General features: G+C 35.2%; 1 long non-coding RNA gene across 1 annotated transcript; it reads left to right on the forward strand.

The window, feature by feature from the left end:
• Positions 1–116765: 116765 nt before the first annotated feature.
• LOC141504368 (uncharacterized) lies at positions 116766–241448 on the forward strand. Its single transcript, XR_012473326.1, has 4 exons — positions 116766–116898; positions 201721–201841; positions 236562–236694; positions 238307–241448. It is a non-coding gene; the product is annotated as an uncharacterized LOC141504368 (long non-coding RNA).
• Positions 241449–243793: the final 2345 nt, after the last annotated feature.

The following is a 243793-nucleotide window of genomic DNA, read 5'->3' on the forward strand; positions in this document are numbered from 1 at the left end:
AAAAAATGATTAGAAACAATCATTGTATGTAATTGGAAAGCAAATAAAATATTTATATAAAAAAACTACTAGTGTCCCTCTCTGATAGATACCTCATCATTATTTTGAGTTCTCCAAGTCTATACCAATGGGGCAAAAATTCTGGCAAATTCTCCCATGCTACAAAAACTTGAAATATTGAGAATCTTCTGTTTTTCATCTAGAGACTAGTTTGGCTAAATTTAGAAGACTGTCAACTGGGTAATGAATTTTTTTAGCCATTATAACCTATTAAGACTAAGGTTTCACAATATCACAAAATTTTAGAGCTCAAAGAGACCTCACTGCATGTATAATTTATTGCTAACTAATTGTGTGGAATCCATCTGTGCCAGAAGAGGAAATTGTCACACTGATAAAATTGTGGATCTTGTACAGTATTGAAATAATTATTGATTCAAAGAATGTCTGCAGATTGAATAATCTGCGATCCATGTTCCTGGAGTTCAAATGATTGGTGCTACATAAATTCAAGAGATTTCTATTATTTACAAGTTGCCTGCTACATTGTATACTGTGGTAGATTCATGGTGCCTTGAAAAATTTAGTCTCTTCTTTGAAAGGAAAAATGAATCCGGTTCTTTTGTCACTGAAAAACTTGTTATGGGGAAGAGCTAGACAGGCATTCTCTCTCAATTACAACAAATGAATATGGCAATCAAGGGAGAGAGACTGGTACTGGAAGAAATTTAAATTTTGTTCAGGTGTCTCTTTGGGAGAACTACAATTTCTTATGTAGCTATTTTAATCAAAAATGAAAAAATATATAAAGGAATAGAGCTTTTAACCTTGATGTTCTGGCCAGATTCTAAGTTGGATGACTCTTAAGCCATCCCTACCATACCCAATGATTTATGAATTTTTTTTGATTTCCTGTCCTAGGATGAGAATCCTCCTCTAATAATAGCAGGATTTTATCTTTTATGAATTTATAAGTCTTCTGACCTTCAATTTTTTTTTGCTTTTTTTTTTGCTTTGTCCTTCCTTTTTTTTTTGGCAATTTCTCAATGGTCAGGAACTTGACTGATAATATTAACTTTGATAGGCATGAAAACAGTGCAGTGTGGTAGAGAGTGTGATGAACTGGGAAACAAAAGTTAGTTTAGAATTCCTTCTCTATTATTTACCTGCTATATGTCCATGGGCAAATCACTTAACCTTTTTGAGCTTCAGTTTCATCACATAAAATGTTGATAATAATGCTTGTACCTCAGGATTACTTTGAGGGAGCAAGTATGAGTTGGCTTTACAACTTTTTTTTTTTTTGTTGTTTTTGGTTTAGGCCTGGGATTTCTTTGTTGTATGAAACTTGTGGAAATTATTTTCATTGATAGAGACTGGCAATGTGTCTGGGGTCAGTGTTGGATTAAGCATATCCTATAAGAATTAGAAATAGGAATTGGACTCAAGACTTCCTGACTGTGAAACTAACACTCTATTAAGAATTACATACTATTTTTTTCCATAATGTAAATTCTAGACTAAATAAATAAAGCACTCTGAATACCTAAATGCTCTCTTTAAATGTCACCTATTGTCATTATTATTATTGTTGTTATATCTCCCCATCTTTTCCAATGAAGGTAATAAATAAATAGTGCTATTATTATTAAGTTTAATATTTATTAATACTGTTGCAGAGGGGGAAAATAACTGCCTTTTTTGTAATTGATTAAGAGTAATAGAATATATATCATCTTTTGTAAGCTCTCTTAGAGCATGTTCAGAATAACTTCAGTAGTGGACAAAATGATAGGAATTGATATGTATTTGCAATATTCATCTATCTATCTATATATTTGAATGCAGTCTAATAGTATCAGATGATAATTATCATCTGAGATATGATCTACCTACTTTAAAAAGCTAGGAGGAAGGAGAGCTATATGGGCACCACCGGCAATCTAGGTTGGGGTAGGGGATGGGAGGGAATTTTATAGAATTTAGGACTAAATCTGGGTGATCTCTTTTATCTTTAAGAGGGCTATGAAGCTAGAATTATATCTTTTACTTTCCCTCATATATCTTTTTATATTTTTTTAGGCATTTAGCAGTAAAGCTGCTTCCCTGATCACCCTTAAGTGGGAGGGTCGTCCTTAGTATACTTTTGCCAGTTAAGCCCCTTTTCCACCAAATGTTGGTTATACATAAAACCCTCATGAATAACGAATCTACAGCAAACAGAAATTGGAAAAGTTCTATAGATTAGAATGTGAAAGAATATGTAGGAGTAAATGACTAGCTGGAAACAACATCTCAGTTTACACCAAGAAAGAATGGTCTTAAACAGAGTTTACTCCCAGAGATATCTAGAATTCTAATTTTTAGAGGTCAAGGTATAAAATAGGGTTGGCTTCCAAATTTGTTCATGGCTTTGAGGGCTTCAGTCTTCCATTCATTCATCTGCTCTGGATCACATCTATGGAGATTCTCTCCCTGTGTATTTTTATTAAAAAAACATTTCTATAAAATTGATCAGATTAATCTGATTTATTTTTCAGATGTTCTGAGAATACCTATCTGGACTTTTTCCCTCTTTTTTGGCATAGGAATATTAATATTTCTGTATTTGCATTAGTTTATGCATCCTTTACTTTGATAATATTTTATGAGTTAGGATACTTTCAAAATATATTATGATATATTTTATAACTCTTAAGATATGTGTTAAAACTAGTATTGCATAGGTGTTAATTGTTTTAAATGTATTCTTTCCATTCAGGTTTGATTTTATGATACTAGTAATTCTCTAAATGTATTCAACTCTAGTCTTCTTGATATCTTTATGCTTATTATATCTCTCCTGGATGATACCAAAATATTTGTAGATATCACCTTCATTCTTTGTGATCTTTGGATTCAAGTTAATTGTTTTTTAGTCTCTACCTTTCATTAGTAAGAAATTCCTCTGTCTTTTGAATTTTATGCTTATTGAATCCAAATGGGATTTGAAGTCATTGAATAGATATTTCACAAGATGATGGAGATGTTTAATTTTGTTTTTGCATATGGCCCCCTGACTTGCTATCCATATATGTGAAGTGATTTAAAAGATGCTTTGACTTATCTCCTTCTTCAGTTTGTAAGACCAACTGTTCTATTTAGAAGAGATGACAATGGACTTAAGGCTAGGCAGAACTATAATAGACTTCAATTGTTATTCTTAAGAATGACTCATTTTATATGAATTTTCTTGAATTATTATGTTATATTTTAGAGAATAGTTTCCAGATACTCTAGTGTTCTCATTACACTTTCATCTATTTTGTATATTTATAGGATAGGAAAATACCATGAGTGCAAAAAAAAGATTTAAAGTCTTTGTGATAATTCTTCTCTTCCTCCTCTTCCTTTTGCTCCTCATTAATAATATATATATATATATATATATATATATATATATAATATACATATATATGTATTTGTTGCTCTACTTTGGTTCATCTTGTTCAGTAACTCCCTCCAAATTAACAATAATCAATATATTGTTTTTTAAACATCTGATATTTTGGCACTCTGCTCTTTAGCTAATATATCATTTTCTTGTGTTTTTAGATTTTAAAAATATAGCTTATGAATGCTTTTAATTAAGTATGTAATAAAGTAGTTCACCTATATCAGGCAAAATTCTGAGAAGAAACTGGCAAATGTATTATTACTATTCATTAATATAGAATTCTTTCATAATGTTAGTGTTTAGGGAAAGAACATATACTCATTATAGGCTGCTGCTGTATTCTCCATATTGTAAAATTAAATATGAGCCAGAGTGATTTCAGAGACTTAAGAAGTGATTGATGTAAAATACAAAGATTCTTGAAAGAGGCAACAAGGTAGAGAGAAATTCATAATAAAGTACAAATGACTAATATAAGATTATTTATTAAAACCCAAAATTTAGGTAGAAGAATATATGAGAACACCAGGTACTTTCTGGGGTGATTATTTAGAGACAAGGTCTATCACAAACAAAGTAAAGAGATGCACAATCAATCAATATTTATTAAACATTATATATATATATATATATATATATGCTAGCACTACTGTATATGCTGAATGTAGGACACATAAGGACTGGTACACATAAGTGTACTTTACTAACCTCATAATTTTGCTTAGGACTATTTTTTTAAACAAAGAGTAATCTTTCTTATGATAAAATTCACACTCTCACTAATAGTATTATATCACAAACCACAGTTCTAGAGTTTGAATTATGAGTGTGCTCTCATAACATGAAAGATATTGCATTGGATAAGTTGAGAAGTTCTGAAGCTGCTCTTTTAGAGACAGTCATGTGTGGAGAAATAAATATGCAGGGAGAGAGATAAATTCTCTCTCTCATTTTTTCTATTTTAATTCTATTAGGGGAAAGAAAATGATATCTTATGCTAAGTTCTACTCTTTTAGTGCCAACAGTACCAACAAAGCTGACAAGCTCATGACTAGAGTACAGTTCTTGATAGGTCACAGTTAGCTTTAACAGAGTTTCACTGTAAAAACCCCTTTTTTAGGTAGAGTTCATCAAATCCTGGCTTTCATTTGTATTAATCTTAAATCAAAAATTATCTTCCTTTATATATTCCTAGTGACTTTAATGTTCTGGAGTGAATTCAAACTATTCTGGAATTTTAGTACTAAAGAGGATTTTGAGAGGTCACCCAGGTCCATCCTGCAGGCAGGCCTATACTGGGCCAACCCAGAAAGACTTCTATGTCAGTCTTTAAAGTATTCATGGGAGACCTTGTAGTTGCCCTGGGAAGGGCAGGAAGGGTGGGAGTGAGAACTGCCAATTCAATTTCATTCAATTCCATTCAACTTAACAAGCATTTGATAAGCAGTGCAAGGTACTATCCTAGGAATTTGCTGATACAGAGGTGAAAATAGCCAATAAGGGCTTTATAGAGAATGAAAGTAGGTTCTCTCAGTGCACTGTATCTAAGAAACTATTCATAGGTTTGGTCTGAAGTTTGGTTACTGAATTAAATTCACTTTTTATTGATTCCATGCCTTACTCTTCTTACTTAACTTGCACTACTGCTTTATCTGTCAGTGTGCTGACCATAGATTCTGTCTTATATTCTAGGGTATTCCTAGAATAGATTTGCAGGTTTTCAATTTTTTTTTATCCAGGTTATTCTGTGGCATTACAGAAGTGTCTGTAACATGTGTACATACAAACTCATATGTACATGTATGTATATACATATATAAAATTTATGGAATAAAACAAATATTTCTATAACAGTGTACATTTTAAAAAATGATTACATTTTAATGGAGTTAGCACAGAATAGCTTCTGAAGCAACAGACTATGATCAAATTAATAGCTTACTTTTTCATATATATATGAAAAATAAAAACAAACAAGGTCACCTGATCCAACTTCTCTTCTGCCCTGCTCCCCACTACTAATCTCTTCATTTTACAATTATGGCAACTGAATCAACACAAATCATTAAGATGTTGCCCAAGGTTACAAAAGTGGTGGCAAAGCTTAGATTTGAACCAAGTTCTCTGATTTAAAAATCCAGCAGACTGACTGCAAAACCATGATGCCCTATGTATATGCTTTGATTGCTTTTACCAATAGCAGCACAACTCCCTTATAGTGATTTAAAAATGTATTTGTTGTTGAGAAGATACAAAAAGTAGAGTTGTGAAAGATTCTTAAGCTCAGTAACTTCTTTTTGGAAAAACATTATGTATAAATCAAGGGATCACTATGGTGCAATATAGTATTTTTGTTATTTCTTAGTTGCTAAATGTTTTGGATCCTTTACTCCATTGTTTCTAAATTAATTTCAATTAAACTCAGGCATATCAAGAAGAATGTTAGCAGAAGTAGATAGAACAATGGGTTTGGAGTCAGAAAGCTGAGAATTTGAATTCTACCTCAAACAATAACTAGGTATATAAGATATTTCATGTGCCTGTCTCAGTTTCTCATTTGTAAAATGGGGATAATTATGCCTCATAGAGCTGAGTGAAGATCAAGTAATATATTTAAAGCATTTTGCAAACTTTCTCATTTGTAATATAAGGGAGTTAGTCTTATGAACTGTACAGACCTTTCTTGCTTTAAAACTATGATCCTATGACTTAAAACACTAAATAAGCACTAGTTGCTGCAGCAGCAGCTGCTGCTGCTACTACTACTACTACTACTACTATTAAAACAACAGCAATAGCAATAACAATTACTATTACTTAGATAGCTACTACTGCTGCTATTACTACTACAACTGTTGCTGCTCTTGCTGCCGCCGCCATTACTATTATTATAGGTTTCCTTTCTCCTTACACAATGCCATATTTCCAGATTACTCAGTAAGCACACTGAGACTTTCAAAGTTAGCAGAATCAAGGCTGTTGATAAATAGGAATCAAAATGACGTCCATTTTTGAAACTCTGCTGCATATAGTGTAGGTTTTGAATCCCTTTAAATGCGGGCCATGCACCTATTCTCTTGTATATGTATTGATATTCAAACCAATTTAACCTTCTGTAACATTTTAATATTTGAGAAATTAATATCAAAAAGTAAAAGTGAGCAAAAAATCCACATTACAAATAAATATATATATATATATATACATGTGAAAATAACACATCATATACGTATTTGTGTATTTATATAATATCTAGTCATTTTGAAATGATTATAACTAATAACTATATTTTTAAAATACTGTTGGAACATCTTGGAGATGAAGTCTACCTAGACACACTTGATGAATGAATGACTACATGAAAAATCAGTTTAATCAACTAACCAACAACTATTCAGATTTAATTTAAGCTCAAAAGATAGCATTCATTAATCAATTTCTAATATTTCAGGGACTATTTATTCCATCATCCATGCTCTTTGCTTTTTCTGTTGCCCATATTTTCACTCATTAACATCTCCACCAGAGGGTGTAAAAAGGCAAAAACCTGGGCAAGTCCCAAAACTGTCAGAGGCAATCCTAATCAACAGAATATGTGAGCATTCAGATGTTTTGTCTACTCAGCACAAAACATCTGGAGGGTTGCTTAAATTTTTCTGCTTCCATCAGCATGTTTTGGCATCACAAAAATCCCACCAGTACTGCCACCCATCAAGTTTAGAGAAATAAAGTAAAGCAAAATCCTTTAAGAGTGTTGCAAACAACAATTATTTAATATATATTATATATATATATATATATATATAATATACACTATAAGAAAGAGTGTTGAAATTATTGGATATAATATGATTTGAGAATTATTAATAGTTATCAATTACTATTGACTTTTCTCTAATTTATTTGCTAATCATTGAGTGATAATCATAACTTTAAAATGTGAGAATGAAAATTAGAAAAGCCAAGAAATGAGGTTCACATTGGAAGAAAAAATAGTGGTTCATTTTCTTAAATGAAAGAGAAACTTCTTTGGCATAATTTCTTTGTCCTTAGACCATCTGTAAACATAAAACTTTGGCAAGAGGATAAGGATAAGATTTTTCACCAGGAGAGAGAATACACAAAACCAATGAAATCATGGATCCACCAAAGAATAGAGTTTCAAAGCAGAAAATGAAACAGTGAACATTGAGATTCATTCCACATCAAGGAGGTAGCTGTGCAACCAGATACAGTATACTCCTCTTCTGGGAATAGCAAAGAATCACTTGAGCAACAGCAGTGGCTTCTACTTGTCAGTCCAAATATTCATGCCTCTGTTTCATTTCAGCATTAGTTAAATCAATGGCATAGATTCCTGTATTTCCAAATCTGAGGTTTGGAATTCTTCTCTCCCCTTACTTCCTAGCAGAAAGACTTCGAAGTTATGGCTAGAATTAAGGATGGGAACTTCGTGAAGAATCACATGCAACACTAAACACTGATATGTCCTGTTTTAAGTAAATACTGCATTTAAAACAGAAAGGATCCGAGAGAGCATGGGAACATAGGTTTGGGGTTGAAAAGGACCTAAGAGGTCATCCAGTTTTAACAATCTAGTTTTATAAATGAAGAAACTGTCATCCAAAATAGTTACTAAGGAACATATTAAATAGTAAGTAGCAGAACTGGGGCACAGGTCTCCTGACTCCCAACTAAATCCTTATCTCCCTAAACTAGCAGTTCTTAAACTTTTTTTTGCATGTGTCATAGAAACCTTAGACAGTCTGGTGATGCCAGCTACTATGGAGTTTGTAGACTGAGTCATAGTTAAAAGACACACTAAATTTCAATAAGAACTTAGTGAAAATAAAGATAAACTTTTCCCCTCCAAATTCAGACATTATTAGTGACTATCAATTATTGTTGACTTTCTCCCACTTTATTTTCTAATCACTGAGTGATTATCTACCCTTACAAAAGGTCACTAGACCTTAGATTGAGGGACCCTGCCCTAGCCAGCTCTATTTACAAGGTTTAAACTCATTGTTTTGAATCTTGCTATTTTGAATATTGCTATTGAAAGTGAAGGATATGGGACTGAATGTAAATTGAGATGGAAAAGGAGGAAGTGCTTTTCAGATGATCTCCACGGCCATTTATAGCTCTAAATTCTGTGATCCTGAGACATATTATGGAGTTGCTTTTACAAATACCAATTCTATAAATCAGCTATACTCTTGTTGATTGTTTCTTATAAAAATCGAGTCTTAACATAAATAAAATCAGACACTTTGTTGCATTTAATCCAGATTTATAAGCTAGATAAACTAGAAGATGGTTCCTTACTTAAAAAAAATCAAAGTAAGATTTTTTTTAAAGTATGGCTCATTACAAAAAGTTTTTCATTTGCACCTAACTTTTTGATATCACATATAATAAATAATTTTGTTATTGATCAGTCATGTCAAACTCTTTGTGATACCATTTTAAGATTTTCTTGGCAAAGACAGTAGAGTAGTTTACCATTCCCTTCTCTAGTTGAAGAAGAACTAAAGTAAACAAGGTTGAATGACTTGCCCAGGGTCACATAATTAGCAAGAGTTTGTGGCTAGTTCTGAAGCCAGAAAGAAGAGTCTTCCTGATTCTAAGGCCAGTGATCTATCCACTATTCCACCTAGCTGCCTTATAATAAATAATGTTACTCTTACTAAGAGCTAATAAACTAGTCAACAATGTTTTTTCTTTTTTCTTTTTTGCATATGGGTGTTGAATGTACCATATGCCATTGTTAAAATGGAATTTCTGAGTGGATATCTAAAACGAAAAAAAAAGAAAAAGAAAATCCCCGAGCCCTACTTACATAAGTATAGCAAAAGCCAATTTCTCCTAGTGGTATACAGAGCTTCTTTATCAATTAATCTATCCACCTATACATATTTATTAAATTTATACCATTCACTGGGCACAGAAATAGGTGCTGGGGATACAAAGTCAAAAATTAAATAATCCATCTTCTTGAGGAATGTATAATCTAGTTGGATAACATAAGATGTTCATATATATATATATATATATATATATATAGGCATATACAAAATAATTGCAAGGACATTTTTTTGGGGGAAAGGCATTTTGATGGTGGCATTTGAGCTGAGGCGGGAAGAAGAATAAGAGTTCTAGGCAGTAGAGGTGAGAAGGGTTTGAATTGCAACCCTAATTCCAGATTGGAGGATGGGAGTTAAACTGTCTGTCATGCATGAAGAACAATAGGATCAGTTTGGTTGGACCTTGATATATTCTATATAATTCAAAATAATGTTTAATGAACCTTGAAAAAGAAGTTGTTATGAGGGGTTTAAAATGAACAGTAAAGTTTATTTTATTTATCTAAAGTAGTATTGGAGTTATTTGACTATGATGTTGACACCATAAAAACTTTAGAAAATCATTCTGGTGACTGTGTAGATGGATGGAAGGGAGGAGAGAGGCAGGAAGAGGCAAGAAGAACCTGTTAGGAGCCTATTGCAATAGTCTAGGTGAAAGATGATGAGAAAATAAACTAAGGTAGATGCCATGTGAATGTAAAGAAGGGAACAGATGTGGTTGAGGCAGAAACAAGAAGTATCAACTGATTGATTTAGTAGAGTGAGGACACAAAAATTATAAACCTGGATGAAAAGATGACAGTGCATTCAGCTAAAATAGGGAAACCTAGAAAATTGTTGAATTTGGTGAAAATGAATTCTATTTTGAACATACTGAGTTTGAAAGACCTATAGGGTCTTCAGTTTGCAGTGTCCAATAGAAGAGAAATTATATGGCTATATAGATTGGAGAACCATTAACATTGAAATGATAATTAAACATATATGAGCTGGCAATGATGATTGTGATGATGATGATGATGATTATGATGATGGTGAGAGAGAAGAAGAAGAAGAAGAAGAAGAAGAAGAAGAAGAAGAAGAAGAAGAAGAAGAAGAAGAAGAAGAAGAAGGAGAAGGAGATAGAAGCAGGAAAGAGAGAATATTAAATTTTAAACCCTGGGGAACATCATAATTTGTGGATAGAAATGGATGATGATTAAGAAAGGAAAGTGAAAGGTAAGGAGGTATAATTCTACCTCTATCTCTGGACCTGGTATCAGGAGAGAACTGGGTTTAAATCTTGCCTCTGACACTTATTAGCTGTGTGATCCTAAGCAAATCATTTAAACATTCCGGGTTTCAGTTTCTCCACCTAATACCTGTAGTAACTACCTCATAGGGTTTTTGTAAGAATCAAATGATTCAATGTATGTGAAGAATTATAGAAATGAAAGCCATTACAATACTTTATATTCATTAGTATGCTCCTGCAAGATTTAACTTGAGAAGTTGAATAGGCAGGGGTAGAAAGGGAACAAAGCAAAATGAATAAACACAGCTGTACATTCAAGAGAAATGCTAAGTGAGTGATAAATGATGTGAATCCAACAAGAAAACACAGAAAAGATTATTTTGGTTTTGCCCTCTTGCTATTATTAGCTTGTTGAATTGTGGGTTTTTGTGGAAGCAGGATGCTGACTGAATATAAAGAAGAACGCCTGCTATTCAAAGAGTTTGCAAAGTAAGCTCATGACATTTAAGGAGGCAATGGAGTTCCAGCAGTAAAGAACTAGTTTGGACTGGCCTGTGTATTTCATTCTTAAAACACACTTAAAACAAAATTTCAGGGCAATGTGGATGTGAATATCATGGAAGAAGTAAGTAGTTTTCAGAACTCTTTAGTAATTTGTAAAATGTGATGGGGACCCTGGACCAGCTGAGCTTTTCATTTCCTCCATCATTAATGCAAGTCAGACCTGAAAGTTTATAGGATAGAGTGACCCTTTAATTTTCCTACTGCCATGAGATCTTGGCTAGGAGGAGCCAAGAGTGGCTATAGGTAGAGATTGGACTATGACTGATGAATTCTAGACCTTGGGGGTTCTCATCCTATGAGATCTCAAACTAGCCAAATATGACTTAACATGGTTAACTACCTATTCTCATTCTTATCTAGCTAGAATCTCTGTGGACCTTGAAACATTTCCAGGTTGCCATACTGTCCCAGAAAGATCTTGTGTATAATGCTTTCTGAACTTACTAATAATATTCCTTACCCCTCCTTCTCCCTTCCATTGATTTCTAGATTCATGTGGAAACATTAGTTACCCACATTTGAAAGACTGGATTATACTGGATAACAGTTATTCTGGATTACATTCAGTTGGAGACATTTAAAAATATCTCATTTATTGCTGCCACTCTGCTTTCTCTATCTCCTTCCTTATTCACAACTATCTGATAATTTTCAGGTTTTTTTCCCCTTCCCAATGAAAAATGACCCATTTCTAAGAGTCTACTTGCATTTATTCAATATCAGAATTTCTTTACCATACTACTTTCTATCTACTATGTGATAATAAACAAGTTACAGAGAACTTCTTGGATCTCAGTTTCATCAGCTATAAAATGAGGGTGTTGGACTGAATCACTCAATAAGTACTGTCTAAAAGCCTGTTGTGTGAGAGAGACACTATGGTAGATGTTGGAAATACAAAGACAAAAAGGAAGAGTTTTTGGCTCTAAAGGAGTTTATATTCTTTTTGAGAAAATACAACCTACCCTCCTTCATATGTACATACACATACATATACACATGTATCTATGTATATTACAAAAATATACAAATTAAAATTGGAGATGGGGGAGGGGTTATTAGGACAGGCCTGATGGTGATGCTTAAACTGAACTCTGAAGCTCAGGTAGTGATTCTAAGAGGTGGCAGTGAGGAAAAAGGACATTTGAGGCTTGGGAATTAGCCTAATCAAAGGATTGGAAATAGGAGGTGGAATGTTGTTTATGAGGAACAGGAAGGCCAGTTTGACTGGACTAGAGAGTATGTGAAGGGGAATAAGGTATGAGAAAGATGTCAAATTCTGAAAGGTCAGGTTCTGAAGGCATTGAATTACCAAACAAAAGACTTTGTGTTTTACCCCAGAGGAAATAAGGAACTGCTGGAATTTATTTTGTTGCAGTGGCATGGTTAGAATTGTGCATTAGGAAAATCAATTTGGTAGCAGTGTGAGGGATGAGTTGGGAAAAATAGTCAGGGAAACTAATTAGTACATTATTACAAATGGGTTCAAGTGAGAGGTGATAAAGTCCAAGTGAGAGGGGCTGAACTAGGATGGTGACTATGAGTAGAGAGAAGAGGACTGGTGTGAGAGATGTGGAGGTGAAAATAAAACATGCCAAATAATTAAATATGAGGAATTAAGCAGGACTTGAAGAGGACACCAAGGTTCCAAATTTGGGTAATTGGACTGTTGTTGATATCCTTATTAGAAATAAGGAAGTTCAGAAGAGAAATGAGACAGAGCCTCACATCTTGGACTACTATCTCCACTCATCCTGACTCATATCTGGTCAATGGATCCAGATAACCCTGGAGAAAAAAGTAAGGTTGGTAACTTAGCATCCAAATTCAATTCAGATGCAAGCCATGGCATCACTTCCCTGATATCATGGTCTTCTTCAAGGACAAAGGACAAACATCATCATTGTGATGTTGGATTTGATATACCTATAGAACATCGAGTTTAAATGACATTTGATATGGGCTTTAGAGCTGGTTCTACAGTTTTGGAAAACACATTCATAGGGGTGATATTTAAACCCGTGAGTTGATGAGATCAGTGATAAGGCAAGAAGAGAAGTGAACCCAGAACAGTTCCTTGGAGTACACCTGTATTTAGGAACTGTAACTTGACTGATCCAACAAAAAGAAAAAATGGAGAAGTCATGATGAAGGTTCCTTTCTAGCTTTAAAACTATGGTCATATGATTTCACAAATGTAGTAATGACACAGATACTTTCACCCAACACTAAGGGAAAATTCATCTTATTGGAAAGGTTTATTTCAGAAGGCAGAGTTAAGGGTCATTTTGTGGTTCTAGAATCATCCTTCTAAAAGAAAGCTAGGGTTAGATTTGGTGGTAGATTAGGGAATTCAGAATTGGAAACAAATTTAATTTCTGCACTTACATATATTGCTCAAAGCATTTCATCCAAGAAGATATATCTCCAAGAAAGGTTCAGGGAAATGGGAAAAATTCACATTATACAAAACGATTTGAAAAGCTGATGCAAGTGTTTGATATAAATTCATCAACATCTTCCTGAAATCTAGGTTAGCAACATAGTACACTAAAAAGAGCACTGGACTCAGCATTAGGAGACCTATGTTCTAATCCTTACTCATACATCAAGTAGTTTTGTAATTCTTGACAAATGACATAAGATTCTTAATCTGCAAACTGGAAATAATAATACTTTCCCTACCTACCATATAGCATTGATGTGGGCCTCTAAGGAGAAAATGTAAATGAAAACCATTTAGGAGCATAGTACAAGAAAAGAGTGTCAGAATTTAAGGAAATGTTGAGTGGTGGTGAAAAATGCCTTGGGCTGGGTGATGATTGATTTGGATTCTAGTGCCCTAGCTATGAACACTCAGCCCTAAATATTAAGAAATAGTATCTTTATCCCATAATATTCACATTAAATGATGGCATCTTCCCATTAGTATATCAGCAATGCATGATTCCATAGTACTCCAGGGAATCTGTGATTTTGTCAGTGTGCTTTTTTACTCCATCAGTACTGATCATAGTCCTTTGTGCTTGCCCATTTTGTATAATTCTTGTCTGTAACTTCCCACAAAATATGCCAAGGGTCTTTCTCTGCTTCTCTTTCTATTCTTTAGTTCTTGCTTTGTAAACAGTACATTGTCCTTTTTATGAGATCATAGATTTAAAACTGGAACAAATCAGAATCTAGAACAAACCATCAACCAATCAATCATTCAACAAGCTTTTATTTGGTGCTTTCTCTGGCCAGGCACTATGCCAAGTGTTGAAGAACCAAAAAAGAAACAACAGGTCTTCTCAAGCAGTTTGCATTCTCCTGGGGAGACAATATGTGCATAAACAGATAGATAAAAGATCTATGCATAAAGGATGGAACCAAGGACTAAAGAGGTTAAAGTAAGGTTAAAGTAGGTGCTCAGTGTCACACAGTCAGTTTCTGAGGCATAATTTAATCTCATCTTCCTGACTCCAGGTCAAATATTTCTAATTTTCTATATTAGAAGTTCTCAAATTTTTGGTCTCAGAACTCTTTTACACTCTTAAAAAACGAAGACTCCTCAAAGAACTTTTTTTTTGTTCTAAGTTTTATATCTGTTGATATTTTAGGAATTTAAAATCCTAATATTGTTGTGAAAATAATTTTGACCTTGTGGAGTCCCTGAACTTGTCTTGGAATGCCTAAGAATTCCCGGATCACTCTCTGAGAACATCTTCTCTATTGTCATGCTTCTCTTATTGATATTTTGAATTGCTGCTTCCCAGTTGTTTGAAGCATGTTGGAGCCTGTGATTACAATGCACTTCTCTGTTACTTTTGGGGTAGTTATGTACTTCAGTCAATAGGTGAAACATTCCATAACTTAGAGCCATACAATGTTAAAGGAAGAATATTGTAATTTAGAAAGATGGACTTTTGTTTCAGGGAAAAGTTTGGGGCCAGATGGTGGTCTGCACATACACAAACACTGCTAGGAAACATGTGGCAATCATATGTAGAGCCTTCCTGTTCTATAGCTATCTATTCTAGACCCTGAGAGGCAAAGCTGCATACGTTAGAGTTCTAGGAAAACCAATCCCAGATCTAATTATATGTTAAGTTGGAATGGCTAATACAATTAGAATTTTATTATTCAGAAGGGATAAAATGAATACATTTCTCCAGAATAAAGTACTAGCCATCTGTAGAATTCATTAAATACTATAAACAACAGCAGCAGCAGCAGCTAATATTTATCTAGCACTCTAAGATTTGTAAAGTCCTTTTTCTTTTTTTTTAGGTTTTTTGCAAAACAATGGGATTAAGTAGCTTGCCCAAGGTCACACAGCTAGGAAATTATTAAGTGTCTGAGGTCGGATTTGAACCCAGGTACTCCTGACTCCAGGCCCGGTGCTCTATCCACTATCCACCTAGCCACTCCTGCAAAGTACTTTTTACATATTATTTCATTTGTTCCTCAGAACAACTCTGTGATGTAAAGACTTTTTATCCCCAATTCGAGGATAAAGAAACTAAGGCTTGTTGAGAGTAAATGACTTGACCAGTCACATAGCTGGTAAATGTTCAAGTTAGAATTTGAACCTAGATCTTCCTGATTCCAAATCCAGTACTCTATCTCTCCCATCATGCCAACTGTAATGGAGAAAGTTTAAGTCTAGGTATCCAAAGATCTGGACAGTAGATCCTGCTTGGTTACTAACTAACTACATGACTTTGGGAAGTTCATTACCCTGCTTTATCCTTATAATAACCTTATAATCTAATAAATGTGATCATTATTTCAACTTTACAGATCAAGAAACAGAGGTTAAAAGGTTAGGATTGAAATCAGAAGGCCTGGATTCAAATTCTGCTTCACCTACTTCTCTGGGAAAGTCACCCTTAACTACTCCATGCCTCAGTTTCCTTATAGACAAGATAGGAAGGGGTATTGGAATTAATAGCCTCAAAGGTCCCTTGCAATTTTAAATTTGTGATTCTATCATTCTGTCACACAAATAGTAGGCACCTGAGGCAGAATTTGAAAGGAGGCCTACCCTGACTACTAAAGCTGATACTCTTTCCACTATGCTATCCAATTGAAGAATGTGAAATATTTCAAAGAACTTTGTTAAAGGGAATGGGGTGGAATTTTGAAGAATGCCCATAGTTGGCAGGTAGGTAGAAGAAGAAGAAAGAAGAGGAAGAGGAAGAAGAAGAAGAAAAAGAAGAGGAAGAAGAAGAAGAAGAAGAAGAAAGAAAGAAAGAAAGAAAGAATGAAAGAAAGAAAGAAAGTGAGTTTAAGAAAGATAGAAAAAAGAGGAATCTGAGAAATAAGAGCAACATTAAGGTGCTACCATAAACCAAGGGGATGACTAGGTATTGAGGAGGAGAATGTGGTTAATAGCAAATACAAGTCAAAGAGGAGTCTGAGAAAAAGAAAGCCATTTGATCTGATGCTTATGAGTTCAAATTTAAAGTATTCTTTATGAGCTATGGAAAGAGTCATTCTGAATTTCAAACAATTGACTCAAAATTAACTTTTGAAACATGCTTCTCCACTGGACTGGTTGATAGATTAAATAATAATTAATGTTTACATAAAACTTTAAGGTTTGTAAAGCATCATTACAAAAATTATATGACTGAAACTTACAACAACCCTATGAAAGTATTACAGACATTTTTAATCTTAATTTAACCATTGAAACAATCAAACTCAGAAAGTCAAATGACATGCTCATGGTCACACAGATAATAAATACCAGAAACATAATTCAAATCCTGGGTTTCCTGATTCAAATCTAGCACTTTAGAATGATAAGAACTAATATTTATAAAGCATATTAAGGTTTGCAAAACATTTAAAAATACTATCTCATTTCATCCTCACAGAAAGCCCTGATAGATAAGTTTTATCATTCTTATTATTCCCCCTATTTATAGATAAGGATATCAAGGCAGGTAGTGTTGAGTGATTTGTCCAGGGACACACTGCTAGTAAATATTTTAGTCTAGATTTGAACTCAGATCTTTCTGACTCCAAATCCAGTACTAACCCTTTTGAAGTCTCTATAAAATACTACTTCAGGCTAAGTATTTGAAGCCTGCAAATTTTCTCTTTGGGAGAAAAAACCTTAAAAATGCATGGAAGTACTTGACTCCTAGAAACAGCTTTACAAACAGCTTTTTTTTTTTTTGCCTCTAACAAGGCAAAGTTTTAGGTCTACAAAAAACACAGTGTTTGTGTCACCCATAGTCCAGGACAGCAGTTTGGTGTCTTACCTTTCTATTTGAATTGGCATCATAATCTGAACCTTAACCCAAAATAAAGTCAATAAATATGTGTTTTAGCAGAATTGTTCTTTGATATATTAGATATATTCTTTGTTCTTTGATATATTAGAATTTGGAGTTGATCTTTCTGAACACTAGCTCCCTGGAAATTGAGCTTCAGAAGGAAAAGCTAGGCCAATTCAGGTCAGAGCAGGATGCTATTTACTAGAGGAATTTTTTTTAACCAAAATCATTTAAAGGAAAAAATCTAGCAGCTGGAGTCTACCTTGGGGTCATGTTCTTTATCCAGGTATCAGAATTACACTGAGCCCTCTGGAGAAGACTATTCTCCACCCCCCCCCCACAGTTTTGGGTAAAATTGAATTTATTCTATCCTTTCAGGCATGTTTGTGCTTTGCTCATTGCATTTGCTACTTCAAATACTTGGTGCTCTTCACATAAAAAGTTCTATATCATTATACCTGAATCCACAAAATTCATGTTATACTGTTTGTATAGTTATTGGATCTTAAAATGAATTTTTAACATTTTTCTACTTTTTGGACTAAAAAAGACTACCTTTAATTGTGAGATCCTTTGGAAGACACAATGAAATAAATTTTCTATCAGCTTGGATTTTAAAAATGGCAGAACTCAATCCTAAAGGCAATCGTAACTTTACTAAGCATTTTAAAAAAAAAAACCTGTTCATCTTCTAAAGGACGAGCCCTTTTTATTCTTGTGGATTTTCTTCCTCTTGTTCCTTGTTTGTTGAAATAGCCAGTAGGATTAATTTCTGATGTTTCTGTTCTCTCAGGGTTCTGTAAACTGATCTAATAAAGAGAAGGGAAAAAAAAATCTGACTGCTCATAACTAAAGAATGAAATAATGCACACTATCAGCAAATGTGGTTTGAACACTTTTTTTTGGTTTGTTTTTGCAAAGCAATGGGGATAAATGATTTGCCCAAAGTCATACACTTAGATAATTATTAAGTGTCGGAGGTCAAATTTGAACTCAGGTCCTCATTACTCCAGGGCTGGTGCTCTATCCACTGTGCTATCTAGCTGTCCTCAAAACACATATTTTGTGAAAGAGACTGATTGAGGTGCCATGGGGCTTATAAAATAGTATAAGATATGTTGCAATTCAGTTCTATCTTCTAAGTAGTAATTAAATACCTATTATGTGCAACTTTGGGATATAAAAACAATTAAAAATAGTTCTTCCCTTAAGGAGCTTATATTCTACTTGGAGTTCCTGAGGCCAGTCTATTTATTTAAAAAAAATATATATATATCTAATGATACAAGTTAGCAACTAAAGTGACAAAGACTCTATGAGAGTTCAGCTGAAAGAATCACCCTGCACTAGAGAGGTCAAGAAAACTTTGTCCAGTAAATAGATAACTGACCTTTGAAGCATGGAAAAGTTCTAAATGATATAATGAATAGAGTGTCAGACATGGAGTTAGGAAAACTCATTTTCTTAAGTTCAAAGTCAGCCTCAGATATTAGTAGCTGTGTGACCTTGGGCAAGTCATTTAACCCTATTTACTTTAGTTTCTGCCTATGTAAAATGATCTGTTGAAGCAAATGGCAAACCACTGCAGTATCTCTGCCAAGAAAACCAAAAGAAGTGACAAAGAGTTAGACCTGACCTAAATGACTGAACAACAACAAAGACTCTAGCGAGTCAGGGAGGAAGGATGGAGGAGGTTTGGGAGGTAGCCAAAGAGGCAATGCAACTTGGTCAGATTAATTGGAACAGATGGTTAGTGATAGTGGAACTGAAAGTCCTGGAACCTCTTAACTCTGAGGAAAAGGCAAAAAATATGGACTTAGGAAGAAGGTACAGGTGAGGCCTCAGGCCTCAATTAATTTCAAGCTTAGGATAAGGACTATGATGAGTCAATATAGTTTCATGAGAAGAGAAGTTTAAATTGCAAAAGAGAATGAATCATTGTCCAGCCAGTTCTCTGAGGTTAATCTCCTAGTCCTCAAATAATTAAAGTATGTGTGTATACATGTGTGTGTGTGTTGGGGGCTGGTAAGTGGACAGGCAACAAAATGGAATTATTACTATAATGCTTCAACTAGATTGACAAATGGCAAATTGCATTTTTTAAATAAAAAAATAGCATTGGCTAACCGAAAATAGTCAATTAACTAACCAAAAGTGAGGGCATTATGTGCATCTAATATAGGACTTCCCATTTTTTTTTGTTTTGTCACAGACCCCCCCCATGGAAATTTTTTGTAGAAAAATGTTTTTGAAATAACTGAGGAAAATGTCAAGGTTCAGTTGGTGACTAGTAAGCATCTAGATATATTTTTCCCCATCTAATTTCATGGACCCTCTAAAATGTATCCCTGAATACATTGGGTATTATGTTAATCCCAGATTAAGAGACCCTAATTTAAGAAATGTAAAACTAATGAAAGGATTGTGGAGGTACTACAAAAATCTAAAATCAATGATATTGTGAAACAGAACATTGGAAAGAGAGTAGCTTTTTGTGTTGGTGACAAGAATCTTGAGAGCCATTGAGTGAATTTGTGTTTTTTCCTAGTTTCTTGATTGTCAGCACTTATAAACTACTTAGTATCATCAAGAGCCCCCATGGGGATGTGAAAGCATTGATAGTGTAACAAGAGCCATTTATTTATGTCAGGAAAATATCACTCTCCTTATTCAAATCATTTTTTTTTTTGGCCCAAGGAGAGATGGCTCTCCAAATGTATTGCTTGGTGAAATTTTGATCCTATACTTAAGTATGTGAGAGTTAGTAACATCCTGGTTAAGTTCTGGCTTCTCTCCTAATGCTATGGATATACAGTAGAGGTTTTAGAAATGGAGAGTTTTGCTGAGAACTGTCAGTTGTTCAGAAGACCACACAGCCCTTCAAAAGGCATGTGATCTTAAGACTGACTAGATATTCTCTTGCTTTGTTTTGATGTTTGCCATCATACAGTTTAATGTGGATAATGGATCCTGTGAATATAAAAGCATTAAAAAAAACCCTTTCTCCCAAGGATCCTAACACATAGAGTATTTCTTAGGCAACTCAATGGGTTGTCTATTTCCTTTATTATCTCATAGGGAGAAGTTGCTGGTTTGTTATTTGAAGATTGAGACCCTGTAATTTCATACTATTTCTGAATATTCCCAAGTAGTAAAACATATTGAAAAATATTATCTTTTGAATGTGGAAAGCATTATTTTCCTATTTGGCAGAGACTTTTAAGACAAAGGATTAAAATGAAAATCTTACAGTGTGCTTAGGAGTTAGTTTCTCCTTCATTAAAGCCACATAAATATGTATTTCTTCAGGGAAGATTATCCCAATTAGTGATTTGTTACATAGAGAGCTACTTCATTATCCTCTTAATCATCCATATGACTGCTTTTTGGGAAAGCAGGAGATCTTTGAGCATTTTATTTCAAATGTCATTTCTAATTAGGAAGCTGTACCTTTCAGATATTGCTGAGTACCACTTGCTGGGTGAATAATGGAACTGAGGTGAAGTGGACCAGCATGTTAAAGGCAGGGTTGAATAAATAAGAGGGGATAGAGTGAACAAAACTCAAGATAGAACTCAAGAGAAAGAGGCTAATTGAAAATGAGGAAAATGACTGATGAAAAAAGAAAGGCAAGTTTGGAATAGAGCTATTGAGACTTGCCTGGGGGGGGGGGGTGTCTGTCAACCTTGAAGGGAGAGGTTAAAAATGAGAAAGGATAAAGCAAATTAGAAATGAAATGTGAGTACAAGAAAGGCAAAGGCTATAGTCTGCATATTTGAAAAGGTTGGAGGCAGTAGGAAGGGAAAAAATAGGATTTTAGGTGAAGTTGTTTATTAATACTTGCTTACAATTTCCACTATTCCCCAAATCCTTGGAACTTGTTTTTTCTTGATTTTACTGCTTCATTACTATTCTAAAATTTTGTGAGACAGCTTGGAGAGTGATCAATGGAAAAAAATAATAAGTAGAGTTCAGATTTGCTGGAGAAGAAGCAGGAATTCAATGTCTAGAGATCCTTGAGGGGAAAAGGACAGTTTAAGTTAAAAAAAACCAGGTTATTGACTTTGTGGACTCCTACAAGCTTAAAATCCCAGGGATTTTATGTCAAAATCTGGATGCAACTGTTTTACATGGCCCCATAGTTCAGAACTAAAATAAATGAATAGAAGGTACAAGGAGGAAAATATTGACTCTATTTAAAAAGTATTTTTTTCCCAATTAGAGCTATCCAACAATGGAGCAGACCACCTTATGAAGTAGAGTACTCCCTGTCAAAAACGGCATTTAAGCATTCATTGTGCTAGATCCTATGTCAAGTACCAGAAATAGCCCAGAAACACCATCCTTACTCTCCAGGAATTCATTCTAATGGTAAAGACTTTGTATATATGATAAATACTGAGTGTAAATGGAAGACAAAATATTCATTTATTCATTTAACAAATACTTAAAAAGTGCTTACTTTGTACAAAGCACTTTTTAGGTGCTGGTGGAAGCAAAACAGAATCTAGATAAGATATAATTCTTTTTTTTTTTTGCTTTGTTTTTTAGGTTTTTTGCAAGGCAAATGGGGTTAAGTGGCTTGCCCAAGGCCACACAGCTAGGTAATTATTAAGTGTCTGAGACCAGATTTGAACCCAGGTCATCCTGACTCCAGGGCCGGTGCCTAGCCGCCCCTTAGATAAGGTATTATTCTTGACCTCATATGGCTTGAGTTATAATATACAATATTATTGTATAGTAGGATAATGTAGGTTAAACATAGGTTGGATAGCCAGCTGTGTCAGGTACTGTAGCTGGGATCCTTTCAAAGAATTGGTGAATGGACTAAATGATTTCTAAAGTCCCTTGTAATTCTTAAGATTCTATAATTCCATCATATATTTTTGGAAGATGGAAAGAATAAAGGGTTGCTACATAAATTCTCAAGGGGTGTAGGGAAAGACTTGTCATTTCCTTTAATTCCTTTTGGGCAGTAACTCTTGGCAAATGTTTACATTAACTGAGTACTTTGGATTAGATCATTGACTTTGGCTATATTTTTCTTCTTGCAGTATGTGTACCTACAGTAGGAAAAAACTAAGTAAATACAACATTAAAGTATCAAGTCATACACAAAATGGACCAGGAGAGCTTGCTAATGAAAAGAACCCTAGGGTGAATCCTTCAGTAAAGTGAGGCAAATCTTTTGTAGCGAGACCCTTACTACTGCCCATTGCTATCTTTCCCCCACTTCCAGATTTATCAGTTGTGTAAATATGGATTTTTATAAATGAAGCTTATCTTAAATAGAGTTCTCACTTTTCCTTTTACAAAAGACTTTGTTCAGTGATCCTGGGTTCTTGCCAAATATGTATCTTCCCTATTCTGATTAATGCTACAAAGAGTCATGGGGAAAGGGTAGATTGAACAACTATTTCTCTAAAGTGTATTTTAATAAGAAAAAGTATATCATCACATAGATTGAAGGGAAGATGAAGAGTCTAGAGAAAAAACTCATTTTGTCCAGAAAGGACAAAGAGAGAATGTTGACAGCTCTTGATCACTAGGATCATTGACAGAAAACAAAAGTTTGATTCCACCAAGGATATTAAAAAGAAAATAGTTCCATCCCAAGACCTGGATAATGTAGAAGAGCAATAACTTAGAGTTTCTTTCCTGTGAAAACTCCTTATTTTAAATAAATCTCTCTGGAATGAGAGCATTATGGTTACCTAGGGCTATTGGTGCTTAAGAAAGTCATTCTCCAATTCATTCACAGCCTGATCCAACCATGGTCCAATACTACTGATGATCAGCAAGTAAGATTTAATACAGGTCACTTCTAATGTAGGTCAGTTTGCCCTTCTTAGGTAGCCTGTTGGTCCCTAGACTCACAACATTGGTATTGGATTTAGCATTGATATCCAGTTGGTTTCAGGCCTACTGCAGCTCAGAATTTCCAAGCTCATGCAATTTACTAGCTTCAGCCTCCCTGGTAGCAAATATTAAAAGTTTGTGTCACCATGTCTGACTTCTCAGGAAACTTTCTAAGACTGTATACAAAAGGATTATCAATCTGCTTTGGTGAGAAGAAAGAATTCCCCACAATGATAAAATCATAGGTCAGTATGATACCTCCTTCCCCTAGCTAAAAGGAAAAAAAAATATAAAGGAATAGAATTTCTATCTACTCTGCAAACTGGTCCACATGTGTAGTCAGCTGAGTATTTGTAATATATAAATAAAAGAACACAACAATGTTCACAAATAAGCACCTGTCAAAATATTTGGAAATGTAGTCACTCAAGTCTCTGGTGCTTATGTCTCAGAAAGGTCAGATCCCAGCTGCTTCTTGGTGAGAGGTTAAGCATAAAATGCTTCTGGAGCAAAGCCTTGATACTTTCATTTTTATGCGCTAAAGTGCCCATATTTTGTGGATAGATGTTGATTTATGCAAGTCTTTTATTTCTGTGTTCTTCCTATAATTTACTTAAACTCGGATTGTAGATAGTACCACTAGTAAATTTATGAGCAGAGAAAAGACAAGAGATTAGACAAATTCTGTAGATTTCTCCTATATTTGATATATCAAAAGTGTGAGTAGAAAAAAAGAAAACATAGACATAGAACATAAATTTGTTTATGCATTTGTATCATTTTGGGCCTATTCATAATATAGCTAGAAATTGTGTAGCATGTTGGAAAGAGCACTAGATTATACCAGATTGGGTTTGACTTTGAGCAGATCAATTTATTCTTCTCTATGTTTCAGTTTCCCCATCCTAGAAAATAAGACTGATTTTTATACTATCCAGTTGTCTGATGGATTAAAATACCCTGTAAACTGTTAGAGAACTATTTTAATGACTATGAATTCTATCCACAAATGCAAAATAATAAATGTTGTTCCATTTGTATTCTCAATATAGTTCTGGGTACAGTTTAGAATATAAGCAAAGAATAGAGAAATCTTTGCCAACCAGGGCTATTATACAATCAAGACCTATGAAAACATCTGGACTATTAATTTTTTAAAAAAATTTTGCGATGAAAAATATGATCAAAACAACATAAAAGGCTCTCAAACAATCATATCACTATAACTTTTCCCTTGTGCTTGATGAAACTCACTTTCCCATGGAATCCTTCCATCCTCTTGATTCAAGTCGACAAGTCAAGGCAGTAAGCATTTACTGTATGTTTATACTGTGCTAGAACCATCCTATAATTTCTACTTCCCTTAGTAGGGAAGTAAACTTGTGGTTACTAGTGAGACAACAACCCCTTCCCATCTGCCACTCATACACACATCTGAGGAGTCCCATTTTTTACCCCATGGAAACTCATAGGCATACAAATTTATGGTACTTCTCTGAGGAAACTTTACCTTTCCTCAAAGCCTAAACAACAGACTCAGGGAGTGTGATCCTTATCTCTCTCTCTCTCTCTCTCTCTCTCTCTCTCTCTCTCTCTCTCTCTGTCTCTGTCTGTCTCTCTGTCTGTCTGTCTGTCTCTCTCTCTCTCTGTCTCTGTCTCTGTTTCTATTTCCATCTATTTGTCTGTCTCTAGCTCTTATCTGGTCTGCATGTCAGTGTTTCTATCTCTCTCTTTGTCTCTGTCTACATCATTCTCTGACTCTTAAATCTCTGTTTCTGTCTATCTCTCTGGTTTATCTGTCTGTCAGTCTCTCATCCCCCTCCTCCACTCCCACCCCCTCACAGGTTGATGTTACTAAAAAATTTCCCTTTCTCACATTAGACAGCTGACTTCTAGAATTGTCCTGTCCAGAAAATCCCCTCCTCCTCTAGGGCAGGAATCAAGAAATCTTACCCCTTATGCCACAAGATTAAGAACATTGGTACCTTTGCTATTATTGTTCTGGCCCTGACCCAAGGGTTTAGAGCCTTTTCTTGGGAATTATTGGTGCTGCCAAATTTGAGGATGAGAATGAAATCATCCTATAAGGGGCTAATTCACAAATGCTCCCTTTCAGTTATTTTTTGAGCTCAGCAAAAGAAAACAAGGGGGCAGGAAGAAAGTAGCAGAAAAAGTAGCCAAGATACTTCCTTTTGGTACTCTAGGTGAGCACAAAATCCTGTGTTCAATAAACATACTGATCAAATCACCCCTGAGGCCCTAGAGGTGTCCTTCATATTCTCCATAGATTGTCAATAGATTTACATACTATGGAAACACTAAATTAGGTACTGTGTAAGTGGAGTGTCTCCTCCAGCTAATTGCACAACTAGACAGAAGCCTTAGCTGACTAAGCAGAGAGGCTATTTCTATGCTTGATATTTATCTGAAGGGAAAGTTACTATGTGTGGTTATTTAAGAAGGCTTCTCACACCTGTTGTGAATTAATTTCCCCATCCCAAATCAAGAGCATCAGGATGTATAAGCTTAAAAATATGGAGAAGGCAATGATGCTTCAGGGAAAAGGAGGTGAATGGAATAGACATACTGGGAAAAGAGTGAATGGGAATGGGGGAGGGGGAGAGAGAGAGAGAGAGAGAGAGAGAGAGAGAGAGAGAGAGAGAGAGAGAGAGAGAGAGAGAGAGAGAAGAGGAAGAGAGAGAGAGAGAACCAAATACAGAAAGTAATCCTTCAGAATTTGGACTAGCCCATGTATAAATTAGGGCAGCTAGGTGTCATGTAGGATAGAGTACCGGTCAGGGAGTCAGGAAGGCCTGAGTTCAAATTTGACCTCAGACATGGTCTAGATGTGTGACCCTGGGTGAGTCATTTAACCCTTCTTGCCTCAATTTACTCATCTATCAAATGAGCTGGAGAAGAAAATGGCAAGATAGTTCAATATCTTTGACAAGAAAACTCCAAAACTCAGAAAGAATCAGACATGGAAGAATAGCATATATAAGTTAATAAGTGAGACTTGTCTGAATACAGAGACCAATTTATTTTCTCTTAGTTGATAGCTAATTCATTTAGTTGACAGCTAATCATTTTTGGTTTTGGATTTTTCATGCCTATAAGCACTTAAAAATATTGAATTGAATTACTTTAGTTGGTAATTTCAATGCACACTAGGTCCTGGTACTAAATTTCAAGGGGCCAACTCTAGCATCTAAGACAAGCTGACAAATCCTTACCTTGCCCCAATCCCACCTTAAGATGGAGGCAGATGGTAGACACAGAGCTATAGAATCATAATATGAGGACAAATTTGTATATGTTTAGGATAATAGAATCATAGAATGTTAGGGTTGGCAGGTATTTAGCAGCCACTCTAATCCAATCCCTTCATTTTGCAAATGAGAAAACTAAGGCCCTGAGAAGTTAAGAATGTAAGCTCCTTGAGAGCAGGGCTATTTATTTTATTTCTTTCTTTTCCTTTTTTGTCTTTGTATACTTAGAAACTATTTGGCAGATGAGAAATAATAAATTCTTTTTGATATCCTTAATTGAATTTCCCAAGATATTAAATAGTGGAGTCTTAATCTGAATACAGATCCTGTTACTCTAAGTCTAATAGTCTTTCAGATGCAAATGGAAAATTTTACCCAAATAGCTAGATGTTTGGCATCATGTAAGCAAGAGAGTTGTCTTGATTTTTTCTAAATTTGCATAATTTTCCTTTTATTCTATGCATTTTTGGCGTTGGTTGCACATAGTCAAAGCTCTAACTCTTCTTATCTCTGCTATCAATATATGATTGCATGTCATAATAAGGGCAATAAAAACATCTAGGAAAAGTTATGTTACTGAAATATTTTTTCCATAAAGATAGTTTTGGTGGAAAAGGAGGTGAAACGTGCTATTTATAACTAGTTTTCCACTAATGAAGCTGATTTTGAATAAAGATATCTTTTTGACACAATCCTCTAGCAAGGAGAAAATAGAAATAAAACTAAATTCCTTCCCTTATCTTGTTCTGGAATTTAAGAGGTTTGGAAGTCAGATTTTCTCAGCAAAGTTAAAAATATGTTGTTGGGTCCCTAAGACTGTGAGCCTGAAGCATTGTGCTCAAAGGGAGACAATAGTCCTTTGGGAGTTCAGGAGCCTCAGGATTATTTTTGCCTTTAACTTATCACATGATCTTAGACAAGTCATTCTTAATCACTCTACCATTCATTTCCGTCATCTGGAGAGTTCTCCAGGATGTTGACACAATATCGATATTTTATCATACTCAAAAATTATATTAATCACAGAAAAAAGTACTTTCCATTTAATAAGTTTTCAGGTGAATTACTTGGTTCTAAAGGAAAAACCATTATTGTTAATTCTTTCTAGTGTGTTCATCCACTTTCCAGTAGCTAATAGCTGACCTATGCCTGTTATTTATATGTTCCAGCTGAGCTGCATTATTAGTCATTTCCTGATCTGGTGTTAGCCTCTCTCTTTCCATGTTTTTTTCATGTTTGAATCAGAATCCTGCCACATTTCTGCCTGATGTAATCTTTCCTTCAAAGCCTAATTCAGTTCTATCTCCTCCATGAAGTCTTCCTTGACTGTCTCTTTCCACTCTGCTCTTTACTACATTCCAACTTGTTTTGTACAAATTTGTGTACATGACTCATTTCCCTTTGAGACTGTAAACTTCCTAAAGGCTTTCTTAAAGTCCTTTGACTATGCCATTTTTCATCTTTATACCTCTCAAACCAAGCATAGTATTTATACATTTTGTTGTTACTGGTCAGTCATTTCAGTTGGATCTGACTGTGACCTCATTTGGATTTTTTTTGGGGGGGCAAATATACTGGAGTGTTTTGCCATTTCCTTCTCCAGCTCATTTTACAGATGAGGAAACTGAGGTAAAATGGGTTAAGTGACATGGCCAGGTCACACAGCTAGTGAGTTGTCTGAGGCCAGATTTAGAATCAGGAAGATGACACTTTACCTAGCTGCCATCTAAAATAATAAATAAATAAAGCCTAGAAATGGAGGAGAGGAATAAGGCAAGGAGAAAGAGATGTGGAGAGGATGATATGAGTCAAATAATTCATCTTATATATACACATTCCTTTTTCTTTTCTGATCAATTCCATGACTTTCCTTCTGGTCTAGTCTTAAGTCTTTAAAAATCAGCCATAGGTCTATGCAGTGGAATCTAATCTAGGCTGTACTTAGGGTGTCACCAGATGTTGAAATTATATGGTAGCAAAGTAGTTATTCAGCAATTTTTTTAACTCCCTGAAACCTCCTTGAGGTTACATTCCTCTCCCTCTTTCCCTTCTTCCTCTCTTCTGGTCCTCAGTATTTCCAGTTCTTCTATTAGAACACAGTCTCAAGAAAAAAAAAAAACTAAAGAATAAAGTGTTACTTCTTCCAGGGGGATTTTTTTTATTTTTTGCAAGGCAATGGGGTTAAGTGGCTTGCCCATGGCCACATAGCTAGGTAATTATTAAGTGTCTGAGGTCAGATTTGAACTCAGGTACTCCTGACTCCAAGGCCAGTGCTCTATTCACTGCACCACCTAGCCACCCATCCCAGGGGGATTTTAATACTCCATGGAAACCTATTCTGAATTCTATTTCTAAAGCTTATAGATCTCATCTAACTGAAAAATGTCTTTTCTAAACTTTTTAAGATCTCCAAATGAATCTCTAATAGTAGAATTTCCAGTAGCTATTATTGGTCAGTGGCAAAGATATTTTTGGGGAATAGAATGTTTTTCCATTTTTCCTTAAATATCAATATCAATATCAATATCAATATCAATATATATATATATATATATATATATATATAAACAACTATATTATTTGCCCTTTCATGGCTGGCTTTTAAGATGAAGGGCGTTTCAATGCAACTTCAGTAGATGAGTTTAAATGACAGGTAGTAACATCCTATTCTTTCCTCAACCCCTAGCCATCATTCTCAAAGCTTTTTGATGTAGGCAAGTATCTATAGTAATACAAGATGCTATTTGGAGTACTTATCATTCACAGTCATTTTCAATTTGTTGAAAAGTGAATTTCTACATTTCTCTAAAGAGACAGAGATAGAAAGACAGACAGAGATCCAGAGCTGGAGAGCCAGAGAGAGAGAGAGAGAGAGAGAGAGAGAGAGAGAGAGAGAGAGAGAGAGAGAGAAGAGGAAGAAGAAGAAGAAGAAGAAGAAGAAGAAGAAGAAGAAGAAGAAGGAGGAGGAGGAGGAGGAGGAGGAGGAGGAGGAGGAGGAGGAAGAGGAGGAGGAGAAGACAAAGGTTAGTTATTTTTTTCTCACTCTTCTATTTATTTGATCCCAGCATCTGATTGCTACTTCAGAGACAAGTATAGTTTGACAGCGAATTATAGTCATGTCACATAAAAGAGAGGAATGAATCATTCTAGAAAATTACTATTTAGAATGGTACCTGCTCATGAAACATCTAATTTCCAGCACTCTGTAATTTCCAGGGTAACATGGCACCTGGGCTCACATGATTCACATGGAGTTTTGAAGTTAAGCTATTCTTCAGAAATGTTTTAATGAAGCTGTCCACCCATCCTGATCTAAGACAACTTGAACATTTCTCACTTGAATAGACTTATTTGTGGTATTTGAAGACATGTTTCACCTCCTCTAAATTCTAAACTGAGCTAGAAGTAGTATGGTATAGTGGATGTAGCAATGACCTTGGAGTCAGGAAGACCTGGTTCAAATCTTACATGATACTTACTAGTTGCATCACCTTGGGCAAGCCAGTTAACCTCTGTGTACTCTTGTTTCCTTATTTTAAAATGAGAAGATTGGATTTGATGGACTCTAAGTATCCTTCTAACTTTGATCTATGAGAGAGTAGCAAGATGACAGTGGATAGTGTACCAGGACTGACGTCAGGAAGACTCATTTTCCTGAGTTCAAATCCAGCCTCAGATTTTTACTAGCTAAGTGACTCTGAGTAAGTCACTTAATTATGTTTGCTTTAGTTTCCTTATCTCTAAAATGAACTGGAGAAGAAATGGCAAACCACTCTAGTATCTTTGCTAAGAAAACCTCAAATAGGTTCACAAAAGTCAGAAACGACTCAACAACAACATTCCATTGCAGAGGAGGAGATTTTATTTCAGGATGTATGTACAAAGGCACTTGGGCTTGGAGACAGTTGTATTGCTGAAATCCAACACTGCTTGTCACCACAGTTTCATCCCGGCGCCAACAGGATTCGCCTCTGCACATCCTCCCTCCACCCCTTGGTCACATTCCCCTCCTCAACATCTGGATCCTCTCTGCAAGGTTCAAGTGTCCACCCTTTCCTTAGCCCTGCAGCCAGAAATGCTCTCAGCCAACAACCTGCCTAACCAGGACTGCATGGAAATCTTTTCACAAGCTGGAAATAGCCTGGCTAGGGTGGCTGAGTTTAGCCAGGGAATCCAGACCTGCCCTTGGGATATTGTTTCCTTAGAGCTTTCCCTGGGCTTTGTAGATCCCTATACTGAACTAAGAGCCTTTCTGCAGTGGTTACTTCCCTCCTTTGTTGTGGGCACACCCTCTTACTATCAATTTAGTCTTAAAATTTTGCAGGCTGGAATTAGTCCCTATAATTGAGACTATTCTCACAAATTAATGTGATTACTCTAATGATGCTGTGTAAAGGCAAATAGTGAGTCCTTAATCATTATTTAGGGGCAGTTCTTTGGCAGTGATAGAGTGGAGTCAGGAAAATTTATCTTCCTGAGTTCATGTCTGATCTCTGACACTCAGTAGCTTAATGTTGTTTACCTCAGTTTCCTCATCTGCAAAATAAGCTGGAGAAGGAAATGGCAAACCACTGCAGTATCTTTGCCAAGAAAATGCCAAATGTTGTTTTGAAGAGCTGGGCAAGACTGGAAAAAACAACTGAACAACAAAAATAAATGATTATTGACTATTAATATAGTATTTTGGAGTTTGCTAAGCCATTCAGATACGTATCTTCTTTGAATCTTGCAGCTACCCTTGTTATTATTCCTATTCATTCATTAATAAATTGAGGCTTAGCACAGTGATTGAATTGCCAGTGGTCACACAGGTAGAATAATGGGTGAAATAGGTAAGAATAAAGAATTGAATTCAGTTGTCCCTGACTCTAAACTCAAAACTCCAATCAACATATATTGATAGACAGAAAACCTGACAGAACTAAAAATGAATAATTAAGCCATCTCAAAGGAGAGGTGTTTTGTTTAATTTTGTTTTTGAGAAACAAATAGTACATAATAGTATTTATATAGCACTTTAAGTTTTGCAAAATACTTTACAAATATTTCATTTTATGTTTGTAACTACAGGTACAGATGCTATTATTGTCTTCATTTTACAGCTGAGGAAAATGAGGTGAAAAGAAGTTTAAAAACTGGCTGGATTTGAACTGAGGTCTTCCTGACTCGAGGTCTAGCTCCTCTATATCACAGTACCATCTAATTGGCAATAAAACTACTATGTTCCCCCAAGTTCAAAATGAGAGATTTAGTTTTGCCTTGGGTTATTGAAGATGGCAATCGACACATATAGGTAAAATATCAATGGAAAGGATACATCAGGCATCCATGTTAATATAGTCATATAAGAAAAAAACCCTAAATTATCAAAGGCCTTGACTTAATATGTTGGGACAAGGTAATAAGATGGTTTATTGTATAGGGTGATTCATAAAACTCAGGTTCATTAGCTTAGGGTCATATCATATTTCACAAATTATAATGAATGTTAAGAAAATGTTAAGAAAAACTGTTAAAAAATGTTAAGAAAACTAAAAATGAAAAAACTAACATATTCAAAGACAAGAAATACAAACAAGTGGAACTAAACAGGAATATGACAGGGGCAAATGAGGACTATAGGGACAAATTAAACATACTCTTCATCCAGTTACTGCACTCTGAGCAGCACCTTGTGCTCATGGCCATTCATTCAAGAAGCACTTTTAAGAGCTACTTACACACAAGGTACTCACTACATGCTGGACTCATTAGATACATCATAAGAAATAGGAGAGTAGGTAGAGACATTTGGGAGATTGGTTTTAAAAAAAAAAGGCTGTTGTCCAAAAGGGACATGTGATCTTGCTGCCCAGCATTCTTTTGCAAACTGAATCAAAGCTCTCTGGTTTTTGTTCTGTCCCTTTGACAATCATATCACCCCTGGCACTAATAAAAGTTGATGTTGATCCAATAACCTCCACTCAAGACTTAATCTGGGGAATGTGGAAAGACTTCAGGGGGGCCTATAAAACTAAAAGGAGAAAAATATATTTATTTAATAAAAATAATAAAAGTGATAGTTAACATTTACTGCTGGCCTCTTACAATATTATCTCATTTGATTCTTATAACAATTCTGGGAAGTAGGGGCTATCCCCATTATTCATATGGAAGAGATAACTAAGGTGAAGTGACTTGCCCATACTCACACAGCTAGCAAGTATCTGAAGACATAAGAACTTCCCAAATAGTTCACTGACCTTGGAACCAGGAAACACAAGGGCAGCTCTTGGCTCTGACAATTGTATGACCAAGAGCAAGTCACTTACCTTTTCTGAGGTTGCTTTAAGACTCCATCCAAAACATCTTTGACCTCTCTTTCAGTGACCCTGAAACCAATGAGTATTTGGAATTAATAGCTTGGTTCTTTGTCCAACACAAGCATTTAACAATTATTTATTTTATGAGTGAGATGAATTTCTAATAGCAGAATCTCTGATATCAGTGACAGTCCCTCAAGAAACCCTTATTATTGGGTTGTTTTATCTTTAAATATTTCATGTCTTTGTGAACTGTTGCAAGCTCAAAAAGACTCAAGAAAATGATGTGTTACTCAAAAAATTTAATATGGCCACAGTCCTTAGAAAGATTTTCCATGATCAGGAAGGTGACAGTAATACTATAATAGATCAGACTCATGCCTGGTTTATTATTTCAGTTTTAAGAGCCATGTTTTAGGAAAGAAAAACTTTGGAAACATCTTGAGGAAGCTAAAGTATGATGAAGGGCATCAATCAATGAGCAGAGTCATTAGTCATTATTACAATGAGAACTGGTTGGAAGAACAGGGAGAGGGGATGTTGAGCCTAGAGAAGAGAAGATTCTGTGTGTGTGTGTGTGTGTGTGTGTGTGTGTGTGTGTGTGTGTGTGTGTCTGTTTCTGTGTGTGTGTGTGTGTGTGTGTGTGTGCCTGTGTCTGTGTTTGTGTGTCTGTGTGTGCTGGAGGTTTAAGTATCTAGAAGACTGGTGTGTGGAAGACAGATTAGACTTCTGACACCAGATGGTGGATTATGGTTATAAAGAGGTGAATTTATGCCTGATGGAAAGGAAAAACAAAACAATTTACTAACAGTTTTGTTATTGTTGAATTGTTTCAGTCATGTCTGATTCTCTGTGACCCATTTAGGTTTTTCTTGGCAAAGATACTGGAGTAGTTTACCATTTTCTTTTGCAACTCACTTGACAAATGAGTAAATTGAGGCAAACAAGGTTTGCCCAGGGTCACATAGCTGGTGTCTGAGACTGGATTTGAATTCAGGTCTTCCCAACTCCAAGGATGACATTCTTTACAATGCCCCTTATTAAGAATAAGAGCTTTCAGAAAGTGGAATAGTCTCTCTCCAGTGGTACTTCCTCATGACAGGTCTAAAGAAGAGGTTAAATGATCATTTGCTAGGTATGTTATAGAATCGTGTTTAGTTAGACACAGTTTGGGATAAATGGCCTCAGATGTCCATTCATTGATAATATTCTATAATTCTACTCTCTTTACATCTTTCATATTGGAAAAATGTCCTCCCATAGGATCTGCCCTGCCAACAAGTTCCAGCTTGTGTTGGCCATTAGTAAAAAAGCAAGGAACTATCTGACCTTTGTTTAACAAAGATACAATATTGCTGCCAAAGTAGTCCCTGTTCTATGTAACTGCCCCTGGTTGGATGCTTGCTAAGGTATGGCTTTGTTCCCCTTGGAAGTCCTCAGACTGGCCTTCAATGTTTTCTTTCCCTCCTGTGTCTATCATACCATTTCAGTGCATGGACTCTTCTGCTTCCATTCGCTCTGAGTTTCCATGACCTTTCCCAGGTTCTCTCAGGGGTGATTTTAAATTCATGTGCATTTGGCATTCATGTCAATCCAGCTGTGCTGCCCAGCTCTCAGGAACCATTAGAGTACAAAGTATATTTGTAACCGTTAATGGGAAATGTGCAAGATCAACTTAATCCCTGCTTAGCCCAAAGTATGCATGACATCCTACACAGTCATATATGCCAGCCAATTAGCTACCAAATTAAATTTTGCTAAACCATCAATATTTGCTTGAGGGGTGAGAGAAGTGGGAATGGCATTGATTTAATACCAAAAACAAGGATTTGAGCTACATGTTTTAGTTGCACATGTCCATTTCTGCTAGAATCCTCTCACCGGGTGGGTTTTTAATTCTCTTAAAAATATTTTTTTCCTCCAGGGTCTCTCTAGCTGGATTAGTGAAGGGGATAATATAAACAATTCATTAGCTCTCAGCCAAAGTCAAACAGAAGTTAAAAAATAAATTGATGACATCCCATGACTCTGAGGCAATGGGAGGCCAGCGGACATAGCCAGCTCTATAGAGATTCCTAACTAAAAACAGATTTCTCAGTTTCGACCTGATCATTTCATTTTTTTTTTTGAGGAGGGTGTTGTTTTTTCCCTTTGACTAAAGTTTGACTCCTCTTAAGAACCTTTCCTACCCAAGTCTTCTGTGCTTCAAAGAATGGAAGGCAGAAGGAATTAAAGTTTACTTCCCTTGGAGACCAGAATTTACACTCCAAGGCAGGAAAATGGTAAAGGATAAAAACATAAGGTAAAAGCTTAAGGCTTTTCTTAGGGAGTTTGCAACCTTTCTTTTCATGTTCTTCACCAAAAACTCAAGTAATAATTATCCCTTGAACAATCTTTCAGGTAGCATAGCATAGTGAATGGGGGCTTCAGAATCAGGAAGACCTGGGTTCAAGTCCTATGCTAACCAGATCTGGACAAATCCTTCTGGAGCTGGCAGTCAATTCTCTAAGACTAAGTTGCAGAGTGGATGCCAATTTATACTTCATTGGTATAGTATTATCATTGTGGGCTTTCTAAACAAATGAAATTGCAGGTCTACTTTCCTCTTACCCCCTAAACAACAACAATAGCAGCAAAATGAAGCTTCACATATGAGGAACTTGAAACCCAGAGGAGTTCAGTGACTTTCTAGAAATCAAAGGCTAGTTGATTCAGAAGATAGTAGCTTATCAATGGTTATTTACCTAGTATACTCTCCATTGCAAAGTACTTCTGGATGCTGGGGACAAAAATGAACCAGTTACTGGACTCAAAGTGCTTGCATCTGCAATATGTACAGCTAGGTGGCACAGTGGATAGAGCATCATGCCTGGAGTTCAAATTCAGTTTTAGTTCCTGTTGGCCTCACTTTCCTCATCTGTAAAATGAGCTGCAGAAGAAAATGGGAAACCATTCCAGTGTCTTTGTCATGAAAATCCCAAATGGGGTCATCAAGAATCAGATCTGACTGAAATGGCACAACAAAAGCAGCAAAACAATGTGTACACAAATAAATAAGCACAAACTAATTTTTATAGTAGGCCTGATCAATCACAGCTGCTTCCTTTATGATCTATGCTCAAAAGAAGGGACCTAAAAATCCAGTCCTCTAATTTTACATATGAGGAAATTGAGGCTCTGAACTTTTATATAATCTTTTCAAGACCACAAAACTAGTAAGTGACAGTCAAGATAAACCAATCACATTATACAATAGCAGCAATTTAAAAAAAGATTTCAGTTGAATCTAGCCATCATGTATAATAGTGCATGAAAAAATGGAATTCAAAAAAAATTACAATTGAGAATTTGTCAATTACTACTGATTTACACATGTTCATCAAGGGCATCCTTGATGAAAGTATGAGAAAAGAATAGGGATACTTTTGTTAACATTATTCCACAATACATCATATCTTTCCAGTTGCACTAAAAGGTTTGGAGAATAAAAGATCCCACTGTACTTACAATTCATTAAAAATAAAGGCCATTTGAAGGGTGGCTAGGTGGCACAGTGGATAAAGCACCAGCCCTGGAGTCAGGAGTACCTGGGTTCAAATCTGGTCTCAGACACTTAATAATTACCTAGCTGTGTGGCCTTGGGCAAGCCACTTAACCCCATTTGCCTTGCAAAAACCTAAAAAAATAAAATAAAGGCCATTTTATTGAGCAGAGCAAAAATTGTTTTAATCAATTGATAAACATTAAGTACCTATTAAAGATTCCAAAAAAAGCAAAAGACATTCCCTGCCTTCAAGAAGCTTACAGTCTAATGGGGGAAATAACAACAAACAAATAAATATAAAACATGGTAACTACAGGATAGATAGGAAATGGAAGGAAGTGAAATTAAAAAGGTTTGAGGAAGGTTTCCTTTAGAAGGTAGGGATTTAATTAGAATTTCAAGGAAACCAGGGAAGTAGAGGGGAGGAGAAAGAGTGTTCCAATCATGAGGGACAGTCAGAGAAGTTGCCCAGAGATGATAAAGTGTTTTATTCATGAAACCACCAGTATGCCAGTATTGCTAGATCAAAGAATCGATTTTCTTTCATGAAGTGACAAAAATTATAAAAACTAAATCAAGAATCTTTCTTGGCTATGGCTAAGGGAAGAGTTCTTAACCAAACAAAAGTTAGATATGATCACAAAATATAAAAATATTTAACTCCAATTACAAGAAATTTAAAAATTTTTGTACTTACAAAATCAATACAACTAGGATTAAAAGGTAAACTATAAACTGGGAAAACACTTCACTAAATATCTCTAATAAGGATCTAATATCCAAGACAAAAGAAAACTTGTGTGTGTGTGTGTGTGTGTGTGTGTGTGTGTGTGTGTGTGTGTGTGAGAGAGAGAGAGCAGGAGTCAAATTATTTCCCAGTGGATAAAAGTGGTCAAAGGATATGAACATTTCTCTAGAGAAGACTTGAAAATGGTTAATACCCATATGAAATTCTGTTTCATATCACTAACCAGAGAAATGCAAAAAAAAAACCGATTGTAGGATTTTACCTCACATCTAAAAAACTGACAAAGATACCCATAGAATGTCACACTATGAAAGAATTGGCACACTACTAATACATTGTTGAGTTAACTGGTCCATCCATTAAGGGAGACAATTTGGGATTAAGCTATGAGAGTATCTAAAACATTCATACTTTATGACACTGAGATCCTACCCTAAGGATATGAATGATAGCAAGGTCCAATATACACCCAAATATTCATAACAGCACTTTAATGAGATGTCTGTCCTTTATGGAGTGAGTAGACAAATTGTGGTACCTGAATGTGATGGAAAATTAGTGAACTTTAAGAAATAATGAATATGAATGAGATATATAGAAACTTACAGTACTAAGTAAGCACTATGTAAGTTAGCTTGACCCTGAAGAAGATGTGAGCAGATGTACCTCAATTTCTTTGAAGAGGTAGAGACTGTGAGTTTCAAACATTACACATAATATAAGATTTAGTGGAAACAGTTTTTGCTGGACAGATCTACTTTCCCTTTTTTAATCTTTGTTACTAGAAATGACTTTCAGGTTAAATAAAATATAAGTATATATTCAGAAATGAAAGTGAAACAAAAACCAATCAAAAAATTATCAGGATTTTTTTTTCAAATATAAAAAATTTACCTTTCAAAAAGGTATCTTTCATGCATATTTCAATATTCCATTCTTTAAGAGATGGAATAACAAAGATTCTTTGATGATGATGATGATGATGATGATGATTAAAAATCAAAGTGAGAAAGGGAGAATGTCCATCAAAGATGTCTGTTGCTGTCATTAAAAGGTTCAAGATAGAGTCCAAGTGGAAGAGGAATCTCTATAGATGACTTCATCCTCTAGACACTCTTCTTTGTGGATGATATTGCATTGATTATATCACATATAGCATGTTGCAGAACTTTCTAAATAAGATCCAAAATCATTCTGAAGAGTTTGACCTAACTATTCTCCATAGAAAAAGCTATGTGGATAAAGGCTTTCTATTGTCCAATCTGAAGTGAATTTGGGGGAATAATTTATGATGCTCCATTCATATATCTTTGTCAGACTCTGCAGATAAATAATGGATATGGTCCATAATTGAATAGGAGAGGAAAGGAGAGTTGGGTTTCTTTGAGAAATTGTTCAGAAATTTTAAATATTTTTAGCTTTTTCTCAAAATATAGGTCCATTATTTTAATATCAATATTCTTCCATTTGTTTATTAGTTATGTAATACTGTACAAATTAAAGTTGTGAAAATGACAATGGAGACATACCTGTATTTTCCATTACTATCTACAAAATGCTAGGAAATTTAGTAGAAGGTTATAAGCATATTGGATGTACCCACTGTGTGAGAATTGAAGGATGACAACCACAAAAGTCACATAGAGTAAGAAAGAATGAAAGTCATAAGATCCGCACTACTGTAGAGCATTCTCATATTGACGAAACCACAAATCCAACTAAGGATATGGAAAAAATGCTTTTCTTTCCTTTCTTTCTTTCTTTCTTTCTTTCTTTCTTTCTTTCTTTCTTTCTTTCTTTCTTTCTTTCTTTCTTTCTTTCTTTCTTTCTCTTTCCTTGCAATTCTATCATATTTCACAGATGTCTAGGTAAGTTGATACAGATAATAATACTTAAAAAATTGAAAGTTTTAGGAAATTTTTCTTTAAAATTGAATTTTATAATACTTGTTAATTAATAAGGACTTACTGCACATAATTCACCTTTTTGTATTTTATGTGTATTTTGTTGGTTTTTATTGTTCAACTTTTTGGCCCAAATATTCAATAAATCAAAAAATGTGTAAGAAGCACCTATTACTATATAGTGCTACAGAGTAGGAATACCGAGATTTAGAAAGTGAAACAGTAATGAATTCAAAGAGTTCTATTCTACCAGGGGAAGCAAAATGTATATCTTATTTCCCCTATATGAAGTAGTACTGTAATGACAAGATGGTTAAATATAAGAAAGTTAAGGAGGGAGTTGATTAGCAGTTGAGGGGAATCTAGAAAAGTTTTTAGCTTATAATGTTTGTCCTTCATTTTTGAAAAACATCAGGGAGGTGATGTCATGACAAATACATGAATTGGATTTGAGTGAGGAGGGGCTATGCTAATCATCAGCCTCACTTTCTCCTCCAGAGCCATCTGGGTCCAGTGGCCAGATATGAATCAGGATGACTGGAGATGATCCTGGACATGGGTCAATCAGGGCTAAGTGACTTTCCCAAGGTCACACAGCTAGTAAGTGGCATGTGTCTAAAGTAGGATTCAAACTCCCATCCTCCCGAATCCAAGACCAGTGCTCTATCCACTGTGCCACCTAGCTGTCCAAGTTTTGAAGGAAAGGAAAAATTTTGCGAGGAAAGGGTGAGAAAGAAGTATATTTTGTATTTTGGGCATTGGGGCTGTCATTGCAAATAAACAGAAATGGGAGATGAAGTACTACGCTTGAGAAAGATAGAAGGCCAGTTTGTCTCTATGATAAATTTTGGAAAGGGAAGAAATGTATAAAGAATCTGGAAAGATTGTTTGGAGCCTGTCTGGATTTGAGGGCTTCAAACAACAAAGAGGAGTTTGTAATTTCTTTTAGAGGCAGCAAAGAGATCCTAGAGTTTATTAAAAAATAATATGTCAAGTATGTACTCAAGAAAAATCACTTTGGCAGCTATGTGAAGTTTGGATTGAAGTGGAGAGAGACTTGAGGCAAGGAACATCTTAAAAAAACCATTGCAATAGTCCCAAGTGAGAGATGAAAAGGATTCTATTTAAGGTGGTGGTTCTATAAATAGAAAAAAGATAGATACAAGAGTTGTTGTGGAGATTGAAATGGAAATATTTAGCCACTCTTTTGCATAAGACTGAGGGAGAGGAGTGCAGGATAATAGAGAAATTCAAGATTCCAGACTTGGGAGACTGTGACTTCAATAGAACTGGATAAATTTTATAGAGGAATGAGTTTGAAATGAGGGAGACAATTCTGTTTTGTTCATGTTGAATATGAGATCTATAGGAAATCCAATTTGAAATGTTCAATAGGAGTTTACTGTTTCTGTATAGAGATCAGGAGTCTAAAGCTGGATGTATAAATCTGAGAATCAGTTGAATAGAAATAATCAAACTCAAGGGAGCAGATTAGTTCACCAAGTGAAAGAATGTATATTGAGAAGAGAAGACCTAGGACAGTCTTGATGGATACCTACAATATTTTTTTAGTTCAAGGAAAAGAAGTATTTTTATTTCTTGTTACCAAACATAAGTGAATTGTAGTTGATTTAAAACGAAGGGACATAGAGATGTATTTGACAATTATGTTATACTTTCTCAATAATAAGAAAAACTAACCTTTATTTTTTTTTTATTAGATGTTGAATCATTATGGCAAAAACACACAAATCCTTTAAGTAAGTACAAATCTTAAGTGGAAAGATATTCCCCCAAATAGATTTTGAAGTTTCTCCAAGATCTTTAAGTGAATCTTATTGTGAAGAAAATTCTTTTGTTTTATTTCATGAATCAGTATAAATGTGAAAGTTTTTTTCAATTATTTGTAAAAGAATTTAAAAAATTGTACTATCTCAAGTGAATGTCCTTCAATTGGGGAATGGCTTAACAAACTGTGGTATATGTATGTCATGGAACATTATTGTTCCATTAGAAACCAGGAAGGATGGGAATTCAGGGAAGCCTGGAAGGATTTGCATGCACTGATGCTGAGAGAGATGAGCAGAACCAGAAAAACATTGTACACCCTAACAGCAACATGAGAGTGATGATCAACCTTGATGGACTTGTTCATCCCTTCAGTGCAACAACCAGGGACAATTTTGGGCTATCTGCAATGGAGAATACCATCTGTATCCAGAGAAAGAATTATGGACTTTGAACAAAGACCAAAGACTATTACCATCAAATTAGGAAAAAAAAGTTATATTATTATGTAATTTTACTATCTCATACTTTATTTTTCTTCCTTAAGGATATGATTTCTCTGTCATCACATTTGGCTGAGATCAATGTGTAGCATGGAACCAATGTAAAGACTAACAGAATGCTTTCTGTGGTGGGGGGAGGGAAGCAAGAATGGGGAAAAATTTGTAAAACTCAAAATAAATAAAATCTTTCTTAAAAAATTTATACTATCACAAGTAGATCAAATTGATAAAATTAAATAGTTTTCCCCCAAGGCAATAGGGTTAAGTGGCTAGTTTAAGGTCACACAACTAGGTAATTATTATTTTTTTAGGTTTTGCAAGGCAAATGGGGTTAAGTGACCTGCCCAAGACCACACAGCTGGGTAATTATTTGTCTGAGGCCGGATCTGAACTCAGGTACTCCTGACTCCAGGGTCGGTGCTCTATCCACTATGCCACCTAGCTGCCCTGCAGCTAGGTGATTATTAAGTGTCCCCAGGCTGAATTTGAACTTAGGTCCTCCTGACTCCAAGACCAGTGCTCTAGCCAATATGCCACGCAGTTGCCCCAATAAAATTAAATCTTACTTTATTACTTACTTTATTTTCAATATCAACTTGAAGTATAAAACTGTAGCTAAAAGATCTAGATAATCAAGTATACAAACAACTTGAAATCTGTATAGTAAGGACATAGATGCCACAGGGAGAAAACAAGACCAGGGTCTATCTGTGAATGTTGCATCAATCATTCAGTGACAAGCAACAGAAGTTAATTTTCCAAACTGTGGAGACCTAGTGCCAAAGAGCAGAAGCACAGCACACTAGTTAGTTATATCAAAGCTGAGGCAACCAACCATTTTCCCCACTGGAACCAATTAAGCTTAACTTTAAAAAGCTCTCATCAGAGATTCTTCTGAAGATCAGTTTGGGGTCACTAGTTTCAGGCCACAAAAGAGTTTGGCTTTGACTTTATGGATAGAATTTGTGTGCAGGACTAGATGAAGTAAAAAAAAAATCCCCTTAATTCAATGTTGGGATTTTAAAACTTCATACTGATCTGTTATATGTGAATGTTTGAATCTTTTTGGGAATATTGTGACTCTGCTCTCCCAGGAGACTCAATGGCCTTCAACTTTTTGACCATAGACCCTTTATATGTTTATTAACTTTTATAGGTTTATTAATATTAGTATTATATTAACTTCATAAAATTATATTATATGGAACAACCATGTAACATAGAACTGATAATATCAATATTATAGAAATACATATTTATTTAGAAATTATGTATGCATACTTCTATACTAATATGTAATGTTATATAACATACAAAAATAGAAATTAAAAGGGTGAGAGAGAAAAGTAATATTCTAAAATAATGGTTTAAAAATTTTATATTATAAGACTGTTGAAAGTCATTATATTGTTTTACTTTACATCAGATCACAATCTTTTTCATGCTCGTCTATATGTATGTTTATTATTTCTTAAAGCAGAATAATATTTCATTGAATCCCTGCTGTTTAGTCATTCCCCAATTTATAGATTTATGTTTTGTTTCTAGTTCTTTGATATCTCAAAAGTGCTGCTAGAATCTGGTTATTAAAGACCTCCTAGGAATATCTACTTAGGAGCTGAATCTCTGGGTCAAAGAATATGAGTATTTATATCAAAACTGAGGCAACAAATCACTTTCTCCACTGGAACCAATTAATCAAGCTTTAAAACCCTCATCAGATATTCCTCTGAAGACCAGTTTCTGGTCACTAGTTTCAGGCTGTAAAAGACAAATGATTAGAGTATGATTTTGATTCCATGGATAGGATTTGTGTGCAGTAAAATGTGAGTAAAATATAATGAAAGGGGAGAGAGAAGAGATTATAGGTTAATTATTTGCACATACAAAAGCCTTAGGGATACTTTTACCACCAGATGATGGACCCATCTCCTCTTTTGTTTTTCTCTAGTTATGTTACTGAATCACAAGCTGTCATCAGTTCCCCTCAAAATGTGAGCTATTGGCACAATTATTGCAATTATCCATATCCTAGAGATAATTCTAGACAGCAGAAAATGACCTGGCAGATAAGATAGGATTTGCCTGAGTGGCTAATTAGGGGGAAGAGTTCACTACCTAGCCATTTTATTGGATAATTTCATACAGAAGGGGTTAGATAACTATATTGACTTTATGTGAATAATGATTTAATTTAAAGAAAAAGGACTAATAAAACAGATTAAATGTAAAGAGTTGCCAGTTTTAAATCTAAACTAATTTATTGCTTGACCTTAAAGCATTTTATATTTGTCTCAGCCTATTCTAGCTGCTTTGGAGGGGCTTAGGGTTTCTATAGAAGAGACAAAGTGACCAAAGATATGATAAGGAGAGGTTCATTTTTACTACTACAAGGAAAGATTTTGTAGCTTAACTTGAGACATTATACATGGCCAGGTGACATAGTAGAGAGCTGAACCTGGTGTCAGGAAGTCCTGAGTTCAAACCCTACCTTAGACCCTTACTAGTTGTATAACCATGAATGAATCATTTCTCTCAACCTTACTTCCTTCATTTGTAAAATTGAAATAATAAGAACACCTATTTCCCAGGACTGTTGTGAGGAGCAAATGAATTAACATTCATATACAAAGCCTTAGAGTCCTATTTAATTGCTAGCAATGATGAAAATAATTGATCACTATCACTACTGAAGCAATGGAAGGGAAGGGGAAGAAAGGATAAAAGAATCACCACATTCAAATCACTGGAGAAACAAGAATAGTTGACTCTGTAGACAAGTTTAGTCCTTGGGTGAAGCAATCTACTGAATAATTTGAGAAAGACCCTTCTCAGCAAATCCATAAGCTATACCAGGCTCCTGTCACTACTACTTTGATGCAGGAATAGCTGGGGCATTCCATTCCACAGGGCTATTTGGGAATGTAGAAAAGAACTAGGGTTTTACAGTGTCTCTGGAAGGTACCATTTAATATTGAGGCTGATGTGGCAGGCAGGCAGGTGCGATTTAATATTGGAGCTGCTTCAAATTAGAGGGATAGGGACAAAATATTGGAAGAAGAAGGTGCAAAGAGAACCTGTCATGGATAAGGCTAGGCATTTTTAAACTAATAAAGAATAATATGGCCCTTTGTCTTTTTTTTTTTTAGTTTTTTTGCAAGGCAATGGGGTTAAGTGGCTTGCCCAAGGCCACACAGCTCGGTAATTATTAAGTGTCTGAGGTCAGATTTGAACTCAGGTACTCCTGACTCCAGGGCCTGTACTCTATCCACTAGCCACCCAGCTGCCCCTGGCCCTTTGTCTTTTGCAGGGATAGAAATGCAATTCAGTTGTGCCAGATAGTTTTTTTTCTGTAAACAAATCAATATTGACTAAAAAAATGTTGCTATTTCTAGGAAGGGTTTGTAGGCATGGAAAATAAACACATTTCAAAGTGTTTATAAAAATGTCTATCTTGAATGTTTCCATTATTATCTGCTAAGTACTGTAGCAACCAAGGAAACTTTTCACTGAAAGTTCTATCTCTCTTTATGTCATTTAACTGCCCTTCCCTTCATTGAAAGCTTTTATTTATTTGTAAATGCAGAAATTCTCTACAAAGAAATCATTTGTATTTTAACTAGGTAGTAAAGGCTATAAGGAGAACCACATCCCCTAGTCCCTAATACAAACAGATAACTGTGATAACATATGATGGAGAGGGAAAAAGTGAAGATCTATTTCAGAAATAAATTGCCTTGCAAAGAGATTTGGCCTTAGGTAAGTCATTTAAGCCACTTCATTCTCAAAGAAGATCATGCCATCAGGGAGGTTGATGCCATGACAAGCACATGAATTGGATTTGAATGAGGAGGGGTTATGTTAAGTCACCAGACTCACTGGGTTTAACTATTCCTAGTTTCTTTATCTATAAAATAGGGAAGTTGCATGAGGTGACCTCAAAAGAATCTTCAATTCCAGCTTTCTAAAACTCTATCTTATGTATATAGAATGAAGTCAGTGGCCTGAAGTAGAAGCTAAGGAGTAGCTGGGCAGATAAATTGACCTTGGAGTAACCTAGAGGTAAGTAGGAAAATGAAATTGTCAGTGTGAGTAGAACTCTTATAGCTGCTTTATTAATTAGCAAAGAGTGAGTCTAGCATCTGGCTCCTGAAACTCAGCAAGCCAGTTACTTTAAGGAGCAAAAAACAAATGTGAAAAGCATGCCTCAATTTAGCATTTAAAGTATGAGCTTGTATTCGTTTTTGTATCATAAATCCCTTTGGCAGACTTGTAATTCCTGTGAACCCTATTCAGAAAAAATGTTTTTAAGTCAATAAAGCAAAATACACAGGATCACCAAGGAAATCAATTATGTTGAAACTGAATTGATTGAATTGTGTGAATTTTTTATTTCCTTTTATTTCTCCTGCATCTTTTGGTTAATAGTTACCTCACTTAACCAAAACTTATCCAATGAGATGTAAAAATTATTTAAGTATTCCTTCATGTAGAAGCCAGTGGAAGAACTGGCAACTATCCCTGGCTCCTTTGTAGAACATGAAAATCCTCCTCCTTGATCAACTAATTGTGAATTCTCTAAATGTAGTTTAATCTGTAACATGATTTGGTTTATTGGGGTTTATTGGTTGTTGAATAAACTTCTCCATTTCCTTAAGAATCTATGTGAATATAATTGTTTAAATAAATCTAATTTTTATGATATTGCAACCATTTACTTTTATGACCTAAGAAAAATGTACAGGGTTGCAACATGAAAATGAATTCTTTCTCTGTCACTGTGACATAAAAAGTTTTGTCAGAATCCTCATAGTTGGTCAGGTTTTACTGGCACACCAACAGAGCAAACTGTTGAATATGACTGTAGAGATTTAAAACAGCTTCCATGTAAAAACAAACATATGTGACTGGTACATATCTCATGAAGGGAGGGATTTTGTGCCATTTCAGCTTCTTTCCCCTATATTTAAGAATGCATGTGCAAGGCTATTTCTGAACCTTCATCTCCTGCAGACTAGCTTTGCTAACCAAAGTTTAAGCAAGATTTTTAAATATGAGGTTCACTCAGACTGACTGTACAAGTGACTGACTTTGCACAGTAGATTATAAAACCAAAGTCCAGAAAGCAAAAATTACTTGTTCAAAATCACACTTGAAAGTTAATAGCTTCATGTTGCATTTGCAAAATATGTTGGTATCTGATCTACGTTGTTATACATTTTTATTACATCAACATTTCTGGAGTCTCACTAAATCTTCAGCACAGTTTTGAAAAATTAAATAACCATTCCAAGTTACACATTATTTAGGCATCCTTAATATCTGTTCCTCATACACAACACACACACACACACACACACAGATACACAAACACTCACATACACATATAAATGCATATGTGTATTGGTATTCTTTGTTTGGACCTGTGACTGTGCTTGGAGTTTGGAGCCCCATCTTCTTCCCTCACTCCTGCTTTAACTGGAATAATAACCAAAGAATTCAGGTGGAATTTACTGTGCATCTTTAACTTTGACTGTTGTGACAAGTGGCCATTTGTCTTTAATTCCCAAAATTACAGGAGTTTTTGTAACTAGAATTTAGTAAGAGACATATAGCTGAAGAGCCTAAACTATCTTGTTGGTCCTCTCACATTGTCAGACATGCACATGCATGGCTAACATAGGAGTAGCCAGCAGTAGGCAAGAGAATAGGTGGCCTGACCATCTGTGGCACTGACCTGTTTTACCAAATGGTATCTGGTTCCTAAAAAGATTGTTTCTAAATAAGGCAACAAGGAATATCAAAGGCATGGCTAAGCTGGATTGATTAAATTTTTTTTAAGGTTTTTAGATCCACATTTCCAATTTTATAATCTTCCTTCTTGTACTCTGAATGTCCATGGCAGGGATTGAACGATGGGTAGATATATTGACATTTGTGTTGACTCAGCGACTTCATTGTTCCCAATCCTACTTTGTTAATCAGTGTTGAGGAAATTTCTTTTGGGGGAATCATCATCCAATCAGCAATGTCTATATTATTTTCTATTCTGCAAATAGTGGGCCCTCTCCTATCTGTTAGCCAATACTTGCTATGAGTTGGGGAGGAACTGAGATGCCATAACCCATCTCATCTGTTTTTGCTGATGTGAACCTATCCAAACTGTCTTTATTTCATTGCAAAAGTTATCAATAAAGGCTGACTCTATATTGAAACCCCTACTGATAAGCCAGTTAGCATGTTGCTAACTTGATACATTTCTAATAAAATCCTTTTAATTCTTTCTCCCCCCACCCCGAGTTTTGTTTCCTTATTCAGTGTAGAAGCTTGAATAAATACTTTTTCTTTAAACAAATGGTGAGCCAATCAGGAGTTTTTGAGGGCTTTTACCCTTGGCTATCACTGTAGATGGGCCTGATAGTCTACTGGAATGCCCCCCCCCCAACCTCCAGAGGTTGCTTAAACCATAAAGTGGCAGAAAATTTAGATCCCCAAATCACAGAACAGATAAAGGAGAAATAGGTCCCAAAATCTAAATTTGATTTTTTTTTTCATTTGTGCAAGAAGAAGGAAAGACGAAAACCAGAAGAAGCCTTGCATATTCATGAAGTGAGTAGGAGTGTAGACAAACTACAATTCCTTGGGAAAATCCTGCCAGTTATGTCTACAAAACAGCTGTGAGGCCTGGTTGTGTCTGGGTCTACACCTGAGTGATAAGGCTCTGTAGAGATTGGGAAAATTATGAGAGGAAAAAATCAAAAACATTCCAACTAGATAAAGGATGGAATTTTAGTTATTATACTCAGTCAGATATGTTTTGAAGATCTATAGCTTAGGTAAACATGGGATTATCAGTGCTGTTGAGAGAGGCTTTAAAAAGAGCAATTTTATTTATTATCATATGACAAAGATCAGAATATCCTTGAAGGTAAAAGACAGAGGGGAGGGGATTAAGGAATAGAAAGGGAGCTTTGGAAAAACTGAATTTCAGTTCTGTACCACAGAGGTTATGTTTGCAGTTTCTATGTTTCAGCAAAGTTTCATGAATCCTAAAAGAGAGGCAAAAATACAATATTTTTCACTTAAAATATTTGGCAGGAGACTAACTGAAAATATTTGGCCCTATAATTTTAAGTGTTAGCAATAAATGGCCTTTGGATAAATTAAGACTTAAATATTACCAATTATAAGATTTAAATGTTATCAATGTTACCAGATGTTATTTGGTCCTGAAACTAAATTATAATGTAGTCTGATCACAATGAAATTCAGTCTTCTATTAGAATAACTGTAATAAATCAGAACTTAACGCAAAAATACTTTTGCTATTTGACAGTAAAACAAAAAAGAATACTTGAAAATATTCGACTCAGGAAAACCTGAATCAAAAACTACAGGCTCAAAAATTTATTAGCTGTGGGACTTCACCTTTTTTTAATCTTTGTTTCCACATCCAGGAAGAAGAAAATAATAATAGGGTTTCCTAGGCTGTTGTGAGAGTTACATAATTGTAAAGTGTTTACCATAGTGCTTAGTTATACTTATTTATGTAAACTTTTTTATTTTTATTCATTTAATTAGATGAAATTACTCCTTAATCAATAACTAAGTATATACTGGGTTTTATATGTGATCTGTATGAAATGCTAAAAACAAAAAAAATGAAGTGATTTTTATGTAAAAAGATTCAGATACTTTTAAATTAATTTGTCAATCAATTAAATGTATCTCCAAATTCCATTACCTTTTTAAAATCCACAATATGTTTATGTTGTTATTGTGTTTCTAAAGTTCCTCATATTGTTGAAAAATGGGGGAAATGCTGAAAAGTTTAACTCTTTTAGTTACTGTGAAATTCTTAAGTTACTAGAGGGTATTATCAGGTATTTAATTGGGCATATTTTAGAAAGGAAAATTGATAATTGTTTACTGTGTGGGGAAATAGTATAAAGAAAAGACCTTATAAAATTGCCTTATTTGTAAACTTGTAAGGTTTCTTGAGACCATTTGCTTGGACATGATTATAAAATTTTATCAACCTGATGAAAGAACTTACTCATGTTGTAAAATTCCTAAACAATGAATTGATTCACTGGAAAATAATGAAGATTTCCTCTTTCACTCCTTGCAAATTAGGAGTAAAATTTTCAAGCTTACTTATAATAATGAATGATTTTCATTTCAGATTATTTGCCCATTACTTGTGAAGATTTTGAAATTATTCTGGTAGTAGTATATAATGAATTGTTTCTTGAGTCAACTTCATGTCATCAAACTTAAAGACCCATTTTTACCTTAAGGGATGCATATATAATACCTTAAAGAGATGGATATCTATTACCCTGGTGATTATAGCAATTGTTCAGTGTTTTTTCAGGGGTTTTGAGAACATAATATATTCACTATCTATGTGGAAATCCAGAATGTATTATTTTCTTGTTGTCTAATAATTGATTTCACATCAGGTTAGTTTAAACTCAAGAATAAGAAGAAAAAGAAAAAGAAGGAAAGGATGTTTGAGTGAATATTTAAAGACCTGGTAAATTTTTTATTATTGTAACACCTCTAGAGAAATAATAACTATAGCTAATTCTAAAAATGTGATAAGTGAAACTTGCTTTTTGAGGTAAAATCTTATGGGATTACAATTTGATATTATTTGAAGTTTTGAGATTGCTAGTCTACCATTCAAGGGGGATACCAGCTGAGTTGCTCAAAGAGAGTACAGTCTGGGAACTCCTACAGGTGAACTCTTCCCTATGAAGAGTTGGGGGAGATGACCTTGGCATGAAGTGAAGTAGGATCCTCTTGACTCAGTTTTTCCATGGTGCTATTTCATTTCTGAACAGGAAAATTTTCCATCTGGTTAATCCTGAGCCTGGCCTTTGATCCTCTGTAAATAATGTGGTACTTTTCTGTGAATTGCTATTAACTAAGACTCTTTCCTGAAAAGCAGAGCTAAACGAATTCCCCTTCCCATTATAGCTTGTTTCAGATCAAGCTACATCCTTGAAGAAATAGTCTCATAACCATAATCATCCTTCCTCTTATGGTCAATTTATATTATATAGCATGAGAAAACAGTAGACATATATTCATGTATAAGATTAAGTTACTGATTAAGTTCATTCTTATAATGATATGGGAATAATTAGAGAAAGATAAAAAATTTGTGAAAGATATAAATAAAATCTATTAATTTATAATTTAAATTTAGTAATTTATGACACAAATCTATTAATTTATGTAGTTAAAGTCAGAGAAACCTCTTCTATTTTGTTTTAAGGACAGAATATCTATACAATCAATTAACTTTGTGGGGTAATAATGAATTATTTTGTGTCAACTCAGCTGGAAATCTGATTTTACTTAGGTTTGTTATTTAATCTAGATCTAAAGAATATATATTGAGCATATCCTGAAATTCATGTAAACTACTGAAGAGTTACCATAAAGATGTCCATCTTGCTTAATGGAATTCTAGGAGCAGTAGTCTATATCCATGTAATATCTATTTCATTTAAACATGGTTGGCAATAGACATATTTTACTATGATGACTTGTTTCATATAACTGTTCTTTGTATATATAATTTGAGATTAATTATTTAGCATATTTACTTATACCATCCCAAGTCTGTTGTTATTTGTCACATTTGGAATCGAATAAACATCTTTTAAGCAAATTCATTTGTGCAGCCATTGAATCTAGGGATAAAAAGCATCTACTTACAGTAATTGCCGGTAGCTATGTATTCATGTAAAGATTCTATCCTTGAAGTATCTTTTCCTCCTAAAGGGGAAATTAGCAGGAATGGGAAAATTTGAGCATATAACAAGAAAAAACAAAGTCTTCTTCGAAATGAACCACACCTGTCCCTCTCTAGAAACAAAATCATGAGACTTGAGCAGGTTTTCATCATATGAACTAGTTCCTGGAAAACTAGTTAAGAGGTTATATCAAATTATATTGAATCTTGTTATTAACAGATGTTAGGAGAATTACTTATGAATCCAGGAACCACACAACTACATGAGACATCTGACATCTGAGACTCACAATGGAATGTGTTGATTATGTGAACATTATGAGTGTATTGACAAGTTTTAAGGGTAATTGATGTTATTTAAAATAGACAATCATCATTGTATTCTTTTGCATTTATTTCATGATATTTAGGTTTCCTGAACTTTCCTTTTTTTTTTTTAGGTTTTTTTTTTGCAAGGCAAATGAGGTTAAGTGGCTTGCCCAAGGCCACACAGCTAGGTAATTATTAAGTGTCTGAGACCGGATTTGAACCCAGGTACTCCTGACTCCAGGGCCGGTGCTTTATCCACTACGCCACCTAGCTGCCCCTTCCTGAACTTTCCTTGGTGATTTTCATGGTTTATAAATCTCCCCTCTAAAATTAATACATGGTGAACCCTCTAAATAGCTTCATCTGTAGCATGCCTTAATTTATACAGAGAATATTTACCAAGATTTGTCTTCTTAGAGGATACATGAGATTATGACTCTTTGTATCTCTTTATCAAATTGATGGAAACATAGGCTTGTAGTTTTTAATCCTCCTGGCGTTATTACACTTGTTTTTGAAAGTGTAAGTCCTTTAGTTTATGGTCACTAATGTTTGCTCAAATTGATTTGACCTGAGCAACAGAGGTTAGGATAGTGCACTTGAGGATAAAGCACCAAATGGGGCAATTATTGAAAGTTTTACTTAATCAATGACCCTATTATTCCCAGTCCTGCTTGTTAATCAGTGTTGAGGGAGATTATTGGCAAGCATCACCCAGTCTGAAGTTTTTGTAAATTATCTGCTATTCAGTATGTAGCAGGTCATCCCCTATCTATTATTCAGAAAAGTAGGTGAGGTACAATTTGATCACATGGATCTTTCCAAATTGTGTTTATCACATTATAAGTTATCAATAAAATTTGGATCCATCTTGAATTTCTCATGATCTTTGGTTATCAGCCTATAAATGATGCTATCTTGACATATTTTTTAAAATAAATTCCTTTTAATTCTCCCCCCCACCCCGAGTTTTGCCTTATTAATTAGGGCTAAAATCAAAACAAAGAATTTTCCTTTTAGCAAATAACCACTGGCAATTTTATGATATGTAATTAACACAATTTTTTTAAAGAATAAAGCCATAAATAGTAGAAGTTGCCCCTAAAGTACAATTTGTATAGCAAAAGTACAGCAAGAAGTACAGCAAAACATTAATTTACTATTTATTGGTCTGAAGTAAAGCAAGATCCCCCACCCCCATTTTTTTTTTTAGGTTTTTGCAAGGCAAATGGGGTTAAGTGGCTTGCCCAAGGCCACACAACTAGGTAATTATTAAGTGTCTGAGACCGGATTTGAACCCATTTACTCCTGACTCCAAGGCCGGTGCTTTATCCACTCCGCCACCTAGCCGCCCCCTCCCCCCTTTTTAAGGTGCAATTTAGACAACTATAACTTGGCTTCTATTCCTGGACAAGGAGTCAAGTAACTTAGTGTTCTCCCAGCTCATGAAGAGGCAGTGAACATAGAGACTTTGCTTTTAAAAGAAGTTTCACCTATGTTTAATCTTTCCTTAGAAGCCTTGTAAACTGCTCAATGTTAAATTACTTTATTCTTTTGCCCATTAGTGAGTAAATTCAGAGGAGCTTCATAACTGAAGGTAAATTATAGAGACAGTCTAAGAAGAAGTTGCTAAGGAATATTTATATTTAAACTACAGCCCCAGCTAAAGGAAAACAATGTAAGGATAGATGGTTTCACTGACTTATCAGGAGCAACAGTGGAAAATTTATCAGAACAGATTTCAAACAAAACTTTGAAATTTTCTTTGAAAAGGAAGAACATTTTGCTCCTAAGGCAAGGGTGTGCTGAAGAACCTGCTCACTGTATATTGATAAATTTTCAGCAAAAGTATTTTCATATTGGAAATCAGCATGACTACAATCAGGGCTCATTTAATTGCTTTGCTAATTGTCTAGACTTTGGAAAGTGATGGAGATGTTAATAATGCAGATCAGAGTTACAGGAATGTCCCGCCTACATCTTTTTTGAAGGGTGGTGGTGGTGGTGGGGAGTTGTTTGTTAACCATTTGCCAGCACAACACTGACTTTATATTCAGATTCATATAGTAAATAAATCAATCAAGAAGCGTTTATTAAGTACCTACTGTGTGCCAAACATTATTCTAAACATTAGACATGTAAAGATAAAAATTACATGGTTCCTACCTTCAAGGAGTTTTTATTCCAAATTTATACCCAAATACACAGTAGTTGCATAACAGGTGCCTAATAAAAGCTTAATGATTAATATAAATTAACTATTAAAAATAAAAATAATTAATAAAATATATAAATTCAGTAAAAAGCAACTTGAGTTCAAGATGCTCTCTAATTAGCACCTTACCTTTTTTAAAACAAAATATTAATTTTTAGGCATCCTTTGCTTTTGAAATTTAGAATTTTAAATTCTTTCCCTTCTTTCCCATCCACTGGGAAAGCAAGCAATATCATATCAATAATATATGTGAAATTAAATAAAATATTTCCATATTAGCTATATTTTTAAAAAAGCAAGAAAAATATAGAAAGTGAGTAAATTATATATAAATTCAATTCACACTCAATTCATTACTCCTTTCTTTTTAGAGTGGGATAGCATTTTTTTCTTATTATAAATCCTTTGGAATTATCTCAGATCATTGTATCAATCAGAGTAGGCAAATATATAGCTGAACATCATCACCATATTGATATTGTGCACAATGTTCTTTTGGTTGTTCTCACTTCATTTTGCATCAGTTCATGCAGATCTTGCCAAGTTTATTTTTTTCCTGAAACCACCTTCTTGTCATTTCTTTTTAAAATTTTTTTAAAATTTAAGGCAATGGGGTTAAGTGACTTGCCCAAGGTCACACAACCAGGCAATTATTAAGTGCCTGCATCTACATTTGAACCCAGGTCCTCCTGATTCTAGGGCCAGTGATCTATCCATTCTGCCACCTAGCTGACCCCTTGTTTTTTCTTATAGCAAAATCATATGTCATTATTTGTTTAGTTGTTCCCCAGTTGATGAGCATCCCCTCAATTCTAATTCTTAGCCACTACAAATACAGTTGCTATAAATATTTTTTTTGTACATATAGGCTCTTTTCCATTTTCTTTGATCTGTTTAGACAATAGATCTAGTTAAGGATCAAAGGATATGGCCACCTATACAACACTTTGTATATTAGGCCCTTTAGGCCTAATACCACATTTTTCTCTACAATGATTGGATCAGTTCACTATTCTGCTAACAATTCTTTAGTGTACCTATTTTTACCTCATCCTCTCCAGCAATTTTATTTCTAATAGATATGAAGTGATACCTCAAAGTTGTTCTAATTTGTCTTTCTCTAATTGACAGTGATTTGGAACATTTTTCTATGACTACGGATCACTTTGATTTCTTCTCCTGAAAAGTACCTGTTTATATTTTTTGATAATTTATCAATTGGGCAGTGTCTTTCATTTTTATAAATTTAACATAGTTTTATATTCAGTATATATGTGAGAAATAAAGCCTTTATCAAAGAAAATTATAAAATATTTTTGATATTACTTCATTACCTATGATATCTTTTAGCAAAATTTAATTTCTGTGATAAATGAAAATTTCCTAACTTTTTAATTAGGTTTATTTTTACTTTTGTTTTGTGTAATATTATACCCCTGCCCCTTTAAGTTCAGCAAAAGCATATTAGATTTTAATATTAATTGTGTTTCTGTTTCAAGTGTATCATTTGTAAACAACATACTGTTGGAATTTGATTTCTAACGATTTTAATTATATGGGTGAACTCATCCCATTCATATTCAAAGTTATGTTTACTTGTATTTCCTTCTATCACATTTTTTCTATTTCTTCTCTCTCTTTTTATTCTTTCCATCCTCAAAAGTCTTATTTTGCTTCTAACCACTGTCTCCATCATATTTTTGTTTCTTCTTTTTTTCTTCTTTCTTCTTCTTCTTCTTCTTCTTCTTCTTCTCTCTCTCTATTCTTTCTCCTCCTCAAATTTTGCTTCAAACCATTGCCTTCCTTAATTTACTCTACTTTTTAGAATTCCTCCCTTTTACTTATCTTCTTTCTCTCCTTTTTCTTTATTGGGTAAATTATATTTCTAAACATAATTAAGTATATATATATGTACATATTTATATTCTTTATTTGTTATATTCATTATTTATATTCTTTATAGTCTTCCCCTCTTTTAACCAACATTGATTAGAATGAGATTCAATCATTGCCTACCACACTATAATTTTCTCCTCCAATATAAAAGCTTGTGACTACCTCTTTTATATGAGAATTTTTCCCCCATTCTACCTCTCCCTTTACTTTTTTCCCAGTAAATCATCTTTACTCACATCTTCACTTTTTTTAAATCATTGTAATATAATCGATCTTTGCTGGTTATGCTGACTTGAGGTATTAAGTTGTTTGGAGAGGAATTTTGAAAGAATTCAACTGGGTTGGCCTCAAAACTAACATCTTGACTCCACTCTACCTCTGGCAGCTCATCTTCAAAACCTAATTACTATGATTTCTCCCATCCCTAACCCTACTACCATTTACAATATACTCCAATTAAACTCAATATACTAATATACTTAATGCTTTCATGCCTCAGGCCAGTGCTCAGTCCTTTCCCTATGAATAGAATGTCTTTCCATTTGTGGATTTCCTATTTATTTTTTAATTTAATTATTCTTTGCTGAAATACAGAATGACAAAATTTGAGAATTCAGAGAATTCAGTGGCCACCTAATCCAACCTATTCACAAAAGAAAATGTCTCTATAACATAATGATCAAAATTTAGCTCTTTCGTGAAACTATCCAAGATATCATTTGAATGACCTATAGTACATTGGTTTTGTTATGCGAATTTTTTACTATTTACATTCCTCCTACAATTTTTGGTTTAATTTTAACCTCACCTGACCAAAGACTGACCCAAAGAATATAAAGATTTACTTAAGAGTTCTATGCATTCCTGAGATAAAAAGCCAGAGGAAGAATTCCAATTGTCCTTAGCTTCTTGGTGTCTTGTAAATCCTCCTCTTCACCTATTTGTGAATCCTCTAAATCTCTAACTTGACTTAAGTTTATCTAGAGTTTGTTTCCTTAAGGAATATATGAGATTATAACTCTATGTAACTGTTTGTTTAACTCTTATTACATTGAAGGAAGGATGGGATTATGGATCTATCTTCCCTTTAATTTTATGACCAAAGAGGAATGTGCAAGATTGCAATATGTAAGTGAATTATTTCTGTCACTCTGATGTAATTTTTACTATAGGAAGCATTGTCAGAATCCTCAGAATTTTTCATGTTTTCTCTCAGTCCTGAATCTATACTTAAGCATAATAATAAAAGCTAGGTTTTTACCTCCATAATTTCTGCATTGTAATAAATATATATTTGGAAATAGTTGCTCACCATATGAATTCAGGAAGGAGTTTATTTTTCCCAAAGCAGTTTGTAGCTACCTATATAACTATAATATACAATATTACTTGATATTTTGTAGCCATTTGTAACTACCTGTATAACTATAATATACAATATTACTTGATATTTGGTAGCTAAGTGGCATAGTGGATAAGACTGTGCTCTTGGGAGTCAGAAAGGATTGAGCTAAAATACTGACCTAGTAACTTAGTAGCTAGATGACCCTGGACAATCATTGAGTCTTTCTAAGCCTCATTTTCTTCATCTAAAAAATGAAGATTAGAATAGCACTTATCTCAGAAGTTTATTCGTGAGAAAAAAATGAGATAACATACATAAAGAACTTTGTAAATCTCTAAGATCTATATAAATACTATTTTCTGCCTTAGTATCTTATTCTATCCACTTCCTACCTTCAGAACTATAAACTTCATGGAGGCAGACTATGTCTTATCTAAAATTTGTTTCCTTCCTAGCACCATAGTAAATGTTTAATAAATAATTATTATATGAATTTCACTGATTATATATTTACTTATTTGTTTGTTTATTTATCAATGAATGAAGGTTTTGATACATATTTGCAGACAACCAGAGAAGGCTCTGCCTGCCAAAGTGATTCAGAATTGGAAGGGACCTTTAGAACTCATCTGGCCCTAAACATTTCACAATTGAGGAAACTGTGGTCAAGACAGTTTAAACAATTTGGTCACTATCTTATAAGCAGTGAGGTATACAGCTAGGATTCACACACCTAAGCACTCTGACACCATATCCAGCAGTTTCCATTGGACCATTTTTGAGATGAAAAATCTGGCAGACTTTCAATGGAAGGTGAAACTTTTCTATTCATTCCTCTACCTCAAATTTAGAATATATTGTTGATATGTGCCCAAGTACTTCATCTTGGCCTATTTTCTTTGAAGCAGATAATTTCATTAGGGACTTGAGACAAAAGTTGGGTGGAAGGAAGTAGGCTAGTGATACAAAAGAGTAATTTTGACAAACATTTTTCTTCCATAATTCTGAAGACAGGAGGTCAAGTTTCTGGGCCGAGACTAGTAGTGTGCTTCTAGAGAAACTCAGATTATTTGGATGTGCTGCTGTTTCCTACTTCCATTTTAGCACTCCCAGCTCATGGTGGTTACAGATTGTTTCCGTAGCCAAACAATAGTTTGCTTTAGAAGACAGTAAACTGAACTATTTTTGCCAAGGACTTTCTGGAAGTGAGTGACCTTCTGCTTGCCTAAGGCCATTTCTGCTATTACATTACCTTTTTTTAAACTGATTTTTATTTCTATTTTTTTTTCCATCCTGAGGGAGGGAAACAAAAGCAGTAGTCTCTTTCTCTCCTCATTTTTTTCTTCTTCAAGTTGTTATGAAACTAAATCCTATCCTTGATTTGTTACAAAATCTATAACTTCTATATAAAACTATCTTATATTTAAAGTTCTTTGGATACTCAAAATATTGCTGTAATCTTTTGGATGGGACATACTTTAAAATGCCACAAAACAGTAGCACAGTAACTTCAAAACACTAATTGTGTTCTTGTCACATATCTCTCATCTTCATTGCCAAACTCCAGAAAGAGTCTATACATTGATCTTTCTCTCTACCCACTCACTACTTTGGAGAAGATAATTTTATCTTTCAGAAGAAAGATATTAGGGGTGGCTAGGTGGCACAGTGGATAAAGCACCGGCCCTGGAGTCAGGAGTACCTGGGTTCAAATCCAGTGTCAGACACTTAATAATTACCTAGCTGTGTGGCCTTGGCAAGCCACTTAATCCCATTGCCTTGCAAAAACCTTAAAAAAAAGAGAAAAAAAAAGAAAGATATAAAGAAAGATATTGCAATTCTGAAATGGATTATAACTAGTAAGGAAGAACTAATTATCAAAGCAAAAACTGATTGTGACCTTGGGAGTCAGAGACCATTTCATTTTAAAATTTGCAGTAAAAAAAGAAGGGAGATACTAGTCATAATTGAACTTGATCCTTAGTCTTTATGAAAGTGGATTTTAGGATTTTGATGTAGTTACAGAAAAGTTATAGAATGATTCAAGACTCTAAAAAGAATAATTGAATTAAGGAGGACAGAAGATTTTCCCTTCCATTCAAAAATGAAATTTTGATGACAAAAATTGATTCTGATAAAGAAAAAGTAGAAATATTTTGGAAAAGCAGATGTTTGGAGGTTTAGAAAAAATGGGCATGGATTTAAATTCTACAAGAGAGATTACACAAAACTGAAAATTTTCTGCATAGACAAAATTAATGTACCTACATGAGAAGGAAATCAATTATATGGAGAAAAAACTTTGTATCTTATTTCTGTGATAAAAGTTTGCTATCCAAGATTTTGTATGTGTGTATTTTATATTTCATATATATATACATATATGTATGCATTAATACATATTATTAGTATATAGTTTACTATATCATTTCAATATATTAAAATATATGTATATGTATGTATGTGTGAATATAGATAATATATATACACTAATTAAGCATTAATATAAGGCCAAAAGCCTTTCCCTAATAGATAAGTGATCAAAAGATATGAATAAATAATTTATGAAGAATAACAAATCACTAATCATAGGAAAGATTACTCCAAATTACTAAAACAAAAGTGATAAAAACCCAAAAGAACTATGGAGTTTTAACCCATACTCTGAAAATTGACAAAGATAAAAGAACTGTGGGAAGATAGACACACTGGAATATTATTGGTGGAGCTGTGAACAAGCTGTGAATAATTTCGGAAAGCAGTTTGGAATTATGCAAATATTGTCACTAAAATGTCTATATCCTTTGATCCAAAAATTCCACTATTAGATGTATACTTCAAGGGGACCATTGATAAACCCCAAATATACTAAAATATTTTAGTAGATTTTTTTGTGATAGCAAAAAAAAATTGGAGACAAAGTAGATGTCTATCAATTGGAAATGGTTAAATTATGATACATGAATGTACTGGAAAATTACTGTGCTGTAAGAAGTGATGTATGTAATGAATATAAAAAAGAATGGGAAGATCTATGGGAATTGATAGCGTAAAGTAAGCAGAACCAAGAAAACAATATACACAGTGACTACAACAATGTAAATGAAAAGAACAAACACACACACACACACACACACACACACACAAAATCAAGTTCATGTTGTGAAATTATAAAGGACAAACATGATTCAAAAGAAGAGGTTTAAAAGGATGTTTCCAATCTACTTTTACTCAGAGTTGAGAATTTTTTTTGCCATACATGCCTCTGACTCTAACTTTAACCCTAACACAACACAATCCTGATCCATCCTCCATCTCCAACCCAGACCCTATTCCAACCCTAAACGTCTGACCCTAATTCTAATACTAAATGCATCTGATTCTCCCTCTGATTCAGACTGCATAGAAGAATATCCTGAGAGTTCAGGGCAGGCAGGTAGTATGTGAAAAAGAGTCTTCCTTTCCAAAGCAGGGAGAATGGAACAGCAAGGAAGGAAGACAACAGGGAAGGAAGTAACCTCTACCTGCCTTTTTTCCTAGGCTGTTTCTCATGTATGGAATGCTTCTTTCCTCCTTTCTTACCTTTTGGAACCCCTACTTCTCAAAACTCACATTGTTAATTTTATAATAAAACCTATTTTTTTCTCCTGATTTCACTCTACTATCACTTAAATGCACGAAATGTTCTTTTTGACTTTCTGTAAAATGGAAATAATAATAGCACCTGTCTCCCAGGGTTATTGTTTGGATCAAATGAGATAATAATTATAACACAGTAGGCACCATGTAAATATTAGTTATTGCTATTTGTTGTTTCTTTACCCCCATTTCTCATAGACATTCAATTACTAAATAATGCCAATTCCAACAGACCTTATATAAGTTCCCACTTTTATATTTTCTCTGTCACTAATGTGCCAAAGGCTCTCTGCTTGCCTGTAATATTTCAGCAGTTTCCTAACAGGTCTTTTTTCTACTCTTTCCCCCTATCAATCCAACCCTCATACCAATGCCAGAGGTGATCATGCATAGAGGTAATCAAAGGCCCTCTTTGTTTCCTTATTTTCTACCATAGAAAACTTCAAACTCCTTAACCTGGAATAACCTGCCTTATTTTAGTTTTATCTCCTATTCTCCAGTGTCTTCTCTGTCTAAACTGGACCATTTACTATTTTCTATTCACCTTTACATCTTTACTTTTGCTTATGATTTTTCCCTAAGCCTAGGATGCTCAACCTTTCTTCATTCCTTCCTAATTTAAAGTCTAATTTAAATACCACCTTCTCCCTGATCCTTTAAGTCTGCACTGATGTTTTTCACTACAGATCTCATGTAAGGCATTAGGCCTGAGTTCAAATCTAACGTCAGATACTTACTAGCTATGTGACTCTGGACAAGTCATTTTAACTTCTGTCTACCTCACTTTCTTCAACTGTAAAAATGGAGAAAAATACATCAAGGGGGTCATTGTAAGCATAAAATGAGATGTTTACAAAGTGCTTAGCACTATGTGTGATCCAGTAGGCTTTAATTTTTTTTTTAACAATTATATGTAAAGATAATTTTACACATTCATTTTTGGTAAGATTTTGAATTCCACATTTTTCTCATTCCCTTCCCCCTCCATTTGACAGTGAGTAATTCGATATAGGTTATACATGTACAAGTATGTGAAAAGTATTTCCATATTAGTCATGTGAAAGAAGAATCAGAACAGAAGGGGAAAAACTATGAGAAAGAAAAAAAATAAAACCAATTTTAAAAAGTGAAAATGCTAAGTTTTGGTCTGCATTCAGACTCTATAGTTTGTCCTCTGGATGTGGATGGCGTTTTCCATCTCAAGTCTTTTGGAATTGTCTTTGTTCACTTAGCTGAGCCGGGCTAAGTCTTTCAAAGTTGAATATCACATAATGGTGCTGTTCCTGGGTACAATGTCCACCTGGTTCTGCTTACTTCACTCAGGCAGAGTAAACTTTTAATAAATACTTGTTCCTTTCTCCCCTCCCCCCATGCACTTATATACTACTTTATAGAGTAGGTTTTAATACCTTTGTCATGGATTATGGTAATCAAAGAATTCATCACCTAGTAGTCACCTGTGGGTGATAAGCCTTTCCATACTTAAGGTGTTGTTATTGTTGTTCAGTCATTTCAGCTTCACTTCCGTGGATGATGAGTGACCTCATTTGGGATTTCCTTGGCACATAGTTGGCACTATAGTTTATGTTCTTTCCAGTTCAGTCATTTTTCAGTTGTATCCAACTCTTCTTGACACCATTTGGGGTTTTCTTGGCAAAGATACTGAAACAATTCACCATTTCCTTCTCTAACTCATTTTACAGATTAAGAAACTGAGGCAAAGAGGGTTAAGTGACTTGCAGAAGGTCACACATCATGTAAGTGCCTGAAGCCAGATTTGAATTCAGGAAAAATGAATCTTCCTGACTTCAAGTCTGGCAACACTCTCACTATGGCGCCACTAACAAGCTCCCAATCTTAAATAAGATGGTCTTTTCAATAGCTGCCACATCATTCACAGAATCTGCCAGAGACTATAATGTATGGAAACAGTCTTTGAGAAACTGGTGTCACCTTGATCCTATGATGTCAGTGGATAGGTAGATAGGAAATAAAAAGTAACAAGCCAGGAAGATACCTCCTTTCCTTGTGGGGCTTTCATTTTAAATAAAAGGATAATAAATAATTAAATACATGATTTAAATAAAGGGAAAAAAATTTGGGAGAAGGGAAGTTGGGTAGGTATCAGGGAAGTCATAGTTTGGAAATAGCCAAGAAGTGAAGTGGAGGTGTGAATCTGGCCAAGATAAGATGAAACTCACCTAGCTGAGCCCAGGAAAGTTCCAGAAGTGAAAGAGATAATGATGGTTGGATTAGAAGTACCATGATCTGGATATATTTAGAAAAAAATTGAGACATTGATGAAATCATAGAAACACTGGAGTATTTCATTTCATTTAACATATTCTACATGAGCCTATAAGTTCCATGAGGGTAGAGACCATATAATTGTTAGCATTTATATAGCATCTTTTTTTTAGGTTTTTTCAAGGCAAATGGGGTTAAGAGGCTTGTCCAAGGCCACACAACTAGGTAATTATTAAGTGTCTGAGACTGGATTTGAACCCAGGTACTCCTGACTCCAGGGCTGGTGCTTTTATCCATTGAGCCACCTAGCAGCCCATTTATATAGCATGTTGAGGTTTACAAAATTTTATTTTATTTTAACCATAGGAGTTAGGTGTTATTAATCCCTCTTAAAGAAACTGAGACAGAGGTTAAATGACTTATCCAAGGTCACAAAGTAGGAAAGTGTTTGAGACTGAATTTGAATGCAAATTTCCTTCCAGTCAGGCCCAAAACTCTAGCCCCTGCATCACCTAGCAACCATATCTTAGTGTGTGTCCTCTCTGCAAAGAGTAAGCTTTAAATACATTCTTGATGATTTTTTTTTTTTTGCTGATTTTTGTCCCAAGTCTCTGAGGAGGACTGCACCTTTAAGAAATGAAGACCTTCTGAATTGTTGACAGTAGTGGGTTCCATAGTAGATGCCATAAAGTCTGAGTACTAGACCTAAACTCTAGGTGAGGTTCAGGTGGAGTGAAAATAAAGAAAGAAAAGAAGATCAGTTTAGAATTAAGATGTTTACAGTCTTATTTTTGTTTTTTTTCCCCCCAAGGCAATGGGGTTAAATGACTTGCCCAAGGTCACACAGCTAGGCAATTACTAAGTGTCTGAGATTGGCTTTGAACTCAGGTCCTTCTGACTCCAGGGCCGGTGCTCTATCTACTGCACCATCTAGTTGCCCCTACAGTCTTATTGTTTAAAGATGTTTTTACTCCTAAAAAGTCTGACTTTTAAAAAACAATACCATGAAATTTATGTTTCCCTTGCAAATAAACTCTAAATTCATTGAGGAGGGTAAGGCTGGGAAGAAAGGAAGATGTGGAACCTGGATGCATCCAAGGGTAACAGCCCATGTAAGGATACAGAATAACCCATAGTTGTTGTATAGGGGTTGATGAATAGGACTGAGAAGGCTTCTTACAGAAAATTCATTTCCAGGAAATATTAAAATCTTATCTCCAGGTTCAAAACTAGAGAGCTTGGACCCAGAAATATTACAACTAAATCCTACAATATTGATAAGAAAAACTAATAAATAGTAATAACAATCGAGAATTAGTGTATTACAGTGAGTAGATAGCATAGGAGTCAGGAAAACCTAGCTTCAAATCTGGTCTGCCTCTGACATCTTCTAGTTGTGTAAATCAAATATTCATAGAAATTCTCTAAATCTACAAATTAAGATGAAATAAGCCTACACTGAAAGAGGGGGTTGATTTATTTTTCTTTTTGTTATGAATGTATACATCATCCAACATAATTCAATATACAATGAAATAAAAGAAGACTGTATATAAAACTGTGAACATTTTTGGATGGTTGTTGCTCAGTCCTTCTTTAGTGATGTCTGACCTTCAAAATCCATTTTGTGTTTTCTTGGCAAAGACACTGGTATGTTTTTTGCCATTTCCTTCTCTAGTTCTTTTACAGTTGAAGAAACTGAGGCAAGCAGAGTTAAGCTACTTGCCCAAAGTCACACAGCACATGTCTAAGGTTGAATTTTAAACTCAAGTCTTTCTGACTCCAGGCTCAACATTCTATGATCCACTGTGTCACCTAGCTGCCCCGTTTGTTTTTTCAGGAGTCATAATTATCAGCATTGATAGCATGAAAACAAGAAATTTTGATTGTATGTTTCCTAATGTGTTCATTCTTATGTAAATGGATGGTTTAAAAATTATGTATGTGTGTTGAACAAAGGAATATAAGTGAACTAGCTATATAATGAAGGTACATACATTTGGTTGTATTCAGAGTATGTACAAGTCATTTGTATCTGTTTGCTAATCTTTATGGTTGCATTGTAAAGAAAAATTCAGATTATTTTTTCTTCCAAAATGAATTCTTACTTCATGAAACACAACTCATTGTTACTTTTGTTCACGACAAGAATTGTTCATGTGAGAAAAGTATATCTTTTAATGCAAACGATAATAATGGAAAGAAAAATTAACATAGTCATCAAATCACTGTTTTCTTTCATATTTTCCCTATTTCTTTTTTGCATAATATCATTCCTTATTAATTTCTTCCCCCTTTCCTACAAATAACAACTTTCTCTTGAAATGAATAAACTTGCCAAACAAATGAATATAGTGGCCGTGTCTGAAAGTATATGTCTCATTCCACACATCACACCTCTAGTTCATCACATCTCTGATATCACATCATATCATATCACATATCATCACATAAGATGAGAACTATTTATATTTATTATTTGAAAGATGTTTCCATCCCAACTAAACCACAAGATTGTGGAATAACAGTACAGTGGAATAACTTCCTCAACCCCCAGAAAAAAACTAAACTCACATTAATGTAGCATTGTAATATTTACAAAGAGTTAACAAGTATAAAAGATGTGATAGTGTTTTTATTGTTCATTATTCATTTTCGAAGTGGACCAATGACATCATGAAAGATGTGACATCATCAGGTCAGAAAAAGAGAAAAATGTCAGATAAGCTCACCTTTGTTAAATGGTGGCCCAATTAAAATTGGAAACCTTCAAGTGTTTACTATGAAGTAGGGGATCACAAACTAACAAAACAGTCTGATATTGATCCAGTCAAAACTGAACATTGGTCCAATAAGACATAAAAAAGGGAATTTTCTCATGGAAACTGGAAAGAGAATAAGGAGATATGGGAGATTAAGTAAAGGAAAAGTTTTATAAATTCATTCAAAAGCACACAAACATATCTCAGATGAGAAGTCTAATAGGGTAAAAAAGGTGACATCCCCTAGCTTTCTATAGGGTTAGATTTGAAGAAAAGTAAGAGCTACTGATGCCAAATAATAAAAAAGTATTGTTTTATGAATAGATTGTGAAATGAGTTTCTTAGCTTCTGGTGTAGCCGCTGATTTGTTTCTTGGGTTCAGTTCTGCCCCAGGAGGAATCGCGACTCAGACTCAGGAATGCAGGTTTTGGAAAGAAAATAGAAATTTATTAAAGGAAGTTACAGCATATTAAGAAAGAGATAGAAAAGTTAGAAAGCGTTTTAAGAGAAGACCATGTGGATTGTGGATTAAATTTTGGCCAGGCCATCTGGCCAAGGTTCCACAGGAGACCGCAAGGTCAAAAAAGAGTGAGCTCCTTTCCTCCTTCCCTTTAAGTTCTTTCCTGTGGGAGGGGGTGGTGACCTTGGAGTGACCCAAGTCCCTCATTGGAGATTTTGCCTTTTGGGGGGGGGGCTCCCTTTTGGGTGGTCTTCCAGGACCTGTGTGCTTTCTGGCTGCCCAAGAAAAGCAATGCAATCCAAGTTGAAGGTCAGACCTTCAGGTATGGCCTAAATTAGATGATAAGGGAAGATTTCCTTTATAAGATTTACAACAGTCTCCAACTGATTTTATCACCCCCTATGCCCGTGTTTCTCTACATCACTGGAACTTCTGCTGACTTCGTATCAGAGTTGATATCCAGATGACAGTGACCCAAATAATACTCTGAACATAATGAATGTTTGTTTTTTGTTATTTTAAAACCTTCACTATCTTTAGAACATTCATACTGAAGTTAAACAAAATCAAGAATCTGGACAAATTTCCTGATACAAAGAAAATGTGCTTACTCATTTATAGGTTCAACTCTGAATAGACTAATCCTCTTAAGGAAAGATAATAATAATAATGATTCCTGACTTTGATATCTTGTTTTAAGGTCAGCAAAACACTCCATATATGAATGGAGCATGGCACTTGGAGTCAGGAAGATCTAAGTTTGAATTCCGTCTCAGAAACTTTTTAGCTGTGTGACCTTGGGCAAGTCCCTTAACTTCAGTTTCCTCATTTATAAAATGATAATAACAGCTACTACCTTACAGAGTTGTTGAGAGAATCAAATGAGATCACTTTGCAAAGCTTATAGCAGTATATAAATACTATCATTATGTCATGGGGCAGATGGGTGGCTTAGTGAAGTGTAAGATCACTTAAGATCAAGTCAGGAAGACATCATCTGGAGTTCAAATCTGGCTTTAGATACTTACTAGTTGTGTGATTCTGGCATGTTGCTTTAATCCTGTTTACCTCAGTTTCCTTATCCGTAAAATGATTTGGAGAAGGAAATGGCAAACCACTCTGGCACCTTTGCCAGGAAAATCCCAAATGGTGTTACAAAGAGTCAAATAGGACTGAAAAACTAAATTATGATGACGTCTCTTTGAATCTCCACAATAGTCCAGAGAAGTTAGAGTTATTATTATCCTCATTTTACAGATGAGAAAATTGAAGTCAGGGAAGTGAAATGATTTGTCAATGATCTGAACCCATGCTTTCCTAACTCTTGAATCTAGCACTCATTACACTGTAGCATTACTTCAAAGAAGGAATCTAACTGACTCTATAAAATGAATAAATGAAAACCCAGAAGGAGCATGCATGGTGGCTATCAAATTTTTTTTATCAGATTGTCATGGGTTCTTGGACTTCAAGCAGTCTGGCATTTTGATTTGTTTTGCTCCTGGCTTACAGTCTTAGGTTCGATATTTTATGGTAGGGGTTATGAATTAATAAATAAAACATCAATTAAGGACATAATATGTTCCAAGTGCTGGGTGTTTAGATATATATATATATATATATATATATATATATGTGTGTATATATGGTTCTTGTCCTTCTTTATTGAAGACCAAAATGACATCACTATGTTTGAGACAAATTACAGTGTGTCCTATTGTGACTGATCAGACCAATATGAGCTTGGAATGCTTTACCACAGGTTGGGCACAAATAATCCATGTGAACACCTGGGTGGGTATTCTAAACTTACAGATGTCAAATTTCCTTTGAGCCACTTCAATTCTGCCTTCCTCATACAATGCAGCACTCCTCAGTGATGAGGCCTGCTCATGCTGGGAGGTCCTATGCTGGTTTCTCCTATGCTATACAATCAATTCTAAAGTTCTTCAGAGACCTTCAGGATGTCCCAGTATTGCTTCTACTGACCCCCCTTGGGAGTACTTGCCCTGTGTGAGTTCTCCATGAAATAATTTTTTTGACAAGTCTACATCTGGCATTCTAACAACATGTCCAGTTCATTGTAGTCACACTCTCTATAGTCATGTTGGAATGCTGGACATTTCAGCTCAAGAAAGTGTCTAGTATCTTCTCCTGCCAGGTGATCTTCAGAATATTTCTAAGATAATTTAAATGGAAGCAATTCAGTTTCCTGACATGGCACTAGTAGACTGTCCAGGTTTCACTGGCATATAGCAATGAGATCAGCCCAACAACTCTGTAGACTTTCAGTTTAGTAGTCAGTCTAATACCATTCCTCTCCCATATTTTCTTTTAGAGCTTCCCAAATTCTGAGCTAGCTCTGTCAATGTGAGTGGCAACCTTATAGTCAATGTGTACCTCTCTGGAAAGGACACTGCCCAGGTAAGTGAACTTGTCCGCAGTACTCAAAATTTCTCCATTTGCTGTAATCGATGGTTCCACATATGGATGGTGTGGTGCTGGCTGATGTTTTCTTGGTGTTAATTGTTAGACCAAAATTAGCACAAGCAGCAAAGAATTGATCCATACTTTGTTGCATTTCAGCTTCAGAGACTGCATTGAGTGCACAGTCATCTACATACAGAAGATCATGCACCAACACTTCCTCCACTTTGGTCTTGGCTTGTAGCATTTTCAAGTTGAAGCATTTGCCATCAGTATGATAGCTGACCTTGAGGTCATGTTCATCCTCACTGAAGGTATTTGATGACATGGCTGAAAACATCCTGCTAAAAAATATGGGCACAAGGACAGATCTTTGTTTTATTCCATTGATGACTGGGAAATCACTAGAGCATCATCCACTCTCCAGAACCTGGCTTTGCATACCATCATGGAATTGATGTACAATACTGATGAGCTTCTCTGGGCAACCAAATTTTGACATAATTTTCCATAAACCTTTGTGACTGATGGTATCAAAAGCCTTGATCAGATCTACAGATGTATACATTTGTTCTGTTCTGTTTTGTTCTTGCTATTTTTCCCTGCAGTTGTCAGGCAGCAAACACCATATCTATCGACTGTTCCTCTACCCTTTCTGAAGGCACACTGGGTAAAGGATAAACCTATTGAGGACTCTGGCAAGAATGTAACCAGCAATGACTAAAAGAGAAATACCTCTGTGATTGTAATAGGATAATCTATTCCCTTCACTTTTGTAGAGATGGACAATGGAGGCATCCTTGAATTCTTGGGGGATAACCACTTCATGCCATATAATCTAGAAAATTTCAGTTAGTTTTTGGGTGAGCAATTGACCTTCCACCTTGTAGATCCTATTTGGAATAAAATCAGCACCAGGTGCTTTTACATTTGAAAGGAACCTAATGGAATTCAAAACCTCTTCTTCACTTGGAACTGCAGCTGGGGACTGATTGACTTCAACTTGAGGTAAATGATCAATGACTTCTGCATTGATTGATGATGGTCTGTTAAGGACACTATGAAAGTGTTCTTTCTAGGATCATGTCCCTATTGTTAATCAATGTGGATCCATCAGCACTCAACATATTTTATATATATATATATATATATACACCTAAAAAGACAGTTCCTGCCCTCAAGGAATTTATAATCTAATGGGGAAAAAACCCCCAAAAAGAACAAACAGTCACTTTGATCCAGAAAATGATAGGGATGGTAAGTAGAGGCATTGGGGAAGAAGCTTCTGAACAGTGGCACAATTGATCTAATTATGTATCATTATATATTCCAGATCTGTGGTGATGGTGAACAAAGGGTACCTGAGAAGTAAAAAAGCAACTAGCTGAGGCAAATAGTAGTTTCTCAAGGAGGAAGAGAAGGTCATAGAATTGGAAATGTAGTGAGGTTTTGTTTTTTTTTTGGTTGGGTGGGGGGAACACTGGGGACAATTATTATGGAAGAACAACCAGAGAGCTCTGTCTGCCCTTTCTCTGCTTGGAATGGAAGTCCTTCCATACTCAGACTGTAACTCCTCTTGGTAAAGTGTCTGTTTCTCCATCTTTTTTCCTCCATCCCTATATTTGAACATTCCTTTCTTCTCTTATAGCACACTCAAACTACCTATTGCATCCTGGGTGGTATCTCTAGTTTCTAGTCTTAAAACTGATCCTTTGAGCAGAAGGAGAGACCTTTTTTAAATTTGCTTGCCCCCTAAGGTATAAGACCTAGCTCAGGGGGAAATTGCTAACTGAATTTTTTTCACTGCTCCTACTAACTATGGAAATTCATCCTGACCTAGTATAGCTAGTTGCTATGGTGATTGTGAAGTGTTTTATATATTTTTTTAACTTTAGAAGTTGTATTCTTTTAATTTCTTATTAAGTTTTTTAAAATTATATTTTATGTTTTATGAATGTATCATTGCATTTTAACTTCTAAAAGTGAATCACTGGAATACACTGCTTCAAAAAGAGGTTTGAGGATTTTAAGTCAGAAGCCCTAAGTTCCAACCCTTACTCTACCATTTATTACCTGGATGACCTTGGGCAAATTACTTGTGCTCGTTGGAATTCAGTTACTTCATCAGAAAAATTTGGGATATTGGACTAAATTGACCACTAAGACCTCATCTAACTCCAAATTCTATGAGATTGTGGGTTCTCTTTTGATACATTCCTCACTCACTTGATTGGAGTAGTTTGCTATTTCCATCTGTCTCAGAGATTAATTGTAAGGAACAAGTCAAGAATATATACAAAACACCTGGCAATTTTAAAGTGTTACATAAATGTCCTTGTTATATTATTGCCCCAATAGAATATAAACTTGGGAGCAAGGATAGTCTTACTTTTGTATTTGAATTGAACAATATCTGGTACATAACAAAGGATTTAATGCTTTTCATTCATTCATTGATTCCTTGATTCCTTTATGCATCATCTTTGCACCTTATGCACAGTAGATGCTTAATAAACGTTTGTTGGGTTGGATTGGATTATTAATTTGGGGTCAGAGGGAATGATTCCTCCTTCAGGATGAAGAAGTGAAGAGCATTATGGATATATATATATATATATATATATATATATATATATATATAATTTATAGGTGATCGGGTTCTACAGTTTCAAAAATTAAAAGATCAGTAAAGACAAGATTAAGAATTTAGAAATATTAAAATGAGATACTTTCTGGAGAGTCTAAAATTAAACATATACATAATATGAATGAAGGAAATTCTTATGTGATGTTAGTCAAAGACCAATATCCAGTATGGACAAAGTCAAATGTGGTGATTCATGCCTATAATCCCTATAATCTGGGAAGGTTGGAACTGGTGGATCTTTTGAGGTGGTAAATTTTAAGATGCAATGGGTCAAGTTGGTCTAGTACCTACACTAAGTCTGCTATCAACATGATGAACTTTGGAAATGAGGTGGTGTGATATGGTGGTTAGAGGGGTAGGGCTGATGGTTTGTTTAAGGAGAGGTGAACAAACTTAGGTTGGAAATTGAACAGATCCAAAGCTCCCTCTAGGCAAAAGACCAACCAGGTCACGAAGTGGGAGAATCATTTTAGAAAGGAAAGGAGAGGAGAGGGAGAGGAGAGGGAGAGGAGAGGGAGAGGAGAGGAGTAGTATGTATGGATCTTGAAATGCTGAACTTTGCCCCTAGTCCAATGGAACAATAAAACTGGCTTATACAAAATTGCAGCAAGGTTGTTTTCCTTTCAGTATTTATTATAGCGATCATCAGATAAATTATGGTTCTTGTCACTGTCTGAAGGTATAACAGAACAGGCTTTCCTCAGATGCAGATAACACAGATCAGATTTAGGAAGAGAAAGGAAATAAGCATGTAAAAGTACATGTTTTTATGAATATTTTCTCATTTGATTCTCATAACAAACCTTTCAGGTTGGTACTATGATTATCTCCATGTTATTGTTGAAGAAACTGAGGTAAAAAGAGGTTAAGTGACTTGTCTTAAGTCATATAGCTAGTTTATGTCTGACATTGAATTTGAACTCAGGTCTTTATCACTCTAGTATCAGTTCTCTATCTGCTCCACTAACAGCTTGCACTGATAGTATAGTATTTAATTCACTTTATCATGTTTCCTAATACTATTTTTCCAGTTGTACTAACATTGATATTACAATAAATAAAAAAAATTTACTTAATAACATTTCTGCATATATTGAAGCAATTTATCAAATCAGCATTTATTAAATGCTTCAAATACACCAAGCCCCTTGCTATAATTTAGGGGTGCAAAGCAAGACAAACGACTATCCCTACCCTGGAGGAGCTTACTGTTTAGATGGGGAAGACAATATGCATACAGTTACGTACCAACAAGTCGTGTATTTTAGAAAAGATATAATTTGCAACAATGTTTAAAGAAATAAAAAAAATCCAACACAACATATTTGGTGCCTTCTTCATTAAATTTTAGTTCAATTTAGGAACCTGGGATTTTGTTGATGGGGTATTCCTCAACCAATGCAGATGAAGATAATGGGACTCTTTTACCCTAGGCTGGTCATCAAATGACAGATATACAATCTGTCACTGGCACCACACCTAAAGCCTTTTTTACTTGGTTAATCTCCTGGCATTTGCTCCCTGCTGGTGTAGCTTTAATGAGCCCAGGATTGCCTGCATACCACAGTGAGGTATCAGATTTTTGCCATACTTTTAAGCAATAAATTCTTACTTAAGTTATAAAAGCTCCTGTATTAGAAACTGGGGTATGCAAACATAAATGACCCTGTACTTTTCCTTAAGATTTTTATAATCTATTTGACTAGAAAAAGTGTGTACACAAATAATTACAATATTTAAAAAGTTGTGAAACCAAAATTGCTAGAAGAATTCAGAGGAAGGAGAGATCACTTACAGATGGGGGCAATCAGAGTAGGTTTCTTGGAAAAGGTGGGAGAAGAAAAAATAAGGAAGTAAAACAACACATTAGGATTAAGTTTTCTAACTCTGTCTCTCTGGTCTCTATCTCTATTTCTATCTCTATGTCCTTCTGTCTCTCTGTTTCTGTATCTTTCTATCTTTCACCTTTTCTCTCTCTGTGTCTGTGTTTGTGTTTTTGTGTGTCTCTCTCCTCCCTCCTTCCCTCTGCCTCTCTCTCTCTCTCTCTCTCTCTCTCTCTCTCTCTCTCTCTCTCTCTCTCTCTCTCTCTGTTAGAAGTTTTGATCATTGGAAAGTCCAGGTACTGATGCTGGAACTGGCTCTTGCTAACTACAAGAATTATTTTCAGTGGGAACATTTACAATTCAATAATCAACAAATGCTATGAATAAGGATTTGATTTGTTATTTTTTGCTTGTCTAGGTTGGGGGAAGAGGGGAGGAAATAAGCTTTGACCTGGTGGCCACTTTGTGTGCCACTTGAGCTAAGCATTTTTTACAAATATTGTAAATGATCCTTATAATAACCCTGAGAGGTAGGTGCTTTTATTATCTCCATTTTTATAGTCGAAGGAACTAAGACAAACAGAGATTTAAATGACCTGCCCAGGTCACTCTGCTAGTGTCTGAGGCCAGACATCAACTCAGGTCTTCCTAACTTGAGTCTCTGTTTTCTAACTGCTGCCCCACTAGCTTCCTCATCAGGCCTAAATTTAAGAAAATGATGGAGATAATCTAAAGAATGCAGTTGAAATTAAAATTGTGTCAAGCACATATTTGTGAGAGCTGGTTGTTAAACATTTACTATCACACCTCTGCATATAGCACCATTAACTTTAGAATATTTTCAACAACTTTTCTAATGCCTAGCATTGCTTTTGTTTTGTTGCTTCTTTTATTTGATCTAATTAGGCAATTGCATTTTTTTCTCATCCTGTTATTCTCAAGAACGTTTTCCAAATCTAATAATGCTACCTCTGTTCCCTCCTCAATCATGAGCAGGATAGCTCTACAGATCTTTGATCTCCTTCAGACCCTGATCAAAAATGATTGTGGATCCATGGTTACTCACTCCTAGCAAATAGCTCTCATAAACTATACACAAAAGAGAGTTGTTCTAAAATAATAAATCCCAAATTCTAAAATAAGAATTCATGAACTATATTTAATTATACCTCTCTTTCTGGTTTTCTGATCTATTGGACCTGATCTAACTCTATCCTTTCAGCATCTGACCTTTTTTTAATTTACAAGACTTTATTTTTCAAAAATAATTATTTATTTTAAACATTAAATTTTTTTGAGTTCTAAATTATTTCCCTCCCTCCTGTACCTCCCCTACCCACAGAGAAAGCAAGCAATTTGATATCAATTATACATATGAAATCATGCAAAACATATTTACATATTACATACTTCAACAACCATCTTGAATTGATTGACTCCCTTGGCCTTGATGATTACCTTGCTTGAACCTATAGTATTTGCCACACCACGTGGGATTAACTGGGATCTTCTTGTCTATTCTCTTGTTGACCACATATCAGGGTGGCAATAATTTAGTATTAAATTAGGTTGATAGATTTAGAGTAAAAGGGACCTCAGAGACTACTCAGACCTCATTTTACAGATGAGGAAATGGAGGGGCTGCAAGGTGGCATAGTGGATAAAGCACCAGCTTTGGAGTCAGGAGTACCTGGGTTCAAATCTGGTCTCAGACACTTAATAATTACCTAGCTGTGTGGCCTTGGGCAAGCCACTTAACCCTATTTGCCTTGCAAAAACCTAAAAAAAAAACAGATGAGGAAATGGACCTAGAGAAGTAAAATGATTTTTCCAAGGTCACATTGATCATAGAGAAGTACTGTTAGGATTTCAACCCAGATCTTTTGACTCCAAAGCCAGGAGGCTCTCTCCATATGTTGTCTAGACCCTAGACAGAAAAATCATCAGATCACTCAACCAGAGTGTCTATTGACATTAATGCATTACCCTTCTGGGCAAGATAGATGTTGCAATGGTATCTTTCTACCTAATATCTTTGACTATAAGTCTCAGACTTTGCCAGCTGAGCTATATCATTGCCCAGGTCCCTTGGTGGAAACCTGAAAACATTGCATAGGTTTATTTATCAGTGAATGCCAGCAGCTATTTCCTAGTTGCCCACACCAAGCAAAGTTGGCGGTAGTGGTTTGTATCTGGGGAACTCTTGCATGGATACTCTTAGTTTGCCATCCTAGTGATTGATATCAAGTTGCTTTAGACCAATTGTTAGTGCATAGTCAATTCAGTTCTGGATTAGGAAGACACATTAGATGATCTTGAAAAGCCCTTTTCAAATATATAACTCTGACATGAATAGAAAAATCTGAGTCATATATGGATTTAGCAAGCAGAGCTATTTCAGACTTGATTTGTTTAATAAGAACAATTACTATTGACCTTCCAAATGGCCCTATCAGACAAAGAAGTCAAGTAACCAAGGACTGACCCTAATCTCTGATGGCTTTTTAAAAGGGCAAAGGATGAGTAACAAATATTTCTGTCTGTTTCTGGCATAGTATTGACTTTGACAATGGAACAAATAGCAGAGCCCTTATTACTAATTGCAACCCTGTTTCCTGCCTCAACCAGCACCCTGTGACATATGGAGAAAGATGGGGGTTTTCTTCATTTAAGAAATAAAAACAAGAAAAAACTGCAATTTCTTTCCATTCTAAAATGAAAATAAAAGGTTGCATTTGTTCACATTAACTTAGCCACAAAAAATAAAATCATCATTTCTCTTATTTAGCATATAGGAGTACTAGTTTTTAGTTACAATTTGGGCTATTAGAATTGCGATCTAGTTTTAAAATGATTGATTTTTAGATTGAATGACTGTTAGTTAATGCAGATTAATATAGTTGGCAAAAGAATCCCTGGCAAAATATTTTTAAATTTTCAATATTTAGATATTGTTTGGGGAAACTAGGGGGTTCAATAGATAGAGTACTAAACTTGGACTCAGGAAGACTCATCTTTCAGGAGTTCAGATCCAGTCTCATTACTCACTAGCTGGGCAAATCACTTGATTCTGTTTGCCTCAGTTTCCTCATCTGTCAAATGAGTTGTGGGAGGAACCAGCAAAATGTTTTAGTGTCTTTGCCAAGAAAACCCCAAATGGGGTCATGAAGAATCAGACACAATTGAACAACAATAATATGGATTTATTTGCTGTTTGTTTATGAGATTTGTTTAAACTTCAGTTAGTGAGATCTTACTTAAAGGGAAATTGAAAATTAAGAAAAAGAATGATTTCGAATCACAAATCCCTGCAGGTAGGAAAATAAAATACTAGCTTTTTAAAAGTTCAGCACAAATGAATAAAATTTCAGAAAGATAAGGCATTTTTAATGTATTTTTGTGTCTGTGTTATAATGTCATTTTTGGATCAGTGTCTTCACTCGAGTTCCACAATTAGAAACTGGTTTTGTAATGGAAATTCTTTGATTCTAAGATTTATAAAAAAAATGTTTCTGTCAGAACTAGATTGTCTTTCTGCTGCTACATGTCTTTGTCATACTTTAACCAAGAGTTTTAGGATTTCAGTATCTCAAAAGATCCTAAAGAAGATCTTTAATCTTTTAGCTGCTTTGTCCCAGGGAATGGTGTGGTGATGGTGGTAAAGAATGACAGCACAGTGGAAAAGAAAGAGTTTTGGGTATAGAGTTCATAATCTCATTTAGATAAGAAATGACTGTTAAAGGTCATTGAGTGTAATCTTCAAAATTTACAGATAAGAAAATTAAGACCTTCATGACTTTATGGTTATCTATATACCACTCAAGTGGATGAAACAATTAGAGAATTAAAGAAATTTTTCTTAAGATTTTTTTGAGATAGTGGATTCACAATGTAGGATTAAGTGTGAACAAAACAGATAGAAAAACAAAGAAATTTGACCTTTCTTGGTCAATTTCCCAGGTTCAAATAGTGGTTGTATTGCTAGTTTTTGTCTTTTTGATCTCAAAGAAGTCCATGACAGCAGGAACGTGATTAAAGTGGAAAGGCCTTTTACAAAGACACTATTGTCACTATCCCATATGAACCCAGTAGTCTGACATAGCTAGATCAGGATGGTTGATGATCAATGAGAGACCTTGACCTTTTAGAGTTAGGTCTTTCCCTTATCCCCAAGTCTCTTCAAAGGTCATCAGAAGACAAATTATTTACCCTTGGACAGGTCATATTCCTCTGTGAGCTTTAGTTACTTCAACTATAAAACACAGAGATTGGATTAGATGATCTCTAAGATCCCTTTTTTAGTCTAATTATCAAAGATAAGATATATTTCTCTAGGCTGGGATAGAAGACATTAGTATGGTTAATGCTCCCTTGGTGCAGACTGAGGATGAATTGAGGGCATTTGGATTGAGTTTCACCCACAGTTTGTGCTTTTTTTTCTTATTCTATTAATTTAAAATTTTAATAACAGTTATGATAATAGCAAATATTCATATTAAACCTTAAGATTTACAAAGTGCTAATGTATATATGATTTTATTTTTTTCTCCACAGTGATCCTGTGAGGTAGACATTGAGGATCCTGTTTTCATCTCTCTCCATTTTTACAGATGAGGAAACAAGTTGAAAGTTGAAAGGACAACCATGTTTATGTAACAAGTAAATTACCAGAGATGAGATTCAAATCTTGTTACATAAACATGGTTGTCCTTTCAACTTTCAACTTGTTTCCTCATCTGTAAAAATGGAGAGAGATGATAACAGGATCCTCAATGTCTACCTCACAGGATCACTGTGGAGAAAAAAATAAAATCATATATACATTAGCACTTTGTAAATCTTAAGGTTTAATATGAATATTTGCTATTATCAGGATCACTGTGGAGAAAAGAATAAAATCATATTATATATAATGTTCTCTATCACTTCTTTCATAAATTGTTCCCCTTTCCATAGATCTGGCATATGTTAGCTTTTGTGTCTAAGTCCTGTACCCATTTTGACCTTATCTTTGTATGGGGTGTGAAATATTGATCTTTGCCTAGTTTCTGCCATAAAATTTTTCAGTTTTCCCAGAAATTTTTATTGAAAAATGATTTTTATGCCAGAAACTGTAATCTTTGGGATTATCAAATAGTAGATTACTTTAGTCATTTACTGCTGTTTCTTTTGCACTTAAACTATTCCACTCTATTTCTTAGCCAGTTTTTGTGGGTTTTTTTTGGCAAGGCAATGAATGGGGTTGTGACTTGTCCAAGATCACACAGCTAGGAAATTATTAAATTGTCTGAGGCCAAATTTGAACTCAAGTCCTCCCAACATGAGGACCAGAGCCTTATACACTGCGCCATCTAACTGCCCTTACCAAAGAGTTTTGATGACTGATACTTTATAAAATAATTTTAGATCTTTACTAAATCTTATTCATTTATTTATTTATTCATTTCTAATTTATTTATTTATTCATTCATTCATTCATTTATTTATTTATTTAGTTATTTTATTTGATTTATTTAAGGCAATGGGGTTAAAGTGACTTGCCCAAAGTCACAAAGCTAGGCAATTATTAAGTATTTGAGGTTGGATTTGAACCCAGGTCCTCCTGACTCCAGGGTTGTTGCGCTTACCACTGTTCCACCTAGCTGGCCCTAGGCTATCTTCCTTTGCATTTTTTCATTAATTCCCTTGATCTTTTTTATTCTATGGTCAGGACAGCTATAATTGTTAAGAAATTCTTCCTGATATTAACCTTCAGTTTATGACTTTGCACATTTTATTCATGGTTCTCAGTTCTGACTTCTGTAACCAAGTGGAATAAATTATTGACTATTTCATATGGTAACCTTATAAATCATTGAACAAAGCTATAATATTTTCCCAGAGTATTTTCTCCTCTAACCTAAACAGGTCTAATTCCTTCAACTTATCCTTACAGACATGGACTGAAGGCCCTTTATTATCCTGGTTGCTATAGCCTAGACATTCTCCAGCTTATAAATTTCCTTTTTAAACTGTGGTGCCAAGAACTAGATATGAAATATCAAAAGAACATAGTGGGACTATTCTTTCCCTATTTCTGGAAGCTATAGCCTTCTTACTGTACTAAGAGTACTGTAGCAAGATCACCTTTTTAATTGTTCTATCACATTGTTGACTCATATAAAGATTTTGATACAATAAAACTCAGATTTTTTCAGAACAACAATGCCTCTCATTTTATACTTGTGAAGTTAATGTTTTGAGTCCTCATGTAAAACTTTATGTCTGTGACTATTAAATTTCATCTTACTCAATTCAAGATTATACTCTTCCCTGTCAAAAAATTTTTGGATCATTATCCTATTGTCCAGTATGTTAATTATCCTCTCAACTTTGGAAGTTTTGATGAGAATGTCTTCTACCTTTATCGAAGTCATTGATAACAGTGTTAAAATTGTACAGGACCAAAGAGTTTTAAACAAGGTCCCTTTTTTTTTAATTCTGAAAACTAGAAAAAACAAAATAAATGTATGCACTAAGTAGGGTATCATTTCTTAGATGGACTTTATTTCAGGACTTATTAATCAGTAAAAATGGGAGGCATCTAGACAAAGTATAAATTGTACTAGATTGCAAATAAAAGGAGATCTGGGGTCTTTTCTCCACAATTTCCACTAACTAATTGATGTCAGACCTCAGGTAAATAATTTAACTTCCCATGCTTTAGTTTCTTTATCTGTAAAATAGAAAGCTAAATTAAACACTCCATAAAAAAATCTCTCCAGCTCTAAAATGCTAGGAATTTGCCATCCAAAAATGTTTCCTTTGTACCAAAAATGAATAAAAACTTGTGGAGAATTAGTACATATATACAAAAAGTATTATTAAATTTTAGGAACTACATTCATATTTTAAGGATAACAAGATACATAAGAAAACATAACAAAAATGCAAAATACCAAAAAAAAAAAACCACCTCCTTGCTAATCAGAGCAGTTTGCTCATATTTGATCTCATCAAATGGAGTTCCTTGGCTTTGAGGGCTGGGTCTCTCTTGTTTTTACATCAGGGATGTAAATGAAGTGCTTCACTAAACATCCAGCTGTTCTAGTCAAAATGTATTTTATGTCAGTCTGACCCTTGCTGCACTCCATGGAGAGGTGTTTCATAAACATTTCATCTCTCCCATTTATTATTACTGTTATTTTAGATATGCCAATTGCCATTTTTCAAAGGTCTTCCTTAGGAGGAATTAGCAACTACTTCCATTTTGGGATGGTGCCACTTGAAGAAGTTTCTTAAATTTACTTACTATTAGACTTGGAAGTGATGTTAAAAGCCATGCAATATAAACAACACTGAACTGAAGTCCTCTTTATGATATCCTAGAAAATAATCATTGTCTTCCCTTGAAAGCTTAATGAAAGGTAACTCACTCTTCCCATGCAGTAAAATCCATTTTTGAATATTTCCATTTGCTAAAAAGTTTTCCTTCTATCACAACAGAATTTGCCTTTCTGCAATTCATAGTTCTTTCCTCTTAGTCCCAGATTATGGAAAATAAGATACATTCCATTTGGAGACAGATCTATTATCTCTTTCCCTTTAAATCTTAACTTCAGGCTAAGTGTCCTCAAATCTTCAATTATTCCTCATAGACTTGGTTCCTAGACCTCTCATTATCCTGATCACTATCATGGAGACAAGCTCTAGCTTATCAAGCTCTTCACTAAAATGCAGAGGAGTTCAGAACTGAATATGGTGCTCCAATATGGTCTGACAAACACAGGCTATGCTTCCTTAGTTCTCAACCCAATGTTTCTTTTAATGTTGCATTCACTTTTCTGACCCTGCAGTGTCACTATTGACTTATATTGAACTTTCAGTTCACTAAAATTTCCAAGACTTTTCACAGAAATGACTGTCTTATTTTTATATCTAGTAAAACTTCCAGGATCTCTTCAGAAAAGCTGCTATCGATCTTTATCCTTTTGATGTATAACCAAATTTTTTTTTTAAAAAGCAAGTGTTTGCTTTAATACTTCAATAAATCTGTGATCTCTCACTGATGTGGACATTTTACTCCTTTGTACAGAGAGCAATGCATCTGTGTCTAAACATTTTATGTGACTCTTGTGTATGGTGCTGGAGGCCTTCATCGAGATCTGGGGTCCTTTACCTGGTATTTTTTATCTTATTTTAAAATATTTTGATACTTGTGTTTTAATATAACTGGTTTCATTTGTAATCTTATGCTTCATGTATTTAGGGAGTTTATGTATTTATTCATTTTTATTTTTGACTTAACATAATAGTATTTTATTTTTCTAATTATTTGTAAAGATAGCTTTCTACATTCATTTTATAACATTTTGAGTTCCAAATTTTTCTCCAGCCCTTCTTTCCTCTCCCATTCCCAATTATTTGTTTAATCATGTTAAACATATTTCTACATTAGTCATGTTGCGAAAGAATCAGAACAAAAGGGGAAAACCATGAGAAGGAAAAAAAAAATAAAACGAAACCCAAAAAGTGAAAATAGAATGCTTTGATCTACATTTAGACTCCATAATTCTTTCTCTGGTTGTGGATAGTATTTTCCATCATGAGTCTTTTGGAATTGTCTTGTATCATTTTATTGCTGAGAAGCATTAAATCAATCATAGTTTATCATCACGTAATATTGCTGTTCCTGTGTACATGTTCTTCTGGGTCAGCTCATTTTACTCAGCAACAGTTCATGTAAGTTTTTCTAGGTTTTTCTGAAATCTGCCTGCTCATAATTCCTTTAGCAAAATAGTATTCCAGATCATTGTTCTGAGAAGAGTCCACAGACTTCACCAGATCATCAAAGGAATCCATGACACATTCTATTCTAGGTTTTTTAAAGACATGTTTAGAGTACCAAAAGAGCACTTGAACTGTTCAAATGTTATTTCTCATTCCCTACATGACCTACCTATTTCTTACATGCACATATTTCCTTAATAATATCTCTTTCGTGATTTCTTGAGCATGGGTTATTAGTGGAAATATATCACAACTTACTTGCATTTATCATTCATATATCCATTGTCCCTTGGGTCACCTACAATTTTCATTCCTCAGTAAAAATGTCTTCATATGATGCAAAAGTACCATAATGGAATAATAATTTATTTGTGTCACTAATTTTGTCATGCTATTTAATTAATGTCTCCTGCTTTGATTAATATATCTGCAAAAGAAAAATATCAGTGAGGATTTGTGAATGTGGTTTTAGGTAGATTCTGATCTCAGAGGGGTTCCCATATAGATTCAAGTGGGAGGAGGGATTGGGAAAACCTAGAAACTATAGCATTTATCATGAGAAAATATTGCCATAATAGAAGCTTTGGTGACTGATAAAGAATATCAGAAAATATTAATAAAGGAGAGTTAGAGAAGAAAAATTTATCCATATTTATCCAGCATAGCCCAGGAGAGAAGCTGCTTTCACTTTAATGACTCATATTATTCACTAATTAGAAAAAGCCTTTGAATGGAGAATGGTAATACATCAGATTATAAAGCCTGATGGAAATATTCACTAAGAGGTTCATACTTCCTTTGCTTTAAATAAAAGTCCACCTGACAAACTTTTGATTTGAAATCTGGGTTCCTGACTAAAAGAAATACCCCCGTATTGTCACAGGACAATCTATTTCCTTGAACTTTATAGAGATGGACAATGGAGGCATCCTTGAATTCGTGGGGATAACTTCTTCATGCCACATAACTTGGAAAATTTCAGTCAGTTTTTGAATGAGCAATGGACCCTCCACCTTGTAGATCTCAGCTGGAATAGAAACAGCTCCTGGTGCTTTGCCGCTTGAAAGGAGCCTAAATGGCTCAGTTGGAATTTCAGCTGGGACTGATGGACTTCAACTTGAGATAAATGGTCAATAACTTCTGCATTGATTAATGATGGTCTTTTAAGAACACTATGAAAGTGTTCAGCCCAATCTCTCTAGGATCATGTTCCTATTGTTAATCAATGTGAATCCAACAGCACTAACTAGTTGAGATGCAACAGCTCTAATTACAGTAACCTGGCCTTCTTTTGCCTGCTTTGTTTCACTCAGGACTGCTATTTGGATATGATATTGAATTTGTATATAATACGCTGAGTTCTCCTGAAACAAGAGCTGGTTGTCTATCAGGTCTATTGGATCTTGTGTTGTCTATAAGGGTGCTCACATTCTATCCACCAATGCTGAGTGAAATCTTTGAAGAAGTTTTTGTAGATTTTTCTTTTTGTGTGTCTTGTCCCCACTGTGGGATCCCTGTCTACCACGGTAATCAGGCTAGGGTTGGGTACTTTTTAGAGTACATTTTCTAGCCCCTTCCTTGCAACAGGAGGTGAGAAGTGAGATCCTTAAAAGGGCTGCTCACTCACCCAGGGGGCGGTGGAATCCCACTGCTACTTTCAATGGGGAAATGATCCTATGACCTGGATTGCTTGTATTGTGACTACAGTTCCCAGTGTATCTGCACCTGCTACTTTATCACTCTCCTGTCACCCCAGAAGTTTGAGGAATGGTTATGAGTGATGTCTTTTGTTGTGTGTAAATTGGATTTAAGTGAGGAGGAGCTGCATGAAGTCAACCACCTCACTCTCTCTTCCAAAGTCATTATGATCCAGCATAGCAAGACAGAATCGACAACTGCTGATGTCTCTAGATGCAGTGAATGACCTTTGTGTCTTTGATGTCCTACCAAGCTCTAATTGCTCCACAGTATTTGCTCCAGCTGGCTTCACGGTGGTTGGAATGAATTGTTCTCCTCTGCCCCATTCCACTTCACATGCTGGGGGTAGATACCAAGGGGTGTAGGGAATATTCAAAGAAGAATAGTAACCTTGGTGTGGGGGCTGCTTTCCACCTTTGATGTCCACCTGAGCCACCTAACTCTCACCTGTGCCTCCAAGAAGCTGTGGCATGCATAGTGGCTACACCTTTTGTCAGGCGGGCTATACCAGATTGAGGGTAACCAAGGGAGTCTCAAGCTCATATTTATGTACATATGTACATGTGTATATATGTTTTTATTGAGTAACAATAACAATATTGTTTTGAATGTAATATAAACATATGTAAGTTGTTATTGTTTTGAAATCTACCAGTGGCATTTAATATTTGGATACTATAATTGTTGTAAAGGTATTTGGGAACCTAGAATTATTCCCTACATCAGATTATGGAACATTTGGAGGTCATTTGAATAACAGCATGATAACATTTAATGTTATCATATCATGATTTTTATAATTTTTGTTAATACTACTGAGTCTTAGAAATTGGAAAAATATAGTAGCATTTGAAAGGAAAAAATGTAAGAGACATTCTGGATGTGTTTACAGTCACAACAGCCTGTCTTTCTTCGATTGATAAGAGGTATGGATCATAGAAATCAAGGATGATCTCTGCTGGGAAAAAGTTCCCAAAGTCAAGGGCTACTTTTTCTTTGAACCTGTAGGATCCTGGTATGGGAGCTTATTTTCATCTATTTTATTTTTTTTTCTAAATCCTTTGAATTTGTTGAACCAAGATTTCTAGATCATAAATTCAAGAAAAAAGTTATAGGGAAAAAACTTTCTGGTTCTTTCTTGCCCATCCTTGCTCCTGCCCCAAACCCTTTTCCCAGACCACATCTTGAACCAGCTTAATGTTTTCTCAATGCTACCTTCAAATTACATTTATTTACCAAGACAGAAAAAGGAGCTGGAATGGAGAAGGCCATAGATATCTCATGTTTTCCCCAATAGCAAAGTATATCAGCTGAAAGGCCTCATCATTTTCTCTTTGCCCCATCACTGGTTTATTTATTGCTAGAGAATCACTGACTTTACAATAACAAAGTTAGTCATTCTGTCTTGCCTTTCAAATTTTACTCATTTTCTTAAATGCATGAATTTCCTTCCCTCTCCACAGATTCAGAATGCAAGATGCCTGGGAATCAAATTTACAGAATCATAGAATTGCCTAATGTTGGAATGGACTATAATTCAAACATTTTATTTTCTGAGGCTCAGAGAAGTGTTTTACCTTTACATCATGTAGATAGCAAGTGGCAGCACCAGAGATCAGTCTCAGGTCTTCTGAGTCCAAGTCCGGAGCTCCTCCCAGAATCCTTACCATGCACCATCCCCTGCATAGAAGACATCTGCATTAGAAACTTTTCTTTCCTAAATCAGACCTCTATAAAGTTTCTTGTTTGTGCCTAAGCCTTTGTTTTTTTGATAGAAATTTGGTCCTTTCTCCTCTAAGTCTTTAAAGTCTACAATTAAAAAATGTTTTAGTTTTAATTAATAAGCATTTATTTTTTTCTCTTTCACTCTCTCCTTCATTAAAAAAATAAAGAAAAACAAAACCTTTTTTTTAAAACAATTATGCATAGTCAAACAAAGCTAATTCTGACATTGACCACGTCCATGATGTATCTCCTTCATCTTAGGTCCATCCCCTTTCTGTTCAGAGGTGGGTAGGTAGCATGCTTCGTAAACATTTACCCAGTGGTTCCCTCACATTTTGTCCATCATATTTTAGAGTAGTGGAACCAAATGAGAAGAGAGGATAAAAGGCCATACCTTGTCTGTAATAACCAATTGTTAAGGCAACACAATTGTCAACACAGCCACACCTAGGATCTTTGTTGAATGCTTCTCACTTTGAACCCTCCTTCCCACTCTTCTGGATCACCACTTTTTTCCTTTTCTTACACAGGAGCTAGACTCTCAAGGCAGTTTTATCTAATCACAGAAATCCAGAGTAACAGTTGCACAGGATGGCAGCCAAGTTCCTCTGAATTCAAATCTGGTTCTCTTTGGTATGGTAACTACCTCCCTTTGCATCCTATCTTCTGGGCAATCTACTTCTAGTCAGGGTCCTCATGTGCTTCCCATGTCAGATTTATTCACTATGCTGAACTTTCTCTAGACCATAACTCTCTGACAAACATTAGCTTTTGAAAAAGCCCTTGAGCTATTGGAGTAAGGCCTCACCAATACAAACAGATGGGGAAAATTAGAAAGCAGACTGAAAGAAATCAGGTTTCTACTAAAATCTTACAGCATATACCAATATAAATTCCAAATAGATACATGCCTGCATATATAACAGCATATCATAAACTTTACTTGACCTGGGTCTTGATCCCTGGGACATAGCCAGAGCACAAGTAGTTAATCTGATCAATGAATTCCTGTGTTCCCAGGTAATAGTCTGTACTTTAAACTTTTTAGATATATGCTTTCCCTGAATAGAATAAGAGTAATGATGAAAATTTCAGGCATTTTGCCAAAAAAGGCGATAGAGAATTTTGGAAAAAGATTTTTTTCAAGATTCTTCTGTTCTCATCATATAGCTGATTACCTACGCATATCTAGTAATGTGTAATGCAAATACATGAAATTACTTTTAAAAAGTATTCATGATCATCAAAACTTGGGACATTCCAGTATGACATTTAATTTTTGTTGTTCAATCATTTCCATTTCCTCATAACCTCATTTGTTTATTTCATAAAGATATTAATTACATTGGTTAACCATTTCCTTCACCAGCTCATTTTACAGATGAGGAAACTGAGGTAAAGAGGGTTAAGTGACTTACCTAGGTCATGCACTTAGTAAGGGTCTGAAGTCAGATCTGAACTCAGGAACAAGAGTCTTCCTGATTTCCAAGCCAGTGTTTCATCCACTGCTTCACTTAGTTGTTTATGGAACTTAGTAGCAACCCCAATATGTGCATACTTAACTAGCACTGATTACAAAATACACATTTTTTCTATGTAATAAAGAAAGTTTAATATTATTATGGGATGTGGAATTAGAAGAGACCTAGGAGTTCATTTAGTCCATCCTGATCAAATAACCATAGAAGTTAAATGATTTTCTCAAGATCACATAGCTAGTGTGTGTTGAAACAAGATTTTTAGATCAGAAATGCAAGCAAAAGTAAGAGAATAAGCATTCTGGTTCTTTCTTGCCCATTCTTGCTCTTACCTCAAACCCTGCACCAAAACTTCATCCTGAACCACCTTAATATTTAAGGAAACATCACTATTTTTTAAGTAGCAGAAGATTCAAACCCAGGTCTGACTTTAAATACAGCACCTATCCTTTTATATCATACTGACTCTCAAGTATTTAATCTAGTAGAATACATATGAGAGATGTGAAATTATAGTTTGTCATTTCCCTAAATCCTTAGGGAAAACAAAGTTGAGATCATCATTCTTGTAGTTAATAAACTTAACTATAAGCACTATAGTGGGCATCTTATATCCTCTGCAAAACATCCATTACTTTAGCTGAAAAGGGGTCCCATGAAATCCTTACCATCTGTAACAAAGGAAAATACTCACTGGAATGTACAGAGTGCGGACATGATACTTTTCAATTAGAAGGAAGCAATTTACACTGGATCACTGATCACCAGTGACATCACTTGCTGTTTTATGTTGAACATATACGAAAAGAAACAGATGTGCCTTCATACACGATTGCAATGAGCTTACTGCTGTGAGTTCTTCTAGCCAAAAAATAGTACAGATGAATCCGATTAGGTCCTTTTTTTCTGAAAAGGAAAAAAATCCTGCTTTAACATTAATAGGACTATTAAACATCCTGACAGGGGTGCTTGGCTTTGAAAATAAGCATATCATTTTAAAGCATCTCTAATTATCAGTCATGGTTTTGGTTATCATTTCTATAGCTAACAGCAGTGGAAATAGTTTCCAGGATAGATGTCTCCCATCAGCTAGATTTGCTGCTTTGCTAGGAGATTGAGAATGAGAGTGAAATGGAGGATGGAGAAGACACTACCTTTATCTCCATGCTGGTTGATGGTATGATGACTGAAGGCCAGACCCAATTCAGACATCTTTGCTGTCAATCTGCAGTTTTTTGTTTGGGTAGGCCAAACAGATTATGCTGGATTTGGGATCATCTCAAACTCTCTAAAAGTGGTTGGTTAGAGGTTAGTTGGAGTTCCTGGGTAGAAATGATGTCCTACTCAGATCTAGAAGCTTTGACTCATCTAAGAAAGGAGAAAATGATGAATTAGTTTTTTGTTATAAATCTGTCACTAACTCTGAGCCTGTGCAAATCATCATTGGAGTATGCTGTTCACTTAAACTTTTGTGTACCTTAATGTTATCTATTTCCTTTTAGCCACAAATCTCTGAGGTTGATACCACAGATGTCATTACCAATATTTAAAATATACAGAAAATAAGGATCACTGAAATAAAGTAACCTGCTCATGGTCCCACAGTTAAGTTAAGTGTGTAAGAGTCAGGATTTGAACCCAAGTCTTGTCCAGCTCAGAGTCTAGTACTCTTTCCACTACACCAGGGCAGATGAATCAATAGACTCAAAAAAAAAAATGAAATTACTTGCTGAGGATCATATCCTGGTAAGTTGTGAGATCTTGACTTAAAATCATCTTAACTTTCAGTTTGATATTCTTTCTCTTATTTCAGAAGCCCTTCTTTAACCCCTCAGGGTTTCTAAGAAATAATGAGGATGGACTAGATAATACTTAACATTTTATGATTCTGTGAAAAAAAAACAACTCAGGTAATATCTAAGGCCCCATCTGAATCAGGAAATCTTTGCTTCTTTTCTGTCAGTGTTTATTTTAATCATCTTCATTACAGACTAATTTTTGGCAGGAATGTCTGTCTCAAGTATAGCTTACCAAAATAGAAACCGTGTCAACAAGCCCAGGTGTTTGTGACAGCAATTAACCTGAATCTCATACTAGTTTATTTTTTGCTAAGATGGAAGCTCCCTAATTGCAACAGAATTTTTTTTTTCAAAACAGAAAGTCCATGCTCAATATAAGGTAATATTTCCCTAACACAGATACTATTCAAAGGAACATGTTGACTTGCAGTAGGTAGGAAATATATCATTTCAGGGTTTCCCCAACTTGTTTTGAACCTATATAGGTAATTCTCACTTATTTGTACTGATCAACAAATCTCTTTTTCTGCAGATCTATACTCCACAGTTCCAAGAGGCAAGTAGCTTCAGTGTCTGGGGTCTTCACAGTTGGAGTTTCAGTGCTATTGTACTATCCCTGTTTCAGCCTTGGGCAGGGGGAGAGGGAAAAGAGAAAGAGGAGGGAAGAAGGATGGGAAAGCCCTGCAGCTCTTTATAAGGAGTCAAATTTATGTCAGGCAGACCTACCGAAAGTGACAATTGCCTAAAAGCCTGAATTATAAAACATCTTCAGAGAAATTCAAATTAATTAGTTTGAATGAATGAATAATAAAAAAGATACCTGCTTTAATAAATATGTCAACTACTTGTAATTTATTGGGAAACAAAATTTTTTAAGTAACTCCAAATTCCTTGCACCCTTGCTTTTTATAGTTGAAAGTTAACCTTTATCAGTGATGGAAGAAAGATAAATTTTACTCCAACGCCTGACATAATTGGGATATTTTGACTTTGTGTTATGATTTTATTATAATTAGGTCTTGGAAAAACAGTAAAAATCATAGAATCTCAGAAGGTATGTGAGAAGACATTTAATTCAACTTTTATCTTAAGGGTGAATTCTATTTATAAATAACCTTTAAGAAGATGTTATCAAATAATAGTTGTCCTTTGATTTCAAAAAAAGACCTCGTCAACCAGGTTAATAGTGTCATGACTTGCGCATTATGTTTATTATTGTAAAGGGCATGTTGTGCAAAGACATCTCTCTCACTTGCCTTTTCCAGAAATATTTTACCCCATGGCATGATCTAATAGGAAACAGGACTTCTGGTGTTAGTATGAATGATGTAGGAGTATTTTGGTCTTTGGTTTCCTCTATTGTATCAGTAAGGCAATACAATATCTTAGAGCTTGTACAGTCCTAGGCAATGTGCCAATGTATAGTTTCTGGTGATGGATTGGTGATAACAAGGTAGATTCATGCCTGTCTTTTTAATATGTCATTGTTGGAGAATTCACTTTCTCTTAAATCAGCTCACTTTTTTTAGTGAAGTCCTAATTCAATGTCAAAAATGTCAATAAATATTTATTAAATGAATTCTTGGGGATAACTAAGGGAGGCATTGAGAACAATGAAGTCTTTTTTCTCAAGAAGTCTAGCTGTTGGAAGATTATTTTTCATATAGTAGGTGCTTAATAAATGCTGGTTGATTGAGCTTGAAATGTACCTTTTATCAATATGTACTTTGTCATGCCCTTGGAAGCTAATCAGAATATCATATGACAGCCCTTTCATGTGTTTGAAGAAAGTGATAAAATTCTTCCTAAAACTTCTCTTTTCCAGACTAAATAGCACACTTTTCAATTGATCTTGGTCAGATATTTCTGTTGATTAGTTAATATTTGGTATACCCTGAGCAGGTTCTTTAGAAGGAAACCCTTTCTCAGCCCCTTTGAACACCTTTGACATTATTGGCCATAGCATCCTCTCCTCCTTGATACTTTCTCTTCCACTCTGACTTTTATGATACTGTTCACTTCAGGCTATCCTCCCACATGACTGACCACCTCTCTTTCACAATATTTTGCTATTCATTATTCATGCCTGGTAAATTTGGGTATAATCCAAAGTTCTGTCCTGGGTTATATAAAAAAATTATTTTTTCTCTATATACTCTCTCTTTATAATCTAATCAACTTTCATGCTTTCAAATACTATTTCTACACAAATGACCTCCAGATCTCTTTCATTTCCTATTTCTCATTCCTCTCTCTCTCTGTATATCTACATTTATATACATCAAATATATATGTATATATACTTATATATATATACACACACTTATGTGTAAATATAAATGTTGACTATACACAAACACACACAAATAGTTCTAGCCTTTCTCTGAGTTCTAGTCCTAACTGATGAATGAATTGTCTATTGCACATATCCAACTGAATATCCCTGAAGGCACTTGAATCTCAATATGTCCAAAACAGAACTTCTCTTTTTTTCCCAAACCCTCCCCTCTTCCAAATTCCCAATTCCTATTCAGAGCATCACTAATCTTGTAGACCCTCAGTTTCACAACATTGGTGTTATCCTTGACCCTGCATTCTCACTAACTTTACATATTCAATTGTATGCCTAATATTGTCATCTCCATCTAGGTACCATCTTTACATGTGTTCCTTCCTTTCCACTTATATGACGTGGCCATCATCACACTTCAAATTTTCATGCTTTTTCTCTTAGCAATAGATTACCTCCATCCTTCATCCACACACCCCACCAAAGTGATCTTCCTAAAGATCAGGTCTTGTCATATCATGTACACCACATGTTACCTCAATAAACTCCAGGACCTTTCTATCATCTCTAAGACCAGATATAAAATCTATTTGACATTTCAATTTCTTGACAATCGGGTCTCTTCTTACCTTTCCAGTTTTCTTATATACTTCATCTCTCTCTACCATACTGGCTTACTTACAGCTCTGCACTCATGATACTCTATATCCCATCTCTAGACCATTAGACTAGCTGAACATGCCTGGAATGCATTCAATTCTCACCTCTACCTTGAAATACCTGGTTTCATTTGCCTCTTTAAAGTGCCTCTTTCTTTATAGAATTTTCACCCAACTGCTGGTATCTTTCCTTCCAAACTACCTCCATTTTATATGTATTGAGAAGCAGTATAGCATAGTGGATAAAGGATTATCTGCAGATCCAAGAAGACTTTAGCTAAATTCCTTTCTTTAAAAACTATTGACTGTGTGACCCAGGTTTGTCTTTAATGTTTTAGTTCTCTAGACAATTCTCTAAGATTATAATTTGAATAGGAGGTATTGATAGAAGAAGGTTCCTCATTGAGGGGCAAGAATGAGACTTCTAAGTGAATTAAATCAAAGGTCTAATCCTTGTCCACATCTCCATCCTTATGGATGTTGTTTCTCTCATTAGAATATAAGATCCTTGAAATCAGGCAATGTTTCACTTTTGCCTCTGTATCTAGCACTTAGCACAGTTCTGACATATGTGCTTAATTAATCATTGTTATTGATTGATAGAATCACTGATCATAAAATTATTCAGGTGGAGGAACCACAAAGGCAATTTAGTCCAACTCTCCTTTTACAGGTGAGGAAATGAGACTCAGAGAAATTAAGTGACTTTGCAAATTTCACAGAAAATGTTAGAATAAAAAATAGGGATTTGAAGTTAGGTCTTTTGACATTAAAGCCAAGGCTATTTCTATGGGACTATGATGCTTCAATAATAATTATATTGGCTTATATGACTTATATGACATTGATTCTTAGGATCATAGATTTAGTGACTGAAGGTCACTAAATTTAGTGATTTAGATGGCATCTAGTCCAACCCCTGCATTTTATAGATGAAGAAACTGAGGTAACTTTAAAATTCTAAAATATTTATCAAGTGTTGACCATGAGTAAGACCCAATATCACCCCACATTTCCTTATATGTTGAATTTCTCATAAAACTTCTATAATCAAGAATACTCATTAATTAAGAAACCTTCAAGTGATTTTCTGCTTTTTTTGAGGAATTTTTATTAGTTCAACCCTTGTCTTAAGCTTTTCTAAAATGCACTTTTTTTTGATCTTGTAAAAAAGAGTATGGTGAACATGCTAAATCTTTTTTTGATGTCTGAAGATGTTCAAGTTCACCATTTTCACTGTATAGACTGAAGATAAAAAGTATTATCTTTTAGAGATAGGATTGAAGTCTTTTTTGGACACACATATCCCTTGGAAGTGTCTTTTCAGAAGCTTCAGAAATGAACTTGTTTTCTTATTTATTTGTTCATTTTTTATTTTTGCTCATTCATTTATTCATTCATTCAGATATCCACTTAGTTTTCTGCTATGTGCAGTGTGTTCCACTAGCACTAGGAAAGCTAAATTTGATTAAAACTTACTTGCCCTCATGGAGTTTATAGTCCAGTTGACACAGAGAAAAGGACAATAACAAGTATGATCAATTCAATATTAAGCAAGTGCTTAGATACCAAAATGTTTGTGATTTCCAAAGGGGCAGATCTTAATAAAAATAAATGTGTCTAATAATGTCTTCATAGGAAGAAAGGATAGAAGCAAGAAGTGCTTCACAGAGACTTCTGAGGTGGATTTTTAAAGTATTGAAGGTATTATTGAAGAAGGAAAGGATGGATTGCTAGGCACCTGTAACATTATAAACAAAGACACAGAAGCAGAAAAACCCAGGCCTAATTAGATAGGGAGAGATAAGGAGAAGTATGTGGGAAAAGACTAGTTCAATTTACCTGGAACAACTGAAAAGGTAGTTAACAATAGTGGGAGGTCTTGAATGTCAAATAAAATAATTTTCTAATAAATTGTACATTTATCATAAAAATGGAGTGCTATAGGAGGAAAAGTATCTCATAAATCGACAATTCTAATCAACTAGGTTCTGGTTAAATGAAGTTTTCTGAAATAATTAATGCCTGAAGGGATCATAATTCAAGTTTAAGAATACCTATTGGAGATCCTTAAGGTTTCAGATATATGTTTTCTTTTGGGGGGTTTTCTTTCTTGGAGACATAATTCAACCTTTGCTTTAGTTTTCTTATCTGTAAAATGGGAATAACAAGACCACTTAATCCTCTCCCTTTCCCCAAGATAGTTGTTAGAATAAAGGGAGATGTCTGAAGAATATTTGTAAAGCATTTTCAAACCTTAAAAGCACTTTATAAATGTTAGCTATTTTTTACTGGTAATAATAGGGGAAAAAAACACAGGGCTCAGAATCAGAAGACATTGGTTCAAGTCCCAGCTAAATTGTTTATTAGCTATGTGACTTTTTTTCATTTAGCCTTCATGGGGTATAACTTTAGTATAAAAATAGAGAATTTGCATAATTGTTGTTTTTCAGTCCTATCTGACTTTTTTTTGTACCTTACAAGGGTTTTCACATCAGAGATACTGGAGTGGTTTGCATTTCCTTCTTCAATTCATCTTACAGATGAGGAAAAGGGGTAATGACTTGCCTAGGATCACAGAGATAGTAAACCAGATTTGAAATCAGGTTTTCCAGACTTCAGGCTTTCATTCCATTCATTGCATGACCTAGGAATTTGGATCAGATGATCTCTAATGTCCATATCTAGTTCTAACCTTCTATAATATTAAGATTCTTTGTTCAAATGTCTTTTTTTCTAGAAAGAATGTTAGGCAAACCTATCTTACCAGAGGAGCAAATTGAACATTGCTCTTTTCCTTCAGAAATTCAGTTCCTTGGAAAGCAATCACAATCTTCTTCCTTCCTAATTCTGCATATGACAGGATATGAGGGGAGGATTGGTGATAATATTCACTTTACAGATCATCAAACTTCAGTCACAAAGAGCTCATGACCCCAAGGACTAATGAGGATATCAGCATTACTCATGTCACCCCATGAGTCAGTCAATGCGTTTCAAGAATCAAGAACTAAAAATAAATCCTCTTCATGTCAAGTTAGGAGACTTTCAATTATATCTCAAATGATCCCTGGGGTGAGAGCCAAGTGCGTAAGTGGTAGCAGATGGTGGGAGCTATCTCAAAAGGACAAGAAACATTCACCACAATTTTCCTAAGAAAGCCTCACCATCAACTTGACAGGATGGAAAAGAGCTCAACTAATTCCAGGCAACAATATTAAAGCTGCCATTTTAAGAGGATGTGATCAGAATGCAAACTCAGTCTTGCAGAGAGCTAAGATTTTTATTGGGCTTCTTCTACCTTTTATAAACAAATGGTATGTCATGAAATCCAAAGTATACTGGATTTAGAATCAGTATACCTGGATTCAGATGGCAACTAGGTAGATAGAATGTTGAGCTTGGAGTCAGGAAGGCTCATCTTTCTGAGGTCAAATAGCTGGTCTCCTTCCTAGGTATGTGGCCCTGGGTAAGTCACTTAACTCTGTTTTTCTCAGTTTCCTTAGCTGTAAAAGGAGCTGGAGATGGAAATGGCAAAGCACTCTAGTATTCTTGCCAAGAAAACACCTAATGGGGTCATGAAGAGCCAGACATGACTGAAAAATAATAGTATTTGGATTCAAATTCTAGCTTTGTTGGTTATAATATGCATATGTTGTCTGGGGGAAATCACTTAACGTTTTGGGATGCCAGCTTCTCAAAGATTAAAAAAAGATAGTTGGACTTGATGTCTTCTTAGGTCTTTTCTAGTTTAAATCTATGATTCTCCTGCTCTCAGGAATTTATGCTCTTTCATAATGATGGAAGAAGGAAGTAAAAAAAAAGAATCTTCAAGGTAATTCCTTCATTTCTGTTTGGGTTAACTAACTTAGGTCCTTATTACTTTCAAGATAGAAATAGCCTCTAGTTTTTCACTAGCTAGTTATATCATTGCTCTACTTAAAAACTTCAGTGGTTGCTTATTCCCTGACAAATAAAGTTTAAGTTACTGAGTCTAGAATCCAAGGTCCTCTACAACATTTCAGCTTACATTTCCAATATCACATCATAAAATTTCATTTCAGATACTTAATTCTACAACCAAAGTAAAGTAATATTTTCTGAAGACAAGGCATTCACTCTGACCTCCATTCTTTGGCTTCTTTCTGGAATGTTTCCCTTTCCTCCTATACATCATTTTCTCCTATTGAAATCCTGCAAGTTTTTCAAGGCTTATATCAAGTATCACCTCATATTTATACGTTTTTCAAAACTTGTCTGTCACCCCTCTCAGTTGGAGATAAATTTTCTTATCTCTTCAGAATTCATAGCATTACAAACACACATGTACACACATATACATATATAGATATAAATATAGCCATATCTATACATTTGTACAGACACAGACACACACACATATACCCCTTTACATTGTTGTTGTTTATCCTTTGAATTCAAAGAGCACCAAAATTACATAACAGTGTTGGAATCACTATGCAGTATGATCATACTAGTGCAAGCTTGGAAAATTCTGCAGTAGATTGGGCACAAATAATTTGTATCACCATTTGGGAGGAGATGTTGCTAAATTTACATATCTCATATTTTTCTATACATAGTACACACACACACACACATATACACCCAATACATGTATGCATTTATTTTCACATGTAACAAAAAGAGAAACATTTTCTAAGTAATTAATCATTGCTAATGGATAATTAATCAAATGGGTTAATGGCACTCTTGATTGACAAAAACCCCTCATGGAACCCATTCAATACTTATATAACCTTTGAAGAATGTTTCTGAGAGTGGCCTTCAGCTCTGATTGGTTAACTCTTGATGAGAAGAATGATTATTATAATGTGAGGTGGGCTTATTCTATTGAGAGGCTGGGAGACATGATTTTTATTTATTCACTCTTGGACAAAGAGATTTAATCCTCATCCAGACTACTCCCACAGAGGCCAGTCTAGACAAAAGAAGGTCCACCTCTGCTCAGACCTGCCAGAGTGGAACACAATGGGATAGAATTCACCTGAGATTAAATTATTTGTAAAGTTTTCTAGTTGGGTAGGGTCTCAGAGCCAGGATTGAAAAGCTTGTACCCTGGGGATTTGAGCTGTCTCATCCATCAACAATGTCCTTTAGAGACTGAGCAATCTATGAATTTCTGAAAAAATTCTGGTCTAAATTTAAGAATTGATTTTTTTATTTTATTTTTAATTTATGGACTAAAACAAGCATTTCCATAACATAATAAAATAAAAAAAATTACTACACATGAAACTACAAATCTACTATGCACAACTTGTTATTCCTTTCAAATATACAACAAAATTGCCATGTAAATGTTTTAAAAAATCTTAATGTTTTCCAATTATATCTAAATACAGTTTTAAAAATACTTAAAAAATTTTGACTACCAAATTATCTTCTTCCTTTCCTTCTCTCCCATCATCATTGAGAAAATAAGAAATTTGGCATAGGTTAAACACAGACAAAAAAAAAATCTCAAGAAAAGTAAAGCAAAGAAAAAAGTATCTTTTTATTAAAGATTTTATTTTGAGTTTTACAATTTCCCCCCTAATCTTACTTCCCTCCCCCACCCCCACAGAAAGCAATTTGTTGGTCTTTACTTTGTTTCCATGTTGTACATTGATCCAAATTGAGTGTGATGAGAGAGAAATCATATCCTTAAGGAAGAAACATAAAGTATAAAAGATAACAAGATCAGACAATAAGATATCAGTTTTTTTCCCCTAAATTAAAGGAAATAATCCTTGGACTTTGTTCAAACTCCACAGTTCTTTATCTGGGTACAGATGGTATTCTCTTTTGCAGACAGCTCAAAATTGTCCCTGATTGTTGCACTGCTAGAATAAGCAAGTCCATTAAGGTTGATCATCACCCCCATGTTGCTGTTAGGGTGTACAGTATTTTTCTGGTTCTGCTCATCTCGCTCAGCATCAGTTCATGTAAATCCCTCCAGGCTTCGCTGAATTCCCATCCCTTCCGGTTACTAATAGAACAATAGTGTTCCATGACATACATATACCAAAGTTTGCTAAGCCATTCCCCAATTGAAGGATATTTATTTGATTTCCAATACTTTGCCAAAACAACAGGGCTGCTATGAATATTTTTGTACAAGTGATGGCAAAAAGTTATCTTTTATGCCCATTCAAGTTCTATTAGTTCTCTCTGTGAAGATGGACAGCACCTTTCATCATAGTCCTACAGAACTGCCTTGGATCAATTTATTGCTGAGAATAGTTTGATTATTCATAATTGAATTCATCTTATACTGCTTTTACTGTGTATGTTGTTCTCCTAACTCTGCTCATTTCATTTTGCATCAGTTCATGTAAGTCTTTCCATGTTTTTCTGGGAACATCCTACTCATCATTTCATTTTAATAATATTTTATTTTTTCCCATTTACTTGCCAAGACAATTTTTAACGTTTATTTTTTCAAGTTTTGAGTTCCAAAATTTTCTTTCTTATTCCTCTTCCTTTTTCTGAAAATGGTAGGCAATTTGATATAGGTTATACATGTGTTATCATGTATTTCCCTATAAGTCACTGTTGTGAAAGAAGAAACAGATCAAAAGAAAAAAAATGAAAAAAGTATAAAAATAAAGTAAGTGAAAAAAAGCTTTGAGTCCATTAATTCTTTACCTGATTGAGGATTTTTCATCATTCTTCCTCTGTTCTTGTCTCATATCATTGCTTTGATGAGTAAAATTGATTCATTCATAGTGCATCACACAATGTTGCAGATACTGTGTAAAATGTTTTCTTGGTTTTGCTCATTTGATTTTGCATCAGTTTTTACAAGTCTGTTTATTATATCTTGTACCATAGTATTGCATTACATTCATATACCTTAGCTTGTTCAGTCATTTCCCAATTGATGATCATCTCCTCAATTTTTAATATTTTGCTACCATAAAAATGGCTATATAAATATTATTGCAAACATAGATCATGTGCTTTTATGACCTCTACTAGTACAATTGCTAGATTAAAGGGAGGGTATAGTTTCAAAATGCTCTTTGGGCATAGTTTCAAATTGCTCTCCAGAATAATTGTATCAGTTCACAACTCCACCACTACTGTAATAGTGTCCCAATTTCCCCACATCCTCTTCAACATTTATCATTTTACTTTTTCGTCATAGTAACCAATCTGATGGACGTGAGTAGGTACCTCAGAGTTGTTTTAATTTGCAATTATCTAATCAAAAATAATTTAAAAGGGCCCCATTGCCTTGTAAACACAAAGCAAAGCAAAAAGCAACTTAGAACATTTTTCATATGCCTATAGTCAGCTTTGATTTCTTCATCTGACAATAACCTGTTCATAACCTTTATCCATTTATCAATTCGGGGATGATTTATATTCTTATAAATTTGAATCAATTCTCTATATTTTTGAGAAATTCTATCACATGTTATGAGGATTTTTTTTCCAGCTTTCTGCTTTTTTTTTTAGATTTTTCAAGGCAATAGGGTTAAGTGGCTTGCCCAAAGACACACAGGTAGGTAATTATTAAGTGTCTGAGGTCGGATTTGAACTCAGTTATTCCTGACTCCAAGGCCAGTGCTCTATCCACTGCACCACCTAGCTGCCCCATTTCTGCTTTTTTTCCTAATCCTTGTTTGTACAAAATATTTTTTATTTTGATATAATCAAAATTATCTATTTTACATTTCATAATACCTGTAACTTAACATCTTTAAGAATTTGGATGCATACCACTTAATGCATATATGTTTAATAAGTGTCAAGGCAGGCTTTGAATACAGATTCTTCTGACTCCAGGACAGTGCTCTAGTGGACAAATAGATGGTGTAGTGGGTAGTGTACCAGTCCTGAAGTCAGAAGAACCTGATTCAAATCCAACCTCAAGCACCTACTGGCTGTGAGACCTTGAGCAAGTCACTTAACCCTGATTGCCTTTGATCCAGGGTGATCTTAAGTCATGCAGATTTCTATCTGGTCACTGAACTCAGATGACTCCAGAGGAGAAAGTGAGGCTGGTGACTTAGCACAGTACCCCACCCCCCAATCCAGTTCACTTGAATGTCATGGCATCATCTCCCTGATGTCTTGGTGGTCTTCAAAACAAAGGACAAACAATGATATGCTTAATATTGCTATTACTTTAATGTTTATGGCAAGTAAGAAGTTTCCTTCCTTATCTCTTTTAATTAGGTCTATTCTTGTAGAGGCTGCTCAAGGCCAGTTATGGCCAAAAAACCTAGACTCTGGTGACCCTTGAGTTGAAAGCTTCCATGGAACTCTGATTTGATAACACAACCTTGTCATTTCTGGCCTCACTACTCGATAAATCCTGTTTCCAAACTTCTTGACCTGGGTCACATCCTGCTGGGTTAATTCCTGCCCATTACAAAGTTACATCATTGTTTTTATCCTGTATGCTAATTTTGTGGTTTTCTTCTATAAGAACTGTTTGATGTTTTCAATAAACTGACTTTGCCAGTTATGCTACTGGTATTCCCCACCCAGGTGTATGCGTGTTTCTCTTTCTCTCCTGAGCTGAATGGATCCCCTGCTGGTCAGGGGATCACTACACTTGGCTCCCTTAACATGGGGCAGGCATGGGACTTGAAGCCATCTGGAGGCTGAGATAATCCTTCAGGAGATGAAAACCCCCTGACAAAGCTGTGAGGGATCCTAGGATCAGGTAGAGGGGAAGGCTTTGGGTAGAGCCATTCTGCAGTGGCAGCTTTTTCTCTCTTTTCCAAGTGGGCATAGGGGGTGTAATGGGGAAAGACATCTCCAAGGAACAAAAAAAGCCAGGACAAGATATAAATATCTTAAAGAAATTGGCTAAAGAGAAGAGATTAGAAATTATTTTTAAAAATGAAGATAAGTTTTTATAGACTATTTATGATGTTCTCCATGCTTCTCAATGAAAGGGGAAATTGAACTTAGAAGGTACTTTGAATTGAAAAGATAACTAAATATTAATGTGATAAAATGCTGTTGAATTTTTCTCTTCCCTGCTTCTTCACTGTAATTCTGTCAGAATGTTTTCCTCCCTCCTTCTCCCTCTCTGCGGCTTCTCCATTTTTGCAATCTGGCACTTATCTTTTGACCTTGGAGTTACTAGCAAGAGAGACAGAGAGAGAAAATTACTTCACGAAGATTTGGATAAACAAGTGTTAAAAAAGAAAATTTATTTGGAGTTAAAAGGATCAGGAAAGACAGTGTCTATTACCAAATATGTTATATAAAGAAATCATAAAAAGAAATGCTATTTTTAAAAGTTTTGGGGAAGTATATTCCAAAAAGACAAGAGAGGTTAATTCTAAAGTATATAATTTGGGTACTAGTAATGCCAAAGATAAATAAATAAAAGAAATAAGGGGAAACTAAATAGTTAATCTTTTACCAAGATGATATTGTCATATTATAGCTTCAGGACTTTATCAAGATGGATTCTGATAATGTTAGTTATTATAGAAAATTATGGGTCAAGTGAGGATTTAAGAACAGAAGATTCCCTGCCCCAGAAAAGACTTAAGACTTGTCCCCTTAGAAAGAAGTTATTTGGTTTACTCTGAAATAAGAAGGGGGACAGGGGATATTCCAATTAGGCTGAGAAATTTTTAAATGACTGCTTGCTTAAAAGTTATTCTCATTAAAATCCAGAAGTGTTAAATATTAGTACCATTTTATGGAAAAATGCATTGTGATCTATTGAATGTTCTATGTATTTTCTCTACTGTGAAAACTAGATGGGGTTTCTTCCAGAGATAGGAGGCCTCTCTGGTTCAATGTGCTCTGATTCTGTGTTTGTGTTTTCTATGTGTTTGTTTTAAAAATCCAGATAGAGGAAAGCTCTTAGCTCTCTTTGCATGATCAGACTTGTTGTCAAATCTTTGTGTTCTTATTGACCAATTCTTTTTCCTTTCTCTCTTTTCAAAATTGGATCTTTTTCTTTTCCCAAAAACCCATGATTCAGGCTCACAGGAAATTTTCCTGGAAATCATGTTGTTTTTTGGGGAAAGAAGGAGTTCTATTAATTTGTCTTATTTTTATTGTTTGTTTTCTGATCTGATTGTCTAACAGAGTTTTACTTACTGATTTGGCAAATTATACTTATAAGGTATCTATTAGAAATTGAAATTGTCCTTAAAATTATTTTTCTTGACTGGTCTTGATAAAAGAATTTATGGTAAAGAATAATAGAACAGTATATTAAGGGAATATGTAAGTAGCTCAATTTGAGTAATGGATTCTGAAAAGATCTGGATAGAGAAAATAGGGTTGCAAGAAAATATGAAAAGACATATAGAGACTGCTGGTATTTTTTAACCTTTTGTGAAGTATGAAAGGTGGTTCAAACTTGTAGAAAGAAGGTCTGAGCAGGTTTGATGTTGTATAAAGAGATGGATTTTGGGAACTTTGAAAAGTAATCTACAAATCAATGTCATAAGAGAAGAAAGTATAGAGAGAGATATGTGTTTAAATTGAGGTTGTGATAATCTGAAAATTGCATTAAACCACCACTTTTATAATATCTGGCAGTGAATTGATTGGAAAAGTAATAATCCCCATAAAGTGAAAAGTTATGATATGAAAGTAATTGCTAAGTAAATGTTAACTGTTTCTTCAAATTGGTTAAATCTATAATGTGTAATCCAGTGAATAAAGTTATCTGAAAATACATGTAACTAAATTAAGGGGTTTGTAACAAATGATTTTTTTGGTTATAATTTTTTTTTGGCTCCTCCAGGGTCATAGGAGGAAAAAAAAACCTAATGGGAATACTAAAATAGATAATGTCAGAATGGCCTTGATAGAGTCTGGGAGTCTGCCAAAACCTTTAACACAGACTCCTGAGTTATGTGTTTTAAATCAGGCTTTATAATTGATAAAAGAATTTGCAAACTTTTATATTTTGAAAAACAATGATTTAAGCTAATTTTGAATATGAATTTAAGAAAATCTTGTAGTCAAAATTTTTTTTGAAACGTCTGGTCTTAAGAATTTTTTGTTGCAAAGTTTTAGGGAGTAAAGTGAATATACTTTAAATTTAAAATGTGATTATGTATAATTAGTAAAAGTATAAGAACAACTTTTTATTTGAAAATTTAATTGTGTCACAATAACAAAATATGAATGAATTATAGTGTAATCCATCACATTTGTTAAGATTTGTTATAAGAAAATTAGAGAGATCCTTGCCAACTGATTATATCTCTCAAGGTCTTTTTGGCCCAGAGAGTTTGTGAAAAGTTTTTCCATCTTATGTTGATGAAATTATATCTATTAAAAATTACATATGTATCTGGTAACACTGGCTTTGGCAAAAAATTTTACATTGGGTTTTTTGAAATTTATATATATATATATATATATATATATATATATATATATATATATAACTAAATTCATAGAGAATCTTATTTTCTTTTTGAAAATAATAGTATATTTGGAATAAAAGGAAAATAAGCATATAATACAGAGATGTGTAAGAAATTAGCATGTAAAAGATATTTAGACCCAAGGTTAACTTTAAGAGAATTTGTGTTGTTTTTGCTTTAAGAGAATGAAATGTCAGCCTGGGAATTTTATGTTTCACATGGGTTAAGAATGAATAATATCTAAGCCTAGAATTAATAATTAATTACTTTGTAGAGATAATGAGGGTCAATATCAGAAGTTATGACCCTCTGGGTTCCCTGAAATGGACCTTATTCTAAACCTAGAGGTCCAAACATATTGCAATAATAGAAAAGAAATTATATACTCCTTTTACATCTATACAAAAGAAATTATATGCTATATTATTGGTCTAAAGAGAATGCCACAACTCCTTAATATTTTTACAGATAGTAAGTATGATTATCATGTCATTAGATGCATAGTAACAGCCTTTATTAATCATAGCATTGATGTAATATTATATCAACTCTTTAAAGAATTACTGGAAGTTATTAGAAATAGATACAATTTCTTTTTTATTGAACATATAAAATCCCATCCTGTATTACCTGTATATATATATATAAGGTAATCATAGGACCAATCAATTAACCCTTCCATTCCTTATAAACTAATAAAAATTTCATCAGAATGCCTCTTCACTAAGGAAAGAATTTAAAATCACCAGAGAGCAAGCTAGGAATATAGTAGTATCCTGTCCACAAAGGGGTATTTACCTACCCCTCCAAATTATTTTAAGAATCTTAGAGGCCAGACTCCTTATGAGTTATGGCAGATGGATGTGACTCATTATGCACAATTTGGAAAAATGAAATCTATTCATGTTATTGTAGATACATTTAGTTCATATACAATGACAACAGCACAAAGTTCAGAGGCTACTCTAGATGTGATTGATCATTTATTCTATTGTTTTGTAGGGATATCAAATTTTATAAAACAGAAAATGGCCCAAGATATACTTCTATGGCATTTAAACAATTTTGTCTATATTACAATATAAAGCATATTACAGGCATTCATTATAATCCATTGGATCAAGCCTATAGTTCATTAAAAATGCTCCCACATAAACAGAAAAGAAGGAATGTGGAAAAACAGATATCAGACTACACCTAAATAAAGCATTGTATTTATTAATTATTTGACTTTGGATGATAAGAATAAAACTTTGGCTGAAAAACACTTTGGTTACAAAATTACTGTAGATAACATAATAAACATCCCTATGAATACTCATAGAGTAATGTGGAAGGATACCAAAAATGGACTTTGGAAAAGACTTGATCAATTACTAACCTGGGGTCGAGGGTCTGCTTTTTTTTTTGTCCACAGATGGAGAAACTGTCTGGATGTCAGGAGGAAATATCAAGCCATGCAGATAAGATGATCAAGTAATACAGGAAATGAACAACTTACATTTAAGAAATCGAAAAAGAAAGCATAAGAATAGAAGGAAGGATAGACTACGTGAAAGGAAAGCACAACAGATACAACTCATGATGTCTATATTAATCACGAACAATTTGAAGACTGTAAAAGAAACTGAATATTGGATTTATGTGCAAAACCCTCCATGGGTAACAACTATACCATGGAGATAAAAGTATGGCTGAAGTTATTTTGGTAGGGGAAGTTGAAAATTTATTTGGGATATAACAAAGTTACTATTGGAAATATCAAAGAAGAGATGATGAAAAGTTAGGTATAATTTTTCTGAAATAGATGAATTTATATAAATATAGATGAATTTATAATTATTACTGAGAAAAAGAGGGAAATAACTTTAATTGTTACAATTGCATTATTTGAGCATGTGTAAGGAAAAGATAAAAGCAAAATATACTGAAGAATTGTCAGAAAATGTTAATAGAACATTTAAGGCTCAGAAAAAAGACTTTCTGAAAATCTAATTTGATTAATGCATTACAAACTTCTGTAATAAACAATTTGTGTTAGGGAAAAATATACAGATTTGAGCAAGAAATTGTATGATTGGTTATATTCTCCACCTGTAATTGGTACATGGTTCATGGCATTATAGAAATAGAAATAATAATTTCAGCTTTGTTATAATTATGATATTGATCATCTGTTTGTCTCTCATTTTAAAAAACTATCTTTTGGTATTGATGATTTGTAGAAGTTGGCTAAAGACATACGAGAAACCTTCCAGTTCGACTTGATTCCTGAAAAGACAGCCAATAAGATAATTGAGTGGTTTCATCATCCCACCCCCTTTGGGCTTTGGGCCCAGGGTATTACACAATTATGTCTTATAAGGGGCAGCTAGGTGTCACAGTGGATAGAGCACCAGCCCTGGAGTCAGGTGTGTACCTGAGTTCAAATCCAGCCTAAAACACTTAATTATTACCTAGCTATATGGCCTTAGGCATGCCACTTAACTTCATTGCCTTGCAAAAATAACTAACTAACTAACTAACTAACTAACTAACTAACTAACTAAATGATGAAGTCTTCTAATTGATTCTCTTTTGTTATCAAGGTTTTTCAAAGTAGTTTTTTCTGAAGCCAAAACCACTTTACATGGTATCAACAGAGGTCTGGATAGTGTTATCCAGGTTGAGCATCAGGTTGGGCAATTGTGAGCTTGTTGTGTAAACAGAAAAGAGGGAAATGTAGAAGCTGCTCAAGCAAGTTTGGGGGTCAAGAGGCCAGTTACGACCAAAAAAACCTAAGCTATGGTGACCCTTGAGTTGAAAGCTTCCACGGAACTCTGATTTGATGACACAAGTGCATCATTTGTGGCCTCACTATTCGATAAGCCCTATTTCCGAACTGGGTTAATTCTGCTGGGTTAATTCCTGCCCATTACAAAGTTACATTATTGTTTTTATCCTGTATGCTAATTTTGTGGTTTTCTTCTATAAGAACTATTTGATGTTTTCAGTAAACTGACTCTGCCCCACCTGGGTGTATGGGTACTTCTCTTTCTCTCCTGAGTTGAATGGATCCCCTGCTGGACAGGGGATTGCAACATATTTTTACTTTTACTTAGTTTCAAATCAGGAGTGTTCTCCCTGCTGGTTTTTTTTTTTTTTTTTTTGGCTTTAGCTCTAGCTCCTTATCTTTACAGTGTGTCTTTCTTCAAGTATGCTTCTTGCAAATGACACATTATAACATTCTAGTTTTTGATTTACTATGCAATTCAATTTCATTTTTATGGGAGAGTTCATTCCATTCACATTCATAGTTATGATTATTAAATTTGTATTTTCCTCCATTCTAATTTTCTTCTCTCTCCTTTTTACATTTTTCCTCCATGACATAGTTTTGTTTCTGTCTCCAACTTCTCTTAATCTGCCCTCCCTTCTTCAGTCCCTCCTCCTCATTACTTAATCTCCCTCCCTCTTACTTCCATATCAGATAAGATAGATTTTTATATTCAATTGATTCTATATATTATTTCCTCTTTGAACCAATATTGATGACAGTAAAATTCAAGTAATGCCCATCCCCAGCTCTACCATCTTTCCCTCCATTATGAAAGGTCTTTTAAACCTCTTCATGTGAAATAATTTACTCTATTCTACCTTTCCCTTCCTCTGTACTCCTCTTTCTCATCCTTTATTTATTTTTCATGTTATTCCCTCAATTTCACCCTATATCCATACCTTCAGGCTATGCATATTCCTTCTAATTCTACTATTAGTAATACAATTCTTAAGAATTACAAGTATCATCTTCCCAAGTAGGGATGTAAAAAGCCAAACTTTATTGAATTCCTTTTCCCTCATTTATTATTCTCTTGCAACTTAATATTGGGGATCAAATTTTTTTCTCTTGATGCATTATATTTCGTTTCATTGGATAAGTAATTCTTAATTATAGTCTTAGCTACTTTGTCTTTTGGAATAACATGTTTCATGATCTCTGATCCCTTAATATTGTAACTGCTAAATCCTATGTAACTAGAATTGTGATGCCCTGACATTTGAATTGTTTCTTTCTGGCCACTTGCAATATTTTTACTTTGGTATGACAGCTCTGAAATTTGACTATAATGTTCCTTGGAGGTTTTATTTTGGGATCTCTTTCTTGAGGCATTTTTTCAATGTCTAATCTGCCTTTTGGTTCCAGGATATAAGGCAGCTTTCCTTGATTCTGATATTGTCTCTCCTGGATCTATTTTCCAGGTCAGTTGTTTTTTCCTCCTACATAATTTTTCTTCTAATTTTTCATTCTTTTGAATTTATTCTTGATGTCTCAAGAGGCATTAGCTTCCACTTGCCTAATTCTAACTTAAAGGTTAGAATTTGAGTTCTTGTCCTCAGCTTTTGTACTTCCTTTTCCATTTGTGCAATTGTATTTTTAAGGAGATGTTTTTTCTTTTGTTTTGCAAGTGAACTTTAATTTATTATTACTATTATTACAATAATTTTGTTATAAGAGTAAACCCTCCTCCCCATCACAAGAAGATGAGAAACCTCAAGAATAATGAGAGGAGAGAGAGAGAGAGAGAGAGAGAGAGAGAGAGAGAGAGAGAGAAAGAGAGAGAGAGAGAGAGAGATACTTCAGTCTGTGTTCAGATTCCAATAGCTTTGTCTCTGGGGTTAGTTGCTTTCTTTATCATAAGTCCACCAGAGAATTTGCTTCAGTATTTTCCCCACAGTTGCTATTACTAGATGTATTTCCCTCCACTCGATTCCTCCCCACTCTCATTTATTCTATTCTCTTGCTTCTTTTATCCTGGCCCTGTCCAAAAGTGTGTTTTATCTGAGTACTCTCTCCCTCAACCTTCCTTCTCTTCTATCACCTTTTCCCCCCTTCCCTCCCCCACCCCCCTTTTCTTCTAATTTTCTCTGGGGTAAGATAGAGTTCTACACCCTATTACGTGTGTATGTTATTTTCTCTCCAAGCCATTTCTAATGAGAATGAAGGCTCAGTTATTCCCCCTTGCCTTCCCCCCTTTCCACTCCATTGAAAGAGCTTTTTATTGACTCTTATGTGAAATTTCTTAGCTTCTTCTTCATCTCCTTTCCCTTCCTCCCCATTGACTACATTTTTTACTATATTATACCATTATATTCTGCTCCTTCTTGTTCCCTGTCTATATATGCTACTTCTAATAGTTCTTATAAATGAGAAAGTTCATATGAGTTATCAATATCTCCTTCCCATGAAAGAATACAAACAGTTCAATATCATTAAGTTCCTCATAATTATTCCTTCTCATCCACCCCCTCTATGGTTCACCAGAGTCCTATACTTGGAGATCAAACTTTCTGTTCAGCTCTGGTTGTTTCAATAGGAAAGTTTGAAAGTCCCCTGTTTCATTGAAAGTCCATCTTTTCCCCTGAAAAAGTATGTTCAGTTTTGCTGGGAAGTTGATTCTCGGTTGTAAACCAAGATCTTTTGCCTTCCAGAATATCATATTCCAATCCCTACGAGCCCTTAATGTAGATGCTGCCAGATTCTGTGTAATCCTGATTGTGGAGCCTCAGTAGTTGAATTGTTTGTTTCTGGCAGCTTTTAGAATTTTCTCTTTGATCTGGGAGTTTTGGAATTTGGCTATATTATTCTTGGAAGTTTTTCTTTTGGTATCTCTTTCAGGAGGCGATCAGTGATTACCCTCTGCTTCTAGGATCTCAGGGCAATTTTGTTGTATTATTTCTTGAAAAATGAAGTCTAGGCTCTTTTCCTGGTTGTGGCTTTCAGGTAGCCCAATAATTTTTAAATTATTTCTTCTGGATCTGTTTTCAAGGTCAGTTGTTTTTCCAATGAGATATTTCACATTTTCTTCTAATTTTTGGCTTTTTGGGAAGAGTTTTATTTCTTCCTGATTTCTTGCAAAGTCATCAGCTTCCTTTAGTTCCATTCTGCATTAGAAGGAGTTATTTTCTTCAGAGAGCTTTATTATCTCCTTTTTCAGCTGGCCAATTGTTTTTAAGGCATTGTCCTCATTTGCCTTTTGGTTTGCCTTTTCCATTAGGCCTAAACTGATTTTTAACATTATTTTCTTCAGTTTTTTTGGTATTCCTTTCACCAATCTGTTGATTTGGTTTTCATGATTTTTCTGCATCTCTCTCATTTCTCCTCCCAATTTTTCCTTTGCCTCCCTTAAGTGCTTTTCAAAGTCTTTTTTTTGAACTCATCCATAGTCTGAGCCCATTTTCTATTTCTTGTGGAGGTTTTGGCTATGGAAACTTTGATTTTGTCATCATCTGAGTATGTATTTTAATCTTCCATGGGATTAAAATAATCCTCTATGGTCAAATTATTCTTTTTTCTGTTGTTTACTCATTTTCTCAGCCCAAGACTAATTTACAGCACTTCCAAGGCTTTGGGTTTTTTTTTTGGGGGGGGGATACCCTACTGGGACCTTTATTCCTCCAAGATCTTCTGCTCTCTTGTCTGTGCTTTGATGTGGATTTGACCACACAGCACTTCCCTCTGCTCTGGAGCTGTAAGGAGAAGTCCTGCTCAGCTATCTTAGCATGGAAGCCCAAACTGCAACCTGGATCTGAGTGTGGGCAAACAGCAGAATCTTACCATGATGGAGAGCAGAGAAATTTCTGCAGTCTCCCCTGACCCCCTTACCATCTGTGGGCTGTGATATGGAGGTGCAGGCTGATTTCTCCAGATTCTTGTTGTAGGTTCTGTGGCCTGTGCTTCCTCACTCCACACTCATTCTGGTATAGCAGTATTCTCTCCCTGCCCCTTAAAGCTGCTCTGGTACTGTGTGGTGATCAGGGATTTTTCCAACTCCAATTCCTGGTGAAACACACTTTTCCTGCGGAACTTCTAAGTTATCTTGCACTGGGAAAATATATCACTCAGTCTTTTTGTGGGTTCTGCCACTCTAAATTTTGGCTAGAATCATAATTTGATGACTTTTGGAGTTTTGGTGGGGTGGGGAAGGAATTTCTGGGAAATGCTGCTTTCATGCTGCCATCTTATCTCTGACCCCAGGAGATGTTTTCTTTGGTGGATTTTTGTACCTACTTTTCCATTTGACCAATTTTATTTTTAAAGCAGTAGTTTCATTTTTTTTTACAATTCCCTTGTACCACTCTCATAACTTTCACCAATTTTTCTTCTATCTCTCATTATTTTTAAACTCTTTTTTGAGCTCATCTATAAGTTCATTTTGGACTTGAGAACACTTTCCATTTTTGTTTGGGGTTTTGCCCATAAACGTTTTGATATTGTTGTTCTCTTCTGAGTTTGTGTCTTAAGCTTCCCTGTCATTATAATAACTTTCTATGGTCAGACTCCTTTTGTTATTTTTACTCATCTGTTTTGATCTTTTCCCTTTCTTTTAATTTTGACTTTGTTCCTGAGGTAGAAGGGGAATTGTCTCAGGCTTCTTGTGCATGGGACTTCAGAACCTGACTGTTTCCTGGGTGCTGCACTGATATTACTCTGAGGTTTATGGGGGGGGAACCCCCACATCTGGTGCTTCACCGAAGGGTTGGTGTGGAGGGTGGTTGCTGCTGCTTAATGATGATGTTTGCTCTTCCTTCTCAAAGACCATTTCATCAGGGAGGTGATGCCATGACAAGCACATGGATTGGATTTGAGTGAGGGGATGCTGTGCTAAGACACCAGCCTCACTTTCTCCTCCAGAACCATCTGGGTCCAGTGGTCAGATATCAATCAGGAGATGGCCTTGGATTCGAGGCAATCAGGGTTTAGTGACTTGCCCCATGTCACATAGCTAATGAGTATCAAGAGTCTGAGATTGGATTTGAGCTCCTGTTCTCCTGATTCCAAGACCAATGCTCTATCTACTGCACCATATAACTGCCCTACTGAAGGCTAGAGGAGTAAGGCAGTTTACCTGGCATTAAACTGGGATCCCAGTGCTGGTGTCTGAGGTGTGCTGAGGGTGGTGGAATGGTCTACCTTTCCTTTAAGCTACTGAAGCACTTGTTGGTTTGATTTCTGGGGACTGCCTATTTTCCCAGGCATCCCTAAAAGCAATAGCTACCTGTTATTGTTGTCTGCACTCAAGTAAGAGGAGGTCTGGTCTTTGGAGGTTGTCTATTTTCCCCTGGGGCTATGTTTAAGCACAGAGATTTTCAGAGTTGGAGTCTTCCCACTCCCCTGGCTATGCTGAGGCATATGGGGCTAAGGATCTATCATTTTGTTTTCCTTAGATGAAAATTGATGCCAACATGGTTGGTAAACTTCCTGTTTTGGACTACACTCCCTTTTTACCCGAATGAAACATTCCTTGATCCCAAAGAGTGTTTCACCCTATCTTTTTGCTTGTTCTTCTGTTCCAGTATTTTGGAGTGCTATTTGGAATTGTTTGGAGGTGAATATAGTTTTTTACTGCTTAGTCTGCCATCTTGGCTCTTGGAAGGTCAATTCCTCAATACTAATTATTTTTATAAGAGATAAATAATCATTTCTCTCACACATAAAATAGACCTCATATCTCACTGTATTTTATTATTGTAGTCATTTTTATACTTGCAAATAACTTTTATATTATTTTCCTCATAGGCTTTTGTCTTAACAAAAGTTTTTGTCACTATTACATTAAGTATATGAGTACTATCATTCCCTACAAATGAAGTACAAATGAAGAAACTGAACTTCCAAGAACTTGTTAGCTGCCTAGGCTTGTATAGATAATAAATATTCAAAAAATGATTCAACTCTAAAGTCTTATGACTTCAAATAAAGTCATACCAACCTTACAAACCTCCCCATTAGACTAGATTATAAACTCCTTGAACAAAGGAATCTGTGTCTCATTTCTCTTTGACTTTTCTCCAGAATTTAAGCACAATACTTCACAGTAGCAAACACTCAATAAATACTTTTTGACTTACATGAAGTCAAGAAAGGACAAAAATGAATATTTTAGGATCCAAGTTCACTAAAGGCATTTTTTTAAAAGAAGACTTCCTTTCACAAAAATACTCCTTTCCTCTTAGAAAAAGCTTTTATTTTAAACTCTTATTCTAGACTAAGCTATAGTTGCTGAAATTTGCACGTAAACTCTAAGAAAATGAGGGAGGATCCCATAGTAAATAAATTTTTTTTAATCAAACAAAAAGTTAGCCACAATATAACATATCTTCATTTCAAATGTCTATTATAATGATGATATGAAAATCCTTAACTCTTGTTAGTAAAACACATTATTTGCTTCTATCAAGGAATGTAGTCCAGTTACTTTTCTGGATTCAGTCATGAAATTGCAAAGCTGCTGCACTGTATCAAATGGTCTTTCTCTCTACTTAAAGTGGTTTATGTGTCAGGCAGGTTAAAATAACTGGTAAATTTTGTTGGGACTTCGATGTAGGATTCAGGTGTACTGTCAGTTTCTGGAAAAACTAAGGAGCTATTTAGAATTTCTACTATAGTTCTACTATGGCTCTACTAGGATGGATCTGCCTACTATGGATCAAGTTCCTTTTGCTTAGTCAACTAGGGTAAGAAGTGGGGATTGGAAAGTTGATATTTGTGCAGAATGTATTTAGTTTTATGAGTTATGTTGCCATTAAATGTGCTTTCCCATGATGAAGACACAAGGTTTAAAGCTCATGTCCACTCTCTATTTGATTGATGATGTTATTTTCTTCCTTAGGTTAAATCTTAATTAACACTTTGTTTTCTGAATTTGATCAATCTTAGGATGATTTGTAAACATACATAGAGAAGCAAAGTGTCTAAGTGGATAGATATCACATGTAGAATCAGGAAGTCCTATGTTCAAATCCCATATTTTGTGATTATTCTTTATGTAATTATTGATAAATGATTTAACCCCCCTAAATATCAGTCTATTCATCAATAAATTTTATATAATACTGTCTGTGGTAGTTGCCTTATAGAGTGAGTGATGATGTACAGAAAGAGTGATTTAAATGTCAATTCTTATACTGAAAATGAAACACGCACATGTGAAATTGGTTATCTTAATAGAATGTTAGAATCAGATCCATAAGCCATAGAAACTATGTTTGTGGCATCACAGTATCTTCACAATCCTAAAACAACCAGGTGAGATATTGCTTCTAAATTGAAAAATATGTGGATATTTCCAAATATCATTTTGCCTGGCATCATGGAGATACAAAATTAATATCTAGATATGTGCTCAAAGACTTTAATTTAAGGTTGATAGCTAGATTCCTTCTCCTTTAGTATATTTTTATGGGTTTCATTTGAATTAGAAAAAATATTAAAAGTGACCAGAATTCTTAATGTACTAGGCAAAAATTAGAGATAATGAATAGTTATTGCAAGAAAAACATGGATTGAGATGATACTCACTTATTCTGGGTGATAATATCAATTGGTTTCATCTTCCTCAAATACTAGGGTTAAGTATAGCAGTAACATTTATCTGGTGAGTGGCTATAGAACATGAATCTCTCCCAGTTGGATATTGGCAGTCATTTTTCCCTCAGGATAATCAGATTTGTAGCAGAGAGAGGTACCTTTTCTTACAGAATGCAAAATAGGAATGGGAACAGTGGAAATGGTTCTTACTATCTTACAGGTATAAGACAAATGGAATATATTTGAAAGGAAATGGTTCTGCTGTCATATCAATCTAATTTTGAATATTTTTCTCATTTTCCTTGTAATATTGTTATCTATTTCTATATCCAAAAAACTTGATCTTTTACAGGATTTTCTTATCAGTGGGTAAAAGAAAGGTTTACATGTAGAAGGTAGATATACATTGGAAATTACAATGGAGGCAGATGAAAGAGTCTGAAAACTAGTTTGATGACTAAATTATAGACCATTAGAGTTGGAAGGGTCTTGAGTTTGAACTAATCTAAAGCATTCATTTTTAGGTAGAGAAACTAAAGCTTAGGATCACAAACTTAAGTTAGCATGAGAGCTAGGATAAGAGTGAGTTTCAGTCCCCTTTCTATGTTTCATGTGTCATCTTCATATATTTAAATGTATCATTCCTGTTAATAATTTAAATTCCAGGTGCAGCTAGGTGGCATAATGACTAGAACACTGGCCCTGGAGTCAGGAGTACCTGAGTTCAAATCTGGCCTCAGACACTTAGTAATTACTTAGTTGTGTGTCCTTAGGCAAGCCACTTAGCCCCATTGCCTTGCAAAAAAAAAACATAAAAAAAATAACTTAAATTCCAAACCATTTCACATATTTCACAATTCAAAGAAAGTACATTTTCACAAGCCATTCCCCAAGACTTTTGTGAAAATGGATGAACTCAGGAGATGGAATTTATTCTATGGAATTTTATGGAATATTTTAAGTTTCATTTGAATTAGAAAGTTGAGGGACCAGCTAGAAATCTAGTTTGTCATAGACATACAGGGAAGGGGAGTAGGATGAAGTTAGTGTCTATGACTACAACATAGTGACTAAAAAAGGTCTCTTTGACTGCTCTGTCACACACACACACACACACACACACACACACACACACACACACAAACGGTTGCTACACTCTAAGTTGAAGATTCCATACAAGTCATTTAGGAATTCTTAATCTTAATAATTAAAAGCCCTTTATTGACAGGATTGGCCAATGGCATTTTCATAGCAAATTACAATAAAAACTTCAATTAGTTTCAGTCACCAGGATGAAGTGAGACAAAATCTGGGAGGTTCTGTCATAAGGGAAAGGGGGGTGGTTAGAATAATTAGAAGTATGGTTACAAGGATATCTAAAATACATTTCCACAAACGTTGAAGGATTGAAATCTTACTGTGTTGCCCAATTTCAAAATATTGGAGTATCTATTGGTCAGTCACAGCTGTGTATCTACCCCTTTAATATAATAAAGGTACAATGAAGTGATCAATATGAAATTTATATTTGTGAAATAAATTTATATATGTGAAATAAATAGTATATATTTAATATATAAATATTATATATGTGAAATAAATATTTTTCAAGAATTATTCTAGTTAGATATTAGACATTCAAAAATGAAAAAAATGACACAAATCTTGATGTAAAAGAACTTACTTTCAACTAGGAGAACAACTAATTGGAGATAGGTATGGAGGAAAAGAAAGTCAAAATTAAAAATGAGGTTTTGAGCCTTGATATATGGCTGAATAGGAGGAAGGAAAGGAAGTGACTAGGGGGTGTCGTAAGTATGAAGATAACTTTGCGATCAATGAGGCAGTAGAAGAGGTTGGGGGTAATTCCTGGGCTCACAGTGGTGCCATTGCTAGAAATGGGCAAGTTTGTTCAAAAGATGATGAGCTTAGATAGGACCACATTGAATTTGAAGCCATTAATGCAGAGAGTCAATCAAGCAGGATTAGAAGTCATTGGGAAGTCATCAGGTCTAGATTATAGATTTTGTACTTCGTATAGAAATGATGTCAACTCATGGGAGCAGATTAAGTGAGAGGGAAAAAAGATAGAGACAGAAACAGATAGAGACAAAGGCAGAAAGAGAAAGAAGAGAAAAAAGACTTTTAGAGAACACACACATTTTGGCACATGGGAAAAGAGGGTACTATTAAAGATGAAAAAGGATCAGTCAGACAAGTAGCAAGAAAACCAGAAGAGAGAAACATCATGGAAGCCAAAGAAAGAGAGTATCCAGGATGAGGGGTGGGTACCAACCTCAACCACTGTAGAAAGGTCAAGAAGGAGGAAGAGGACCAAAAACAAAAAATAAAGAGGGTCTAACAAATTTAACAATTAAGAACTCACTGGTAATTTGAGAAAGTGCTAGTTTCAATAGAATGACTGAGCCACATGTTATTTTTGTGAAGGGGTTGTGGTATAAATATGTGGTAAGAAAGTGAAGATTTTTTAGAATTTAGGAGAGAGAGAGAGAGAGAGAGAGAGAGAATCATATCATAATTCATGGTTTTAGGGGATGGCAAGGTTGAAAAGAGTATTTTTCTTTTATTTTTAGGATGATGATGATGGTGATGAGGTTTGTTTTTTCATTCTCAAAGAAGACCATGATGTCAGGGATGTGATGTCATAACATGCAATTGAGTTGGATTTGAGTTAGAGGGTACTGTGAAAATCATTAACCTCACTTTCTCCTTTGGAGCCATCTGAGTTCGGTGGTCAAATATCTATCAGAATAATTTGAGATGGCTTTGAATGCAGTGGGGAATGTTGGTTCTTTAAAAGCTAGGTCTTTCCCAGGTAAGTTTGACTGAGGCAATGCCTTTTCAGTCATTAATATTAGAAAAGAGAGAAATGAGAAGTCAAGAATAACCATTTCTAAAGAAATTTTACTGGGAGGGTAAGACCCTCAGGGTTTTTCAGTGATCACAAGGATCCTCTTTTCCATTATCCCAAAATTCAAACTAGGAGGGGAAGACCATCAGGGCTTCTGGTCAAAATAGTTTGTGGGAGAGAGACAGAGACAGAGAGACACAGTGAGAAAGATAGAGAGATACAGAGAGATTGATAGATTGATAGATAGCTCCATAGATAGAGAGAGAGAGAGAAACAGACTGACACAGCGAGAGGAAACAGACAGAGAGAGAGAGAGAAAGAGAGAGAGAGAGAGAGAGAGAGAGAGAGACAGGCAGACAGACAGAAAGAGACAGAATTATAAATCATAGTTTTGGGGGATGACAAGGTTGAGGAAAGAAAGTGTTTTTATTTTTTTAATTTAGAATAGGTGGCATTTGAGCATGTTTGTGAACATCAGAGAAGGAGCTTTCAGAGGAGAGATTGAAGATGAAAGAGATAATGAGCAATGAGCAAGATCCTGGAGGGATGATAGCAATAACACAAGTAGAGGGGTTTAGCTTGGAAAGGAAAATAAACAAACGACTTCATCTTCTGAGACTGGAAAAAAAAGAGGAATGATACAGGGGGAGGAGGAGGCATATATTTAGGATTGTGGGACATCACATGAGGCAGCTTATGAAGAATGGTTTTAATCTCAGTGAAACAGGAAACAAAATCCTCTGATGAGATAGAAGTAAAAGGACATAAAAGTTAAGGAGAGAGGGAAGAAAATTTAAAACAGTCCTTGTAGTCTGATAGGCTATCATTTAAAAGAACAAAAAGTATCGTCATCAGTGGTGATGGCTTCATAGTCAGATAATATGAATTTGTATTGGATTCAGTCCAGAGTCTTGTGATTTCCTCCTACAGTGTCCAGTAACTTAATAATAATGTCATAGAAGATGGAGAGGTGGTGATAACCAAAGGCTGAAAACTAACAGCACAGAAACAGTGGGAATGGAAATCAGGCTACGAAACTCAAAAGTAGGTAACAATACCTTAATGCATTTCTTATTAGAGGATTAAGTCTGTGAAGGAAGGAAAGCTAGTTCAGAATAGAAATGAATTTGAGAACAGAGAGGAGCCAGGAGGCATAGTGAAGATGACGAGCAGACTCAGAAGGAATGAAGCAGTGAGAGAGGTAGAAAAAAAGGAAATTGTGGTTAGGATTCAGCTGTTCAGATTTGGTGGGCAGAACTGTATTTTCTTTTTTTCCTCTCTCTAATCATAAGATAATACTTCTGATCCTGGATGACTAACTTATTCAACCCTGACACTAGCCTCAGAACTGTCCACTAACTGAGTAGCTTGCCATTAGAAAAGTTGGGAGGAAGGAGAAATGCAATGGGTACAGGACAGCATGCCAACACAGTCAACTGACTTGAATAATGAATCTCCCTTTGGTCTTTAGCTAAAGGTATTTTTTTGGTATATGTATTTTCTGTAAGTTGATGTTAGGTATATGAAGAATAAATTAGTATCTGCACTAAATACGGGGGGGGGGACCACCTCACAGTTCATCCTTTCATTAAGTTAACTTTAAAAGCCATCACATACCAACTTATTTCAAACCAAATAATACTCACTCATCCAAGTTATGAGCACCTACTGTATACAAGACTCTGTGTTAGTCATTGGAAGAAGATTTAATAAAAACAGAGTACCTATTATGGAATTTATAGTCAGTATTAGGAAATTGAAATACAATTCATTTGAACTGTACCATCTAGTTTTGTTTTAACTTGGTACTTTGAAGTTTCTTCAAAGAAAATCTCAGCTGCCATCTCTGCTGCCAAAATCTTTCTTGATTCCGTTGATTTAATAATTAATAGATTTAATTTATTGATTTAATAATCAATGGAATCAAGAAAGATTCTGGCAGCAGATATGCACTATTGTATACTCTTCCTCTTTAATCATTACAGGCATTACCCATGGAAGTCATTCCTGGATAGAAGAAGCTAGCCATCCCTAACAACTTCCACTTAATTGCCATATCCAGGGCAGGCAAGTCAGCCTACCTAAGGTGTTTTGAGGGAAAGACATGGTAGCATGTACCAGTAAAGTCAAATTACTATCACCACCATGGTCATCATCTCCCCTAACTTTCTGATGGAGAACCCTGAGGCTAAGAACCTTGGAAATAATGATACCCCAACCTAGTGTCCTCAGTCATTATCCTGGGAAAGATGTAGCCTGGCGCCTACAGCAACAGCTACTGAAAATTCAGTAAAGAAAGTTCTTGTCACCAAAGTCCTTGACCCTGTTTACTGTCACAATCAGAAACATCATTTGATTTTATTAATGGAAATGACATTAAAGATAAGGCATCACTATCTGCTTTGCTGGTCTACCCTAAGAACCATGAATAAGTTTTTCCATCTGACTTTTAATTGAAATCATTCATATAGATTGTGTCCTCCATCAGATGTGAGTTCCTTGAGAGTAGAAACTACTTTACTTCTCAGTAAGACTAGAGTTCAAATCTTGCCTCAGACATTTACTAGATTGTTTGATACTGGGTAAGTCACACAACCTTGCACAGTCTCAATTTTCTCACTCTATAAAATGTGGATAATAATAACACCTACTTCCAAAGGTCATTGTGAGGATCAAATTAACAAGCACAAAGTGTTTTTCAAAGTATTTATAAATGGTGCTATATAAATGACATTAATTATTATTAGCATTAATATTATTTTTTGCTCTTATTTTACTTTTAGATTAAATTAATTTTATTGAAACTATTTCCTTGGAAGCAAGTTTGAAGACAGGTTTTACTTGCTAAGTGTATCACAAAAAAAGTGTGGGGAAGCCACTACATTTCTCAATTAGAAACTGCGCAAATATCTTTTAAAATGTTGAGGGAGTGAGGAGATCAGAACCTGAATGAAAATCCCAGGCAATAATAGATTGCAAAGTGCTAAAGTGGGAGATCCGAGTAAAAAATTCTAATCAAGGGTGATAAAAGCTATTCTTGGCTCAATAGTGAGGATGCTAATTGATCACCAACCAACTAGTTCTTTAGCATATATTTTGTTTGAGGTTCTCTGTTAGATGCTGCTAATACAAAGAACAAAATGGAACAGTCTGTAATGTCAAGGAACTCATATTTCAAAATGTAAGACACTATGCACACATATATGCAAAGAAAATAGAACATAAATGTGAAATAAGTACAAATAATTTTGTAAGCAAAGACAATGCCAGAGATCAGGAAGGACTAAAGTAGAAGATAGAATCTGAGCTGAGGTTTGAAGGAAATTATTGATTCAAAGTGGAACAAAAGAAGATGGAATGTATTCCTCTATAAAGAAGCAAAGAGATAGGAAATGGAATACATATGAGCAACCACAGAGAATTTAGATGGACCATAATGAAGGGGCATAGGAATGGAAAGGTAAACTGAGGTTAGTGAAGAGGTTTTTTAAATTTGATTTTATTATTTGAAATACATACATGTTATGAAAGTTTTTCAACATTCATCTACTAATATATTGATGTTACAAATTTTTCCACCATCCTCCCTAGTAAAAGTTATACATACACATTTGTGTTCAATGTATTTACATATTAGTCATTCTGTGTATGAGGAATTAGGACTAAGGGAAAAGAAAGAAAATCATAAGAGAAGTTTTTATAAAAGTGAACACAGTATTCATTCAGATTTTATGGTATTTCTTCTTTTGTTTGGTTGGTTGTTTTCATTTGGATGAGGATGACATTATCCATCACAGGTCTCCCAGGTTTGTTCTAGATAATTGAACAGCTGAGATGAGTTACATCCATCATGGTTGTTAATGTGTGCAATGTTCTCTTGGTTCTGCTCCCTTAACTCAACATCAGTTCATTTGATCCTTTCCATGATTCTCTAAAGTTGCACCATTCATGGTTTCTTATAAAGCAATAATATTCCATAACATTAATATACCACAATTTTTTTCAGTCATTCCAAAAATGATGGGCATTCCCTTAATTTCCAGTCCTTTGTTATGACAAATGAAGACAGACATCTGGGAAGAAGACCTTCAAGATTTCTAATCAAAACAGGGGCCAGACATCTTTTTGGGCAGAGAACCTAAAACTAAGAGGATGATAACCTATGGATTAGAATTGGGAACTACATGCTACATATATTCCATAGAGATAGTAGAGTGTAAGGGGTAGGGAAGGAACTGGAGGTTTCATTTTTCTTCTCTTTCTTTCTTTCTTTCTTTCTTTCTTTCTTTCTTTCTTTCTTTCTTTCTTTCTTTCTTCCTTCCTTCCTTCCTTCCTTTCTTTCATTCTTTCTTTCTTTCTTTCTTTCTTTCTTTCTTTCTTTCTTTCTTTCTTTCTTTCACAAGGGAATGGGGTTAAGTGACTCACAGAACTAGGTAATTATTAAGTGTCTGAGACTAGATTTGAATTCAGGTCCTCCTGACTCCAGGGTCAGTGCTCTATCCATTGGACCATTTAACTGCCCCTGAAGTTTTCATTATTTTTTTTATATTTCATTTTTCATTTTCACTTTCATTTGTTTGGAAGGAAAAAAGAGGAATTCTTATCTATGCCTCCTTGGGATTATCTCATTAATGTATCCAAATCATTTCAAAGTTATAAGTTAAAACTTTAAAGTTAATATTTCCACATCATCTCAAAATTATCAGCATTACTTGATGATCTAATGGTCTGTAACATGGAAGTCTGTAATTTGTCTGGGATTGACATATCATAGGACTAAAAGGCTCTTATAACAAAGTCTAAATTGCTTTCCCTCATTAAGTACCTATTATAATGATGTGAGTTTTAGTTAATATAGAATATAATTGGCAAATTATGCTCCTTTGATCTTTGGTACAATTTGTATAAGATTTCAAGGGATCTATTTCCAATCTTATTTCTGCTAGTGCCCTTTTTAGTGGCCAGTTATAAATTTATTATACTGATTAGAAATATGATGGCAATTGGGGGAACAAGAAAATGATACAAGTTTAACAGTTCCCCTTCCACTTCATCTCCATGCCTCTAGTATGTTTTTACATGGAGGTTTTGAGCACCGTGTGTCTCTCCCCATCTCTACTATTCCTGCTTTTGCAAATACCCTTACTTAAGGAAAAGAAACATTTTGTATAAGCAGACATAATCCTATTTGTCATTTGTAACCTGGTATCAGTACCTGGAGATAAGGTGGTAGGGATATTGCGGTAAGTGGGGTTACAGAAGTTTTCTCATGGTCAGCTTTGTACATTGTAAACCTCATTTTTAAATACTTGGAAATATCCCACCAGATCACCTGGAGTCTAGGACTTCACTAAGGTCTTCCTGACTCCAGACCCAGTGCTCTATCCACTGAGCCACATAGTTTAGGAGGACTTGCAGTTCTGGTGTGAGGGCTGATAAGGCCCTTTCAGGGCTATTCATCCACTTTGACTGTCTACCTACCACCCAACTATCACCTGTGATACCAAGAAACTGTAGCATATGAAATGACCACACCCCAGTAAAATCATCTGGGCAGATGGGCTAAATCAAGTTGAGGGTAACAGATGGCCCTCTAACCTATAAGTGAGTTAGGAGAATGTCTTCCCCAAGCATGTGAAGACTTCTGGGCTACCAAGAACAATTTGTTCAAATTGTTGAACATGAAGCAGGCACTGAGGAGCTCTTAGAGCTTAGTCTGACATTGAAGATGCCATGGTCATCTACTACATCCTGGGCTATTGCTAATCATCTTGACTTTTGTCTTGCTACTGGACTTGGATGACTCTGGAAGAGAGAGTGAAGTTGATAGCTTTGTGAAACTCTATCTCACTTAAATCTATTCACAAGCAAATCAAGACATCACCCCATGATGCCATTGGTTCTCTTCTAAAATGAAGAATGAACAATAACAGCTAAGTGTTAAAATTTAACACCACCAGACCTTCAATACATTCTCCTTTTCCCAAAGATGAAGTGATGCATGTCAAATAAGAAATTCTTTTTAATGTCTGATTTATTTGATCTTGTATCATGTATTTTTTTTCTTTGAGTTTATACCACAAACTTTTTTGTTTTTTTTACCTTTTAATTCCTTTCTCTGATTGGTGGCTTCCTCCCCAGAATCTCCATTTGAAAAAAAGTGCCCAAGCCAGTCATGATCATTCCTATCTTGACTCCATTCCTGACTCTCCAGACGTCTTCACTAGTCTCCTCAAATCCCTCACTCCCACATTTTAGTTCCCTTTTCTACATGGTCTTCCCTCCTCTCTCTTAGAAAATAAACTCTTGAATGCCAGACTGTTTTTCACCTTCTATTTGTAATTCTAGAACTTAGCAAAGTGTCTCACACATAGAAATTCTTTTTATTCCTTTTAAAGATTTTATTTTTTGAGTTTTGCAATTTTCCCCCTAATCTTGCTTCCCTCCCCCCCCACCCCCCACAGAAGACGATTTGACAGTCTTTACATTGGTTCCATGGTATACATTGATCCAAATCGAATGTAATGAAAGAGAAATCATATCCTTAAGGAAGAAAAATAAAGTATAAGAGATAGCAAGATCAGACAATAATTAATCAGTTTTTTCCCTAAATTAAAGCTAATAGTCCTTGGTCTTTGTTCAAAATCTACAATTCTTTCTCTGAATACAGATGATATTCTCCATCACAGATAGCCCCAAATTGTCCCTGGCTGTTGCGCTGGTGGAATGAGTAAGTCCATCAAGTTTGATCATTACCCCCATGTTGCTGTTAGGGTATACAATGTTATTCTGGTTCTGCTCATCTCGCTCAGCATCAGTTCATGCAAATCCCTCTAGGCTTCCCTGAATTCCCACCCCTCCTGGTTTCTAATTCCATGACATACATATACCACAGTTTGTTAAACCATTCCCCAGTTGAAGGACATTCACTTGATTTCCAATTCTTTGCCACCACAAACAGGGCTGCTATGAATATTTTTGTACAAGTGATATTTTTACCCTTTTCCATCATCTCTTTAGGGTATAGACCCAGTAGTGATATTGCTGGATCAAAGGGTATGCACATTTTTGTTGCCCTTTGGGCATAATTCCAAATTGCTTTCTGGAAAGGTTGGATGAGTTCACAGCTCCACCAACAATATATTAGTGTCCCAAATTTCTCACATCCCTTCCAACATTGATCATTTTCCTCTATGGCCATATTGGTCAGTCTTTTTTTTTTAGGTTTTTTTTTTTTGTAAGGCAAACGGGGTTAAGTGCCTTGCCCAAGGCCACATAGCTAGGTAATTATGAAATGTCTGAGACCGGATTTGAACCCAGGTACTCCTGACTCCAGGGCCGGTGCTTTATCACTACACCACCTAGCCCCGCCCCCATGTTGGTCACTCTGAGAGGTGTGAGGTGGTACCTCAGAGATACTTTAATTTGCATCACATAGCAATTTTTAATATCTATTATCCTCTCTCTCTCTCTCTGTCCCTCTGTGTCTCTGCTTTTTTGTCTCTGTCTCTCTATCTCTGTTTCTCTCTCTCTCTCTCTCTCTCTCTCTCTCTCTCTCTCTCTCTCTCTCTCTCTCTCTCTCTCTCTCTCCCTCCCTGTCTCTCAAGTCTCATATCTATCGGTTTCTCTGTCTCTATTTCTCTCTGCCTCTCTCTGTCTCTCTGTCTCTCTCTGTTTCTGACTCTTTCTCTACCTCTCTCTTATCTCTCTCTCTCTGTCTGTTTCTTTCTCTCTGTTTCTCTCTATCTCTCTGTCTCTCTGTCTCTCTGTCTCTCTGTCTCTGTCTCTGTCTCTCTCTCTCTCTCTCTCTCTCTCTCTCTCTCTCTCTCTCTCTCTCTCTCTCTCTGTTTCTGTCTGTCTCTCCCTTTCTATCCATCCATTCAAGCATATTACATGGCTGAAATCTGAATTTAGTGTTGTCAATATTTGGGCTCAAATGGCAGAGTGAAAAGAGAATTGGCTCAGGATTCAGAGGATTTGTGTCCAAATCCTCCCTCTTGCCTTTTTCAACTCAGACAGGTCCTTTAACTTTCCTTGGTCTTGATTTCCTCATCTGTCAAACATGGGCTTGAAGAAATAATTCTAAATCTTTGATCCCATGTCTTGCACTCCTTGAAACATGGTCTTGCTAACAACAATATAACCATGGAAAAATTATTTAACTTATCCAAGACTTAGTTTACGTATCTTTAAAATGGAAATAATAGCATTCTCTGTTCACTGTGGCAAATTTGACAGTAATTGGCAGAGTAGATAGAGAGGAGATAAATGCACAGTATGATGATGGGAAAATTATTTAACCTCCCAGTGCCCTGGACTACAGTTTAAGAAAGATTCAGATGAAATAATTTATACTGTGTTATAGAGCTTAAGAGCACTATTAAAAAAATGTTATCTTTTATTCTTAGGTAATAACGCTAGGTAATAACACCAAAATATAAGGAATATATAAAATTATTTGCTTACATATGAAGTCAAAAAAGTAAAATATTTGGAACCATTGTCTCTGATTTATCTTGCTTTCAGGTATTTTACTTATTGAGAAGTAGAAGGTAGCATCTATAGAAGCTTTTCTTTTGAACTAATTTCATGTCAGGCCAGAATTGCCTAATTTTGCTTGAGCATAAGTTACATTTTATATGAAGCCTCTAGAATACCAAATGGCCAATAGCAATTTCTTGAAGATGATTTTATGTGGTTAAAGTTTGTTGTATCAATTATAATTCTTGAAGCAAGAATTCAGTGTTTATCTTCTTTTATCCTTGTGTTTAAAAATTCCTTCAAGTTAGGGAGTAGAAATGTCAGGGACTACAGACAAACCTCATCCATAAGCATTGCTTCCTTTTTCTCTAAGAACTGGCAGTGAGCTCACTTATAGATCTCCAAAAGTCAGCCACAAGGTCTTTTACATGATCTACATGGAAGAATGTGGAACACCATTTTTCACCATCAGTAGTCATGTAATATTTAAAACGATATTACTATTTAAAACTCCATTTTATCTCAACAAATAATGAACTTATAAAGTGGGACAGCCTGGTTTTAAAAAAAGCATTAGATTAGAAATCAGAAAACCTGGAATTGAGCTTCCTTGTCTTTGGTTATTAATGGGTTAAGCTTGAGAAAATCATCTCTCCTCAGTTACCTCATCTCTATGATGGGGATGATTGGGTATGATAGTTCAAGCCTATATTCCCCATTATTAGAGAGGCTGAGACTGGTGGATTTCTTCAACTTGGGAGTTCTGAACTGTTCAAAGCTATTCTTAGCTAGGCAGATAAGATGACTGAGAGTCTGAATTGTTTGGCATCAATATGGCAAGCCTTTGGGTATGGAGGGGCTACCAGCTGATCTAAGGAGGTACAAATTGACTCAGGTTGGACACAGAACAGGTCAAAGCTCCTGTGCCATTCATGGGGGACCACATCTGTTAGTAGCACCTACCCTTCCAACCTGGGTGAGATAGGAATCTTTAAAAAAGTGAGGTTAATAGTATGTTCTCTGAGAGTCATCTTGGCATAGTAGGCAGAGACCCAATCTTTGAATCAGGAAGAACTGGATTTAAAACTTATTAGTTGCATGACCATAGGTAAGGCACTTAATCTCGGTTCTTTAAGCTGCAATTTATAGACAGTCATCAGTCTCAATATTCAGATAGAATTTCTACACTGGCTCTCTCTACACATAAATTCAAAGGTCCAAGTCATGAAAGCAAAACCAAACTCTTCCCTCAATTCCTGGTTTTATAGGATTTAAATTTGAAATCCCTTAAAGATTTGAAATGTACCTTGGTACCATTTAGCACTTTAGTTTTATCTAGGCTATCTTATATGAGGCCTAGGAAGGAGAAGTGATTTTTGTCCAGTCATATAGGTAAATAAGATAGACATTATATATCCTCTAGCTACAAATCATGTGTATTTTCCACACTACCATACTGTTGCTGTCATAGTGTTGTTTTGAAAATTGAATCAGAATGTTTATAAAGCATTAAATAAAGATGACCTTATTATTTGTGTGTGTGTGTGTGTGTGTGTGTGTGTGTGTGTGTGTGAGAGAGAGAGAGAGAGAGAGAGAGAGAGAGATAGAGAGAGAGAGAGAGAGAGAGAGAGAGAGAGAGAGAGAGAGAGAGAGAGAGAGAGAGAGAGAGAGAAAAGTAAAGACATCATCATTTTGTGTTCCTTTTTAGGATGGAGTTGAATATTTTCCTTGGCGCACAAAACTTAAAGTATTTGGGAGATACCACAAACTAAGGCTCCAGAACTGAATCCTTCCAATGAATGCATCAAGAAAGAAAATTCTATTAAATATAATATTTCAAACAAAGGGATGTTAGTTTCTTACTAAACTATTCTTATTGACCATAAACATAATGCCAGAATTTAGATCATATTTCTCTCTCTCATTTTTTATTTTCTTCAAATGAAGTCATTGATTTTAAGACTTGGAAGGGACCTTAGTGACTATCTATTTCAAGCCTATTCAGTTAATGTTCCCTTAGCCTTTATCTAAGGTCTTAAGATTTATATTAGAAAAAATAAGTTGACTGGTTCTTAGGCAAAGTATGAATTCTTTTCATAACAAATTTTGAACAACCCACAATGTTATCTAGAGAAGACAGATCACAAATTTGGGTTTTTTTTCCCCCAGCTTGAAAAATTCATATTGCATGAATTAATCTGATGAGATTTTATCTCTTGATGGCTCTCCAGTTAATCACTGCATACAGAAGTCAAACTGATCACTTTTAGACTTTGCTGTTGTTAGAAATCCATTTTCAATAGTAATGAAAGAATGATTATGTTGTTGTTTATCTTTTGTACTCAAAAAAAGTATATTATGATTTGGGGGTCAAGGTACAATGTGATTGGACCAAAGCAGGTAACACACTCACTCTTTCTTTGATAGTTTTAAAGCAACTTTGGTCACAAGTAGGATCAGAAAGAAGTTGGGTTCAGTAGCTAGAGTGCACAGTTTCTCCATCTATAAAATGAGCTGTAGGAGTAAATAGCCATCTCCTCCAGTATCTTTGCAAAGAAAAACCAAAATGAGATCACAAAGAGTTGGTCATGACTGACACAATTAACAACAACCAACTTAATTCCCAATAACAAGTTATATGCTTTCTGCACATTTCATTGGTAAATCTGGAAGTTTGGAATTTTTTCAACTCTCCATTTCACTTCCAAAGTTCACTCACATCCAAATAAAGAAAGCTAGTACTGCCCAATAATGTAGGTCTCCTGTTTATTTTCCTTTTACTTTACTACTAATAATGGCTGTTCAGGTAATCATTTCTCCAGGTTTATTTCTGTTGCTCCCCAAATACCTGAGGGTTGTATCCACAAAATATCAAAATATTTAAATGAAAAATCAAAAGCTCATCCCACTCATCACAAGATATTTTACCTCTATTACATCAAACATCCAGATGTTCAATATCATGAATGGTTTATTTTTCAGAGGGAACTCTGAGAAGAAGTTTAAAAGAGTATGAATCTTCAAATTGATCTACACATGCCAATTTTCCATATAGACCAGTGATTTTTGATTAAAACCACAGGATTATTATTTTCTAGATGAGACAATGGAAAAATAGGTTAGAAATATCTTTGAGAATGAGGACAGTTGGTGTGGGATTAGACTGTGGGATACCAACCCTTTAGTCAGAAAGCTTTAAACTAGGGATAAAGAGTGGTTTGGAGCCAATCATTAAAATTTTTTATTTGAATTTTCAACATACACTGTAATGTTATCCCATTAAAACTGGTTCATCCACTTTCTCTTCTCAAAAGCACTTCAAGCCTTACAGCTGCTGTCACAATCTAATCTGCTTGAATTCAATGTGAATATTTATTAAATGATTACTATGCTTAAGAGGAGAAATGAGGTGGCTACATGCTTTTCCCTATTCATTATCTCATTTTGCCCTTTATAAAATCATGATTAGATACCTTTTTCCTACATCTTTGCCAGGTATTATGGACTCATATACTTGGAGAAAGTTTGCATGTAGAACACATGGTAAACAACTTTACTCTTGTCTTGAAAAGTATTCCCCACCCCCCCAATAGGCAAATGCATTGCCTGGATTCCCCAGAATGTGTCTCATTCTCCTGTGCTTTTCCAGCATGCAAAAAAAAGTCTATTTAATTACTGTCAGTATATGACACATCTCAGTTTAAACTTTTGCACAGATGCCATCAGATTCTAAAAGTCATTCATCAAGAAATAGAATATATTATAGGCCTTGGCTATAAATGCCAAGAAGAAATGCTTTCTACTCCCAAAATGTCAGAAGGTCATCTTCTAGAAGGGTCATAGGCATTATTACTGACGTTACAACCCAGACTTTTGTCTCTATAGTGAATGGTTAAGAAACTGATGAAAAACCAGACATCATCTCATAACTCTCTCATCAGCCTTTCAGGTCCTCCTGTTGATTGCATTATAGATGCATTATTCTGTTTTCATACTGCTTATTGTCTTTAATGAAAAACACAAGAGTAGAGTGGGAGAAAGAATTTGAAATGAGAACCATAGTGATAAGACTTTTCAGGTAACAGCATCATTGCAACAAGATCCTTTCCTTTTCTTTCCTCTCTTGAAAAGACTGTTTTTAATTACTTAGACAATTCAAGACACATGGTAGGTGCTTGATTAATATTTGTTGATTGATTGGTTTCATAAGAATCTGGACATATCAACAATTCAAACATTAGAAATGTGGGTCCCTTTCACACTTTTAGTGACTGTAAGTGAACTTAGATGGTTGATAACTTAGACATCTTTCTTTTATACTCTTATCATGCTCTTGAGAAAGTGCCTTGGAAACAGAAGGTCTTGTAGTTTATCAATGAAGCCCCTTGGATATACTAAAGCAACACCTTAGCATTCTCTCTAGTGATGTAGAATGTAACCCACAGCTTGCATCCTACATGACTATGGCCCATATTCTCTTGGAACTTTGTCACAGGGAGTTGGTTGGTTCACTCAACATGCTAGGAACCTTCTCTGAAAATTCTTGACATTATGAGAATACCACAGAAGTATTCAGGCTAGCAGTTTCTTTATGTTTTGCTTTCTACATATAACCAGTTGATTTTCTTTTTCAATCATACTTCAAAAAAATCTTTACACAACTTTTCCCTGTGCATTACTTATTTATATTATGTTGAGAAGTTGGTGTATAATTTCTTGAAGACAATTTTCCTGATGCTCAATAATTTTTCAGTCATGTCTAACTCTTTGTGACCCTATTTGAAGTTCTCTTGGCAAGGATACTGGAGTAATTTGCTCTTTGTTTTCTTCTCCAATGTAGCTCACAATATTTTCCTGTAGCTCTTGTTTCAATTTGTTTTCCATGCCAAATATATAGATTTAAAAGAGACAAGGGGAGCACAGTCCTTAAGAGAGTGTGTAGGGTATGGCTGATGCATGATGGATATTTTATGAGCTTGCTTCTTACTTCTAGGCTTTCAAAGGTCAGCCCTTCACTTCATAGACTGATGGAGCCACTCTATGGTTTTTCCACAACTACATCCAATGACCCGAATAAGTATTTTTCATTCAACTAGATTGTTAATGATAAACTCTTGATCATATATCTGGAATTGCAAAGTATTCAGGAAGTCATCAAATGCAATATTTTGATTTTATAGGTAATGAAATTGAGATCAAGGGCTTTGACCAAGGTTACACAATTAAAACCATCAGACGAGGAATTTGAACCCAGGTGCTTTAACTCCATAACCAGTGCTCTTTCCATGGTATCATGTTTTGTATCTCATTTAGCATTTTCTGCAATGTCAAGATGCTTTACAATGTGTAACCTAAGTGACCCAACAATTGTGAATGACTAATAATGTGTATTCCAGTTGCATGCTGGAGCCAGTTTGTATTTGCTTTTAAAATTTTTTTTATTTATTTAAGGCAATGGAGTAAGTGACTTTTCCAAGGTCATAGAACCAGGCAATTATTAAGTGTCTGAGTCCAGATTTGAGCCTAGGCTCTATCCACTGCATCACCTAGCTGCTCCCTTGTATTGGTTTTTGAAAAAGAGACTTTTGAATTTCATTGTGAATATTTATTCCTTGAAAATCAGCAAATGCTACACATCAGGACATGATTTGTTAATTGTTTAGACTTAAAAGTGATTGAATAAATTCATTAATCCAGATTAATTTAAAAGTATGGTGACTGTACCTTTTTTAAAGACCTGGTTGTTAAACATTTACCAGCCCACCCTGGTTCTGGGTCTTCATTAGACTCTGAAGGGCTCTCTGAAGAACTTTGCAATTGATTGTGCAGTGTGGGAGACACTGGCACAGGACTGCCCAGCATGATGTGCCTTTATCAGTGAGGGTGCTGCACTCTATAAGGAAGGTAGAATGGAAGCAGCCCAAAGGAAACATGAGATGCATAAGTTTAGAGAGCCCACCCCAGGTGTTCATATGGACCATTTGTGCCTGACCTGTGGTAGAACAGTCTAGACTCATATTGGTCTGATCAGCCACAGTTGGACACATGGTAACTTGTCTCTAACATAGTGATGTTGTTTCAGTCTTCTTCACTAACAAAGGACAAGAGCCAATCATTCTCCTATATAAAATTTTGGTCAGCAGCAAAAATATCTTTTCTAACTTCAGCCTACAGTAATAGTGTTAAACATGTCCTATATAAGAACTGAGAATAAATCAAATGGCTAGAATTCTCTAAGATATCAGGTACTTGGAGAGTAGGTCCCTGCTACCCTAAGACTCTCTGATTCAGAGTTGATCTCATTTTTATTTGGGATGATCTTTAACTGGAAAATCACCATAAAATCAGTTTGATTTTATAGATCAGCTAAAAAAAACCCTAGATGACCATGTAGTTCCACAAAGGGGGTCTTCTCAACATAGGAGAAAGTTCAAGTAAATAAAAACTTTATTGTTGATGTTGTTCTGGTTGGTCATTGAGGTGTGCCAAAACTGACTGAGAATGCTTTTACTGTAGGTTGGACTGATTTTATCCAGTCATTCCAAGCAATCTGTGGTCTAAAACTCTTCCTTCCCCAAGCAATAAACAATTACATGTTACCTAAATTATTCTTTCCCAACTCACCCAAATATTATCCTTTTCTGTTTCTTAATGTAGTCACCAGGACCAAAGTATAAACTTCTAAATTATTATATATCCACAAATAAAGTTCCCTGTGGTTTCTATCATTGTAATCCTATTTTGTGACAGGAAGACCACCAGGGCTTGGATTTCTTTCCATTGTAGTTTATAGGTCATATAAGGCCATGTATGTACTTTAAATAAAGATGCCTTAGTAATACACACTTGCTACATGATGTGGTTGCTGGTTTTTAAAAAAAATTCATTTGTATAGGGTGACCTCTGACCTAATTGCAGAAAACTGAGGCCTGGTAACTCCTAGGGATGGAGGGTTGATTGCTAAAGAAGACTATAGAAAACCAAGCTTAGATAGCTAGTATACATATATTAGCATGGAAAAGAAGTAGGATTGAAGGCAATCTGTTACTTTCCCAGGAGAGACTAGACACTAGTGTTCTCAGTGAGTCTCTATTAGGAAAGATAATTAGAAGAATCAATCAATCAAACAGGCATTTATTAAATGCCCACTATTTGCCAGACACTATGATAAGCATGAGGCAAAAAAAAAAGCAGAAATAGTCAATACTCTCAGGAATCTTACATTCTAATGGGAAGACAATGTCATAAATTCAAATGCACAAGATACAAAGAGAGCAGATGGAAGCTATTTTTCAGAGGGGAAGTTGGCTGGGTAGGGAGATGCCTCCTGCTGGAAGTGGTATTTGACCTGGGGCTTGAAGGAAGCTAGGAATTCTAAGAGGTAACACATAGTAGAAAGGCATTACCAGAATGGGTGACAAGTAGTGAGAAGGCATAGACATTGGGAATGGAATATGATGACAGAGAAGAGAAAAGTAAGCCAATATGTATAGATTGCATAGTACAAAGAGGGAAATGAAAGAAGGGAATGAATATTTAAATACTAAGCACTTTGAAGATATAATTTCATTCCATCCTCACCACAATTCTGGGAGGGGTACTATTATCATCCCCATTCGAAAATTGAGGAAACTGAGGCAAACAGCAGGTAAATGATTTGTCCAGATTTGCACAGCTTCTAAATGTCAGAAACTGGATTTGATTCAGGTCTACCTGACTCCAGGATCATTGCTGTATCCACCTGGATTCCTAGGTGAGGATAATCATGTATAGAAAGACTGGAAGGGGGCAGCTAGGTGGCGCAGTGGATAGAGTACTGGCCTTGGAGTCAGGAGTACCTGAGTTCAAATCTGGCCTCAGACACTTAATAATTACCTTGCTGTGTGGCCTTGGGCAAGCCACTTTAACCCCATTGCCTTAGAAAATCTAAAAAAAAAAAAGAAAGAAAGACTGAAAGAACCAAAGGAGCCATGTTACTAGAGAATTTTATATTTGAGCCTACAGATAATAGGGAACAATTAAAGTTTATCAAAGAGGTGGTTTGTGAGATGGTTAAATTTTGGGAAGATTACCTTCTAATCTCTATAGAAGATGGATTGGAGTAAAAAGAGGCTAGAGAACCTCTTACAATAGTTCAGATGGAATGGGATGAGGTCCTAAAGTACCAGGATGACTCTGCCCTTAGCCAGCATTGCTTGGGCATAAGCCTCTGGCATGCATTCAGATGCTGCCATCCCCCTCAGGGGTATCTGTGCTCCTGTTCTTGGGCAACTTGCTTTAGTCTTTCAGAAACAGCAGACCCAGGCTTTTTTTTTAAGGGAGGGAGTATTTGAGTTGTAGAGTGAACAGAGGTTGCTACCTCCCAGAAAGGCTCTTTCTCTGGTGCCACTGAATCCAGTAGATTCTCTAAAAATAAGAACTTCTCTACAGCATACCCAGAACATGATCAGCCAGCCTCTGCTTGAAGACTTTGCCTGAAAGTAGCCCCTGTGCCCATTCTCACTATGGAAGACCTCTCATTGTTAGGTTGGTTCCCTTATAGCAAGCCCAAAGCTCAGCTCTAGGCTGGTCCATGTGATGCTCTAAAATCTTAAGTGGGGTTCATCTGTTACTACAGAATAAGGTGTGAGTAGGGGAAGTACAAATGAGCTTCTTCACTGACTTCTGCTCCTTCTGCTCTGACTCCTTCCATACCCTCACTGGGACCATGACCCTGACCCTTCTCTGGCCAGGGCCCCAGGATCTCACCTCTGGAGGGTACATGAGAAGGTTCTGAGTGTTAGAGATGACTAGCTTCCTTCTGGCATCCCAAGCTCTTTGATGAAATGAATATTAACTTAGATTTTCTAGACTAGTTAACTCATTTTATTGATGGGAGTGGTTGTGGGAAATCCCCAAATGGTGAATTGATTGGATCCTGGTCACACAGGATTGTAAAGAGATTAGGGTAGGTAAAACCACTGGATTAACCTGTAAGAAAGAAAGAACTTCAAGTATCTTCCAGATGCATACTAACAGAATCCAGCAGCTTGGGCAAGTCCCTTAAATGCTAATATTCTCAGTACTAAATTAATGATCTTAAACAACAGAAATGCACTTGTGACTTTCCTATGCTGATTCTCTCCAATTTAACCTGTAGAGAGCTTGTTCATACTCAGATGTTTGCAAGTTCTCTCCTCATTTGATTGTGATCTTGAGAACATTCACTGTCTTCCACATTTCTTTGTATCCCCCCAACTTTTAGAACACTTGCTGGCACATAGTAGACACTTCATAAATATTTATTGACTATTAATCATTTCTTCTCATCCTCTTATACTTCCTGTCTCTTAAATTTTCACTGAATTGAGAACAATGTCTCAACAGGCACTGATCATCAGCCCTCAAGCTCCAAACGCACTTACCTGAAGGACCTACATCAACTCCCCAATGGTTACAGTGGATCCCATTCACCCAGGCTTATTCTAGTCTGAAGCACAAGGAGGGACTTTTACTTTATCAAAGGATGATGCTCAACCTAGCCCAGAGGGCTGCTACTGGTGTACATCACAGTACCGGTGTCCATCTTAGTGTTTGACTGCTTCCCAACCTAGCCTCTTTAATGTACCCTGCCTTCATCCTGTACTGCTTTAGTCATAGATCTTTGAATTGAACTGGACACCCCTAACAATACCCTTCAAGGACCCCTGTGCTGTTATCCTGAATAGCCAGCTTCAGTCTTACAGAATTCAGAGACCCACATTTGTTTCCAAGGCAGATAATTATTGAGTGGCAGGGGAGTATACAGGAACTGTGCCCTCCTAAAAAGGACTTCTGGGTTATTTAGTCCAAACTATGCTATTAAAAGAAATCTCTCCACATAAGACCTAATAAATGATCAACTACCTTCTGCTGGAAGATCTCTGCTGAAAGTTACCCATATCCATGTTTCACTTTTCCAGAACTCTAAGGAGTTGTTTTTTCCCCTTAAGCCAAGCCCAAACCCTCCTCTTTGGCTCTACCTCTTGTTTCTAGATCAACTTTTGAAGGCTAACAGAACAAATGAAAATCCTATTTCTCAGGATTTTCCAATGTCTTTCCAGTGTTCTAACACAGTTCCCAAGTACAAAGTAAACTCTTATGTATAGCAATTCCTAGAGCCAGTGCTAGCACCAGTGCTGGTGTTGGTACTCGTGTTTCTCTTCTCCTTCCAAACACATCTATAGTAGCCTCACATAAGTTCACACATGGTCCAGTACTAAAAGTGGATGTAAATGGAAGTCTTAGAATGATGGGATTATAAGGGTATGAGGAAAGGAACCCTATCTTCCTAAGTGAGGATTTAAGGATGGTAGGGGTGGTGGGGGGTGGGGTGGATCTTGCCATTACCTTGTGAGACCATTATCTCAACTTCCTAAGTACAGACACCTACCTGTAATAGTTCTTGGATCACTCCCCCTTTGAACAGCTTTGGACATTTCCCTCATATGGTGGATTACTTACTTAATGATTATCTAGACATTTAGGTTCAAAACTCAGAACTATATCAAATTACAGTCTCATGAGATATTTACCTCAATTAACAAGTTTCACTAATTACAGTTTAGGACTAGGTATTTTTCTCAAATTATTTTTGAAACAGTTAACAATAAATGTTTATCAGGTCTTTTGAAAAAGGAATCACCAACATGTTTTTCTTTTTTTCCCCCCTTTCTTTTAGTTTAAACTCATCCTGGTATAGAAATTCATCATTGTAAACTAAGAAAATCATCACTTTTTAGAATTCCTGAGATAAGGAACATATGATAGCTCACTTGAAACCTAGAATACTTATTTTAAGTCTACAGATGAACAGATATTTATCTGAAGCAAGATATAAATTTTTAAGCCTGAAGTCTGTAAAGACTAAATTGGTTTAAGATGTAGTTTCTATATTTACTATATTAGGTATGATTTAATAATTTTCAGAATCACAAATTGATAACTGAATCACCCTATCCTATAAGCAATCTTGTAAGTTCCCCTTTCCCATTTTGGAAATAAGTATGATGGAAGTTGGATTCCCAATTCCTTAATAAACTAATTTATTATTTTAGAATTTCACAACTTTTAGAAACTTCTTCCACAGAGCTAATTAAATTTTATGAACTTGTCCAAGTAGAAAGTCCCAAGGAAATTGACAAGTTTATATATATATATATATAAATATATAATCTATATAATAATATAATATATCTAACATAGATAAATAATAATAAATATATAATATATATTTATACACACACGTGCCTATACATACACATACACAATCTCTCTCTATATGCATTCATGAATACATATTTGTGTTTATATCTGTATATGTTTATGTACATATCTATATAGATGTATTCATGTGTTTATATATTACAGTTTTATCTTTTGTGGCAAGTAAATGCAATGTAAGAAAGGTAAACTGAGTTACATTCTCCAAGCTCAATCGGTTTATTAATAGTACTGTATAGAAATTTTAACAAAGTTATTCACACTGACAACCTCAGTAAATCCAGTGACCTTGATGAGATTATTGACATTCAGGAAAGGAGAGAGTTTGGGTCATTGAGAAACATTACAATTGACTGTACTAGGGAAAGTGAGTTAGCATATAGCTGTGGCTAATCACACCTCTCTCTCTCTCTCTCTCTGATAATTAAGGTATGCTAATTGTTTTGTGGGATTCATTTGCCTTCTAGAATCTTGATGGGGGGCTGGTAAATGGTGTAGTAGATGGAGCACCAGCCCTGGAGTCAGGAGGACTTGAGTTCAAATACAGCTTCAGACATCTAATAATTATTTAACTGTGTGACCTTGGGTGAATCACTTAACCCCATTACCTTGCAAAAAACAACAAAAGAATATTAGGAGAACAAAACTACCTAGTTTGATCCTTTGGGGAAAAAAATCAAACCTCCCCGATTGCTCAAGGACAGACATTTGTTTTTGTGGGGATGACATCAGGTTAAGTTGGTCGGTGCTTATAGATAACAAGCAGATGTTCTAATGGATAACCACATAAGTGAAAACAGCATTTCCTTTCAACCACACCTTTAACTCAGCTAAATAGGACAACCAAATTGTTGAACTTAATTCTGAGAATGTGGCTTGACAAAATGAAGACAAGTCAATTATCAAGCTGAATAAATACAATATGAATTAGAGGTAATATCAATTTTTATCTATTCACATTTCCATCTCTGATTCAGTAATGAAATACTGTTTTCTCAACAAATCACTATCTGATAGTCCAATTTATCAAATGCCATTTAATCTGCCTTTTTCAGGAGTGACTCATCACTATACAAAAAACTCTGAAGTCTCTAAACATTTCATTAAAGATTGTTAATTATGAGACCTAGATATTATACCATGATAGGAATAGCATGAAAAGGGAGAAAGATCAACTGGTGCATTCACAGGCCAGTAGGGGAAGTCCCCTTTGAAAATTAAAGCTTCAGAGACAGCAACTCATGGGGAAGAAATGAGAAGAAAGAGTGAACTTTCAGTCTCTTTCTTAGTAAAACTTTCCCATTTTGCATTTCATAACCATATCAAATATTGGTTTCTGAAAACATCTTTCAATGTAGTTAACTGGTTTCTGAAAATCTCTCCTCTTGGAATGGACTTGTTCAATGAAGGGAACAACTTTTCCTAGCAGATCTGCTTCTCTGGTTCAGGTGACTTGTAGAGATTCTTAGATGTTTCTGCTAAAATATGATAGTGATAAAACTCAATGCAAATTCTTAAATTTTGATTTTACAACAACTTGGTCATATGGTGAAAACAAGCTTAAGTCATTTGGTTCTAATCTTTTTAAGATATATAGGAACATCAAATTAGTATTTCCTAGCTCACATGAAATTTTAGTGAATTTAAGTTTTTCATAACCCCTTGCTATTTCCATTTTTTTTTATCTAAACCTATTTCTGATATAGACACTGTCAACAGCAGGGCTAAGATAGAATCTCAAAAGAAACAAACAAATTAAAAAAAACTATGGAGATCTGACTTCTATAGTGAATCCTTCTGGTTAAAAGTTTAATATTTACCAAAGATGACATGTTAGCTAAGATGAGTGCTTTTCTGAATAGATATTGATTCTACTACTATTTAACTTCTTGAGACTGGTGTACATTTGCATTTATTTCTGTATGTGTGTGTGTGTGTGTGTGTGTGTGTGTGTGTGTGTGTGTGTGTGTGTTTGTTGGTATATTTGACATATAATATTATCTGATCTTGCTGCCTTTTCAAAAATTTCCACTCCAATTAAAGAGGATATGCACTGGGATAATTCAAATTATCCCAACTACAAAAAAAAAGAGAGATTGAGGCAGAACTCTGAGTCAATGGCACGTTATTAAAGGGGCCATGGTCCTCTCTAATGAAGTGAAAGGGAATGTCAGATCTTTGTCTTATTTGAGATGGTCCCTCTTTCTATGGTCTTACTTTTATAGGGATTGGTTTCTGGACAGTTAAGAATACCTATCTCAGATAAAATATAATTTCTTTGGTTGATATATGATGCATCGGCTAAAATAGGCAAAAATAAATATCAGCAGGGTTATTAGTTGGGTGAAGTAGGAAGGGTCTTTGCAAATTAGCAAAGTCATAAAATGGATGGACTCCTGCTTAGGTTAGGCAGGAGGAGATGGTACAGGCTATGCATAAGATGACTGGGATGCTTCTTAGGTTACATAAGAGGAGATGATCCAGGGGTACAAAAATAAGTTGGGTCTTTCCATGTATTTGAGTTATCTCCACCATACTAGTTTTGGTCTTTAAGACAAGGAAGAACAAGGGTGGAGGGCCTCTAGTTAGCTTGCTATGATTGCACAAATGATCTTACAATCTGTAATACATGGTTCTGGGACTTTATATACAGAATTTATGATCACTATCCCTATGGAATCATATCAGATTGATTGATGCTGACTGGAATAGAGTTGTTATCTAAGTAAATTATCTCTCTTACGCGTAGATAACAACACTCTCTGTAAGTATAGGACCTCTATGCTTAGGTTCAATGGTTACTCAAATGAATTTACCTAAGAGATGCTCATTTTACTCCATTTGCAACAAAAGACCTGGGATGGGACTTGTGAATATGCTAAGTAATTAATTCCAAACTGTATACTGACAATTGTGTACATCAAGCGAATTGTCTATAGTAAAACATGTTCAATTATTTATCACGTTCAAATGGAATAAATAGATCATTGCTCTTCTAAAGAATGGGGGTATATTTAAGAAAACTCTTGTGAAAATTGCTTGCATTTCAGAGCATGCTTTATTTCAATGACCTAACCTTCCACAGGAATAAGTGTAAGCAGGTAGATGACAAGATCAATTGTTCCTTAACCTAGTTGTTTAGGACATGGAAATGATTATAATTTCAGGTTGAAAATAGTATGTTATTATATACTTTCATCCTATTATAGTAACTTGGATGTGTTCCACTATTAATCTATTAGATAATGGAGTAATTCTTGAGTTCATACCTTTTACTAACTGCCTACCATGATTATAGAAATTTTTTGTAAGAGGGGGGGAATAAAGGGATATAGATAAAGCAAGGAAAATATGCTATCCTAGCTCTGTGTTAATTCCAGGGAGTTAATTGTATTGGTAGAATATCACAACCAGACTCAGAATTAACCAGGTGAGAAAATTACTATTTATATGGGAAACTGAGTCAAGAAAATTTTATCTTAGTCTTCTTAAGGTCTCCCCATCTGTTTCTCAGGGATAGATTTATCCCCAGTAGCAGTTCACAGATGCCACTCCCATTGGACTGCTAGCACTATATATCATTGGCTCAATTCTATCATACCTGAAATCAAACTCAGAATGTCAATTACAATCCCCCAAATTTCAATTTTACATAATAAATTTTCATTAATTATAGTTTAGGGCTGGATATAATTATTAATATTCTCATGTTGTATTCATAGAATATTTAGCAATAAGAGTCTACCAGACTTAAAATAATTACATTCTGGAAAACTTTGGGCAGAGTAGTCAGTCATGGGTCAAAACTCCTGAAGGCATACTTTCCTTTCATTTTTATTATAGTCAAGAAATACAAAGGTTGGTGCCACAAGGCTCCTTTGACTTCATGTGATAGTTGACTCCAAACTTCCAGAAAGTTGAAGGTACTGTTAAATTTCCTAGTCTAGCTGGATGTGAAGCTAGTTCTTCAAACTGAAAATTGATAAAAATTCAAGTCCCATTACTGTTTCCCAGCCTTAAGCAATGTAAAATCTTGACCCCATATCACCAGTGGAGAAGATAAAAATCAACTATCTTAGATAAAAACAACTGAGATTTTTGCAACAATTATTATAACTAATGAAATAGACTATACCTAATGAAATATTTAGTGACTTTTAAACAACTCTTCAAAAACTGAATTTATAGCCTAATTATCTGCAATACAAGAGAAGCATTTCCTTACCTCTTTGATGTTACCAAATTTAAAACACGAAACAACTTTATGACCAGTCATGTGAAATCAATTTAGATGAAAGAATTACCAAATTATCTTGATAGAAAATCATTCATTCTATCACAAATAACCTTTAAACTTGGTAATATGGAGAGGCACTAGTGCAAAATAAATTTCATTAGGTGACAGGGAGAGGTAAAGTTCTGACTTAGTATCCTAATAGAAAGGTATATCTCACTGTACAGGAAATCACATAAGACAAATGAATCTCATTAATATGAATTGGGCTTTATTGGTTTAAATTCTCAAATGTCATTGTTAGGTCAACTCAAAGTATGCTGGATTAAGCATTATAAGCCATTGTTGTTAAAATTTCTTGCTATAAAATTCTAGGCAGAGGGCTGGTAGGGTATTAGGATTTTTTGACCCAGGCAAAAGACTTTAAAAAGTCTTATATCATGTTGACAGGGTATAACTCCACTTTCTCAAAAGGAAGTCCTTGAAAATTTTAACAGGGATAGGTAGCACAGTAGATAGAAGACTGGCTTGGAGTAAAAAATTCTTGAGTTAAAAGCTTTCCTCAGACACTTATTGTGTGACCCTGGATAAGTCATTTATTCCTGTTTGCTTCAGTTTCCTCATCTGTAAAATGAGCTGGAAAAGGAAATGACAAATCAGCCCAGTATCTTTCCAAAAATGCCAAATGGAATCACAAAGAGTCAGACATAACTAAAACAAAGAAAAGCAGTTATGAGTCTACAAAAGATAGAGCCTAGGGAAGGTGAAAAGATCTAATACAATGATTCCCAATTTGTACAACAAAAGGTAACACTTAAGGCATTTTATACCTTTAATATTAATTATCTAGAATGGAGCACTGAAGATGAAGTATAGTTATTCCTGTTACATTGAGGGACTGTGGTAACCCTGCAATCTGGAAAATCCATGCAAAATTTTTGACCCCCCCGTTCTACCAGGGAAGAAATATGAATTATTATGATATTAAAAGATAAAATATATTGATATTGTTTAACAAGATACATTTATTTTCAAATTTTTTCTGTATCATCTACTTGTCCTTGTGTGTCATCTATGGCTTCCACAAAACTCCCCCAAAATTCCCATTTAATTTCTTATGCCAACCCATGAGATATAAAAACCATGATGGGGACAGTTGTCAAGTGAAAGGGATAACTAATTGATAGATAAATATAAATATAGATAACTATGTTCTATGTATCTATTTTTCTGTCTTTCTGCTGTCTATCTGCTGTCTGTCTATATAAAGTGAGAGGTGGGTGGACTCTATTATTTGACACTTATCTAACTTCATTTGTATGAGCAGCTAGGTGGCACAGTGGTCTTAGAGTCAGGAGGACAGGAGTTTGAACCCCACTTCAGACACTTGACACTTACTAGCTCTGTGGCCAAGTCACTTAACCTTGCCTGACTTGCATCCAGGATCACCTCCAATCTTCCTGATTCATATCTAGCCACTGGACTCAGATGTCTTTGGAGGAGAAAGTGAGGATGTTGACCTAGCACATTCCCACCCCCCCCCACTCAAATCCAATTCACATGCTTGTCATGGTATCACCTCCCTGATATCATGATCTTCTTCGAAAATGAAGGACAAACATTAATTCCATTTGTAATATCTAAGAAGTTAAGGTTTTATGACTCTTAGAGCAGTGTTGTATAATGGGTAGAAATATGAATTTAATCACTCTCCTTAGTTACCTCTAAATCTCAACTAAAATTAAATGATCACAGTCTAGCCTAGATCATGAAATCTTAAGGTATCAAAGTTTTGACCAGTTACCAATATGTTGCACAATTCCAACAATAGTTCTAAAATTCAATCACTTCAGACTGTAAGCAGGGCTGGTAAGACCTCAGTACTCTACTTTTTTAAGATGAAGACATCTTAAGGGATTTTTTTGATTTCCCCCTTCACAGAAAATTATTACCATTATCTACTGTACTTCCAAATAACTAGTTTTTAGATATATTTACAACATTTTTGTCTATGTACACTACTAACAAGAAATTTGCTAGCTTGAATTTGATTTGATCTACCCAATCAAGGCATGAAAATAAGCAGTAAATGAGACAAAGATAAACTACAAGGTAGGTGAGACTCTAAAGCATCCTAATTAGGTAGTTAATACATGGATAATCAAGAGTCAGTTACCATATAAACCTTTGTAAAACATTAAATTATTAAAAGCAAGAATGGGTTTTGTAATAATAAGACACAGGAAAGCATGAAACAGAGCATTATATTACTAAATGTTTCTTAAAAGAGTACATGGTCAATATTTAAGAAATATTCCAGTCAGTTCCAATTCATTTTACATCTTGCTTTTGTGACTGAAAATTCTAATGATTCTAAAACATAACTAAAGATATATGAAATGGTTTACTTCAATAAGAAGCTTATAGAAATACTAGATTTTGTTTTTGTTAATTGTTTTATTCAATTGTTTTATTCACAAACAAAACTTAATTTGAATTACTAGGTGCAATAAGGGTGCAATAAATCTGTATTCTTTAAGAATTTGAATTGCAGGGGTGGCTAGGTGGCGCAGTGGATAGAGCACCAGTCCTGGAGTCAGGAGTACCTAGGTTCAAATGTGGCCTCAGACACTTAATAATTACCTAGCTGTGTGGCCTTGGGCAAGGCACTTAACCCCATTTGCCTTGCAAAAAAAAAAAAACCCTAAAAAAAAGAATTTGAATTGCAGAATTTAGAAATATTCTGCTTTATAGGGAATGTGCAAAGACATTGAAGCTAATAACATGCCATAGGTAGTTGATACTGAGACCCTACTTTAATAACAGGATTTATCACTATCTCAGTTCTTTTTTTTATAAAAAAGTGGATAGAGCACCTAGCTGCCCCCAGCTAAAGGTACTCTTTAAATAGAACTATGTATATGTCGTATACAATATTTTTTTATTCTAATATTAAATTTGACTCTACATTTTTTTACAAATAAAAACTGAATTTTAGCTTTTTTTTCTATAATTTTAAACATTGATTACATGTATTTCCATTTATTTACATTTTATCTATGTTTCTTTTTATTTTATTTATTTTATATAGATTTTCCAGGAAACTATTTTTTAAAAAAGGTCAGTGAAATATACAATGCCCAATTTTGTTTTAGTCATTAATTTCTATTTTTTACATTATTCTTTTTCTAATTGAATCTATAAAAAAGTTAAAAGAGAGTTTACTGTTCTAACAATATCTCTAATATAATGAATTACTAGAGTTATTAGGCACTATCTTTATCATAGATAAGGAAACTGAGATATTATCATATTTTCCCTATCATAAAGAACAAACACATTAAATTTCTCTTGTGAAAACCTCCCTCTAGCCTTTCTTTTATTTTTTTGTGAGGCAGTAGGGTTAAGTGACTTGTCCAAGGTCACACAACTAGGTAATTATTAAGCGTCTTCAGTTCATATTTGAACTCAGATTCCCCTGACTTCAGGGCTTTTGCTCTTTTCACTGTGCCACCTAGCTGACCCTAGCCTTTCTTTCTAACATACTTCCTTTAAAAAAAAAAAACACCTCTTCAATAACTCTCATTTTTTAAAAATTCCCAGCTGCTATTCTGTAATTTCCAAATCAAGACAGTTGCACTTTTCAATCTTTGAAATCATTTCTTATAAAATGGTTTTCCAATAGTGACACGCATGTTGAAAGTAATAGCATATTAAATTGGTTGATTTCAAGAGAAATTTTGATGAAATTATACTTTAAAGGACAAAAAACTCATTTTTGCAGTTTTTAAACATATTGCTCTCATAACACAATATTGGGTGCTAACAAACTTCCCAGAGTTAAGTTTTATTTTAAGGACTATATCCAATTTTCCTTTTACAGTTCTTACCAACATAACCTTCTTTCAGAAAATAGAAACATCTGACCTGGACTCTAGGCTTAGATTTATCTATCTTCTGGTCTTTTCCCCCCATAGACTTAGATTGTATCTTTTAGTTGGCCATACGAACAAGGTTATAACACATACAAATACCATTTGATCTTTGGAAGGAATTGATTGACAAAAGTAAAGCAGCAAATGGTCACATATTGCCTAGAATTTTTTTTGTACTTAATTAGCATTTGCTTGGATGGCTAGATAGCACAGTGGATAAAGTACTGGGCCTAAAGTTAGAAAGACTCTTCTTCCTGAGTTCAAATCTGGCCTAAGATACTTACTAATTATAAGATTCTGGTCAAGTCACTTAATTCTGTGTGCCTCAATTTCCTTATTTATATTATGAGGTGAAGAAGAAAATGATGTCAGTAATTTTTCCAGAAAGCCCCAATGGGATCATGAAGAGTTGGATATGATAGGACAAAGTCATAGGAGTTTTCTTTGTGTCTTTTTAAATCCCTGAGGGGAAGGGAAACACACCTATAGATAAGTATCTAACTCTTTTTCTCAAAAGGAATTGTCTACTTTTTTAACTTGTTCTTAAAAACAAATTTCTACAGAATGTTACTTCAAAACTCAATTTAGATTGTCTAGCATTTATCTTTACCAAATTGGTCAATATTAAAAGACAGAGGGAGATTACCTTGAAACAGATCGAGATTTTAGGCTGGCAGGGGGGCTGCTATTTAGTGGGGGAATGAAAAAACGTAAGCATGAAAAAATACAGATACAAAGACATGGAGCTCCACTTCCCCCAAAAAAGTCCTTTCCAGTACAATAACAAAATAAAAATTAATTTGCTTTATAATTTAGTCATCCCTTCATCTGACTAGGAGACCAAAGGGTGGGATTTCCCTATATCCTCTCAGTTCTCTGAGCTTTGAAGAACATCAGTGGTGGACTGCTTTGTCCACTTCTTTGACAGGAAATAAAGGACTTTTTCAGTTCTTCAAACTGAAGCATGACCAGTGCTTTTGATTATTGTTCCTTCAACATTTGGAGGTCTTCCTTGAGGAGGAGAAAAAAAAAATTCCAGGTATTGTCCTCAGGGAATTTAGTGCAGTGATGTATTGTCAATTATTTCCAAATATTACACTGAACACAAAACAATACCCCAAAGTAAATATAGACAAAATTGCAACTTTTCTTCAATTGGGTGTCTGCCTCTTAACTTGAAGAATATTATTAATTTTTTTCATTTGAGGGAAGGTTTGGGTTTCAATATGATTCTCTAGAAGAAACACTCCCTATAGGAGGAAAATTCTACCAGGTGTACCCAGAAGAAAAGAGAAGGGGTCCACCAAGAGATTTAGGAATCTAACTTTCTTCCCTGATCTTAATGGGATCTCCAAAATTGTGCTGAGTAAGATTGGCATTCGGGTAACTGACCTCTTAGATCAGAGAGGTAATCACATCTCTCTGACAATTAAACAATGTTGTTTTTTTGGAATTTGTCTTCCCCTCCTCATCTTGGTTATAGAACCAGACCCACCTAATTGGACAAGGACAAGCAAGGACAGATGTCTTTTCTTTTGGGAGGATAGCACAAAGTTAAGGTGATTAGGGCTTAGATGACTATATAAGAGATAACAGCATTCCCTTTTAACCACTCCCATGAGAAATGTGACTGGACAAGCTGGGGAACAGGTCTATTATCAATACAGTAGAAATTAGAGGTAATATTAATTTTATGGTTAGAGAAATTTTCTATGAAAGAAAGAAGGTGGGATGTGGCTGTAACAACTAGATAATTTCTCCAAATCTAACATAAGTAAAGCTTTATTTCCTTTGAGCAACTTGTATCATTTCCCTCAAATTTTGATTTACTAACAATGAAAATTCAATTATATCTGAATTATCTTGTTGTACAAGATCTCTTTTTTTGATACTTTTCCCACATAGTAATTATTATTTCTTTTTAAAGTAAAATGCCCAGTTGAATATTTGATAGGTTTCTACATTATGACAAGTTTCTAATAACTTAATTAATAATCTCGTGACTTCCATTTCAGATGAGGAATTAATTTTCTAAAGATACAATTACAACATTTCTTAACAGTATTTCTTAAACAATGGCTTCCCAAAATTCACAAGATAATCTAGAAACATGGTGATAATATATACAATATTTTGGATTTAAAACATGAAACAAAACATTGCCAATTTAATGACATCAATATCTTATGTAGGAAATCACTTCAATTCACCTTTTTAGATTTGAAATTCTATACTTATTATATCCATGGCCAGGAGAGAGTAATTTTGATCCAATTATACTTTTAATACAACTTATTTTTGCAATTTCTTTGCAATAATTGCCAGATATTAAGTATATTTTCCCTCTAAGGTCTGATTTATACATAAATGGTCCAAGATTGCAATTATCCTAATTGAAATACAAATTTCACTTAAAATGTGACTAGAATAAACTCAGTCACATCTGGATCTATATTTGCTGTGTTATAGGAAAAATCATTTTTCCCATGGGTTATTTACTGTCAATCTTTCAAATTATAAGGGCTGTTACTTCCAGTCAGTCTACTGCCAAAAATTTAATGTGGGAGTCTTCTATTCTCAGTTCTCTCTTTCAGGCTTCATGAGGGTCATCTGAAACATGAAAATTGCAAACATAACCTCTGTCATAGAAATGAAATTATGAATATATAGTCCTCACATCAATATTAAAATAAACCCTTCAAGGCTAGGATCTTGGTTTGCTATCCTCAAATAATTTTAAGTTGCAAATTTATTTTTATGTTTTCATTTTGATAAATGTTGCACTTGGATGGAATAGCATCAATTTTTAAATTGACCCCCATGATTTCAGCTATTTTTCCAATCAATGAAATTAAGGTTCAGAGAGCATGAAAAATCTCAGAACTGATTCTAATAGGTACTTCTCTAAATAGTGTTCAAAATGTTTACAAATATATAAGCCCAGAAAGTTTCACATTTCTTTTCTCTAAATTCAAACTATTATTTTATTTTTATAAAGTAACATGTTGCTAATTGAGTTTCATATTCACACTTGTCAAAGCAAATGGATTCCAACTTTCTTTAACTTTCCACCCATTCTCCTTATCTCATTTGCTTATACTTTCTCCCATTTCCTTTTACTGCCTTCAAATTTCCCCTCTCTCTTTTTGTTTCCAGTTTTTGATCCTACACTTTGCTTTCTTAGTTATTATAGGCTTTATTTCCTAACCACATTGCAGACAATCTATAGAACTGATCTTCATTCCCCTGAATTTCTCCTTTCCAAATCAACACAAGTTGATTATACAATACTACTTAATTGCAGTATTTTTACTTTTTGTGTTCTAAAGAGCTTACAGATCCATAATCTATTTCAATTTATTTTTGGTAACCTTGCTTCTAGTTTATCTAAACAATTAAGTTCTATTATAGATAGAAGAAAATGATAATAAAATGATATAAAAAATTCTCCCAAGTTAAATTTTTATTAATTTTCAAGTTGCTTTCTGATTTTGAACAAGTCTGTCTCTTTTCATGGTCAAGAGTTAATAATAGGAGATTCTTAAGCACCAGATAAATTTAAACTGCAGACTATCACCCCGTGTCCCCCCTCCTTTTTTTAACTTTTGAACTTCAATGATAATACTTTCAAATTAGCTTCAGTTCCTTTTTCTTTCATTCTTTTCACATTAAATCACCTTCCTCTATTACACTAAAATAATAAATCTGTCATTCTCCAGAGAAAGAGTGATAAAACGATCTAAGAGTGTGCTTTCATGTAACTTTCACAACATTTTGTTCTTATTTTTCCTTTAAAAATTCTACTGTAATATCCCCAAAACTCACTAAAATTTATAAAGGCATTCAAAATACACTTTGGAATTTACAGGAGAGAAATTACATTTCAGCAACAAATTTAGGTTTTAGTTAATTTGTTTAGTTGTTTGAGTCATGTCCAACTTTTTGTGATACCATTCGAGGGTTTTAATTTTTTTGGCAAAGAGGCTTAGAGTTTGCTGTTTTCTTCTCCAACTCATTTTACAAGTGAGCGAATTCAGGTAAGCAGGGTCAAGTGACTTGTCACACAGCTAGCAAGTGTCTGAGGGCAGACTGGAATTCAGGTCTTCCGGATTCTAGGTCCTAGTGCTTTCTCTGCTGTATCATCTAGCTGCCCCCAATTAGTTTTCAAAGATATGAACTACTGAATGGGAAGGGGGGAGGGAGAAAAGAGAGAGAGAGAGAGAGAGACAGAGAACCAGAGAGAGAGACAGATACAGAGACAGAGAAACAGAGACAGGGACCTCCCTGATGTTGTGCTCTTCTTCAGGAACAAAGGTCCAACAATAACAATAGCAACAACATTTTGTTAACCATCTTCTCTAGAGGAGTCCCTAAAGCTTCCTTTGACTGTCCATTTCGCGTGCCTCCAACTGAGGAAAACAATCTGAGACTGGCTAAGGAAAGAAAAAACCCTACTGAAAACACTCCTGCAGAAGACCATGAGAGGCAAGTCAGCCAAACGGCCTGAGTTAGACAGTGAGTTGGAGAGATGGATTGAAGAGCAAAGGTCCAGTGGAATTCCTGTGTCCACAAAGATGGTTCAGCAGGAGACCAGAAGAATTGCTGATGAACAAGTGACTGATTTCAAAGGAGGACCCCATTGGTGCTTCAGGTTCATGAAACAGAATAGACTAAGCCTTTGTCCATGTACCAGACTTGCCCAAAAGATGCCTGAAAGTTCTGAGCAGAATTGAATTTCATGATGAATAAAACTTGAATTCAATAACTTCATGTAATACATTTTTTTCAAATTTTGCACTCCAAAATGAAAGTGCATCTTATACAGGGTAATGCCTTAAATATGGGGAAATACGGTTTCTCAAGCTAATGAGATGGTCACATACAGTAGTAGTCTGAATATATGCATATAAGTACCTGCATAAGACTATAGTTCCCTTGATTTTTATACTTTTGAACAAACAGTTCTGATTTTTCTCTTTATCAAACATCCCCCCCCACCATTGGCATGATAATCAGTGTAAATCTTTTCCCTTATCCTGAAGACATTTGGTTTTAAGAATATCCAGATGTCTCCTGTCATGTAATCTTGTAATATATCACTGACTCAAGAACCAATTCTGTTCTGTAACTTTGTAGGTCCACACAAATTATTTTCTCTTATTTTAACATTCTATTATTTTTGCCATATGCAAAAATTTAATTTGAATACTAACAGAATGTATGACTCTGGGAAAGTTCCTCAATCTGTAAGTGTCTCAGTTCTAAAGCAAAACAGAATTGTATTAGTACTTTCCCTATATTATCTCTAGTTTATTCTGTAGAAAACTTTTTTTGTATTTAAATGTTTGTATGTTTTCTCCCCATTAGATTGCGATCTTCTTGAGAGGAGGATGTCTTTTGCCTTTCTTTGTATCCCCTCTTAGCTTAATACTTGACTAATCAAGTAGGCACTTGATTAATGTTTATTGATTGATAAGCTTTTCTCCCCTTCCTTCTTTACTTTCTCTTCTCTTTGTTTCTCATTTAATTGAGAAAAGAGAGTCAACAAAATTTCACTCATATCCTTCTTGGTCCTAGGGACACCTGTCCTAAGGATCTAGTCATTAGACCCTGCATTTTCACATGGGCTGTAAAGCCCTCTAGTTCTGCCACCTCCCTATTCCCTTTGCCCTAGGCTCATTCTAGTCTGATCCACCAAGAGAACTCTTTATTATTGTTCACTTGTTTCAGTCATGTCTGACTTTTTGTGATCAACCTCATTTGGGATTTTCTTGAAAAAGGTACTGGAGTAGTTTCCCATTTCTTTCTCCAGCTCATTTGATAGCTGAAGAACTAAGGCAAACAGGGTTGAGTGCCTTGTCCAGAGGCACATAACTAGTAAGTGTCTGAGGTCAGAGTTGAATTTAGGAAAAGTTTTCCTTACTTCAGGTCCAGGACTCCATCCACAGGGGAACCTAGCTGCCCAAACAATTCTTTAAGATCAGCCAATATGATGGACTCAGTCCCAAGCAGAAGGTGACTGCTGGCATTCCCAGTGTCCATCTTAGTGCTTAACTATAACCAACTCCTGAAAGGGGCCTCTCCTTTCTTGAGCCTCAATTTACCCCAACATACCCTGACATCTACCCATGAAGCCTTGGGTATCATTTTCCAAATGATTCCCCCTGCCCTATCTCAGTCCCTACCCAGACACTGTCTAGCTTCAAGTCCTTCCTCTAACATGTATTGGTTGTATCAAGTCATTTAACATCTCAGTGTCCCAAATAACTCTCTGAGAAGGAAATTATAGAGCTGGTCTTCATTGGTGGACTTTCTTCACCAGGATTTCTCTATCCTAATGAAAGCACAGATCTTAGTCTATCTATTATGCATGAATGCATAAATATTATGTATAATAGAATATAAAATATACATAATTGAAATAAAATTCATTTCAAAAAAGGTATATATTTATATTTAGTTTGCAAAGCATTTTATTTTTATTATCTCTTTTGTTCACCACAGCAGCTCTTTGAGTTAGGTTCAGTTATAACTCCAACACTCTATCCTCTGTGTTACCTATCTAGATTTAGAGAGGATGAGTGATGGATCTAATTTTAGACTTTTTTTGAGTTGAATGTGTTAGTGACATTCAGATCAAGAAATTGAGTAGGTTGTTGAAAATCTCTTGATAGCCAGCTCTAATGACCTTTTTTCAACTTTCATCATTCTTTGCCTCTGAAAACTTTGACACTATTGATAACCTTCTTGACAACCTGTGCTCTCCTGGTTCTCCTCTTATTACTTTATTCCTTATCATTCTTCTTTGTTAGAATATTTTCCAGATCATGCCCATTAATTATGGCTGTTCTGTCTTGGCTTTCTTTTTGTTCTCTCTCTATATATTATTTTAATGGTGATTGCCTTAGCTCCTATGGATTCAACTATTATTTCTATTGGGATGTTTCTTCTATGTTTTATTCAGCACTAATCTCTCTCTTGTTCTTTACTGTTCTTTTTAACTTTCTAATGGGTATTTCAAACTCAATGTTCTGTAGCTATATCTATACTTAGCATGTCCAAATAATCTCCTAACTATTCAGAATATCACCAGTCCTCCCATTAACTCAACTCATAACCTAGATGCTCTCTTTACACCTCTCTCTCAATATTCACATTCAACCTGTTTCAAGTTATAGTCTCCATCTTCATAGCATCTCTCCAATATGGTCCTTTTTCTTCTCTGACATGGGCACCAGTCTGGTAGTGGCCTGATCTCCTTACTCTTAGACTATTGCAGCATCCTGCAGATTGGTCTCCCTATTTCAAAAATCTCTCCACTCCAACTATCCTTAACTCAACTATTAAAATGATTTTCCTAAAGTTCAAGTCTGAACATCATGGCAGCTTCTTATTCAGTCAACTCCAGGGACTTCCCTCTTAGATCAAATATAAAATTGAAATATAAAATGACTTTTAAGACCCTTCATAGGGACAGCTAGTTGTTAGAATGGATAGAGCATCAGCCCGGGAATCAGGAGGACCTGAGTTCAAATCCAGTCTTAGACTGTTGATACTTACTAGTTGAGTGACCTTGGGCAAGTCACTTAACCCATTGCCTCACAAAGACAAACAACAAAAAAAGACCCTTCATAACTTGAGCCCTTCCTATATTTCCAGTCTTCTTATACCTTATTCTTCCTCCTTACTCTCCCAGCCCCAAGCATATTCCATGACCCTCTGAAACTGGGTTCCTTGTTATCCCCCTTGCTCCATCTCATAACTTGGCTGATTTTCACTGGATGTCTTCCATGCCTGGGATTCTTTCCTCTATTTCTAACTCTTGACTTCCTTTAATTCCTTCAAACCTTCTACAAGAAGCCATAATAGGTCTTTGATAAACTGATAGTCTTCCCTATGATATTATCTTCAGTTTGCACTATTTTTATCTTATTGTACATGTTGAAGTTTGGTTGTTTCAGTCATATACAACTCTTTGTGACCTTATTTGAGGATTTCATGGCAAAGACTCTGGAATGGTTTGCCCTTTCCTTCTCCAGTTCATTTCATAGTTAAGGAAAATATGGCAGACAGGGTTAGGTGACTTGTCCAGGGTTACACAGTTAGTAAGTAACTGAGACCAGATTTGACTCAGGAGGATGAGTTCTCCTGACTCTAGACCTGGTGCTCTGTGCACTCTGGTGCCACCCAGCGGTGCAAGAGTTATTTGCAAATTGTCTCCTCAGTCTGAGTTCTTTGACAAGGTCTTAATTTTTGCCTTTCTTTGTTTCTTCAGTGTTAAGCAAGCAAGGTGTCTGGAAAATCAGCAAGTATTTAATAAAAGCTTGTCAATGCACTAGTATTGACACAGTGGGTGAGCAATAAGTTATTTTTAAAATTTTATTAGAAATTCACCAGTATTTTCTTCTGATGGAATTCAAGCATTAGAGAAGCAAAGACTTCAGACAATTGGAGTGGAATATAAGAATGAAGGAAGCTATAAATTGAGAGATGGGTTGAAGAAGATAGAAGGATAATGTGTTGAGAAATTAGAATAAGAAGCAAAAATGGAGCAAGAAAGGTAGAATTCCATACCTGTTTAGTCAGAGGAAGAAGAAGATTCATTCATCAGAATGAAATATGGGATTGGGAAATGAAGGATGAGACTGGGGAATGAGAGATAGAAATGAAGGTAGAGCTTAGAAAGCATGAAAGACTAGATAGAGGGAAAAGAACCAGAGATTTTGTAGAATCATGTAGAGATTCATGAACACAATAATTGATGAGGCATCAATATTCCAAATTTTCTACTTGTATTCTTGGGGAAATCATATCCTCTGTCTGCCTCAGTTTCTTTATCTGTAAAATGGGGATAATGATAACTACCTATCTCCCAGGATTGTTGAAAGGATAAAATAATATTTGTAAATTGTTTTGCAAATCTTTAACTTCTATGTAAATTCTATTGTTATTGTTGTTGTTATTGTTTTAGAATGTCAGTGCCACTTGTACCTACTTGCACTTAAAAGAGGTACAATGAGAATATTAATAAGCACTTTTGGTTAATCATCGTGCGTGGGCACAAAATTCAAGGAAAAATTTTGTTTTTCCTTCCTAATCTGGCAACTCTGATTTCATGCTACTATTATAATAGTTGACATTTATGCAGAACTCTGAGTCCAATGTATTTAAATCCATCCTCAAGTCCTTACTAGTTGAATAACTTTGAACTTAACTTCTTTTTGACTCAGTTTCCTCATTTGTAAAACCTCTTTTGTTGGGTGGTTATGAGGATCAAATGAGGTAATATTTGTAAATAACACAGTTGGTATTACATAAATGTTTATATTCTTCCCAGTTCAGTCATTTTTTTTCAATTGGGTCTCACTCTTCTTATACCATCTGGGTTTTTTTTTGGCAAATATATTGGAGTGGTTTGGCCATTTTCTTCTCTGAAGCAAACAGGGTGAAGTAACTTGCCAGGGTCCCACAGCTGGTAAGTATCTGAGGCCAGATTTGAACTTGGGAAGATAAGTCTTCTTGACTCCAGACCCACTGTGTCCCTATATCAGGAGGTCAATATGCTCAAACATTATGATGCAAATTTTGAGAGATCAATATCTTCCCTAAAATCTGAAATTCACATGGCATGCCTTTTTTTCCTCATAGCTTGGGTACCACTTTGAACCTTAGGTTTTTTTTTTTGTAAGAATTTTATCTTCCCCTCAGGTTTGCAAAACTCTTGAGGGCAGAACTGTTAGCTGTTCAGACAGCTTTTCATATTTTGTATATCTTTGCATATTTCTTATCTTCTAGCACAAAGTAAGCACTTAATGACTGTCAAATTTGAGGATTTTTTTTATTAAACCCCATTATGCAGTCAAGTATTATATATAGTTACATATATTAGTTTGCTCAACTTTTTTCCTCAAATGTGTTCTTTGACTTTTTTTTCTATCTCAGTAGAAGAGAAGATCCTTTTTTAATAAGTCAAATGAACCATTCTTAAATGCAAAACTGTGACTTTGATTCCACTCCACATCCTTCCTGGGTTTTGCTGTATTGTTTTCTATTCTCTTCTCTGCCCTCCACCCCGAATCCATCCTGTATCTCTGGCATCTTCAACTTTCATCTTACTTTCATTCTTGCTACAAAACAAGGCTGGGACTTCCCAGTTTCAAAAATTCCTTCCTTCTCTGGAATAAGTTAGCATTTCAAGCTAGTGCCTCAACTCTGTCCTCTGCTTTATGGTTGGACATCTTGAAAATGTCCTCTCTCCATGTGATCCTGCTTCCTCATCTTCAATTTTCTTGGTCTTTCTTCCAATTCCAGAATTTACTCATTGAATATACCTTTTCCAAGGCCACTGATGAGTAGTCCATTAATTGTCAAACTGGGAATTTTATAAGCTTTCATGTTTTTGACCATCCTACATCTCACATTAACTATACCTTCTCTTCCCTTAGTTTCAGTGACATTATTCTATACTGGTTCACCTCTTCCTTTAAATGTTCCTTCTTGTCCTCCTTTGCTTATTAATCTTTTTCTTACTTGCTCCTTAACATTTAAAGCTCTCTATGATAAGGGGGAAAAATGACCTTCTAGAAAATTTCTCATTATTTTCCTTCACACACTCCATGAGACTCTGCCACACTGGACTTTACTTACTAATATTGAAATAATTTCTTTATTTTCTTACCTCTATTGCTTTGCTGACACCTTTGATTGATGTGTATGTTCCTCTATCTCTGTCTATAGAAATCCCACTTGTCCTTAATAATAGTTAATTTAAGTTTATAGTTTTATCTTCACAGACACCGTGCAAGATTGTACAAATATATGAGGTCAGAGATATGAAATGACTTGACCATATCCATGCAACTAGTAAGTATAAGAAGAAGACCTTGAACCACGTTTTTTGACCCAAGCCTAGTGTGTTTTCCAATATGCCACAAAATCTCTCAAGGTTCTCTTTAAGGTACTTCAAGATCCAGCTTAATGCCAACCATTTTTATCTTTTACTAGAAAGTAAAAGTGATCTCTGCTTCATTGAACTATCATTTCTTTTTATTAGTAATTATCACATCTACCTATGGTCTACTTTGTATTGTTTATTTTTGTAGTGCCTTTCTTTTGTTCATTATATCCAGTTTATTCTGAATTTATCTTAATTGTACAACAATACTAGTATGCTGTCTCCCCCATTAGACTCTGAATTCCTGGAAAGCAGAAGCTCTATTTCACAAAAATAATGTAAGATATGTCTAACTAACTGGCAAATACACTGATTAGAAGAAGAGATTTTCCCACAATGACTTTTCCTACCCCATCCCCCAACATTTTAAGTGTTTTTGATTTTCAGCTTTAATGAAGCATGTTGGCAGCTACAGCGATGTTGGAGGTTTTCAGGAGAGTTAGAACTGGGAGGGTAGTAATGTGGTCAAGGTCTAAGGTATAAATAAGAAAAATTAAGAGCTGGTATGTTTAGACAATTACTCCTGTTTTTACCCACATGGCTCCTTTCCACGAAATAAACATCCTTTGATTTTGGTGATTAAAAACTTTCTGTTGTTAGAAGAGAATTAATTGAAATGGAACCTTGGCTTTATCCCAAATCAACTTTAAAAAAGGCTCTGGCACACACTTTGTGTTGGGTTAAAATCTACTAAGCCCAGGAAGTATCAGTAAAAGCAGGAACTTTTATTAGAACAATGCCAGGCCTTAGATTATTGTCATTTTGACCACCACATCATAACAGACTCCAGTGTTTATTTCATATGAAGATGTTTATTCAGAATTAGTGGGTGGTGCTTGCTCATTTTGGCCAAAAATCTCCAGAAGTCTTTTAAGGAGAAGCTATTCTTCTCCCCTCCCTCTTATTTTTTTTAAATTGTGGGGACAAAAACTAAAAATACAAACTTACATTCTTGTTTCTCTTTATCATTAGCTATCCTTCATGCCAGCAATTCTCTCCTTCTCATCAACATTTTCTGGTTTCCCTGGCTTCTTTCAAGTCCCAAATAAAACCCCACTCTCTGAAAGGTCTTTCTTCAATCCCCTTAATGATAGTGCCTTCTTTCTGTTGATTTTCTTCAATCTATCCTGTATTTATTTTATTCATACGTAGTGTGCTTGCCATCTTTCCCATTAGATTGTGAGCTCCTCGAGATCAGAAACTGTTTTTTACCTTTCTTTGTACCCCCAATACTTAGCAGGATATTTATTGACTGACTTTAAGAAATAATGTTGTGGGGTAACTAGGTGGTGAAGTGGATAGAGCCCCAGCCCTGGAGTCAGGAGGACTTGAGTTCAAATCCGGTCTCAGACATTTAATAATTATCTAGTTATGTGACCTTGGGCAAGTTACTTAACCCCATTGGCTAAAGAGAGAAAGCAACAATGTATTTAAATGTTGCTTTCAGATTCAAGTGAATTCAACAAAGTTTCAAACATACTTAGGCAAAGGCCGAATTGTAATCTTCCAGAAGGGAATACAAAGCACAAAATAAAACCACCCCAGTCTTCAAAGTGCTTAGTTTCTATTGGAGTGATATAATATGTGAACACATAGGTAAATACAAACTGGTTTCAAGAGAGAGAGTGTGAAAACAATTCAGAGAATCTGCAAAGGTGTCATGAAGGTGATGGCCCTTGAATTTAGCCTTGAAGGGAGCTCCGGGTTCAAAGAGATGGAATGGAGATGGCAGATGGGACAGCCGGTGGAAAGACCTGGAAGTGAGTGACTTGGTCAAGAATTGAAACCCAGGTCTACCTGAGTTCAATACAAAGTCTTGAAGCAAAATCTCCTTTGTCAGACTCCTGGATATCCCAGCTCTGTCTCTGGGAGCTTCTCATAAAGTGGCGACTTTAATTAGGATGCCTCGGCAAGAAGGAAGACATAAATAAGACATTGTCTTGAGCAAACATCTAATCCCTTGTGCTTTCCTCCTGAGCTTGTGTACTTTCTAATCAGTGTCATCTTTATTCATGACTCTTGATGGAAGAATCTTGTACATGGATTTTCTTTCTATCACTGATGGAATGTCACAGGGTCTTATATAACTTGGTATCAGCTCTATTACTGGACAAATGTACCCCTCCTGTTCATCCCATTCTTGTTCTTTGAACAATGACTTCATATTTGTAAGGCAAATAAATATCATTTGCTGTACACAGCAAATTTAGAAAAAAACATGTTGTTTCCTGGATAAAGTGAGTAACACTGTACCACCCCTGTGCTGGCCTGGAAACATAACCCAGACACTTCCTCTAGCCCAAATCTGTTGGCTTTCTTCCGACAACAGCAGACAATTGTTGAAACTTATTTTTACATGAAAGAAAACATTAGTCACAAAAAGTGAGAGTGGCACTCTCTATGAAGTTTAACCCCCATCATCCCTGAATAGAGCTCTGGAGGCTCTATGAATACCCATCATTCCCCTGGATAAATTCCAGATACTCAAGAGATAATGATCTCCCTCATAGAGAGAACTGCCCCACTCATAAAATTGAATATGGGCTCTGCAGCATATGGACTTATGGATCCCCAGTCTTCTGATTCTTTAATAGTAGACCAAGGCCATATTGATGCACACAGATTGTCTGGTCATCCCAATAAAAACTGATCAGTCAAATAACAAGTGAAGAGATATATGCTTTCTTGTTGAAATTGATTAAATTAAATATATATCTTGATTTTATGAGATGCCAGAATGTGTTAGAGATAACTCTAATCCAAGTTGTTTGAGCATTTATACCTTAGATAGCAGCAATTACTAAATTGATGGTCAAATAGTGGATTGATTTATTGTTTTATTGATTGTTTGAATTGAAAGTGTTGGTAATGCAGATTAAATTTAAGTGTGTTTATATATTTGCATTCAAGTGTATATGTATTTATGTGTAAAATCCAAATATATGTGTGATATGTATAAAACATTTATATTTTCCTTATGAATTCATTAAATATTTACTAATGCTACCACCTCCACCCCCCACTGTTCTTTAAATTTTCTTTAGTCAATCAGGAGTACATTGCAAGGCTCCTGGAACAAAATTATTACCAGATTGGAGAACTGGGCTAATAACAATAAGATTAATAAGAATAACTGATGTTTATATCTCCAGTCAACCTGACCTATATCTTGCCACTGAACTCCAATGTTTCTGGAGGAGAGAGCAACTTTGCACAATTTTGCTTCACTTAAATCTAATTCACTTTCAAGTCAAGATAACACCCTCCTGATGTCATTGGTCCTCTTCTAGAAATGAAGAATGGGCAACAACAATGGCAACAATATTTATACAGTGCTTTTAAGGTTTGCAAAATCCTTTAATGAAGATAGTATAGTGAACACCATTATCATTCAACTTTGTCGAGGATAGTATAGCAAGTAGCCACTTAAGAAATGATTGTACAATGAATGAATGAGTGATAGAGAACATAAATACAGAACAGGAAAGAGTCTCAGTGACCACTGTGTCTTTCCCTTCCTTCTACAAGAGGTTAAATGATTTATGCATTGTTGCATAAATTGAGTGATATCATGGATAGACTAGTAATTTTTTTTTCTTTTTTTGCAAGGCAATGGGGTTAAGTAACTTGCCCAAGGCCACTCAGCTAGGTAATTTGAATTCAGGTCTTCCTGATTCCAGGGTAAGTGCTCTATCCATTGTGCCACCTAGCCGCCCCTGATAGACTAATAAATTTGTATTCATGAAGACCTGGATTCAGAAGTATGACCTAGGACAGGTTACTGAACACTCACTGATAGAACTGAGAATACTGGGAAAACTGACAAGGCCTATGAAAGGTTTTAGTGGTTCCAATACCAGACAAGGAAATGACTTTGAATAAGTGATCTGTTGATTCTTAGAAATTATTTTTATTCTTTATTTCTCCCTCCCTCCCAAAACACACACACACACACACACACACACACACACACACACACACACACAGGACTTCAGACTTGGTAGGAAAACCTGTAACACCATGAATTTATTTAGGGTGGAGGGAGATTACTGAAAGTTCTTGACTGAAAGCAGATTAGCACTGGCAGTCAGCTACATGCACTTGTCTTGGGACCAACATTTTCTGAGTTCAAGATACACACCTAGAGCTTATCCATCAGCTAGAGCTTAGTGGGCTGGGCAGAGTTGCTAGGAAGTTTTATCTCTTAGATAAGAGAAGAACATTTCCTTTCTGAAACTAAACAAATACTTCCACTCCTCATGAGTGTATTCTAGGGGCAGTTGGCTAGGAAACAGTTTGCACAGGTGGATGTGAATTCCGTTGGGCTCCTTGCCTTCTGGCTCAAAGGAATCATTGCATCTGTAACTTTGGCTTGTCTTCTTCTGAAAAATGTGGTCTAAATGACCCTGGGATAAAATGTAGCTTATTCTTTGATATGAGGGAGAGTAAGAAAGATGAGCCAGACCACCAGATAGCATATCATAGACTGCTATTTGCTTTCTGTCTTTGTACCAGCCTACATGGAAAGGAATAAAAGCAGTTTTCTCTTATTCATCCCTAGTCTTAAAACAGTCACAAAGGGACCAGGATTTTGATTCTTGTAATTATGAAATTTTGTACAGGATTTCTGTGCATCTGAAAGTTTACCCAGGGGATACACAATCTTTCCCTCAAAGTAGTTCTAACAGTGCCAACAGAATTATTTCTGCTTTGGGTAGAATTCAAACATCTTCTGTGAACTCCTCCACCACCTTCTCTTTTACTCACCATTTAACAGTGTGTTATCTCCTCACTAGGTTGTAAACTCCTCAAGGACAGATGATGTATCTTTAAATTCTTTTGGATATTCCTCACTCCAATATAATCATCAAAACAACATTGCCCACACCACATATATTAAAAAAAAAAGTCTGTGAGTAAATGAAAAAAGAGAAACAAAAACATTCAAGTGCCTAGTATGAACCAGATGCTTTGCCAACTTCTAGGGATACAAAAATAAAGTTTTTGCCCTCAAGGAGTTTATATTTTAATGAAGGAGAAACATTTGTAGAGGATTCATGCTGAGGGAAGGGAGTTTTTGTTTGGACATTGCAGGAATATGTAGAAACATTAAGAAGATTGTTGTTATATGCTTTCCAAAAACAATGATAGTATTGATTTGCATACTATTTCTGTAGCAAAAGTTGGAAAGCTGAGACATGGAAGGTGGGGAGGGGTACTAGAAATAGAATAACAAGATGCCCCAAGAAGGTGAATATCTGGGGTGGGTGAATGTAAAGCCTGGTTTAGAGCCAGAGATATGTACACTTTCAGGCAAGTTTGTGCCTATTCAATGAATTAACTAATTATTTTTTTTTTAATTTCTTGAGTTTATCATTAAAACAGAAAGTCAGATCTGTTTTCTCTTATTTTCAAAGAAAATAATAATTGGTACCTTTTACCTAAGTGACATTGAGTAAATCTCAACTCCTGTGGCCATCAGCCTTCTCATCTTTTAACATGAGAGGGTAAGATTCAAATACCTTTAAATAAATTCAATCCATTTAATATTTATAAATATCTAGCATGTGCAAGATACTGTGAAAGATTCTGGTTAAAAAAGACAAAAAAGAAAGAAAACAGGTTTTGTTCTGGAGTTTCCATATATTACCTTTATATTTACATATGCAATTTTTATATTTAATAAAATTTTATGCTCATAATATATATATATATATACATATATATACATACATATACAGAGTTCTAAAGTTTTCAAAGACCTGTGTACACATTATCTTATTTGATTTCATTCTACATGGTCCCAGAAAGTAGAGTTGGGTTAGAAGATGCAAATAAAGATTTGACAAAAAAGATAAACTGATATTGGATGTCAGGAAAAATGCCTAGCAATGCTAGAGTTATTTAAAACTATGATGGACTGCCTTGGGACATAGTGGATTCTCCCTTCATTGGGAATCTTTCCTTTGGGAAAGGAAAGGAGTTGCAGGATTCCTTTTTTGTTCTGCATAACCTATCTGGTAAGGATTCCTTTTTTATATATGTTGATCTAAGCAGCAACTGAGATGTCTCCTGACTTTAGAATATGTGAGCTCATGTACTTCCTACAACAAGCCCAGGAGGTAGGTATCATATTTATTATTATTATTATCCCCATTTTATACATAACAAGATTGAGAGAGCTAAAGGGATATATAAATATAGAAAATCCCTTGATTCCACATCCATCTCTGTTTCAATCAACATCAATCAATAGACATTTATTAAAGTACTTACCATGTGTTAGCATTGTATAAGATACCATAGATTTGAAGGGAAGAAAATAAAATGATTCCTGATCTTAAAGAACTTAATATTTTAGCAAGTGAAACAACATTTACATGAATAAGAATATATAAAATTCAGTGTCCCAAAAGTTTTAGTGCAGTCTTAAATTATTAAAGCACTAAGACTTTTGGCATTCTCCATGTATAGATTGGAGAGGGACAGGGCTAGTGTAGTTGGGGGAATCAGGGAAGATATATAGATAGATATAGATAATATTTTATATATATATATATTCAGAATTTTAAAGGAAATGTGAGATTCTAGAGGTGGAGGTGAGGGAGATGAGGCAGACAGTATAAGTATGTGAAGCTATGGCATTGGAAGATATAGTGTTATGTGTGTGAAAAACAGCAAGAAGGCTGGTTTGTCTACACCATTAGAAGGCCCCTTGAAATTGTGTAGTTCTGATATGGCCTGAGAGGTGAATGCAAGAAGAGACTTAGAAGGCTAATGAGAAAGCAGTGTGGCAGGAAGGAGGAAACCTCCTCTGGCAGATGTACACTCCACTGATGTTTCTACATTTGATCATGGGAATTCCCTTTTCCTAACCATTCATCGTATCCTGGTCTGTTTGCTTTGGCAGATTTGTGTAGCTCTGGATTTGGGTGGGGTTTCCACGAATGCACTTCTGTCCAAATATGCCTTCTATTTCATTCTTCCCAACATCTTAGGGCAGGACAGGGCACAGCAGGGCAGGGCTGGGCAGAGACAAACTACATTATGACAAAGGTGAAAGCCAGGGGAGAAAGAGAGTATTGATGGTAACAGTAGTATCTCCATTACTCAACTGGGACATGACCAGCTTAAGAACCCAATTCCTACAGTTGGTTTTTATGTCCAGTAATCTGACAAAGATTATCTTTCATCATAGTCACCATCTTTACTGTAGTTGTGGAGAGACTTCACTAAATCCTTTTAGGTATTTGTCTGAATCCTTATTTCTGTTATCTCTTGACCCAGGGACCCAATAAATGGAGTCGTTGAAACTTGGAGCTGGGAGGGACCTCAGCAATATAATAGCTAATATCTAACATTTTATGTTTCCAAACAATTTTATCTGTATATCTCACTTGATCCTCACAACAATGTTGGAGATAGATGTTATTTCCTTTTTACAGACAAGAAAAACAAAGAGACATTTCTTTTAAAATTTTTGCTTTTCCAAGATTTGTCATTATAGTATCTTTGAAGTTTTCCTTTCTTCTCTCTCTCTCTCTCTCTCTCCTCTCCCAGTCTCTTTCCTCTCTCCCTCCCCCCACCCCTTAACCTCTCTCTTGTTTCCTTCCTCTCCTCTTCTCCTTTCTCTGACTCCTCTTCTTCTATCATTCCCTCTGTCTTTGTCTGGTTGTCTGTCTCTCTCTTTATCTCCTCCCTCTCTTTTCTCTCAGCCTTTCCCCTCTCTGAGTCTCTCCCTCTCCCTTCACCCCCATTCCCAAGAGGAATGTCAGTTATTCTTAGAATACCGACACTTACTCTATCCTTTGGTGTAATGACAGTATACGTTATGTGGCATTTATTTTCATGTGTGTCACATTATTCCTATTAAGTTCCAAGTTCCTTGGGGGTAAAGAACTTGCTATTTTTTCAATAGCTGTATCCCAAGAGATTACTGTCACAGGGACTTTCACCTTAGTATATAATCAAGAAATCTTTTTTGAACTGAATTGTTGAACTCTAAATAACTGAAAAAAAGCAAGTTTTGATTTTTCTATCTCAATATTTAGTGGTCAGTTTAAATAGATTTTTCCCTTATCACTAGTGTTCATAGGGTCTCTCATTGTGAGAATTACATTTTTAAAATTCTGCCTTCTATAAGAATTTCTTTTTGCCTCTGTCCTGCCCCCTAGTGGTCATAGATTCAGAGACTGCAAGAACTAAATCCAATTTTCTCATATGAGAAAATTGAGATTAGAGAAGTTAAGTGATTTGTCCAGATTCACAGAGTTATTTCATGATGGAACTAGGGTTAATTCATATTTAGTGATTCCCAGACATATGCACTTTGCTTTTTTTTTAAATGAATTTACTGGCCTGATTTCTAAGTCTCCTTTAGATACTTAATAACTATATGACTTTGGGAAAGTTGTTCAATCTGTTTCCTTGATTCTAAAAAAATATTTGCTTGCTACGAAAATCAAGTGAAATAATTATACGTAAAGACTTTTACAGCTTTATAAATAATTAAATGTAAAATGCCATAGAAACAACATTTAGAATTATTAACTTACTCTCCTTGTAATAGAAACTGTCCCTTGTAACATCTCTCATGCATTTTCTTTTTAAAAAGATATTTTTATTTTTTAATTTTTCAACTACACATAATGGCAGTTTTCATCAATTATTTTTTGCAAAGTTTTGAGTTTTATTTTTTCCCTTCCTCTTGTCCCTCTGCCTTTTCCCTATCAGAAAGCAATCTAATATAGGCTCTACATATATAACCATGCTAAACATAGAGTCATATTAATCATGTTGTGAAAGAAGAATCAAACCTAAACAGAAGGAAAAAAACATTAGAGAGAAAAAAAATGACATAATACATGACAACTTTTAAAAAGTGAAGATAGTAAAGCTTTGGTCTGTATTTAAACTCCACAGTTTCTTCTCTGGATATGGATGATATTCTCCATTACAAGTCTTTTAGAATTATCTTTAATTATTGTACTGCTGAAATGAAAAAGTATATCATGGTTGATCATCACCCCATGTTGTTGGTGGTGTGTATATTGTTTTTCTGGTTCTGCTCACTTCACTCAGCATTAATTCATGTAAGCCTTTCCAGGGTTTTTGTGAAGTCCTATCCTTCATGATTTCTTACAAAACTAGTTTTCCATCACATTCATATACCATGATTTGTTCAACCATTCCCCACTTGATGGGCTTCTCCTCAGTTTCCAAATGAAAAAAAATTGCTATGAATATTTTTGTACATGTGGGTTTTTTACTCTTTTCCATGATCTCTTTGGAATACAGACCAAATGGTGATATTTCTGGATCAAAGGGTATGCTTAGTTTTATTGCTCTTTAGGCATGATTTCAAATGGTTCTTCAGAAAGGTTGGATCAGTTCACAGCTCCACCAGCAAAGCATTTGTATCCAAGTTTTCCCACATCCTCTCCAACATTTATCCTTTTTCTTTTAGTCATATTGGCCAATATGTTAGGTGTGAGGTGGTGCCTCAGAGATTTTTAAATTTGCATTTCCCTAACAATAATGATTTAGAGCAATTTTTCATATGACTCTATATAGTTTTAATTTTTTCATCTTAGAATTGCCTTTCCATATCCTTTGACCATTTATCAATTGGAGAATTTCATGCACTTTCATGTAGATAATTTCTTCTATACCATATGGTAAAGAGAAAATAGCTTTGGAAAGGTACAAGTTGAGAGAAACAGCTAAATAGCCTGATGAATCCATGAATGTAACTCTTGAAACTAAAGGAATTCTACTAACTCTTAAATGTGCATCATTATATCACTTCTTCATGCTTAGAATATTGAAAAGGTGCCTGGTTCTCATATTACAATACATTTGGAGAATGGTTATCCAGTCTTTGTTTGAAAACTCCTAATGAGGGGAAACCTATTAATTTGTTGAGGATTGCATTGAGCTTTTGGACAGCTCTGCGGGGGGACCTTTTCCTTCACCAAGTCTAAACATATTTCTTTGAAACTTAGACTATTATAGGATCATACATAGAAAGAAACTTAAAGGATATCTCAACCCCTTATTTTATAGATGAGGAAACTGAAGCCAAGAGAATCAAACACATTGCCTAAGATCACAGAAGCAGTAAAGAACTGAGAAAGGATTTGTAATCTAGGTCTTTTGAATATAAAGAAAATGCTTGATCCTTTAACCATGGTGGCTAGAAGTCTCCCCTCATTGGTCCTTATTCTGCCCACTGTGACTAAACTGCTTAAATATAGCTCCCTTTCCAATAACTGCCAATTAAATACACACAGAAGCATCTCTTTTCCTCCTCTACTTCCCCATGGAAGATAGTATACCTCCCCCATGGCTGAGACTTAAACTACTGTATCTCTTATCATTGCCTTACATTAGATGGACATCCTAATGACTGCTGATTCATCTCCTTGGTTTCAAACAAATTCAGATGATTTATTTTCCTCATCTAGGCAGTATTGAGCAAATGATATATTTCACAACTCCCAAGATTACTTAAGTTCTGTAGTCAAACAGCTGCCAAATAATCATCATTCACCATTCACAATTTGTTTCACCTCCACCTTTTGCTGATCAATGGATCAATAGTTTTAGAAAACAGTTCCAATTTGAGCTATCTCATTACTATATTGATTAAATATTAAATTAATATATATTTATATATACATTTATATATGTAACATTACACTTGTTTTTAAAAAGCTAATAACTGGGTTCAATTTAGCATTTGCTGGTTGGTTTGGTGTTTACAATTTGGTTTAAGTTTTAAGTCCAGATCCCTGTTTTCTGTAACCAACTTGGTTTAAATTCAGAGTCCTATTTCCCTCAACCCATTTAGTTTAAATCCAGATCCTTTTCACCTGATGGGTAAAACTTCCCATTGGAAAGTTTTGAGCAGGACTCAATCTGATTTTCTGAGGAAGGATTACAGAACCTAGGCAAAACTTCAGAATGATCCTGGGAAAGCATTTCAAAATAATCCATCAAGGCAACTTTTAAAGACAATTGATTATAGGGCAGGAGAACATAGGGCACTACCCTTATGAGGTGGAAATGGCAAGCTTTGGATTCTGGCTTCCATGGACAAAGGACTAGGGACACTGTGAGGCTTTTGTTAGGTGGCTACCATGCATGAATGTGTAAGATCAAAGGAGGATGGTAAGTAGAAGAGAACTACTTGGTTGCTTCATATTTTTGTTAATTATATCAGCTAATAAGATAACTTTATAATGGATTCAAGCTTTGGTTCAAGTTCTTTCTTTGACATATGGTGACTTTTAAGGTCTTGAATTTAAATCACTTAGCTTCTGGATGTCCCAGATAGATCTTTAAGATTAGAGGTGTAGAGCAGTTGACTGTTCACAGAAAATGATGGTATTTCTCACTTTAATGATAAGAAAGAGTGGGTGGGTGAAATCTGCCCCCCCCAAAAAAAATCACTAGGGACTATGGTTAGTTGTTTCTTCTTCCTAAGAGTGGAGTGGGAGGGTCTGAAATCAATACCTTCCAAATTTCACAGCCGTGATGCATAAATAGGTTTGCACCACTCCAATATTATCTTACTTCTAAGAATGATCCATTACCCAGTTCTGAATCCTTTATATATATCCCGCTTCCAAGGACAAAGTGAAGTGCTTCTAGAGTGTTCCTGCAAGTAAACCATGACCCACATGCCCAGACCCAATAAGAGGTTAGGAGGGCTTATGGCAAGTAATCACAGGTCTCAAGCAGGGATTTAGAATACTCTCTTCTGTTTTCCATTTGTTTGGTTGCCATAGAAACCCGAGATGGTGATGAAATTCTGAATGCATTTTCAAGTAACCAGTTTGTCTAGTGAGATACAGACAGCTAAAGAAGGAGTTCAGGATGATATTGGAAAATGTAGATGTGTGTGTAGCGGGGTCAGTGCAAATGGTGTTGTGGGCTGACTTTGAGAATCTGCTTTTTTGGTAAGGGTTTTGTAGCAACATTAAAATAATTCTCAATTGATATTTTTGGTTTTTACCTCAAATTCATTTCTATAGTCCCTTCCCTTTCTTCCCAAGACCATTCTCTCATAGTAATGAATAAAAATCAAAGGAGAAAGAGGAAATCTAACCAAAGCATCAACTACTTCTCTGATAGAATATACAATGATCTATACTCACAAATTAGGGCAAACAGGTGGTGTAGTGGATAGAGTGCTCAGCATGGAGTTAGGCAGACATTGCCCTGAATTCAACTTTGACATCAGACATTAGCTGTGTGACCCTAGATAAGTCACTTAACTCTGCCTCAGTTTCCTGGAAAATCTACTGGAGAAGGAACTATGGAAACCACTCCAGGATCTTTACTAAGAAAACCTTAAATGGAATTACAAAGAGTCAGACACCACTGAAATGACTGAATAACATACCCACAATTTCCTACCTCTGCAAAGAGGGTAGGGAGGCATTATTTTCTCATATTTTCTGATTGACTGAACTTTGTCATTGCATAGCACTCAGATTTCCAATCCCCCTTCCCCACCTTTTTAATGTCATCAGTATTGCTGTACATTATTTTTCTGGTTTTGCTTACCTTACTTTGTATCATTTATATGCATTTTATTCTTCATATTCATCATTTCTAACAGTATTGTAATAATAATATTTGATTCTATTCATGTCATCTACTGAGTCACCAAACTTTTACTAAGCTCTAATTTCATTTCAAGTGCTGTACTAAGATCCCAGGCAAAGGCAGTCCCTCACCTCAGTAAGCTTACGTTATATTGGGGGAGACAATACTTAAATAGGTAATCACTTCAAAGACATAAAAAATAAGATGAAAGGTGATTTCAGAAGAGAGGGCATTAATAGCTAGCAGGATCAGGAAAGAACTCTTAATAGAAGATGGAATTTGAACTGTCTTGAGGGAAGTCAGGGAATCTAAGAGATATAGTTGAGGATAAAGAACACTGCTAGTGTAAAGTCAGAGGAATGGAAGATGGAGTGGAGAGAGGAAAAGAGGAAAAGAAAGAGAGACAGACAGAGAGGCAGAAAGATAGAGAAAGACAGACAGGAACAAGGGAGGGAGGGAGAGAGGGAGAGAGGGAGAGAGGGAGAGAGGGAGAGAGGGAGAGAGGGAGAGAGAGAGAGAGAGAGAGAGAGAGAGAGAGAGAGAGAGAGAGAGAGAGAGAGATTTAAAAAAACTAACTTTTTTTTGCACCTAAATAAAGGAGGGGTTGTAATACTATCTGTCAAAATCAGGCCATGGAGTGAAGTGGTTCTGGTAGAGATAATAAATGAGAAGAATCTTTATTCAACATTCCCCTCACTATAATAAGCATAATAGTGCAAGTTACTTCAACATACATATGATAACATTGTCCTCTTCAATCACGAAGGATGAACAACATCATCATCATCATCATCATCATCATCATCATCATCACTATCTGCCAAGCATTGTGCAAAGTAATATTTTTGCGAAGATTATCTCATATCATCCACAAACCAAATATGTGTGGTAGATATTATAATTCTTTTTCTTTTTTCTTTCTTTTTTTCTCTATCTTTCTGTCTCTGCCTCTCTTTCACTCTCCATATATTTATATAAATTATATAATTATAATTTGACAGATGAGAAAGCTAAGGCAGGTAAGTGATTTGTCCAGCATCACACAGATAGTATCAGAGTCCAGATTTAAACTTGTCTTCCTAAAACCAGACCCAGTGCAAGACTTCATGCAGAAAGGGTAAGCAAGGTTTCATGCACAATGCCTGGCAGACAGTGATGATAGTGATGATGCTGATGCTGTCCATCCTTTGTTATTAAAGAGGATGATGTAGTCATATGTATGTTGACATGACTTGCACAATAATACTTATTATAGTGAGGGGACTGTTTTACAAAGACATTCTCCTACTTTTCCTTATAAGAACCATATCATCCCATGAACTGATTTTGGGAGATAGTAAGCAGAAAATCTCCAGTTCTCCTCTTTTGACCTCTTTGAGATCCTAAGTTCAAGGTCTCTCTGAACATGTGGGGAGTCAATCCTTCACATCTGGGATCAGCCAGTGTCTCCAAGCAACTCAGCCTCATCTCGTACAATTTATTCCCCAGGCTTTCCTATTATAGATTCAAGCCTTTGAAAAAACTGACTTTAGAATTTTTGTAGTTTATATTTTGTCTGCACAGGATTGCATATCTTATATAGAACTAAGTGTATTGGATATGTTCTTCCACCTAAAGTAGTATTTTTATGAATCCTATTAGTGATAATAGTAGCTAGCATTTTACCTAGTGTTTTAAAGTTCAAAAAGAGTTTCATATGCATATCATTTGAACCTGAAATAGATGATCTAATCATTATTATCATTTGAAGGAGGAATTGGATATTTAAAGAAGTTAATGTCACACAGTTAGTAAGAACAAGCATTAGGATTTGAACCTAAGTCTTCTGAAGAACAAATCATTATACATATGGGTTTAACAGATTCTTTAATGATCAGTTTCATTCTGGGCTGGACTTTGCTCCTTTTGCCAAAGAAAACTCCTATTTTGGTGATTCAGTCAATGTCCTAGGCTTCTAAGGTTGTTTGAGTATCTATAATCATTATAGTTATTAATAAACTTAGAGATAATTTTTCCACCATAGATTTATGTCATGGCCTCACTGATGTATTTCCTGAGAAACAAGAGCTCCTAAAAGAACTAGCATTTGTTGCTGCTTTTATAAAAAGAAAGGCATCCTCTTGCAGTTGTTCTTTCCATGCAATGACACAATTTGCTTCTTATGACTTCTTGCCTGAGTAGGTCTCTGGTCTGTGGTCTACAAGAAGAGGCCACACAGCACATTGACGTTATAGATCTTGGCAAAGCAGTCATAGTTGGAAATGAGCTATCTTTCTCTGACTGTTTCCTTTTACATAAGCTAGTTACAAATTTAAATAACTCAAGATGAGCTAAGGCTCCTGTTGCAAAAGCGATGGTCTAAAGCAATAGTAGATTAGGGTAAGGACTCTGGGGTAGTTATGGATGATTGAATATACCATTGAGTGCTTACAGCTATTTTTAAAGCTTCTTGGCATTAAGAAATAGGATCTTTTAAAATAAGGATTCTTAAAGGTGACAGGAAATTATGAATAATAATTTCTTATGAATTCCCCATGAATAATGATAACAGTAATATTACTGTCAATACCCAAGGGGGAAGAATGGGTGAGGGGTCTCCTCAGAGGTTATTGCTGTGTCTGGGTTCTTAATGTTTATGTAGTAATACAGAAGAGATTTATAACTAACACTGTAGTAGAAAAGCAGTAGGGCTCTCCTCTTTCAGTGGCTTTATCATTGAAGAATTCTCCTAGAAAACTACCCAAATTTTTTTTAGATTTTTTCCAAGGCAATGGGGTTAAGTGGCTTGCCCAAGGCCACACAGCTAGGTAATTATTAAGTATCTGAGGTCAGATTTGAACTCAGGTACTCCTGACTCCAGGCACAGTGCTCTATCTACTGCACCACCTAGCTGCCCCCAAACTACCCAATTTTCAACAGGGAAGGATCAAAAATAACCATAGTACCTATGAGATATTTAAGGGAAGGAATGAAACTGAAATGTGTCATCTTCTCCAGGCTATTTTTTTTAATTGAATCAGCAAAAGAAGGGAGAGATGCACAGGTAGTTCATGTGACAGAAATTTCTCAGGAAGCACCTTTTTAAGGAGGCTTGCTTGAGTGTGATACTCATTGTTGCAAACAAGCAAATCTGATTAAGACCAACTAGGATTGACCAGTCTAATTTACCTCTGGTTGTAGTCACTACTCAAATGTTTACTTAAATCCCAAATTACACACTACCCCTACCTGGTCATGTCAGTGCACATGTAGACCTACCTCTTTCTCTTAGTCATGGTGCCAGTAGGTATAGCTTAAACTGATAAAAAAAAAAACAGTGGATATCATCCAGTGGTCTGAGTTCTTCTTTTCAAAGTCTAGCAGAATAGGCAAGAGTCCTTCTTATTCTAAATCAGAGAATGACTTCATTAAATCTTTAGACTATTGGAGGCTCAAGGACCATCATTCTCTCTTCTTGCCTCAGTACTAAAGATTCACAGAGCTACAGAATCTGGGAGTCAGAGGGGATCTCAAGGTAAATCTAGGATCATTCACACAACTCACCAAAAAAAAGTCTTTCAACTCCCAAAATGGTCATCTAAGTTTTTGCTTTGAGGAACTGCAGTTACTGGCAACTGAGAAATCCTCAGAGTAGTTCATTCATTTTGAGGTTTATTTAATGGTAAGAAAGGTTTTCTTTATATAAAGTCCACATTTACTTCTTCTTTCCACTTTTTTTCTCCTAGTTCTTCTCTCCAGGGTCAAGTAGAAAAAAGTCTACTTATTCTGTTCCACTTGTTAGCCCTTCAGTTTGATGAAGATAGCTATCATCTACCTCCACTACCAAGTCTTCTCCAGGCCAAGCATGACAGTTCTTTCAGCCAATCTTCATAAAGCATGAATACAAAGTCTTTCACCATGAAGTTGTCCTTCTGGGGACATGATTGGTAACATACTTCCTAAAGTATGGCGTCTGGAACTGAGCTAAGACCTCTAGATGTGGTCTGATAAGTAAAAGATGGAGCAGAACTACCAAGACCTTATTTCTCTATGTTCTTTTGATGCTTCTAAAGATATATTTGCTTCTTTTTCCCACATTGTCTTATTTTATTTTAAATTTATGGAATAAAACATCATTTCTATAACTCAGCATAATAAAAAAGATGATTGCGCATGAAACTGCAAATTTATTATGTACAACTTGCTATTCCTTTTAAATACATAATAAAATCACATGAAAATTTTTTTTTCTTTTTTTTTCTCCTTCTCCTACCCTACCATGGCTGCCATTGGACCCAGATATATGCATATAATATATATAATACATAATTCACACATATAAATACATACATACCTTGATATTATATATATATATATATATATATATATATATATATACATTATTCTATACATGCTTCTATTATTTGTTTCCTTCCCTAGATTCAGGTAGCATCTTTCTTCATACATCCTTTATAGTTAATTTGGATATTTATAATAGTGAAAATGATTTATTCAAAGTCTATATTTGTTTCTTTGATTACTATATCACATTACTGAATGATACTAAGCATACAGTACATTGAATCTAGTTTTTTTCTTCTTCTGGAGAACTGTAGTCATTATACCTCTTTTATTTTGCATTTATGAATTTGATTTCTTAACCCAGGCATAAGACTTTACATTTATCTATATTAAACGTCATCTCATTCAATCTTACCTAATATTCTGTCTTATAAACATTTACTTGAATCCCAACTATCATTCTGTGGTTTAGTTCTTCCTCCCAATTTTACATCATTTGAAATTTAGAGAAGCATAACAATTATACCTTTATCTAAGTAATTTATAAAAATGTTAACCAGTACAGGTACAAGCACAGATTTTTAGTACACTCTATTGGAGACTTTCTTCCAAAATAGTACACAACTGCTAAAGGTTATACTTTAGGTTGAATCTTTTGACTGTCTCCTAATCCAATTATCATCTAATCCAGTAGTGATGTAGAACTCAAATAGAGACAGGGGTCATTTATCCATACATATGGACCCTTGGGACTGCATATTGATGGTTAAAAATATTAAATTATCAGGGTGGCTAGGTGGCGTAGTCCAGCCTTAGACACTTAATAATTACCTAGCTGTGTGGCCTTCGGTGAGCCACTTAACCCCGTTGCCTTGCCAAAAAAACAAAAAAACTAAAAAACTAAAAACTAAAAAAAAAATTAAATTATCTACATTTTATTGTATTTTGATTTATTTTGTTAAATTTTCTCAGTTACATTTTAATCTGGTTTGGGCCTGTTCAAGGTTATTGTAGGTTCTAAGCAAGTGTCTTTGACACACATTCAGAATCCTCCTGATATACCAGTTTAATAATACTGGCCTCTTCAAAAAATTAAATAAAGTAAGTTTGCATGACCTGTTCTTGATGGGACTGTTTCTTTATGAATTGTTGAATTTTTTTGAATGTTCAATAACCATCCCTTTAATAATAGGTTCTAAAATTTTGGCAGAAATTAAAATCAGTGATTTGTTGGTATATAAGGTAAATTAATGCAAATCACATTGTTTTTTTCACTAGGTCTTTTAAAAATTTCTACAGAAATTTTTAGCGCATATATATATATATATATATTTTTTTTTTCTTTGCATTTTTTTCTATGTGATTGAGAATACTATAAAGCCTTTATACCAGCTGAGGGCATGGCAGCCTGTTTTCAGATTATACATTAGTAGTTTTAAAATTTTAGTTTCTGAAATCCTGTTAGAAGTTTCAATGAGCATGAAACTGTCTGTTAAGTTTCTTCTGAAAATTAACATGTGCTTTGGATGTAACATTCTATCCAAAATATTTTTCAAATGATTTCACTTGTATTTTGGGGAATGCCTGGAATTTCCCATTGCAAAATAATGTTATAATCCCTGTATTTTTAGTGTTTTTGCTTTCACACTGACTGGAGTGGGGAAGGACTGGGAATGGGGATGGATGTCATTGTGGGTTAACATGTAAACTGGGCCTTCAAATGGCTGGTAACATTCTTAAAATGAGAGTGCCATAATATCCTGCAGGCCTTCAGGGTCACAAATTTAGGCAATTCACTCCCTTTGCTTCCTAACTCATAAAAGCTTACAATTAGAAGGGATCTTAGAGGTTTATCTAACAAGTATTTGTTTGTTTGAATAACAAGTTTGTTTGAATAAGTTTTGTAAATAAGTAATTCTTTGATGGGGAAGCTGATCTGATTTTTGGGCCAGCTCTAATTCCTGAGGAGTTCTTTATATTGAATTGAAATCTAATTTTCAACATTTCCCAGTATCATCTAATCTCAGAGTTGGAAAGGACCTTCAAGCCATGTAATCCAAATCATGTCATTTGAAAACAATTGTGTCTATGACATTCCTTGTAAGTGGTCATCCAGTCTGTTCTTTAAACTTCCTAACGGGTGACTCAAACCTCCCAAAGATCCCCATACCAGTTTAGGTTAACTCTCATTGTGAGGATGTAGCTCCTGATATAAAAACTAATTATAACTTTCACTTGGTTTTACTCTTTGGAACCAAAAGGGATTGGGGTGGCTAGGTGGTGCAGCAGATAAAGCACCAGCCCTGTAGTCAGGAGTACCTGGGTTCAAATCCGGTCTCAGACACTTAATAATTACCTAGCTGTGACACTTAATAATTACCCAGCTGTGTGGCCTTGGGCAAGCCACTTAACCCCATTTGCCTTGCAAAAAACCTAAAAAAAAAATAAATGGGACAAGTTTAACACTTCTTATAGGACTATCAGATGATTGAAGAAAATAATTAAAGCCTTTTTGTTAGGCTAAACATTCCCAGTTGCTGATATAAGTGTTGTTGAGGCCCTTCCTTATCTTCATCATCTTCCTTTGGATGTTAGCCAACTTATAAAATGTGGTTTTGGGGATTTATCACAGGAGTACAGCTATGTTCTACAACTCTCATTCCACCAAGTCATGCACACTTGACCTTTCTTAATGTAGCTTTTTTCTGGACCCTTCTGTTTGAAGGTTCCTAAAACTCTGACCTTAACTTCTTTTTCATGTTATTTACCTTCTTCCTTAACAATATCACTTTTAGGGATTTGACTATTATCTCCCTATACATAATACATATATATGGTTGTATTATGTTATTATATGAAGTTGTATAATATATATAAAACATATAAACACAATATAAAATACAGTGTTATATGTATAGAATATTATATGTATTAATATATGATTATTATATATATCATATCAATTCATATTATGATATATAATGCTTTTGTGTATTATATATATATGTATAATAAATGTGTGCATAATATCAAATTATGCTATCTTTATGTAATACATATACCATAAAATAACTCAAATCTATGAATCCATCCTAGGTTTCTTTTAAGCTAAAAACCTTCATGTGCAACTATTTATGAGATGGTTTTAACCATTATTAAAAACTAAAGCTATTGTCCTATCTATTATTCCCAAGCACGATTATCTTAGCATCTTGCTAAACTGCTCCTCTTTTTACCAGACCCTTACCTAGGATAGCTCACTTCTCCCCAACTAGAAAATACTTCAAAAGCTTCCTAACAGTCTTCCTGCTTCTATTCCTTCACCCTTCCAGTATCATCTTCATTCCACTGTAAAACTAATTTTCCTTATGTGTGGATTTATTTGGTTATGCCACTGCTTTGCTTAAAATCCTTCAGCAGCTCCCTATTGTCCATAGTGTAAAGGGTCAGTTCCTTATCTTAGTATCAATATCCTCTCCAATCTGGGACCATTTTAGATTTCAAACTTCATTTCATATTACTCTATTTCAGATCTTTTCTATTCTAGCATTATTGGTTTTCTTTCTCTTCCTACATGCATCCTTTAATTTTCTGCCTCTGTACCTTTGCTATTGTTGTTACCTATGCTTGTAATATTTTCTTTCTCCTAGCCCTTGTTTGTACTACTTTTATACACAATGATCTTGCATTATGGTTATTTGTATACATGACATCTCCCTACCAGACTTCTTTCTGATAGGAAAGGGACTATGGCTTATTTAAAGCTTGTATTTCCCCTTGCAGCATGCACATCTATCCAATAGATGCTGAATTGAATCATGAATCTTTATAGTATCAACATACATCAATAAATTCAAGACCAACCTCTGACATCCTCTGAGTAAAATTCACCTTTGCCTTCATTTGAGCTGTTGAATAATTCTTCTTTCTCTTTGTCCAGATCTGAAAGATATCTGGAATATTTCTCTTCATTTGGATGCCTTGTCTCTTTTGATTACTCTTACTAGTTGGTTTTTACTTGGGGCTTGAGCACTCATTCCAAGCATGGCCTCACCAATGACTAGTCAGAAATGCCAGCACATTTAATTAATTAGTGGAGTCTGTACAATATCTCAGCTGAGCCTTCAACATGAGCCTTTCTTGTCCTCTAGGAAGCAACTGGCCCTGCAGAGCCAAAACTAGATTGCCTCGTGGCCAAACCAGCAAGATGTGAATTAAATTTATTTCACTTGGAAACCATTCTTGGCATATATTAAACGCAAGAGTCTACAAAGGCCAGCATCATAAAGGCAGTAGCCCCCTGAGTAAGAGGATACATGGTTTCTATTAAGCAAACCAAAGTTTGAGGATTGGCAGGGCTGAGTTGCTCCCAAAGGCAGATGGGGACCATAAATGCCTCATTGGGGAAGTCCAATGGCTTCTGCACATTTCCCAGAGAATTCTTACTCATGGCTTTCACAGTTAAAAGGGGGAATGGATTTCATGTGAAATTCTTATTCCCTACCACCCATGTCTCTATGCCAACTAAAAGATTTTTCCCATGATATGGCAGAAATGCCCATAGGGAAACCCAGGATTTTTGAGTCCTATTGTTCTTGGCCTTCTCCTTGGTTCAAATGAAGAGCATCACTCTCATTATTGCCCTCATTCAGGATGTAATTATATGGCAACAGCTCTAAGTAATTCAAGGGAAGAAAGACTCTCAGGCTAGATTTTTTTTATTGTTTCAACTCTGTGTCCATTTCTCTCTTGTCCCTAGGTATATTCTGGGGACCCATTTATCTGGCTTCCACAAGGAAATGTTACCAATCTTTGATGCACTTGAATCTTCCTCTTGGCTTCCTCACATTGCCAACCCTTCCTGGTTCTTCTCCTACCTCTGTCTTCTCTTTCTCAGACTTCTCCATTAGTTCCTCTTCCTCTGTCTTTAACCTAAATGTTAGAGATGATTTATGCCTTTGAGATCATTTGAGTTGGTCCATTTATTTTATAGAAGTTCATATTGAGGGCTTTAGTGACTGACTCTGCAGTGTTACACAAGTAGTCATAGAACTAGACCAAGAACCCAAGTTGTCTTGCCAATATTTTCTCTAGTGTACCAAAGTAACCTTTTTAAAAAGAGCAGATTTTTTTTATCAGCAGATAACTAGAGAGGAGATCTAGAATAGCAGATTAGAAGTCTACTCTTGAACCACTATCTTTGCTCAGTACTGGCAATCAGGGCTACCACTCTTTATGCAGTTGTTCCCTTCATTTAGGAAAGTTGAAGAGATAGACACATTTAAAATCCAGAAAATAAAAATTCAGTTCTATAGTTATGACCATCAATATTACACATATTTGGAATATAAGAGAAGAACCTTAATCCAGAAAAAATTCAGTTATTTAGTTGTATCACACAGCAGGCAGTAACAAAAAAATTCCAAAGGAAAAGAAAAGTAAGAAAACAAAATGACTGGCTCATGAAGTCTTATGAATAACTGAGGAAAGAAGGAAAGTGAAAATTAAAAGACAGCAGGAAAGACATATTCAACTCAATGCAGAATTTCAGAGAATACCAAGGAGAGATAAAGTTTTCTTAAATGAACAATGCAGGAAAGAAATAGAAGAAAAACATAGAATGGAAAAGACAAAAGATCTCTTGAAGAAAATTAAAGGTATTAAAGGAAAATTTCATGCAAAAAAATGGCCATGATAAAAGACAAAAATACCAAAGATGTAACCGAAACAGATGAGATTAAGAAGGGGTGGCAAGGATACTGAAAAGAATTAAATAAGAAGGAACTTAACTTCAATAATAACCACAATGGTGTAGTTACTGATTTAGAACCATACATCCTAAATAATGAAATCAAATGGGCCTTAGGAAGCATTGCTAATAATACATCTAACCAAAGTGAGCTAGAGGTGAAGGAATTCTAGCTGAGCTTTTAAAAAAAACCTATAAGATAATGCTGTTAAAATATTATACTCAATATACTCACAAATTTGGAAATCCAATAATGACCATCAGATGGGAAAAAATCAATTTATGTTCCAATCCTAAAGAAGAGTGATGCCAAAGAATGTTCAAATTACTGAATAATTGTGCTCATTGTGTTCAGAAAGGTTATGCTTAAGATTCTGCAAGCTAGGCTTCACCTATGTAAAACAAGAGTTACCAGAAATACAGGGTGGTTTTTTTAAGGGGCAGAGGAATTAGCAAACAAATTGCCAAATTCTGGATTATGGAGAATTAAAGGAGTTCCAGAAAAAAAAAAAACATCTACTTGTATTTGATTGACTAAAACCTTTGACTATGTGACTCACTATAAAATGTGGCAAGTCCTCAAAGAGACAGGAATACCAGATCATCTTACTGGTCTTCTGAAGAACACTGAACAATTGATCAGTTTAAGACTGGAAAGGGAGTGTGAGAAGACTGCCTATTGTCATCTTATTTATTTAATTTACAGGCAGATCATATCATGCTAAATGATAAGTTTGTTGACTCAAAAGCCAGAAGAAATATCAACAATATCAGATTATTGGCACTCTGATGGCAGAAAATGAAGAATTAAGAAGTCTTTTGATGAGGGTGAAAGACGAGCTGATTTAAAGTTTACTTAACATAAGAAACAAAAAACAACTATGATCTTGGCAATTGGTCCTAAAACTTCCTGGCAAATGAAGGAAGCAGAAATGAAAATGGAGTCAGATTTTATATTCTTAGGCTCACCATAGATGATAAGTACAGTCATGACATTAAAAGACTCTTACTCCTTGGAAGGAATGCTAGGGCAAATATCGACAACATAATAAAAAGCTGAGACAGCACATTACTGACAAAGGATAATATAGTCAAAGCTTTGTTTTTTCCTCAATAGTAATGTTTGACTGTGAGAGTAAGTCCACAAGGAAAACTGAGTACTACAGAATCAACACTTACAAATTGTGGTGCTTGAGAAGACTTTGGACGAGAAAGAGAACAAATAGGTCAATACTTAAAGAAATTAATTTAGACTACTCATTCTAAGGACAAATACTGAAGCTGAAACTTAAGTACTTTAGTCACACTATGAGAAGGCTGAACTCATTGGAAAAGATCCCAATGCTGGAAAGACTGAAGGCAAAAACAGAACAGTACTGAAAAGAATGAAAAGGATAGAAAATGCCATGGAAGCAATGAACATGAGCTATGTGGATGATCTTAAACCCATCCTATTACTCCTAATATTTAGCCTCAGTTCTATACTCTCTCTCTCTCTCTCTCTCTCTCTCTCTCTCTCTCTCTCTCTCTCTCTCTCTCTCTCTCTCTCTCTCTGTCTCCCCCCTCCTCAAATGTAATACACACATGTTTGATACACAAATACGTGTATGTATATATTTATGTATTGAATATACCATTTTGGCTTTTATATTACTATCTCTAGTGCATAGGGCATTGCTTGGCAATACGAAGAGCTCAATAATTGTTTTTTTTCCCCATTCATTCACTCATGTTTCACAGCAACTGGTTGACAGTAATCAGTAACAAAAGTGCCATCCGTTGCCCAGCTTGAGTAGCCTGGGCCTCAATTTTGAAGCTGAATTCTGTAATTTATGAAAGAAACCAGAAAACTAACTTCTTTCAATCCAGCCACTTTAATTATCAAGCAAAGTAGGTAATTAAAATACAGGTCAAGGACTGGTCAAATGCTAAAGCTTCTTGGAATAGATCTGAGCATAGCATTCTAACAACTTCATAACATTCAAGGGTCATCCACTTTTAGCATTACTTAAAGGCCTTGTGAAAATCTTAAAGTGAAAGATAATCAGAAAGAGAGTGTTCATGAAAGCATAATGAAACTTGGACACTGGGAAATTCTGTCAAATCACAATAGTAACGAACATTTTTTTCTTTTTTCTTTAGTATTTTTTTCATTTGCATGTAAAAACAATTTTGAACATTACTTTTTCTAAGCTTTGAATTTAAAATTTTCTCCTTCCTCCCCAAATAAGAATGTAAACAATTTGATATAAGTTATAAATGTATAGTCATGTAAAACATTTCAATAATAACTCCCCTTCCCCCAAAAAACCCTAAGAAAAATGAAGTTTAAAGAAGTATGCTTCAAATTGTATTCAGAAACCATCAGCTCTTTCTCTGAGAACAGATAGTATTCTTTATCATAAGTCCTTCAGAGTTGTCTTGGGTCACGGTATTGCTGAGAAAAGATGTCATTCATTGCTGATCATTCTATAATATTGCAGTTACTCTGTACATAGCACATTTCACCTTCATTCAGCTCTTGTAAATCTTTCCAAGTTTTTCTGAGAGCATCCTGCTCATCATTCTTAATAGCAAAATAGCATTCAATTGTAATCACATATCTCAATTTGTTCAGCCATTCCCTAACTGAAGGGCATCTCTTTAATTTCCAGTTCCTCAAAAGAGTTGCTATAAATATCCTTTTTTCAATATAAGTTCTTTTCCTTTTGGTAACAGACATCTTAAACTCAAAGTGTAGATATTGAATAATATTCTATTTCATTTTTCTTGGTCTGAGATTCTTTCTTTTTCTTTTTAATTTTTTATATAAATATTTTGTTTATATTCTAATTATATACACTAATAGTTTCTTACCTATCTTTTTTAAGGTTTTTACTACTTCCCCCACCCTCCCTTCCCTCTCCCCACCCCCTACAGAGGCAGTCTAAATAATCTATATTTTTTTCCATGCTATACAATGATCAGAATTGAATGTGTTGAGAGAAAAACCATACCCTTCAAGAAAAAATAAAATATTAGAGACGGCAAAATTCTGTAGTACATAAGATAATTTTAAAAAAATTGAAGGCAATAGTCTTTGGTCTTCGTTTACACTCCACAGTTCTTTCTTTGGATACAGATGGTATTCTCTGTCTCAGATACCCTAAAATTGTCTCTGAGTATTGCACCGATGGAGTGAGCAAGTCTATTAAGGTTGATCATCACCCCTATGTTGCTATTAGGGTGCATAATGTACTTCTTGTTCTGCTCATCTTACTCAACATCAGTTCATGCAACTTTTTCCAGGCTTCTCTGAAACCCCATCCCTCTTGTTTTCTAATAGAACAATAGTGTTCCATAGCATACATATACCACAATTTGTTCAGCCATTCCCCAACTGAAGGGCATCTCTTCAATTTCCAATTCCAGAAAAGAGTTGCTATAAACATCCTTTCTCATATTGGTTCTTTTCCTTTTGGTAACAAATATATTAAACTAAAAGTATAGCTATAGAATAATCTATTTCATTTCTTTCTCAATCTGAGATTGCAAGGTTGGGTAATGCAGTTTTTCATTCAGATACTCTGAACAATTTTCATGAATTTTACTTAAGAATAAATTTTACTTTTTACTTGATGATTTTTTGTTAAATTTGCGAAGTATCATCAGCAAATGCTTTAGAATTTTTCCAAAGTCATAGGATGATCAATTCAAATTTGGTCACTTACCTCCAAAATTTATATCAAACACATTATAATCCAACTCAGATTGGAGAAGACTATTGCCATATTTGTGTTTCTTCTTCATTTGGGATTCATATTGAAATTAGATTTGTGGTTGTTTGTTTTATTATCAGCCTCCATTATTATCAGTTTTATTTTATTGTTCCTTCAAACTTAACATTTTGCCTAATTATTTATAATGAGCTTTAGTGGAAAAATTTATAAAGAAAAAAACACACCCCCAAACTAAAAATATGAATGAACAGTGATTATTCAATATGCACTGCTCTGAGACTGACTGAATATCTACTAATTATACAACACATATTAGTGGGTGTTTTTGATGATTGACTCTAGACCATTAAGAAGTCAATTTTTCCATCTTTTGTTTTTTTAAAGCAATATTTGATGGTTTTTCATATAGAGGCAATTACTTATAGAGGCATCTAGGTGACACAAAGGATAAAATGATAGATCTTGAGTCAGAAGACCAGAGTTCAAATTTAGCCTCAGTTACTTCCTATCTGTGTGACCTTGGGCAAATCATTCAACCTTTATTTACCTCAGTTTCCTCTCCTGTAAAATGGGGATAATTATAACATCTATCTCCCAAGGCTGTTTTGAAGTTTAAATGACATAATAATTGTAAAGTGCTTAGTATAGCCTCTGACACATATTAAATATTGTATAAAAGTTAGGTATTAGCTATTCTTTCCTAGAAGTGGGAAACTTATTCCTTTAAATCATAAAAGCTTATGATTTTGTTGCATGACTTTATTCATAATTATAATTTTTTCTTCATGGGACACCTTAAATTTTGGGGACAAAGACAACACTTCTTTCTGAAATGCTTGACCCACTCTTCTCATCTGTAAAATAATTATAATAATAAGGGTAGGAAAATTGAACAGTTTTCCATGAAATGTACCATCTTCCATAAGAAGTTCAAAGTGAAAAATCGATAGAACTTAAGCAAATTTTTTTGAGGACTAATGACTGAATGTTGAAAAAAAGATGGAAGGAGAGTCAGTGAAAAAAGATAGAAAAGGATCCAAAGAGTTAAACATGAGTAGCGTCATAAAAACTAATAATGATAGAATGGTCATATACTAAATAGAATTTATAAAAAATGATTGAGAATAAACCCTTCAATATTTTTGAATAGAAGAACATCGATGAGCTCTGAGATAATATATTCTTTAGAGTATTGAATCACTGAAATCAGATTTCTGAAACCCAAGAAATGGGAGGGTCAGTTTATCATAAAAGATAGAGAAGAAGCCAAAACTCAGAATCAGGAAGACTTAAAATGAGATAATATGTATAAAGTCATATGTTATTATAATTATTAATGTTCTTATTGTTGTTTATATTATTATTTACTTGAGTTTATGTCCTTTATTCTTTATAACATAGTCTGGTTATATTGATCTTGTTCAGTTATTTCAGTCACCTCCAACCCTTTGTGACCCCATTTAGGGTCTTGGAAAAGACTCTAGAGTAGATGCCATTTCCTTCTGGAGTGGATCCATTTTGTCAGGCAATAAAAGGTTAATTGACTTGCCCAAATCATACAGCTAGGAAGTGTCAAAGTTTGGATTTAAACTCAGCCTTTTCTAACTCCAGGCCCAGAATTCTGTCACTGAAATATTGAATGCCCCCTGGATGTATATCTAGGCAAATCATTGAACGTTTCAGTACTTCAGAGAACTCTCAAATACTTTTAGTTAAAGATTTTTTGCAAATCCAGACATTTATATCTCCCCAACATGTCTAAAATTCATCCCTTTTCTCTATTCAAATGACTTCCTATTTTGTTTAGACCCTCTTCACCTTTTGCCTGGTTTATTTAGATAATCTCCTAATTGGTCTCTCTGCTTCAAGTCTCTCTCTACTTTAGTTCATCCTTCATACAGCTACTAAAGAGATTTTCCTCCCCCTCAGAAACTTCAATGACTCATTGTCTTTAGGATTGAATATGAACAACTTTATTTGCTTTGAAAACCTCTTACAATCTGTTTCCAACATACTTTTCCAACTTTTTTGGGGGGAGGGGTAAGGCAGTGAGTTTAGGTGACTTTCCCAAGGTCACAAAGCTAGGTCATTATTAAGTGTCTGAGGTGGGAGAGTCCTAACTTCAGTACCAGTGCTCTGTCCACTGTACCACCTAGCTGTCTCACCTTCCCAACTTCGATATTCTATATTACTCTTCTTCCCATACTCTATGGTTTAACCAGAGTAATCTTCTTGCAGTTACTCATGGATAACATATCATCTTTCTTCTCTATACCTTTTTTATTTACTGTTTGCCATGCCTAGTATGTACTACTAACCCACCCCCACCCTTTAGAGTCCTTTATTTTCTTCAAAACTCAGCTCAGATGCTATTTTCTCTCTATATCTATGAAGTATCTCTCATGACTCTGACTGCAAATACTTCCCCCTCCTGCACCAATTACCTTATAATTTACTTTTGGAAACATCTTTTATATAGTGATATATAAGTTCCTTGAGAGCAAGGTATGTTTTGCTTTTTGACTCTATTCTCAGTGCCTACCATAGTTACTGGCTCATAATGGGTGGTAAATAAATGCTTGTTAACTGATGATTAAACAGTTGTTGATCCTCATTGACAGAGGGAATTTTCTCACTGGGAATTCCATCCATCAATGAAATCACAGGAATGGAAAATAAAAGATTCTTTAAAAAATAATAAATAAATGGAGAGGAAAGATAGTTTCAGAACACAAATTCTGGTGAAGGGAAGGAAAGAAGATGCTGCTAGAGGGAGCAGAAGAGTCAAGTGAAGCCTTTCTCAAGAGAGGAAAAAAAGCAATCACTATTGCTTGTCTAAGAAGTCAATGAAAGAGGGATAGAAAGAATTATTGAGCAAAAATGAGGGGAGAGCATAAGTTAAATAGCATCATTTTAATGGACTAATTCATTAGCAATTTCACAACAATCTTAAAATCATAGTCATTTTACAATCAGTCACATTCATTCTAGCCATCTTCTAACCTCCTTTTTTCCCTTCTTCCTTCTCTTCTTCCTTCCACTAGAACTTGGAATCCCACTCTCCACCCCATTGGGGTCTAATAGATGCATTTCCACTTATCTTGTCTCTAACCGGGGCACCACACAAGTTCCATTCCATCCAAAATTATTTATGTATATCCTTTCCCCTCCCCCTTCCAACTCTAGCTCTTCCTATATGTTGCCTTCTACTATTAGAATAATAGTTACCTTCTTTAAGGTCAGTAGGGACTATCATTGTTTGTATCCCCAGAACTTAGTACAGTTCCCTATAGTACTAACATTAGAACCAAACAAGCAAAATCTCCTTCCTAGTCCCTGTACCTTAGATACCATCACACTTTGAGGACCACACTCATCAGAATCACAAAAATTATTTTGATAAAATGAAATAAGCAGAAAGAAACAGAATAATTATGAACGACCTGCACAATCAAACAAATGTTACCATATTTACATGGAATATATTGTATGAGAGTTAGAAATAGCTGACTATATACCTCAAATAAGCCAATCAATAGTCCTGAATAATGTAATATGAAGGCGATATGAATACTGTGGAAATGCAGAGGATAGCTAGTGATGGAATATGACCTCACAGGAAAATCTCCCAGTTTGAAGCTGAGGTGACTGGTTGCTCCATCAGTACATGTAGCAAGTATTGGAGTTTTTCTTTTCCAGTTAAATTCACCCTTCTCCATAGCCATCTCCTGCTAAAATAGAGACTGGAGGAAACCCTCTTATTACCCAAGACTTTTTGGTATCTTCTGACAGGTGTTGCTTGGCTGCCCTTTGACCCAGGATACTATGGACATAGCCTTTGATAGTATTTATAAAGTCTTCTCTGAGATGGAAAAAAACTTTGAGACCAAGAGCATCAAGGGTACCACATAAGCAAGATAAGTCAGGAAAATGTAAGAGAGTCCAATCAATATCATGCTCCTGGGGCAGCTAAGTGGCACAGTGGATACAGTACCAGCCCTGGAGTCAGGAGGACCTGGGTTCAAATCCGGTCTTATACACTTGATAATTAGCTAGCTGTGTGGCCTTGGGCAAGCCACTTAACCCCATGGCCTTGCAAAAACTAAAAAAAAAAATATCATGCTCCTGCTCTGAATATCTCCTTCCTTCTCACTCCCAAAGATGATGGGATGGAACCAAGTAAAAAGTAGAGACATAATATCAATAACAATAACATCAACTAGCAAATAAATAGCACCTTGAGATTTACAAAATGCTTTACATTTGCTATCTCTCTTTTTGAATTTTTTTGCAAGGCCATGGGGTTAAGTGACTTGCCCAAGGTCACACAACTAGGCAATTATTAGGTGTCTGAGGCCGAATTTGAACTCAGGTCCTCCTGACTTCAAGACTGGTGCTCTATCCACTATGCCACCTAGCTGCCCCTGCTATCTCATTTAATTTTCACAACAACCTAAGAGGTGGGTGCTGTTGTTATTCCCAATTTATAGGTACGAACACCATCTCTGAGAGATTAAGAGCTTATCCACTGTCACACAACTAGCAAACTTCTGAGACTAGGATTCAAGTTTAGATCTTCCTGATTCTAAGTCCAGAGCCCTCCCTACTGAGCCATTTAGTCTAGATATCTCAAATACTATTCTGAATTGATGGTGCCTCAGTAATATTATTAAATATATTAGCTCAAAAAAGCCAAGATCTCCCACTGCATCCAAGGCCATCTTCAGTCATCCTGATCCCTATCTGATCATTGAACTCAAATGGCTCCAGAGAAGAGAATAAGGCTGATGACTTTGCGCAGCTCCTCCTCACTGAAATCCATTTCACTTGCATATCATGGCATCTTCTCCCTAATGTCATGATCTTCAAGAACCAGGAATAATTATTAACAAAATAACAATTATTTTTAAAACCTCAGAAATAGTTGATTTGGAGTTGACAAAAACAGCTTTTCTTTTTAAAAAATTATTTCAAACTTTCTTATTTTCTATAAATAAGAAAAAGAAAAATGCCATATGAACATGTAAAAATTCAAAATAAAGCTAAAGATTCCATTTCAAGAAAACCTAGGCAATAAATATTATACATAGTGTTCAAAGATGTTCATCTTTTCTTTGCTTCCTATTAGGTTTTCTTTTGTTCTCTGTTGTACACTTATTACTTTATTTTTCTTCTTCTTCCTCCCCCAAGAAGATTACAATTAAGGTCGAATATATGGATATATGTAATATGTACATATATATACATATGAAAAGATATACATAGATATACACATATCTATATCTATAATCACTTACATATACATTCTATTATTCTGATTTCCATTTGTCCTCTGCTTCTCTGAAAGTGGACAGCGTCTTCCTTCTTAAGTGCAAGTCTTTCTTTATTTTCCTACATACACCAGCTCATCATTTCCTATACTATAGCAACATTCCAACTTTACATGGTTGAATTATTTTAAACAATCTAAAATAATATTAATGTGACTGATGTATAATATAGTTCCCCTGTTTTTCCTTATTTAATTTAATCTAGTTTAGTTTTTAACTTTGGATTCATGATTACTACCCTTGTTTTTTTGCATAATAATTTCTATTCCTGATTTTTATTTTGTTTATGTACCCTTCATTTTTATAGCATTTTCTGAAAGTAATATATTATTGAATTCAATTTTTTATATGCTATTTGTTTCCTTTTTATGGGTGAATTCATTCAGTTCACATTCTAAACTATGATTACTTGTTTATTTTTCTCCTTCCTATTTTCCTCACTGTCCTCATGTTGTTCCTATCCTTCTTCACTCCACTTTGTTTCTCCCTGTTCTTTGCCTTCCTATGCCTTAATCTATCCCTTCCTCCAAGAATTCTTTCCTCATTCTCTCCTCCCACCCTATCCTCTTGATCTCCTCTATCAGAATTTAGAAGACTTTTATGCCCTTCCAAATGTGAATGTTTTCCATTCTCTTCCCATTCCCATTTCCATTAATCTATGTATCCTTCTATATTCCCCTTTATCCTGTTCCCACATTCTCATTTCTTTATAGAACTGAAAGACTTTTATACCCTTCTAGATGTATGTTTTTCTTTTTGTAATTCAGATCTGATGTGGATAAGGTTCCCACTAAAAATCCCTCCCTTATCCTCTCCCCCTTCCTATCCCCTTACCCTTATTTTTTTCTGAATTTAAAATATTTTTATACTCTTCTGAGATTCTGTGATATATTTGCTAACATCTCATAACAGAATATTTTAAAAAATGGGTGAGTTTACCATATCTTTTGTTTATTTCTTCTCTTGTGCTTAAAGATATAAATTTCCCTCTAAGAACTGCCTTACCTACATCCCCAAAACTTTGGGATATTGTGTCATTGCTATTTTCTTTCTTGAAATGTTATTTCTGTTACTTGTTCTATGCTGCAGTAGCTGGAATGTTGGGCCTGGAGTCAGGAAGATTCATCTTTCTGAATTTATATCTGGCATAAGATCCTTACTAATTGTGTGATCCTGAGTAAGTCATATAACTTTGTTTGGCTTGGTTTCCTCATCTGCAAAATGAACTAGGGAAGGAAATAGCAAACCACTCCAGTATCTTTGTCAAGAAAACCCCCAAAGGGGTCATGAAGAGATGTATATAACTGAAAAATGACTTATCAATGACAAAATTTAGTTTCCAATTAGTTTTTAATCCTTTATTTAAAGGTTTTATTCGATATATTTTAATTATATTTTATTATATTTTATATATATAATTATATATATAAAATATAAATATATTATATATAATTATATAAATAATTATATTTTAAAGACTATATTTACTATTTTTTGCTTTTCTGAATTTATGAAATTTTATGCAGCATTACATCATTAATTTTTAAAAGGTGCAATGCAGAGATTAGAATATATAATCTTTTTCTTATTCTTATTCATTTATTTGCAGAGATCTATCATATCTTACTTTTCTGAAATTCTTCTCCAGTTCTTAAACCATTTCTTGTTCATACTTTTGTCAACTTTTATCAATTCTTAAAGGGATACATTGAAATCTCCCATTAGGTTTGTTGTCGGAGGACTGGAGTCTCCAAAATGAAGACTAGGAGTTGGTGAAGTGAATGAATTCACACACAGTCCTGGGATTTTAAAAGCCTACACAGGATACAGAATAAAACCTTTTCTTCTCCTGGAGATGCAGTAAGCACTTTGAAGACAGACTAGGTGAGGTTTGAGTAACTGAGTGAGTGAGTGAAAATGAGAGAGAGAGAGAGAGACAGAGAGAGAGAGAGAATAGGCAGTCCTAAGGTATGGCTTAGTCAACTATACCGCATAGGGGGTCCATGATTCTCCAACTGGCCTAGGCCAGAAGCACATGGCCTAAGAAAGAAAAAGAGAGATAGCCATACTTTCAAGGCAAAGGTAGAGTAAGGGAGAGAAAAGAAGTCTGTGCTTCTTTTTCTGATGACTTAAATACACTTCTGTGTGGGTTGGACAAGAGTGGCCACTTGGGGAATGGTTTTGTACCTCAGGTAATCTTTAATAGACAAGTCATGTATAGACCTCCTTGTCCCAAAATGTGTGGCCTCCAAGTCCAACATGTCATTTCCTATCATGCCAGTAAAAGTTTGACCCATCAGTGGTCAAGGTCAGGAAACCAGAAACTGGAGGAAGGTGAACAATCCAAAGCCCTCCCATCTGAATGAATTCACATTTTAACAATGGAGTCATTTTGAACTGCAGAGTTTCCCAGATAGGCACAGACAATATTTTTCCTCCTATAAAATTTGTTTTTAATCATAGCATCATTATGTCCATAATTCCCTGCATCATTGTCTATTTTTTCCTCAGTTTTTTAAAGTTTTATTTCTTACTCAATTAATTTTTTTAAGTTTTAAAGTATATAAAATATTTTAAATGCATTATCTCATTTGTTCATTACAACAGTTCTGTGCATTAGGTATTGTAAGTATTATTGACATCTTATATTTTAGAAAATGTTAAGTGACTTGAGCAAGATCAGACATCTAGCAAGGAGTGTTGAGATTTGAACCTATTCCCTCAATTCATTTTTTTTAGGTTTTTGCAAGGTACATGGGGTTAAGTGGCTTGCCCAAGGCCACACAGTTAGGTAATTATTAAGTGTCTGAGACTGGATTTGAACCCAGGTACTCCTGACTCCAGGGCCGGTGCTTTATCCACTGTACCACATAGCCACCCCCCTCAATTCATTTTTAAAAATTTATTTGCTATAGAATTTGGTACATATATATTAAATCTCACTATTTATTGACTATCTATGGTGATTTCACTGCTTAACACTTTAATCATGATACTTTTGATTGTTTCCTTCTCTGAAATCATAATTGCTAACACTATTTTTAAGGTTTTTTTTATTTTTGTAAAGCAAATGGGGTTAAGTGGCTTGCTCAAGGCCACACAGTTATGTAATTATTAAGTGTCTATTATTATGTGTCTGAGGCCCGGATTTGAACTCAGGTACTCCTGACTCTAGGGCTGGTGCTCTATCCACTGTGCCACCTAGCTGCCCCTAACACTATTTTTTAGAGTTGACCTGAAGCATAATTTTTTTTGTAAGGCAATGGAGTCGAGTGACTTGCCCAAGGTCACATAGCTAGGTAATTATTAAGTGTCAGAAGCATAATTCTTGCTGAGACTTAATAGATCAGATACTCACAAATATGCTAATATTTCCACTCTACCTTGCCTCCCATTTTGTCCTTCCTCTTGCTATGACTCAGATATGGGATTTCTGGGCACTAACTGCTTGGTAACTGATCTGGTCCAATCTCCTGATGTGGCTCAGGGATTGTACTCTTTCTTGGGTACCTAGGTGCTGATCTGGCCCTGTCTCCTACTGAGACAGAGCTCTGTTTGCCTGGTTTCTGTTATCAGCCCTGGTATCTAAGCCTGTCTCCCTCAGTGAGTCCTGGTTTTGCCTTTTCTAGCCTCTGTGTGATCAGGGCATCTCCAGGATTTTAGGAGTCCTAAGTGGATGAAGGAGATTAAAACCTTTTATCCTTGGTTTTCTCATTGAAAAATCTGTTATCCTCTAGTTCCTAACATACTACATTAATCCCACAATACTTGAGTCTGTGACTTTCCACTGTGACTGAATTCAGAAGGTAATTAAAGAAGACCATTTTTTAAAAAGAATTACTTTAGGGGGTGGCTAGGGGCCGTAGTGGATAAAGCACTGGCCTTGGAGTCACAAGTACCTGGGTTCAAATCCAGTCTCAAACACTTAATAATTACCTAGCTGTGTGGCCTTGGGCAAGCCACTTAACCCCATTTGCCTTGAAAAAACCTAAAAAAATGAAAAAAAAGAATTACTTTAGGTGAAGCTAGGTGGCATAGTGGATAGAGAACCAGCCCTGGAGTCAGGAGGACCTGAGTTCAAACTTGACCTCAGTCACTTAATAATAGCCTAGCTGTGTGACCTTGGGCAAGTCACTTGACCCCATTACCATAAATAAATTAAAAAAAAAGAATTACTTTAACATTAGCTTCTGGGATAAGAACTCATTATTTGACAAAAATTGTTGGGAAAACTGGAAAAAAGTATGGCAAAAACAAAGGCATAGACCCACATCTCACACCTATAATAAAATAAGATCAAAATGAGTACAGGATTTAGATATTGAGTACGATATTATAGACCAATTAAAAGACCAATAAATACTCTATCTGTCAGATCTATGGAAATGGGAGAAATTTATGACCAAGCAAGAAATATAATCCATTATAAATTGCAAAATGGATGATTTTGATTACATTAAATAAAAAAAAATTCATTTGCACTAATAAAATCAATGTTGCCAGAATTAGAAGGAAAACAGAGAGCTAGGAACAATTTTTACAACTAGGTGTTCTGATAAAGATCTCATTTCTAAAATATATAGAGAATTGCATCAAATTTATAAGATTACAAGTCATTCCCCAACTGATAAATGATCAAAGAATATGAAGTTTTCAGTGAAGAAATTAAACCTATATATAATCATATGAAAAATACTCCAAATCATAACTGATTAGAGAAATGCAAATTAAAACAATCATGAGGTTCCACCTCACACCTATGAGATTGGCTAAGATGACAAAAAGGGAAAAATAATCAATGCTGGAGAGGTTGTGGGGGGATTGGGACATTAATGCATTGTTGGTGGGAGTTGTAAACTGATCCAAGCATTCTGGAGAGCAATATGAAACTGTGCCCATAGAGTGATAAAACTGATCATATCCTTCGACCTAGCAATACCAAAACTAGGCCTATATCCAGAAGAAATTAAAAAATAAATGGGAAAAGTCCCACATGTTCCAAAATATTCATAGCAGCTCTTTTGTTTTGGCAAAAATTGGAAATTGAGGAGATGCACATCAATTGGGAAATGAATGAACAAGTTATGGTATATGATATTATGGAATATTATTGCTATATAAGAAACCACAAATGGTCAAATTCTAGAGAAGCATGGACCGAATTACAGGGACTGATGCTGGGTGAAAGGAATAGAACCAAGAGAACATTGTACACATTAACAACAATGTTGTGAGTTGATCAACCTTGATGGATGCAGTTTCTCTCAGAGTTCAGAGAACTAGGATAACCCTCTAAGACCAACTATGGACAATGCTAACTTCATCTAGAGAAAAGCACAACAACAACAACAACAACAAACCAAAAACTCCTACATAATCTGAATGAATATTACATTCAATTTTTAAAAATTTCACTTATGTTTTTCTTTCCCATCTCATAGTTTTCTTCCTTTTCATTTAATCCTGATTCCTTATGCCAAAATGACTAATTTGTAAACATGTTAAACACAAATGTGTATGTACAATATTCACCTGACAGTTCACTGCTGAGGGGAGGGGGATGGGATGGGAGGGTAGAAGGAAATTATGTAACTTAAAAATACACATTTGTAAGTGGATGAATGTTAAAAAAAATTTTCATAGCATGTAATTGGAAAAAAATTAATTAGAAAAGAATTGCTTTGGCAGGTGTTTTCCTCCTTCCCCTCTCCTCTTTTTTTCCTCTGCTCCCTTCCCCTGTAGCAGTGACAGGAACTGTCCAGTTTCAAGGAACCTTATAAGACAAGTGCGAGTGAATGTAGCCAAAATAAAAACATGTACATAGAAGACAGATTGCAGTGAATTGTGAAAAGTCATGGTGCAGCTCAGACCTTCACACATTTGCCTTCATCCCTGGGATCATTTCTTCTTGTTCTCTCTTCTTCTCACTTCCTTCCAATAGGACAAATCATTGACCTCTTTGGGATGAGTTTTCTTATCATAAAAATGAAGCCAAGTTGGACAAGGTTTTCCTGGATCTAAAACTTTATTCCTTAGTGACTGAACATGGAGTCCCATCTGGAGAAAGAGTCAAGCATCCTTTTATGTGAATTTCCTTATAATGGATCTCTATTGCATGAAATAAAGCAACTCAATATGAAAAGAGGAGAAAGAAAAAAGTAACAAAAATATTTCTTTCTCCAATGACATCAACCCTTTTTATATCATAATTGGCATTTTGCATCTTCATGAGTCAATCTCAGCTTTGGGAAGTGAGGAGAGAGGAGATGGAAGGAAGCAATCAAAGTATGATAAGCAGGACATTGCATTTTAAGACCTTATTAAATCAATTAGTTACTCTATGCTGTGAAAGGCTCAGTGCCAGCTTAGTGATGGCAAACAATAAATTGTCCTTCATTTCCTAATAAAAATAGATAAATTTATACTATTAGGAGTTTTATGTATGCCTATTAAATTATTGCTAGAGTGTCAAGAAGTAAAATGTTTTGCATTTATCCTGACAACATGAATTCCAAATTCAAATCATCAGTTCAATTCCAGGGTCATCATCACCACTGGAGTACATGAAAATAATATAAATAGATATTCTTGAAAGGGGGGGAAAAGGAAAATCATTTTCTTGGATGGAAACTACTTTGCTCCCTTTACTCTTTTTATAAGGTGTATATATATATATATATATATATATATATGTACATATTTATATACATGTATACATATTAACATACATACACACACAAACACACACATATATAAAATGTCCAAGTGCTTTAAAGACATTTATAGAAAACCTTATCACTCTTCCTCACAAGTGTAAACAGGAAGAATCACTATCCACCTCATACAGATAGAGTCATAGTCAGAGTAAGGTTAAAACATTTCTCTTGTTCATGAAGTGAAAGATAGAATAAGGAAAGTGAACTGGATTCTTGGGCAGGGTTGTGTCCCCAAGTTTAGACCTCACTAACTCTTTCATTATAAGAAATAGCTGTGCTGACTGATCAGAACAATTTATTAGAACCAAATCTGCTTCTATTTTGAAAGAATTATGTGTGATATCATTTTTTGGATATCAAACAAATAAAACAAAACCAAAATATACTAAAACCTCTACCAATTAAATTTCTGGCACTGCCTAAAATTCTTCCTTAAGAAACTGTTTGGAGGTGTTAGAAATTCTGGAAAAAAATCACAAATATCATTTAAAGATGGTAACATTGAACCATTATTGATTATTAACAACTTAGTGGAATTGATGATAATAGTACTACAAAACAAAAAATTATGTCAAACTTTCATTGTTGTTAAACCAAGATCATGGGCACCTGGTTAAGAACCTGTACATATGAACCTTTGATGACTCCTTTTATTTAATCCTACTCCATATCCTTACCAACAAAATGACTGCAGCACATCAGATAAATTTAATTCCAACTAAGCTCTCATTAACCAATAATTGATCACACAATCAACAAAACAATAAATCAAGTCATTTTTTATAGTATTTGTTGATGTCTGAAGTATATAGATGCTCACACTGAAAATTTAGCAATTGGTCTTTCTAGGGAATTTCAGCTGACTCTAGTCCATCCCTGTCAAGGTTATATGCTTATGACCTAGCTGAAAGTATAACAACTGAATGATTCATCCTTGGGGATGGACAGGGTAGAGGACAAAAGTCCACAAAATCATAGAGTGTTAAAGAAGGAAAGGAAATTGTGGAGTTGAGCCTCTCATTTTTCTAATGAGGAAACTGATTTACATGGTTTCCAACTAAAAAGGAACCCTAGCCTTTCTTGAACACACCTCCCCTGCTTCAGCTGTCTTCATGGCCATTGGAACAAATTCTTCTCTTCTCATCCTACCATTTCACGAGGAGAAATTTTCACATGCTTGAGGTAGACACCAACCCCCAATTCACAAACTGGTTTGAAATCCTTCAATTAGCCTCTACCTGGTTTAGCCTGTCTATGAAATGTATGGCTACAGTACTTTCTTGGAGCCAGTGATGAGAGCTGGTTGAATTAGAACTACTATTACTGCTACAACTATTAAGCTACTACTGCTACTTCTGCCATTGCTTCTACTGCTGCTGGTTGTTGCTATTACTGCTATAACTATTATGATTGCTGCTACTGCCTCTGTTGCTCTTGTAGTTACTGTTACTACTTCTGTTATTACTAAATTTGCTACTGTTACTGCTTCTACTGCTGCTGCTGCTACTGCAACTACTACTACTATTACTACTACTATTACTACCACCACCACCACCACCATTACTACTACTATTACTACCACCACCACTATGACTATCACTACTACCACCACTACTGTTACTGCATTTGTCATTATTGATACTGCTTGCACTGGTTTGAGAACCCTGTAACTACTATTGCTTCTTCTGCTACTGTTGTTCCTACTGCTATTTCTATTACCAGATCTCCAGTCTTGCAGTGACTTCATTTCTTGAGTCTTCTACTAAAGGCTCTGAAGAATTTAAGCTGAAGAGCTTATAAAAGGGTATGCTGGTAAATGTTTAACAACCCCAGTCCTCTGAAGGGAAGAAAAAGGCACTCACTCACTTTTAAATTTATGCAATATTAACACTTTCTTAAATCTAGATAATCAATGTCAAAATAAATCAATCCCTGGTTTGTAGCAGGTTTCCTGAGGTTTGAAGCTGACCTCAGCCTACTCCTTCTTGTATCTCCTCTAGAGGAAGTTTGCCTCTTCAATCCTTTTTCTTCCCTTCAATCTCTCTGTTTCTACTCTAATTTTCTTCTGACCTATAAAATGTAACTAGAATTCCATATTCTTATGTAAATGAGACAGGGAACCTTGATCTTGAAACAGGAATAAAGATCTTTAGTTATTTAGACTGTTTTTGTTGTGTCTCAATGAGGTAAAGGTTTTTTTTTTTTTTAGGTTTTTGCAAGGCAATGGGGTTAAGTGGCTTGTCCAAGGTCACACAGCTTGGTAATTATTAAGTGTCTGAGGGTAGATTTGAACTCAGGTACTCCTGACTCCAGGTGCTCTATGCACTGGTAAAGTTTTAAGGCAAGTTACATTTCTCTCCTTAGCTGCTAGGGGTCTTGAGCAAAGTTGAAAAGAATTTTTTTTTTCTAATCCAACTAGGAGAGAGAGATCGGTGGGATTTTCTACTAGAACTGAACGTTTTAAGAATATTGCCTTTTCTTTAATAATATTTACATTGATATCAGGGCCATTAGGTGTTACAGTGGATAGAGTTCTGGACATACCAGCTGTGGGTCTCTGAACAAGTCATTTAACACTGTTTGTCTCAGTTTCTTCCTCTATAAAAGAGCTGAAGAATGAAATGGAAGACCATTCTATTAACTTTGCCAAGAAAACACCAAATGCAGTGAACAGAGTATTGACCCTGGAGTCAGGAAGGCCTGAGTTCAAATGTTCAAATCCAGCCTCCAACTCTTGTTACTTACTAGCTGTGTGACCTCAGACAAGTCACTTAACCTCATTGGACAGAGAGAGAGAGAGAGAGAGAGAGAGAGAGAGAGAGAGAGAATAACAACAATGGGTTAATTTAAGAGTTGGATATGACTGTGAGACACATAATGACTTAGTTTTAAAATGTAATATTAGCTATGCTTTGCTTTATTTTATTAATTTTTTATTTATTTATAAATGTTTCCCAATTACATTTTAATCTAGTTTAGTCTCACTTGTGAGTGCTATGGACTACACGTGGCTCTTGGGAATTGTGTTTGACACCTGGTAAAGGTGTCATGGTTGTGTAGTTATCCTAAATATTCACACACAGAACCTCTAAAATATTGCAAAACATTTCAGCATAAGAATTGTTAAGATTTAAGGAAGTCTCATTACAGAAAAAATAAACTGAAGAATTAGGCAAAATGAGAAATTAGTCTAATGTACCGAATCAAGATATGGGCCAATAATAAAACAACAAAAAGGCAGGAAAATGTCCTGGCATTCATTAGTGAGAAAGGAGATAAAAATAACTAAATGACTCCATGATGCACAATGGTAATTTTATTAAGACTCTCAGGAAAAACAATGCAAGATAGAAAAGAGGAAATTCATTTTTCATTACTTAGCAGCTGTTGTGAAATACCATTAATATGGTATGGTAACACATAGAAAAACCCTAAGTTTTAAAATCTGGAGAAGCAATATGGGAAATATTAGTAAGGGAAATATTTTTTGGAATCATCCATTGTGGTTACCCTTTGAACTATTCATGGAAAGAGCTGTAATAAACAGTGAGACACAACCAACACCAAATATCTCAATAAGATACACACTCTTGGAGAGCTGATAAATTGAGAAAGAAAGCTTCAAGTATTCATTGCCAGATGTTCACCTAATTGAGACCACATGTTAAGCCATTGCATATCATTGTGGTGAAGTAGAAAAACTACTGAACTTGCAATCAGGAAACCTGAGTTCATATCCTAGTCCTGGCACTTACTGATTATGTAATCTTAGGGAAGTCTCTGAGTCTCACTTTTCTCATTTATAAAATGGGGAAATTGTGTATATATATATTATATATATATATATATATAATATATATACTACATAGCTCAAAGGGCTCTTGTGAAAAAGTGCTTTGCAATCAACAGGTTTATAAATGTTCAATAAAAAATATTAATAAGCATTACTATTCTACTTCATGCAATATTGCTTAGATTATAAATAATACCATATTTGTAAAAAATTCATCTTTCAATGAGCCATACACACATTTTATTTTATTTTTTTAATTTTAATTTTTTTGGAGGCAATCAGCATTAAGTGACTTCTCTAGGGTCTCATAGCAAGTAAGTGTCTGACACTGGATTTGAAATCAGGTCTTCCTAATTTCATGACTGGTGCTTTAATTATATATATTTAAAATTTTGAGCCCCATTGAACTAAGTGCATTAGAGTGAAAGCATTATATTTCAAGGATCTGAGATTTCTCTGGTATGGGTAACTCCTTTGCTCATGCAGATTCTGACTCTCTCTGACAGGAGAGTCTCTGTCTTTTGCCATAGCTCAAATAACTGTTGATTGAACAGTCTTCTGGTGATGACATTTTTTCAGACCTAGCTAGACCTATATTCAGAAGACTTTTCCAAACATCCTCCATTCCAAACTCCATCCCCTGCCCCATTGACTGTGAGCTTCTGGAAAGTAGGGACTGTCTTTTATTTTAATTTTTTTGTACCATCACTGTGACTTAGCACAGTGACATGACAGAAGCTTAAGAAATATTTATTGACTGACTTTCCAATTTGATAGGACCATTAAATCGACCAAGAAGTACATCTTTAACTTCCCAGTATTGTGTTAGGTAATGAAGAAACAAATACAAAGAATATAATGATCCCTTCTCACAAGGAACCCATATCCTCCTGAAAGAAATATCTTGTACTTATATAAATGTACACAAAATAAATAGAAAAGAGAATGAATACAAACAGATGCAAAATAGTTACATACCAGTTTAAATGGGAGAGCACCAGTATTTAGGGAGATTAGGAAAGTTTTCATGCAAAAGATGATACTTGAACTTGGTGAAAGATGAGATGCTTCAAGGTAGAAGTAAAAAGAGAATGACTCCCAGGAATGGGAGACAGTCAGGGCAGTGTGACAAAGATGGCAGATGGAGTGTCCTGTGTGAGGAATAGAGTGAAAGAAGGGAAATTTGCTGGCTTGGTTTTGTTGGTAGACTCATTAGGAGCCCAAGATCACTTCACCTTGGCAAGCAGGATAGAGGATCAAAGGAGATATTTGTAAGGTGCTTCACAAACCTGAAAACACTACTTAAATTTTTGCTATTTATTAGTATTAGCATTATTACCTTTATGCCTTGATCTGATGGAAATATTAATTGATTCAGGAACTTAGCACTTGCAAAATGCTTTACATGTAATACCTCATGTGAGCCTCATAACTCTACAACAGGTATTTCAGGGAAGTTTGGCCATCTTTTACAGATGAGTAAGTAGAGGCTCAAATGTTCCCATGTTCCCAATCAGGGGCTGTATTTGAAGAGAGGTCTTCCTGACTCTAGATCAAATACTCACTCCATGATGTCATACAAGCATTGTTGGGTAGAGTGCCTTGGAACTGAAGCACACTGAGACCCTGATTCAGGTAGAACATTCTATATTTTGGACCCTAACCTGTTACCATCTCATCTGCTTTTCTTTCCCTTCCTCACAGATTCCACAGGCATCTTTTCTTCCTTCTTTTTCATATTGGCTTAGCAAAATTGTTGCTTGCACCCACCAGGAAAGTACCCCTTCCAAATTCTTCATTAGTCCCAGAAAACAGTATCTTGTTCAGAGCAAATCTAAAATAGAGAATCATGGAATTTTAGAGGAGATTGAGATCTTGAAGATTGTCTCTTCTGATCCTCTCATTTTACAGATGAAGAAACCAATGTCAGTTATGCTAAATAACCTACCTAAAGTCACAACTAATTAGTGTTGATATAAGACTGGGACCAACATATTCCAACTCTGTTTTTTTTCTTCTTCTTCTTTAGAAATTGAAATCTAAGGAGCAGAGAGGAGCCATCGTCACTTGACAAAGAGTGTACTATAAATTTCATTTTTAGCAGGGTCCTCAGTGTGTTGAGATAAGATTTAATTTTCAAAAGTTTCATTTCTCTGTCACTTTGTTCGAAAAATATACGGTTCAGGGAGTCACATCTGGAGTTAGGATTGACTGACAAAGCTGAGTAGGGCAGAACTTCCTCTGTCTAATAATTTCTACATGGTGCTCAATGTAACCTGCATGATATCAAGCACAGAAGTGAACCTGCTCAGGTGACACTGCTTCCTATCCCTTCAGAAGGATTATCCAGGCAGCAAAGATCTTCTTTATTGTCAGGCATTAAAAAGGAGCAAGGCTGAACTGGATAGTAGAAGATGAAAAGCAAACAGAGCCAGAAAAGCCAAATGAATAAACACAGAAAGGGAGGGTGGGATATAGAAAAAAAAAAAGGGGAGGGAGAGAAGGAGGACCATTTGCTTGCTGTATATACAAGAGACCATGGTCAAAGCTGGGCCTTGGGGATTGCCTAAACTCCATAATCATAGTCCATGCCAAATACAATAAATTTATCCAAGTATGTTACCGAAGAAAAGGATTTGTGATCTTTAATATAGTAAACATCTGGATTATACATTTTTAATGGCTTGAATATTCAGGGTTTTTTTTTTTCAAAGAGGAGAAGAGTTTGAAGAGAATGGTTAAAGCAATTTACAGATGATTTGCTTATAATTTTTCTTTTTAAAAAGAAAAGAAATGGTGTTCTTGTTGAGCTGTAGTTTTAATCTGGGTGAAATTTATTAGCATATAAAAGAGCAGTTTATCCAGAGTGTTTGTATTCAGGCTTAGTCTCCCTGTTCAGCTGCTGTCTGGAGCTGTTCTGTTTAGTGAGAACATAAGCTCTGTCCCATCAGCTGTGCAGAGAATGTCCATTTGGGACAAGATGCAGCCTGGTCTCTAAGAACACATGGTGAGAATCAAGGGAGAACAGAAGTTCAGAGAGATATCGCTAGAAGGACCATTTTGGTAAGGCAGCAGCATTTGTCTTTTCTATGCCCACTTCGGTCATTTGTAAGCAAGTCAGTCAGCTGACACTTGTTAAAGCTTGCTTTGTGTGGGGCAATTTAGAGAAAGATGAAAAATTATACAAGCAAACGTTCCCTGATAAATGATGCAAGCAACTCAGTGACTTGCTGAAATCTTATGGCCTCTAAACTGTGGGGATAGCCAGCAGTGGAAGACCAGTTCCAGACATTTCTATTAGTAACAACAGTAATAATTCACATTTATAAAGCACATTTAAGGTTTGCAGAGTGCTTTACAACTAGTCTCTCACTTTATCCTCACAACCAGATTCTTCTTCTATGTCTCACAGGGTTGAAATTGTTATCTACAAGATTATAGTCACCTAAAGGCAGGGACTAGGAAATGATGATTTTACATATAATAATTGTCTTAAGCTTCATAACAACATAACAACACACACTACAGAAGATAAGCGCTACCATCCTCTGCATTTTGTTGTTTTAGTTGTTTTCAGCTGTGACCCAAATTTGGGTTTTTTTTGGCAAAGATATAGGAGTGATTTTTCATTTCTTTCTCCAGCTCATTTTGTAGATGAGGAAACTGAGGCAATCAGGGTGAAGTGTCTTGACCAGGCTCACACAAATAGTGTCTGAGGTCAAATTTGAACTCAGGACCAGGGCTATATCCATTGTACCATTCAATTGCTCAATCTACATTTCACAGGTGAGTAAATTGAAGTTCAGCAGTCAGGTCAAATGACTAAATGGGTTTTGAACCCAAGTCCAGCACCCTCTCTACTATACCTCACTGTTGTCTCCTGGAAGTGTGAATGAAAGAGTGAATGAATGTAGTGCACACTTATGCTTTGTGTTGTTTTGAGTTCTCTGTAGTCTCAGAGAAAAACAGGATACAAACCAAATCAGCAAAGATTTCTTAAGATTAGATTATTTATTAAGGTTGATGCTATTACTTCTTCCAATAGAATTTCTGTAGAGACAGTAAATGGAGGAGGAAGCCGAAGAGTCAGAGGTATCCCTAGAGGGACAAGGGCAATGTTGGGGAGGAATTAGTAAATACTTGTGATATGCAAGGCATTGTGTGGTTACAAAAAAATGTTTTTAGAGGTACTATCTCATTCCCTATATATTCTCATTGAAGTCAGGTTTTATAAGGCGGAATCTGAGTGACCCCTGAATATTTTTATCCTCATTTTATTGAAAAATTGAGTGATTGAGCAAGATAATAGAGCTAGAAATTCAAACTGGTACCACACTCATTGCACTGCAATGACCTTTTTAAAACTCCCACTAAAGTAACCTGGGGTAAACTTACTGGGTTAGCTATGGCCATTGGAAAGAAGATAACAATATTGTTGTGAGGCTTATTTTGTTGTTTGGATCTTTCAGTTTTCCATAAGGGCCATTTTTAGAAACTTAAAATTGCTGAGAGGAAACAACTTGTCTCTGTTAACATCCCACTACACAGCCAAAAAAAAAAGTTAATATATTTCAAAACAACAACAAAAAATTTTCCTACAGTCTGAACAATACAAGATGTCAGAAACCTGTGTGAATTTTTAGAGATGTGTAGCCAGCAGGTTCTATTGTTAGAGCTCTTATTTATTAAGAGGAGCCTTGTTTGCACACCCAAATGACCCGGGTTTCCTAATACTATGAAAGTTCACTTTAATTAGTCTTCTAATAACCAAGCATGTTGTGAACATGATTTTTTCTTCCACCCTCTTTCCGATTCCAGGCCCCACAAAGGTAGAGGATCTTCACGTAGCAAAAGAAGCTGACCCAGCAGGTCTTCAAGATGAGAGAGGAAAACAGGAGTCATTGGAAATTCCTTTCAGCTGAATTGTAAACAATACTATGTAAGTACTTGGTGAAATCAGACATTTTATCCTCCTACAGATTTTCCAAAAGATTAATTACCTCTAAGAAGTAGCCTGGGTATTTTAGGTTGCCATTGTTGTTTGTTCATTATTCTTGAAGAGGAAGAAGGATACTGTAGTGATTTGGCATAAGAAGGCCTGAGTTTTAATCCTGGCTCTTATATCTGTCTCCAAAAAAAAAGAGAAGACAATTTTGTAAAATTGATGAATTGATGTTGTCTGAATATAGACTGAAAGATAGCTATTTTTCCTTCCTTCCTTCCTTCCTTCCTTCCTTCCTTCCTTCCTTCCTTCCTTCCTTCCTTCCTTCCTTCCTTCCTCCTTCTTTCCTTTCTTTCTTAAGTGTTATCTATAAAAGAAACAAATCTGCTGGTGTGAGAGTAGAATTGAACACTTTATTCATGGATCTTGCAAGACACACTGTGGTATAATACCATTTGTTATATAGTTTTAGGAACCCTTTCCCCTCCAGCTTGGATTTTCATAGGCTCTCAGAATTTGAGTGACAGTCTATGAGAGCCCATTCCATGATATGTTAGCATTAGCATGTTATGCTAATGAACCACAATCGTCATGGGGCGGGGGCAGGATAATATTCAAATACCTAACTGTGCAAACTCAGTTTCATTAGTTGGAAACCTCTAAGTTACCCCTGACTAGTTAGGGACTGGTTTCTTCTCTTAGGTTTGTCATTTCTGGAATGGGATTAGGAGAACTCTCCTAGTTGTGTGATTGGCTGGGGGTCATTCCACCTTTGTAATGGATTTCATAAGGAGCCTTCACCCTGTGGAGGCCAGTAACACCCCATATTCCTGCCAAAAATGTTTTAGCATGTAACTGAAAAATAAGGCATAATGGAAAAAATAAAGGTTCTGTGGGACCTTTGACAAATCACTTCATCTCCCAGGATCCTCAATTTCTTAATCTATAGGGTAGGAATCATTCTATTTGTATTAGTGCATGAAAAACACTGTAAACCTTCAAATGCTCAAGCGATATGACAATTATGATTTAGAGAAACTGAAGTTAAGAACTTATTTTTAGAAAATTAGTCTACTCTCAGTAGTCTAGATAGTTTATGAGCTAACAGTTTAGCATCTGACAGAATTGGAAGGAACCCTAGAAATAATTTAATCTAATCCTCTCATTATACTTATAAGGAATGGAAGCCCAGAGAAGGGGAATAATTTGCTAAAAGTGACTGGATTAATTGGTTCTTTCCAAGGTCAGGATTAGAATTCAAGGTATCCTAACTAGTTCTCAATTTCATATGCTCTCTCCTTTTCCACAGGGCGGAACAACCACATGAGCAGGTTTTTGGGAAATGCTCACAAGTTTAAAAGGAAGAGAATTAAAGTGGAGGAAATTTCAGGCTTTGTTTATGAAAAGAATGACAAAGTGACAATGGTAGGATGGGTAAGGATGGAATGGTGATTGGCTGCGTTTGAATTTCCTGGTAGAGTTGAACTGTGGAAGAGGAAGAGACAGAAGAGTGTGTTGATATGGTATGTCTGAAACACATGATCACCCCAAAGCTAATGGTGTGACCTTTGTTCAAATCTCAATCTTCTGGGGAACCTTTCCTGGTTGTATCCTTCCTTCATGAGTTTCTGCAATTTAGACTTTGACTCCAGTGATCTGGCACTTGGGGATAGGCTAGGGTATGTCTTCTCTCCCCTGCCCCTGACATTTGAGTAGTTTGGGGAAGTTAAGTGTTCATGACGCTGTGGAGAGCCAAAGAGAAGTGAACGTGTGTGTGTGTGTGTGTGTGTGTGTGTGTGTGTGTGTGTGTGTGTGTGCGTGTGTATGTGTGTTTGACAGATAGAGAGACAGACTGATGGACAGAAAGGTCAAGGGAAATAGAGTCAGGGATAGATAGGCAGAGACAGTGAGAAAAACAGGCAGGGAGGGAACCTCTGGAGATAGAGAGGGATAGACAAACAGAGACACAGGGAAAAACCATCTCATATTTATGTAGTTTGAGTACCAGAAAACACACCAAAACAAGATTTAAGCCAGAAGAAGTTGCTGGCAGTAGAACTCTAATATAAAGAAATTTAAGTGACTTTTCGAATTCCCTTTGGAACTTTGGGAAAATGACAAATTATACAAGGTTTCTGTTTGGTTTTCCTGTTTTTGATACCATACACAAAAAATAACATAAAAGAAGGATAGATAAGGAGTTAGTAAGGTACTAGAAGTAAAACATTATGTTTGGAATGGGGATGAGAAGAAAAGGGATGAGTATGGAAGACACTGCCCTCAGGGAACTTATGTTATATTTGGAGTTTATAATGTAATTGTTGTTCAGCATTATTATTTTTTTAAATTTTGCTTGACTCTTCTTGATCTCATTTGGGGATTTTTTTTAACAAAGATATTGGAGCAGTTTTCTTCTCCCACTTATATGACAAATGAAGAAACTGAGGCAAACAGGGCTAAGTGATTCACCCAGGGTCACACAGTTAAGTATTTGAGATCAATTTTGAACTCAGGAAGATGAGTCTTCCTGATTCTAGATTTGGTGCTTTCTCCATTTTGCTACCTAAGTGCCCTTATAATCTAATACATGCAGACAAAATGAAACAGTTGCCTAGAAAAATAAAAGGAGGAAGTAAAAATTAAGCAGTACATTTTGCTCTTTTCCCTAAAGAACAAATCTCTTCATATCTTTCACCCACCCACATCTACTCATACCAGATGGCCCTGATTTCTCTTTTCTATTTGACTAAGGTAGGTAGGTGGTTGTTATTTCTGTTTCACTGTGGTAGCCTATCTCACTAACTCTCCAGGGACTGACAGCAGAGTGCAACAAAATGTGGGGTATTATTTTTTTTCTGTGTTTATAAAGAAAAAAGTGACACCATTATGCTAAATGATATATCTGGGGAATTATACATTTCTAGGTATATTAGCTGCAAAATATAGTTCTTGTGTCCAAATACATCAGATCAAAATGCACAGTAGAAAATATTTGTTGACTCTATCTAGAATGAAGTCATGTATATCTGACAAGGCAAGATTTGTTTTAAAAAATCTAAGTGCTGACAGAGATGATAAATATCTTGGGGTTCACTCTGTAGGTCCCCTTTACAATACTCCTAATTCTTCTATGTAGGTTTGAAGACCCCTAGTAAGAAGTCTGTTGCCTCCTGAAGCAGTCCATTGCCTTTTAGGAAAGTTCTAATTATTAGAAAATTTGTCCTAGTTTTTCTTTATTTCAAAGTGAATTCTGCTTTTTCTGCAATTTTTACTCATTGTTCCTTATTCTGCCATCTTGGGCCAGGTAGAACAAATGTACTTTCTAATAAATCTATTCTCTTTTTCACATCAGTCCTTTAAATTCTTGAAAACATTTATCATTTCCCTCTTCTCTATCCCTACCAAGTTTTCTGTTCTTCAGACTACATATTCAAGTTTCCTTTAATTAACTTCTATATGCCTTATTCTTCAGTCTCCTCATTGCCCTGGACACCTTTTAGATGTACATCATTTTGTCAATGTACTTTAAAAATGGGGTGACTTGGAATGGAACATAATGCTCCAGATGTGATCAGAGTTCAGTGGTTCTATCACCTCCCTCTGTCAGGACACTATGCTTTTCTTAGAACAGTATAAGATTTCATTATCTTTTTTTTTTTTTTGGTGTTAAATTTCATACTAAGAATTTAATGAAAATTATGAGTATTTTTCCCATGAACCTGTTGCTAGTTAAGCTTTTTTCACCATAGGATCATAGATCTGGAGTTAGAAGGGACTTTAGAGACCATCTATTTCAATCTCTGATTGTTAAAGACCAAGAAACAGCCCTGGGAGGTTCATTGTCTTGTCCAATATCAACCAACTTAGTAAGGGGGCAAAGCTAATATTTGAATTCAGGTTCTTTGCCTCCAAATCCATTACATTTTCCAATATAACTGACAACCTGTTAAAATCATTTAGTTGAGAAAGTGTAGGCTATTACATTCCTCTATTAAATTTCATCTGATTGACTTTCAACCATCGTTCTAGTTCTCCTGAGAATTTTATGGATATTTGTCCTTTTTTTCCCTGTGTTTTAGTTTTTCTTCCCAGCGTCAACTCCTCAGATTTATTTTTCTCACCATTTTATACAAATCATTGATAAAAATATTAAACAGAACAGAGAGCAAGTTCAGATGCCAGGAAACTTCTACAAAAACCCTCCCTCCAAGATGTCATTGTTTCATTATTGGTTTTTCTGTGGGTTCAGTTGTTCAAATTTCTACCTCATGTTAGCCTTCTTTCCTCTATCTTGTCTACAAGAATAGCATTAGAGACTTTGTTAAATGCTTTGATAAAAATCTAGGTGTGATATTCTAGAACATTTTACTGGCCAATGCACTAGTTTAGCAACTCTCAAAAAAATATTGTTAGTTTGTCATGATCAATTTGTTCTTAATGAAACTATGTTCATCATAATATAGAGGCATCGCTTTAAGTCAAATGGTGGTATAGTCTTCAGAACTACAAAACTCAATTGGAATGAGGATGGACTGGGTTTTCAATTTCAGCTAAGGCACTTTCTACCTGTATTGCTCTGGACAAGTCATTTTCTCGATAGCCTCTCTGTCTCTCTGTCTCTGTCTCTGTCTCTGTCTCTGTCTCTGTCTCTGTCTCTGTCTCTGTCTCTGTCTCTGTCTCTCTCTCTCTCTGTCTCTCTCTCTCTCTGTCTCTCTCTGTCTCTCTCTCTCTCTCTCTCTGTCTGCAATCTTTGTCCTGCAATCAGGGTTAAATGACTTACCGAAGGTCACACAGTAAGTATCTGAAGTCAGATTTGAACTTAGATCCTCCTGACTCCAGGACAATACCTAAAAGGTCTTTTCTAACTATAAAACTATACTTCTCTGCAATTAGCCTTTTAAATTTCCTTCTCCCTTTCTGAGACCCCCTCTGTCTAGCTTCTACTCCTTCCCATTTCTTCTTATTTAAACTTATTCTAAAGAAAGATCTAAGAGTAGTAATACATTTATACCTTATTATGCATATACTTAAATTGCTACATTATTAGAAAGAATGTTTATGTTTTAAGCCTAATTTCTGATTTTGGAATTGTAAGGTTTCATTCCCTACTAAGAAAGTCATTTCAGGGAACAGGTGATGGGGAAGTATTTTGAGAGGGAAGATGCCCTTTTTTGGTTGGAATTCCATTGCATAGGAAACTTGTTGTAGTTTGTCTCTATGACAAATTGCTTGAAGAATCAACAGTTCATAATTATGTAAGTATAAAATAAGCTCTTTTAGTTGAATGTAAGCTTGTGGAAAGAAGAAACTTCTTAATCTTACCTTTGTGTGTGTGTGTGTGTGTGTGTGTGTGTGTGTGTGTGTGTGTGTGTTTACACTGAGAAAGAGCAGAAAGACAAAGAAAGAAAAATTGGGACAAAAATAATTAAATAATTCATTCCATTAAAAGGTATTATTGAACATATGCTTTTATCATCAATGTAGGGAACTACAACTGATGAAACTTCCTCTCTGAATACAGATTGGCACCTGCTCTGCAATTTATAGTATCAGAGAATTGTCTGGGATGATTAGAAAGTGAGAGAGTGAGTGACTTGTGTTGCCTACACTATATGTGTTTATGTGTGTATAAACACACACATATATATGCATATTCATACATATACACTTATATGCGTATGTAGAGATAGATACATGAAAATATAGATAGATTTAAACTTAAATCTTTCTGGCTTCAAGACTAGTTATCTATCAACTGTAATACACTCGCTCTCTATATCAGTTTTTATAAAGCTAATGAAAATTTCTTGATGCTACAATTTTTTTCAGTCACTAAAAAATTTGCTGCATCTTTATGCTGTGGAGTTTTTGAAAGAACCTTAGACTTATAGGTAGAGCTACTAAGTTCAAATGTGGGTTCTCTGTGACTTTGGGCAAATCATTTAACTTCTTTGAACCTCAGTTTCTTTAACTGTAAAATGGGAATAAAAGTTTTCCCCTATCCATCTCCATAGGTTGTGGTGAGGCTCAAAGAAAACTACATACAAAGTATTTTTGAATATGAACTGCTATTGTTTACTTTTAAAAATCATTTTGTTGTGAATTTAACATTAACTATCAAACTTTAAAACACCAGCTAAATTGACCTTATTTCCCTCCTCCCTCATGACATTTCCCCTTAGACCTGAAATAGCACTTTGTTTTGCAAACCTTTTATGAACCTGAAGTGCCCTTAGAGGTGACTTAGTCCTACTTATCTCTGAAGGAGAATCTTGGGTATATTAGAGATTCTCAGTCTTCTCAAATACAGGATTTGGATTGAGACAAAACAAAATCACACAAAAAAATTGTACATTGTCCTTTTAAGATCACATCTGGTACAATGCATTCTGTTATAGATACCTCATTTAAGCAAGGTCTTGATTAAGATTGGAAGTGTCTAGAGAAAGGTCACTAGAATAGTGAAGGGCTTCACTTTCATGACAAATGAAAGATTTCTCAATTGTGAAATTGAAATGGAGAGCAATATTATGAACTGGAGATTTATAACAAGGAGAAGGACAGATTCAAGGGACAAAGATAAGAGCTGCATTCAAGTGCCAGACATGATGGTCTATGAATTCCCTTTCATTTCTAAACCAATGATACTATTTGAAGACCAGCCATATGAAAATCACAAGTGGGCTTGCTATTTACCCCTCAAAAGAGTAAAAGGAGGCAAAGTGAAAAAGTTGGGATTCTCTTGAGGGGAAAAAAATTCCTAAGTAGTAGAGCTATCTAGAAGTGGGATGGGCAATGTTCAGAAGTAAGTTCTGATTCACTGGAGGGCTTTAAAAAGAGGTTTGTCAGATACCTTGTCAAAGGGATCTTTATTTTTCTTCAAGAAATGTTTGGACTGCATGACCTTAAAGGTTCCTTTCAAACTGAGAGTGTGGAAAAACTTTTGAATTCAGGATTCCTGTTTTTAAAAATTTAATTAATCACGACAATCTATATTCATTTAAAAAACCTTTTATATACACACGTGTGTGTGTATGTATGCATGTATATATATATATATATATATAATGTATTCAGTCCAAAGAAATAATATTTATTTCTATAATATAGTAAATCACTTAATGAAATGATTGGTTCTCCTTTGAAACTTTTAGAAATTAGAAGTTTGATTGAAATGATATCAGATTCAACTTTATATATGGTCCCACATACAACTTGTTCCAGTAGGTTTTAATACCACCAGAACAAAGTAGATTTATAATATAGCTGTTCAAATTTTGAAGAGACCAGAGCTCATAGGTTAAGAACCATTGCTTGAAATGACTCCTTCTCATTCATATCTATTCATTCAATTTATTTGCCTTTTCATTCATTCATTCATTCATTCATTCATTCCTTCCTTCCTTCCTTCATTCCTTCAGCATTTACTGAGCATTTTCATCAATGTACTCTGCTAGACAATGCTAGTAGTGGTGACATCTATTGCCTTTTACCATTTCATGCAAATCAAACAGTATTTAGTTAACAAGTACTATTTTTTAAACTCTGAAAGTCATCATGGCATAGAGGATATAGTACAAAAGACCCTGGTTAAAATTTTGTCTCTGAAACATATGGCCATATGACCCTAGACAAGTCATTCATTCTAACAGGGCCTCCAGATAATTCTCTAATACTCTAAGTGCAGAATAGTCACTGATCTATGTAGGTAGAAGGGATCAACTCATAGTAAGTTTTCCATATCAGTGAAATCACAAATCAGGAAGAAAAATATGTATTATGCATCCGATAGATATGGAAAGGATTCCCCTTTCTCTTCAGGAGCTTAGAATAAAAGTAAAGAAAACATATTTGCACACATACAGCAAAAAGAATGATACAAAACAATATAAAATTGTTAAATTATGGGATAAAGATTAAGTACAGGCTACCTTTTTTGTGTCTTGGGTCCTTTCCAGACCAGAAGTCCCACTAGGTCAAAGACTTTCATATGCAAATTTTTCATTTCTCCCTGTTCCTGGCACAATGTTCTGTCCACAACAGCTACTTAATAGTTTTTGTTTATTTGTTTGTTTTTTAATAAATGAATATTTGCAGAGAGATAAGTAGACATTTTGTTCCCTGGGGCAACACAAAGAAAAAGAGCAGGATGACCAGAGAGAGAAAGAAGATCCAGAAAGTCCATCATCTGCATTCCATCTTAATGAATTATTCCTACTATGGACTCAGCTCAGTCTTCCCTATGGAGTTGAAAGATTTTAAGTGCTATAAACACTAAAAATGTCTCTAGTTTTCAGTGCTCCACCCTAGCTACAGACACAAATGTTTGTTGGACTGAAGCCGCCATGAGGGTCATGTCACAAGGGCACATGTCATATATTGCAAGTCATCTTGACTGGAATCTGGCATTACTATAAATTAAATTGAATTAAATTATTATTTGCCAAGACATTTTGGAGACACCTGCTTCCCAGAATTAAGACTCAGCAAGTTGGCTATGCCATGAGCTTAGCATAACAACAATTCTTTGCATGCTGGATGATCTCACCCCCTGGATGATCTCAACCATAGCCAAATCCTAAAATTGTTTCCCACCAACACCAGGTGTTCCCTGTTCTAGACATGAAGCTCTGTTCTGAATCAAGTTTGTCACATAGTTGGGTCTACCCCTTTTATAGTCAGGGCTACAAACCACTGCACAGTCATAGGTATAAGTATGCGGATCTACCCACACCAAAGAAGGACCCTCCTATAAGGGCACAGTTGTCCTTGCTTGTCTCTTCACTTTGAAAATCACTATTCTTCTGTTTGTATCTTGACTTTCTTGTCTCTAGACTTCTCTGTAAATCTCTGACCATTCCAGTTAGAGACTGGTTCTGATCTGGTTGACATATTAATAGGTCTTTAAGTTATGACCTTTTCCAAGCCACAAGGACAGTGCTGCCCAGACATATTCAATAAACAGAATAAAATCAATATAGTATATTAGAACCACTGACTCAAAAGTCAAAAGACCCGTGTTCTACTTCCATCTCTGTCTCTTAGTGACTGTGTGACCATGCGTATCTAATAGGATCATATAAATGATGATGATGATGATGATGATAAGTGATAATGATAAAGTCAGCATTTATTTAACACTTTAAAGTTTGAAGAGTACTTTATGAACATTTTCTCACTTTATCTTTGCAATAACCCTGGGAAGTAGGTGCTATTATAATTCCCACTTTTATAAATAAGGAACTGAGTCAGGCAGAGGTTAAATCACTCACCTAGGATTACACATCTAAGAAGTTTCTGGGCCTGGAATTGAGCTCAGGTCTTCCTGCCTCCTGAGCCAATACTCTATAAAGGCCATTCAATCCAACCCCCTCCTATGACAGATGTGGAAACTCAGGCACAGAGAGATGAAATCATTCGCCTAAGACTATACAATAAGAATATTAACTGAGGTCTTTCATACTTCATGGTCAATGACTAATCTACTTCACCATGGATGCATTTTTACTCCAAATTCAATTTTCTAAATTGCAAAAAGAAGCAGTTGGACTAGATTATCTCCAAAGTCTTTTTTCGTAGTTCTGAGATTCTGTGCTACAGAGAAAGGACAGGGGGAATAACTAGATGAATACAGTCCACAATGGACAAATCTTCAGTTCTAATCATTATAAGATTTGTGGAGTAAATCCAGGCTAATTCCCTCATACCATGTATGTTCCAATAAAACTGGTTGTTTTTTAAATTAGCTCTTTGCTTTTGCACTGTCTATCTCCCATGTCCAGAGTATTCTTCGCTTTCAACCTCCACCTCTTGAGATCCTGACTTCCCTCAAGACTCAATTCATAGGTCATTTCCAATTATTGGCACACTTCCTCCTCCTAACTTTATATTTCTTTTGTTTATATTTTTAAATTTACTTAAATTTGAATATATTATTTCCCCCCCAAAAGAATTTGAACTTTTTGAGGAACTAGTTTATTTTTGCCTTTGTTTCCCTATTATTAAGTATAGAACCTCAAGCATAATAATCACTTAATAACTCTAGTGGATTGATGTCTTTTTTTCCCCCTCATATAAGTTCTTATATGGAGACTACCTTAGATAAACTCAGATTGTGTTGTTGTAAAATGTAGGAAGCAGATGAGAGCTAAAAGATGAGTTTTGGATGCCCAACCTAAGTACTGGATCCTATAATCTTGCCTTATGAATGTTCATCAGAAAATAGATTATTTTAATGGAAGATTCAGGTCCATTTCCTTTTGTTTTCTGGCATAAGAATTTTTTTGAATGCTATTTTATTTTTTCATTTATATACAAAGTGAGTTTTCAACATTCATCTTTTTATAAGCTTCTGAGTTTTACAATTTTCTATCTCCCTTCCCTCCTCGCTTCCCATGAAAGCAAATAATCTGATATAGGTTTTACATGTACTAGCATGTTTAACATATTTCCATATTTTAGTAAAGTTGTGAAAGAAGAATCAGTACCAAAGGAAAAAACAAAAAAAAGAGAAAAAATATAAACCAAGTTTTAAAAAGTGAAGATAGTGTGCTTGGTCTGCATTCAGACTCCATAGTTTTTTTCTCTAGATGTACATAGTCTTTTCCATCACAAGTCTACCTAGAATTGTCCCTGTTCATTAAACTGGTGAGAGGAGCTAAGTTCAAGTTCATTATCTTATAACCAATGCTAAGAATTTGCTTGATTTTGATTTTGTTTTTGTTGTCTTAGAATACACTGACTATTTCTAGAAATCATCAGAATTCAGACTGGCATTTGGAAACCCTAATATGCAGAGAATTTAGTTAGTGAGGATGTTTGGAATTGATCCATTCCCCTGTAGATAATAAGTCAACAAGACTTTGAAAGAGAGGAAAATTTCCACCTGTGTTCTGGGTAATCAAGCTTGATCCATATTGGAATGCTTCCTTAGGAATTTAGATGCAGAATATCCATTAGGGTCCTTAAGTTACAAATAAAACACTCCTTTCTGAAGAAGGAAATGATCTTGGCATGGGTTGTTTTTTCTTCTAGCGAAGTTTCAGTAGAGGAAGAGAAGTTTATGGCCAAAATGAATGAATCATTCTCCTCAAGGAGGAATCTTATCTCTCATGTGTCCTTAGGGTTCCATTTTGGGGACCAAAAGGAGTCCTTTTTATATAGACCCAAGGTGTGGGAGTTAAGCCCCTCTAGAGAACAACTAAGTAGAACAGTTCCAGTGTTTGGAAAAACTACAGCTGTAACAACCCACACATTTGAATTTGCTTTGTTTTTTCTCAGTCCCAGTAGACCTTGTTGCTCAAGGATGAAAGAGGTATAGGCGCAACAGCCTTTGAAATTTTTTCCTGTAGCTTATATGAGGAGGTAGCCTTTTTAAATCTATTAAGGTTTGATTATTCGTTTGAATTTCCAACTGGAAAGAACTTCAACCTACTTATTTTACAGATGAGGAAACTGAGTTTCAGAGACATTACAAGCAATTATTGCCAATCACATAATGAACTTTGACCAGTATTACAAATAAAATACAATTGAGAGCATGCATTTGTATTTTAACTTCATCCACACCAAAGAAAACAGTACACCTTTGAATATTAATCTGACAGAAAGAAAAAAAAATCAAGGTCATATAGTAGAAGGAGTCCTGGAGTTATAGTCCAGAGATATGGATTACAGACCCACCTCTATCACTCACTACTTATGGGAATTTGAATAATTCTCTTGACTTCTTTAGGTCTCAGGTTCCTTATTTAGTCAATCAACAATCATTTATTAACATTTTCTTATGAACTAGATATAATAATGGTAATCCCCCTAAATGTAACACTAGATATGAGTTACAACCAGTGGACTCTAGTTACTACAGTGGGCTCTATGTCAAATACATTGTGTAGAGCTTTCTTGGAACCCAACCTTTTCTCACCTAGGTGTATGAGATCCCTCACATCTCTGGCTGTGAATCAGTCCTCCTTTCACCAGTAGTTCTAAACTCCCAGAGACAGACCAAAGGGTAATAACTAGCATTTAAACAAAGCATTTTACATACATTACATATTTGATCCTCACAGTACCCTTGTGCGATCAATGTTATTATTATTCTCATCTAAAGTTGAGGAAACTGAAGTTGAGATAGATTAAATGACATACCTAAGATCATAAAGCTTGTAAATATCTGAGGTAGGTTTTGAATTCAGTTCTTCCTGACTCCAAGTCTAGCATTTTATACACTATTCTACCTTGATACTCCTACCATACATTCAAATCCTTTCTGTTCTGAGAGTTAACTCTCTTGAGGGAAAATATACATCTTTCAGCTCTGGAACTCCCATCTGTTCAATTGTGTATCTATAAACCAGCCATTTATTATATTGACACTTTTAGTTCTTAAATATAACCATTAAATGATGACAAGACAAATAATGTTATATATACTAACATTAAAGCAAATAAATAATAAAATATAAATGATGCAATCTAAATCTAAATTGCATTATTAATACACCTAATATCTATGGTGAAGAATGGATATAACATTATAGGAACTGGTAAGAAAACTAATGAGAGGAAAATTCACATATTTAGGGCAACTCACAAACCAAAATTTCAGGCATCAAAGTTATTAATCCAATCAGGAACATCTATTTTCCATAAAATTGCTTCTCTTCTCATCATTTAATCTTTTTACTCTGTTCTTTTAATGAGGAAATCCTCTTTTGTAATTGAACATAACTTGAATAAGACTGTTCAGATAAATGTTACTCTTAGAAAGACATTTAATAAACCCTACATGAGAATAGCAGTTCTTTTTAAGGTAAAGAACTACAAAGGCTATCTCTGGGCTATACAGACAAGTCAAGCTAGTTAGATCACTCATTTGCACAGGGCTTGGCATATAGTAATCATTTAATACAATTGATTATTATTATTATTATTATTATTATTATTAATTACATTTGAATGCTGCCCCCATTTCCAAAGTGGTGATACAGAGGTTATTTTCTTATATTACTTCTTTTGATCCATGCTTGCTTTTTATAATTTTGGAACATTTATATTTTGGGGGGTATATATTTTATTTTTCTTTCTGTTTATATTATTGAAGTCATAGTGTATACTGTTTTCTTGTCTTTGCTTACTTTAATCTTTATCAGTTCATATAGATCTTACCTTAGTTCTTTCAGCACAGTAATATTCCATCACATTCATCACAAATTGTTTATGCATTCCCCAATCAATGGTCATATAATTTGTTTCCAATTCTTTGCTGAAGTGTTAATATAAATGTTTTGGTGTATATAAAGACTTTCATCTCATAGAAATGGAATCTCTGGGTAAAAGGGAATAGACAAGTTAGTCATTTTCTTGACTAATTCCAAATTGCTTTCCAAAATGAGTATACTGATTGACAGCTTCACCAAAAATGTATTATTATTATTGTAGCTATCATCCTACAATCTCTCCAGTATTGACTTGTTCCATCCATTGTTACTAAATTTTCAGGGTGTGAGGTGAAACCTCAAGGCTATTTTAATTTACATTTCCCTTGCTATTAGTGACTTGGAACATTCTTCTACAAAGTTCTTAATAGTTTTCAATTCTATTCAGAACTGTTTGTTCATATCCTTTGACCACATGTCTACTAGAAAATGAAGAATCCACATGTTTTAACTTTTCCAATATCCTTTCCTTTTCTTTACACCAGTTTCCACAAAATGCTGCCTGATTCTGATGAGAAATAGTCTATCCCATGATGCTTCTTCCTTATTTCATCTACTACCATCTGAGAGTCCTGTAAAATATTTTCTTTTGGAAAATTAAAATTGAAATTAACTGTCATGAAAAATAAGTACTTAATTTTATTTTCTAAATTTCAGAGATGGATTAGAGTCACACCCGATATTGGTTCTTATTTTCTTGGAAGAATATCTTCCCTCAGGGGCAGCTAGGTGGCGCAGTGAATAGAGCACCGTCCTTGGAGTCAGGAGTACCTGGGTTCAAATCCGGCCTCAGACACTTAATAATTACCTAGTTGTGGGGCCTTGGACAAGCCACTTAACCCCATTTGCCTTGCAAAATCCTAAAAAAATAGAATATTTTCCCTCCCTGTGTCTCTATTTACTTAACACTTTCTTGAGATATTTTTATGAACCAACTATGTGGAAGCACAGAGAAGAAAGCAGTCTTTATTATAAATAGTTGCTTTGCAAGACCTGCTTCATGGATATAGATAGTAAATGTGGAGACATTAATTAGCTGATTTCTGATAACAAAATTGCTAACAGCAAACACAAGCACAGGAGGTGAGTGTAGGAAGTAATAGTTAAGACATGACTCCTTATCCTTAGAAAAGAGGCACCAAACAGATGAGGCTGTAATATCATAACTTCAGAAAAGGGAGAAGGAAGTAACTCAGTGAACCCTAATTTGGCTAGATCAAGACAAAAAGATAAAGGATTTAAATTATAATTATTTCTAAACATACCTATGGGAATAGACCCCAGAAGTGACTAGTGCTACTGATTAAAGGTAGTTAACAAATTGATGGGAATGACCTAGAAGGGGGGAAAGGACATGGTCCAAGCTAGCCTGAGGCAGCTTGAAGTCACAATGGATAGACTTGGAGTCTGGAAAATCTTGGTTCAAATTCTTTGTCAGATAATTACTAACTCTGTGTCCCTTAGGTGAGTCTCTTCATTTCATTTTTCTTATCTATAAAATGATGATTATAATAACTTATAGAGCTTTTATGAGGGTCAAATGAAAAAAATATGCCATTATTCATTCAATAAACATTTATTAAGCATCTACTACATATCAAACTAGATACGCACAAAGAGGGAAAAGGAATTTACAGTCTAATGGGATAAACAACTTATATATATATATATATATATATATAGTATATTATATATAATATTTAATTTGTATAAATAAATTATATACAGGATAAATAGGAAACAGTCAGCAAAGAGGAAGGCACTAACATTAAGAGGGGTTAGAATGTTTTCTGGTAGAAGATGGGATCTTAATTGGGACTTGTAGCAAACCTGTGAAGGAAGTAGGTAAAGATGGGGAGGGATAACATTTTAGGCAAGGGAAACAGAGAAAATGCTCTGAGTAGAGGAATGACTGGAACAGCCTTGTGGCTGGAACAGCCAGGATGCCAGGATCTTTTGTTTCTTAAGTTTTTTTTTTAGGTTTTTGCAAGGCAAATTGGGTTAAGTGGCTTGCCCAAGGCCATACAATTAGGTAATTATTAGGTGTCTGAGGCTAGATTTAAACTCAGGTACTCCTGACTCCAGGGCCAGTGCTCTATCTACTGTACCACCTAGCTGCCCCAAGGATCTTTTGATTGAAGAAGCCACATTAGAAAATGAAACAAGATTGGAAAAGTAGTAGAGGCTAGTTTGAATGCCAAAGAAAGGATTTTATACTTGGTCCTGGGGTGATAGGATGCTGAATTGAGGACCTTAAGAAGGAATAGGAGGAGACCTGATATAATTGCTCCTGCACTTTAGTAAAATCACTGAATGAAGGAGGAGCTGGAGTGGGAAGAGATTTGAAGCAGTCAGACCCACCAGCAGGCTATTGTAATAGTCAAGTTTGAGGTGATGAAGTCCTGCACTAATGAGGTAGCTGTATCAGAGGAGAGAAAGGGGCAGGTACATTTGAGAGATGTTGTAGAGGTAAAATCAACAGGACTTGGAAACAGATGAGAAAAAAGGGAAAGAGAAACAAGAGTAAATAGTTAAAGCAGCTTTTTTTTGTGGTAACTATGAATTGGAAATCAAAGGGATGTCAATTAATTTGGGAATGGTTAAACAAGCCTTGGTATATGATTGCAATGGAATATTGTTGTGATATAAAATATGACAAGCAGGATAATTTCAGAAAAACCTGGAAAAACTTACATGAACTGATGCAAAGTGAAGTGAGCAGACTCAGAACATTATACGCAGTAACAGTAACATTGTTCCAAGAAGAATTGTGAATGACAGCTTTTCTCAGCAATACAACAATCTAAGTCAATCTCAAAGGACTAATTATAGAGCATATTATCCAACTCCAAAGAAAGAACTGATATTGTGTGAATAAAGATTGAAGCATACTATTTTTACTTTTTTCTATTTTTTTCTTTTTGTTGAATCTTCTACAAAAATGACTAGAAATGGTTTACATGATTGCACATTAAAAAACTTCTGATTGTTTACCATCCCAGGGAGTTTAGAATTAAAAAAATTAAAAAGAAAAGTTAAAAACTTTTTGACATGTAATTGGGAGAAATAAAATATATTAAAAAAATATAAAAGGAATTTAACAAAAGAAATAGGTTATAAGACTGAGGGACTGAGAGGATGGTATTATAATAATAGGGAAGTGTGAGGGGAAAGAATGGTTTATGGGGGGAAGATAATGAGTTTTGGTTTGGACATACTGAGTTTAAGTTGTTTATTGGACATTTATTCAAGGTTCAAGGAAAGTTGGAGAGGTAAGATAGGAGGTCAGCAGAGTGGTTATGGCAAGATTAGAAGATCTGCAAAGCTTAAAGTTCTCTGTGTGCAGGCTATTATTTTTATTAGTTATTACCTGAGAAGGTAAATTGAATGCTCTTCTGGTCAAGTCAAAAAAATTCTTTGTGCTACACAGGAATGTGAAAGGAGAGCCCTGTATAGTGGCTAAAGCTAGAGATTAACACTGGAGTCACATTGGCAAAGTCTAGAGATATAAGATATTGGCAAATTATAGTTTGTTTTACTTAAGTTTGAATCCATTTGAAGACAACTGGTACTAATTATAACTTTCCTTGGTCAGTTGTATCAGTGCTACTCTGGGCCTGACACAGTGAAAAAGATTTTGCCTCTGTTCCTATGCAGGATACACATAAAGTTTATGCATATAAACAGTCTAAATTGAAGGATTCCTTACTGTGAAGTAAAATAGTTTCTTAAACCAAATGTCTGATGTTAATGTGTGATGACTCACAATGAAAGAGTAATGGTTGGTTGGTTGGTTGGTTGTTGTCCTTTTGTACTCAAAGAAGACCCAAATGACTGACTGATTAGACCAATCCAAGCTCAGATGACTCTACCACAAATCAGGGCCATATGAGCATTTTTGAGTAGAGATGTCCCTAAATTTGTGCATTTCATGTTTCTTTTGAGCTACTGCAGTTCTGCTTTGTTCATAGAGCACAAGACCTTTTTTGATGGAGGCATCTAATGTTGGGAGTTCTTGTGCCAGAGTCTTTTTTAAGAGGCATGGAAAGAAGGAATGGTAAGATGAAGAAGAATGGTAAGAAGAAGAGAAATGACAAGAAAAACTAAGAAGAGCAGTAATTTCAACATTGCAACTTAATGAGAAGGAACTTGCTTAATCCTCTGTGAAGGGTGGCAATAGGCAAACTTAGGAGTGCAGGATAGGAACCTTTTGCAGGAGATAACTGATTATCATTGTACCTTTTCCTAAGTTCCCGGAAAGTGGAAACTTATTTTTAATCTATAAAACTATCTCAAGTTTTTTATATTGGAACTGACACCTATATCTCTCTTTTACATCATTTTATTGATATTTTTGTTTTCATATATTTTTTTAAATGAGGGAATAGTTCAGAGAATATTAGACTTGAAATCAGGAAGAAGTGAATTCAAGTCTAGTTTCAAACTCTTACTAGCTTTGTGACTGCAAGACACTTAGCCATTACCTAGTTCAGTTTCCTTAACTGTGAAGTGGAGATATTAATAGTACCTACCTCCCAAGGCTATTTTAAGGATAAAATTAAATAATATCTGCAAAAATGCTTTATAATTATTAAGATCTACATAAGAATTACATAAATTTACTTCTGAACAAAATAACCCAGTCATACATTGTAACAATCATTTTTTTTTAAAGAGGGAAACATTGGGGGCAGCTAGGTGGCTCAGTGGATAGAGCACCAGCCCTAGAGTCAGGAGTCCCTGAGTTCAAATCCTACCTCAGACACTTAATAATTACCTAGCTGTGTGGCCTTGGGCAAGCCACTTAACCCCATTGCCTTGCAAAAAATCCTAAAAAAAAAAAAAGAGGGAAACATTAGCCAGCCCATTAACAGTCTCTTAGTACATGTAATGCTCTATGATAATGATCCTTCACTTGTGCAAAAAAAAGAGAGAAAGGTTCATTTTCACATTTTTCCTTGAAATTTAGATACCTTTATGACATTTACAAAACACTTTATAGATATTATCTCATTTAAACCATATAATATTATAAAGTACTTCAGAAAGAATTATCATTTCATTAATAGTACACTGGGTCTCAGAGGTTAAGTGCTTCTGCCATACACTCATAGCTAGTCAGTGCTGCAGGTATCATTAGAGAGTCCAAGTTCAACCCTTTCTTTACTATATTATGATACCTTTACTTAACATCACCAGGAAGATTAAAAAACATATTCCATTTTATACTCACCCAGGAAGTGATAAATAACATAAGTGGTCATCTCCAAACAGAAAGCTTCTACTAAGCACCTCTAGGCTTGCCTACTACTTTCTTTACTTTAAAAAAAAATTTAAGACAATGGGTTAAGTGACTTGCTCAAGGTCATACACCTATGCAATTATTAAGTGTCTGAGGCTAAATTTGAACTGAGGTGCTCCTGACTCTAGGGTGGGTGCTCTATCCACTGTACCACCTAACTGTCCCCCCACCCCCATCTGCTACTTTCTAACCCTCTCCTCTAACCCCACCCATGGGATTGCATGGGTTTCCACTTTTTTTAGCTACAATCTTAAAAATAGTTCCTCTTGGAATTCTTTATTCACAGTGAAGTGGTACAAATTCATTTGTTTTGAGTTGAAGAAAATCGTACCTCAAAAGTTTCCAGGATTATCTGGCTCCTAATGGGGTCTGCTCAAATTTCATTCAGCAGATTATTGGTAAAGGAAGAGCTAGACTGAAATGAAGATTGCTATGTTCATCTTGACACAATTTCCAAATTGGTCAGTTTTCATTTCATTTTTTTTTTCTGACAGGGGATCAGAATCTTGGACATCAGACTCCATCACCCCTGCTGGTATACTTTGCTTTTCCTGAAACCTAATGAGGGGGAAACAGCTCCTTAAGATTTTTCCTCTTCTATTCTATTCATGTTCAGTTACTAGGAACTAATCAATTAATTGTTACACACACTAGAATTTTAGGTTGGTTTTCTCCTGTGTTCACATGAAGTTGGGAAGTATGGTATAATTTTTCTACTTCTGAAAACTTTGGAGGAGTCTGTGATCTTCCCCTCATGGGCCCCTATTGTTCTTGCTACTAAAAACATGGAAAGAAATATCTGCCCCTCCACGAACTGCCATCAATTGGATTAACTCAAGACATCAGGAATTGTGGCTTTTCAAGTGAATGCAGTAGCTTGTCTTTCTTGGATGCTGAGATCAGTCTTGACTGCAGTTTGATGACCTGTGTGGTCTGACTTGAGAGCAATGGAAGTCCCTTCTACTCCCTGAATATGACATGTTAGTCTTTTCTAATCCATGTTTCAGAGTGCCACAGATACAGTTTAAATGAAGGGTATTTTATCTGCCCATTTGCTAAACCAACAAGTATGTCTACCATTCATTAAACATTGAGCCACATGCTAGGATTCAGAGACCAAAAATCTAAGAGTTCCTGCCCTAAAGGAGCTTATATTCTACTGAGGGGAATACAGTATATTAAAAAGACAAATATTTACAGATTGTTTGAAGACAGAGAAAGTAGAAATGGTTTTTCCATTTATAGTAGCTGGCATAAGAGTTTCAACTTAAATGATATTAGCACTTCGATTTCAGGCCTAGGGGATTCATTGTTTTTGTTGCTGTTATTATTGTTGAGTCATTTAAGTTGTGTTCAACTGTTCATGGGTGTTTTTTAAAATTTTTTTTTTCAAGGCAATGGGGTTAAGTGGCTTGCCCAAGGCCACACAGCTAGGTAATTATTAAGTGTCTGAGGTCGGATTTGAACCCAGGTACTCCTGACTCCAAGGCCGGTGCTCTATTCACTGCGCCACCTAGCTGTCCCTGTTCATGGGTTTTCTTGGCAAACATACTGAAGTGTTTTGCCATTTCGTCTCCCAGCTCATTTTACAGATGGAGACATCAAGGCGAACAGGATTAAGTGACTTGTTTAGAATCAGACAGCAAGTAAGTGTCTGAGGCCAGATTTGGACTCAGGAAGATGGGTCTTCTTGACCCCAGATCAGATGATCCATCTACTGTCACTTAGCTTTCCACAGGCATAAGAGATAACCTGTAGAAAACCAAGGTGGTGAGAGATGACTTTAGCAAAAAGTAAATGAACTAATGTTTCCTCCATTTTTCTTATTATTTAATAGCATATTTGGGGGATTGGGGAAGGAGAAGGTAGTCTTGACAAAAGGAACAGGGTAGAGGTGAGTAAGTGAGCTCAAATGCTATTCAAAACCTTTAGACTGCATATAATTCTGGCATATGATGTGGTTCAGAAAGATAAGAATTTGAAAGGTCACACATGACTATTCATTTGGCGCTCTCTCAGGGCTAATACATGACAAGTATTCTTTGCATAGTGTTTACATTCCTCAGCTCTTATCAGAAAGAAGCAGGAATCCAACAGCTGGTTCCAGGCCCACAGTAAGAGATGAACTGATTGTGTATGCTGTTCTTGCCCAGAGCACATTGATGAACAATAGAAATTCTGTTTATAAAAATGCATTGTACTTTATAGCAGGACAGCTGGGCCTCAAATCCCAGTGAACATGACATGTGTCCAAAGCCCAGTCTCTCTTAGTGATTGTGGGCTAGGGGCAAGAAGGTCTATTTAAATAATTTAAATTCAGGGCCACAGTTGCAGCTGGTCCCCTTATTTTAATTTCTCATTTTCTGTGCACAACAGAATCTGACTGATATGCATTTATGAGATTGAGATCTTTAAAAATCGGGTATATTGTGAGATTCACACTTATGGAAATAAGGAGTTCTTGAGAAATCATTGATTCTTAGGTTTCTGCCCACAAGTGGATCCATTCTAGTCTCCTATTTTAAAAACATGCCCATAGATAAAAAAAAATTCTACATTTTTTTATTATGAAAGATATACAGGTTACTTCCCCCCCCCCACCACACCAGGACATTCCACTCTCTCAATTAATCACTTATCAATTTCTTATCAGCATAATAAATTCATTGAGGCATTCTTCCCATTTCTCATTTGCCCTTAGACAATGAATTCTATCCTTGTAGCCAGTCTCTCCCCTGGAGTTCTTGCTGCTATCCCAAGATCATAACTGCTATAAGACTTCAAGGTTAGTTGTTGCTCTGGGTTCAAGTTCTTCCTTCTATCTATTTAGCCTCTCTCTTGCTTTTCTTTATGCCTTTTTTTGTTTGAACATGGAGAACCCGAGCAGACATTCTTACAGTTCTTAGTCTTCCTGTTATACTCTTAAAAATTATTGAGGACCACCCAAAGAGTTTTGGCTTATAATAGTGATTTCCAGAGACAAGTTAGAATCAGCTCCTATAAGTTCAAGAATTTGATTGTTTTTAGACATCAGAAATTAGAAAGTGTTACAAATTAAGATGATATATTGTTCTGATGATTATCTAGACTTTAAAAAGTGACAGAATGTTAGTCACTCAAATTAAATTTTAGTGTCGTACAAAAAAATTTTGGGGTCCGAAGTAGGGAGCTAGAACTCTGCTATTTATATTTATCAATATAATCACATTTGAAATTAAATATCTTAATATTATTATGGACATAGGACCTCTCAAACTACCTGAAAAGCTCTCAATAAAATAAAAATAAATTAGATTAAAAATTATTAAATTTTATTATAATTATAAAATTATAAAATAAAATTATTCATTAAAATAAAGTTAATCTATATTAGTGATGTCCCTAAAATTCCTTTTTTTTGTAATTATAAGCTGTAATTGGGTAGTAACATAAATAATAATAATAATAATAATAAATAGGATTGACACAGTTTATTACTTTAGAGATACTATCTCATTTGATTTTCCTAAAAACCCTATGAGACAGGGGCTATCATTATTCCTATTTACACATAAGGGAACCAAGGATAGGAAAGCATATAGAGCTTTACCATGGACAAAAGCTAGTAAGTATTTGAAGCAGGATTTGAATTCAGGTTTTTCTCACTTCAAGTCAACTTTCTATCTATTTTTGCCACCTTTCTGCCTACTGATGATTCTGGTTAGTTTTGAAAATTTTTTTTAAAACTAATAAAAAGCTTCATTAAAACATACACCGTGATATTTATTACCATTGGGCACTGATAAAATAAAAACATAAGAGAGCCTGTTGGTCTATCAGAAAATTTGAGATAGCAAGAGAAGTTGAGTTATAGCATTTCAGATCCCACCACATAACCAACAGGTAGTCAACTGTCTTGAAGACTTGAAGACTGACTTGAAGGACACCCCATTACTTCCCCATGCAGTCTATTCCTTTATAATTGGTTAGCTCCAAATATAAAGCCTAATCAACCTCTTTTCAACTTGTGTCCATTGCTCCTAATTCTGCCTTCTAGAGCTAAGCATAAATCAAATAAAAGATGCTACTTATAAAGAGCTTAAAGATTTATAAAGTACACCACTGGATTCCCATTTGAAAGGGAACATGAAATACAGTGAGATGGATTATTTTGGGGATAGTTGGTACCCAGAAACTAGCATCCCAGATGGGAGAAGGCAGGCAACATTAGAAAATCCACAAAACCTGGCAGTCAGCATCCAGGAGCTCCAGACAAATCAATGTGTTGATGCCATGCAATACATATAGCAGTAGAGACATATGACAGTAGGTGATGGGAGAGGAATGAAAAAAAAGAAATTTACATGATAATTTTGCTGTTTATTTGAAACAAACAGCAAATTATGTAGCAAATTTGCAGTTTCATGAGCAACCATCTTTTTATTGTACTATATTATGGAAATACTTATTTTATCCCACAAATTAAAAATAAAATTTTAAAATGTACATACATGTATATATATGAAACAGAATTATAAAGATCAAGCAGGATTTGATTGAAGTGATATTAGAAGATAACCTTTAACCTACCCATTTATGGATGTGGAAGGTTCACAGATGTTGCACATTATATATATTTTTAGACTTTTTCAAAGTAAATTAATAGTTCTGCTGACTTTTTTTTTCTCTTAAAAGTACTTTAAATGGGTGACTTAGGGCTGGGGAGGGGGAAAGTACATGATGAAATAAGAAGTAGAAAGGAAACAATCATTAACATTTTATTTTTAAAACTCTGTGAAAATGGGGGCAGCTAGGTGGAACAGTGGTTAGAGCACCAGCCCTGGAGTCAGGAGGACCTGTATACAAATCCAGCCGCAGACACTTAACAATCGCCTAGCTGTGTGACTTTGGGCAAGTCACTTAGCCCCATTGCCTTATATAAAAAAATTTAATTAAAAAAAACTATGAAAGTTACTTCATTAATGTTAAATAACTCTTACATGAAATTCTACAGTATTTATAGTTTTAAATCCAGTCAGAAACTGGCAGGTGAACACGGAATGCTCCTCATCCTCACCTTTGCCTTTTGTTAATTCCAAATTTCCTTCAAGACAGCTCAACTGTCACATCCAACACAGAGACTGTCTTGATCCTTAATTGCTAGTGTCTCTCCTCTATTTATCCCCCCCACCTCCCTTGGTATATGCTGTTTGCCTCGAAGAAAAATGTAAATTTCTTGAAGCTCGGGGATAATTTGGGGTTTTTCTATATTTTCAGGAGCTAACATGTGACTTGGCACAGAATAGGGACTTAATAAATGTTTATTGAATTAATTAATAAAAAACTGAGAATCATTTGAATATGAGTAAAACTATATATATATCACCTCCAAATCTCAATATTTTTAAAAACAAAAGTCTGAATTAATATTTTTCTTGATATTTTTCTGCAGCTCTATCAGTCTTGAGGTTAAAAGGACCTATTAAATTAGAACCTACTACTTCCCTTTCTTTATTTTATTTTATTTTATTTATTTTGGTAGTAGAAGTGGGTAAGAATCAAAAGTCATCTTAGTTCATTCCCTGGTCTCCAGATAAAACACTGACTAAATCACTTCATACTAAAGATAAGTAATGAAACAATCCTGTCCTCCTAGTCAAATGTATATTGGGCCATGAGTCTGGGTCCATTGATTTAATCAGGAATGCCTATCTTGGGGTTTTTTAGGTTTAGTTCATTTCTCATGCCACAATTTGATAAATTTGACTGTTGAGAAATATATGGCTGTTTTTTTTCTCATGCAGGAGAATTTTTTTCCCCTTACATATTTCAGATGAGACAGCAAACAAACAACATTTTCCTCCTTCTCCACATGCCCCTGTTTTCTTTTCTCTATCTCCCCATCCCACAAGTAGGTTTATATTTGTTTAGGCCATTTAATCTTTCCTTCCCATAAGAATCCTGTTCTTTCTAAGTCAATAAAATAAGATTCCTAAAGAAGGAAACATTTTTCAAATGTTACAGTCTTTGCTGTTTTAGACTGTCTCCTCTCTTGCTTCTCACTTGTGCTGACTTATTTTATCTAGGTCTAATCAGAAAGTCTCCATTCCTGAGGAGCAGCACAGTATATTAGAAACTGTAGCATTGAGAATGGAGAGGACTTTGGTGCAATTCTTTCATTTTACAGATGAGGAAGCATGTTCAGAGAAAGGAAACTACTTTCTTGTTAGTCAGTCAAGAAGCATTTATAAAGTGTTTTATATGCTAGACAATGTATGCCTAGGTGGAAATACTGGCCCTGGAAATACTAAAAAAGGACAAATACAGTCCCTGAACTTAAGGAACTCATATTGTAATGGAAGAGTCACCATGTAAATAGCTAGGTTGTGTCAATCATAGGGCTATTTCTCTTTTAGTCATTGCTGGTAAGATTCTTGCCAGAGTCCTTCTCAATAGGCTGATTGCCTAGGGCATAAAATACTTTATAAATGCTTGTTGACTGACTAACAAGAAAGCAGTTTCCTTTCTCTGAACATGCTTCCTCATCTGTAAAATGAAAGAATTTCACCAGTGTTGGTCACCTCCCTGAGAGCCGGTATGGCTTCAGAAAGGGTCAAGGAACAGTCGATATAGTGTTTGCTGCCAGGAAAAATGCCAGGAACAGAACAGAGGTCTGTATATAACATTTGTAGATCTGACCAAGGTCTTTAACATCAGTCATGAGGGTTTATGGAAAATTATGTCAAAATGTGGCTGCTGGGAGAAGTTCATTGGTGTTGCACATCGATTTCATGACCGCATGTTTCCCCAGGTTCTGGATAGTGGATGATGCTCTTGTGATTTCCCTGTCATCAATGGAGTGAAACAAGACTGTATCCTTGCACTCATACTTCTTAGCATGATGTTTTCAGTCATGTTATCAAACACCTTCACTGAGGATGAACAGGGTCTCAAGGTCAACTATTGCACTGATAGCAAATTCTTCAACTTGAAAAGGCTACAAACCAAGACCAAAGTGGAGGGAGTGTTGTTGCATGATCTCCTGTTTGTAGATGATTGTACATTGAATGCAACCTCTGAAGCTGAGATGCAACAAAATATGGATCAATTTTCTACTGCTTGTGCTAATTTTGGTCTAATTTAGCACCAAGAAAACAAAACAAAACACACACACACACAAACAACCCTTCAGAATCTGATGAAAACTTTATAAAAATTATCTCTTATGTATCTCTTTCCCTTAATCCTAATTCCTCATACCAAAAATAACACTAATACTTCTCTGTAAACATGTTTATCAAAATATGAATGTACAATGCTAACTTGACCATTTGCTGCTGAGGGGAAGAGCATGGGAAGGAAAGGTGGAAGGAAATTTTGTAACTTAAAAATATACATGTGCATATGGATGAAAATAAATTTAAAAAATAAAAAAAATTAATACCAAGAAAAAAAGAGGCACTCCATCAGCCAGCACCACACCATCCATATGTGGAATTTCAATACTGTATACAAGTTCACTTACCTTGGCAGTGTCCTTTCCAGGGAGAAGCACATTGACAATGAGATTGACATTCACATTGCCAGAGCTAGCTCAGTATTTGGGAGACTCCAAAAGAAAGTGTGGGAGAGAACAGCTATTAGACTAACTACAGTACTGAAGGTCTACAGAGCCTTTATTATGCTGACCTCATTGCTATAGGCCTGTGAAACATGGACAGTCTACTAACTCTATGACAAGAATTTGAGTTGTTTCCATTTAAATTGTCTTAGGAAGATTCTGAAAATCACCTGACAAGAGAAGATACCCAACACTGAGGTCCTTTCTCAAGCTAAACTGCCTAACATTCCAACATTACTACAGAGAGTGCAACTATGATGGGCTAGACACAATGTTCAATGACAGGTGTGTATGTTTGTCAAAAAGACTATTTTATGGAAAACTCACAGAGGACAAACACTCTTAAGGGGATCAGAGGAAGTGATACTGGGACACCCAGAAGGTCTCTCTTAAGAACTTTAGAACTGATTGTACAGCATGGGAGACTCTGGTATGAGATTGCCCAATATGGCATGTCCTCATCAGTGAGGGGGCTGTGCTCTATGAGCAAGGAAGAATGGAAGCAGCTCAAAGGAAACATGACATCTGTAAGTTTAGAATACCCACCCCCAGTTTGTCAGATAAAGGTCTAATATCTCAAATATATAGACAACTTTGTCTAATCGATAAGAATGTGAGTCATTCCCCAATTGATAGATCAGAAAAAGAAATGAGGCAGTTTTTGGATGAACAAATCAAAGCTACTACATAAAGTTATATAGAAATATTCTAAATCATTATTGAATAGAGAAAGGAAAGCTAAAACAACTTCTCACTCTTATCAGATTGACTGAAGGGATAAAAGGGGAAAAAAGCAAATGTTGAAGGAATTGTGGAAAAATTAGGACACTAATATACTATTGTGAACCAATCCAACCATTTTGGAGAGCAATCTGGGATTATAACCAAAAAGTGATGTAACTAAGTGTATTCTTTGATCCATAATTACCAGTATTAGAGTTACTTTCCAAGGTGATCAGGGAAAAAGGAAAAGAACCTATTCTTTTAAAAATACTTATTGTAATACTGTTTGTGGTGGCAAGGAGCTAGAAATTGAGGGAATGTCTGTCAACTGGTGAATAGCTAAATAAGTTGTAGTATATGATTATGATGGAATACTACTGTGCTGTAAGAAATAATGAGCAGGTTGATTTTAGAAAAACTTGCATGAAATAATGATAAAGAATCAATAAAATGTTGTATACAGTAACAGCAACATCATTAAAAGAATATCTGGGGACATTTGGGTGGTGTGGTGGATAAACTGCCAATCCTGGAGTTGGGAGGACCTGGGTTCAAATATGGCCTCAGACACTTGATACTTACATGGCTTTGTGACCTTGGGCATGTCACTTGATCTCATTGTCTTGAGAAAATAAAAAAAATTAAAAAATATCTGTGAAAAACTAACTTATTTTGAGTATTTTAAATACTTAATCAACTATAAAGGACTTATGAAGGAAGATGTTATCCACCTTCAGAGAAAGAACTGATAATTTTAAATATCCCTAGTATGGTCTAACACATATTATATTTATATATATGCATATATATATGCATATGTATATATATATACATATATGCATATATGTATATATCAATTGGTGGCCTCTAGTTTGAGGAGAGAGGGAGGGAGACAGTTTAAAATATAAAATGTAGCAAGATTAAATTAAATTTTATCAAAAGAAAAAAGTCAAATATCCATGAAAAATTAAAATTAAAATATAATTCAAAGTTGGGAAATACTAGTATCTGGTGGGGAAGGACCAGAACAGGTTTTCTACTGAAAAATAATTTGAGATGATTCTTCAGGAAAGATAGAGAAACTAAAAGGCAGAGGTGTAGATATGGAACATCCTAACATAGGAAAAGGTCCTAAAGGGTGTGGAGACTAATAAAGAAGCCTGGAAAGATAGGAAGGAACCAGGTTACAAAGGACTTTAGATACCAAATAGGAGGTTCTATATTCAATTGTGGAGGGAATAGTGAGCCACTTGAAATGGAGGGAGTGATATGGACCAGTATACATATTAGAAAGATTACTTTGGCAGCTGAGCAGTGGATAGATTGGAATGGAGAGAGGTTCTGGGTAGGAAATCAGTTGGAAAGTTATTTCAATAGTCCAAGTGAGAAGTGATAAGGTTATAGATTAGAGTAGAGTAGTAGTGTTCTGAATGGAGAGAAGAGAACATATGTAAGATATATGAAGGTAGAAATATGTAGATTTAGCAATAAATTAGAGAGCGAGGAAACATATCCAAACCCATGAGTGAGTAGGACATGGAGGAAGGTCTTACAAGCAGCAAGAAAACTGGCAGAGAATATTATGACAAAAAGGTAGATATAAGAAAGTATTCAGCAGGAGAAGTAATCAGATATGACAAATGAGGAGGATAGTTTAAGAAAGATTTGAGCTGAAAAATAGCCATTAAATTTAGAAAATAAGATACCATTAATAACTTTGGAGAGAGTATTTTCAGGTAGGCTATGAGGTTAAAAGCCAGAATGAAGTGTTTAGAAGAGAAAGTAAAGGTATATAGTTGAGATAAATTTCCCTAACAGTATAGCTAAAAGACGTAGGAAAAATATAGGATGATAGTGATTGGGAATAATAGTATCAAATCAAGAATTTTTGTGTTAGCTGTAGAGGAGGAAGAGAAGGAGGAGGAGGAGCCTAGATAGGAAGGAGTCTAGAGATATATAGAAAGAAAGATCAAGAGAAACAGAGATAGTAGTAGAGAAAGATGAGAGAGACAGAGAGATAAAGAATCTCTTCATCTGAGATAGGAGAAAAAAAGCATGGGTAAAAATAACAAAGGTATGTGAGATAAGGAAGAAGGGAGAAGAGGAAACTCAATGAATGGGTTTAATTTTTTTTGTGTCAACATGACTAATCTGGAAATATTTTAAGCATGATTGTGCATGTACAACTTTTACCAGACTCTTAGTTGGCATGGGGAGGAAGAAGGAGAGGAAGAGTGGTAGAAAAATGGGAAACTCAAAAACTTACAAATGAATGAATATTGAAAACTACCTTTGCATGCAATTGGAAAAATTAAATTAAAAAATTTCAATAGAAAGACAACATTTTGTGTGTATGTGTGAAGTATAAAAACCTCAGTTGTAAAGGTAGTTGGAGCCTTAAAGAGAAAAAAGTTTAGAATACCATTGTGGGGAATGGGACAGTGAATGGATTAAGGAACAATGAAATGATAGCTTTGCAATAGTAAAGGCCCAGTTGAGATTCAATAGCATAAATTTGAAGGTAAGAAAGCTAACTAGGTAAGATCTTCTGCCTCTAAAATAAAAGACTGTGGGGGGAAAAATTTGACTTAGAGACAGAGGCCTGAATTCAGCTTGGATTCTATTTCTTATTAACTCTATGACCTTGACTATGGGGAAAAAAATCACTTAGCTTCTGTCTATACCTCCACTTTTTCATCTCTAAAACAACAGTGATAATTCCTACCTTATAGAGTTATTGTGAGGAACAAATGTGATAACATATAGGTGGGGTAGGACACATCATAAAATATCATACGTATGGAGAAACAGGTCATTTCTGTGAGCTGGAACTATCCCCCCCCCCATGCTTGTTAAGAGAGAGGCGTAAGTTTTATTATCAGATCTGATGATGTGTTTTCTGAAATTCCTCAAAGTTAAACACTTGAAACCAATGACGATATCTTAGGGTACATTGACTGTTAGCTACTAATTTTCCCTTGAAACAAGTCAGATATTGCTTTAAGGGAGACTGCTTCTCTGTACTGATGTTGTTGGGTTGCTGAGTAGTTGAAGTGATTTTTGGAGACCCAGAAGAAACAGAAAAATGCTCCTGTAAGAGTCCAAACATTATTTGACTTCTTTTTTAATGCTCACCTCTGGGTCAATCCCTTACGCTCCACTCCAACCCCATTCCTGAAATGTAGAACTTTCTCCAGTCTGAAGTTCAGTTCTACATAAACCTCTTCTACAGGAACCATATCTAGACAAAGTAGCTGATTTATGATGTCTTTAGCCAAGTTGGCAACATTTCAACTTGATTCTGCCCTTTTGCCTGAGAATGCTGGCAATGGACATAAAAAGTGCTTGAAGACAGACAAGATGAGGTGTTGGTCTATGACTTTTCCTTTCGGATACTTTTGATGAGTTGTTAATAAAAAAAAATATCATGAGTTTGGGGAATCTCATTTCTTCTTAGAAACTTGAGGCATCTAACTGATAGATCTCCACTTATCCTCCAGGAAAGGAGAGAAGCAACACTAGCTCTGGTGATAGAGGATCTGGGTCTAAATTCCTCCCATGACTCTTATTGAGTGAGCAAACCCCTTAGCTTCCCTCACATGTAAAATAAAGAGGTTAAAAATCTAAAAAGCCTCTGAGGTCCCTTCCAGCTCTAATTCTAAGCTCCAATCAACTATTTAACCTTTTTGATTAACTCCCCCACCCCGACTTAGTTTCTTCCTCTTTAAAACTGATAAGTAAGTCTATCACAGGGTTGCTATGGGTTTAAAGTGAGATAAGATTTGTGGAAATGATTTGACAAGTTAAAGTAGAATTCATGTGTAAGATATCTATCACTTATTTAACTTACCTGTTCTTGTTATTAGATTAGCATTTTTCTAAGTGGGAAAAATCCAGGGACTTCTCTAATAGCCTTGTGTATGGACTCCTCAGGGACTATAGATGATATTATCAGTATAAGAGAGAGAGATCGCAGACTGAGTCAGGGGCTCAAGGGGAAAAGAATATAGCCACAAAAACAGGAAACTCTTCATGGAAAATATCAAAGGTTAATAGTTATTTTTATTTGGAGCAAAGGTATGGTGAGCACAGAAAGGAAATAATGGCTATACAATTCATAACTACTAGCCAAGATAGTAGAAGGTCCTCCTAGTGTAAGAAGCAGACCACAATACAAGTATACCATAGAATATAAGCTTATTGACTATGCCTTAATACAAATCACTCTGGCTGTGACTGATTGGTCAACAATATGTCTCTGTCCAAGTCTCACTTGGCTCAGAATGAGTGCAAATAGAAATATTTCTGTTCTGGCTAGAAATCCCCAATTTTTTTTGAGTAGACAAACTAGGTCATCTTTTGCCTAATTTCTTACCCAACCTTAAATAACTGAATGGGTGCTGGCTCAGACAAACTGAGACCTGGGAAAGAACTTTGCTTGAACAGACCAAGTTCTTCCATTGCATCTGGGGCCATCTTCAGTCCTCCAGACCTAGTCTTGCCACTGGACTCAGATAACTCTGGAGGAAAGGGTGGGGCTGATGACTTTGAAACAGCCCTGCCTCACTTAAATCCAATTCACATACAAGTCAAGATATTACCCTCTTGATGTCCTTTGGTTCTCCTCCAGAATGAAGGAAGAACAACAAACTACAAGAAACTAAGCTATAGGAAAATTATCTGAGACTTTTAGGGGTTAGGTGACTTGCACAATCACCCATATAAGATAAATAAATTTTACAGGTAAAATTTGAACTCAGACTTTTCTGACTCCAAGACTAAGATTCTGTCTTCTATAAAATGCTGTCATTCTGAACACTAGAAAGACTAGGGCAAATGGTGCATAAATATTGCAAAGAGATTCCACCCTCCTTCCTTCTTCCATTATATTCAAAGATAATCTTTAGCAAATCAAGCCTGGGGAGCAATATTGTATTTTTGAGTAGTGGAGAAAGGAAATAGAAGGATATCTGCTTTATGCAATTTTTCAAAGTCAATTTTGCAACTACCTGCCTAAGATGATTAAAGATGTATATGAGGTTAATAAAAGAAAGGGGCAGAAGAAAATATTTGTTGTAATCAACGTCCTTCTTTTAGGAAGGCTTTGTTGGTCCGCATACTTGTGGGTTAGTAAATTTGTACCTATTTGCCAAGCTCCTCATCTCTTTCCCATTCTGATGAGTTTTACATCCATCATCTATCTATCTATCTATCTATCTATCTATCTATCTATCTATCTATCTATCCATCTATATATATATCATAGCTAGATGGTGCAATGGATCAAGCATTAGGCTTAGAACTAGATAGATTCATCTTTATTAGTTGAAACCCAGTCTCAGATATTTACTTGCTATGTGACCATGGGTAAGATACTTAATCCTATTTGCCTCAGTTCCTTATCTGTTAAATGACCTGGAGAAGGAAATGGCAAACCACTCCAATATCTCTTCCAAAAAACCTCCAAATGGGGTTACAGATAATTGGACATAACTGAAAAACAATTCAACTACAGCAATTAAATGTCTAACAAAAAACATATGTACACACATATATATTTATAAAAATACATGTGAAAACTCATTTATTATTGCTAATTAAGTTTGCTAATTATTTCTAATATGAGATAACTAGAACTTTCCTCCAGTGCATTGATATCTTGGAGCAAAATTCTCTCCCAAACTGTCACCACAATCTCTTCCTTTCTCATCCCAATTCCCATCAGACCATTCCCTGCACCCATGTCAAACCAAATTTGTCTCAGTTGCAAGAATTCTTATTTATTCTGTGGAAACACACCCTCTTCTGGGATGTTTGCAGCTGTTGAAAGATGTTTCTTAATTAAGATGAGAACCTTCTATTGGAAACAGTAAAATATTGTCCTCAGATATCCTCATAACTAGGGAAAACTAACAGTGACCTTTAGACTTTGTTTTAAAAGCAAGATAAAGGGAAGAAACCATTCTTCTATTGAAGTCTTCCCACTTGAACCTTTAATGATCAGTCAGTTCCCCCGATTATAAACCTGTTGTCCAAATTTCACTTGGGTTCCTATGTAGCTCTCAGAACTAGCTTTCAAGTCTAACCCTATCTACAAGGTTGCAGTCTTTCCAACACAATGTGTGGTCCCAATTTAAGGAAGAGAAAAGCTTGATGGGGAAAAGGTGGTGATGAGCCATCTCTTCCACATATCAATTCAACAGCTGTCTTGTGAGTGATTGTTTTTGTTTTTCCTCTTGACCTTGTACAGTGGTTTAACCTTTTCCTTAATTAGGTTAAGCCAAGGACCTGGCAACATGTATGTCAGAGGTTTCTGGGATGTTGGAAGCTGTCCATAGTGAAATCTATATCTATATACATTTATCTAGAGGGCAATGGAAAAGAGAGAGAGAGAGAGAGAGAGAGAGAGAGAGAGAGAGAGAGAGAGAGAGAGAGAGAGAGAGTTATGAGAGAGAAGAAGAAAAGGAGTGCAAGGAGGAGGAGGAAGATAAAAAGGAGAAGAAATTGAAGAATTGAAGAGCTTTCTTTTAGGCTTAATGATGAAGTGGAACTACTCACAGAAGCTATAATAAAATATTTCTACTGGAACCTACTAACTTACAAATCCTAGACTTCTTGAACTAATGTAAACAAAAATCTGAATAGTTAGGCAAAGATGCTTCAAATAATTGTCTGAAACCTCTGATTTTCTTGGCTATCGAGGCCTAGACCTAACAAAGATAATTTCAGAATCTGCTCGCCAATGTAAATGTTGGTGATTTTTCTTTGGATTCCTACCACCTCTCATTTAATACCAACCCTCCCCCCCTTTTTTAAAATCATGCTAAATTGCTTCCTGAGCATAGGCCCCTCAAATTCTTCCCTGAAAACTCAACTTTTGCTTGTTTCTTTCTTTTAGATAAGTAGCAATGACTCCATTTCATCCCAATAATATGCTTCCAATATTTCCACTTATTTAATCACAAATTATTGAACATGTCCAGAAAAAAATCAATAGAATTGTTCATGATATTTAGGTCTAATAATTTTATACTGTATCTGCAAAAAAAGATCTTTCCTTGACACTTTCTCAATTCAAACTTTTCTTATCTATATCCTCTTCCTGATAGAAAACTAAAATTTTACTTAAAGTACTACTGTCTAGTGGGTGTGCTCATGTGTATTGGGGAGTCTATGAATCTCTAATGGAATCCTGATATAGTGTAAATAGCACTAGGTTAAAGATCCTAGGACACTGAATGACCAAATGGTGTAGTGGATAAGACACTGGACCTGGAGTCAGGATGGCATATCTTATATTTTTACGGTTTAAAGTTCAAATCTTGTCTCAGTCATTAACTAACCTCTTCACAAATAACCCTCTGTATTTCAGCTGCTTAATTTTAAAATGAGAAGATTTGAGTAGATGGTTTCTAAGGTTCCTTCTAGCTCCAGACCTATGATCCTATTAATTAATAATAACTAGCCTTGTTACTTCTTACTGATACAATGCTCCAGAAATCTCTTCTTCCTGAAAGCTCATTCCAATGCTAAAATCACAAATGGGAAATTCCCTGTGTCCCTGTGGCCTCTCTCCCATATTGGAAAGTTTCTCCCAGATCCTTCATTTAAGGATATCTGGTGATAAAATAGCAACACACAGTATATCCAAGCCTGTCTTTCAATGGACTAACCATCAGCATGACCTTTCCTCTCAGACCTTCAGCCTTTTTCTCCCTTAGAGCCCAAAGCCTTTGATTTTCCAGAAGCTGACTGAAGGGTCATGGGAATAATGCCAACATTTATGGAATTGCACAGGTATCTGATTGTCTGTGGAACATCTGACTTTTGTTCTTGTTAATGAAAACCTTGACGAATGCTTTCATTCTTTTCCAGCATTGCTGAAGAGCCAAAGTGCTTCACTGATATGGATGAAGGTCTCGAAAACCAAGCACTTCCACAGCATCCAGACTATCATCAGAAATCTTGCTTCCTATCAAAGGTCTTAGGTGAAATGGTTCTGGAAAAGGCAAGTGAGAAGGATGTCTTTGCATATCATACCCCTCACTATAATAAAAAATAGAGTGTAAATCATTCCACTGTTAACTTGGTTGGTATATAACTCTTCTAACACAAAGGACAACTATTATAATTATTATGGAAGAACCCATCTCATTTCTCTCTAAGCTGAACTCTAGGTTTTCTCTACTATGCACCCATAGCTAGTAACTTAATCTCTTGTACCTCTCCCTTTTTTCAATTTCCTTTTATATTTTGTCTCCCTCTCCTCAGAACATAATCTCTTTGAAGACAGGGACTATATTTCTGTATATATTTTTTATCCCCAGAGTCTAGCACGGTGTCTGGAACAAAGTAGGATTCTTTTTGCTCGACTAACTAAAGCTGGGCAAGCCACTTAAATTCTCTGAACCTATTTTCCTCATTAGATGCCTGATAAAGTCTTAGGTCCATATGCTGGACCAGTGGAGGGAAAGAATTTCTTATGAAAGGACTTTAAAAACCTGGAAAACACATTTTCTGAGACCCCTGAGTATAAGACCAGCTTTGATTGCCAGACGGAAAGATTCAAACATCTTCAAATTCAGACAAGAATGGAACAAGGCACAGTTAATGCTTTTGTTATTATCCTCCCCTCCCCAGTAAGGTGAATTCAGACAGGAATCTCCTAACTCAGGGTGACTAAGGGAGAGTCCCTTGATAAACATCTGGATCCTGTCATTGTTAAACTGAGAGAAGTAGGAAGAGTAAAACAGGGAAGAAATAAGTGAGTCCCCTGGCTACAAACATCAACATTTTCTTCTCCAACTGTAAACCCAAAGACATGTGTCTAAATTTACTCTGAGTAGGTGAACAAATAAACAAGATCTGCTTACTTGACTTCATTGGGTTGATAAGACAAAGGCTGTTTACACCTCCTGGCCATGAGAAGTCTCCCATAAATTTTCATTCCTTTGTTTGATTATGTCTCCTTCTGGTTATTTTGTCTATCTTAGAGCTGCAAAGTGATAAACCTTTCCAATATGTGGAGAGTATGCACTCCCATCTTAGCAGACTCACATTTTGCATTAAGTTCTAACTCTCTTTCCCTCACTTGCTTCTCAATTCTACTTCTCAACATTTCAGTTATTATCAGCAATCCTAGAGTTGTTGTTTTTAATTGATCATTTTCTCTTAGTTATAACAATTTCATGATGTTATTGTTGAAGTGGATAAATGACTTTGAACTTGTGAATTAGAAGTCCCAGTCTTCTGTGTGAACAAGAGTCTTTTAACTTCTCTGTGCCTTAATATCATCATTTTAAAAAATAAGGATATTAATATATGTAAAGTTACCCCTTCCTTAATTATAGAGAAGCAGCTTGAATTTTTTCTTTTTGATATGTTTATTAATACCCTATTGTAAAATTTGTGTTGCTATTATACAATACTATGCATGTATTTTATGCATTTCTAAATGTTTTTAGTGTCATCGACCACCTCTGGCATGTTGTCTATAACTTGCACAAAACTCCTCCCAAATTTCCATTTAATTTCTTATGCTGACTTGTGATATATTGAAACCGAATTGGGGAAAGTCATGATGTGAAACTTCCTCAGAGTTTAATTTATTTGTATTCCAGAAGCAGATGCATCGTTTTGACTGTGTGTCAACCATCTCTAAGAAGTGGAGAAGACAAGAGAAGAAAACAAAATAGTCCCTACTCGTGAGAAACATTCTCCTGGAGGAAAACATCCTTTCTATAAAAATAAGTGAACCTGCAAATCTATCTATCTATCTATCTATCTATCTATCTATCTATCTATCTATCTATCTATCTACCTATCTATCTATCTATCTATCTATCTATCTATCTATTATCTATCTATCTATCTATCTAATGTGTGTATGTAATAAATACAGAGTGATGTTGAGGTAGATAAAGTGCTAACGGTGGGAATAGGGAAAGTTTCTTGTAAGAAATGACATTTAAGGGGCAGCAGAGACAATTCATTTCCTCAGCCCTGGAGTCAGGAGTACCTGAGTTCAAATCTGACCTCAGACACTTAATAATTACCTACCTGTGTGGCCTTGGGCAAGCCACTTAACCCCATTGCCTTACAAAAAAACTTTTAAAAAAGGGCAAGAAATGGCATTTAAGTTGAAAAAAAACTTGATTCTAGAAAGTAGAAGTAAGCAGGGAGGATTTACCATGTTCTGGTGAATGCATTCACAAGACTCTTGTGAGGAATATGTACTACATGTTGTTGTTGATGTTGTTCAGAAATGTACAAATTTTGTGATGCCATGAACCATATGGTCCATGGGATTTTCTTTGCAAAGCTATTAGAGTGGTCTGTCAATTCCTTTTCCATTGGATTAAGGCAAACAAAGCTAAGTGACTTTTCCAGAGTCATAAAGCTACTAAGTGTCTGATGCTGGATTCTTCCAGACTGTTGACTCAGAGTTCTATTAATTAAGTCACCTTAAAACTATATAGTGCTATGGAAATGGAAACAATCATTAATATAACTAATGTACCAGGATTAGTAGTTTTATCTTTAAAACAGGAATGTATGTGTTAAATGTGTGAGGAAATGAGGAGGCACAGACTTCCAAGCAAGAAAACCCGAATCCTCCTTCAGATGCTTCTTAGCTATGTGTGTCTGGACAAGCCTCTTCCAACCTCATTCTATTTATCTGTAAAAAACTTATCTGTTACACTAGTTCTCAGGGTAGAAGTGAGGATCAAATGAAATATCACATATAGTTGTTAGTTATTATTATGATATTATCTTATTTAAATATCGAGTGATAGCGCTTTCCTTTTCTAATGAACAAATACTTTAAGGAGGCTACACTTCAATAAACTCTCTGTTCTCCCTTTATCCATGACATCTGGGATTTTGATGCTTTATTCTCCATTTGCAAAAACAAGAAAATTCAGGAACAAAGTTAGAATGGTTCCCAGCAGAGAAAGAGAAAATCTGTGTTTGAATGGACTTAATTCGAATTCTTGCCACTCCCACAGGGTCAAACCACAGAAGTCTCCAAAACAAAACTTGAAAGAAAACTAGAAATGCAGCAAGCTCACCACTCTTTTGTATTGTGGAATATCTCTCTCCACTCCAAGATATTCAAGAGGATATCAATGCCTCATCACTTTTTATTTTACAGTCATAACAATACAGTTGAGTTTATCAAATATATAAATTAAAAATATTTAAGTATACCAAAATATCAATTAATTAGAAAAAATATCTATTGAATTAAACTCTATTTGATCTTAGGTTAACCAGTGTCACCTGTAATTCATGGGGTCCCCTTTGACAAAAACTTTTGCTTTGAACTCACATAGGTTAGTTCATCTTGAGAGCTTTGGATTTTCTTAGCTTTTCTTAAATTCTGGCTCTTTGTCTTCACTCAGCATTCCATGGAAAATATCCTAGGCAAAGAAAGCTCAGGTATGACTCATAAGTAAGATTCCCTCAAAGAGATTAACAAGGTCTCTTCTTAGAAAAAATATTCAATTTACAAAATAAGTATCACATATGAGGCATATTATTTGTCATTCATCTACAAAATAAATGCTTAAAACTTTACAGCAACAACAGCAACAATGATGATGATGATGATAAAATTAAATTTATGTAATACTTTACAATGAGCTTTATAAATATTATCTCATTTTGGCTTCTCAACTCTGGGAGGTTGTTTTATAGATGAGGAATTTGAGGCCTAGAGAGGTTAAGTGACTTACATAGAGTCACTCAATTAGGAAGTATGTGAGGGTAGATTTGAATTCAGGTCTTTCTGACTCCAATTTTATGTTATTTCCTCTATTTTAATAAATAACCCATCATCATTATTTTTCTGAAAGGAAAAGTTGCTTTGTGGGATTTCTGAAGAAACAGTTTTCTTTTTCCCCAGACCAGAATTATCTGAATGGTTCTCAAACTTCTTCTCTTCTGGCTGGTTCAGCATGTGTCTTTCTTCCATCCTTTCAGGTTCATGATGATTCTGCCTCTGGTCATATATGCTTTCTAGAAGGGTTTAAATACAAGAATCATCTCTGGAGTAATAGTCAATAATCAAGGAACCAAGGACTCTCAAAATGATGAGCTAGTCAGTCAACCAGGGTGTAAAAAAAACAAAACTACATGCTTAAAGCATAAAGGAAGGTGAAGGAAAAGGAGTTTGGGAGGGGATGGTACAAGAGTTGACTGATGGGATAAAATACTCTGACCTGGAGGACTCAGAGGATTCCTGAAATCAGGAAACCTTTGAAGTTTCTCAGAACAGACGTTATCAAGCAGAATATTATCATGGAGCAGTTACTAGGGTGGAGAGCATGGAAAGGAGGTACTTTAATTGGTGAGCTAATGCTTAACACAGGTGGAGAGAGTTGTGCTCAGTTTATGATTATATCTCATCTTTCAGGATCCTTGGTGGTAGCAGACATGCTCAGGGAAGAAGCACTAAGGCAGAAGGCAGTTGGAGTTAGAGGCTCACCTAGGCAATCAGAAGCTGATAGTCATTGCTAGAAATTCAAGCTTTGGGGTCCCATAGTTCCAGGGCGGGGGTAGGGAGGGAGAGGAAAGTCCCCTTCTTATCTTGGTATGATCCTTTGTCCTCATAGAAGACCATGATGTCAGGAAGGTGATGTCATGACAAGCACAAGAACTGGATTTGAGTGAGGGAGTGCTATGCTAACTTTTTCCTCCAGAGTCATCTGGATCCAGTGGCCAGATATGAATCAGGATGACTGATGATGGCTTTGGATGTGAGGCAATCAAGGTTAAGTGTCTGAGGCTGGATTCAAAGTCTAGTCAGGAGGACAAGAGTTCGAATCCAGCCTCAGACACTTGCCACTTACTTGAGCAAGACTGCAAAACTGCACAGTACTCCCTCACTCAAATCCAAGTCATGTGCTTGTCATGGCATCACCTCTCTGATGTCATGGTCTTCTTTGAGAATGAAGGACAAACATTATTACCATTTTGGTAAGAGCCTGCTGACCCCAAAGAGAGAGAGATTCTCCCATGGGAATCAACTCTCCCTTACTCCCTTATCTCAAAGGCTAAACTTTTTCTGACTAGAATCTCATTAACAAAATATAATTATTTTAGCAAGAGACCGAAGAATAAGTACGGCAGAAAGGAATGTGAGTATACATCTAGTTCCATGGGAAGTGTCCTTGTCTAACTAATCAGGTGATTTCTCTACTTAGCCTCATCATTTCAGGAAAACTTTTATTCTTCTTATATGTAAACAGTGTAAAGGCCTGAGTTAATAATAACTCACAATATGATTCGTCATTCAGAACAACCCTCTGAGGGTAGTTAAATTTCCATTTTACAGATGAACAGAGACTCAGAAACTTACTTTGTGAATTGGTTAGTCCTAAAACAAATAATAGCTAATATTTATATAGTGCTTATTATATGTCAAGCATTTGACAATTATTTTCTCATTTAATTTTGACAGCAACCCTGGGAGGGTGGTACTGTTATTGTTCCAATCTTAAAGATGATGAAACTGAAAAAGAGAAAGATTAAGTGATGTGCCCAGGGTCCCATGGCTAGTAAGTGTTACAGTCTGAATTTGAACTCAGGTCTTCCTGACTCCAGGCATAACTCACTCTCCATTGCATCACTTAGCTCCTCTGAAAGCATCATAACCCAGAATAGAATCCAGGTTTCTTTTATTTATTCCTCACCTGTTAGATATTTGATTTTAACTTGTAATGCTCCCAGCCTATATCTTTAAAACCTTTGAGTTTTTAAAAAAACTCAAACATTTCCCCTCTTTATCAATTTACTTTGTTGTCATTTGCCTAACTCTTTTAAAAGTGTAATTCATTAAAATAATCTGTTTACATGAATGTTAATTTTACATAGAGATGCAGAGTGTGAATTTGAGTTGGATAGAACAAAAATCACTATTCCCAATTTACAGATGAGCAAGTGAAAGTACAAAAATGTGTCCCAAGTTTTCCTTTTTTCATTTATGGCATAACATTCATCTTCTTCTAACCCTGTAATATTTTAAATATGTATTTTTGTAATCAGAAAAGCAGTTTTTCTCTTAAACTTCAGACTTAGAAATAGCATTTGACTCCATTTCAAAGAAATATAATGAAATCAAGACAGATAGTGAAGTCACAATCTTGGGGTTTCAAAATTGAAAGGGTCTTCAAAGATCATCTAGTTAACATAAACTAAACATGAAATCTCTCCAAATTTTACAATTCAACAATAAGCATTTATTTAACACTTTGTACTGGTCATTCTGCTAGATTTTGGTGATACAAAAGAAAAAAAAAACTGAAATATTGCCTGCCTTAAAGGAGCTTTCATTCCATATTCCCCAACAAATAGTCATCCAGGCTTTTTTGGAAGACTTTTGAAGAGAAAGAACTCACTGTCTAGGTCTTTGTTCCCTCGTCTATAAAATGAGAGGTTAGTTTTGAAAATCTTTAAGGTTTCTTAACATAGTGAAATCTGTGATCCTCAAATCTCTGGATCAATCCATCCCACTTCTAGATAAATCTGATTGTTCAGAAATTTTCCCTTACATCAAACCTGTAATTTCTCTTCCTTGGCTCTAGTTGTCCTGCTAAGACCATACTGAACAAAACTTGTTTCCTGTTTTATGGCACCTTTCTGACCTTAAAAAAACAAATGTGTTTTTCTCAGATGTCATTTTCTATTAAGCTCCTTTGTCATCATTATCTTTTGGTAGTAAAGCCAAGTTCCCTTGCACTATACAGCTGGTGTGTGACAATGTACAAAATGAGCAGAATACCTTTGCATAGATCAGAGAGACAATTCATTTCCTCAGAAGGAAGGTACAAGAGGCTATCAGAAATGAATGATGGAAGTGGAAATTAAAGGAAGTCAGGCAATTGACTTTAGGAAAAAAGATCATGCTTTCTTAATATTTCTCTTGTGACATTTGCCCATCTTATCGATCTCTCCTAGGGAATAGTTACTAATTATGGCTAAAGCTTGTCTAGACAGTTTTTCAGCCTATGTTGAACCATTCTTTCTAGACTTAAAAATTACCCTTCAGTCTCCTGATGCTCCTCCAAGGGATAAATGAACTATGAAAATTCCTCTACAATCAT

Source organism: Macrotis lagotis, chromosome 1 (assembly GCF_037893015.1).
Source record: "Macrotis lagotis isolate mMagLag1 chromosome 1, bilby.v1.9.chrom.fasta, whole genome shotgun sequence".
NCBI lineage: Eukaryota > Metazoa > Chordata > Mammalia > Peramelemorphia > Peramelidae > Macrotis > Macrotis lagotis.